Raw genomic sequence first — 288,358 nt, 5'->3', positions numbered from 1 at the left:
ATTAGGGTGTTGACTGCCTAAAGGAAATTCTGACTGTAAGTATAGTCATTTCAGGAGAGGAAATAGTGCATTTTTCTCATTCATGAGGATTAAGAGTTAAGGTAGGTAAGGGGATAGAAGTGCTATGGCAATGAAGCTCCAGAAGGTGTGGTCTATTGTCAATTATTCTTCTCAGCAGTGAAAGTGAGTGGAGGTCTTTGTGAATAGTGTACATCAAAGTCAGAAAGAGTTTTCTTCTCCAAACATACCAGTATCTAAGATCAAAACCCCAATTCTTCCTCAGATATCATGATTTCTTTCTTTTTTTTTAAATTTATACTAGCAATAACACTAATTATCTTACTATGGTAAAAATGAAATTGTTTAATGAATATAATTAGATTGGAAATATAAAAGGGAAAAAAGGGGGTTGATTTCACCTTTTTCCATCTTATTTTGAAGTCACAAGCTTAAGTCATTGCTTTGATCATTTCTAATTGGCATCGGTACATAATTGTTGATGCTTGTGACCTCTAATTATGTTGAAAAACTAATTAACACTTAGTAGTGTTTTCAATTAAGTTAGTGAATTTGCAACATGAAGTTTGTATTAGTGTAAATGCATATCCCATTATTGCTGATACATAGTTTTATCTGAAAGGAACTCTATAAGTTACGAGAATGAAATGTACTTGTTTCTGTTTGGCCTCATATTATGTTTATACAGGTTTATATTTACACATAATGCAAAGTTTAGTTCTCAAAATGAGATGAGGGAATTTTATGCAAATATTTTAAATAAAATAACTTTGAAACTCATGTGCAAAAATATACAAACGTGTACACTATTTTTTGAGCAACTTCAGAAATGACAACAATAATATGTATATGTCATTTGTTGGTATGGCTTTTACAATCTCTTTATGAACATTTTCAAATAATATTTCTTCCTTCTCGTTATTTTTTTCCCCTTTCTTTCTCCATCCCCCTCCCCCCCCTTTTTTTTAACCCAGACTAAATGTAAAGGATTGGATACTTATGGGCCAGTCCTGCTCTGCTCAGATTCTTTGACTATCTCCATTTCCATTCTGGGTCAGTTTGCTCCTTTTTAGGTAATCTGATAGACTCATTATATTGATGTCAAATCTAGTACAGATAATTAATTAATTGGATTAGTCCACTATAGCTCAGAAGTCCTAAGCTTTCCAGGTAGCTAGGATTATAGACATGCATCACCTTTCCTAGCAATATTTTCTTTTCTATTCTTACTCAGTTAGAAATAAAATGGCATATTGGATAAAGAGAAATTTTCTAACCTTAGAAGACCTGAGATCACCTTGTTTCTTCAGCACATACTGTCTGGGTGATTAATGTATGAGGCTGGGCAAGTCACTTAACCTTTTAATGACTTTGATAACTCTCTAAGATTAAAAATTGCAGAAAATGCAGGGTTTCTGCTTTTTAGAAGATGGTTTTTTTTTTTTTTTTTTTTTACCTGAGAGCTACTTATATTAATAAAATGATAGGTCTAGTCTCTATTTTTCTTCACATTTTGGTAACAATGTCATTTAAAAAATGATGACTTTTCATCTCCTATTATATTATGAATTATAAAACCTGGAGCATTGCAAACCTTTACTATTATCCGTGGATTAAAAAAAAGGGGGGGGAATGGGAAAATATATATTTTTAAAAAAGAAGTAGTCAAAACTCAATTATATCCAGAATTGGAGAAATCAGACTATTTATAATAATTAAAATGCCAGTCTTCTAAATTGGGACATGATCAGATTCATTTTCCTCTTTGAGCCTAGTGAGTACAACAGTGGAGTGTACTAGGCTGGAGAGATTTGTAGAAAAATCTTTTCCCAACAACTCTCTGAATATTCATGTTTGGTTTAGTAGCTATTGTTGTTTGATAGTGACTGGAGAAGGATCTAACTATTATGTTAGCTTATAAAGTCAGCTGCTGTGTATGTATTTAAGTTGAAGAAAACACATAGTTGCTTTCTTTGTGACTAGTCCCCTGGGTTATAAATGAACACTTTCTTCTGTATTATTTCTTTGCATTAATCACACAAGAGAATCTACTTAGCTTTTAGTGTGGTACAGGTCAAAATAGATGGCTACTAAAGTCCAGTAAGATCAAAATCAATGGTCTATTTTTATTTCATCCAGAAAAATTCCCCTTAATTTATGGGGGAATATTATATATATATATATATATTTATAAAGCAATATTTATATTTGGAAACTGATAGCCAGAGACACACATAACTTGGCCAAAATCACCCAAATTATGATTATGTGTGGAAATGAAATGCTCTGACTACATAACCAGTATCTTGCTACATAATCTATTGTAAATTTCATTTGAATTTATAAAGCTTAAAGAACTAATATGGGGGGGGGGGCGGGGAGGAGCAAAACCAAGATGGCAGAAAAGGCACACGTGACTTTCTAAGCTCCTCTCATACCCTCACAACCAATTATTAAATTCAGCCTTAAAAATAGCGCTTGACTGATAAAATTCACAAAGATTAGAAGTACAACAACTTACCAATCAAATCTAATCTGGAAGACCACCAGAAAAGGTTTGTCCTGAGGGATGGGAACAGACCGGTGCAAAAAGGAATAGAGAATTAGAGGCTAGCATATTGAGTAGACTGGGCGGGGGTGGTGTCCGTGGTTAGAAAATTTATTGAGACAACTCTGCCATAGGCTGACTGCTCTACTTTGCTTGCAAAGCAGTAGACCAGCAAAGAAATTAAAGCCAAAGATAGAGGGTACTCTAAAAAATACCAGAACCTAACAAAATCTGGCTATCCCCACCCAAAACTGGAAGTGACTCAGCACAGACCACAGCACAGCTGCATTCTGCGGCACAGGCCAGGGCAGTCACAAATCTGTACAGCAGTGGGGCGCAGCCTGGGGCAGCCTCTAATCTGCACAGTGTGAGGCTCGAACTGGGGCAATAGAACTTTCACAGTGATGCTGTGCTTACCTGGGTAGAGACACTTCTGGTCTGTGTGGCTATTCACTGGATAACTGCTAATACCCACAGCTCCACAGCAGGCTTTGGCTTGGGATGTGACACTTTCACTGCTCAGACTCTAGCCCCAGGGCAGTCTCCAATCTCCACAGTGGGGTTCTTCACTGGGCACTCCCGCAGCTTGATCCCATGCTACCTAGGTCTGAGGCACTTCTAATGGGGAACACTTTCCTAGAGCACTCCCACACCTCACTGCTCTTTGCAGCCTGTTGGCAGGACAGCTACTGTCCATACACCTATCCCAGTTCTGCAGAGGAAGGTGGTAACCTCCTTGCCCTGAAGGCAGACCCTACAGGCTTTTTAAAAAAATGAGTAAAAAAAATCAAAAGGATAATTGATAGCTTCTATACAGAAAGAGAGGAGGTTTTCAACCCTGAGGAGATTAATAGCAGACAGTATCCAGACAAAATTGCAAAGGGAGATGAAACCTGCTTCCCATTACACAAATCTGTCCTAGAAGAGACTATAAAAAATCTTAAAAGAGAGCTAGAAGAAATATGGGAAAAGGAAAGAGAAACTATGCAAGAAAGTAACAACTTACTGAAATGCGAATTGGAAAAGGTAAAGAACTTCCAGGAAGTGCAGGGAAACAGAATTTGTGAATTGGAAAAGGTGAAAAACTCCCAAGAAAGTAGGATTTGTGAACTGGAAAAAGAAAATAACTCACTAAAAAAAAAAAAAAAATTAGTGAAATGGAAAAAAAAATCCATTAAGCAAAACAACTCATTTAAAAACTCAATTGGACATATACAAAAAGAAGTAAAAAAAAAAAACTAATGAAGAAAATAACTCATTAAAAATCAGAACTGAACAAATAGAAATGAATGATTCATTGAGGCATCAAGAATCATTCAAGAAAAAACAAAAAAATGAAAAATTAGAAAAAATGTTAAATATCTACTTGGAAAAACAACGGACCTGGAAAATAGATCTAGGAGAGATAATCTGAGGATTATTGGACTTCCAGAAAATTATGATAAAAAAAAGAGCCTAGATATTATTTTACAGGAAATTATCAAAGATAACTGCCTAGATATAATTAAATCAGAAGGCAAAAAGGAATTGAAAGAATTTATTGAACACTTTCTGAAAAAGACCCTAAAATAAAAACTCCAAGGAATATTGTGGCCAAATTTCAGAACTATCAGACTAAAGAAAATGTAGCCAGGAAAAAACAATTCAAATACCGAGGTGCCACAATAAGGCTCACTCAAGATCTGGCTGCCTCCACATTAAAGGATTGAAGAACCTGGACTTTGATATTTGAAAAGGCAAAATAACTTGGAATGCAGCCAGGAATAAACTTTTCAGCTAAGCTGAGCATTTTCTTCCATGGAAGAAGATGGACATTTAATGAAACAGATGAATTTCATTTTTTTCTAAGGAAAAAAAAAAACAGATCTAAACAAAAAAATTGATCTCCAACCATAGGATTCAAGAGAAGCAGAAAAAGGTAAAAGGAACTCTTGAGAACTGTATTTCTGTTGTGGATATATGTAAAGACCACATGTATAATTTGATTTTATTGATATAATATAAAAAAAAAGAAGTAGAAATAGAAAAGAGATAGCATAAGAAAAAGGGAAACGGGGGGATAAAAAGATGGAACCTACATCTTTTTGAAGATGTAGAGGCAAAAGAAATCTATCATATCTGAGGGAACTTAGGAGGGGGAGGAATATTGTGTGAATCTTACTCTCCTCAAAATTGACTCAAAGAGAAAATAACTGACATATTTATTTTACAGAGAATCTTCTCTCACCTCATTAAAAAGTGGGAGAGGAAAAGGGAAAAGGAAAAGAGTAATAAGGAAAGGGTACAAGAAAGGGGAAGGGATTCAAAGGGAGGAGGGAGAGATCCTAAAGAGGGAGAGCTGTGTGATGCAAGTGGGGCCCATAAATTTAATACTGGGAAAAGGAATAAGCGGGGAGGGGTCAAGAAAAAGAAAAGCGTAATCTGGGGATAATAAGATGGCAGGAAATATAGAATTAGTAATTTTAACTGTAAATGTGAATGGGATGAACTCTTCCATAAAACAGAGATGGATAGCAGATTGGATCAAAAGTCAGAACCCTACAATATGTTGTTTAGAGGAAACACATTTAAAACAGGGAGATAAATACAGAGTAAAGGTAAAAGACTGGAGCAGAAAGTATTGTGCTTCAGGTGAAGTCAAAAAAGCAGGGATAGCCATCCTTATGTCAGATCAAGCAAAAGCAAAAATTGATCTAATTAAAAGAGATAAGGAAGGAAACTATATCTTGCTAAAGAGTAGCATAGACAATGAAGCAATATCAACACTAAACATATATGTACCAAGTGGTATAGCATCTAATTTCCTAAAGGAGAAGTTAAGAGAGTTGCAAGAAGAAATAGACATCAAAGCTATAATAGTGGGAGATCTCAACCTTGCACTTTCAGAAATAAATAAATCAAACCACAAAACAAATAAGAAGGAAATTAAAGAAGTAAATAGAATATTAGAAAAAATTAAGTATGATAGATCTTTGGAGAAATCTGAGTGGTGACAGAAAGGAATATACTTTCTTCTCAGCAGTTCATGATACCTATACAAAAACTGACCATATTTTAGGACATAAAGACCTCAAGATGAAATGCAGGAAGGCAGAAATAGTAAATGCTTTCTTTTCAGATCATGGTGCAATAAAAATTACATTCAACAAAACATTAGGGGTAAATAGAACAAAAAATAATTGGAAACTAAATAATCTCATCTTAAAGAATGATTGGGTGAAACAGCAAATTATAGACACAATTAATAATTTCACTCAAGATAATGACAAGAATGAGACATTATACCAAAATTTGTGGGATGTAGCCAAAGTGGTAATAAGGGGAAATTTTATATCTTTAGAGGCTTACTTGAATAAAACAGAGAAAGAGAAGATCAATGAATTGGGATTGCAACTTAAAAAGCTAGAAAAGGACCAAATTAAAAACCCCCAATCAAATGCTAAACTTGAAATTCTAAAATTAGAAGGAGAAATTAATAATATCAAAAGTAAAAAAAAAAACCTATTGATTTAATAAATAAAACTAAGAGTTGATTTTATGAAAAAAATAACATAGATAAACCTTTGGTAAATCTGATTAGAAAAAGGAAAGAGGAAAATCAAATTGTTAGATTTAAAAATGAAAAGGGAGAACTCTCCACCAATGATGAGGAAATTAGAATAAAAATTAGGAGTTACTTTGCCCAACTTTATGCCAGTAAATTTGAAAACTGAAATGAAATGGATGAATACCTTCAAAAATATAGGTTGCCCAGATTAACACAGGAAGAAGTAAATTGGTTAAATAGTCCATTTTAGAAAAAGAAATAGAATGACCTTTTAATCAACTTCCTAAGAAAAAATCCCCAGGACCAGATGGATTTACATGTGAATTCTAGCAAATATTTGAAGAACAATTAACTCCAATGCTATATAAACTATTTGAAAAAAAATAGGGATTGAAGGACTACTTCCAAATTCCTTTTATGACACAGACATGGTACTGATACCTAAACCAGGTAGATTGAAAACAGAGAAAGAAGATTATAGACCAATCTCCCTAATGAATATTGATGCTAAAATCTTAAATAAGATATTAGCAAAAAGACTACAGAAAATCATCCCCAGGATACTACACCATGATCAAGTAGGATTCATACCAGGAATGCAGGGCTGGTTCAATATTAGGAAAACTATTAGTATTATTGATCATATTAATAACCAGATTAACAAAAATTATATGATCATCTCAATAGATGCAGAAAAAGCATTTGATAAAATCCAACAGCCATTCCTATTAAAAACACTTGAGAGTATAGGAATAAATGGAATTTTCCTTAAAATAATCAGTAGCATCTATTTAAAACCATCAGTAAGCATCATATGTAATGGGGATAAACTGCAACCATTCCCAATAAAATCAGGAGTAGGTTACCCACTATCACTGCCACTAATCAATATTGTATTTGAAATGCTAGCTTTTCCATTCTCCAACTGATAGTCAAAGGATATGAACAGACAATTCTCAGATGAAGAAATTGAAACTATTCCTAGCCATATGAAAAGATGCTCCAAACTCATTATTAATCAGAGAAATGCAAATTAAGTTATATGGGAATGGATTCCACATTGAATATAGCAGTCATGAAATGGCCACTACTATCAGGATCAAGGATACAGTCATTTTGATCTGGTCCTGAGTCATCTACCGCACTCCTCTTCAAGAAATCTTTTTATTATGTAACACTTTAATTCACATGATTTATTTAATAGTTTTTATCTTTTAGGTTTTTTTTTTGTTTGCTTTTTAGTACAATTGTAAAATGATATTTGGAATTCAGATCTAATTCTTTCTTTTTCCCTCATTTTGGAGTATAGGAATTGAGCTGAATATAAACAATGTCCTAAACTGAGAGAATATTTACTTTTTTTTTTATCATCAGTTAGTGCTGAACTGAGTGATGCTTTCAATTTCCTGATAATTGTTTGCTTTAACAACAGAATGTTGTTGAGTCAATGCATTGCCAGATTTGACCCTGTGCCAGCTTTCCATTCCTCCTTGACTTAAGCTTTTCTATGTACAATGAACCTATATGCCTTGGCTGTTAAAGCAGAAAATTCATTTTCTCTGAAATATTGTTTTCATCAGCTTTTTATCACAGCCCATGTCTACTTAACCAACATAATAAGAAGAATTAAACTCTTAGAGAGTGCCTTGTTTAGTGTAAATGTGGAATAAATATTTGTAGAATTGAATTGATTGCTTACCTCTTTTACCAGTTGCCAAGAGGTATGATTTAAAAGACTTGATTTCTCATTTTAAAACTACAATCAAATCTTACTAATTCCAATAGTTCAGAGTTTGTGATAATCCAGGTAGTTTGAAACATTGGTTATAAAAATCATTTTGTGGTGCAACTTGAAAAATTATGATAGAAACAAATTTCAAAGGGACATATTCTACTGTTTAAGATAAGAATGCCATGATAATCTTATTTCTACCCAGTCCTTATCCATCTTTGGCCAACTCTCATAGCTTGAAATTTCTGACCATATGATCCAATAACTCTTGATAGAGCCATAATCCTTTCATTTTCCAGCTTCCAGTACAGTTTCTGACGTTCCTTGGTTAACTTTTCCAATTTCTTTCTCTCTCTCTGTATAGACCTTTGATGTCATTCTTGGTGTCTTCAATATTCACATGTATGAATATTTTGACACTTTAGCCATTTACCATATTAACTTCCTCCTTGTCCATAATCTCATTGGATTATTATAGGAGTAGAACTGTAGGCATTTTTTAATCAAGAAAGTGCAGAATATATAAAAGGTAGGATACAATATTATATTAAGTATATATATTCATGTGAGCAAACCAAGGAATAATAGTTCAGAAACATTTTGGAGTTCATTTGGGTGAAGATTAGATAAGATAAAGAAAAGTATGTTGGCAGAAAAATATCCCACAGACTATACATAAATCCATCAATATGAGAGGCATTACACATAATTTACATAAGCACATAGCAATATAACACAGGCTAGTAGTAATGTAACAAATAACATGAATCAACCTGAAAATTTATCTGTGTCCATAAGTCCTAGAAATAGTCCATAAGGAATCCATTGTCCATTAGTTCATGTGCCAGGAATCTAATAATTCCAGTAAGCTCTGAAGTACTGCAAAAAGTCTCATCAACAATCTAATGATTCTTGCTGGTTTTTCAAGAAGTAAAACAGCTTCATCTTGTGTTAGGAAATCCAATGATTTCTGAAGATTTGGAATTTGGGGAATAGATCATTAAATTATCATGAAACCATAGTATAGTTGAGATAATCGATGTAATAGCAATGCTCCTTAAATAATCTCAGCTTGTATAAATTATTCTTTAATTATTCAAATGATAAGAGACAAGTACAACTGCTATTTATATTAGATTTACCAAGGGGGATTTGATTGTTAAAGAAGAAGCAATTTGAATTTTGGGAGACATTGACCACTCTATCTTATAGTTAGAAAAGGAAAACCAAGCCAAGATCAATATAGGTTTTGGTAGAGTAGGTCTCAAAGGCCTCAGTGGAAGAACTGAAATGATGTCATGACCAAGGTTTCACAGGGAAACTCAATCCGACAATAGAATAGGGAATATGAAGTCAAGAATATACTTAATAAGATATTAAGAGAAATATTTCAAATGAGGAAAAAAAGAAACTATATGGATATATAGATAACTCAATGACACATTTAAATATTTTAAAGATTCATTTGTTATTGTGGTTCATTCCTGTACAACTCTGTAATCCTGTGAACATATGTCTAGGGGTTTTCTTGACAAAGATACTGGGGTGGTTTGCCACTTTCTTCTCAAATGGATTGAGGTAAACAAAAGTTAAATTACATTCTCATGGTTACATAATTAGTAAGTATTTGAGAACAGATTTGAAATTAGGTGTTCCAGACTCCAGGCCCAGTATCTACTGAGACATCTAGCTCCTTAAACATACATAGATATAAGATAGAAACAAAGGTCATTTATAGAAATATGGCAGTAGTGCTAAAGTTTATGATGAATTAGCAGTGATATTATAGATAATAAATGATGAAGCAGTTAATCTAGTTGTACTAGGAAAAAGAAAACTCAAGGAAGGAACTCAAGGTAGAGAGAAAAATGATAATGGACAACAGAAAGAAAGCAGCATCACTAAACTCATCTGGCTTCTGTATTATCTGACATAAACAGTAATCTTTGCAAAGGGAAACACCAAACAAAATTCATTAATGATGAATTGAAATCCAAGGTAAGCAGTGAGACATAGCTGCTATCAATGAGTTCAAGTTAAAAGTTCCAGTGGGACAACATCTTAGAGATTTGAAAGAGTTGATGAAGCAATTGCTGAGTCACTGTCAGCAATCCTTGAAATATAATAAAGATTTGCTATGGAAACCAGAGAAGAGCAAATATCCTAATATTCAAGGAGAAGGAATGGTGTATTGTAAGCTTGACTTTAAAAAACACTATATATTATTAAGGGTTGGCTAATAGCAGAAACAGAGAGAATGATTGCTGAGTCAACATGCAAAATCAATAATAGCTTATGAGAAATAAACCTTAATTTAGCTTTTTAAAAATAGGATTAATAGACTAGTACATCAAAGTAGTACCATATATAAATGTTACCAAAACTTCAATAGATCATTTTGCAAAGTCTTTCATGTGATTCTTTTGGACAAAGTTGTGAACTTGAAATTGGCTAAATGGTCAAAGCCAAAGTGGATTGATTAATAGCTTGACATAGGATCTCTTAGTGGAATACCCTAGGGATATGCCTTTGTCTTTGTGTGTTATTCAACATTTTAATCAATGACATGATGCCTGCATAAAAGAAATGCTTATCAAATCTGCAAATTCTGTAAAACAGAAAGAAAATGTTGAATTACACAGCCACAATATAAAAAGATCTCCATAGGCTAGAATAATAAACCTAAAATAATTGGATTAAATTTAATACATGTAAATTCATATCTCTACACCCGCATTTTAAAACTGTCTCAGAAACATAAAATGGATAATGTGTTATACAATATTTGTCCGAAAAAAAGCTGAGTGTTTTTAGTAAACTATAAACTCAATACAACTCTTTGATATGACAAAAATAGCTCATGCAATAAGCCAATTAGTAAACACTAGGGGGGGGGGGGAGGGGGGAAGCCAAGATGGTGGATTGGACACACACATGTTTCTGAACTCTCCTCAACCCTTAAACTATTTTTATGAAACTCAGCCTCTGAATTAGTGCTTGACTGTCAGAACCCACAAATATTGGGAGCACAACATCAACAACAGCAGGAAAAGTTATTTTAAAAATTCAGACCTGACTCTACAATATATCCTGTTTTCAGAGTGCCTAGAACTCAGTTTTAAAAGTCCAGAGTGATCTTTAATATTCTCACTCTCTTACCACTCTCCCCAACCAATCATTTTCCTACTTCATCTAGTTTCCATTTTCCCTTCTCTAGTCACATTAATTAGAACTCTGATCTGGTCCATCTTTTTTTTTTTTCTTCTTAATTATCTAGTCTTTTATAATAGCCTCTTCTAATTCTGGCCTTACCCTCATTCAATACATCCTTGATATATACTCTAAATTAAATTAAGTAGATTTGAACATATCTTTGTCTTGTACTGTTAGTGGTCTAGCAGCTAGAACTCTCTGTTGGCCAGTATATTGACACATTGTTTTAGTACTATAGACTGAATGTTTTAATCAAATATTCATCCCCAACTGTTATGAAAATTGTCCAACAACAGGAGACACTCTGGGATAACTGCCAAACTTTTATTGGCTCTAAAAGACTGTCATTATTGAGTACTATTTCTTTGTATATGGTATCACTCCCCTTTTATTGGTTTAGGGATTTTATTTGTGGCTTACATAGTCAGAAATTAGATTTTTTTATGTTCCTGTACTTCTCTAAGAGATTCTCCTTTATCTTTCCAGATGTTTTTATTAATTGGCCAACTTTTATGCATATATAATATCATTATCTAATTAAAATAATACAAACAATTTCAAACAGAAGTATGTTAAAAACCCGAACCTAGAATCAGGAAGTCCCGAGTTTAAATCTTGTCTTGGACACCTTGGGTGACTTTGACAAGCCACTTAATTTCTGGCTGCCATCAGGTCCAACACTCTTATTTTACAAAGGAGGAAACTGAGGCACAGAGCAGTTAAGTGACTTTTCCAGTATGCTATAACTGTCAGTGATTATCATTATGATAATGAAAGAAAGGATGAAAAATAATTCAGGTCAAGTTTAGAAAATTTCTGTGAATTGCTATTGATAAAAATAAGCAGAATCAGAACAATGTACACTGTACATAATCATGTGAAAAACAATATTGGGATACTTTAACTCTTTCCTTAGTATAGTGACTAGCATTAAAGGATTGGGGACAGATCATTTCTTGATAAAGAAGTGGTCCTCTACATGTGCAATATATGGCATTAACTTTTGCACATAGTAAATGTGTTCATTTATTTTGCTTGATAACCTTGTGTATGTGTTTGTTTTACAGGAACACAGGAAACAAATATTTATTTAATCCCACTATTTGGCAGATATTGTGTGAAGCAATTTATAAATATCTCATTTGATTCTTGTGAAACTGGGCCCTATAGACAAGTACTATAATCCTCTCAATTTTATAGTTGAGGAAACTGAAGCATTCAAAGGTTAGATGACTTGATCAATTTACCCAGCAAGTAAGAACATAATTAAAATCTTTAAGAAGAAAATTAAAAAAAAAACTATTGGAGAGAAGTACATTGCCAGTAGTCTCTCCATTGCTCATGTGCTAAAATCAAGGACAAAGAGCTTGTGACTTGGCGAAGAAGACAAAAAATTAGATAAAGCTAACACTAAAACTCCTTAACATTTACTCAGCACAAGAGAAAAATATTTAATCCCTGATATATGAATATATGAGATATAAATATATATACATATCTTTGCATATATGTATACAAGACACACATATATAAATGTATTTGCTTGTTTAAAAATTATTTACCAAATATAGTATAACATATTAAAATGTAAAAATATTAATATTTAATAACATACATAAAAATAACCCAATATGACAAAGGAAGATGTTATGGACTGTGGATAGTTTTATTCTTTTGATGGTGGGTCTAAATAGTCAGACTTATTTTAAATTGTGTTCTAAATAGTCTTCAAAATTGCAAATGCAATTGTCTGCAGTACATCTAAAACTGGTGTTGTAATTCTCCCTATGCCATAGATTTCTTTGTAGTTACCTTGGGACATAATGATCTATTAAGTGGCCTTTCCACAAAATAATGATACTGTTAGTCTAGAGAGAAGTATATTTTAGCTTTTGGTATTCTGCTTGCTCATAAAAATAAATAAAACCTATTTGAAAGACTTATGAACATTTCAACACACACAATAAAATCTGTCAGTACTTTGAATTTTGTTTATCGTTGTTTTGTTTCTTAGATTCTAGAAAACAAAGATCAGAGGAAAGATATTTTTGCTTTTATGTCTTTTCTCTGTCTTCTTGCTAGCAAGGAATGCCTCACATAGGAAAAAAAAATCTTCAAACTATTGCTACCCTGTTTATACAACACAAAGGATAGCTAGGATATTAACTAATGCAATCCCAGAATGAAGGGTTGGAAGGGACTTCCAGATCTTCCAATTTCTACATGAGGAAACAGAGAAATTAAGTTGCTCAAGAGCACATAAAAAGAGTTCTAGGAGTTGAATTTAGGTTCTATTTAGCATCCAACCACAATGTCTGTCAATATTATCTAATGTCCCTTAAAGATGAATATTTCATTAATTTTAGAGTAATTTTCCTAAAATTGAGAAATAATTTCTTGATTTATAATATATAATTGTAGCTATTTAGGCCTAACTTAAAAGCAGTATACATAGATATGGGTCACACTTGTCTGAAATCTTAGGCTTTGTTCATGTGTTATCTTTAGGATTTATTATAGAAAATGGTATAGAAATTAGAGGCATTTGGGGGGTTCATTTGATAGATTGCTGAACTTTGACTGAGGTAAATCTGAGTTTAAATCTGGTCACAATTATTTAATTGCTTTGTGAAGTTCAGCAAATCAATCAAGCTTTGTAAACTTCAGTTTCCTCAATTGTAAAATGGGGATTATTGCTTCTATCTCACAATGTTGTTGTGAAGTCAAAATGAGATATTTATAAAGTGCTTTACAAACCCTCAAGCATTATATAAATGCAATCTAATAGGATGGCCTGTGATTATCAGTCTGAAAAACTTTCTCAAAACAAATGGCTAACCATTTGTGACAATATTTGCTCTACAGAGTTGTCTAAAGCATACTGAGCTTAAATTACTTGCCCAGGTTCACGAAGCTAGAGACTGAATTTAAAAGTCTTACTGACTCCAAGCCTAACACTCTTAAAAAAAAAAAAAAAAAACCTTTAATTTATTGTCATACTATTATTTAGATTTTTTTTACACAAAGATAGTTAGATACCAGAATTGTTATATTAAAGCAAGAATATACTTTGCAATAAAGAAGGAAAAAAAAAACCTTGACATTTTCATTTTCAGTTCATTTATTCCAGATGACTACAGAGAACATGCCCTAGCTGCCAAGTGTTCATCCAGGGATTTTTTTTTTTTTGATTAAAACAAACAAACAGATAAATCTATTATATTTCTTCTTCTAGAAATGGAGAATCTCTAGAGATATTTTTGCCCTTCTTCCTAAGCCATTGCATTTGGTGCTCTTTGCTTTAGTAATGAAAAAGGTAGAGTGAGTCAGATTGTTTGAGGTAGCAAAATCCTAAAGAATTTTCTCTTAGTGTTCTTAATCTTTCTTGTCCTACATGTTTTGTAGGCTAACTTTACTGGTGAATAAAATAACTCCATTGCAATGGAATATGTTCTTTGTTTAGGCTGTAATATAGAAAAAAAATTTGGAGGTTATAAAGTGACCTCTCAGATTGATCAGGAAGTACTAGAGGTAATGATGGATCATTAGAACATAGTTTACTCATTTATTTTTTGGCCCTTCCACTCTCTCTACTATAAAATACTTATGTTAAAGCTCCCAAGTGGCTTTTCAGGATTTCCCATAAGGAAATGGTTTTATTTCCTCTAGGAGAATTATATACTCAATACTCTCTACCTTAAGTTCTGGTGGTTTCTATATGCTTATACATACCTCCCTTGAACAAGCATCCAGTTTCTTATGCTTCCCAACATTGCTATTGACTTTAAAATTCTCAATCCTACAAAGTGGTATGCTGCTGGTAGCTTCAATCCAGGATGGCTCTTCACTAGCAGAAATTATGATTTGTCTGACTCTACTTGTGATGGATAGAATCTTATGGGGAAGAAATGGGGCTAATCTTTTCATGATCAGATAGGCATCGGGATGGTGAAAATCAAACCCTATGCTTTCTCTAGGCTTGCTAATTTTGTATTTCATTGTTATTTTATATCATATATTCTATTTTGTTGAGCTTGTCATTTTGGCAAAATCTCATTTGATTTTTACAGTAATAGTGAAAATGATGATTAAGACAGTTATTGGAATAGGCAGGTAGATGGTACAGTGAATTAAATTCTGGACCTGTAATCAGAAAGATCTGAGTTCAGATCCTGTCTTACTACATGTATGACCCTGGATAAGTCACCTAAGCTCTACCTGCCTCAGTTTCCTAAGTAAAATACCTAAGCAATGATAATAGCACCTCTCTGGATTTTTGTGAGATAAAAAAAATTAAAAAATTAAAATGCTTTGCAAATCCTTAGATTCTATATAAATTATAATTATTAGATATATTATGATCAGATGGAATGCTTCTTTTTGCTGATTTGCTTTCTTAGGAATTTCAAAAATTGTTTGTATTTAATTCACAAGGTATGCTATGCAAATGAATCATATCTAAACAATTCTGTCCATTTAAGCAAGGCAAATTCATAAATGATGGATTTAATATTTTATGGAAAAAATCAGAAGTTCTGACAATTGCAAAAAAAGTGATATACAACTAGTAAGTTCTGACTGTTACAAAAAAAGTCTTTGAGCTTTACATAGAAAATTTTCAAAGGAATTGCCCATCATTCTTTTAGGTGTTTTAATTCTACCCTTTCTTATCTTATTAAGTGACAAGTAAGGGACAAGAGAGCTTCATGACCTTATCTCTCTATATCTGAGTTTCGAGTGAATCAGATTTATACTCAGATACCCCTATGCTTTGGAAATCCAATAAATGGAATTGGAAAAGTGCCTCTGAGAGGCTACCACTTTATATTTTTTGATATGTTTTAATTAATAGTGAGGATTTAAATATAACTTGGATTAATTTGGTCTAATGGAAGCCTACTACCAGATTCTACATTAAATTTTACATTAAAAAAATCCCATTCATAGGCAGCTAGGTGGTGCAGTGGATAGAGCACCAGTCTTGAATTTAGGAGGATCTGAATTTAAATCTGTTCTCAGACACTTAACAATTCCTAGCTATATGACCCTGGGCAAATTACTTAACCCCAATTACCTCAGGAAAAAAAAATCCATTAAGATTATAGGTATTTCCTTTTCCAACATCTTCCTCTAATGAATATATTTCAATCAGTTTTACTACCAAAATATAGAACAAATGAATTGCTATTTATTACAACTCTCTGATATCACTCAGGTTTTCCAGGACAATTGATATTGTACCCTCACAGTCTCACAGATTCTCTGTGGAGAATCACAATCTCTCCAAGAATAAAAATGATCCAAAAGTCAAGGTTAAATGTTTGTTAAACCCAAAGATTCAAGGTATATGGGGCTAAGAACTCACTATTTGCCCAAAACTCTCAGAAAAAAAAAAGTAATCTGACAGAAAGTAGGCATAGACCAACATCTCACATAATGTACTTTGATAAACTCAAAATGGGTACATGATTTAGACACAAAAAGATCATTAAAAAACAAAACAGTAAAGGGAACATAGGAAAAAATACTTGTTAAATTTATGGATAAGTTTATGACCAAACAACAAATAGAAAGGATCATTGGAAGTGAATAATTCTGGTTACATTAAATTAAAAAAGTTTCTGCATAAACAAAATCAATACAGTCAACATTAGAAAATGTTTCAGTCATCATTCAAAGTTAATCAGTTCTGTCTTCAGAGATGAAAAGTATTTTTCAATGTGATTTCTTCAGAATTATCTAAGATTTTTGTATTGATCAGTATAACTAATTTACAGTTTATTATTATAGTATTATTTTTACTTTGTACAATGTTCTTCTAATTCTACTCACTTCACTTCACATCAACTCATGCAAGCCTTCCCAGAGTCTTTTTTTCTTAAACATCCACTTAATTATTTGTTACAGCACAAGGGTATCAAGGCATTCACTAGTTAGTTGTCTTCCCTCTCAGTTTTCAGTTCTTTATTACCATAGTTTTAGAACTGAGTAACTGGTATCTTTATGGCAGTATTCTAAAACATCTCATTCAAATGACAGTGAGATTTAGTGTTTAATAAAAAAGTAGGACTTATTGTTTTATATTTTTGCTTCTATTATCTGATTTTTTAAATTAATAACAAGTACTTTATGGCAAAAATCAGAAAATTATCTTACATATTAAATTAAGATCTTTAAGTGGATGAAAATTTCAAATATTAGAATATGATATTAATTAAAAAGAAAGTATTAAACATGATATTGATTATTCAACATTTAACATTTTGACAGACAATTATTCAGAACAAGTATTCATAGAATCATAGAACATTATGCATAAGCATTATAGAACTTGCTAGTTGTGTTTTTTTTTGCAATTGTTACAATGCACTTTTTTTTCATAAAATATTAAACCTAATTACTGTCCCTGTTTGTCCTCTTTGTAACATGCTTACTAATATTTCCCCTGAAATTTAATGCCCCAAAATGATCATGATAATCCAACTGTATTCAGATCCAGAAAGATTACTTCCCTTTTTCTGGACAATATAATGGCATTAATACTGTTTATGTTTGTATTATCTTCGTTGGATATCAGGTCACTATTTATCTTAAGCTTACAGTTCACTGAGCTCCGATCTTTTTAATTTAAATACTATCAAACAATATTACACCCAAGTTATATTGACAAAATTATTTTTTTAAACCCAAACATAAAATTTTACATTTATTCTCATTAAATTTCATTTGGTTATGGTCATAAAACAAACCTTGTTTCTTTTAATCTATCCATTTACTCTGTTATGAATTTTGTAAATAACAATTCTAGTATTTGGCATAATCCAGCTTTCTGTCATCCACAAATTAGAGAAGTATATAAATTGATATGTCATTAATTTGTTGGAAAATACAAGGCTAAGAATTACCAAACTCTTTTGGATATGACCAGAGAGCTTTCTTTAAAGTAACCATAAATTAATTATATAATACTCTTTGGCTCGAGTCCAGTCAGATACAAATTCACCTAAATAATGATACACATCTATCTGAGCACTTTATTTCCTTGGATTTTGTGATAATCAAATACTTTGTTTAAATCAACTCTATGGCTCACTGAAGAAGTGAAATAGATGCACACTTATGGATATATATATATATATATCTATATATATATATGCACATATATATTCTTATTACAATTCATGCATGTATGTATATATGTATACAAATGTAAATATATTTATATATACATATAAATAAGTATTCTGTGTATAAAGCATTTTTGCACAAGAGAAATAGGTATATTTTATATTAATATTTATAGATGTTCCTATGTCACTTTAGTTATGATTCATTTTTTAAAAATCTTATTCATATAACTGAAAAGCCTTTTCACTTTTCTCATCAATTTTAACCCATCTAAGGTTCTCAGATATCAGAGCACAAGAAAAAAAATAATTTTTTACCCTTTGATCAAGGAGAAAGTACCTCTTCTGTATCATTCATTATGCTAAATATTTTGAGAAATTATCTTGTTTGATTCTTATGACAGGCCTATGAGGTAGTTACTATCATCACCACAATTTTGCAGAGAAGGAAATTGAGACAGATAGAGATTAAATGAATTGCTCAGAGTCACACATCTTGTAAGTATCTGAAAGCACTAGATACTTCAGTTTTCTATGGTCTCCTTCCTTGATTTTCTGCTGGAAAATAAGGTTGTAAACCATATCCTGTGCAAACCAAGCTGAGTTTGATCTGTTCTATCCATGTCATATTGACATATACCATTATACAAATACTAAGAAAGATCCAGAAAGCTGCTGACATATTTTGGAATCAATGGTCATTTCTTGGACCTCATTACCTTGCTTCTAAGGTGTCCCTGTTCTCAATTTTCATGTTCTTATGGATTCTGAAGATGGGAAGCCATAATTTTCCTTACTTATGTCTCACTATTCAGTTAGGATTCATGAAGATTTAAAAGCAACCCATTACCGCCTTTCCTGTAGCCAACCTCCTAGCAAGAATGAAAGACACAGAATATTGGTGAAAAGAGTGGTTGCCAATCTTACTTCACACTACCAAGGGCATCCTAGCAGTCACCTACCTATAGGATTTACAGTTAACGTGTGAATAAGAGTTTTATTTGGCAATACTTCTTTCTCACTACAACTTTCAGCCTTTTCTACCCACCCTATCTTTAAGGGCCCTCTTTTGGGAGTATCTAATCCTTACTTAATCCTTAGGATTCTGTGGATCTGAGAAGTCAACATAACCCATCCTGATTTCATTTTGATGAATTTTAGACTCTTTTTCTTTCAAAATCTTCAGAGACGAAATTTCTCAGCCTGTACATTTAAGAAATGAGGTTTATACGGCTACCTATGAAACACAAATCTTCTGATTTTTTTTTTTTTTTATTATGAGTACAGATGAGACAGAGTCAGGTCTGTAGACTGAAATAAATTTTTTTACCTACTTACCAAAGTGCGGGTAATTAGAGACATCATTATAGATTCATTATTCATTTTAGAGTTGCTGGTTACTTTAAAATTATTTTTAACTTGTCTTGCCCTTATTTCTTGGCTGGTAAGACATTTTACATCTCCATAGATTAGAAATATAGAACTACATTCAGGTAAAATGCTATAAACCTAAGAAGTCATTTCCTCATAAAGTAAGGAGCTTCTTAGTAGTCCAAGAATTAAAGTTCCAAAAGGAAAAAAAAAAAAGAGATATTTTTCAGTTAAAAAAGGGGTTGTCCTAGAACCACCTGATACAGGTTTATAAAAAGCAATATAACCTGGAAATCAGTAAACATTACAAATCAAAACTTGATTTGTGTGTTGTTCATATTTTAAACTTAAGAAAATATTTGGATTTATGTTGTTAAATTAAAAAGTGTTAAGCATGCATTCCCCACTTCCCTCAAAAGAGATAATTATTAAACATGGATCAGTATATCTCTGATTGAAATGGGCCTTGGGGCAAAATGGAATCATATAGGTAGTACAGAACAGCTTTTCAAAGAAAGAGAAATTCAACTCCTAGAGAATTCAGATTCACTTTGTTCAACCTAATTTTAAGTAGAAAACAATAGGACACAGACTTTAAATGAATTACTGAAGGCTATTCAGCTACTTGGGGGCAGAGGGCATGCTTGGAATTTAGGTTTCCTGATTCCCAGTTTACTTTTTTACACCATCTTTTGTGTTAAGTATTTGACAAACCAAAATTTGGAAGTTGAGCTTACTGATTTTTTTTTTGCATTTGTCTAAATTTTATTTTTGACAAAGTATTATATAGTTTATTGTATTATTAATACAATAGCCATATTGGAAAATATGGATACTTATATTCAGCAGACATAAATTTGATATTTGAAAGCTATGTGACCACAGTCAAATCACTGGGCTCCTTTCAGCCTTAGTTTCTTAACCCACACAATGGAGATAATTATTATTATTTTTAATAGCTTTTTATTTACAAGTTATATGTATGGGTAATTTTACAGCATTGACAGTTGCCAAACCTTTTGTTCCAATTTTTTCCCTCCTTCCCCCCACCTTCTCCCCTAGTGGTAGGATGACCAGTAGATGTTAAATATATTAAAGTACAAATTAGATACACAATAAGTATACATGACCAAACCATTATTTTGCTGTACAAAAAGAATTAGACTCTGAAATATTGTACAATTAGCCTGTGAAGGAAATCCAAAATGCAGGCAGGCAAAAATATAGGGATTGGGAATTCAATGTAATGGTTCTTAGTCATCTCCCAGAGTTCTTTCACTGGGCGTAGCTGGTTCAGTTCATTACTGCTCCATTGAAACTGATTTGGTTCATCTCATTGCTGAGGATGGCCAGGTCCATCAGAATTGGTCATCATATAGTATTGTTATTGAAGTATATAATGATCTCCTGGCCCTGCTCGTTTCACTCAGCATCAGTTCGTGTAAGTCTCTCCAGGCCTTTCTGTATTCATCCTGCTGGTCATTTCTTACCGAACAATAATATTCCATAATATTCATATACCACAATTTATTCAGCCATTCTCCAATTGATGGGCATCTACTCAGTTTCCAGTTTCTGGCCACTACAAAGAGGGCTGCCATAAACATTTGTGCACATACAGATACCTTTCCCTTCTTTATGATCTCTTTGATATATAAGCTCAGTAGTAACACTGCTGGATCAAAGGGTATGCACAGTTTGATAACTTTTTGAGCATAGTTCCAAATTGCTCTAATGGAGATAATTATTATATTATTTGCTTCATGAAGTTGTATTCCTAAGGAAATATCTTTATAAAACCTCAAGGTGCTGAAGAAATTTAAGTTAATCAATTCATTTTTCTCATGATGAAATAGTCTGTATAACACCCCTAATAAATCTAGGCCAATGGTCTGCAAATCATGTCACGTGGAATACTGCTGCCCTATACAATATTTCAAAGGATTCCAAGAGATAATTTTAGTGCTGTTATTTTTTTCTATAAAATTTGAAATGTTAGAATATTTAATTATATAATTAATTGTATGACATTTAATATATTTTTAAAAGCTAACTATAAATGATCCATAGACTAAAAATAACTGTTCCATATGCATTTTTCTGGTTGAAAATTTCCTTAATTTCCTCAAGTTTGCTCTCAAACTTCCCTTTATCTTTTGAGTATTTCAGACATGAGAACAATATTTATATATCCTCTCATTATTTTCTAGCTCTCAAATTTCACATAACCATTTAATCAGTTTGAAAAAAGACAATTTAGCCAGATGTGATGATGCATGCCTGTGGGGATTCCTGTTGAGGGGGCTAAGGCTAGTGAATTGCTTGGATTCTGGAGTTCTAAACTGTAGTAGAGCTAAAGTTTTGGGGTAGTCACATGGTCTGGCTGCTGCAGTGATTCCCTAGAGAGCCAATGCTGCCTAAGAGAGGTAAACTGACTTAGATTGGAAGAATGTCATGGTAAATGTCTTTGCTCATCAGGATCAGTATTGGGACTGTGCAATTCTAGCATAGGAGAAGTAAGAAGATCCAGTTTTAAAGCAAATAAATAAAACAAAAGAACCCCCTTCCCCCCAAAAAAAAATCCTAGCTACTATTTGTCTCACATAGTAAAATGAATCCCTGCTATTTTATGTTATATCTGAATGCTTTTTAAAAATTCAGATTCAATTGCATTCATATCAGTAAGAATTTATGAAACACATATTCTAGGCTCTTTTGCTGGCCATTGGAAATACAAACACAAGCAAAAAGAAGGATATTCTCAGTTCTTGAGAAGCCATTTTTTTTCTTTGATGGGAAAAGACAGCAGATAAGTGAGATTTGAAACAGGGATAGGAAGCTCTTGGAAAAGTCTGCATGCAAAGATAAAAGAGTAGAGAAGTGAGCATAGAGCTGGCCTGGACTTTCTTTTTCTTTTATCTGGCACAGCCATAATTGTGTGCCCAGAAGCAATAGATTAAAACAAACTACCACCATCTGCTACAGCCATTCTAGTTGGTCTGCATGATGCTATGTGATCAGGATTCTGGTATATTTTGCTAGGCATGAGATCTATGTTCTGTATAAATGTGGACTGCATCCAGAGAATGAAAATAATTTGCAGGCTTTCAAATGAAGAGAAAATGTTGATTGACTATCATTATTTTTTAAAAATGAGTCTCTCTTCTTTCTGGGAGGTGGAAAAGCACAACAAAGGCAACCAGCATTCTTTATTTCTTGCCTAGCCAAAGTCAAAGCCAGGTTATAACCCTTCTCTTTATCTCCATCACATAGCATTAAAATGATTAGTAAAGTGGCTATTTGCACAGTCAGACCTATTAACATGTTAAAAGAAACAGAATAGAAATAATAATAATAATAAATAACAATAGAAACAGAATCTGAAGTAAACAAGCAGAGAAAAATATCACATAGTGGATTATCTTCCTTTCTCTTTCTCCCACAAGCACAAGCAGAAAATTAAAAATAAGAACAAATGTCATGTCTCTGTGTTTTTACTTATGTAATTCCCTATGCCTGGAATGCCCTTTCTTATTTCTTCCAGCTAATTACCTAAACAGTTCACATGCTACTTCCTTTATGATGTTATCTATTTCTTGCTCCCTTCTTTCCCCTTAAAGCTCTACATTTTAAACTCAACTCTATTAAATCAAGACTCAATCAGGATGTGTTAAGTAAAATCTCAGGGCTCTGAATTAATGTATTAGAGAAGACTCTTGAAAGTGATTTCCTTGGACATAGATAACTAAAAATCATTTAACCCTTCTATGAAGTCTCACAGCATTTACTTTGGGCTTGTTTTATGCATTTATTCTTTTATATTACATTTGTTTTTATACTTTCCTGGACAGTACAGGCCTTTTATACTTGTGTCATTCATGACTTTCTTTTGCTTGTGCCCTGGAAAATAGATAAATAAAATAGGTATACAAATCAAACATTTACTGGTAATCATAAAGAAATTTATTTTAAAACAATTCTTTGGCATGCATATAATTTTATTATTTGTTAAAGACAAAGGCAAATAGGCATACTAATGAGATGTATGTACTTGTTTCTTTATATATAAAGAATTAAATCTAAACAGAACATTTCGTATCTTTCACTTTTGTCAAAATTTCTGTGACTCCCACATTCGGTTACAATACCAGATATGGGGTTGCAACCCACAGTTTAAGAAGATTTGGTGTAATAGATAGAGAACAAAGCTCAAACCCAGAAAACTTGGGTTCAAGTCTCACCTTATACCAATTGGCTGTATAACTCTGACCAAGTGACTTCAGCTCTTCTAGCTCTGTTATATATACTCTGGCCATCTCATATTTTTCTCCATACCCCCGTCACCACAATGTACTCCACAAATGAATTTTGGACTCCAATGGGCTACACTCTAAAGATGAACTTTTACGTTATTTTGCCAATTCTCCATGCCCCTTTCCCACCATCTATTCATTACACTGCCGTGAATGACCCATCCTCCTTTTTCCAGTTTCCTTTTATGTATTTTCTTCCCTCATGAATTTCTTGAGAACAGGGACTGTCCTGCTTGCTTTTGCATTCCCATTGCTTATCACAGTACCTTGAACATAAGAATTTAATAATACTCTTTCTCAGTCTCTGCCACTATTTTGGTCTCTTGGCTTTTCTGCTTCTGTTTCAGTTTCTGTCTCTATCTCTGTCTCTGTCTCTCTCTCTGTGTCTCTGTTTCTCCCTTTGTCACACACATGTCCATATGCACACACATAGACACATATACATCATTATATTGCTTTAGGCAATTTTCTAAGATTATAAATTGCATAAAAGATGCTGACTGGCATTAATTACCCAAACCAGTAGGATTACAGTATCTCTATATCTTTTGTTAGATCATAATATCTAATAATTGGTGATGAATTTATTTTCTTTTTATATTTGTTTTTTCTCTAATATTTAGCTTATTGCATCCTACATAATAAATCGTTAAAATGAACAAGTAAATTGAATAATGTTAAATTGAACATTAAAGCAAATGTGCAAGAGAGATGTCTGACCAAAAAAAAAAAACACTTTTTAAGTGAGATAACAGAAAGACCATGTGTAAAGCTTCTTTCAATAATATCAAAGTCAGGCATAATATGTCTTAAAAGTTGTAAGATTAGTCTAGGAGCTGACATTATCCCCTCATTCTTTCCTTCTTTATTATAGTCTTTGAAATGAAAATGATTTTCTCTTCACCAAGGCCAACTTGTTTATATTTAAATTAGATCAAGTCCCTTCATGTCTCCTTTAAAGAACATTGTCTTCTCAATAATCCCTTCTCTATAATCATTAATCTTTGGCATTCTATTGACTCTTTCCTGCTGCTTGTAAAGATACTTAAGTCCCTTCCATCCTTTAAAACATACAGAGACCACTAGAGCCTAAAATTAATTCAAGCTTTTGTACTATATTTTCCCGCATTTCTCAGGCAAACTCAAAGAAAAAAAGTTGTGTACAATCAGTGCCTCCATTTCATCTCTTGCTAACTTCTCCATCTTTTGCTTCTAGTTTTGGACCTCATCACTAAACTGAAACTTCACTTTAAAATTATAAGTATTCTCCTAAGTTTTTATGATGACCTTTTATCTTACATGGCCTAGATATCCCTCTAAATTTCTTTCCCATACCCTCTCAGAAAGCTATGTCTTATGAGAAATTTTTAATAAAAAAGGAAGAAGAGAGAAATTATCAAAACATAAAAAAATTACATTTTATACAATGTTACTTTCCTATGGACCATTACCTCCAAATCTCCAAAGGTATTTTTCCAAACTTAATCTGTTTAATTCTATAATATTAAATTAAATTTCATAAAATCAATTAATGGTTGTTATTTCCATTTATATTAGTGTCATTTTGTACATTATTTTCTTGATTCTACTTACTTCACTGTGTATCATTTCATTTAATTTTTTCATTTTCTTTCATGATATTCATATTTTTTAGTACAGTAATGTTTTGCCACATTTATATACTATATATTTTAACTTTTCTCTGGTCAATGGGTATCTGCTTTGTTTTAGTCATTCAGTCAAAAAATGTTTGTTAAAGTTACTGAGCTAAATACTGGGGGTATAATTATAAAAGATCATCCCTACCCTTAAGGAATTTACAATCCAATATAGGCAACAAAATCAAAACAATTATGTACAAAGAAACTAGATACAAGAAAAACAGGAAATAACAAGAAGGAAGGCATTAATTAGAATTAATAATAGGAAGGCATTAGAATTAAGAAGAGCTGTGAAAGGCTTTCTGTAGGAGGTGGAATTTTAGTTGAGACTTTAAGGAAGCCAAGAGTGAAAGATGAGAGAGATTGTTCCAGTATTGGAAATAGCTGCTGAAAATACACTTAGTCAAGAGAAATGAAATGTCTTGTTTGAGGAACAGAAAGGGGGCCAGTGTCACTGGATTGCAAAGTAAGTAAGGATGTAAGGAATAAGATTAGAAAAATGTGTGTGGGAGAGGTTGGATGGGAGTTGAAGTTTATAATTTTTTTTTTAACAATAGATTTTTATTTTCAAAATACATGCAGATAGTTTTCATCATTCACCCTTGCAAAACCTTGTATTCCAAATTCTTCTACCTCCCTTCCTCTTTTCACCTCCTCTGGATAGCAATTAACCCAATATACTTTAAATATATGCAATTCTACAATATTTATTTATGAATGGTTTTGAATGACAAATGGGAGATAATAGTTGATCTTGGAGGTGACAAGGAGTTACATGAGTTTATTGAAGGCGTGGATGTGATATAGTCAGAAATACATTTTAGGAAGATTTCTTTAACAGTTGAATGGACTGGAATGAATAGAAGCTTATGTTATAGAGATGAAGTAGCAGGCCATTGTAATCATTCATGTATGTGACAATGGTCAGCACCAGAGCAGTGGAAGTTGCCATAGGAAAGAAAGAGGTACATATAAGAGATGTTACAAAGGAAAAATTGACAGGCATTGAAAACAAATTAGATATGGGGTGGTGGTATGAAAGAGATGAGGAATAGAGGATAATATCCAGATTGAGAGCCTAAGGGACCGGCAGATAATGATATTTTTGAAAATAATAGGGAAATTCAGAAGAGGGGAGGGTTTGGAGGGAATTATTAAGTTCAGTTTTGGATATATTATGTTTAAAATGTCTATTTAGTTGAATATGTCCAATTGACAGTTGTAAATGTAACAATGAAAGTAAGCAGAGATATTAGAGGTAGATAAAGAGATTTGAGAATCATGGGCATAGAGATCTTTATCAAATAAAATGGTGTAGAAGGAGAAAAGAAAGTAGGATAGAGCCCTGTGAAATACCCATGGTTAGAGGATGTGACTAGGAGAATGAGAGAGCAAATGTTATGTAAGTGTGGTAAGACTGGCAGGAAGAGAATCAGAAGAATGGTTTGTTTCATAAATTCCTAGAGAGAATGAAGTATGAAGGAGAAGAGTGGGATGAACAGTTTTAAATGATGTAGAGAAGTGAAAAAGAATGGGGATTGAGAATATGTCATTAGATTTGGCAATTAAGAGAACATTGTTGACTTCAAATAGAACTATTTTCAATACTTAGCACAGTGTCTGAGACATAGTAGGTGCTCAATAAATTTTTAATGCTTGATTGCCTAACAATTTTGATTGAACAAGGAGATGAAAAATCAAACTATAGAGAGTTAAGAAAATGAAAAGAAAGGAAGTGGAAGTACCATTTGTAGGCTATAATTATTTGAGGTGTATGTAGAGTCTTCTTCTAGTCAGTGATTACCTTGGAATACATATCTAGCAGTCAAATATCAGAGTTCAAAATTATGGATATTTCAGTTGCTTTATGTGCATCATTGCTAATTATTTTCAATAATGATTATGCTAATATATAATTTCAGCATTAGTGTTTCTTTATTTCCACTTTGATTTTTCTTGTCTTTTATCATCTTTGTCAATTTGTGCTTGTGAGGTGAAACTCCAAGATTATTTTCATTTGTATGTCTTTTATTATTAATGATATGGAGCATTCTTTAATATATATTTTACTTAGTAGTTTATAATTTTCTGTTGAGTCCTGGTTTTTCACAACCTTTGACATTTTATCTATTAGAGAATAGATTCTGGTCCTACATATGTCTTGGATAACTAATTCTCATCCTAGATATTTTACATAAACTTCTTTGACCATCAATGAACTGTTTTCTTTCTTATCCAAGAGATCACTGGTATCTCTATTGTTACATCTGATACACTTTCCTCAATTCTTTTCTTGACCTCTCAATAGCATTTCTCACTGCTGAACTCATTCTCTTCCTATATTCTCTTTTTAAAATCACCTTTTAACTTCTTATAAGAATATAGACTCTTTCTCTCTTGGTGGCTTCATGAGTTCACCTGGATTTAATTATCACCCCTATGTGATATCTACACAATATCTATATAGATAGCTCTAGTCTTTTTTCTGGTCTCTTCTCTTGCATTATTAACCATTTATTTGACATATCTAACTTGATTTCCAGTGAGTATTTCAAACTTAATATTCTCAAAACAGAATACTATACTTTAAGCTTCCGTTACTTCTTTACTGGATCAAAGCAAATCCTCTTGATAGGTCTCCTTGTTTCAAAACTCTCAATTCAATCCATCTTTCATGTAGGTGGCAAAATGATTTTTCCTAAAAATAGATCTAACCATGTCATTCCACTACTCAATAAACTGCAATGGTTCTTTATTACTTTTAAGATAAACTATAAAGATCTCCCTTTGTCATTAAAAGCACTTTATGACCTTGCTTCACCCTACTTTTTTAAGCTTTATGACTCATTAGTTCCCTTCACATTCACTAAAGTTCAGTCAAATTGTCCTTCTTAATGTTTTTCATATATAACATTTGATTTCTTGGTTTAGTGCCTTTATGTTGATCGTCTCTCATAACTCCCACCTTCCTCTTGTTTTTGATTCTTAAAATTTCATATTTCCTTCAAGGCTCAACTTAATTGCTATCTTCTACAAAAGATCTGTCAGTACCCTTAAATGGTAGTGCTTTCATTCCAAAACTACATAATTTCTCTTAATCCTATTTATGTACCCTATGCACATGTTAGATGGTTTCATTCTGGTCTTTGTAATCGCAAAAATCTAACATAATTTCTGATGTGTGATAAATGCCTCAATGCTGTTGATTGATTGAACTTTTTCTAAGCCCAGTGATTCTATAATCTTAGAACAATGGGCTAGATAGGAGTTAGGGGATCTGTGATTAATTTGGTTTATAACTATGGGAAAGTCATTTTACCTCCTTGCATCTCAATTTATTAGTCTGTAAAATAAGAATAACAATGTTTCTATTATCTACCACATAGTTAAACCACTATATAAATGTTACTATCCAATCTTTTGGTTAAAATTTTCTTTCAGGCTTTTAGTGAAGATAGAATTGGAAGTCACTATTGGCTTCATTTGTAGATAACTAGTCTGGAAAGAATTATGTGTAGAAGGCTGTGAAAGCACACCTGCCTGGGGCATTCCTTAGGTGTCAACTTGCTCTTATCATTCAGTCAGTTAGAGGCAATTTTCCTAGTATTTGAACTATGTTGCATTTTTAAAAATTCTAAGTGACTTTCAGTTTCTGCTTGTTACTAAAGCAAACATCTCGGGGGAAGGAAAAATATCATTATTGGCTGTTCCTACTAGTTAGAATTTATGTATTCAATCTGTTTTTTTTTTTTTGGGGGGGGCATAGAACATGCATCTTTTGTCCCTACAAAAAGAGATTTAAAGCAATTTCATGGAAATAACTGACATCTGAAGTAAAACCTAGCCTAACATGGCTCCTGAGAATTAGGGCCCACTCGATATCTTACTGTAGAAGAGGCTGAGCTAAGTTGGTAGCAGATAGGCAGAAAATTAATATTTCCAAATTCCATGTGATTGTGGTAGAATTCTATTGTACTACAAGAAATGACAAGAGAGTGTGTTTAGGCAAGATTTATATGAACTGAAGCAAAGTGAAGTGAGTAGAACTTGGAAAACTGTGTACACATTGACAATAACACTATATGATGATCAACTGTGAATGACTTAGCTGTTCTAAGTAATAAGATGATTCCAAAGGACTTATAATGAAACATGTTCTCCATTTCCAGAGAGAAAACTGAGGGAGCCTGAAGACACATCAAAACATACTTTCACCACCAACAAAATCCAAGAACAAGAGATACAAAGAGAAATTCCATTCAAAATAACTGTTGATAGCATAAAATATTTGGGAATCTACCTACCAAAGGAAAGTCAGGAATTATTTGAGCAAAATTACAAAAAAGTTTCCACACAAATAAAGTCAGACTTAAATAATTGGAAAAATATTAAGTGCTCTTGGATAGGCCGAGCGAATATAATAAAGATGACAATACTCCCTAAACTAATCTATTTATTTAGTGCTATACCAATCAAACTTCCAAGAAAATATTTTAATGATCTAGAAAAAAATAACAACAAAATTCATATGGAACAAAAAAAAGTTGAGAATCTCAAGGGAATTAATGAAAAAAAAATCAAATGAAGGTGGTCTAGCTGTACCTGATCTAAAATTATATTATAAAGCAGCAGTCACCAAAACCATTTGGTATTGGTTAAGAAATAGATTAGTTGATCAGTGGAAAAGGTTAGGTTCACAAGACAGAATAGTCAACTATAGCAATCTAGTGTTTGACAAACCCAAAGATTCTAACTTTTGGCATAAGAATTCATTATTTGATAAAAAACTGCTGGGATAACTGGAAGTTAGTATGGCAGAAATTAGGCAAGGACCCACACTTAACACCATATACCAAGATAAGATCAAAATGGGTCCATGACCAAGACATAAAGAATGAGATTATAAATAAATTAGAGGAACATAGGATAGTTTATCTCTCAGACTTGTGGAGGAGAAAGAAATTTGTGACCAAAGATGAACTAAAGACCATTACTGATCACAAAATAGAAAATTTTGATTATATCAAATTAAAAAGCCTTTGTACAAACAGAACGAATGCAAACAAGATTAGTAGGGAAGCAACAAACTGGGAAAACATCTTTGCAGTTAAAGGTTCTGATAAAGGTCTCATTTCCAAAATATATAGAGAACTGACCCTAATTTATAAAAAACCAAGCCATTCTCCAATTGATAAATGGTCAAAGGATATGAACAGACAATTTTCAGATGATGAAATTGAAACTATTACCACTCATATGAAAGAGTGTTCCAAATCACTATTGATCAGAGAAATGCAAATTAAGACAACTCTGAGATATCACTACATACCTGTCAGATTGGCTAAGATGACAGGAAAAAATAATGATGAATGTTGGAGGGGATATGGGAAAATTGGGACACTGATGCATTGTTGGTGGAGTTGTGAACGAACCCAACCATTCTGGAGAGCAATCTGGAATTATGCCCAAAAAGTTATCAAAGTGTTCATACCCTTTGATCCAGCAGTGTTTCTATTGGGCTTATACCCCAAAGAGATACTAAAAAAGGGAAAGGGACTTGTATGTGCCAAAATGTTTGTAGCAGCCCTGTTTGTAGTGGCTAAAAACTGGAAAATGAATGGATACCCATCAATTGGAGAATGGCTGGGTAAATTGTGGTATATGAATGTTATGGAATATTATTGCTCTGTAAGGAATGACCAGCAGGATGAATACAGAGAGGCTTGGAGAGACCTACATGGACTGATGCTAAGTGAGATGAGCAGAACCAGGAGATCATTATACACTTCGACAACGATATTGTATGAGGATGTATTCTGATGGAAGTTGATTTCTATGACAAAGAGACCTAACTGAGTTTCAATGGATAAATGATGGACAGAAACAGCTACACCCAAAGAAGGAACACTGGGAAACAAATGTGAACTATTTGCATTTTTGATTTTCTTCCCGAGTTATTTTTACCTTCTGAATCCAATTCTCCATGTGCAACAGGAGAACTGTTCAGTTCTGCAAATATGTATTGTATCTAGGATATACTGCAACATATTTAACATATATAGGACTGCTTGCCATCAAGGGGGGGGGTGGAAGAAGGGAGGGGAAAAATCGAAACATAAGCAAGTGCAAGGGATAATGTTGTAAAAAATTACCCTGGCATGGATTCTGTCAATACAAAGTTATTATTAAATAAAATAAAATTAAAATAAAAAAAAACATACTTTCAAAACATCATTTACTTTTAATCTATTGTTGAGACATATTTAATACAGAAATGTGTTTTCCATGCCTAAACATTACTACCTACTTCTGGATACTCTTTCTCTCTCTCTCTCTCTCTCTCTCTCTCTCTCGTGTGTGTGTGTGTGTGTGTGTGTGTGTGTGTGTGTGTGTGTGTGACAGAGAGAGAGAGAGAGAGAGAGAGAGAGAGAGAGGATGTTCTCTCTCTTGTTTTTCTTCCTACTTGTCTATTCAAATCTCATTTTCTCTTATCCATAGTAGTAACCCGACCTTATTCCCTTTTCAACCTCCCCTAAGTAGGAAAAACAGCAACAATAACAACAAAATACAACAAAAAACCTCGAGAAATACTCAAGGCTCTTATATGGGCTACCTTCTCTTTTTATATTTTTTCTCTTGTAGTTTCATTAGATTACATAAGTGTAAGGATCATCTTTATGTCAATCACTCATAGATCTGTGTATGGAGACCTAGTCTTTCTACTGAGCTCTAGTTCCACATCAACAACATAGAACATTGTCCTTGTGCTGAATGCTGTTTGTAAGGAGCATTTTCTCATTGGATATTTTAACTTACATAACTAAAATAGAATTTGTCTCTTTCTTCCATTCCAGATCTTTTCCTAGACCTATTTCTTTTCTGAACTTCCATATTACTGTCAAGAATACTACCATCCTTTTTTATTTCCTTCCCTCCTTCCTTCTTTCTTTCCTTCCTTCCTTTCTCCTTTTTCTTTCTTTCTTTCTTTCTTTCTTTCTTTCTTTCTTTCTTTCTTTCTTTCTTTCTTTCTTTCTTTCTTTCTTTCTTTCTTTCTTCCTTCCTTCCATCCTTTCTCCTCTTTCTTTCTTTCTTTCTTCTTTCTTTCTTTCTTTCTTCTTTCCTTCTTCCTTCCTTCCATCCTTTCTCCTTTTTCTTTCTTTCTTTCTTTTCTTTCTTTCTTTCTTTCTTTCTTCTTTCTTTCTTTCTTCTTTCTTTCTTTTCTTCTTTCTTTCTTTCTTTCTTTCTTTCTTCTTTCCTTCCTTCCTTCCTTCCTTCTTTCTTTCTTTCTTCTTTCTTTCTTTCTTTCTTTCTTTCTTTCTTCTTTCTTTCTTTCTTTCTTTCTTCTTTCTTTCTTCTTTCTTTCTTTCTTTCTTCCTTCCTTCCTTCCTTCTTCTTTCTTTCTTTCTTTCTTTCTTTCTTCTTTCTTCTTTCTTTCTTTCTTTCTTTCTTTCTTTCTTTTTTTCTTTCTTTCTTTCCCCCTATAGATTGTGACTTTTGTATACAATCAAACAAGGAAAAGAATGAAACAGAAGATCTAAGATTATTATTTATTGAAGATGAACAAAAGCAGAATATGTTGGATGGTGGCATTTAGGCTCATTAAGTGTGGCATAGTTCTTTATCAGATTTCTAGAATTCTGTAGCAGATGAAAGCCTGACTTTCTCCTTTCTCAACTCTAGTACATAGTGTGTCTAAGAACTCCTTTACAGTAATGGATTTTTCTGTCCAAACAGGATTGAGAATCCTGATGAAGCTCAGAGCTCAGCTTTGGGAGAAAACTATGCTTGGAGGAAATGAAACACAAGAATGAATGTCTTAGGTAGCCAAAGACCCAAGACCCCTCTACCCTCATATGTTAAGTACAGTGATTCATAATATATAAAATTAGTTTTCTGGAAGAATCTCTCACAAAGAATACCATAGCATTATTAAATAGCAGGGGCTTGTGGATGGAACTTTCATCCTTTGTGACGGCCAGAGTGACCAAAAGGTATTTGTATTCACACTGTGCCATCACTACAAAATTAAAAAAAAAAATCCGGATATTATCTTGTGAGGACAAGAGACAAATATTCTTCAGCATTGATGGAAATATCAGATTCACCAAACTGATTCAACTTGTTGAGCTCAATTAGCTAAACAAAGCATTTTTGCCTTGCAAATTCAAACATCAAAGTGGCCTTATGACCTTAAGTTTGGCTCTTGATTGAAGACTGGATTTGCTAAATAAAAAAACAAACAAAAAAAAAAAAACGAAGACAAAATCAACACTGGAATGAATGAACAGGCCTATAAACTAGTTTAAAATTTATCTTCTGCACTTCTAGACACTCAAAGGGATGAAATCAGTGGGTGCCAACACACCAAAATGCTCCTGTTCGTCTAACACCTAAGAATGATCTGCTGCTGATATCCTAGCACACCTTCCTCCTCTTGCCAAATAAAGGAAGGCATATAGAATTGTGAGCAAATTTCAGACTAACCTAGAATGATCATTTTTATGGGGCTACTTAATAGGAACATATTTTGAAGAGAATTCATTGGTAAAAGAACTCTTGTCCTGAAATTATCTTGACAAAACTGGTAATTTTACTTTTTTATTGATTACTTTTTGCATGTCTACTTAATTTGGAAATTATAAACAACTTATATTAGGATATGATGTGGTATCTCAATTCACGCAGGACCTAAAAAGTTCTTTCCTGTTAGAATTAAAAGACCTAAAATTTTACGTCTCAGCATTTCTCCATGGGCAGTTTCTGCTGAACTGGTTGACACAGTGTTAATTCTATTCTAAAACTCTACCTTTACCACCCAGTAGACTTTAAAAATCATTTATAAGATATAAATATGAACTCAGTCGTGTAAACCCATTCTAGTTATTTACATTCTATGCTCAAATGTTTGCACCCTTTGTTTAATGTGTTATATTTTCTCTCAATAAAATAGTTTTTGCTTTTTGGGAAATTCATTGTTAACACAATCACAACCAAATGACCATAGTCCTGATTCAAAAGAGGCTGGTTTCTATGAAAAATCATCATTGCTGATAATATGCTTATTAGGACAAATGATCAGCTTTTTTTTTTTTTTTTCTTTAGCTTTATTTCTTCTGTGGTCTTCAGTTTCTTTTAGAAACACTATTGTATTACCACCATCAGCTTGTTGAAAGGCTAAGTAACATTACAGAATGTAACCCAAACACCTGCAATGGATATAGTTCCAAGAGTTTAAGAGAAAAATGGCTCCCATTTTGTTTACTACAGTGAGTGTCCTGAGCATCTCCATGGTGAAACACATTTATAAGCAGCAAAATGGACATAGAATCAGCTTGGCATTTATTAAGAGGTTTTGATTTTGTGACCTCCTTCCTGCTCTATTCTGTGCTACACACACACACACACACACACACACACACATACACACACAATACACACACAAATACACACATCACACACACACTCACAATTGGCTTATGATCACAATTGCTTCACTGTAAATGTTTAAATTGAATATTTAGTCATAATGGAATGGTTTTTCTTTTCTCTGATGAACTAGGAAGACTATGGCTATGGTCTTTCTATGATCTTCCATCCCATATCTTTCAGGCCTTGCCCCTTATCCTGAACATAGAAATCAGGCATAAAAATAACCTTCCTTTTTCTATTGCAATAGGAAAGTGCCTCTTTGAAAGGATGTTCAAACTACTGTGGTGAAAAAAAAAAAAAGGTTTCTTTTAAAATGGCAGTTAGAAGGCAGACTGATTCCTTGATTGATGTTAGCTAACATCATGCTTTAAAAATCCTCTCTGCTGAAGGAAAAAAAACAAAAGAAAATAAACTCAACAGATTTCATACTGCTCTTTGTTCATCATATATAGCTTTGACAGTTATTTAAGACAAAAATGTAATAAGCTTAAATAATACATATGAGCTATACCTCTTTGTTTAGAAACATTATGTTTTAGTTTACAGTACTTTCCATGAAATGTCTACTTAGAAGATGCAATTTTTTTTACAAAATATATTTTTCAAATGCATTATGAAACTTAATTTTCCTGATTTTAATCTTTTTTAACTCCTGTTTTGCAACAATCTGAAATTTGACTAATTATTTATTGTTCATAATTTCAACTTCTCTTTGTATACCTGATTCAGCTATACTTTGGGAGAAGGCACAACTATTATAAAGTTTTCTATTTGGTGGATTGAAGGAAATTTTTTTCAGGTTTTTTTTTTTTTAATGCTACCATATACATCCAGTAATCTATGTTAACAACTTTGTAGTCATCCATAACTTCCTCATTCTTCCTAAGCCGCATAGTTGTCAACAAGTGTTATTTCTGCCTCAATAACATCTTTTGAATTTGGCCTCTTCTCTCTGTTTACAAAGTCACCATTATAAGACTTGATTCAATATCTCTCTAATAAACTTTTGCTATATCTTTCTAACTAGTCTTCCCATTAATATCTCTCCCATTCCAAGGGTCTCCCTGCAACTGCCAAAGCCCTTTCCTTCAAGCATGGCTCTGATTTTGTCATCACTAACTTTGTAAGATGTTCAAAAATGTGAATAGAGAAGTGGATCCAGAATCAAGACATGAGTTCAGATGTGGCCTCAGACAGTTATTAGATGTGTTATTTTGGATGTTATTTAATTTCTTTCTAACTTAGTTACTACAACTGTAAAATGAGGACAACAATAATTCTTACTTCTCAAAAACTTTTGAGTATTAAATAAAACTTACAACATGCACATATGCAACATTGTGCCAATCTTAAAGTGATATATAAATTTTAGCCATTATTAATTGCTATTAATGTATTTACTATTTTTATTAATTACTATTACTACTACTGCTTAATAAATTCTAGTAAATATCAGCTAATAATAGAATCAAGTAGTAATTCCTTTATATGGCATTTAACACAATAATCTGACCTCAACTTATATTTCCAATCTTATTAAATATATATATATATATATACATATATATATATATTTCCTTTCTTCATGCAAAATTAACACACATAATTGGCTACTCTAGTCAAATTGACATGTTTATTTTTCTGTACATATGTTTCTACCTTACATCCATATATCCTTATATCCATAGTACATATATTTATATAAAACATATAAACACATACATATATTATTAAAACATATTTATCTCCCCTGGCTAGTTTGTCATGTTTTTGATGAGAGAGAGACTGTGTTTTCTCTGTCTTCTTAGTGACTAATACACTGTCTTGTACATAGTAGGCATATAGAAAACACATATTGATTGGCTGAAAATTGCTTGTTGAGATAAGTTAGTTGCTTCTCATGTGTCTACACAAATAGTATGTGCCAGTGATAGGAATTAATTTTGAACTCAGAATGGATCCCTATCCATTATTCCATGCTGTCTATCAATAATTTATGTTTTAAAATTCAGATGAGTGGTTTAAAAATTACATCTTTGATCACTTAACTTGGCAAATATTAAAAAATATGAGCATTTCCATATACAAAGCAAAAATAAATTATATTTGAAAACTCATATCTCCATTCCATTTCATTCAACTTGTATTTCCTTTCAATATTATATAATAAATTCCCTATTGTTTTCAAAGCTTTCATTTGTGACCTAGTGAGGAAAAACGCCCTCATCAATTCAGATTGAACTTATTTTTCAGGTTAGAGTCATTGAAAACTGCCATTTGTTTGTTATAAATAATAAGAGACCAAGGAAATTGCATTGTGATTAAAATGGTAGAGGCAAAATATTTATAAAGGGAATCACCTCAGTAGAATTCATCAATGAGTCTGTATTCTCATTATTTACAGTACAAACTTACAATAATACAGAGTACATCCCATTCATTTCCTTTTCTTCTATATGACATTTATCCATGCTGAACATCTTCAGGCCTTTAAATACTGAAAAGGCACTGCCTTAGGCAACCTGAGGCAACCTGGGACATGGGAAAGATTAAAAAGCCAAGGTCTCACACTGCATTTGAGATGATTGCCTTGACCTATGATGACTGAAGGAGAAAGTGAGGCCGATGACTCTACACAACTCTGCCTTGCTTTAATACAATTCACTTCATGTGAAGACATTACTTTGGCTGATGTCAACGATATTCCTTGAAAAAAAAAAGAGTGCATAACAATAACAAATCCTCTAAATAAATGCAAACCCCCCAAATCATCCATTATGTTAGGGATTTCTTTTATAATATCTAGCAGTAAATAACTCTCCTAGGAATGGATATATCTCTGTATAGAGCAGCTGAATTCAATTGCTAGAAGTTCATTTCCATAATTCTGGCTATCAAATGATTATTTTGCATGAAGATGGGCATGGAAAATCAGGGAAAAGAAATATACTTAGGCATAGAGAGATTGAGATTTGCTTTAATGGAGATTCTACCCATATTGAGGAATCATGAATCTTATGAAATTTTAAAATGTAAATAAGTAATAAAATATATCAAGGTTATAAATTCATCATTAAATTCAGTGTAAAAAATTAATATTTTAGTCTCTAGTATCTCTAGTGTCTCTAGTATCTATCTTAGTTTTCATTTTGGAGAGCTTACAACAAATTCTCAAAGGAAAAAAAAGAGTCCAAGACCAGGAATTAAGAGATTTTAATTATGATTTTGTCACTCTTTCATTCTATTATCAAAGCTTAGTCAGTGGTGGGAAAAGCTCATGAATAACTCCTGTACTTTCAGATGAAGATAAAGAAATTGAGTATTTTTTTTTAATTTTAATTTTTTAAAGAAAGATTAAAAAAAAGGCTTTGGCTACAAAGTGATGGCTAGCTATGCAAAGTGAAGCTTAGCGTAGGTGGCAGTGGAATTTTACAAGTTAGAACCTGGAAGATTTGTAGTGAAAACAGGGAGAAAAGGATGCTGGGCAAAAACGGAGATATAAATTTCTTTCTAATGTTTGTCAAGTGAAATACACTCATAATGAGTAGGAAGTAAACATATAATATTTGTGCTTGTTCTTTTGAGATAGGAACATCATTAGAATTAAGTCTAGTTTACTAAAGGATTGTAAGTAGGAAGTGATTTAGGGAAAGTTTGATTCAATATAAGGGGAGAATTGAGATAGATGCTATATTGCAGCAATCAGTTGTGCTTAGAGAAGCAAGTGGCACAGAACTAAGAGTTCTGGACTTGGAATCAGGAATTTAAATCTGGCCTCAGACACATATTAGTCTTGTGACCTTAGTCACTTAACCTTAACTGTCTCAGTTTGTTGATTTGTAGAATGAGCTGGAGAAGAAAATGGAAAATCATTCCACTTATCTTTGCCAAGAAAACACCAAATAGACTCATGAAGATTTTGAAATAATTTAAAATTTATACTTTTAACTTTTCTGACATTATTTCTGAAAATAAAATCATAAGCTTTATCACATTAAATTAGTCATTGTCTTTCCCCTAAACTTATTGCTTGTTATTTATTTGCTTTTTGTTTTGTCTTAACCATCTTTTTTTCTTTTGGTTTTAACCTGATTTTTTTTTTACCCAATACTGGCTGGTGTTTCACATAGTAGATTGGACACAAATCTGCTAATCTGTTTCTATGGCTCCCTTCCTTCAATGTCTTTCTATGCCTCATCAAGTCATATACACAAGAGGTTCATATCCAGTACCAAACATCTAATTAAAGTTAAAAGAACTAGTGTCATTAAGATTCAGAATAGCCAAAAGAAATTTCTAGTCAGATAAAATGCAAATCCTTTTATTATAAGGGGTTCTTAACCTGATAATTTCTAGGAGAATAGATATCAGTGAATCTATTAAGTTGGATGAGAAAAAAAATATAATTGGTGTTATTTGGAATCCTATGTATTTTTAATGCATTTAAAAACATTGTTCTGAAAGGAAATTGATTCAGGCTTTACTAGACTGACAGAAGAGCCCATGACAGAAAAAAATAAAGGAGTAATATTCTAGGGTGTATCTATAGTCTGCACAAACACATTTGATATAAAACAAAGTTATACTGTAAGCATGAATTTCTTCCTTCAAGATACATGTTGGCCCAAACTTCATCTCTCCCTCTAACCATGGCAAGGCTCAAAGAAGCTAAACAAGAATTGTATACATTCACTCATCTCTAGGCATATACTGTTCCTTGCTAGAATGCAATTCCACTGTTTTCCCCTGAGCTCCTGAACTAGTTCATTTTCCATCTGCTGTTTGCTTAATAGTAGTACTAATATATCCCTGAAGATTTTCCTCCTGACAGTCACAGGGGAAGTATGTAAACAAACCTTCCAGTGTTTATCAGTTTCCTTGTTGGTGGGCACAAAACAGACTCTGGACAGTATGATCTGGAATTAACTGGACATAGGAGGCTAGATTATATGAAAGAATATATTATATTTCTTCCTATAAAGAAAAGAGAGGACAAAGAAGGAAATTTATTATTAACATCTGTAAGATGCTTATTACATCATAAATTTGTTAGTTTTTAGCCATTTATACCTGGGTTTCTATCTTTGATTTTCAGTATTAAATGCCACCAGAGTTATAGGATGTCCTTGTTTATGCTGCAAATAATTGTCCAATTGCAATATGACCTTCTTTGTGTTCCTGTGATTTCCTTGCACATCTTTTTGTGATGTAATGCTGTCTGATATTTCCAATAATGAAAAAAAGGAAAAACTCCTTCCCTAGAATACCTTCAAAACAACATGTTACATAATCATGTTTCATCTGGAAAAATGACAAGTAAATAAAATGACTTGAATTTTGAAAAAAAATTGTCTGATAGACACATTTATTTTCTAATATTATGGTAATAAATGTAAGAATTCATTTGCCCCGATTTCCTGGAAGATTATACTGGAGATCAGTCAGTCATGATAAACGTGTTAGTTAGTATCATAGATTAAGTAATGGATCTCTGGATCTACCCTAAAGTAATTTTATGAAAAATTTTGGATGAACAGTGGAAAAAAATGCTATAATTGGATTCAAAAGTCCTGTTTCATCTTTTGGCACTATTAATTACTTTCTGCCTTTGTGTAACTAAAAAAAAAACAAACAACCAAACAAAAACAAAAACTAATTCACTTCTGTGGACTTTGATTCCTTAACTGTTCAATCAGATGGCAGCTAGGTCGCTTGCAATTCTAATTATATCACACATTTGATTTATACACAGTCAAGCATCTGAGTTCAAATCTCAGATCTGCCACTTACAATTCATGAGACTGCATAATTCATATAACTTCTCTGGGTCTCAGTTTCCTCAGCTTAAAACAAGACAGTTTTGCTAGATGACTTCAGGAGTCTTTTTAAGCTTAAATCAGTGATGCAATGAAATGATATAGTCAGGTTTTAAATAAATTATTTTTGGGAAAAGCTAAAAGCATAAAATTTACTTCTTTAAAAATAGGTTCATATAAATATATAAATACCCAAATTAAACCAGAAAGGACATATGAAGAAAGACTCCATCTACATCCAGAGAAAGAAATGATAAATAAAAATACGTATAGAATAATTTTACATATACACACAGACACACTTACCAATATATTTAAATCGATATGTATTCATCATTCTATCTATATTTGTATCTAATGATAGTCATCTCTAAGGTGGGACAGAAAAGAAAAGAAAAATAAAAGAAATTGGCATGCTAACATTGTTGAATATTTAAAATGAATAGTATGTCATGTACAAGTGATTTTCAGTTTTATGTGTAATCATCTTTTTATTATACTGTTATGGAAATGCTTGTTTTATTATATAAATTAAAAAAAATAAAAATAGGTTCTTATATGATTAATTTTTTTATTTCTTTCCTTAAAAATGACTTTCTTTGCTCCTTACCCTGCCTTTATTTTGTAGTTCTACACTTAAGGAGTTTGAATGTGTAAGGAAATGGAAAATAATAAGTATTAAGTGCTTCTTATATGCTAGGTACAGTACTAAGTGATGGGGATACACATTCAAGCAAAAAAGGATAATAATTTGCTAGCAAGTTGCTTACATTCTAATGGGGGAAGATGACAGATTAAAATGTAGTTGAAAAATTCATTGGGTCATGGTAGTGAAATCCAGATAATTAGAAGTATAGTCAGAAGGGAAATAAAGCATGGCTAGCCTGGGCCTATTTTCAAAATAGAAGCATCCCTCTGCCAGGTTGGTCTCTTCCCACTAATAAGTAGGGTAAGGTTTAGATATTGTGGGAAGTTCCAGAGAAAATTGCAGTTTTTATGGTAAAATTTGATGAGTCAGAAGCCTCTGATAGAGAAGAGAAAACATTGCCAGAATCATAGTCAGAAATGGGAGGGATATTAGAGGTCTTGCAGTCCAGCTCATGATTTTGCAGACTTATAGACTACATTGTGATGTACAATTAAGTGACTTGACAAAGATCAAAGAGTAAATGACAGAGTCAGGTCTTAGAAAAAGATCTTGAAACCAAGCCTCCAGTCTTTTCTGTTCAGTATGATATCAACTTTAGCTATATTTACTAACTCAATTTAAAGAATGGATAGTAGATGATGCTAAAATATTAATTAGGAAAATGTAAAAAAGATACTTGATGAAAATAAAAGAAGTAGGAATAGATTAGAAGAATGAATAAATGGAGGAGTTAGAGAAACATTGCAGAGAAGTAAAATTAATAAGGGGAAAATGTTTCACAAGAGCATGATGAAAGTTCACATCAAACTAACTCAGTACACACTTTGAAGAAGGTAATATGAAGTTTGAAGAAAGGAAGGCTTTAGATGTAATTGAATGTGCAAGTGAATTGTTGATCAATTATTCAGTTCTGTCTGACTCTGTGTTCTGAAGGATCATAGTATACCAATATTGTCCATAAGGTTTTATTGGAAAATATTTTGAAGTGATGGGTCATTTCCTTCTTTAGATTAAGGCAAACAGAAGTTAAATGACTTACCTAATATCACACAGTTATATCTGATATTGACTTTGAACTCAGGTTTTCCTTACTCTGGGACTAGCATTCTATCCACTGAACCACTTAGTTGCCTCTGTAAATGGATAAATAAAAAAAGACAGGGTAAGGGGAAGTTTATGCTGCCCCCCCCTCCCCCTGCAATTGGGGTTAAGTGACTTATCCAGGGTCACACAGCTAGGACGCATTAAGTGTTAATTAGGCCAAATTTAAATTAAAGTCCTCCTGATTTCAAAGCTGGCACTCTATCCATTGCACCATCTAGCTGTTACTGATGAAGTTTATCTTTAAAAAAAATATCCTTCTATCTCCTGCCATACTTTACATAAGGGCTGTATAGTTATGTTCAACAAATAGTTATGGATGATGAAATGAATAAATGAGGGTAGTTTTGAGTATTTTTTGATGATATATCTTGGGCTAATTTAATCTATTCTTTATCATCCATTTTTTTTGAAAAAAATGAAAGTTTTCAAATCATTTTTATGACATTAAGGAAAATTATCTGATTTTTCTTCTCTTAGGTCATCATCTACAATGTTGTTTTTTTTTTTTTTTTACCTAATGGCTGGTCAACTCCCCAGTTCCAAATTCATCCAAAAATTTTGAAAGGTGAAAGAAATCTCTTGAAACAACCATGCTATTATAAAGCAAGTAAGCACAAAATTACATTATTAAGGGCAGAACAGTCTGCCTTTATTATATTATATTCATAAGTTCATTGCTTGCAAAGATTTGTTTGCTTTCTCTTGAAAAACAGGCAAAAAGCACTCATGCCTTCTGGTTTCTGATCTCCTATTATCTCAGGCCATTTTCCTAAAATGTCAGAATATACCTCCTACTTAAAAAATTAGTTTTATAATATGCATAAATAGGTCAAGCATATGATTTCTACCAAAATCAATTCCATTTGATTTCAGACGCCTGTGCACACAAATTGTTAACAAGTCATACTGTATGAAATTAAATTAAATTTTTGTCATTTATGTTTTTCAAGAAGCTCTCTAGGTACATTTTGAATGGCATGTTGATTGATACTGTTCCAGGAGAAATTAGTGATCTTCTGAATTTGTTCATCTTAACAATTATCTGTCTGATGAAATCTTGTGAGGAAGTTAGTTGTTCAATAGAATATTAAAGTAAGCAATGAGCTGGTAGAGAAAGTGGTTAAAATATAAAGTAAATAAATGTAGAAAAGTAGTCTTTCTGAAATTAAATTAATTTAAAGTACCTCCTCCCATCCAGATATTATTAATCTACCCAATGAATGCCTATTGTTTGGCTACTATAATACAAAATATTGCATTAAATTCTGTGAATAATACTAAGAAGAATAAAATATGGTTCCTTATTTAGGGATAAGACTAATAGGAGGGACTTATGGAATCACAGCATTTTAAAATTTAAAGTGATTTCAGCAACCATTTCATTCAATTGAAGTCTGAGAAGGAATCTCCTGAATATCTGATTGGTCAAATAGTCATCTAGCTTCTACTTGAAGATCAACGAATAGAGACACTCTCCTTTCCAAGCAACCTGTTCTACTTGAGGCAGTCCTCATTATAGGTGGCCCTTTCACCTAAGCCATTTTTTCCTTTACAAGTTCTACCCATTTTTCCTGTTCCTGGCCTCTGATATGAAAGATAACAAAAACCTAGCCCTTTTATCACATGGTATCTCTTCACATATTTGAAGACATTTATTATGTTTCTTTGAGTCTTCCCTTCTCCAAGATAAGAATGCTTACTTCCTATAACTCTCTTATTTGGAATCAGTTTAAAGCCCTTCACTACCTTGGTTGTCCATCTCTAAACATTTGTCTAACTTACCATTGTCTTTCCTAAACTAAGGTGATCATGGTTTTTCCACAAATGTGGGATGAGCAGGGCACAGTTAGAAGGGACTATCCTCCCTTTTTGTGGAACCTCTGCTTCCCATTATGCAGTCCAAGGTGACATCAACTCTTGTTTGGCTGCCATATGATATTGCTGACTAATCTTGATCTAACAGTCTACTAAGATTACAAAGATCCTTTTCAATAAATTTCTTTCCAAACCCAATCCCCAACTTGAAGGAATGAACATGTTTTTTATATCAAAGGACAAAGTTTTTTCATTATCCCTAGATAGACCTGTCCAGAAAGTAAATAACCTATTCAATGTATTATATATCATACTAGCAGCCAGCAGGGGCTAGTAGGAAAGATTTCTAAATTAGGAGTCAGAGGATCTAGGTTAAGATTTTGACACTTCTACTTAATTACTTGTGCAACCTTGGGCAAGTTGCTTGGGCAAAGTTTGATGTGAATTTATTTCCAGTTGGGGAGGAAAGAGGAAAATTTTTAGGAAAAAGTGGTACTTAAGTTGGGCCTTAAAAGATGAATATGTTTAGATTGGTGGTGGGGTAAAATAGGCAAAGGCTTTATCCATCCAATATTCAAACACACAATTTCTTCATTGCTTTAGTTTTAACTTTAATTTTATTTAAAATAATTATTCTTTTTACATTTTACTCCATTTTTATAACTTCTAATCAGTATATTATGATAAATAGAGAGCTGACCTCAGAATCAAGAAAATTTGAGTTGAAATACAGTTTCTCAGTGACAGTGGACAAGTCATTTAACCTTTCAATACCCTTCCTCAAACTGATCTGGAGTGGTAGAAGAAATTTAATAATGTAATGAAATCACATAATCAGATTCTACTCTGCATTTTTGTAATCTCCTCCCAAAAAGAAACAGGAACCTTCTGAATAGAAGACCCTTCTGGTAAAATAAATGAGTCAGAATTAAGTTTTAGTTAAAATTCAGAAGATGTTAGCACAAATGCATATTTAAACCAAACTTTGGGATGAAAAAAATTCACACATCATTAATTTCAGTGACTTGACTTGTCAAAATTCTCAAGAAAATAGAGAAGCTAAGTTATAGTTTCTGTAAAAAATAATTCTTGTAGAAGGCTGATTGAATTTATTTGTGTGCCCTGTATGAGGAAAACAACATACTGGTAAAACAAATGGCTAGAATATAGGCAAAAGTTTATAAAATGTATATTCAAAAAAGAAGCCATGAACTGGTGATTTCCAGTCTTTGAGAACACACTTTTAAAAAATCAACACATTTTATGGACCCTTACTTTAGAGCAGTTTATACTATTTTTATCTTATTGACAAAATATAATATCTGTTCAAGCAATATAAGGCTGATTCCTTGCAATAATTCCATTTGTGCCTCCTCAGAGTTTTTTTGTTCAAACTCAGGAGAGATATCAGCAATGTTCCAATGGAAAAAAAAATTAGAACAATGAATGGCACTCCATTATGGCACTGTCACAGAAATTTTTGCATGGCAAGGTTGTATTTGCATTAAATCACACCTGATAGCTATTGCAGACTTCTCTTTAACTGTTATGTTTTCAATAATTGGTAAAAATAAAAGGAAAACAAATCTTAACTGTTTGGTCTACATGTCATGGTTCCAAGCACACAACTACAAAAGTATGGTAATTTTTCACTATGTCCATCCTCTAATTTAAGGGTCCCTTTAGCAGAATCAGACTAGTTAAATATAATTAATATCAATATGCAAAACTTGACAACTCTCATAACTCCTCTAGGTTGGCTTATTGTAACACTTTGTCCCCGAAATACTTCAGGTTACAGGTGTATGTTTTTTTTTTACTTTAGGTTCCATTTACCAAGGTGTCTAAGTGCTCATATTTGTCCCATTTTGCCAGCAAAAGATGGTCAAGACTCGGGGCAGGAGAGAGTGGTGTCTGGTAGGAGTTGAGAAACAAAACTCCAAACAACATTATTTCTCCCTGATATCAAATGGGCTTATTCTATTGCTTAGTATAAAGAGAGTAACTTGTCCTCAACACTCTTCCTCAATTTTCCTTCATAGAGAAGCTTACCCCTGTGGTGTTCTCTTCTTTTGTATAATATATAATGGTTCTCTGTGAGAGGTTTCTTAGGGAGGTTTTCTGGAAGCAGCCTTAGTTTCAGTTCCAAGTAATAATCACTTCAAATACAGCCAGCTGATAAAATCCAAAAGTTTATTTTTTTATCTCTTTCCTTGGGCCCGGTTAGCTTTCTTAGAGGCCTATCTCTCTACTTGGTTCCAAGAGCTCTTGCAGCTTGTCCTTTGCCTCTGCTTTCTTCAGCCTCCAGCCAGCACAAAGGTGGAAGATGGAATGACTCTGACTTCACCTCCAAGAATGGGCTTGTTGGCTTCTGTATCTCCCAGAGTGCTCTTTGGCCCTGAAAGCTTCTTACTTATATGCTGTTCACTGAGTACACACCAATCATTATATCATTGGGAAACTATTATTTGTTTTATGATTAAATCAATGCTGAATTAGATTTAAATATTGTCTCCTCAATTTCACTTAGTACCTTATTTCAAGTTCTGGCCCATAACATCTCCTCGTAGGATCAGATCAATCATACTGGACTATGCTAAATTAGATAATTATTGTCGCTATCAACTCTGATGAGTTAACACTTTGTAAGGATTCCAATATACCCCTGCATGAAATAGTATTCTTTTTGAGAAAACATATGTTCTCAATGGCATAAGTTTGGGTTTTATTTTTACTAATTTTTTCACTAATTTATTAATTTTGTTGCTATGTTCCATCCTACCCTGTCCCTTCCCTCTCCCTAACAAATCACTGTGGTGGTTTTTATAAGGAACAATTTCATACATATTTTTATTTATGTTCTTTATTCTGTCCCACCTCTCCCCACCCTCTATTTCTAATGACATGGGCACAATTAAACACCAAAATTTTAAGTGATGCTTCCCAGTTCACAAATCCTTCATATACATGATTTCATCTGTTTCTCACAACTCCACTATAAAGAAGAGTTTATTGTGTCCATTTTACAGATATGGAAATGGAGATCCAAATTCAGAAATAAATTATGGTTTGCTTAGATTTTCTCTCTATTGATTTGGTGGGGATGGGAATCATAAAAATATGAATACAACCTCAGTTCTCCCTTCTAGTTCAGTATCTTTTTGACTATACTGGATTACCTTAGAAAAGAGCACTAGGAAAATTGTTCTGGCTATTTTGCATAAAACCATGAAGCTTTATGTTGATCTTTCTTAAGGATGGCTTACTCTGTCATTGGCACAACTCCAAGACCCTTATCTTGACATCAATCTCATTACTTAACATCAACATCATAACGAATGCAAAGCCATGTACAGAATATAGTACCCTTATTGTTGTTTAGTGATGGAATTTAAAGAGCTTTAAACTTGCATTTTTTATATAGCTTTCTGTTTTGTAAATTACATAGGAAAAAATTTCTTAAAAAAAATAAAACCTACTGGATGCAATAGAACTCATTCATTCCTGTTTTGGTATATTGGAATTAGGAAAGTCACAGAAAGAGAGGATTTTGTGAATTTATCTGACCATTAACTAATTTAATGGACAGTGGCATATTTCATGATAATTCATGAGAGATCACCAATTTTAAATCTTAACTACTCCTATAAAAATCCAAGGTAAAGAAGTATTGCATAATACTTTAGCTTCACACATAGGATACTGATTTCATTTTTAAAAGATGGTGATTTGCAGAATGGGAAGCAGATAACATTTCAGAGCAGATTTAGCACTCTAAAGACTCTAGAAGTAGAGATAAGGCCATCTATTTTGTTGTTTTTTGTTACTGTTGCTAATGATATCATCTGCCTAATGTAGCAACTACATCATTTCCTAAAGCTGACTTTAAAACTTTTTCCATAAAGAAGTCTACCCCTAGGCAAAATAGTGCAATAAGTATTTGCCATCTCAGACTTGAGTAAAGATATCTCTTTAAGGTAAGTGATTCAGTATGGCATCTCTCCGAGATGTACTTTCATTAAAAAATATTTAAAATAAAGTAATGCAAGGAATGCCTCTATTGTCATTTAGGTTTTAGGGTCTTTTATGTGGCAACTATAGGGATAAATGTCTTAAGATTTCTCCATATCTTACTCTGCAAATAAGAAAAAGTGATCCAGCTTCATAGGTCCAAGTATTAAAATACAAAGGGCATTAATAAATGTTTTCAATTCATATTAAGAATTAAAAATAACAGATATCATATCTTTTCTCTCTCCATTAGTATAAAATATAATCCCTTTAGCCTCATATTTAAAACCTTTATATCCGAATTCCACTTACATTCTGAGTCATATTACTCTTACCCAAGAACATTTATTCTAGATTAATTGGTTTGCTAACTATTCATCTAATATAAAATTATAGTTCCCACTTTCATGTTTTTACACATGTTTTCTAAGTTCTGCAATGCACTATTTCCTCTTCACTTAATCATATAATCTTCATAATTCTTCCAAGTACAATTTAAGTGACGTCTTCTTTCTCCTTTAGTTCCCCATTTTTTACCTTCTCTCACTCTTGAAATTGCTTTGTATTGTGATGCATCTATTTTGTAACTTCTCAGTATGATATGAGCTCCTTTTAAAGATGGAAGGATTCTATTAGTTTTGCTTTTGTATTACCAGATCCCACAGTATTCTATCTAACATCTCTAATAAATTTTTTGTGCCTGGAATTTCATTTAATTCTTTCTGACAGTAGATTTTATTTTATTTTTTATTTATTCATGTTTCAGACTTTACTTGTTCATTATATGAAGAAGGAACACGACTGAAATAGTAAGCATTGAATTGGGACAGAAATGAAAAAAGCAGCATAAATAATGCCAATATACTTTCTCTCAGAAATATAGTTCCATCCCAGTTTTCCAAAAAAAGCAATTTAAAACAAGCATCTCTGAGTTAATAATTACTGTTGCGATTCAAGGGTTATGGTCTCTATCTTTATTTGTTTTTAGAACTCTCATTTTCCTTTTCTCTATCTATATGATTGTATCTATCTGTTGGTCTGTCTCCCTTTCTCTATCTTCATCCAGAATATACACTTGGATAGTTCTGGGCCTAAAAACTTTAATGAAGTGCTGAATCTGTGGCTAGGGTTAACTCCCCCAACTTGCCTATTTTGTAGGCTTCCCATGCCACTGATTATTTCAAATACTCCTAATCCTTATGTGACAGTTTTCTTCTATTTATTTTTGTTTTTTTCTTAAGTAAATATAGATTTAGTTTATCTCAGGCACTATGTTAAGGCCAACCATGTCCAAAATGTCTTTTTTGTTTCCTGTGCTCTAAAAAATTCTGGAACTGCCTGAAATCTTATTCCTTTTTTTCTAGTAGGGAAAAAAATTCACAAAACTTCTATAATTCTCCCTTTAAAAACTAAACTTCCCTGAGACATGGGATAGCCCTGATAAGTCTCTGACAGTAGATTTTAATAAGAAATAATGACAGGATACACAACCTTTGGCTACTTTATTGGACAATTGGAGGATGGGGTAGGGCAGAAGATATAAAGAGTCTAAGGCACAGAGGACAAAATTTACTTTATGCTTTTGCCTACTTTTAACAGCATAAGTGATTTGAGTAGAACAAAGTAGAGCCAGATTATATAAAGGCACGATTTTCAAAATGAATTGTTTGAAATTGATTCAGTAGATATTCTGAAACATTACATATACCTGACTGTGTGAGTTACATAACAGAAAGTGATCTAAGAATCATTTTTGGCACAGCATTATAGATGGTTTGGGATGCAAAGTGACATTAGTGGTAGGGAGATAATTTAAAAAATATTTCAATAAGAGAGAAGAGTAGCCTGGATAAATGTAGTGAAAGTGGAAAGAAAAAGTAAAAGAAGGCCATCTGTGGGGCCCAACTTTTCCATTGTTCTTTTTATGCCAATTGAAAAATTACTAAATGCCCAATTTATTTTATTCTGAGAACTAAAACATGGACAACCATAGCAGCAGAAGTCAAAAATAGAGGTTTAACAGTATTAGCAAAAACATAAAAATATAAGGTAAAACCAATGGTATCTGACCAAATCTATCTTTTCACATTCAAGAAATAGATTGATAAACTACTGTGTTATCAATTTTACTCAAGGAATTGTATAAAATCAGTGAAGTTTATATGATAATGAAAATAGGATAGTGTCTATTTGGAATGTCATGAACAAATCAGTACCTGGGAATTAAAAACCAGTTAGCTCAAGTTCCATGATTCTGAAACTATTCATTACTTTTTAAAGTTCAATTTGGGAAAACCTGGATTATAAAAACATGTTAAATAGCACATAAAACAGATTTGTCAGAAACAAGCAATGCCAAGAAAATCTAATTTTTGTCTCCAAATAAGTAATTTACCTTGTAAATTGGAAAGATTGGCAAGTAAATAGTACTTTAATTTTAATAAGTGTTCAAATGCTCTCAAGTGATAATCAGCACAGAAAAATAGATCAAGATGGACTGAATAACACTGAGGTAAATAATTATTTGAGAATAAAATTCAAGTGAAAATGGCAAAGAAAATTTATATTTGTATTCCCAAGAATGTGTTTTAGTTTAAAGTTTTATATTTTACAAATATTTTTAAGTAAGCAGAAAAATAATTTTCTAGAAAATAGAGAATTAATAGTTTTGTTGCCAATATTTCAGAGAGTAAAATTATCAGCCCCAAATGGAATCTAATTATAGTTAAACGGCACTAATGGATAAACAATACTATTCACAATGGGAAATGGATGGCCATATATAAACTATAAATAAGCCAATAACGAAGCTATAAAAAATATAAAAAGGAAAAAAAAATAAGAATTTTGGGAAGTCTCTGAAATGGTCCATGGAAGGAGATACATAATGGAATTCTCTATACATGTTATTTCATGTATATTAAGAAGAATATTAGAATTAATTAAGAAGATAATTTTCTGGACAGATATTTATCTGAAGCTAAGTAAAACCATGATTTATCTCCCATTACTTGGTTGTTTCAGTTAAAAGATCATTTTGTGACTTGAATAGGCCAGATAATTGTTTCAATTATCAATATGTCTTATACATATAGACAACTTTCATAATTTCATTTTGGTATCTCACTTGGATGTGTGGATACTATACTCTCATTTCATCTCATCCATCATTTTATAAAAATATTCAAAGATGAGCTAGGCAATGTACAATAAACTTTCTAGTTTAAAAAATTTTCATTCATACTATTTTACACAATCTGTTTATTCATATGGTGTTCCTCATTCTTATTACATGGTCAGCTTGCCTCCCTTCCTAGTCACTCATTTCCTTTGTGAAATCATTTTAACAACTTTTTTTCATGCAAATTATCCTAAGAAGTATCCTGTAATTTATCTCAAAACTTATGTTTTCAATTGCATTTTGGGTGACATATGCATAGTTCATTTTGATGAATGTTTTACAATAATAACAGACAGATATTTCTTTATTTTTTCTCTTTTTGATGAGCAGTAAAATAACATTAAATATAAAATTTTATAAGCATCAAACCTTTAGATAAATGTGTTGTTATTGTAATTACCACTTTTGTTGGCATTTTTCTACTCTTTTTGAATATTTCCTATTTTAAGATATCTTAAAAATTAGTCCAAAATGCTTTTACAATCACATCACTGTAGCACGTGTTTTGTTTTTGTATACAACTTTTATATATTTAGTCTGCATAAGTTACTCTTCCAGAATTCATCTTCTTAATAGCAATTTCCAGTTTTTTTTTTTTTTAAATGATGAGGACCACGAAGAGGAGATGTGGATTACAAATGCAGTAGTCAAATCTTTTCCACTTCCATCTATTTGTTGTCCTTCACAGTCTATTTTCAAATATTCATGTTATGATCTGTCTGGATCTCAAAGAAATCAGACCTTCAGCTCTACTAAGTTTCCCCCTCAATCTAAACTGCTTTTACAGTTTTATGACAAGATACACAATTTTCCATCCTCCTTCTTCATAATATTTTGCAATTTAATTCATATTAGTATACAAATGGGCCTTTGCCATTATGAATCTTTGAAAAAGAGATTTAGCACTGGATGGTAGAAGTGGTTTTTATCCTCATTTTGGCAACTCTTGATATCAATAAAATTTATCTGAAACATTGATGATTATTCTTTTTTCTTATTTCTTTTTGTTGAGATTGTTCCTTATTTAAATAAGTAATTTTAAAGATCCTATTCATTGGGTATAACGTACTCTTTGTATTCTATCTAGAAATGAGATTTGTTTTTCACTAACCAACTGGTTCCATCATTGCTCATAGACAATTGATTCTGAAATGACTCTAAATGTTTTGAAACACATCAATATTTGATTTTATTAATATTATATGATATGTTCCACATTCTATTATTTTAACTCTATTTTTGAGGAAAGCATTAATAATACACAGGTATAGGTCTTTATGTTTATAACCACTTTCTTTTTCTGATACTGGATTATATTTTTTCTACATTTTTTTTCTCTTCCTGCCCTGTATGTATAGCTTTGCCCTGAAGTTCATCAAATGTTGAGAGATATGTTCATGGTAAAATATGCTTGTAGTTTGTGGGATTGTCAAAATCTTTATAGAAATTCTTTATTTTATCCTTTGTGACTTATGTTGGGGTGATAGTTGACATTCTTAAAATGATTTTTCTTAGGACTTTAAAAGTGATATGATCAAATGTTCTGTGAAATAATTCTATGGGTTGCCTTTTGGAACACAATGAAATAAACTCCATTTGTTTGCTCTTGGAGGACAATTGATGAGCTATCTATTTCATTTAGTTACAACTTCTTTAAATCATCCAGTTACATTTTCCAGGAAATTATCAAAGAGAACTGCCCAGAAGTCATAGAAACAGAGGGTAAAATAGACATTGAAAGAATTCATCGATCCCCTACTGAAAGGGATCCTAAAATCAAAACACCAAGAAATATAGTGGCCAAATGCCAGAACCCTCAGACGAAGGAAAAAATACTGCAAGCAGCTAGAAAAACCCAATTCAAATATCAAGGAGCCACAATAAGGATCACCCAGGATCTGGCAGCATCCACATCAAAGGATTGAAGGGCCTGGAATATGATATTCTGAAAGGCTAAGGAACTTGGTATGCAACCAAAAATAACTTACCCAGCAAGAATGAGCATCTTTTTCCAGGGAAGAAGATGGACATTCAACGAAGTAAGTGAATTTCACCTATTTTTGATGAAAAAGCCAGAACTTAACAAAAAATTTGATCTACAAGTACAGAACTCAAGAGAAATCTAAAAAGGTAAAGATTAATCTTGGGAACTTTATTTCGGCTATAAAGATGTATAAAGAATACATGTATACCTTGTTCTAGAAACTAGATATGGAAAGGATATTGTACTAGAAAAAGGGGAAAGTGGGGGTACTACATTTCATGAAGAGGCAAAGAAAACCTATTATATCTGAGAGAAAGAATGAAGAGGGATGAATATAGTGAGTATTTTACTGCTTTCAGAATTGGCATTAAGAGAAAAATTTTAGACATATTCAATCTATGGTGAAACTTCTCCCACCTCATTGAAAAGTGAGAAGGGAAAAGTGAAAAGGGAAGGAATAAGCTAAGTGGAAGGGAATATGGTAACTGGGAGGGAAAGGGCTAAGTTAGGGGGAGGAACTCTAAGGGGCGGGAGGGATACTAAAAGAGGGAGGGCTGTGAGAAGCAAGTGGTGCTCACAAGCTTAATACTAGGAAGGGGGGTAAGGGAGTAAGAAGGGAGAAAAGCATAAACCGGGGTTAACAAGATGGCAAGTAATACAGAATTGGTCATTTTAACCATAAATGTGAACGGGGTAAACTCCTCTATAAAGAGGAAGAGGTTAGCAGAATGGATTAAAAGCCAGAATCCTACAATATGTTGTTTACAGGAAACACACCTGAAGCGGGGTGATACATGCAGGTTAAAGGTAAAAGGTTGGAGCAAAATCTACTATGCTTCAGGTGAAGTCAAAAAAGCAGGGGTAGCCATCCTGATCTCAGATCAAGCTAAAGCAAAAATTGATCTAATCAAAAGAGATAAGGAAGGGCACTATATCTTGCTAAAGGGTAGAATGAATACTGAAGCAGCAGTATCTATATTAAACATATATGCACCAAGTAGTGTAGCATCTAAATTCTTAAAAGAGAAATTAAGAGAGCTGCAAGAAGAAATAGACAGTAAAACTATAATAGTGGGAGATTTCAACCTTGCACTCTCAGAATTAGATAAATCAAACCACAAAATAAATAAGAAAGAAGTCAAAGAGATAAATAGAATACTAGAAAAATTAGATATGATAGATCTCTGGAGAAAATGTAATGGGGACAGAAAGGAGTACACCTTCTTTTCAGCAGTTCATGGAACTTATACAAAAATTGACCATATATTAGGACATAAAAACCTCAAACTCAAATGCAGTAAGGCAGAAATAGTGAATGCATCCTTTTCAGACCACGATGCATTGAAAATTACATTCAATAAAAAGCCACGGGAAAGTAGACCAAAAAATAATTGGAAACTAAATAATCTCATACTAAAGAATGATTGGGTGAAACAGCAAATTATAGGCATAATTAATAACTTCATCCAAGAAAACGATAATGAGACATCACACCAAAATGTATGGGATGCAGCCAAAGCGGTAATAAGGGGAAATCTCATATCTCTAGAGGCCTATTTGTATAAAATAGAGAAAGAGTTCAATAAATTGGGCTTGCAACTAAAAATGCTAGAAAAGGAACAAATTAAAAACCCCCAGTCAAACACTAAACTTGAAATTCAAAAAATAAAAGGAGAGATCAATAAAATTGAAAGGAAAAAAAGCTATTGAATTAATTAATAAAACTAAGAGTTGGTTCTATGAAAAAACCAACAAAATAGACAAACCCTTAGTAAATCTGATTAAAAAAAGGAAAGAGGAAAATCAAATTGTTAGTCTTAAAAATGAAAAGGGAGAACTCACCACTAACGAAGAGGAAATTAGAGCAATAATTAGGAGTTACTTTGCCCAACTTTACGCCAATAAATTTGACAACTTAAATGAAATAGAAGAATACCTCCAAAAATATAGCTTGCCTAAACTAACAGAGGAAGAAGTAAATATCCTAAACACTCCTATCTCAGAAAAAGAAATAGAACAAACTATCAATCAACTCTCTAAGAAAAAATCCCCAGGACCAGATGGATTTACATCTGAATTCTATCAAACATTTAAAGATCAATTAACCCCAATGCTAAATAAACTATTTCAAAAAGTAGGGATTGAAGGAGTCCTACCAAACTCCTTTTATGACACAGACATGGTACTGATACCTAACCCAGGTAGGCTGAAAACAGAGAAAGAAAATTATAGACCAATCTCCCTAATGAATATTGATGCTAAAATCTTAAATAAAATATTAGCAAAAAGATTACAGAAAATCATCCCCAGGATAATACACTATGACCAAGTAGGATTTATACCAGGAATGCAGGGCTGGTTCAATATTAGGAAAACTATTAACATAATTGACTATATCAACAACCAACCAAACAAAAACCATATGATCATCTCAATAGATGCAGAAAAAGCATTTGATAAAATCCAACAGCCATTCCTAATAAAAACACTTGAGAGCATAGGAATAAAAGGACTTTTCCTTAAAATAGGTAGGAGCATATATTTAAAACCTTCAGTAAGCATCATATGCAATGGGGAAAAACTGGAACCTTTCCCAGTAAGATCTGGAGTGAAGCAAGGTTGCCCACTATCACCATTATTATTCAATATTGTATTAGAAACACTAGCCTCTGCAATAAGAGTTGAGAAAGAGATTAAAGGAATTAGAGTAGGCAATGAGGAAACCAAACTATCACTCTTTGCAGATGATATGATGGTATACCTAGAAAATCCCAGAGATTCTACTAAAAAGCTTTTAGAAATAATTCATAATTTTAGCAAAGTAGCAGGATACAAAATAAATCCCCATAAATCCTCAGCATTCTTATACACCACCAACAAAATCCAAGAGCGAGAGATACAAAGAGAAATTCCATTCAAAACAACTGTTGATAGCATAAAATATTTGGGAATCTACCTACCAAAGGAAAGTCAGGAATTATTTGAGCAAAATTACAAAAAAGTTTCCACACAAATAAAGTCAGACTTAAATAATTGGAAAAAATATTAAGTGCTCTTGGATAGGCCGAGCGAATATAATAAAGATGACAATACTCCCTAAACTAATCTATTTATTTAGTGCTATACCAATCAGACTTCCAAGAAAATATTTTAATGATTTAGAAAAAATAACAACAAAATTCATATGGAACAATAAAAAGTCGAGAATCTCAAGGGAATTAATGAAAAAAAAATCAAATGAAGGTGGTCTAGCTGTACCTGATCTAAAATTATATTATAAAGCAGCAATCACCAAAACCATTTGGTATTGGCTAAGAAATAGATTAGTGGATCAGTGGAAAAGGTTAGGTTCACAAGACAGAATAGTCAACTATAGCAATCTAGTGTTTGACAAACCCAAAGACCCTAACTTCTGGGATAAGATTTCATTATTTGATAAAAACTGCTGGGATAACTGGAAATTAGTATGGCAGAAATTAGGCAAGGACCCACACTTAACACCATATACCAAGATAAGATCAAAATGGGTCCATGACCTAGGCATAAAGAATGAGATTATAAATAAATTAGAGGAACATAGGATAGTTTATCTCTCAGACTTGTGGAGGAGAAAGAAATTTGTGACCAAAGATGAACTAGAGACCATTACCGATCATAAAATAGAAAATTTTGATTATATCAAATTAAAAAGCCTTTGTACAAACAGAACGAATGCAAACAAGATTAGTAGGGAAGCAACAAACTGGGAAAACATCTTTACAATTAAAGGTTCTGATAAAGGCATCATTTCCAAAATATATAGAGAACTGACTCAAATTTATAAGAAATCAAGCCATTCTCCAATTGATAAATGGTCAAAGGATATGAACAGACAATTTTCAGAGGATGAAATTGAAACTATTACCACTCATATGAAAGAGTGTTCCAAATCATTATTGATCAGAGAAATGCAAATTAAGACAACTCTGAGATATCACTACACACCTGTCAGATTGGCTAAGATGACAGGAAAAAATAATGATGAATGTTGGAGGGGATGCGGGAAAATGGGGACACCGATGCATTGTTGGTGGAGTTGTGAACGAATCCAGCTATTCTGGAGAGCAATCTGGAATTATGCCCAAAAAGTTATCAAACTGTGCATACCCTTTGATCCAGCAGTGTTTCTATTGGGCTTATACCCCAAAGAGATACTAAAAAAGGGAAAGGGACCTGTATGTGCCAAAATGTTTGTAGCAGCCCTGTTTGTAGTGGCTAGAAACTGGAAAATGAATGGATGCCCATCAATTGGAGAATGGCTGGGTAAATTGTGGTATATGGATGTTATGGAATATTATTGCTCTGTAAGGAATGACCAGCAGGATGAATACAGAGAGGCTTGGAGAGACCTACATGGACTGATGCTAAGTGAGATGAGCAGAACCAGGAGATCATTATACACTTCGACAACGATATTGTATGAGGATGTATTCTGATGGAAGTTGATTTCTATGACAAAGAGACCTAACTGAGTTTCAATGGATAAATGATGGACAGAAACAGCTACACCCAAAGAAGGAACACTGGGAAATGAATGTGAACTATTTGCATTTTTGATTTTCTTCCCGAGTTATTTTTACCTTCTGAATCCAATTCTCCCTGTGCAGCGGGAGAACTGTTCGGTTCTGCAAATATGTATTGTATCTAGGATATACTGCAACATATTTAACATACATAGGACTGCTTGCTATCTTGGGGTGGGGGGTTGGAGGGAGGGAGGGGAAAAAACGAAACATAAGCGAATGCAAGGGATAATGTTGTAAAAAAATTATCCTGGCATTGATTCTGTCAATACAAAGTTATTATTAAATAAAATAAAATTTAAAATTAAAAAAAAGCCAATTGTTAACTTTTCCATGTGAATATATATGTATCACAATTGGCAAATTATATAAATCAGGGTTTGAGTTATCCTTTTCTTGGTTGTTTAGTGTTAAGAAAAAGATGGAAATAAATGTTAATAACAAGGAAAAAAAATAAAATAGTGTTAAAAATTAGGGAAATTTTTGTCTCTAAACATAACTGTTCTCTAAAGGCATATGGTCTTGCTATAATGACTTCTAGAATCTTTTCTTGGATTGTTATTAACCTAGAACTCATAAAATCACAATTGGGATAGCTGGAATTATTCTCACTAAAATGTGTTAGCTTCCCTTTGCTCACATTAATGCTAATTTTCCACCCACTAAACAGCTATGTGAGGTCTTTCTAAAGCTTAACACATGTTGACATTTTATTGCTTGGAAGAACTTAAAAAATTTCACCATGCATTTCCTGATCAAGCTAATTGCTTTAATTTTTGAAAGGAAACTATGATTTATTTGGTATGGGCAATCCATTTAGGCAGAATAAAACTAAAAAAAAAAGGTAAACAAGATCAGCTCAATCCTAATTCCAATTCTAGTATTCTCTTTTTAAAAAAATACAGAATTATTATTCTTTTTATAGCTGACTTCTTCTGATGAGCCCATGCTGGGATTCACTAACATTATATTTCACTAACATATATTGCCATCCCTTTTTCAGCTTCAAAAATAAATACTGAGTTTGCTATTGTATAATTGCTATTTTCTCTGTGTGTTTTTTTTTCCTGTTATGACATTTGGATGTAAATCAGATTTTAACATATATAGACAGCTTTTCCCTTGATAGCCATGCTGTCATTATATTATAATTGTTATTAATCCAGAAGGAGAAAAGACTCAGTGAGGAACATGATAAATATCATATATCACCTTTTATTGTTGGAGTTGTTTGATCATGTTAAATTCATATCTGATTCTACATGATCCCATTTGCGGTTTTCTTGGTAAAGTTTCTGGAGTGGCTTGCCATTTCCTTCTCCAGCTCATTTTACAGATGAAAAACTGAGACAAATAAGGGTAAGTTATTTGCCCAAGGTCACTCAGTCAGTAAGTGTCCAAGGCTAGATTTGAACTCAGGAAGATGAGTCTTCCTGTCTTTAGGCTTTTTGATCTATCCACTGTACTACCTAAGTTCACATAATCTTGAAATCTATTGAACTGAATTTGAAGAGTTGTCATGCAGAAGTAGGATTACCTATGTTTTCTGACAGAGGGGCACAACCAATACCAATAGATCAAAGTTTCATGGAAACAAATTTTTTATTCAATAGAAATAATTATATATATAAAATGTATTATATAAATTTTTGGTTTTGATATATTTTTTAGTATAGGCCTAGCAATAACAAAAAATACATCAAATGTCATAGTCATTAATAACTTTTTTATGTACAATTTTAAATTTTTTTTATATATCTTGGAAATGAGATCATTCTCAGCAATGGCTCCAAAATTTTTCTAATTAATTATTCATTTTTAATCTTAGCTGTGCTACATTTGTTTATATGAAAAACTTTAAAATTCTTGTTTATTTTTTCTGTGATCTTTTCTAGTCCTCATTTGGTCATGAACTTTTATTACCTGTGATCAAAAGTTATTTATTTTTGTTTCTCTAATTTTTAATGACATAACATTTGTGGGAGATGAATGAAAAAAATTGGTATATGTAATAGAATGCTATTTTACAGGAAAAATGAGGAAAAAGATAATTTTAAAAAGACAGAAAACCTTTTATGAACTGAGACAGAGTAAAATGAATAAAAGCAGAACACTTTTTACTATAATATCCATATTATAAAGTACAATTGTGAAAGACATAAGAATCACATTGAAGAATCCTGATTACAGAATGACACTATCTTTTCCATTTCCTATTTCAGAGAGATGATTCATGAATATCTGGAATAAGAAATGCATTGTTGGATATGAGAAGTGTAGAAATATGTTTTACTTGACTATGCTTTTGTAATACAATAGTTTTATTCTTTCTCTCTCTCTCTCTCTTTTTTAGTGAGTGGGGTAAAGTGAGGACTACTAATGCTTGATAATTTGGAAAAAAACAAAATAGAAAATAAAAAAATAATTTAGCTTATTTGTAATTTTGATCACATTTTCATGTGGCAGACAGTCAAGTCTGCAACTCTCATAAAAGTATTTATTATATCTTCAACAATATATCCATGAGTGAAATTTTTATTCATAATTTATTTTGTGTTAATTTCATATTCATCTTGTATTTCAAACTTTTATCTACATTTGTGATAGAAAGATTTCCCACCATTTAAAGTTTCTTTTCTTTCATTTTATTCAAACACCTATTATCTAAAAGTGTTCTAGTTTTTATTCTTTCTATCATTATGATAGAATCTTCTTAAATTCTGTAAAATCAGTGCTAATTTAAAATGTTTCTCTTTAACCTATTATAAAATTTCCACATTTCTAAATTGTTTACATTTTTACTATTTTGCATTACATAGTTTTTTTTTTTTCTTTTCTGTTAACCTTTCTATGCTTCTCTTAAGTTTTGCATTTGAAAACCAAAATTTCTATTTAGTTCTGGTCTTTTTTTCAAAAATGATTGAAAATCCCCTACTTCAATCAGTATTTATCTAAAACTTACATCAAGCAATATTTGCCATGGAGAGGGGCTGGATGGATTCCCAATAAGATCAGAAGTGAAACAAGCATGCCCAGTATCACCACCGTTATTCAACATTGTGCTATTAATGTTGGCTTTAGCAATAAGAAAAGAAAAAAAAAAGAAATTAGAACAGGCCATAAGGAAATAAAACTATCACTCTTTGCAGATTATATGATGATATACTTAGAGAGTCCTAGAAAATCATTCAAAAACCTACCATAAACACTTCATAACTTTAGCAAAGTTGCACAATATAAAATAAATCCACACAAATCATCAGCATTTCTAAATATTACTGAAAAAACCTAGCAACCAGATATAGAAAGAGAAATTCTATTTAAAACTACTGTAGACAAAATAAAATACTTAGCAGTGTACCAAAGAAGAACTAGAGAACAATTTGAAAGATAAAATAGACGACTTTGATTATATTAAAATAAAAATATTTTGTACAAACAGAACCAAAAGATACAAGATTAAAAGGAAAGTGCAAAGCTGGAAAAATATTTCTAGCCAGTATTTTTGATAAAGGTCTAATTTCTAAAATATATAAAGATGTTATGAGTTCAAATGTTGGAGTTCTTGTTCTTCTCAAAACACAGCCGGTTTAGAGGCTTAGAACCCTCCGAATATCTCCAAATCCAAAGGTTCTGTCCTTCAGCCTCTGCCTCTGCTTTCTTCAGCCTCCAACCAACACAGAGATGGAATGTCTCTCTTGTCTCCTTCTGGGGAGCCCAGCCACCAACTACAGTGGTCTGAGATGAAGATGAATCTGGTTGTCCACTGAACTCTCACTCGTAGCTTTATCCTCTGAAAGCTCTTCTCTGCCACCAGCCAGCCAAGTGGAAAAAATGTATTTTGTCTTAGATCCCTCATCGCTGGCCTTTTATCTGACTCTTCTGAGAGAATGGGATTATGGGTTTTCTCCCATAGTGCTCTCTGGCCCAAAGAGCTTTAAGGGAGGTGTGGACTCCCTTGAAGTTAGAAAGTTTACTTTGTGAAGCTGGCATACTTGTAACTCCAATGAGTAAAGGTGTGAACACAAGCCTTGTATTAATTAGTTCTACTTAGTACCTTGTTTCAGGTTCTGGCCAAAATCTTCTTGTAAGATTAGATCAACTCTAATTAGTTAGCAGTTAGTAAGGATTCCAACATAAAGAACTATGCCAAATGTATAAGAATACAAGTCATTTCCCAATTGATAAATGCACCAAACATATGAACAGACAATTTTCAGATTGTAACGGACTGAAGCTCAAGATGATGCACTGAGGTCCCAAGCAACATGAGGCTAAATAGTAATTGGACCATACTCTATTAATATATATGCTTGGAAAAAGAATGGCCCCTGCCCATTCTTTGTGCAAGCCCTGATGTGTTGTATAGGAAATGACGATTTTGGTGGGTGGAGGCAGAGGGGCGGAGAGAGAAGTGGAAAGAGATTGTTGGCTAGCTTCTTGTAGCAACTGCTCACATTGCTATTATGATCCCCTTTCACCTCTGCTGGCTGGATCCTGTCTCAGCTGCCCATATTGCTATTGCAATCCCCTTTCACCTCAAAAAGAATAAAGATTGAAGATTTTCCCTTAACCTGAATTCCTGACTCTGGCTGATTTTAAAATATGTGGTCATCACATCAGATGACAAAATTAAAGCCATCTATATTTATATGAAAAAATGCTCTAAATCAATAATGATCAAAGAAATGCAAATTAAAACAACTCTGAGACCAACTCATACTTCTCAGATTATCTATCTGACAGGAAAAGATAATGATAAGTATTGGAAGAGATGTGAAAAAACTAGAAAGAACAGGGTTTTTTCACTGACTACACTGGGGTTAGTGGGGTTGAAGGTTCTGCCTTTGCCTTGGGTTGTCCTGGCCAAGTACTATCTGATATTTAGGGGCTCACAGTTTACATTCTGTATACTCCTGGAAGTCTTATAGCTAGCCTCCCGATCCACTGGCCTTCTGAACCAGGATAGAATAGCCAATACTGCTATGCTTTGGATAATAGCCTCTCACTTTAGATTTTCCATATTGCATCACACCTGAGTTGGGTCACATTACCTCCTGCCCAATTGATCCAGATCTTTCCTAAAGTCCTTTCACAATCTTAAGCTGGAAAATTATTACACTCCAAAAGTTTGTGGGTCCTGTCACTCCAAAATCTGTTCAGAGGCTTGATCTAGCATTGATTTTAAGGGAAGCAGAGGAGAGCTCAGGCAATGTCCTATCTACTCTCTGCCCTTTCGGCTCCACCCTGTTTACCATTCCATTATTATTATTTTTTTAACTCACAAAAGGGTTACAAAAAGTCAAACATGACAATGACTGAACTATGTTAATATATGTGACAAGTGATTGGACAAACTATGCTTAAAAACCTCCAATTTTGGGAATCTAATATGTGTTGAGGTAAAATTTTCCACTTTTAGACAACTTTTTTAAGGAAGATTTTTTTGTTTTGTATTTTGTTTTGTTTCTTTTACATGCAGTCAATATATCTGTCTTTGCAATTTTCATCCATTAATATTGATCTTATCCTTTGGAATCAACCACACACAAATATAGTTTCAAATATTGATGCCTGACTAATTATTCTTATTTATTTGTTTTAGGATAAAAAACTTGTAAGTAAATATAAAATAAAATAAAAAAGATGATTGTCTGAAGTATAGCTGACATTGGGTTTTCTTGTATTAAACCAAATCTTTTCTTCTCTAGACTAAACATGACCAGGTGATTCAATTAATTCTCACATAACATGGACTCAATGTCTTTCTTTACCATTCTTGTTGCCCTCTTTAGGGCATTCCAGATGATCAGTTTTCTTCCTAATCTCTGGTGCTAAAAAATGACTGGATAAAATCTAATAGAGTCCGAGGGCAGGGAAACTAGCAACTCAGTATTTTTGGAAGTTCTGCTTCTTTTTATTTTATACAATTGCATTGTTGTCATTTTAGGTATTGTTTTTGTTTGCTGTCATGTAACATTGTTGATTCAAACAAACATTTCAGCCTATTAAAGTCCCCATATCTTTCCTTCTATATATGTTGTCTCCCTGTATTAGAATATAAATTAATTTAGGGAGTAAATAATTCCCTTTTTTATTTGTATCTCTAGAGACAAATATAAAGAAAACACTTAAAAATATTGATCTTAAGACCAGAAAAAAAATCAGGTTTTAGTTAGACACAAGATATATACTAGATATATTATTGCAACAGTAAGGGTTAGAAGTATTAACAATCTGAATTAGGATTGTGGGTTAAAAACAGAAAAGAAATATGTACAAGAAATTTTGTAAAAATTCCTTATCTCGCTAGACTTATTAAATTGTACTACATAACATGTTTTCTCCAATATCACAAAAATACTGGTAGTGATAGTAATGGGGTGGAGAGGTTAGTATAGAAATTAATTATTGAGGTTTCCTATTCATTAACTGCTCATTAGTTTATATTGCTACAAATATAAGCTATAGCATAGCATAGCTTAGGGGCAAATCTAGCAATTTCCATTGTATAATATCAGACCAAAATACCAAGTAGACATAATTTTGTTAGAGAATTAAGTATTGGAAGGATTAGAAGCTCAAATATGATACTACATACAAACATATGCAATATTTCAAATTAAGATTTTAAAAAGAGTTAACTCAAAAATGTTTTGCATAATCAAGGAGATCTTAAATCAAATTGCATATTAAAAATACATGTACTGGGGAGAGTTCAAATGTGAATAATAGCAAATGAATATAAATTTTGGTGAGGTGCTATAACTTTAGTGTCCAGAGTTTTGAGGAAGGTGTAGAAAACTACAAACAAGGAAAATATATTTTCAAATTTATACTAGGAAAAGAAAAGGGTTCAAGAAAAAAAATAGGACTGCTATTTTCAGTGGATTAGATGATAATACATGATGACAAAAAGAAAGCATAGCTGTCCAACTTTTATTTTGTCTTTTTTCTGCCAAAGAAAATTACATTTAGACTAGAAAAGAGAGAACAAAAATAGCTAATGGAGAGTTCATATCTGAAATAAGCAGAGAGAAGATAAAGCGCACTTAATGGCCTTAATAAGTTCAAATTACTTGGCCCAGATATCTCCAAGTAGAGATATTGGAAAAAAGGGCAGAGTGATTGCTGAGCTATTTTCTGTCATCTTTACAAGAACATTAAGAAGGGGAGAATTACCATGGTATTATGGAAAGATAGATAAAGAAATGGGAGATGGTAAATGGTAGATGGTAAAGAAAAATAGAAATGGTAAATGGTAGATTCACAACTGATTGAATGTCTGGGCTCAAGGAGAAGACATGAATAGTCAACTTCAGAGGAATTCTTCAAAATCTCTGTAATGTTTCATATTTTAATTAAGACTTTGTTTCAATAAAGGTTTAGGTGATATGTTTATCAAATTTCATATGATAAAAAGCTGGATAATATATCTAACACATCAAGTGAGAGAATCAGATTCAAAAAGAAATGGACAAGTAAAAATGTAATACCCATTTGAAAACAATTAAATCTAGGATGGGAATATTGGGCTGAATGTATATATCTTATTTGAAAAAAATAAGTTAAGGAAAAGAGACATGGTAGCATTTTTGTTAAAATCCTATTCTCATTTGAAGAAATTCAGGATCAAGAGATAGATGTATGATGGCAAATATTTGAATAGCTATTAAAAGGACAAACAGAAATATTTTTTCATAGAAGTTTATTATAGCCCCCAGAAGTAGAAAGAGGAAATGGATGAGATGTTGGGAAATAGATCACAGTCATAATATTATGTTCAGGTTGGGATGGTAGTAATAGCAAATATGGGAATTGTCTGGATGGTTGGTGTTGCAGAATTTCAGTGATTTGGGAAGTCTGGCTTCCAATTTATAAAATTTATTAAAAATCTTCAAATATTATCTCCCTTATTTCAATGTCTCTGAATCCTCCTCCTTCCTTCAATGTCCCATTTCAAATCTAGCCACCTCATCTACTATTATACAAAATGCCTAATCATAATCCATAACATTCTTTTCATCTTAAACCTTTTCCTTTCTCTCTCCTTCCCACTTTTGGAAGTGAAACTCTCATTTTTTATGAAATAGAATTCCTAGAATACCTTTGCAGTATTATTTGAACTTTAATTTATAAATCTTAAATGATGAGAAATACCTTCTTCCACCTTGTCATGTGTGGACTCTCCTTTTACCAATCTCATTCATCAACTTATCTTTTTTTTTTGAGGTTCATGTTACCTAAAAATATCACCATTTCAAATACTTTTATCTATTATATATTGACCTACAAATAATTCTTCTTTATCTACATTAATGTCATTGTCTGGCTAACATTCTTTCTATTCTAACTTTTGGTCTCATAAAAAGGCACTGCAATAAACAATACATGTTTCAATTTCATGTTCATTAACCCTGAAATTCTTTATCTGATTATAATCTTTTATCATTCTCTCTTTTCCTCTGCCTTATGATCACCAATGTTGTCCTTGACCCTCACAATGATCCATCTCTCAGCTACTTCTCAGTCCATCATCCTTGCACTGGTAAAATTCTCCTCCCTTCCCATATTGACTTCCATTCAAGGGACCAATTGGTGGCTAACCAGTTCAACTTACTATATCCCTGTACTTGCCACCTTAACTTATTGATAGTCATTCCCTCTTAAATTTGGATTGTTATTTCTCTGAAAGAAATAAGGCTATTCACTAAGAACTCTCTTTTAACTCTTCTTTCTCATCGCATATATCTCAGGTGCCTTTTGTCACTATTTCCTCCATTCTTCATATCTTACATGAAGAAGTAATCCTTCTTACCAATGATAAATCTTTTACATGTACCTAAAGGTTGATTTAATAAAGGTTTGTTACTAAACTGTGAGGCTCCAGAGGTCCTTGTGGGTTAATGTTTATCAACCAGCTCTAAGAAAATTATATAACTTTTAACTGTAAACTATCTACATTGTTAACATTTTCTAAGTAATTTTAAAAATCTTGACAATAAAAATATATTTATATAATATTAATATATTATAAATTATTGCTATGTATATATAGTATACTATATATTTGTATGCATGTGTATCATGTATATATAACATGGAAGTATATATGTATAGCTTAACACATTCATAAAATACCTCTAAGGAATAGGATAACAAGATCTATTAATGCAGCCTTTTCTACTTCTATATAGACGTTATCAGAGTATTGGGTAGAGTGAGTTCATACAGATGTGCCAAAACTGATTACTAAATTTTCATTGTGAGCATTTAAACTTCAAAAAAAATAGTAAATGTTATAAATCAGAGCATTTTTTCAATTATCTAGGCATAATTTCTTTTTTTTAAATTTAATTTATTTTTTAAAATTTTATAATAACTTTTTATTGACAAAACCCATGCCAGAGTAATTTTTTTTTTACAACATTATCCCTTGCACTTGCTTCTGTTCTGATTTTTCCCCTCCCTTTCTCCACCCCTTCCCCTAGATGGCAAGCAGTTCTATATATGTTAGATATGTTGCGGTATATCCTAGATACAATATATGTTTGCAGAAACGAACAGTTCTCTTGTTGCACAGGGAGAATTGGATTCAGAAGGTAAAAATAACCCAGGAGGAAAAACAAAAATGCAAATAGTTTACATTCATTTCCCAGTGTTCTTTCTTTGGGTGTAGCTGCTTCTGTCCATCATTTATCAATTGAAACGGAGTTAGGTCTCTTTGTCAAAGAAATCCACTTCCATCAAAATACATCCTCATACAGTATCATTGTTGAAGTATATAATGATCTCTTGGTTCTGCTCATTTCACTTATCATCAGTTCATGTACGTCTCTCCAAGCCTCTCTGTATTCATCCTGCTGGTCATTTCTTACAGAACAATAATATTCCATAACATTCACATATCACAATTTACCCAGCCATTCTCCAATTGATGGGCATCCATTCAATTTCCAGTTTCTAACCACTACAAACAGGACTGCCACAAATATTTGGGCACATACAGGTCCCTTTCCCTTCTTTAGTATTTCTTTGGGATGTAAGCCCAATAGAAACACTGCTGCATCAAAGGGTATGCACAGTTTGATAACTTTTTGGGCATAATTCCAGATTGCTCTCCAGAATGGTTGGATTCGTTCACAACTCCACCAACAATGCATCAGTGTCCCAATTTTCCAGCATCCCTCCAACATTCATCATTATTTTTTTCCTGTCATCTTAGCCAATCTGACAGGTGTGTAGTGGTATCTCAGAGTTGTCTTAATTTACAGTTCTCTGATCAATAGTGATTTGGAACACTCTTTCATACTAGTGGTAATAGTTTCAATTTCATCATCTGAAAATTGTCTGTTCATATCCTTTGATCATTTATCAATTGGAGAATGGCTTGATTTCTTATAAATTTGAGTCAATTCTCAATATTTTTGGAAATGAGGCCTTTATCAGAACCTTTAACTGTGAAGATGTTTTCCCAGTTTGTTGCTTCCCTTCTAATCTTGTTTGCATTAGTTTTGCTTGTACAAAGGCTTTTTAATTTGATATAATCAAAATTTTTTATTTTGTGATCAGTAATGGTCTCTAGTTCACCTTTGGTCACAAATTTCTTTCTCCTCCACAAATCTGAGAGGTAAACTATCCTATGTTCCTCTAATTTATCTATAGTCTCGTTCTTTATGCCTAGATCATGGACCCATTTTGATCTTATCTTGGTATGTGGTGTTAAGTGTGGGTCCATGCCTAATTTCTGCTATACTAATTTCCTGTTATCCCAGCAGTTTTTATCAAATAATGAATTCTTATCCCAAAAGTTAGGATCTTTGGGTTTGTCAAACACCAAATAGCTATAATTGATTATTCTGTCTTGTGAACCTAACCTATTCCACTGATCAACTAATCTATTTCTTAGCCAATACCAAATAGTTTTGGTGACTGCCGCTTTATAATATAATTTTAGATCAGGTACAGCTAGGCCACCTTCATTTGATTTTTTTTTTTTCATTAATTCCCTTGAGATTCTCCACTTTTTATTGTTCCATATGAATTTTGTTGTTATTTTTTCTAGATCATTAAAATATTTTCTTGGAAGTCTGATTGGTATAGCACTAAATAAATAGATTAGTTTAGGGAGTATTGTCATCTTTATTATATTCGCTCGGCCTATCCAAGAGCACTTAATATTTTTCCAATTATTTAAGTCTGACTTTATTTGTGTGGAAAGTTTTTTTTGTAATTTTCCTCATATAATTCCTGACTTTCCTTTGGTAGATAGATTCTCAAATATTTTATGCTGTCAACAGTTATTTTGAACAGAATTTCTCTTTGTATCTCTTGCTGTTGGATTTTGTTGGTGATGTATAAAAATGCTGAGGATTTATGGGGATTTATTTTGTATCCTGCTATTTTGCTAAAGTTATGAATTATTTCTAATAGCTTTTTAGTAGAATCTTTGGGGTTCTCTAGGTATATTATCATATCATCTGCAAAGAGTAATAGTTTGGTTTCCTCATTGCCTACTCTAATTCCTTTAATCTCTTTCTCGACTCTTATTGCAGAGGCTAGTGTTTCTAATACAATATTGAATAATAATGGTGATAGTGAGCAACCTTGCTACACTCCAGTTCTTACTGGGAAAGGTTCCAGTTTTTCCCTATTGCATATGATGCTTACTGACGGTTTTAAATATATGCTCCTGACTATTTTAAGGAAAAGTCCATTTATTCCTATGCTCTCAAGTGTTTTTATTAGGCTGTTGGATTTTATCAAATGCTTTTTCTGCATCTATTGAGATGATCATATGGTTTTTGTTTGGTTGGTTATTGATATAGTCGATTATGCTAATAGTTTTCCTAATATTGAACCAGCCCTGCATTCCTGGTATAAATCCTACTTGGTCATAGTGTATTATCCTGGGGATGATTTTCTGTAATCTTTTTGCTAATATTTTATTTAAGATTTTAGCATCAATATTCATTAGGGAGATTGGTCTACAATTTTCTTTCTCTGTTTTCAACCTACCTGGTTTAAGTATCAGTACCATGTCTGTATCATAAAAGGAGTTTGGTAGGACTCCTTCAATCCCTATTTTTTCAAATAGTTTATTAGCATTGGAGTTAATTGTTCTTTAAATGTTTGGTAGAATTCACATGTAAATCCATCTGGTCCTAAGGAATTTTTCTTAGGGAGTTGGTTAATAGCTTGTTCTATTTATTTTTCTGAGATGGGACTGTTTAGGATATTAACTTCTTCCTCTGTTAGTTTGGGCAAGTTATATTTTTGGAGGTATTCTTCTATTTCATTTAAGTTGTCAAATTTATTGGCATAAAGTTGGGCAAAGTAACTCCTAATTATTGCTCTAATTTTCTCTTCATTGGTGGCAAGTTCTCCCTTTTCATTTTTAAGACTAACAATTTGATTTTCCTCTTTCCTTTTTTTAATCAGATTTACTAAGGGTTTGTCTATTTTGTTGGTTTTTTCATAGAACCAACTCTTAGTTTTATTAATTAATTCAATAGTTTTTTTACTTTCAATTTTATTGATCTCTTTTATTTTTAGAATTTCAATTTTAGTGTTTGACTGGAGGTTTTTAATTTGTTCCTTTTCTAGATTTTTAGTTGCAAGCCCAATTCATTGACCTTCTCTTTCTCTATTTTATACAAATAGGCCTCTAGAGATATGAAATTTCCCCTTATTACCGCTTTGGCTGCATCTCATACATATTGGTATGATGTCTCATTGTTATCGTTTTCTTGGGTGAAGTTATTAATTATGCCTATAATTTGCTGTTTCACCCAATCATTCTTTAGTATGAGATTATTTAGTTTCCAATTATTTTTTGGTCTACTTTCCCCTGGCTTTTTGTTGAATGTAACTTTCATTGCATCGTGGTCTGAAAAGGATGCATTTACTATTTCTACCTTACTGCATTTGAGATTGAGATTTTTATGTCCTAATATATGGTCAATTTTTGTATAGGTTCCATGAACTGCTGAAAAGAAAGTGTACGCCTTTCTGTCTCCATTGCATTTTCTTCAGAGATTTATCATATCTAATTTTTCTAGTATTCTATTTACCTCTTTGACTTCTTTCTTATTTTGTGGTTTGATTTATCTAATTCTAAAAGCGTAAGGTTGAGATCTCCCACTATTATAGTTTTGCTATTTCTTCTTGCAGCTCTCTTAATTTCTCTTTTAAGAATTTAGATGCTACACCACTTGGTGCATATATGTTTAATATTGACATTGCTTCATTATGTATGCTACCTTTTAGCAAGATATAGTGCCCTTCCTTTCTTTTTTAATTAGATCAATTTTTGCTTTATCTTGATCTGAGATCAGGATGGCTACCCCTACTTTTTTGACTTCACCTGAAGCATAGTAGATTTTGCTCCAACCTTTTACCTTTAACCTGCATATATCTCCCTGCTTCAGGTGTGTTTCCTGTAAACAACATATTGTAGGATTCTGGCTTTTAATCCATTCTGCTAACCACTTTCTCTTTATGGGGGAGTTTACCCCGTTCACATTTATGCTTAAAATTACCAATTCTATATTACTTGCCATCTTGTTCACCCCTGTTTATGCTTTTATCCCTTCTTTCCTCCTTCCCCTCTTCCCAGTATTAAGCTTGTGAGCACCACTTGCTTCTCACAGCCCTCCCTTTTTAGTATCCCTCCCCCTGCCTTAGATTTCCTCCCCCTATCTTACCCCTTTCCCTCACAGTTTCCGTATTTCCTTCCGCTTAGCTTATTCCTTCTCTCTTCACTTTTCCCTTCTCATTTTTCAATGAGATGGGAGAAGTTTCACCATAAATTGAATATGTCTAAAATTTTTCTCTTAAAGCCAATTCTGAAGGCAGTAAGATACCCACTATATTCATCCCTCTCCATTCTTTCTCTCAGATATAATAGGTTTCCTTTGCCTCTTCATGAGATGTAATGCCCCCATTTTACCCTTTTCTTGGTACAATGTCCTTTCCACATCTGGTTTCTAGAACAAGGTATACATGTATTCTTTATACATCTTTATATCAGAAATATAGTTCCCAAGTTTTATTTTTACCTTTTTAGGTTTCTCTTGAGTTCTATATTTGTAGATAAAACTTTTTGTTAAGTTCTAGTTTTTTTTTTTAATCAAAAATAGGTAAAATTCACTGATTTCATTGAATGTCCATCTTCTTCCCTGGAAAAAGATGCTCATTCTGGCTGGATAAGTTATTTTTGGTTGCATACCAAGTTCCTTAGCTTTTTGGAATATCATATTCCGGAATATCATATCAGGCCCTTCGATCCTTTAATGTGGATGCTGCTAGATCCTGGGTGATCCTTATTGTGGCTCCTTGGTACTTGAATTGGGTTTTTCTAGCTGCTTGCAGTATTTTTTCCTTCATCTGAGGGTTCTGGTATTTGGCCACTATATTTCTTGGTGTTTTGATTTTAGGATTCCTTTCACTAGGTGATCAATGAATTCTTTCAATGTCTATTTTGCCCTCTGTTTCTATGACTTCTGGGCAGTTCTCTTTGATAATTTCCTGGAAAATAGTGTCCAGGCTCTTTTTTTCATCACACTTTTCTGGGAGTCCAATAATTCTCAGATTTTCTCTCCTGGATCTATTTTCCAGGTCTGTTGTTTTCCCAAGAAGATATTTCACATTCTTTTCCATTGTTTGATTTTTTTGGTTTTGTTTGACTGATTCTTCTTGTCTCTTCGAGTCATTCAATTCCATTTGCTTGATTCTGATTTTCAATGAAGTATTTTCTTCACTCACTTTTTAAATATTTTTTTTCTAATTGTCCAATTGAGTTCTTTTGCTCTATGGAATTTTTTTTGCTTTTCACCAATTTTATTTTTTAGAGAGCTGTTTTCTGTTTCCAGTTCACTAATCCTATTTTTCAAGGATTTGATTTCCTTATCCACTCTGTCTTTAAATGAGTGGGATGACTTCTCCAGAGTCTCTTGCCAAGCCTCCCTCTCCTTTTCCCATTTTTCTTCTAGCTCTCTTGTGAGAGCCTTTTTAATTTCTTCTATGAGATTCATCTGTGCTGAGGAACAGACGATCTCCTCTTTTGGGGATTCACCTGGAGACAGTCTGTTTTTAGTCTCCTCAGGGTTTAGAGTCTGCTCTCTATCTATATAGAAGCTGTCAAGGGTTAAGGTCCTTTTCAATGTTTTACTCATTTTGTCAGAGAAGAATCAAAGACAAAATAGCAAAGAAAAAAAAGAAGAAAAAACCCTAAATGGAGTCTGCTTTTTTGAGGGGAGAGGCTGGGTAGTGTTACCGAGCTTCCTCTACAGACTGAGAGGGCAGCAGCAAGGCACTAGCAGGACTGTGCTGCACCTGTGCTCTGAGACTCCCAGAGCGTGCTGAGGCACTGTGGGGGAGGAATGGCCAGGTCCCGAGAGACTCCAGCTGTTTGAGGTTGTATTCTTCACCCTCCTGGTGTTTTTGGCTTCTCTGCTGGGCTACTGACTTGCTGCCAGAGCAAAGTATCCAATCCTGTAGCAAATCTCCCCCCCCCCTCCAGTGATTGCAGAGATCACACCCCACCCCGCTCCGGTCTGCTCAGCTGCCTGCTGGGCTCTTGCTGCTGCTACCTGCCCCTCCACCTGTGCCAGATCTAAAACCGTCCCTGCCCTCGAGCAAAAACAGACCTTTCCTGGTGAATTTCAAGGATGTCTTCTCTTGGTAACTTTTTGTGGGTTGTTTTTTTTTTTTTCAGTCAAGCATTAATTCAGAGACTTATAATGAAATGATTCTGAGAGAAAATGTGGAGCTTACACAGCTGTGTGCCTCCTCTCCGCCATCTTGGCCAGAAGTCCTAGGCATAATTTTTTTTGAGAAAATGTTAACAATGTGGTCCATAACATTGTGGACCTTCATAGTTAGTGAGTAAGATATGGATGAAGATCCAGTAAAGGATACTTATAAAGAGCAGTTAGAATTGTAGGAGTACAATTCTAAGAGATATAAGTCATCAAATCTAATAAGAATTGAATATCAGGAACAGGAGGGTCATTGACATAAAAGCTGTAAAATGAAGGAAAAAGAGGATTCAGAAAAGATTATTATATTTGTCAACTAAGAGATCATTGGTAATTTTGGAGAGAGAAGTTTTAGATGTAATATGACTAGAAAAAAGAATGCAGAGACTTAAGGGAGTAAAAGACAAAAAATTGGAGGCAATGATTGTAAATAGGCTTCTCAGGAAATTTAGTCTTAAGAAATTCAGGATAAGAGTATTTGAGTAACTATTAAAAGGATAAGCAGAAATATTTTTTCATAGAAGTATACTATAGACCACATAAGCAGAAAGAGGAAATATTTCTATTTCCAAACAGATCACAGCTATAATATTATGTTCATGTTGGGATGGTAGTAGTAGCGAATTTGCGAATTATCTGGATGGCTGGGGGGAGATGAGAGAAAATGTGATAGATAGAAGATATAGATGAGTCAAGTTAGGGATTTCATTTTGAAGATGGAGAGACATGAACATTTTAATAGGTAGTTGTAAAGAAATCAGTGAACAAGTGAGAGAATGAAGATAATAGTAATAGTAATCTACTAAAGAAGATGCTATGAAATCAGATCAGTTGTCCATATAGATTGATTTGCTTTGGCAAGAAGAAGGGGAAACACTTCAGATAACATAGGAGTAAAGGAAATAGTTGTAGAATGCATATACATAGTATGAAATGAGAGAGGGAGAAGGGGGAGCTCTTAGTAAATGGTTTCAATTTTATGAGCCAAGTTTCTCTTCTGAAGAGAGGCAAGTATGGGAGGTTTGAGAAGGGATAAAATGGTTTTTAAAAAGCTGCTGTTGTGTGTAATGAATCAATGAAAACATTGTAAAAGATGTAGCTTATCATGGTGAAGGCATACTTGAGATTATTAAGAAATTTTTATGATTTTTCTCTGGCTTTATTCAGCATGTGAGAAAGAACAAAGGTAGCTGATGATGTAAGTGATCAGAAAATGAAGCTTGGCAAGGACAAGAATTTCCATGAAATAAAGGGACAAGGGGTTCTTTGGAAGAATTCTATGTAAAATTGAACTGGTTTGCCAAAAGGTCAAGAAAAAAGGAAGAGAGTATAACCCCTGTAGAGGTGATGGTCTGGGAAAAGAACTTAGGGATGACGGATTGGAGATTATGAGAACAAAGAATAGAGTTTGGAATTTAAAAGCAGAGGAAAGGTGAAATGACAGATTGTCTAGATAAGAGAAATTCAAAGTTCTTAAATATGGAAGTAAAACAATTTTGGGTGATGGCAAAATAAAGCTGTGACTATTTGTGTGTAAGTAAGGTCACATAAAATTATAGATCATGGAAAATGAGAAAATTGAAGAATTAGGATGCTAATGTAGTTAAGAAAATTATCTATCAAACTATCTATCTATCATCTATCTGTCTATACACAACTCTGTGTGTGTGTGTGTGTGTGTGTGTGTGTGTGTGTGTGTGTAACCCAATCAAGATTCTGGTGATTGCTGTCTCCTAACGTCCAGGATATCAGGATCTTGATTAATTGATAAATATACATCAGATGAATATATAATAAGGAGAGATTACTGAATAAAGGTGATTGAGGGAAAGCCTAAAATATTATACCTCCATTTCCACTTGACCAGTGAGTTATAGGATATGAGTTGTAGTGTAACAAGGGCTAGAGAGGCTGACCAAGAAAACTTTGTTATGAAGAGGAAATAGATTTCATTGAGCAGAAGAAGATAGAGAAAATGAAAAAGGAAAAATTTTAACATGAAATCTAGTCTATTATCCATTATATATATATATATATATATATATATATATATATATACATATATATGTACATATATATGTATATATATACATACATATTAGTCAAGGACAAGTGATAACACATAAGGAAAGAAGTTACATAAGAAATCATGAAATTGATGTTGCCAGAAAAAATGTGACCAGAAAAAATGTGAACCAGTCATGTATTAGAAGTGAAAAAAAAATAGTTTATAAATATCCCACATGCTCCACTGATTTTAAATAACTTCAAGAATATATAAAGTCATTTCCCAGAATATTGATGGAAACTAATTTCTGGGGTGACTTTATGGGAGGACATGAATAAGAGATGCATAAGATAGGCAGTCATAGATAAATAGTGATTTACATCATTAGAGGGAATACCCATGTCAGCAACATGATCCATTTGTATAGGTTTAAAGATGGAAAATATTAATGAAATGAAAAGCCTTTCCAATATGAACCCCTTTTGAACTCCTGCAAAATGATTGATTTTGCATTTACCAGAAATTTTTTCAAAGGATAACACCCTCTAGATTACTTGGAACTTTGATTTGTGTAGTCCCTGATTTAGTGAGAACAACAGGTTTGACAAAAAGGCCAAATGATGAAAAAAGAATATGAAACAAGCTATCTGTGAGTCACTACATCCCCAAGTTAATTTTTATGATCCTTTTATTCTGGGTTAAGTTACTAAAGGATAATGGGTATAAATTACTCACAAATGAAAATGACAACAAAGAAGGGTAATGAATAAAGTTTATCAACAACTCAGTTTGGAGGCTTCCCAGAAAAGCTCTCAAGTGTGATAGCAGTACATGAACACCAATTACTAGATTCAAGGATGAGTGATTAGCATCACTTACTTTCAGAGTCAATCAGTGTGTAAAGAGATTGTTATAATCCCAATCTTTATTGCACTATGGAAAAAATGTCAAGATTTATGCTCGCTGCTAGTGTGTGTGTGTGTGTGTGTGTGTGTGTGTGTGTGTGTGTGTGCTTATGTAAGCAAATCATTAGGTGATTGACTGAAATTTTAGAGAATGAATTTGAGGATGTTTATTGGGATATTAGAAATTATTGAACTGCTTTATATGGTTCATTATTCACACTAATGTGAAATAGTTATAATTATGTGTATGTAGATTCCAAATCTTGTTTGTAAAATCAAATGAGCTTTTATCAAGAACTGATGATGCACTAGGCACTTAGTTAAATGCTGCAAATAAATATGCAAATAAAGCTTACATTCTAATGAAAGAAGAAAACACATAAAAGGAAGGTTAAAAGGAGGAGAGAGTAACATGGTTACCCATGTTAGAGCATAGCAAAGAAATTCCTGACAATCAGAAGTGCATTTTGGAGAAACATGTTTGTATCTTGATATGATCTCTAAATGGGTGTGTTTGTAGGTATGAACAGCGAAGTGGTGGGTTTGTTAGAGAAAATATATCAGTATAATCTATGAGTTAGAGAATACAGGTGGTGTGATCCCTACTGTAATTAAGGACATGATTAGCCATTGGTTACCTGGATAGTGAGAAAATTTCTATCTGTGAACAATTCACTTGTTCACTGAACTAGGACTAGTGTTTAATAAAATCCATTAATCTAGAAACCCCCAGAGTTGGTCAAATAATCTTGCCCTCTGGAAGTATTGGAGGAAGAGAAGACTTTTGTATAAAGTTTTCACAATGATTGAGAGTCCATAGGAGAGCTAATCCTTATGAGGACAGCACTACTATGATAAAATAATTGAGTAATATATATCTGTTAATGGAAGACAATATTACAAATTTTAGTGATGTTACAGATTTCAGCAGAATCATCATTCAGGCTGAACATCTACTATTAACAATATTCCCCCCACACCCTCCTTCCCCCACCTCTGGATTTTTTTTTATTATTATAGACTTTCATTGACAAAACATAAGCATGGGTAATTTTTCAACATTGACCCTTGCAGAAACTTATGTTCCAACTTTTCCCCTCCTTCCCTCTACCCCCTCCCCTAGATGGCAGGTAGTCCCATACATGTTAAATATGCTAAGGTGTATATTAAATTTTATATATATATATATATATATATAATATATATATATATATATATATATATACACACACACACACACACATACACACATTTTTAAGTTATCTTGCTGCACAAAAAATCGGATTTGGAAAGAAGGTAGAATAACCTGGGAAGAAAAAACAAAGATGCAAGCAAACAATAACAGAAAGAGTATAAATGCCATATTGTGCTCCATACACATTTCCCAATGTTCTCTTGCCGGGTGTAGCTGGTTCTGTTCATTACTGATCAAATGGAACTAATTTAGATCCTCTTATTGTTACAGATAGCCACTTCCATCAGAATTGATCCTTATATATATAATATTGTTGTTGAAGTGTATAATGATATCCTGGTTCTGCTCATTTCACTTAGCACCAGTTCATGTAAGTCTCTCCAAGCCTTTCTGCATTCATCCTGCAAGTCATCTCTTACAGAATGTTAATATTCCATAACATTCATATACCACAATTTATCCAACCATTCTCCAATTGATGTGCATCCATCCAATTTCCAGTTTCTAGCCACTATGAAAAGTGCTGTGACAATCATTTTTGCACATACAGGTTCCTTTCCCTTCTTTAATATCTCTTTGGGATATAAGCCCAGTAGCACTGGATCAAAGGGTATGCACAGTTTCATAACTTTTTGAGAATAGTTCCAAATTGCTCTCCAGAATAGTTGGCTCCATTCACAACTCCACCAACAATGCATCAGTGTCCCAGTTTAGCTACATCCACTCCAACATTCATCATTATATTTTCCCATCACCTCAGCCAATCTGACAGGTGTGTTGTAATAGTTATCTCATAGTTGTCTTAATTTGCATTTCTCTGATCAATAATGATTTAGAACACCTTTTCATGTGAGTAGAAATTTAATTTCATCATCTAAAAATTGTCTGTTTATATCTTTTGACCAATTATCAATTGGAGAATGGCTTGATTTCTTATAAATTAGAGCCAATTCTCTATATATTATGGAATTGAGGCCTTTATCAGAACCTTTAACTGTAAAATGTTTTCCCAATTTACTGTTTCCTTTGTAATCTTATCTGCATTAGTTTTGTTTGTACAAAAGCTTGTTAACTTGTTATGATCAAAATTTTCTATTTTGTGATCAATAATGATCTCTAGTTCTTCTTTGGTCACAAATTCCTTCTTCTTCCACAAGTCTGAGAAGCAAACTATCCTATGTTTTCTAATTTATTTATAATCTCATTCTTTATGCCTAGATCATGAACCCATTTTGACCTTATCTTGGTGTACAGTGTTAATTGTGGATATATTGGCTAAGAAATAGACTAATTGATCAGTGAATAGGTTAGGCTCAAAGGACAAAATAGTCAATAACTATAGCAATCTAGTATTTGACAAACTCAAAGATCCCAACTTTTGAGATAAGAATTCACTATTTGACAAAAACTGCTGGGAAAACTGGAAATTAGTATGGCAGAAACTAGGCATTGATCTACACACTTAACACAGTTAAAGGTTCTTATAAAGGCCTCATTTCCAAAATATATTTCGTAGTGGCTAAAAACTGGAAATTGGATGGATGCCCATCCATTGGAGAATGGCTGAGTAAATTGTGGTATATGAATGTTATGGAATATTATTGTTCTCTAAGAAATGACCAGCAGGATGAATACAGAGAAGCTTGGAGAGACTTACATGAACTGATGCAAAGTGAAATGAGCAGAACCAGGATATCATTATACACTTCAACAACAATATTATATATAAGGATCAATTCTGATGGAAGTGGCTATCTTTAACAATAAGAGGATCTAAATTCGTTCCATTTGATCAGTAATGAACAGAACCAGCTACACCCGGCAAGAGAACATTGGGAAATGTGTATGGAGCACAATATGGCATTTATACTCTTTCTGTTATTGTTTGCTTGCATCTTTGTTTTTTCTTCCCAGGTTATTTTTACCCTTCTAAATCCTATTTTTCTTGTGCTACAAGAGAGCTATATAAATATGTACACATATATTGTATTTTACATATACTTTAACATGTTTAACATGTATGGGACTGCCTGCCATATAGGGGAAGGCATGCATCAAAGGAGGGGAAGAGTTGGAATACAAGAAGTGTTGGCAAGGGTTAATGTTAAAAAATAACCCACACATATGTTCTGTCAATAAAAAGCTATACTAATAATTAAAAAAATAAGATAGTGGAATTGCTCACACTGGACATTGCTCTTCCAGCGGGTTATAAAACCTGTCTGCCAGAGCCAGTGCACCTTTATCAAAAAAAAAAAAATTAATAGTGTGAAGAGCTCAACTGAAAAGTTCCTTAGGGTTATCTGTGGCTCTCCCCTCTTTTTTTGTTTTTGGAGGAGAGTCTTGATGCTTCTGTTTCTCCTCTCTACCATAGCTTATTCTTGAGTATTAAGATATGCCAGTGGTGTTTAAAATCTGATACTATGCACAAAAGTGTGCAAAATGTTTAGAAGTATATGCAGATCCATTATCTGTTTTTATTGTTTGTGGCAAACCCATAATTGCAAAAGTTTGTATAAGGAATTCAGTGACCACTTGGGCTGTCTCTTTTGCTGATGTTATTGCAAAAGTAAATCCTGAAAAGGTGTACACTACAACATGGGTAAAAGACAGATGATCAAAAGACTGATAATGTATCAGATCCATTTGCCAAATTTTATTGAGTCTCAAACTGCAAGGGTTTTTCCCTGGAGGGAGAGTAGGAACATGGAAAAAAAGGCAAGCTGTACAGCCTTTTACTATGCTCCTAGCTTCCTCTTTTGTTATCCCAAATTGAAAACGTAAAGCTTCAGCAGCCTGATAATATTTAGAATGAGATTTTTCTCTGCCTGAAAGAAATGAGTATTGGTTAACATGGTTAGAAGGCAATTTGACTTTGAATTTTCATAAAAATAGGACTCAGAAGTCCACTATGAGAATGGACATAGAAGATATAACTCTTACCTGGATACTTTCTCACTTGCCCTTGAAGTTCCTTAAAGAGATAATACACACACACACACACACACACACACACACACACACACACGTGTATGTATGTATTAGAAGCTACAAATTTTGTTTGGGCTGTAGCAAGTCTTTGTACCACACCTACTGAATAGGCTGAATCAGATGTTATATTTACATCTCCTGGATAACGAGTAAGAGCTAGCATGATTGCATAGAATTCATTCTGCTGAGGGTACTGAAAAGTACTATTCTCTTTATAGTTAAATCATGAGAGTATACAGAACAAATGTTATGTTTGGATGTAAAGATAGGTGGTCCTTTAAGAGAAATCTTAGAAACTTTTCTTCAAGAATCCATTGGCAATTATGTAATAGCCGAATTATCTCTGATGGAGATATATGTATAAAATTTGGAGCTATGGCCAATAAAATTTGCCACTCTAGGATTATTTCTCAGCATAATTAATTTGTGTATTAGTATAAAAGGTATATATCTTGTCAGGTCTTGTCCCAGATAATTGTATTGCTTGCTTAATGGCCTTTAATAAAATTCTAGCCACAAGCACTGGGTAAGAAGTAAGGCTTTATTCTAGTTATCCTGGGAGGTTCACCCACTCTATTACAGTGTCCTTGATGAAGAACTGCTGTGGGTGCCTCTTTTGTAGCAAAAAGTGATATTTCCAAGGGTTTTTGAGTAACACTTTCAATCACATTGGATAAATACAGTTAAACCTCTCTCAAAGCTTCTTGAGCTTCTTTGGTAAGCTGGTGTGGTGAGTTTAAAGCAGTGTCCCATCTTGAAATGTCATATAAGGGTTGTAATTGATAGGTAGTGAAGCCTCACACTGGATACATCTATTGGATATCTCCTATCAGTTTCTGAAAGTCATTTAAGGTGTTCAACTTCTCTGTTCTTAAAGTTTTTGTACTACAAACACCTTAGGATATCCTTCATAATCTAAATATTGAAAAGAAAAGTGTCTTTGAATTTTTTCTGGAGCTATTTGCAATTTGTATTTCTTTAGTGTTACTATAGTCTTTTGTAGATATGCCTGTAACATTTGCTCCTCAGATGATATGTAAGATATCATCCATGTAATATAATAACATAACTTTGGAAATACTTTTCTTATTGGAGTAAGAGCAGCAGCCACATACATTTGATACACAGCAGGGCAATTTTTCACTCCCTATGGCAAAACTGTCCATTCATATCTTTTATAAGGCTCAGCTAAATTAACTCTGGGCACTGAAAAGGCAAATCTTTTCATATCCTCCTTATTTAGAGGGCTAGAATAGAAACAACCCTTAATATCTATAGCCCAAAGAGACCATTCTCTAGGCAATTGAGTAGGAGATGAAAGTCCAGGCTGAAGAGTTCCCATACTTTCTATCTGTTCACTTACTTTTCTTAAATCAGTCAACATTCTCTGTTTTCCAGATTTCTTTCTTACAACAAATACAGGGGACTTTCAAAAACTTAGAGAAGGTTGTAAATCTCCTTGTTCAAGTTGTTCCTGTACTTTATCTAATAAAGCCTAAATTTTATCACTTGCTAAGGGCCACGGTTCTACCAACACTACTGTGTCAGTTTTCCATTGAATGGGAACAGGTGAGAGTGAAGGCAGACCTTCAAGAGTAGCCCTGCCTAAAAAGCTGAAGTACTCATTTGTAATCCTAACTTTTGTAAGATGTGTCTTCCCCATAGATTGATGGGGATTTTTTCAACTGTAGAAGGAATAAAAAATCCTGATTCATCTTCAAATATCTATCTCAAAGGGGGTAGTACTAATTTAAGTTGCTATTGATCCTCCAATGCCAGGCATATAGATGTCTGCCATATTCTTTGGCCAATGATTGGGCCACTTGGCACTTCTAATGACTGCACCCGTGTCTACCACCTCTTTCAATGGTATTCCATTTACATATGTTGTGAGCATAAGTTTGCCAGTTGTAACAGCTGCAGTCTAGAATATTCCTGGATTCTGTTGTTGGGAGTCAAAATCTGGACAAATATCACCAGATTGCCTATTAGGAGAATCTATCAGTAAACCTGATGTTACCACTTCTCCTGAGTGATAAATCACACATTATCTACCTATATTAGTGGCTGGGATATTAGCTGCATATCCCTCAGTTTCCCAAATCAGTATATGGATAGACACTGTTTTTGTAAGCACTCTCAGGTGGTGAAATGGTCAAGATTACTGTGCCTGGAGGCAAAGGATCTATAGGCCAGTACAGAGTCAGATTTCCCCTCTCCAGGGGATACCTCAGTAGTCCCAGCTGCATACAACTCTATTCTCCCCATTTGTAATTCCTTTCTCCCATCAGGTTGCTTCTTGGATGATTGATCATGTTGGAGTACTGAACCTCTAGAGACTTTCTGGGTGTAACATTGGCTGCCATCATGCCCCAAGTGATTTTTGCTTAGGGACCTAGGCCTGAGCCCTGCTTCCTATTTCCCTGAGTCAATCTACATTCTGGTGCCCATGGAAGCCTTTGTTGCATTTTGGACATAGGGTTTTGGGTCTTGTTCTCCCACCTTGTTTTTTCTCTCGATCTTTATGCCAACATTGATCTTTCAAATGTCCTACTCTACCTCATTGACAGCATTGACAAGTCTGTCTGGAAGTCCCTTGCCAAAAGAAACCCTGTCTTTCCATGTTTAGATATTGAGAAGTCTGTATCATAGATTGGGTATAAAGAGCATTTGTACCCACTGTAGCACAGCATCTTATGATCTCATCTAAAGGAGCATCCTTGTATAGTCCTAGTATAATTCTTGTACAAACCTCATTAGCATTTTCTTTTTTTTTAATTTTTCTTTTATTTTATTTAAAAATAACTTTATATTGATAGAATCCATGCCAGGGTAATTTTTTTTACAACATTATCCCTTGCACTCGCTTTTGTTCCGATTTTTCCCCTCCCTCCCTCCACCCTCTCCCCTAGATGGCAAGCAATCCTATATATGTTAGCTATGTTGCAGTTGCAGTATATCCTAGATACAATATATGTTTGCAGAACCGAACAATTCTCTTGTTGCACAGGGAGAATTGGATTCAGAAGGTAAAAATAACCCGGGAAGAAAAACAAAAATGCAAATAGTTCACATTTGTTTCCCAGTGTTCTTTCTTTGGGTGTAGCTGCTTCTGTCCATCATTTATCAATTGAAACTCAGTTAGGTCTCTTTGTCAAAGAAATACACTTCCATCAGAATACATAGCATTTTCTTTAGCAAGTTGTCTTATCATAATTTCTATTGCTACATTTTCACCAATAGTTTGTATGACAGCTGTCTGCAGATGTCCCATGAAATCCTCAAAGGGTTCATTTGTGCTATTTTTGTGAAGGCTTCTTTACTATCTTGTCTTACTGGGAGGGTGCTTCATGCTTTGATAACAGTGGAAGCAATTTGCTCATATGCTGTAAAAGGATAATTAATCTTAACTTAAGTGTCTGAATAGGGACCTACATCTGCTAGTTGGTCAAAGGTGACTGGCATATTATCTCCAGATTGCCTATTTCATTGGCCTTTTATTTTAAAGAGTTCACTATTCTCAGAAAGTCACAACAAGTTTTGTCCAGGTTCTAAACATGTCCTTGCTATAGATTTCCAATCATTAGGGGTTAAAATTTCAAAAGCCAAATTCTCTAACATCATCTTAACACAAGACAATATAGATTCATAAAGAGTGCAAGCCTTTTTCAGATCTTTGATAATTTCCAGAATAAAAAGAGTGTATCTTCTTTTTTTACTGATCTGAAGTCTCAAAGTCTTCAATCACAGGATACATTTCTATTCTCGAATCAGATGTATCCTGACCTTTCTCTTTAGCTTTTGTGTCATAGGGAGTGGACAAAGCTGCTTAATAGGTCATGCTGATGGTTTCACTGCCCTTTGCACTCCTTCTCCTCCCTCCACTGATGAAGGTGAAATTGAGGGAAGAAGGTCAAAAGATGGGGAATATCCTAAGAATGCCTGCTCAGATGTAACTGAGCTGTCAACATGAGAAGCACCACATTCTTTAAGCTTATCTGCACTGTACTTAAGATTCAACTCTCCATGCTTTTCAGCTGTTTTGTCAGTACTATCCACCTTCTCTTCTTTCTCCTCACACTTTCTTCTCTTGCTGTTCTCTTTAGAACTTTTCCTTTTTTTTTTTTTTTTTTTTTTAAGAACTTGTGAGATTCTTTAAAGCCAATTGTATTATATTGTACATAAGGAATGTTTCTTCAGGAATTGAATCAGGACCCATAGCTTTATAATATTCAATTAGTTCCTTTCACACAAGTTCCCCCATATCTGGCTCTATTTTTTTTTCCTTAGAGAGCCAAGGAGATGTGCATTCTAATATATTTAAGAGTACAGTGATCTGCTTCCAAGTTACCAACAAAGCTTGCTTCCTTATTAACCTAACTATGCATTCTGCATATTTCCCTTGATGTGGAGGAGGCTCTCTTCTTGTATTTACCCCATTTCAGATAAAAAGCAAAAGTGACTAGTTTAGCCCTTACCAACATTTCCTGCTTCTCTATTATACTCACCCTATTTCGGGTTCACAGGGTACTCCTCCACTGAGCTTACGATTGCATCAGTCAAACTGCTTTGTGCCCTGCTTTGCAAGGCCCTGAGTTTCTGGGGCCCCATGTTTGGCCTCCAAAATGTAATATTTGGACTAGCTCTTTGAAAGACCTCAGGATTAGCCCAAGTCCTTGGTTTTAGTGCAGAGTGAAGGAGGATTAAAGTATAATGTCCAGGAAAGCTCTCTGGAGGGCCTTAGGGACAGCCCTGGGCCTATACAGTACTTCCCTTTAAATCTTGTATCTTTTGGTTCTGTTTGTACAATACCTTTTTAATTTAATGTAACCAAAATTGTCCATTTAGCCTTTCATAATGTTCTCTAGTTATTCTTTGGTCATAAATTCTTTCTTTTTCCTAAGATCTGATAGGTGAATTATGTCTTGTTCTTTTAATTTGTTTATGATATCATCAATTATGGCCAAATCATGTATCCATTTCGACTTTATTCTGGTATGGGGTGTGAGATATAGGTCTTTGCTGATTTTCTGCCATATTATTTCTCAACAAATTTTGTCAAATAATGAGTTTGTATTTCAGAAGATGGAGTTTGGTGTTTTATCAAATACTAGATTTCTCTAGGCTTTGATTATTGTTTCATGTGCATCCAATCTATTCCACTGATCCACCACTCTATATTTTAGTCAGTACCAAATGGTTCTGAGGAGTGCTGATTTATATTATAGTTTTAGGTTTGGTACTGCTAAGCCACTACTTTGTATTTTTTTTTTCATTAAATTTCTAAAGAGTGGTTGAATCAGTATATTCTTTCACTAACAGTGCATTAGTATTTCAATTTCCCCACATCCTCTCCATCATTTGTCACTTTTATTTTCTGTCATATTAACCAATTTGATAGGTGTAGGGTGGTAGTTCAGAATTGTTTTAGTTTTCATTTTCCTAATCAGTCACGATATAGAACATTTTTATATGAGTGCAGGTAGGTTTGCTAACTTCATCTGAAAACTGCATGTTTTTATCCTTTAAACATTTATCAATAGGAGAACCACTGTTATTATTTTTTTTTAATTGACTCAGACAGTGAAAGGCAGAGCCAAGATGGCAGAGAAGGCAGATGCAACTTTCTAAGCTTTTCTCATATCCTCACAACCAATTATTAAATTCAGCCTCAAAAATAGCACTTGACTGATAAAATTCATGAAGATTAAAAGTACAATAACTTACCAGCCAAAGATAATCTGGAAGATTGCCAGAAAAGGTTTGTCCTGAGGAGTGGGAATAGACCAGCACAAACAGGAATAGAGAATTAGAGGCTAGCACATTGAGCAGACTAGGCGGGGCTGGTGTACGTGGTTAGAAAATTTACAGAGATGACTCTGCCATAGGCTGACTGCTCTTCTCTGCTTGCAAAGCAGTAGACCAGCAGAGAAATTAAAGCCAAAGGTAGAGGGTACTCTAAAAAACGCCAGAACCTAACAAGGTCTGGCTATACCCACTAAAAACTGGAAGTAACTCAGCACAGACCACAGCACAGCTGTGCAGCTGCAGTTTTCAGCATGGGCCAGGATAGTCACAAATCTGCACAGTAAGGGGGCACAACCTGGGGCAGCCTCTAATCTGCACAGTGAGGGGTTCAACCTGGGGAAATAGAACTTTTGCAGTGATGCTGTGCTTCCCTAGGTAGAATCACTTCTGGTCCATGTGGCTATTCACTAGACAACTGCTAATCCCCACAGTCCCATAGCAGGCTTTGGCTTGGGGTAGTGACACTTTCACTGCTCAGACTCTAGGCCCAGGGAAGTCTCCAATCCCCACAGTGGGGTTCTTCACTGGGCACTCCCACAGCTTGGTCCTGTACTACCTAGGTCTGAGTCACTTCTGGTGGGGAACACTTTCCCAGAGCACTCCCATACCTCACTACTCTTTGCAGCCTGTTGGCAGGACAGCTACTATCTATACACCTATCCCAGTTCTGCAGAGGAAGGTGGTAACTTCCTTGCCCTGAAGGCAGACCGTACAGGCTTTAAAAAAATGAGTAAAAAAATCAAAAGGACAATCAATAGCTTCTATACGGAAAGAGAGAAGGTTTTCAACCCCGAGGAGACTAATAGAAGACAGTCTCCAGACAAAACCGCAAAGGGAGATGAAACCTGGTTCCTATTATACAAATCTCTCCTAGAAGAGACTATTAAAAATCTTAAAAGAGAGCTAGAAGAAATATGAGAAAAGGAAAGAGAAGCTATGCAAGAAAGTAACAAACTTACTGAAATGTGAATTGGAAAATGTAAAGAGCTTCCAGGAAATGTAGGGAAACAGAATTTGTGAATTGGAAAGGGTAAAGAACTCCCAAGAAAGTAGGATTTGTGAATTGGGAAAGATAAAGAACTCCCAAGAAAATAGGATTTGTGAATTGGAAAACCAAAATAACTCACTAAAAAAAAATAGTGAAATAGAAAAGAAAAAAAAAATCCATTGAGCAAAACAACTCATTTAACAACTCAATTGGACATATACAAAAAGTAAAAAAAAAAAAAAAAAGCTGCTGAAGAGAATAACAAATTAAAAATCAGAACTGAACAAATAGAAATAAATGATTTATTGAGACATCAAGAATCACTCTAGCAACCCCCCCCCCAAAAAAAAAAGAAAAAATAGAAAAAAGATGTTAAAAAATCTACTTAGAAAAACAACAGACCTGGAAAATAGATCTAAGAGAAACAATCTGAGGATTATTGGACTCCCACTATTATAGTTTTGCTATTTCTTCTTGCAGCTCTACACCACTTGGTGCATATATGTTTAATATTGACATTGCTTCATTATGTATGCTACCTTTTAGCAAGATATAGTGCCCTTCCTTTATCTTTTAATTAGATCAATTTTTTGCTTTATCTTGATCTGAGATCAGGATGGCTACCCCTGCTTTTTTGACTTCACCTGAAGCATAGTAGATTTTGCTCCAACCTTTTACCTTTAACCTGCATGTATCTCCCTGCTTCAGGTATGTTTCCTGTAAACAACATATTGTAGGATTCTGGCTTTTAATCCATTCTGCTAAGCGCTTCCTCTTTATGGGGGAGTTTACCCCATTCACATTTATGGTTAAAATGACCAATTCTGTATTACTTGCCATCTTGTTAACCCCTGTTTATGCTTTTCTCCCTTCTTTCCTGCTTACCCCCCTTCCCAGTATTAAGCTTGTGAGCACCACTTGCTTCTCACACCCCTCCCTTTTTAGTATCCCCCCCTCCCTATCTTACTCCTTTCCCTCCTCATTTCCGTATTCCCTTCCACTTAGCTTATTCCTTCCCTTTTCACTTTTCCCTTCTCACTTTTCAATGAGGTGGGAGAAGTTTCACAATAAATTAAATATGTCTAAAATTTTTCTCTTAAAGCCAATTCTGAAGGCAGTAAGATACTCACTATATTCATCCCCCTCCATTCTTTCTCTCAGATATAATAGGTTTCCTTTGCTTCTTCATGAGATGTACTACCCCCACTTTACCCTTTTTCTGGTACAATGTCCTTTCCACATCAATTTCTAGAACAAGGTATACATGTATTCTTTATACATCTATATAGGTCAAAATATAGTTCCCAAGATTAATCTTTACCTTTTTAGATTTCTCTTGAGTTCTATATTTGTAGATCAAACTTTTTGTTAAGTTCTGGTTTTTTCATCAGAAATAGATGAAATTCGCTTACTTCGTTGAATGTCCATCTTCTTCCCTAGAAAAAGATGCTCATTCTAGCTGGGTAAGTTATTTTTGGTTGCATACCAAGTTCCTTAGCCTTTTGGAATATCATATTCCAGGCCCTTCGATCCTTTAATGTGGATGCTACCAGATCCTGGGTGATCCTTATTGTGGCTCCTCGATACTTGAATTGGGTTTTTCTAGCTGCTTGTAACATTTTTTCCTTCATCTGAGGGTTCTGGCATTTGGCCACTATATTCCTTGGTATTTTGATTTTAGGATCCCTTTCAGTGGGTGATCGATGAATTCTTTCAATGTCTATTTTATCCTCTGTTCCTATGACTTCTGGGCAGTTCTCTTTGATAATTTCCTGGAAAATAGTGTCCAGGCTCTTTTTTTCATCATGCTTTTCTGGGAGTCCAATAATTCTCAGATTGTCTCTCCTGGATCTGTTTTCCAGGTCTGTTGTCTTCCCCAGAAGGTATTTCACATTCTTTTCCATTGTTTGATTTTTTTGGATTTGCTTGACTGATTCTTCTTGTCTCCTCAAGTCATTCAATTCCAATTGTTCGATTCTGATTTTTAATGAAGTGTTTTCTTCACTCACTCTTTTAAAATCTTTTTCTAATTGTCCCATTGAGTTCTTTTGTTCTGTGGAATTTTTTTCCATTTCGCCAATTTTGTTTTTTAGAGAGTTGTTTTCTGTTTCTAGTTCACTAATCCTATTTTTCAAGGATTTGATTTCTTTATCCACTCTGTCTTTAAATGAGTGGGATGACTTCTCTAGAGTCTCTTGCCAAGCCTCCCTCTCCTTTTCCCATTTTTCTTTTAGCTCCCTTGTGAGAGCCTTTTTAATTACTTCTATGAGGTTCATCTGTGCTGAGGAACAGATGATCTCCTCCTTTGGGGATTCACCTGGATACTGTCTGTTTTTAGTCTCCTCAGGATTTGGAGTCTGCTCTCTTTCTGTATAGAAGCTGTCAAGGGTTAAAGTCCTCTTCAGTTTTTTGCTCATTATGTCAAAGAATCAAAGACAAACTAGCAAAAAGAGGAAAAGAAATCACCCCTAATTTGGAGTCTGCTTTTTGTGGGGAGGGGCTGGGTGGTGTTACCGAGCTTCCTCTACAGTCTGTGGGGGCAGCAGTGAGGCACTAGCCCTATTGTGCTGCACCTGCGCTCTGAGATCCCAGAGCGTGCTGAGTCACTGTGGGGAGGTGTGGGGGGGATGGTCAGGTCCTGAGAGACTCCAACTGTTTGGAGTTGTATTCTTTGCCCCAATGCTTTTAGCTTCTCTGCTGGGCTGCTGGTTTGCTGCTGGAGCAAAGTATCCAAACCTGTAGCAAGACTCTCCACAGAGACAGCTGCGATCACACCCCACCCCCTCTCCAGTCTGCTCGGCTGTAAGCCACCTTTGGTGCTCTCAGCTGCCTGCCCGCACCCTGCCCCCCATCCAAAACCATCCCAGCCCTCATGCAAAAACAGACCTTTCTTGGTGAATCTCAAGGATGGCTTATCTTGGTAACTATTTGTGGGTTTTTTTCAGTCAAGCATCAATTCAGAGGCTTGCAATGAAATGGATAGTGAGAGAAAAACGTGAAGCTACACAGCTGTGTGCCTCCTCTCTGCCATCTTGACCGGAAGTCAAAGAAAGGAATTTGTGACCAAAGTACATTATGGAATACAAATGGATAATTTTGATTATATTAAGTTAAAAACTTTTTGTACAAACAAAACCAATGCAGACAAGATTTGAAGAGAAGCAGTAAACTGAGAAAATAATTATATACAAGCATTCTGATAAAGGCCTCATTTCTAAAATAGAGAATTGACTCAAATTTTTAAAAATACAATCCATGCTCCAATTGATAAATGGTCAAAGAATATTAATAATTTATGATATTAAAACTATTTTTAATCATATGAAAAAATGCTTTAAATCATCATTGATCAGACAAAGGTACATTAAGACAATTCTGAAACACCACAATGAACTTCTTAGATTGGCTAAGATGACAGAAAATGATAATGATGAATGGTGGAGTGGGATGTTTGAAAATTATGACAGTAACACATTACTGGTGGAGTTGTGAACTGCTCCAACCATTCTAGAGAGCAATATGGAACTTGACTCAAATGGTTACCAACTTTGCATACCCTTTGACCCAGCAATGTCTCTATTGGGCCTATATCCCAAAGGGATCATAAAAAAAGATGAAAAGACCCACATATGCAAAAATGTTTGCAGCAGTCCTTTTTTATTGTAGCAAGGAACTGGAAACATAGTGGATGCCCATCACTTGGAGAATCATTGAATAAGTTATGATATATGAATGTTATGGAATATTATTGTTCTATAAGAAATGATCAGCAAAGAGGCCTGGATAAACTTACATGAAGTGAGGCTGAGTGAAGTGACTAGAACCAAGAGAATGTTGTACAGAGCAATAGCAAGATTTTATGATGATTGATTCTGATGAACATGATTCTTTTCAATAGTGAGATGATTCAGGCTTGTTCCAAAGGTCTTTTGGGGAAGATAGTCATCTGCACCCAAAGCGAGAATTGTGGGGACTGAATGTGGTTCAAAATATAGTATTTTCACCTTTTTTTTTTTTTGCTTGCATTTTGTTTTTTCTTTTTTTTTCCCCATTTTGATCTGATTTTTTCTTGTGCAGCATGATAGTTGTGGACATATGTATAAAAGAATTGCACATGTTTAACATAATATTGGATTACTTTCCATCAAGGGGAGGGGGACAAAAGAGAAAAAAATTTGAAACACAAAGTTTTTCAAGGGTGAATGTTGAAAATGATGTTAACAGTACTCCTTTACCTATTTTTCCAAGTAGTTTACATAGTATTGGGATTATTTGTTTTTCAAATATTTCATAGAATTCACTTGTGAATCCAGTTGGCCCTGGAGATTTTTTCTTAGGGAACTCATTAATGACTTGTTCAATTTCTTTTTTCTAAAATATGATTATTCAAGTAATTTATCTCCTTTTCTGTTAACCAGGGCAACTTATAGTGTTGTAAATATTCAACAATTTCCATTAAATTTTGCCATATAATGGGCAAAATAACTCTTAATTATTGCTTTAATTTCTTTTTCATTGGTGATACACCTTTTCATTTTTGATGCTGGTGATTTTGGTTTTCTTTCCTTTTTTTGATCAAATAAACCAAAGGTTAACATATTTTGTTGGCTTTTTCATAAAACAAACTCTTTCTCTTATTTATTAATTCAATGTTTTAATTTCAAATGTATTAATCTCTCCTTTGAGTTTCAGAATTTCTAATTTGTTATTTAATTGAAGGTTTTGAATATGTTTTTTCCTAGCTTTTTAAGTTGCCTGACCAATTCATTGATCTCCTCTGTCTCTGTTTTATTCATGTACCATAAGAATTGGTTTTGTTGCATCCCATAAATTTCTCTTGGATGAAATGATGAATTGTTTCTGTGATTTGTTTACCATTCACTTTTTAGAATTAGATTATTTAATTGTCCATTGATTTTCAGTCTATCTTTTCCTGCCCCTTTATTAAATACAATTTTATTGCATTGTGATCTGAAAAGGAAGCATTTACTATTTTGCTTTCCTGAATTTGATTGTAAGGTTTTTATACCCTGATACATTGTCAGTTTTCAGGTAAATGCCATGTATTGCTGAGAAAAATGTGTATTCCTTTCTGTCCCTGTTTAATTTTCTCCAGATTTTTAATTAAGTTTTCTAGGATTCTATAACATCCCTAGTTTCTTTCTTGCTTACTTTGTGGTTAGATTTGTCTGATTCTGAGAAGGGAAGGTTGAGGTCATCCATTCTTATAGTTTTGCCATCTATTTCTTATTGTAAATGGCTTAAAATCTTCTCTAGAAATTTGGCTGTTTTATCATTTGGTGCATACACATTTAGTATTATTTCTACTTCATAGTTTTTGATACCTTTCACCAAGATGTACTTTCCTTTATTATCTCTTTTAATAGTAATTTATATTATTTTAAAATTTAATTTAATATTAATTTAATAATTACCTTGCTTTGATAATTCAATAATTAATCAAGTAATGATTTGATAATGATTTCATTTAATTATAATTACTATTAATTTAATTTAATCATAAAAATTGCTTTATCTGAGATCAGAATTGCTATCCCTCCTTTTTTTTTTTTTTACTTCAGATGAAGCATAATACATCCTGTTTCAGTCTTTTACCTTTATTCTATATGTGTCACTCTGTGTCAAATGTGTTTTTTGTAAACATCATATCTGTAGGACTCTGTTTTTTAATCTACTATCCTATTTATCTCTCTTTTATGGGAAAGTTTATCCCATTCCCATTCACAGTTATGATCACCAATTCTTTCTATCCAATTTTGTCCCCTGTATATACTTTTGTTCTCTCTTTCTCCCTTGTCCTTAATCATATTTAACCATCCAACTCACTACCTTATGTCCTCTCACCCTAGCTTCTTAGTAGTGTTTTTAACCACTCTATCCAGTACCTTATCTCCTATCACCCCTTCCTCTTTCTCTTAGTGGGTTTTTTTAAACCCACTCTACTCACTACTTTATCTTTTATCAGTCTTCCTTCTCTTACTTTCTAGAACATTATGAAAATAATTAAATTTTAAAAAATTATTTTAGAATAACTTTTTATTGACAGAATCCATGCCAGGATAATTTTTTACAACATTATCCCTTGCACTCACTTCTGTTCCAATTTTTCCCCTCTCCCTCCACCCCTCTCCTAGATGGCAAGTAGTCCTATATATGTTAAATATGTTGCAGTATATCCTAGATACAATATATGTATGCGGAACTGAACAGTTATCTTGTTGCACAAGAAGAATTGGATTCAGAAGGTAAAAATAACCTGGGAAGAAAAACAAAAATGCAAATAATTTACATTCATTTCCCAGTGTTTTTTCTTTGGATGTAGCTGCTTCTGTCCATCATTGATCAATTGAAACTGAGTTAGGTCTCTTTGTCAAAGAAATCCACTTCCATCAGAATACATCTTCATACAGTATCATTGTTGAAGTATATTATGATCTCCTGGTTCTGCTCATTTCACTTAGCATCAGTTCATGTAATTCTCTCCAAGCCTCTCTATATTCATCCTGCTGGTCATTTCTTACGGAACAATAATATTCCATAACATTCATATACCACAATTTATCCAACCATTCTCCAATTAAGGGGCATCCAGTCAATTTCCAGTTTCTAAGCACTACAAACAGGGCTGCCACAAACATTTTGCCACATACAGGTCCCTTTCCCTTCTTTAGTATTTCTTTGGGATATAAGCCCAGAAGTAGCACTGTTGGATCAAAGGGTATGCACAGTTTGATAACTTTTTGGACATAATTCCAGATTGCTCTCCAGAATGGTTGGATTCGTTCACAACTCCACCAACAATGCATCAGTGTCCCTTTTTTCCCAGCATCGAAAATAATTAAAATTAAAATTTTTAAAAATTTGAAAAAGAACATAATGAAATGAAAAATGGACAACTTTGATTGCATTAAATTAAAAAGTTTTGCACAAGCAAAACCAACAGATGCAAGGTTAAAAGGGAAGTATAAAGCTGAGAAAAAAAAATCTTTACAACTATTTCCAATAAAGGTCTAATTTCTAAAATATATCAAGAATTGTGTCAAATTTTTAAGAATACAAATCATTTTACAATTGATAGTGACCAAAGGACAAAATTAAGGCCATCTCTAGTTATATGAAAAAAATGTTCTAAATCACTATTGATTAGAGAAATTCAAATTAAGATAATTAAGGTAAAGTACCTTCTTTATACTTCTTTACTATGAAAGGAAAAGATAATGATAAATGTAGAGAGAGTTGTGGGAAAACCAGGACATTACTGCATTATTGGTGAAGTTGTGAAATGATCCAACCATTCTGGAGAGCAATTTGGAACTGTGCCCAAAAGGCTCTCAAACTGTGCATATTCTTTGACCCAGCAGTGCTATTACTCATTCTGAAAAGGACCCACAATGTGCAAAAGTGTTTGTAACAGCTCTTTTTGTGGTAACAAAAAAATTGGAAAATTATTGGATGTCCATCAATTGAATAATGACTGAACAAGTTGTTGTTTATGAAGGTAATGGAATATTATTGTTCAATAAAAAATTTTAGAAAGGCCTGGAAATATTTACATGAATTGATGCTAAGTGAAACAAGTAGAATCAGGAATACATTGTACATACAATAACAGTAAAAATGAGTAATGGTCAACTATGAGACTTAGTTCTTCTCAATGGTTCAATGATTCAAAACAATAGCTAAAGACACTTTGGATAGAAAATGTTATCTGCATCCAGAAAATGAACTAAGGAGACTGAATATAAATCAACATATGCTATGTTCACTTCTTTTTTTCCAGTTTTTTTTTTATCTCTCTTCTAGTTTTTCCCCCTTTGTTCTGATTTTTCTCTCCCAACATGATTCATAAAATAATGTACATTAAAATGAATAAATTTACTAGAAAATTATCTATTCATATGTTTTGAAAATAAAAAGCTTTAATTAAAAAACTACATATCACAATCTGAGAGAAATAAGGGGGTAGTCAGAATTGTTTTAATTTGCATTGCTCTAATGAATAGTGATTTTAGAGCATTTTTTCACATAACTAGAGATGACTTGATTTGGAAATGAAACTCTCTTAAACTAAATAATCTGTCAATCTATCATGAAACATTCTCATCATTTCCAGAAAAGTTTCTGGTTGTATGTTTTTCTAATGAGAAAAAAATACCACCATTACATAAACTGAATATATAATCAGACATCAATCAAATTCAGCTTTAGCCACAATTTATAAATCCTCATTGTTATTTTATATCTCCTGTTCACAATGTATATTAGGCAGATAACTTCTGACCTTAATGCTATAATTTTTTCTTATTTGTCTTTAATTATTATTTTCATAATTTTCATACTAATGACTCTTGGCAAATTTAACTGGGGAGGGAATGCCAAGATATACCAGATTCTTTAATGAGTAATGTAATTTCACTGGGGTTGAGATAGCCTAGGTCCCAGCAAGTCCAAGACGAGCCCCCATCCTAAGTTTTAAAAGAGATGGGCTTTCAATGTTATATAAACTATTTGAAAAAATAGGGAATGAAAGAGTCCTACCAAATTCCTTTTATGACACAGACATGGTACTGCTATCTAAACCAGGTAGGTTGAAAACAGAGAAAGAAAATTATAGACCAATCTCCCTAATGAATATTGATGCTAAAATCTTAAATAAGATATTAGCAAAAACACTACAGAAAATCATGCCAAGGATAATACACTATGATCAAGTAGGATTTATACCAGGAATGCAGGCTGGTTCAATATTAGGAAAACTATCAGCATAATTGGCCATATTAATAACCAAATTTTATAAATGCATCATCTCAATAGATGCAGAAAAAGCATTTGGTAAAATCCAACATCCATTCCTATTAAAAACACTTGAGAGTATAGGAATAAATGGACTTTTCCTTAAAAGAATCAATAGCATGTATTTAAAACCATTAGTAAGCATCATCTGTAATGGGGATAAACTGCAACCATTCCCAATAAGATCAGGAGTGAAACAAGGTTGCCACTATCACCATTACTATTTAATATTGTATTAGAAATGCTAGCTTTAGCAATAAGAATTGAGAAAGAGATTAAATGAATTAGAATAGAAAATGAGGAAACATTATCACTCTTTGCTGATGATATGATGGTATATTTAGACAACCCCAGAGATTCCACTAAAAAGCTATTAGAAATAATCCATACCTTTACCAAAGTGGCAGTATACAAAATAAATCCACATAAGTCATTGGCATTCTTATATATCACTCACAAAATCCAACAGTTAGAGTTACAAAGAGAAATTCCATTTAAAGTAATTACTGATAGTTTAAAATATTTAGGAATCAATATGCCAAGGGAAAATCAGAAACTTTATGCACAAAACTATAAAACACTTTCCATACAAATTAAGTCTGATTTAACCAACTGCAAAAATATTAAATGCTCTTGGATAGGATGAGCAAGTATAATAAAGATGACAATACTACCTAAATTAATCCATTTAATTTAGCGTTATACCAGTCAGACTCCCAAAAAATTATTTTAATTACCTAGAAAAATAACAAGAAGTCCATATGGAAAAACAAAAGGTCAAGAATATCAAAGGAATTAATGAAAAAAAAAATCAAATGATGATGGCCTAGTTGTACCAGATCTAAAATTATATTATAAGCAGCAGTTACCAAAACCATTTGGTATTGGCTAAGAAATAGACTAGTTGATCAATGGAATAGGTTAGGCCGATAACTTTAATAATCTAGTGTTTGACAAATCCAAAGACCCCAGTTTTTGGGATAAGAACTCACTATTTGACAAAAATTGCTGGGAAAATTGGAAGTTAGTAAGGCAGAAAGTAGGCATTGACTCACACTTAACACTGTACACCAAGATAAGGTCAAAATGGATTCATGATCTAGGCATAAAGAATGAAATTATAAATAAATTGGAAGAGCATAGGACAGTTTACCTCTCAGACCTGTGGAAGAGGAAGGAATTTATGATCAAAGAAGAACTAGAGATCACTATTGACTACAAAATAGCAAATTTTAATTATATCAAATTGAAAAGTTTTTGTACAAACAAAACTAATGCAAACAAGATTAGAAGGGAAGCAATAAGCTGGGAAAACATTTTTACAGTTAAAGGTTCTGATAAAGGCCTCATTTCCAAAATATATAGAGAATTGATTCTAATTTATAAGAAATCAAGCCATTCTCCAGTTGATAAATGGTCAAAGGATATGAACAGACAATTCTCAGACAAAGAAATTGAAACTATTTCTAGACATATGAAAAGATGCTCCAAGTCACTATTACAGACAAATGCAAATTAAGACAACTCTGAGATACCACTACACAGCTGTCAGATTGGCTAGAATGACAGGGAAAGATAATGCGGAATGTTGGAGGGGATGTGGGAAAACAGGGATACTGATACATTGGTGGTGGAATGGTGAACACATCCAACCATTATGGAGAGCAATTTGGAACTATGCTCAAAAAGTTATCAAACTGTGCATACCCTTTGATCCAGCAGTATTTCTACTGGGCTTATATCAATATATAAGAAATCTTAAAGAAGGAAAAAGGACCTGTATGTACACAAATGTTTGTGGCATCCCTCTTTGTAGTGGCCAGAAATTGGAAACTGAGTGTATGCCCATCAATTGGAGAATGATTGAATAAATTGTTATATATTAATATTATGGAATATTATTTTTTGGTAAGAAATGACCAGCAGGATGATTTCAGAAAGGCTTGGAGAGACTTACATGAACTGATGCTGAGTGAAATGAGCAGGACCAGGAGATCAGTATATACTTCAATAACAATAGCATATGATCAATTTTGATGGCCATCTCCAGCAACGAGATGAATCAAATCAGTTCTAATAGAGCAGAAATGAATTGAACCAGCTACACCCAGCAAAAAAATTCTGGGAGATGATACCATTACATAGAATTCCCAATCCCTATATTTTTGTTTACCAGCATTTTTGATTTCCTTCACAGGCTAATTGTACACTATTTCAAAGTCCAATTCTTTTTGTACAGCAAAATACCTCTTAGGACATGTATACTTATATTGTATTTAATTTATTATTTATCATATTTAACATGTATTGGTCAACCTGCCATTGAGGTTAGGGGGTGTGGGGAAGGAGGGGGAAAATTGGAACAAAAGTTTTGGCAATTGTCAATGCTATAAAATTATCCATGCATATAAATTGTAAATAAAAAGCTATAATAATTTTAAAAAAAGAATTAAAAAATAAAAAGGAGATGGGCTTGGGGAAAACTTTCCTCCAGACACTCTTGTCATGAGAGCTGGCTCCATATGTTGTAACTGTGTGTCAAACATGGATCTTGAAAACTGTAAATGGGTGTAATTACTTCTTGCTATAAACTCCCTTCTGCCAGGAATTTCTGGACATTTTAATATTAATACACACAATGAATTTATGATATTAATAATTTCTTTCAAATCACTGAATCAAACAATTACATCATATTGCATGTAATTTTCATGTCTAGCTTAGCTATTTTTATTAGAAACCAGAGGCTTTTTTCACTTATGTCTGTCCATTCTAGATTGTTAGGGTTGCAGTTGAATAATCAAGAGATTAAGGCATTTAGTTTCTGAGATGCAAGAATTTGAATTTGAAAATTGAGAAAAATGACTTAAGTAAATATACCAGAGAGCAATTCAAATGAACTATCATCTGGAAATGAAAGTGCCCAAACTTTTTAATATGTTTCATTAGCATAATATTTTCAGAAATCATTTAACATACACCGATGTAAGGATTTTGACCATCATAAAAATACCAATTGCAGCAAATTGAAAATCAATAGACTTTGATCTCTGCAGAAGAAAAAAACATCGAGAAATAAACTAAAACTATAGACTAACACACTGTTCCTCTTAACCTGTACATAGATGAGAAATTACTCAAACTCAATCCAGAAATATTTTGTTTAAAATTCTTAGTCAGAAGATGGTTTTCTTAATATGTGTAAGAATTTCATTTTTTTATACACTTATGGTACATTTAGAGATATAAAAATAGTCAAAAGATGGATAGGTGATATTTTTATTGACTTAAGATGATACATATTTTTATGAAGTGTCTTTTAAAAGATAATTTAATAATGAAAAAGTATCCTGTCCAAGAACATAGGTACAAAATCAGATAAATGGATAAATATATCTGTATGCTTCTAGAAATGGATATAGAAGGTCTAAATATTGATTTCATTGACACAGACAACAAGCAACATCTACATAACATAGTATAACAGAAATAGGTGATTGCATATGAAAAGGCAAATATTTTAAGTAAAACTTATTCCTTTTAAATATATAATAAAGTTATCATGTATCTTCCCTCACTTTTTTCTTTCTTCCTCTCCCACATTAAAGATGCCTACCATTAGACATAAATATGCATATATTTTGCAAAATCATTCTGAACATATTTTTATTTATCAATTCTTTTTCTGGATTCAGAGATTATCTTCTTTCATAGTTCCTTTGAATTTCACTTGGATATTTATAATAGTCAAAATGACAGTCACTCAATGAAAAAACTGAGACTTAGAAACAATAAGTTATTTATTTAAATTGCTACAGTAGACTATGTTGGCTCTCTCTAAAGCCAATATAGTGCAGAGAAGAGGAAAACTAAGGGTAGGATTAAGGAGTGAGGGCGTGGAGAGATATAAGGTTGAAGATCCTAATAGTTGCAACATCTTATAGTACTCACAAACATGCATAGTTTTAATTATTTTTTAGAAAAGCAATGAATATGGAACTCATGAAAGAGAGTGAATAACTAACTATTTCAGAAAATCTTATGATATTGGATAGTCTGCTGGACTTGATATCAGGAAGACCTAGATCCAAATCTTTCTTCATTCACTTACTGCTTTTATGACCTTGCACAAACCAAGATGCCTCTATGTACCTTCTCTGTATTTTGAAGGGGTTAGACTCAGTGATGTTTTAAGTCCCTTTCAACTCTAATTGTATATGTCAGGAATTGTGAAAGTTCCAGATGAAAATACTAAATTAAGTTCTCATTTATATGATACTTTATGGCTTATAAAATGCTTTTCTCACAAAAATCCTGTCCACTAGTTAGCATTAATATGAATATATTCATTTTAGAGATAAGCATCCTGGGAATCAGAAGCATTAAGTGAATTGTCCATGATTACAAAATGAATTAAAGTCACAGCAAGGACTCTGAGATCTTTTGTCTGTAAGTACTACACATCTTTCACTATCCCTAGAGGAAAGGACATTTCTTTTTCCAATGTTGTCATCAAGTGTTCTTTTCTTAGAGATATTTCTAAAGTATAAGGAAAAAAGCTACTTTCACAAAAATAAGGTTTTGATAAGTGCCTCCTGTATTATTTAATCTGCTTAGAGGCACCACTATCCCAGTTGTTTCCTGAAGAAATCATTAGAAATAAATTATTTAGCAACTTTATCACTTTTCCTTATCAAAAACTAAGCTAGTATGAAATGCATTTCCCTGGTGATAACAGCTGTCAGATTCTTATTTCATATAAGCGTCAACATTAGGCTTTCTTTTTCTGTCCTACCAACCAACATTCCCTTCCCCTCCACTAACAGTCTCTTCTAGCTTTTAACTGAAATCCTGGCCATTTGCTTGAAGACACTCATCAATTTCACACTTTTGATACTATGGATTTGCTATATTGTATTAAATGACTCTGTTCTTCTAAGTCCAAGTCTAGGTTTATGGGCACAACCTGCTGGTTCTCCCTGCTTTCCTCCTGTTTGGGGTTCTCTCTTTTAACCTTCATTTGCTAGAGATGTCAAAAATTTTTCCATCTCTCTTTTGGTTTGCTCTGTGAGAATAGTAAAATACTCCCTTTTAAAGGTTATTTTTACCCTTAAAATATTAAAGGAAGAAACAAAGAGGATATAATTACATGAGAAAACATTTGCTAGACTGACATTTTTTGATACTCAGCTTCTTACATCCAAGTCTTGTACAAGTAAAGATATCACCCTGTCTTTGAAAACAAAGGATAAGCAACTATTACTAGTGCAACTCATAACAAGCTTCTCTTTCTGTGTTTTCTCCTGGTTCTCAAATCAGTGAAGTAACGAAAAATTGACAGGGTCATTAATCTTCAGTGCACGATGCCATCTTTGATGACCTTAGCTTTTCCAGGTTTCTAAAATCTAGGTTCCCAATAGCTTTGTTTTGCATACATAATAATTGGTGACAGACAATTTTACCCATAAATAAAGACAGGGTCATGATTTTATTATGTTTTAGAGAAGATCAAACATAAAACAAGAGTAAACAAAGGGGGAGGAATGGCATATTCCTCAATAATATAAGCCAAAACAATAATATTTCTTGGGAAAACTGTGACACAACTAATCTGTAAAATACATAAAAAGAAGCTCATTTCTTAAGATATGAAATTTTAAGGAAAACAAAAAATCTATCATAACAAATAAGTAGTCAAGCAAAAAGAACCATATTGTGGTTGTGTCCAAAAAATGTAAGTTTCTTTTTGTAGATTGTTTCCAATCCTTTATCAGGAGGGTGATAAAGTGTCTCATCATAGGTTTTTAGGAAACTTGAATAATTCATGACAATTCTTAAATCTTTTAAAATTGTATTTCTTCAGGGTGAAACTTTCCTTGCATAAATTATTCTCCTAGTTGTATTCACATAATTCTGAATCAATTTATATTAAAAATAATTCTCTTGAATCATTTTTGGGTCATTTCCTATAATGCAATAACATTTTTACACCAATATACAATGTGTTCAGAGCTATCCCTCAATCACTATTTTAGTCTCTAGTTCCTTCACTTTCTTCTTAAAAAAAAAGACAAAACTAAAATATTGCTTTAAGACATTTGCTGTACTGATTACTATGTTCCAGTTCTTAAGCTGGGTCCAAAACTGGGTATGACGAAGACTTGAAGCAGGGCTCATCTTCCATACAACTACCAAAGGAACGTGTCTAAAATCCATGGCAGCTGTTATTTCTTTGGCTCACAAAGCTAGAGAATAGTTTTGTTACATTGAGTATAAATACTTTCTCTTCAATTTCACATTTAAAGACTCTAGAGATCAGATTCCATTCTGTTTTTCCTATTACTCTTCTTTGTACACTCTACATCGCAATCCTATGATGTTCTAAGGAATTTTCTTTTTAAGTTATCTTTCAGAAGATGATGAATAGATTTCCCCCCACTTTATGTTGTCATTTGCTTCTAAGAGATTCATTTATGATTCCATGAAATAAGATGACTAGGATCTTTTTTTTTATCATGGCTTTTAGATAGTTCATTGATTATTATTATTTTTTCTTCTTCATCTTTTTTCTAGATAACTGTTTTTTATAATGACAGACTTTAAATTTTCTTCTGTTTTTTCAGTCTTTTTGCTTTCTTTCATTATTTCTTTTTGTTTCATGAATTATTGCCTTATGAGTCCATTCTAACTTTTTATAGCTTACTTGAAAAATAATTTATATCTTTTGAGCCAATCTGTTCATTCCCCTTCAATTTTTTCTATATCTTATTTCTTTTCCATTTTACCCTTTAGCATATTTATTTATTGATTAAAAACCATATTAACAAATTTTATTATGTTTTTGGTCTGAATATTTTTCTTCAGGCTTCAGACTATGTTAGAAGGTAGAAGAATCTTTGCTTTGTTCTTAGAATTTTAGTTACATTGCTGCTTCTTGCTTCTGGACTTACCCCTCATCCTAGACTGCCAACTGTAGGTGCAAGTTCTTGCCTCAATCAGCCTTGGATCTGTGACCTGGACTCACAAGACTTTTTCTTTTATTTCCTTATCATGATTTAATATGATACATTGGTCTAGATGTACTAGATATATTTGCATGAATTTTATTTCTTCCCCTTTTTTGAAGGGGACTTTGTATTGCTGTATTGTACTGTGCTGTACTGCTACTCCAGCATTTTGGCTCTTCATTTTTATGTTTCTTTATCATAAAGATAAAGATGCATTTTTATATGAATGCATGTTATTTTACTTAATCAATTACAAATTTCAGGCATCTAGGTGATATAGTGGATAGGCTACAGAATCTGGATTTAGGAAGAGATGAGCTCTACTTTTACCTCTGACATTTACCAACTGTATTAGTTATTTAATTTCTGTCTGTCTCAGTTTATTTAACTGTAACAGTAGAATAATAAAAATAATGCATAACTCTTAGTGTTGTTTTGAGATGCAAGGGTAAAAATGAAATAATATTTGTAAAGCACCTAGCTCAGTGACATATAGCAAATATTTAATGAAGACTTTTTTCTTCCCCTCTTTTCATTCAGACATTATTGTGTCTTTGTATTCATTATGATTGCCATATAATAAGTGCATAATAAATGCTGATTGCTTTATTTATGGTTTTAATTGAACCTCCCTCTCCTACAGGAATGATGAGGGAAAAGTATTATGGAATTTTGAACATACATGAAAAATAGGGGTAAGGGACAATAGATAGCAAAACCTAGAATTGCATGATATAGTTAATTCATTGAAAAGGGAAAGGAGGCCATACCATAGATAAAAACAATGAAACCAGAAAATAATTATAAAATCTTGAGACTGGTGAGCGTTAGAGGTGTGATTTGGGTCTAAGGTGAAAGGACTATGGTGTTAGTGATGATGATGATGATGATGATAATGAAACTTTAAAATATCGAACAATCAGTTTCCTTTATTGTTTATTTGTTTTTATTAATAATTTCCATGATTTTATTAAGAAAAATCATGCTAATATAGATACTTCCAGGTTCATTATAGTGGTTTTAGAATGACAACTATTCAGATGCATTATATGAGTTGTGATATGTTTTTTATATTGCTTGACATTCTAGCAACACAGATCCAATTATAAAAGCAAACCCAGGAGAACATTGTACACAGGAATAACAAGATTATATGATCAACTATGATGTTATTAGTATTTTGCAGTAATACAGTGATCAAAGGCAATTCTGTTAGACGTAGGATAGAAAATGCCATCAACAGAAAAAAAAAAGAGCAACAGTGAGAATGAGACAGACAGAGAGAGAGAGAGAGAGAGAGAGAGAGAGAGAGAGAGAGAGAGAAAGAAGACAAAGAGAGGGGAGAGAAAGAGAGAAAGAGTAAGAAAGAAAGACAGAAAGAGAAAGAAAAATAGAGAGAACGAGAACCATGAAGACTGAATATGGATCAAAGCATATTATTTTCATTTTTTATTTGCCTGTTTCTTTATCCTAGTTTTCTCCTTTTGTTCTGATTTTTCTTTCACAATATGATTAATGTAGAAATCTATTTTATATTATATATTATATTATACAGATAAAACCTGTATCAGATTGCTTGTTGTGATGGGGAAGGAGGAGTTAAGAAAGTAAGGGAAAAATTAGGATGCAAAATTTTATAAGAATTAAAATCAAAAATTATCTTTAGATTACTGGAATCCTACTCTGAAATATTTAATCTCTAGGACAGCATGGGGAGATATTAACATCTAGTCTTCTGTACTGGGAGGGGGGAAGTGTTTTATCATTTGTTTTGTGAAATAAAGTTGATTGCTAAAATTATCATAGAATTGCAACTAAAATTGTTATAAATATATTAATTGTATGACTCCAAGGAGTTTCTTATTTTAAATTGTTCAATTAAAAAAAGAAAATTGTTATAAATATATATATATGAATATATTATAAAAATATATATATGAATAATGGAAGTCATGGAAAAAAGGCTAAGAAAATAAAACCCAGCATTTCTCCCAATAAAGCCCGCTATTGTAGAATTCAATGAGGAAAAAAAATATCTGGGAGATAGATGATAAATTAAGTACTAAACTAAATAAGGAAATTTTAGTGGAAGCTGATATATTTTAAGATGGCTTATAAAAGGCCTTGTTTTAGGACTAACTGGAAAATACAATTTTTTAAAGTTGTACCCAAATGGAAACACAAATGTTAACTATAACAGTGCTTCTATTATCTCTCTTGATCCCTAATCATCCCTTCCTTCTGTCAATCCCCACTTCTGACTTTTTTTAATCAACTCCTCTCCTACTTCTGTGTTGTGTAAGATACCATTGACAAACAATAATGATGTTCATCACCTTCCCTCCCATCTTTCTCTCTAGTGTAATAGATCTTTCATACCTCTTCAAGTAAAATAATTCTAACTCTTCTTTCCTTTTGTACCCACTATACTCTTCTTTCTCATCTCTTAATTTTTAAAATGTCATTACTTCAATGTCACTTTTTATCCATCCTCTATGTATATTCCTTTTAATTGTACTCATAATGATATATTTTTTAAAGAATTATAACTATTATCTTACTATGTAAGGATATAAAAATATAGCTCTATTGAATCTCATATTTTCTTTCCCCTTTTTAATGTGTTTATATTTCCGTTGGGTCTAGATATCAGAGGTCAAATTTTTGATTTAGTTCTGATCTTATGGAAAGGTTGCAGTCCTAATGGTTGTTTCCCACTTAATATGTTAGCTTAATTTTGCTAAGTAATTCTTGATTTTATTTTTAGCTCCTTTGCTTTCTGGAACATCATGTTCCATGACATCTGATATTTTAATGTTGTAACTGTTAAGTCTTCTATAATCCTGATTGTGATTCCCTGATATTTGAATTGTTTCTGGCCACTTGCGATATTTTTTCCTGGACCTAATCATTATGAAATCTAACTATAATTTTATTTGGTTCCAGGGAACCAGAGCAGTTTTCCTTGGTAGTTTATTGAAATATTCTGTCCAAGTCCTCCTTTTGTTTAAGGATTTCAGGTACTCAGTGATTCTGAAGTTGACTCTCCTGGATCTATTTTCTAAGTCAGTTGTTTTTCCCATGAGATAGTTTACATTTTCTTCCATTTTTCCTTCTTTTGAATATTTTGCTTGATTTTTAATGTTTTATGGTCAGATTTTGTTGTTTTTTGATTATTTTGTTTGGCTTTTTTTTCTTTTCTTTAAATTTGAGCTCTACTCCGATGGAGGAAGGAGTACTGTATCAGGCACATTGGGCCAGTGGCTACCGGCCTTCACTGTTTACCTGATACTACACTGATTCTGCCAGGATGTCCACAGAGGATCCTCTTATTTGTTGCTTCACTAAGGGGTGGCTGGTGCTGCTATAATGGTCTGGCAGCTTACCCAGTGTTGAGCTGAATTCCTTTTGGTGATGTCTGTCATGTGCTGAGGCTTGTGGGATATTTCTGTATTTCCTAAGGATTACACTGAAGAAGGTGATAGTTTTGTAGCTAGACTATCTTCCTGGAGCTTTGCCAATGTATGTGCAAGTCTGGTCATCTGAGAATTCTGCTTGCCCCAAGGCTACACTGAAACAAATGGTTGCTCCCAAAGTTGAGTCACTAGTTCCCTGAGCTATGCCAAGTTATGTGGATAGTTCGTGTTCAACACACTGGGTCTCAGGATCTTCTGCTGATGTATTGAGGGGGACTTGGAACCAGCTCACTGAGAAGCTTCCTTTCCTAGACTGTATCTCCTCTTACCCAAGTGAGACCTTCTGCTGACCCTCCAAGTTCCTGAGCTAATAGATTGTTTCACTCCTCCTCCTTCATAGTAACAATACTTTAGGACTCGTCTTATGTTGCCATTTTTATTTCTCCAGATGTGAACATGGAAAAGTTATAGCATTATTTTTACCATCGTGGTTCCTAGAGACATAACCTTGCTATATTAAAAAAAGGTTCATCTTGTCAAAGTTATGATTTTTTCAGTAATAATGTGTGACTGTGAGAATTGTATACAAATAGAATCTGATAGCTTCAAGAGCTGATATTTTCAAATTGTGATACTGAAGATTTTTGAGAGTTGTTTCAAGAGTAAAGAGCTAAAATCAATCAATACTTAAAGAAATCTCTTCATATTACAAGGTCAAATTTTGAAGCTGAAGCTTAAATACATGAATCACACAATGAAAAGAGAGGACTTAAAGAAAAAGACTTTAAGGTTGAAAGTGATTGAAGGGAAAATGAAAAGGGGAACCTAGAGAATTAAGTGGATAGATAGGATTATGGAAGCAAAGAACATGAGCTTGGATAGACTTCTGGAGATAATGGAGGATAAAAAAAGTCAAAAAAGTCTGGATAATTGAGTAACACAAATACAGATTATTTTTATTAGGATTTTACATTCTATTATAGCATTTTGTTTTTTATTCTTATATAGAAATTGTTGATTTTTAAATTAAAGCTTTTTATTCAAAAAGCATATGCATGGGTAATTTTTCCAACATTGACCCCTGCATAACCCCCTACCATAAAATTTTGCCTTCTTCCCCCCATCCCCTTCCCCACCCAGCAGGCAGTCCAATACATGCCAAATATGCCAAAATACAAGCCAGATCCAATATGAGAATACATATTAACATAGTCATCTGGTTGTTCAAGAAAAATTAGATCAAGAAGGAAGAAAAAGGAAAACTGAGAAAAAAGAAACAAAATGCAAGCAAATAATAACAGAGAGTGAGAATGCTATGCTGTGATCCACCCTCTGTTCAAATGAATCTCTCTCTGGGTGTAGATGGTTCTCTTCATCTTTGCACAACTGGAACTGGTCTGAGTGCTCTGAATGTTGAAGAGAGCCATGTCTGTCAGAATTGATCATCATATAGTCCTGTTGTTGTTGAGTATAATGATCTTCTGGTTCTGCTCATTTCACTTTGCATCAGTTCATGTAGGTCTCTCCAAGCTTCTCTGAAATCATCCTGCTGATTGTTTCTCACAGACCAATAGCATTCCATAGCAATCATATGCCATAATTTATTCAGTCATTTCCATTTTATAGGCATCCACTTAGTTTCCAGTTTCTTGTCACTATGAAAAGGGCTGCCACAAGCATTTTTGCACATATGGGTCCCTCTCCCTCTTTTAAGATCTCTTTGGGATATAATCCCAAAACAAACACTGATGGATCAAAGAGTTTGCAGTTTGATAACTTTCTGAGCATAGTTCCAAATTACTTTCCAGAATAGTTGGATCTATTCACAATTCCACTAACAATGTATCAGTGTCCCAGTTTCTCCCCATCCCCTCCAATATTTGTCATTATCTTTTTCCTGTCATCTTAGTCAATTTGACATGTGTGTAATGATATCTTAGAGTTGTCCTGATTTTCATTTCTCTGATCAATAGTAATTTGGAGCACCTTTTAATTGGCTACAAATAGTTTCAATTTCTTCATCTGAAAATTGTTTCTTCATATCCTTTGACCATTTATCAATTGGAGACTGGCTTGAACTATTATAAATTTGAGTCAATTCTCTATATGTTTTAGAAATAAGGCCTTTATCAGATCTTTTGATTGGAAAAACTATTTTCCCAGTTTATTGCTTACCTTCTAATCTTGTCTGCATTAGTCTTATTTGTACAAAAACGTTTTAACTTAATATAATCAAAATGATTTTTTTTAATGATCAATAATGATCTCTAGTTATTCTTTGGTCACAAACTCCTTCCTCCTCCACAAATCTGAGAAGTAAACTATCCTATGTTCTTCTAATTTGTTTATAGTATCATCTACATCATGAACCCATTTTGATCTTATCTTGGTATATGGTATTAGGTGTAGGTTTATGCCTACTTTCCGCCATACTAGTTTCCAATTTTCCCAGCAGTTTTTATCAAATAGTGAATTCTTATCCCAAAAGATGGGGCTTTTTGGTTTGTCAAATACTAGATAGTCATTGGTTATTTTGTTCTGTGAGCCTAACCTATTCCACTGATCAACTATTCTATTTCTTAGCCAATAACAAATGGTTTTGATGACCACTGCTTTATAATATAGTTTTAGATCTGGTATAGCTAGGCCACCTTCATTTGCTTTTTTCTTCATTAATTCCTTTGAAATTCTTGACCTTTTGTTCTTCCAGATGAATTTTCTTATTTTTTCTAGTTCAATAAAATAGTTTTTGGGAGTTTGATTGGTGTAGCACTAAATAAATAGATTCATTTAGGAGATGTTGTCATCTTTATTATATTCACTTGACCTATCCAAGAACACTTGATATTTTTCCAATTGCTTAGATCTGACTTTATTTGTGTGGAAAGTGTTTTGCAGTTTTGCTTATATTGTTCCTCACTTTCCCTTGGCAGATACATTCCCAAATATTTTATATTATCAACAGTTATTTTAAATGGAATTTCTCTTTGTATCTCTTTGCTGTTGGATTTTGTTAGTGGTGTATAAGAATGCTGATGATTTATGTGGATTTATTTTGTATCCTGCAACTTTGCTAAAGCTGTGTATTGTTTCTAATAGCTTTTTAGTTGATTCTCTGGGGTTCTCTAAGTATACCATTATATCATCTGCAAAGAATGATAATTTGGTTTTCTCATTATCAACTCTAATTCCTTTAATCTTTTTTTTCTTTTCTTATTGCCAAGGCTAGCATTTCTAATACAATATTGAATAGCAATGGTGATAGATTGCAACTTTGTTTCATGCCTGATCTTATTGGGAATGGTAATATCCCATTACATATGATGCTTACTGATGGTTTAGAATAGATGCTACTGACTATTTAAAGGAAAAGTCCATTTATTACTATACTCTCTAGTGTTTTTATTAGTAATGTTTTATGGGCCAGAACTCTGAACTTCAAACAAGGGATTCTTACAAGGTACTAAGTCAGTGGAATTGATAGAGACAAGTTATCTAATTTAGTATGGTTCAGTATGATTGATTTAATCCTACAAGGAGATGCTATGGGCCAGAACTTGAAACAAAATGCTAAGTGGAATTGAATAGATAATGGTTAAATCTAGTTTAGCATTGATTTAATCCTACAACAAATAATGGTTTCCTAGTGATTGATTTGTTGTACTCAGTGTGGAGCTTATAAACAAGAAGTCTCAGCCAGGGAGATTCAGAGACAAGCAGACAGAAGGCTGGAGGCTGAAGGCTGGAGCACAAGCACAAGCCCTCGGACCCAGACAAATTCATCCCATCTCACACCACTTTGGTGGCAGGCTCTCCTTCTTCACTTCTCCACTGAAACCAAGACTCCAGAAGGCCCCCAGAAAACTAGCCAAGCCCCAAGTGAAGGAGAGAAGACTTTGAAGGAGACAATGAAGGATTTGGATTTTAATACCTGGCTGTACTTGTGGTGATTACTGAATTGAAATGAAGGCTGCTCTCAGAAACCTCGAGGAAAACCTCAACAAAGAACATTATATTTTGGTGGTCTCACCAAAATACAGTAATGGGTGTTCGATTTTATCAAATGCTTTTTCTGCATCTAATGAGATAATCATATAGTTTTGTGTTAATTTGGTCATTAATATAGCCAATTATGCTAATAGTTTTCCTAATATTAAACCGGCCCTGCATTCCTGGTATAAATCCTACTTGGTCTTGGTCTATTATCCTGAGGATGATTATCTGTAATCTCTTTGCTAATATTTTTGTGTAAGAGTTTTGTATCAATATTTATTAGGGAGATTGGTCTATAATTTTCTTTCTTTGCTTTTGTCCTATCTGGTTTAGGTATCAGTACCATGTCTGTATCATAAAAGGAGTTTGGTAGGAGTCCTTCATTCCCTGTTTATTCAAATAGTTTATATAGCATTGGAATTAATTGTTCTTTAAATGTTTTGTAGAATTCGCATGTAAATCCATCTTTTCCTAAAGATTTTTTCTTAGGGAGTTGAGTAATAGTTTGTTCTGTTTCTTTTTCTAAAATGGGACTTTTAAGTAATTTATTTCTTCTGTTAATCTGGGCAATCTATATTTTTTGTAGTTATTCCTCCATTTTACTTAGGTTGTCAAATTTATTGGCATAAAGTTGGGCAAAGTAACTCTTAATTATTGCTCTAGTTTCCTCTTCATTGGTGGATAGTTCTTGCTTTCATTTTTGAGATTAACAATTTGATTTTCCTCTTTACTTTTTCTTATCAAATTAACTAAAGGTTTATCTATTTTGTTGGTTTTTTCATAAAATCATCTCTTAGTTTAATTTATTAATTTGATAGTTTTTTAGTTTCAATTTTATTGATCTTTCCTTTTATTTTTAGGATTTCAAGTTTCTTATTTGATTGGGGGTTTTTAATTTGTTCTTTTTCTAGCTTTTTTAGTTGCAAGCCCAACTTATTGACCTTTTCTTTTTCTATTTTATGGAAGTAAGTCTCTAGATAGATAAAATTTCCCCTTATTACTGCTTTGGCTGCATCACACAACTTTTAGTATGTTGTCTCATTATTGTCATTCTCTTGGATGAAATTACTGATTCTGTCTATGATTTGCTGTTTCACCCCTTCATTCTTTAGGATGAGATTTTTTAGTTTCTGATTTCTTTTTGGTCTATTTTATCCTGACCCTTTATTGAATATAATTTTTATTGCATTGTGATCTGAAAAAAAAGCATTTACTATTTTGACCTTTCTGCATTTGATTTTGAGGTTCTTATGTTCTAACATGTGGTCAATTTTTGTATAGGTTCCATGAACTTCTGAGAAGAAAGTGTACTCCTTTTTGTCTTTATTCAATATTCTCCAAAGATCTATAATATCTAGTTTTTTTTTGTTTTTTTTTAATATTCTATTTACTTCTTTAATTTGTTTCTTATTTATTTTATGGTTTGATTCATCTAGTTCTGAGAGAGCAAGATTGAGATCTCCCACTATTATAGTTTTTCTTTCTATTTCTTTTTGCAACTCTCTTAACTTTTTCTTTAGGAACTTAGATGCTACACTATTTGGTGTATATATACATATTTAATTTTGATATCGCTTTATTATCTATGGTACCCTTTAGCAAGATATAGTTTCCTTCCTTGTCTCTTAATTAGGCTAATTTTTGTTTTTGATCAATCTGAGATTAGGATGGCTATCTGTGCTTTTTTTTTTTTTTTAATTTCACCTGAAGCATAATAGATTCTACTCTAGCCTTTTACCTTTACTCTGTGTGTAACTCTGCTTTCAATATGTTTCTTGTAAACAACATATTGTAGGATTCTGGCTTTTAATCCAGTCTGCTATCCTTTTATATTTTATGGGAGAGTTCATCCCATTCCCATTTACAGTTAAAACTACTAATTCTATATTGCCTGTTACCTTATTAACCCCAAATTATCCTTTTCTTTTTCCTTTCCCCTTTACCTCCTCCCCAGTATTTTACTTATGAGTACTAGTTGTCTCAAGCAGTCCTCCCCCTTTAGAGACCTTTTCTTATCTTTCCCCTATGATTTCTTTTTTCCCTTCTATTTAGCCTATCTTTTCCCTTTTCCCCTTTCCTCTACTACTTTTTTTATAAGATAAGAGATGTTTCTCAGTGAAACTAAATATATCTAATATTCTTTATTTGGTCCAAATCTGATGAGAGTAAGATTCACACAATATTCATCACTCTCCCTTCTTTCCTTCAATTATAATATGTTTTCTTTGCCTCTTCCTGAGATGTAATTTCCCTCATTTTACCTCCACTTTGCCCTTTTTTCTGTTACAATCCCCTTTCTGTTTCTAGTTTCTTTTTTATATTATAACAGTAAAATCAGATTATAAATATACTCTCAATGCATACCTATAACAGAAATACAGTTCTTAAGAGTTTTTTTTTTTTGGTTTGTTTGTTTGTTTGTTTGTTTTTTTACCTTTTTGTGCTTCTCTTGAGTTCTGTATTTGAAAGTCAATTTTTTTTTTGTTTAGTTTTGATTTTTTCATTAAAAATGCATGGAATTCACCAGTTTCTTTGAATGTCCATCTTCTTCCCTGAAAGAAAATGGTTAGTTTAGCAGAGTAATTTATTCTTGACTGCATTCCAAGATCCTTTACCTTTCTGAATATCAAATTCCAGGAACTTTGATCATTTACAATGGAAGCTGCTAGGTCTTGAGTAATCCTTATTGTGGCTCCTCGGAATTTGAATTGTTTCTTTCTGGCTGCTTTATTTTTTCACTCATTTTTTTAAAGTTAAATTAAGATTTACCTTTAGGGAAGAAGAGGTTTTCCAAGAAACTGCAGCTGTTAGGTCAGTGTTGATTCACTCCTAGTGCTGGACCTGCCAGGTGGAGTCAACAATGTCCCAGGGCTCAGTGAATTGGAGACCTTCTTTTGTCTGCTTCCTCCTGCAAACTCTCTGCCCCACAGAAGTTTGTCTCTGGCATTTCTGGTCAGCTGTTTGTGCTTTGCTGTCTTTCTCCCATTTCTGATTGAAACAGATCTTTTCTGATCTGTTTCCTCCCGTACTCTGCCCTGGGACTCTGTGCTGTCTGCACTGGTATTTGTATTGCTTGCCCTGGCTGCCTTCCACCCATTTCCAATTGAAACACTTTTTTTTTTTTTTGGCGACCTTTGAAATTATCTTCTGCTAATAATATATTGCAGTCCAATATTTGTGGGTTCTGCCCATCCAGAGCTAATTCAGAGGTTGGATTTCATCATTATTGTAATTATCTTGGCTCCAACCCCGGAAGTCCAATACTGTTGATTTTTGAGATATTAATTTTAGCCTATAACTCTTCTGAAGTTTTTAATTCTCTCAGTTATTATCTTTGAAGATTCCCTAGACTTTTCCAGGTATATCTTCATATTATCTGAAAAAATTGGGGTAGTTCTATCTCCTTTTTACATATAATTTTTCAAATTTTTTTCCTCTACTCTTATTGCTATTGCTAACACTTCCAGACTAATATCCAATAATAATATGGATAGTGTGCATCCTCACTTCTTTCTTGTCTTTATTGGAAAAGATCCTACTATTTTCACATTTTTCTTTCTCTGTGTGTATGTATAGGATTTCTTTCTGTGTATGTATGTATATGATTTAATTTTGCTCATTTGCTATTTTAATCATTTGATTTTCTGCTCTTATTACTCATATTAATTAAAAGTTTCAATTTGATGATTCTTTTCAAAGAATCAACTATTATGTTTGCTCATTTCTGTGTTCATTTCCAATTTTTCTATTTTTCTAATTTTAATATCTCATCTTTTGTGCTTATTTTACATTTATTTGTTCACTTTAATTTAAATCCATATTCAGCTCATTTATCATCTCTTTTTATTTTTTTACTATATTTTAGATGGTCTTGAATGTCATAGTAATAATTTAGATGACATTCTGTAACTAATGGAGAATTTCTGAAGATTTTGAACAAGTTAATGACATGATGAAAATTGTATTTTTAAGAAGGTTAACATAGTAGCAGTATGATGGGCAGATATATTGGGGAAAGCCAGATCCTGGAAATACCCACATATTATTTTGATTGTCAGCATAATACAAGAGAATATTAGATTTGGAATCAGATTACCTGGATTCCTATCTTGGCTCTATCACTTATTATGATCGTGGTTTAGGCCCTGGCTCAGTATCAAGTAAACTATCAGGTCTCTATGACTGTCAGCAGGGCCAACCACCCTCTAATCCATTCCCTTAGTGTACCACCAAACATAAAGTCTCCTATAATTCTCAGGTCAACATCAGTGTAGCATCAGGTAAAGAGGCAATGACTGTAGTCCCTGATACAAGAAGCCTGAGATATTGCCCTTTCTACCAATTTAAAAGAAAGGAAGAAGGCCAAAAATGATTATCAAAAGACAACAACAACAACAACACAACAACAACAACAACAAAAGAATCTGACCATAGAAAGGTATTAAGATGATAGGGAAGATCAAGAATATACTCAGAAGAGGACAGCAATGATAAAACTGCTATGGGTAAAACCCCAAAGAAAAATGGGAAGTGGTGTCCAATCCAGAAATAACTCATTTGAGAACTTAAAAGTGAGTTTTAAAATCCTATAAGAGTGATAGAAAAACTGGAGAAAAATGAAAGTGATGCAAGAGAATTATGAAAAAAAAAGTCAGCAACTTGGAAAACTGCTATAAAAGTAGAATTAGTTATAAGGAAAGGAGATATAAAAACCATTGAAGAAATATCTTCCTGTTAAAATGGAGAAGAATATGGAAGAATGGATAATGAGCACTGCTTGACCCTTACTCCCATCAGTATTTGGCTCAAAGAGGGAGTAATACACACACACACACACACACACACACAAATTTGACTATGGAAATCAGTTTCACCCAACATGGAAGTTAAGGGAAGTTGATCAAGTAGAGTAGGAATGAGGAATAACAGAAGGGAGGGCAGATCAGGGGACATGATAGAGAGAAGCAAAACACTAGTGAGGAGAGAAAGGGTGGAGAGGAGGAGGAGGAGGAGGAGGGGAGAGAGAGAGAGAGAGAGAGAGAGAGAGAGAGAGAGAAAGAGAGAGAGAAGAGAAGAGACAGAGACAGACAGAGACAGAGACAGAGAGGCAGAAAAATAGAGACACACAGAAAGGACATGAAATGAGTAGAAATAGGAAAAGATTGTACACAGTATCAGCGATATTATGTGAGAATGAAGTTTGATTGACTCAGCTCTTCTCAGCAACACAATGATCCAATGCAAATACAAGGGACTCATCAAAGAAAATGTTATCTTCATCCAGATAAAGAACTAATGAACTCTGAATATAGATTGTATGTTATTTTTTCTTGTGTTTTTTTCTTTTACAACTGAATTTAATATGTTTTACATAATAGCACATGTATAAACTATATAAACTGCCTATAGAGGAAATGAGGTGAGGAAGGAAGAAAAATTTGAAACTCAAAAGTTTGTAAAAATGAATGCTAAAATTTTTCTTGACATATAATTGGGGGAAAATACTCTTTCAAAAAGGACTAGAAGAAGTAGCTAGAGAGCAATATGAAGTCCTTGAGAAGGTCTCCAATACGACAATTTAGAATAATTCCTTCAGGGAAAGGAAAAAGAGAAATTAAGTAAATTATACCTATTGCAGGCAAATAAAAATATGTGACAGTTTTTATATGAGTCACAGAACTTTAATGATAGAAGGGACATTAAAGATACCTGAAGACATATAATTAATACTTAGGAAGCATAAACTCCATTATATATATATATATATATATATATATATAACAAAAAGTCATGAAGATTTTGCTTAGTCAGTCAAATACACTTTTGAATACCTCTTAATGATTAGCAAGTTTTTCCTTCTGATATCAAATTCATGTTTGTCTTTTTCCAGTTTCAATCAATCAATTAGAAAGCATTTATCAAATACACAAAAAATGAAATAGTCTCTATTCTGAAATAGCCTTTGCTTTGGGAGGGATCAAAAAAAGCTTTTTGGTAAAGGTTGATATCTGAACTACATTTTGAAGGAAGAAAATTATTATATGAGATAGAAGTGAAGATAGAAGACAGCTTCAGAATGAAGTATGACCAACTAAAAAGGCATCAAAATGTAAAGATACCATATATAAAGCACAGGGAGAAAGTCAATTAATGTAAGATCAGGGCAAGTTTTAAAGAATTTTAAGCTCCCAAAAATTAATTGACATTTTAATTTAGAAATAATAAGAAATCTATGGACTTCATTGAGTAGTGTAACATCATGCTCTAATCTGTACTCAAGGAAAATATTGAGAACTGTGTGGAGAATAAACTGGAGTAAGGAAAAAAATTAAGTCAGGGAGACTAGGCAATTGTAGTAACTATCTGGATGAGATGTGATGAGGGCATGAACTTAACTGTGTTAATAAAAGAGTTAGATTAGATAAATATATAGATTAAAAAAAAGCACAGAAAGATTTGTCAATTGATAATATATATAGTGTCAGGAAGAAGTAAGTTTTAAGCATAACTTCAAGATTATAAACCTAAGATACTGTGAAAATGGTGGTGCCTTCAATAGATATTTTGAAATTTAGAAGAGGAGTAAAATTGGAAAGAAAAATAATTATTTCTGTTTGAGGAATGTTGATTCTGAGATGGCCATGAGACATACTGTTTGAAATGTCCAATAGGTGGTTAGTTCAAGATAGGTACTGTGACTGGATATATTGTTCTATGAGTGAACTGCATGAAAATAAAACTCATGGGAGCTAAGGGGGTCATCATAAAAATATTAAAGAGAGAAGACTAATGGCACAGGCTTGGTGAATATCCATAGTTAGTGGGTGATATAGATAACAAGACTAAGAGGCTTAAGTTTATTCAAATTGATAGAAGTGGCAGGAAGGAGTAATGTTAAAAACTCAGAGAGGAAATAATATTCTGGAGGAAGGGGGAGAAAAGGAGTTGAATGCAACAAAGAGACAAGATGGATGGATGTTTAGAAAAGAACATAAAATTTGGAAATTAAGAGATCTCTTAGTGATTTCTCCTAATTTTATCTTCTGTTGCCAAGGAGAACACAATCTTTTCATTTTATGACTCCTTAAATAAAGGCCTTTCTCAGGCTTCTCAGAACTCAAGACTTCAAGAAGGTCAGAACTATTTGACACAGGCATGCAATGACCAGTTGACTATGAAATAAAAGAAGTGCCTATAGATATTCTCTTAATTCATTCTTAATATTTCTGGTATGAAATCAAATTCAAGAAAGTCCAACAATCTCTAATTAATCATTGCCACAGGAATGCTTCTAAAAAGTATGCAGTGTGATTTTAAGGGTCAGTCAGCTACTTTAGAGCTCCTTCTAGAGGTTGCTATTGGAATTTGAGTTTCTTCCTTAAGGTTCAATTTAGTTCAGCACATATTTATGAAGTAGTTATCATTTTCATCCAATAACTCCATCAGAAAGTTCTTTCAGATGGTTTATTTCTGAAAAAGCTTCACTTTTACTGACTGATCTCATTAAATAGCTAAGAAGCAATGAGACATTAATTGTTTTAAGATATGTACCCAACTAACAGCAAAGTAGGCAGGTTGTTGATAGGGTTACTTGAAAAATACGGTTTGGGAAGGACCACTTTCTATTTTTTTACATCTTTTATTAGCAAATTACAATACTGTAATTTATAGCTGTTTTAACTAAAAAGAGAAGACATTCAATTTAGAGATATTAGACTAAGTAAACCATTAAATTAGAGCTTAAAATAGTTGGAAAACAAAAGCTCTCATTCCTAACTATAGGTGAAAGCCACTATGAAAAAGCCACTATAATTTTTAAAATAATATGATTGTCATTACAATAAATTCAATCATTCTTATAAGAAGCCTGGTAGGCAAGTAACAAACTTATATAGATTTTGTTACTGTTTTCTGGAAATTAGGCAAGGTAGTAAGAAGGCAGCTAATGTTGCCTGTAAGAACTTATGGGCAAGTTCTCCTTAGGAGACCTTTCTGTTTTATATAAAAGAAGTGAGTTTTAACTCTCTCAGATAAGGTTACTTATATGCTGGTCCAAAAAAATTTTGGTTGTTTGTCATATGAGGCCAGAAAATGAGAAAATCAGATAAATACTCTTCATGGTAGAACACTGTAACTGTTGATGTTTGCAACACTGTGTGTGTTCCTTAGGAGGAAAATCTATGCTTTAAGCTCAGATTTTTTGAAAACTTAAAAGTACATGTTAAAGCAGGTGAAGTGCTATAGTATAATACTGGCTCTAGGGTTCTGGACAGGTCACTTAATCACTTCCTCATGCAGGGAACTCTTTTTCAATTGTATATTACAGAATATTAGTTGAGATACATTGATAGAAAGTCTCTTCCTACACAAAAACAGCACACTAAGACAATTAAATTAAATTATTTGCTCAGAATCACATAGCTACTGAATGTCTGAGGCCATATTTGAACTCAGTTCTTCCTGATTCTCAGGTTAGTACATTATACACTGTACTATCTATCTTCTTAGCCTATATGTTATATTTATAGGCCATAGTGTAATATACTTAGTAATAAATAATAGTGCAATGAATAAAAAGGCATAGATAGTCATGGAAACTTGAAAAAAAAAACTCTTGTAAAATGATAGGGTACAAGAAGACATTATTAAAATTATAGCAATTATATCAAATGTAAGATAATTCACTATCAACATCTATGCAATAATCTCTCTAAATGTCTATTTAAACAAGAAAAAGAATTAAAGTTAATACTTTTCAGTTTTCTGCAGAATTTAACCTTAAGTGTCCCCTAATATTCTTTAGAGCTAAAGATCAATAATTTTATAATCTTGAGATCCTTAAGGCCATAAAATATTAGAGAATATAGAGGCTGGCCAGTTTTCAACTCCTTATCCTGAATAATATCCAGGGATCAGTGGACCCAGATAATGCTGTTTTAAATCCTCTCTCCTTCAGAGCCGACATTTGTTCTCCTCTTGGCTTTGGCTCTGGGAAGCAAATGAGTCTTGCATTATTCCTGAATTTTTTAACCTCCCATAATCCCATTCTATCCCTTTCCTTCTTGTCTAATGGAATACAATTGATGTCTGCCACTGTTCACTGGGCTGGCAAGATTTGGGCAGAGACACTGGAATGGGATAGAGAAATTTCTATAGTCAGATGCTGTCACAATCTTGCAAGTAGATTATGTTCACTAGGGCAGATTTATGAAATCATGTGAAGAAAGGAATTCACAATTAAAGAAATATACATTAAAGTCCTAGAAGGTTAATCCATTCACTTTTGATTTGTGCAGGAACTTTTTCTTATTATACTTGATATAATGCAAAACCACTGGATTAAGAAGTAGATTAAAAGACCACTTTTAACCTTTACTTCTTTTTTAACACTGGACAATTTTATTCATCTTGATGACCCTCAATTTCTTTAATTGTAAAATGAGGGAATTGGATTAGATGATTCTATGATTCACTCATTCGGTCATATCTGCAGTTTAGGAATAATAATTTGGCAAATGTGTGAAGGATAAATTGTCTTTCTGATTGAATTATGGGGCCATCAACTGCAAATTTTGATCGAAGAAGAGAATCCAGCTCACATATCTCATTTATCATCTGGCTGCAATGTTTTTTTGAAACCTTTGATTGTCGGAAGGCAGAGCCAAGATGGCAGAGAAGGCATATGTGACTTTCTAAGCTCCTCTCTTATCCTCACTATCAATATTAAATCCAGTCTCAATAATAGCGCTTGACTGCTACAACTCATAAAGATTAGAAGTACAACAACTCACCAGCCAAAGATTATCTGAACTCTCACAGAAAAGGTTTGTTTGGAGGGGCTTGGGAGAAGATCATCACAGGCAGTGGAGAACTAGAGGCTCCCAGTGAAACCCCAAACCGGAAGTGAGAGCATAGATCACAGCACAAGCTGGCAGCCCCAACTCACAGTACTGGGTTTTTCCTTGGGGCAGTTGCTAACCTGTACGATGGGGGGGGAGGGGAGAGGTGCAGCCTGGGGCAGCCTCTAATCTGCACAGTGGGAGGCTCAGTTTGGGGAAATAGAACTTTCCTCAGGGCAATTTGCTTCAGGGCAGAGACTTCAAGTCTGAGCAGGGCTGCTGGTCAGCTGCTAATATCCACAACCCCACAAGGGGCTCTGGCCTGGGGCAGGGACACTTTCACCACTTAGTCCCTAGCCTTAGGGCAGTTGCTAAACCACACAGTAGTTCTCCAGTGGGCTAAATCACCCATGCTAAATCACCTCTGGTTGGGGGAGGGGGAAACTTTCACTCAGAACACTTCTGAAGACAGTTTATATCATTCCCTGCGCTGCAGAGGAAGCTGATAACCGCCTTGTCCTGAAGGCATACCCTAAAGGCTTTAAAAAAATGAATAAAAAAAATGAAAAGGACAATCAATAGCTTCTATACAGAAAAAGAGCAGGTCTACAACCTGGAAGAGACTAATAGCAAACAGTCGCCAGATAATACCCCAAAGGGGAATGGTACCTGTGCCCTTTTAAATACATTCTCATAGAAGAGACCATTAAAAATCTCAAAAGAGAGTTAAAAAAAAATGGGGAAAGGAAAGAGAAGCTTGGAAATATGAATTGGAAAAGGTAAAAAAAAATCTTTGGAAAGTAAGATTTGTGAACAAAAAAGTAAGATTTGTGGATTGGAAAAGACAAAGAATGTGCAAGAAAGTAGGATCTGTGAATTGGAAAAAGAAAATAATTCACTAAAAAAAAAAAATTATCGAAATGGAAAAAAATTCCATAGAGCAAAACAATTCATTTAAAAACTCAATTGGACATATACAGAAAGAAGTAAAGAAAAAGCTAATGAAGAAAATAATTCATTAAAAATCAGAACTGAACAAATAGAAACTAATGATTCATTGAGACAGCAAGAATTAGTAGAGCAAAACTAAAAAAATGATAAATTGGAAAAAAACCATGAAATATCTACTTGGAAAAATGACAGACATGGAAAATAGATCTAGGAAAGATAATCTGAGGATTATTGGACTTTCTGAAAATTATGATTTAAAAAAGAGCCTAGATACTATTTTACAAGAAATCATCAAAGAGAACTGTCCAGAGGTAATAGAATCAGAAGGTAAAATAGGCATTGAAAGAATTCATCAAACACCTTCTGAAAAAGACCCTAAAATAAAAACTCCAAGGAATATTGTGGCCAAATGTCAGAACTATCAGATTAAGGAAACAATTTTATAAGCAGCCAGAAAAAAAACAATTTAAATACCGAGGTGCCACAATAAGGATCACCCAAGATCTGGCTGCCTCCACACTAAGGGATTGAAGGGCCTGGAATTTGATATTCCAAAAGGCGAAAGAACTTGGAATGCAGCCAAGAATAAACTACCCAGCTAAACTGACATTTTCTTCCAGGGAAGAAGATGGACATTTAATGAAACAGATGAATTCCATTTGTTTCTAAGCAAAAACCAGAACTAAACAAAAAATTTGATCTCCAACCATAGGACTCAAGAGATGCAGAAAAGGTAAAAAGAACTCTTAGAATTGTATTTCTGTTGTGGATATACACAAAGACTACATGTATAATTTGATTTTACTGATATAACATAAAAAAAAGGGAAGTAGAAGTGGGATAATGTCAGAAAAGGGAGAAAGGAGGAATAAAAAGAGGGAAACTACATCCCACAAAAAGGCAAAAGAAACATATCATATCTGAGGGAACTCAGAGAGGGGGAGGAACATTGTGTGAATCTTATTCTCATCAGAGTTGGCTCAAAGAGAAAATAATTGACATACTTGTTTTACAGAAAATCCTCTTGCCTCATTAAAAAGGGGGAGAGGAAAAGGAAAAAGAAAAAGAGTAATAAGGGAAGGGTAAAAGAAAGGGAAGAGATTCAAAGGGGGGGAGAGAGGGATCCTAAAGAGGGTGAGTGGCATGATACAAGTGGGGCACATAAGTTTAAAACTGGGAAAGAGCATTAGGAGGGGCAAGTAAAAGTTTTTTTTTTTTTTTATAATAAATTTTATTTTATTTAATAATAACTTCGCATTGACAGAATCCATGCCAGGATAATTTCTACATGACATTATCCCTTGCAATCACTTATGTTTCGTTTTTTCCCCTCCCTCCCTCCTCCCCCCCCCCCAGGATGGCAAGCAGTCCTATATATGCTAAACATGTTGCAGTATATCCTAGATACAATACATATTTGCAGAACCAAACAGTTCTCTTGTTGCACAGGGAGAATTGGATTCAGAAGGTAAAAATAACTCGGGAAGAAAATCAAAAATGCAAATAGTTCACATTCATTTCCCAGTATTCCTTCTTTGGGTGTAGCTGTTTCTGTCCATCATTTCTCCAATGAAACTCAGTTAAGTCTCTTTGTCAGAGAAATCCACTTCCATCAGAATACATCCTCATACAATATCGTTGTCAAAGTGTATAATGATCTCCTGGTTCTGCTCATCTCACTTAGCATCAGTCCTTGTAGGTCTCTCCAAGCCTCTCTGTATTCATCCTGCTGGTCATTCCTTACAGAGCAATAATATTCCATAACATTCATATACCACAATTTACCCAGCCATTCTCCAATTGATGGGCATCCATTCATTTTCCAGTTTCTAGCCACTACAAACAGGGCTGCTACAAACATTTTGGCACATACAGGTAGGGGCAAGTAAAAGTAAAACATAATCTGGGGATAACAAGATGGCAGGAAATACAGAATTAGTCATTTTAACCATAAATGTGAATGGGATGAACTCTCCCATAAAGCGGAGGTGGATAGCAGACTGGATCAAAAGTCAGAACCCTACAATAAGTTGTTTACAGGAAACACATTTAAAGCAGGGAGATACATACAGAGGAAAGGTAAAAGGCTGGAGCAGAATCTATTATGCTTCAGGTGAAGTCAAAAAAGCAGGAGTAGCCATCCTTATCTCAGATCAAGCAAATGCAAAAATTGATCTAATCAAAAGAGATAAGGAAGGAAACTATATCTTGCTAAAGGGTAGCATAGACAATGAAGCAATATCAATACTAAACATATATGCACGAAGTGGTATAGCTTCTAACTTCCTAACAGAGAAGTTAAGAGAGTTGCAAGAAATAGACAGCAAAACTGTAATAGTGGGAGATCTCAACCTAGCACTCTCAAATAAGAAAGAAATTAAAGAAGTAAATATAATATTAGAAAAATTAGGTATGATAGATCTTTGGAGAAAACTGAATGGAGAGAGAAAGAAATATACTTTCTTCTCAGCAGTCCATGGAACCTCTTCAAAAATTGACTATATATTTGCACATAAAGTCCTCAAAATTAAATGCAGGAAGGCAGAAATAGTAAATGCTTTCTTTTCTGATCACAATGCAATAAAAACTACATTCAACAAAAAGTTAGGGGTAAATAGACCAAAAAGTAATTGGAAACTAAGTAATCTCATCTTAAAGAATGACTGGGTGAAACAGCAAATTATAGACACAATAATTTCACTCAAGATAATGACAATGATGAGACATCATACCAAAATTTGTGGGATGCAGCCAAAGTGGTAATAAGAGGAAATTTTATATCCATGGAGGCTTACTTGAATAAAATAGAGAAAGATAAGATCAATGAATTGGGCTTATAACTAAAAAAGCTAAAAAAAGACCAAATCAAAAACCCCCAATCAAATACTAAATTTGAAATTCTAAAATTAAAAAGAGAAATTAATAATATTGAAAGTAAAAAAAAAAACTATGGAACTAATAAATAAAACTAAGAGTTGGTTCTATGAAAAAACCAATAAAATAGATAAGCTTTTGGTAAATCTGATTAGAAAAAGGAGGGAGGAAAATCAAATTAGTAGTCTTAAAAATGAAAAGGGAGAACTTTTCACCAGTGAAGAGGAAATTAGAGAAATAATAAGGAGTTACTTTGCCCAACTTTATGCCAATAAATTTGATAACCTAAGTGAAATGGATGACTATCTCCAAAAATATAGGCTTCCCAGATTAACAGAGGAGTAAGTAAATTGCTTAAATAGTCCCATTTCAGAAAAAGAAATAGAACAAGCTATTAATCAACTCCCTAAAAAAAATCCCCAGGACCAGATGGATTTACATGTGAATTCTACCAAACATTCAAAGAAAAATTAGCCCCAATGCTTTATAAACTATTTGAAAAAAATAGGAAATGAAGGAGTCCTACCAAATTCCTTTTATGACACAGACATGGTACTGATACTTAAACCAGGTAGGTTGAAAACAGAGAAAGAAAATTATAGACCAATCTCCCTAATGAATATTGATGCTAAAATCTTAAATAAGATATTAGCAAAAAGACTACAGAAAATCATCCCCCATATAACACACTATGATCAAGTAGGATTTATACCAGGAATTCAGGGCTGGTTCAATATTAGAAAAACTATCAGTATAATTGGCCATATTAATAACCAAATTAACAAAAAACACATGATCATCTCAATAGATGCAGAAAAAGCATTTGATAAAATCCAACATCCATTCTTATTAAAAACACTTGAGAGTATAGGAATAAATGGACTTTTCCTTAAAATAATCAGTAGCATCTATTTAAAAACAGCAGTAAGCAGTATATGTAACGGGGATAAACTGGAACCATTCCCAATAAATCAGGAGTGAAACAAAGTTGCCCACTATCACCATTGCTATTCAATATTGTATTAGAAATGCTAGCTTTGGCAATAAGAGTTGAGAAAGAGATTAAAGGAATTAGAGTAGGTAAAGAGGAAACCAAATTATCACTCTTTGCTGATGACATGATGGTATACTTAGAGAACCCCAGAGATTCTACTAAAAAGTTATTAGAAACAATCCACACCTTTAGCAAAGTTGCAGGATACAAAATAAACCCACACAAGTCATCAGCATTCTTATATATCACTAACAAAACCCAACAGTTAGAATTACAAAGAGAAATTCCATTTAAAGTAACTACTGATTGTATAAAATATTTAGGAATCTATCTGCCAAGGGAAAATCAGAAACTTTATGAGCAAAACTACAAAACACTTTCCACAGAAATTAAGTCTGATCTAACCAACTGGAAAAATATTAAATGCTCTTGGATTGGGCGAGCAAATATAATAAAGATGACAATACTACCTAAACCTAATCTATTTATTTAGCACTATACCAATCAGACTTCCAAAAAACTATTTTGATGACCTAGAAAAAATAACAACAAAGTTCATATGGAAAAACAAAAGGTCAAGAATTTCAAGGGAATTATTGAAAAAAAAACCAAAACCCAAATGAAGGTGGCCTAGCTATACCAGATCTAAAATTATATTATAAAGTAGCAGTTACTAAAACCATTTGGTATTGGCTAAGAAATAGACTAGTTGATCAATGGAATAGGTTAGGTTCAAAGGACAAAACAGCCAGTAACTTTAAGAATCTAGTGTTTGACAAACCCAAAGATCCCAGTTTTGGGGATAAGATCACATTATTTGACAAAAATTGCTTGGAAAATTAGAAATTAGTATGGCAGAAACTAGGCATTGACCTACACTTAACACTTTACATCAAGATAAGGTCAAAATGGGTTCATGATTTAGGCATAAAGAATGAGATCATAAATAAATTAGAAGAGCATAGGATATTTTGCCTCTCAGACCTGTGGAAGAGGAAGGAATTTATGACCAAAGAAGAACTAGAGATCACTATTGACCACAAAATAGAAAATTTTGATTATGTCAAATTGAAAAATTTTTGTACAAACAAAACTACTGCAGACAAGACTGGAAGGGAAACAATAAACTGGGAAAACATTTTTACAGTCAAAGGTTCTGATAAAGGCCTCATTTCCAAAATATTTAGAGAATCGTCTCTAATTTATAAGAAATCAAGCCATTCTCCAATTGATAAGTGGTCAAAGAATATGAACAGACAATTCTTAGAGGAAGAAATTGAAACTATTTCTAACCATATGAAAATATGCTCCAAGTCATTATTAATCAGAGAAATGCAAATTAAGACAACTCTGAGATACCACTACACATCTGTCAGATTGGCTTAGAATGACAGGAAAAGATAATGCGGAATGTTGGAGGGGATGTGGGAAAACAGAGACACTGATACATTGTTGGTGGAATTGTGAATACATCCAACCATTCTGGAGAGCAATTTGGAACTATGCTCAAAAAGTTATCAAACTGTGCATACTCTTTGATCTAGCAGTGTTTCTACTGGGCTTATACCCCAAAGAGATACTAAAGAAGGGAAAGGGACCCCTATGTGCCAAAATCTTTGTGGCATCCCTGTTTGTAGTGGCTAGAAGCTGGAAAACAAATGGATGCCCATCAGTTGGAGAATGGTTGAGTAAATTGTGGTATATGAATGTTATGGAATATTATTGTTCTGTAAGAAATGACCAGCAGGATGAATACAGAGAGGATTGGCAAGACTTACATGAACTGATGCTAAGTGAAATGAGCAGAACCAGGAGATCATTATATTCTTCGACAATAATACTGTATGTGTATGTATTCTGATGGAAGTAGATTTCTTCTACAAAAAGATCTAACTCAGTTTCAATTGATCAAGGATGGACAGAAGCAGCTGCACCCAAAGAAAGAACACTGGGAAATGAATGTAAACTGCTTGCATTTTTTGTCTTTCTTCCCAGGTTATTTTTGCCTTCTGAATCCAATTCTACTTGTGCAACAAGAGAACTGTTCGGTTCTACACACATATATTGTATCTAGGATACACTGTGACATATTTAACTTGTATAGAACTGCTTGCCATCTGGGGGAGGGGGTAAAGGGAGGGAGGGGAAAAGTTGGAACATAAGTGAGTGCAAGGGATAATGTTGTAAAAAAATTACCCAGGCATGGGCTCTGTCAATAAAAAGTTATAATAATAAAAAAAGAATAATTACCCATGCACATGTTTTTCAAATAAAAAAAAAACTTTAATTAAAAAAGAAAAAAATGAATCCACTAATCACTTCCTGAAAGAGATTCCAAAATGAAAACTCACAATAATATTATATCCAAATTACCAAACTCCCAAGTCAAGGAGAAAATATTACAAGCTTCTAGAAAGAAACAATTCAAGTATAGTAGATTCACAGTCAGGATACTACAAGATTTAGAAGTATCTACCTTAAGGATCAGAAATCTTGGAATATGACATACTGGAGAATCTGGAGCTAGGATTACAACCAAGAATCATCTAACCAACAAAACTGAGTATAATTCTTCATAGGAAAAGGTGGTCATTCAATGAAAAAGAGGATTTTCAAGCATTCGTGATGAAAAGATGAATGGAAAATTTGATTTTCAAACATTTGGCTTCTGGAAAAACATAAGGAGGTAATTAGGAAAGTGATATCATAAGGGACTTAGTAAGATTTATCTGTTTACATTCCTATATGGGAACATTATATTTGTAACTCAGAACTTTCACATTATTGTGGTATTATACACATACACATACACACACACATATGTAGAAGGAGTATATATAGACACAGGGCATAGGTGTGAGTTGAATATGAAGGGATACTATATTTTTAAAAAATGATTAAATTAAGGAGGAGAGAAGAATATACTTGGAGAAAGGGAAAGAGAAATGGAGTGGTACAAATTATCTACCATAAAAAAGAGGCAAGAAAAAGCCTTTACAGTAGAGGGGAATAGGGGGAGGAGAAAGTGAATGAGTGAACTTACTCTCATCAGAATTGGCTCAAAAGGGAAATAACATACAAACTCTATGTGGTTATAGAAATCTATCTTACCCTGTAGAAAAATAGATGGGGATTGGGATTGGGAAGGAGGGGAGAGTGATAAAAGAGAGGTAATATTGGCAGAGTGAGTGGTCAGTAACAAAACACTTTTGAGGAGCAACATAGTGAAAGAAGAGAGAGAATAAAGAAGGAGGGAAATACAGTTAGCAAGAGTAATTGTAAAAAGAATTTGGAAGCAAATTTCTCTGACAAGTTCTCACTTCCAAACAGAGGAAACTCAATCAAATTTTTAAAAAAGCCATCCCAAAATTGATAAATGCTCAAAAGATATGATCTGTATCCAGAGATCTATAAATTCATGCATATTCTTTGATCTAACAACATTACTACTAGGCATGAATATGAAAAGAGGTTTTTTTTTTAATAAGTACAAAAATATTCATTGCAGCTCTCCTCTCAGGGCAAAAAAGTTGGAAATTGTGAAGTGACCCAATAAACTGTGTTATATTTTGGCAAATGATTATTATTTCATGGGAAATAATAAGCAGCATGCTCTCCAAAAAAAAAAAAAAAACCAACAACTTTGGAAAGTTCTCCATGAACCCAAGGAAAGTTGCTATAACTTTTTATATTGTACATGTAGCAATGATCTGGGATGACAAGTTGTGAATGACTTTCCTATTCTCAGTAGTACAATCAAACACATCTTTTCTGAAGGACTTGTGAAAAGTCTTATCCATATTCAGAGAAGGAACTGATGATGTCTGAATGCAGATTGAAGAATTCTCTTTTTCTATTTCTGTCTTTTTTAATTTATTTTTTCTTGAGGATCTTTATTTTCATTAGGATGAAAGATCCAAGTTTTCTTTCACAACTTGACATATATGGAAATGTTTTGTGTACTTTCATCTGTGGTTTCTTAATTGTGGGTGGGGATAAGGACAGAACCTAGAACTTAAAAATAAAAAAAAAGAACACATGCAAAAATTTGTTTTGAATGTAACTGGGGAGAAATATTAAATGAATAAATGAAAAGAAAAAAAAAGAAAGATGATGAGTACCAAGACTTCATGGCTATTCTGTTAGTAGAGATTGTAGAGATGTTAAAGAGGTAGAATTAATGAGATATAGTAAATGTTTGAGTTTGAGGAATAAGAAGAAATGAAGAGTCAGGTAACATGCAGGAAGAGAACCCTGAGAAAATAGAGGTACAAAAACCAAAATGGAGGAAAATACTTGACAAGGGCTGCTGAACATCAGCAAATTTTCTAAAGGGGAAGAATGAGAAAAAATCATGACAATAACCAATTAAGAAATCATTTGGAATCTTGGAAAGAGAAGTTTTTATAAAGTCTTGGTGATGGAAAATATATTTTAAGGAATTGAGAAATGAAGATTATGTAACTAAGTGAAAGCAACACGGATAGAAAACTTGTAAGACAGAGCTAAAATGATAAAAAGTAGTGTCAGGTGAAGGCATAAGAATTGAGGGAGAGAGAAAAAAAAAAGGCAGGAGGGAAAAAAGTAAATGGCTAGGGAAATGTTGTTAATTAGGAGAAAATCTAAATGATTGAAGGCAATTTCCAGAAGTGGATAGGAGGAAAAGAAATCAATGATACAATTAGTATGATTACTTTTGACAAGAACATTCAAATTATCCAAGACTAGTAAATAAAAGAGACTATATAGAATAATAAAAAATCAGTAAGTTTCTCTAATAATTGAATTGGAATAGCACTACATAAACTTTAAAAAATCATACAAAAAAGAAGCTGTGTCTTTCTATTTTTAGCAGAAACAGATCTAGGCATAGGTTTACCATCAGTGAAATCAATTTGCCAATAAGAAATTTGAGTAAAGCATAGTATATAAAGTTCTGCTCAGAAAGCATTTAAGCTAGATGATTTACAGCTTCCATTGGCAATCTCTGCATTTTATTCGGATGATTATAATAGCTTATAAGTCTCTTTAGAAGCAATTGGACTCTGGGTAATTTATTCTTTGGATGGATGTATATCAGATATTATGTTTTAAATGTTAAGATGAGAACTTTTGGGCTATTGATCATAGTATTTGAGGAAAACCATCGGTGGAAATGAATTTGGATTGAAATATTAGTATGTATCACAGAGGGTACATTGTAGATTTATGGCTTCTAAACTCTGCAAGGCAGTATCAGTAAAATTATGGAATCAATATAGCAAGTATGTGTTTTTCAATTTCCTTTTTACAGCCACCCTATTTACCCATTGAAATATCAAGATAAGAGGCTCATTTTTCATATCCCTAAAACTTTATATCATTTCCTAGGGAAATTAATGACTCAATTATTACTTACTTTCTAATAATTTATATGCTAATTATATCTATCTATCTATATCTATCTATAGGGGTGTGTGTGTGTGTGTGTGTGTGTGTGTGTGTGTGTGTGTGAACTGGAACGTCAAATCAGTTATTTGTCATTGTGTGAATTGGAAAGTTTGGATTTGGATTTAGGGACCTGCATTCTAATCTCTCCCTCTGTGACTTTAAACAAAGCATTTACCCACACTTGGACTTACTTTTTTCACATATAAAATGAAGGAGGTAAATTACATGGCATGTAACATCTTTTCTAACTTTAAATTTGTGGTTCTGTAATCTAGAAATTTCAGGCATATATGTGAATTTTGTGTACTTTATTGTTAATATCTGAATTTTGGTATTTTGCTGGAATATTTTTGGTGCATTGATTTGTATGTAAAAATGCACATCATTTTCTAATTCTAGGGTGAAAAGATGTATAGATGTTTCACAGAAATATAAACACATAGTGCTTGGAATTCCAGTATTCAAGCTATTATATTTAGTAAATAGTACCCTATTTTCAAATTAGATTCACAAGTTATGACATGCACTTTCTACTCTTCTGACAGTTCATTTTTAGTCATAGACTCAATATTCTTACATCAGAATCCAAGGAAATCTTGGAAGTACTGCATAAAACAAAATCTTACCCTATTTGGTTTTACCTAGGATCTTCGGCAAGGCACAATAAGACAAGAAAATTTCATTCTCTTTCATCTTGCTTTCTCTTAGAAGATAAAAAGAAGCAAAATGATCAAACAATATTTGAACAAGGAATGTTTTTTCCATTTTAATTAAAAGTAAAAAATTCCATCAGAGACTCAGCACTTTGTACTTTCATCTGTACTCAGAATGTAGGTTCTGTGTTTTTCTTGTGAACTTAACTATATCTAAAGTAGGACTTTTTTTTCTTCTTTATCTTTTTAAATCAAGTTGCCTTTTCTGATTTATGACAAATCTAGATGAACATGTAATGATCCTAAATTTAAACCATAATTTAACAGGAGTTAATTTTTAGCCCTATTCATTAATTAGCATTGGGTGATGCAGACTACTTTGAGGGATAAGATGGTACAGATGATAGAAAATGTCAAGTCCAAGAACATTTTTGTGCCAATTATCACAGTTAAATTATAGGTTTAACATTTTTACAGTCAAAGGTTCTGATAAGGTCTCATTTCCAAAATATATAGAGAATTGATTCAAATTTATAAGAAATCAATACATTATCTAGTTGATAAATGGTCAAAGGATGTGAACAGACAATTCTCAGACAAAGAAATTGAAACTATTTCTAGCCATATGAAAAGATGGTCCAAGTCACTATTAATCAGAGAAATGCAAATTAAGACAACTCTGAGATACTACTACACACCTATCAGATTGGCTAACATGTCAGGAAAAGATAATGATGAATGTTGGATGGGATGTGGGAAAACTGGGACACTGATGCTTTGTTGATGAAGTTGTGAATGGATCCAACCATTCTGGAGAGCAATTTGGAACTATTTTCACAGAGTTATCAAACTGTGCATGCCCTTTGATCTAGCAATGTATTACTGAGCTTATATCCCAAAGGTATCTTAAAGAAGGGAAAGGTTCCCATATGTGCAAAAATGTTTGCGGCAGCCCTTTTTGTAGTGGCTAAAAACTGGAAATTGAATGGATGCCCATCAACTGGAGAATGGCTGAATAAATTGTGGTATATGAATGTTATGGAATTTTATTGTGCTGTAAGAAATGACCAGCAGGATGATTTCAGAAAGACTTGGAGAGACTTACATGAACTGATGCTGAGTGAAATGAGCAGGAGCAGGAGATCATTATATACTTCAGCAACAATACTATATGATGATCAATTCTGATGGACATGGCCTTCTTCAACAATGAGATGAACCGACTTCCGGTTAAGATGGCGGAGAGGAGGCTCACAGTTGCATAAGCTCCGCGCTTTCTCTCACTATCCACTTCATTACAAGCCTCTGAATCAATGCTTGACTGAAAAAAACCCACAAATAGTTACCAAGAGAAGCCATCCTTGAGATCCGCCAAGAAAGGTCTGTCTTTACTGGAGGGCTGGGGCGGTTTTAGATCGGGCGCAGGCGGCGGGCAGCAGCAGTGAGAGCACGGGAGCAGACTGGAGAGGGGGTGGAGAGTGATCGTAGCCGTTTCTGCGGGGAGAGCTTCGCTACAGGTTTGGATACTTTCCTCCGGCAGCAAGTCAACAGCCCAGCAGAGAAGCTAAAAACACCGGGGCTGAAGAACACAACCCCAAACAGCTGGAGTCTCTCAGGACCTAGCCGCCCCCCCCTTTCCCCCCTCAGTGACTCAGCACGCTCTGGGATCTCAGAGCGCAGGCGCAGCACAGTCCTGCTAGTGCCTCACTGCTGCCCCCTGCAGTCTGTAGAGGAAGCTCGATAACACACCCAGCCCCCACCCAAAGAAAGACTCCAGTTTTTTCTGTTTTTCTTTGGTAGTTTGTCTCTGATTAATAGACAGAATGAGCAAGAAGCTGAAGAGGATTTTAACCCTTGACAGCTTCTACACAGATAGAGAGCAGACTCTAAATCCTGAGGAGACTAAAAACAGGCAGTCCCCAGGTGATTCCCCAAAGGAGGAGATTGTCTGTTCCTCAGCACAGATGAACCTCATAGAAGTGATTAAAAAGGCTCTCACAAGGGAGCTAGAAGAAAAATGGGGAAAGCAGAGTGAGGCTTGGGAAAAGGAGAGGGAGGCTTGGCAAAAGAGCCTGGAGAAGTCAGTTAAAGAGAGAGTGGATAAAGAAGTAAAATCCTTGAAAAATAGGATTAGTGAACTGGAAACAGAAAACAGCTCTCTAAAAAACAAAATTGGCGAAATGGAAAAAAATTCCACAGAACAAAAGAACTCAATGGGACAATTAGAGAAAGATTTTAAAAAAGTGAGTGAAGAGAATACTTCACTGAAAATCAGAATTGAACAAGTGGAATTGAATGACTCGAGGAGACAAGAAGAATCAGTCAAGCAAATCCAAAAAAATCAAACAATGGAGAAAAATGTGAAATACCTTCTGGGGAAGACAACAGACCTGGAAAACAGATCCAGGAGAGACAATCTGAGAATCATTGGACTCCCAGAAAAACATGATGAAAAAAAGAGCCTGGACACTGTCTTCCAGGAAATTATCAAAGAGAACTGCCCAGAAGTCATAGGAACAGAGGAAAAAATAAGCATTGAAAGAATTCATCGATCACCCACTGAAAGGGATCCTAAAATCAAAACACCAAGGAATATAGTGGCCAAATGCCAGAACCCTCAGATGAAAGAAAAAATATTGCAAGCAGCTAGAAAAACCCAATTCAAGTATCAAGGAGCCACAATAAGGATCACCCAGGATCTGGCAGCATCCACATTAAAAGATCGAAGGGCCTGGAATATGATATTCCGAAAGGCTAAGGAACTTGGTATGCAACCAAAAATAACTTACCCAGCGAGAATGAGCATCTTTTTCCAGGGAAGAAGATGGACATTCAACGAAGTAAGCGAATTTCATCTATTTCTGATGAAAAAACCAGAACTTAACAAAAAGTTTGATCTACAAATATAGAACTCAAGAGAAATCTAAAAAGGTAAAGATTAATCTTGGGAACTATATTTTGACTATATAGATGTATAAAGAATACATGTATACCTTGTTCTAGAAATTGATGTAGAAAGGACATTGTACCAGAAAAAGGGTAAAGTGGGGGTAGTACATCTCATGAAGAGGCATAGGAAACGTATTATATCTGAGAGAAAGAATGGAGGGGGATGAATATAGTGGGTATCTTACTGCCTTCAGAATTGGCTTTAAGTGAAAAATCTTAAGACATATTCAATCTATGGTGAAACTTCTCCCATCTCATTGAAAAGTGAGAAGGGAAAAGTGGAAAGGGAAGGAATAAGCTAAGCGGAAGGGAATACGGGAACTGGGAGGGAAAGGGGTAAGATAGGGGGAGGAACTCTAAGGTGGGGGGAGGGACACTAAAAAGGGAGGGCTGTGAGAAGCAAGGGGTGCTCACAAGCTTAATACTTGGAAGGGGGGGAAAGGGGAAAGAAGGGAGGAAAGCATAAACCGGGGTTAACAAGATGGCAAGTAATACAGAATTGGTCATTCTAACCATAAACATGAATGGGGTAAACTCCCCCATAAAGAGGAAGCGGTTAGCAGAATGGATTAAAAGCCAGAATCCTACAATATGTTGTTTACAGGAAACACACCTGAAGCGGGGAGATACATGCAGGTTAAAGGTAAAAGGTTGGAGCAAAATCTACTATGCTTCAGGTGAAGTCAAAAAAGCAGGGGTAGCCATCCTGATCTCAGATCAAGCTAAAGCAAAAATTGACCTAATTAAAAGAGATAAGGAAGGACACTATATCTTGCTAAAGGGTAGCATGGATAATGAAGCACTATCTATATTAAACATATATGCACCAAGTGGGGTAGCATCTAAATTCTTAAAAGAGAAACTAAGAGAGCTGCAAGAAGAAATAGACAGTAAAACTATAATAGTGGGAGATCTTAACCTTGCACTCTCAGAATTAGATAAATCAAACCACAAAATAAATAAGAAAGAAGTCAAAGAGGTAAATAGAATACTAGAAAAGTTAGATATGATAGATCTCTGGAGAAAATGTAATGGAGACAGAAAGGAATACACTTTCTTTTCAGCAGTTCATGGAACCTATACAAAAATTGACCATATATTAGGACATAAAAACCTCAAACTCAAATGTAGTAAGGCAGAAATAGTAAATGCATCCTTTTCAGACCATGATGCAATGAAAATTACATTCAACAAAAAAGCAGGGGGAAGTAGACCAAAAAATAATTGGAAACTAAATAATCTCATACTAAAGAATGATTGGGTGAAACAGCAAATCATAGACATAATTAATAACTTCACCCAAGAAAACGATAATAATGAGACATCATACCAAAATGTATGGGATGCAGCCAAAGCGGTAATAAGGGGAAATTTCATATCTCTAGAGGCCTATTTGTATAAAATAGAGAAAGAGAAGGTCAATGAATTGGGTTTGCAATTAAAAATGCTAGAAAAGGAACAAATTAAAAACCCCCAGTCAAACACTAAACTTGAAATTCTAAAAGTAAAAGGTGAGATCAATAAAATTGAAAGTAAAAAAACTATTGAATTGATTAATAAAACTAAGAGTTGGTTCTATGAAAAAACCAACAAAATAGACAAACCCTTAGTAAATCTGATTAAAAAAAGGAGAGAGGAAAATCAAATTGTTAGTCTTAAAAATGAAAAGGGAGAACTCACCACTAACGAAGAGGAAATTAGAGCAATAATTAGGAGTTACTTTGCCCAACTTTATGCCAATAAATTCGACAACTTAAATGAAATAGAAAAATACCTCCAAAAATACAGCTTGCCCAAACTAACAGAGGAAGAAGTAAATATCCTAAACAGTCCCATCTCAGAAAAAGAAATAGAACAAACTATCAATCAACTCCCTAAGAAAAAATCCCCAGGACCAGATGGATTTACATGTGAATTCTACCAAACATTTAAAGAACAATTAACTCCAATGTTATATAAACTATTTGAAAAAATAGGGATTGAAGGAGTCCTACCAAACTCCTTTTATGACACAGATATGGTACTGATACCTAAACCAGGTAGGCTGAAAACAGAGAAAGAAAATTATAGACCAATCTCCCTAATGAATATTGATGCTAAAATCTTAAATAAAATATTAGCAAAAAGATTACAGAAAATTGTCACCAGGATAATACACTATGACCAAGTAGGATTTATACCAGGAATGCAGGGCTGGTTCAATATTAGGAAAACTATTAGCATAATTGACTATATCAATAACCAAACAAACAAAAACCACATGATCATCTCAATAGATGCAGAAAAAGCATTTGATAAAATCCAACATCCATTCCTAATAAAAACACTTGAGAGCATAGGAATAAATGGACTTTTCCTTAAAATAGTCAGGAGCATATATTTAAAACCATCAGTAAGCATCATATGCAATGGGGAAAAACTGGAACCTTTCCCAGTAAGATCTGGAGTGAAGCAAGGCTGCCCACTATCACCATTATTATTTAACATCGTGTTAGAAACACTAGCCTCGGCAATAAGAGTCGAGAAAGATATAAAAGGAATTAGAGTAGGCAATGAGGAAACCAAACTATCACTCTTTGCAGATGATATGATGGTATACCTAGAGAACCCCAGAGATTCTACCAAAAAGCTATTGGAAATAATTCATAATTTTAGCAAAGTAGCTGGCTACAAAATAAATCCCCATAAATCCTCAGCATTTTTATACATCACCAACAAAACCCAACAGCAAGAGATACAAAGAGAAATTCCATTCAGAATAACTGTTGATACCATAAAATATTTGGGAATCTATCTACCAAAGGAAAGTCAGGAATTATATGAGCAAAATTATAAAAAAGTCTCCACACAAATAAAGTCAGACTTAAATAATTGGAAAAATATTAAGTGCTCCTGGATCGGCCGAGCGAACATAATAAAGATGACAATACTCCCTAAACTAATCTATTTATTTAGTGCTATACCAATCAGACTTCCAAGAAAATATTTTATTGATCTAGAAAAAATAACAACAAAATTCATATGGAACAATAAAAAGTCGAGAATCTCAAGGGAATTAATGAAAAAAAAATCAAATGAAGGTGGCCTAGCTGTACCTGATCTAAAATTATATTATAAAGCAGCAGTCACCAAAACCATTTGGTATTGGCTAAGAAATAGATTAGTGGATCAGTGGAAAAGGCTAGGCTCACAAGACAAAATAGTCAATTATAGCAATCTAGTGTTTGACAAACCCAAAGCCCCTAACTTCTGGGAAAAGAATTCATTATTTGATAAAAACTGCTGGGATAATTGGAAATTAGTATGGCAGAAATTAGGCATGGACCCACACTTAACACCATATACCAAGATAAGATCAAAATGGGTCTATGACCTAGGCATAAAGAACGAGACTATAAATAAATTAGAGGAACATAGAATAGTTTATCTCTCAGACTTGTGGAGGAGAAAGAAATTTGTGACCAAAGATGAACTAGAGACCATTACTGATCACAGAATAGAAAATTTCGATTACATCAAATTAAAAAGCTTTTGTACAAATAAAACTAATGCAAACAAGATTAGAAGGGAAGCAACAAACTGGGAAAACATTTTCACAGTTAAAGGTTCTGATAAAGGCCTCATTTCCAAAATATATAGAGAACTGACTCAAATTTATAAGAAATCAAGCCATTCTCCAATTGATAAATGGTCAAAGGATATGAACAGACAATTTTCAGAGGATGAGATTGAAACTATTACCACTCATATGAAAGAGTGTTCCAAATCATTATTGATCAGAGAAATGCAAATTAAGACAACTCTGAGATACCACTACACACCTGTCAGATTGGCTAAGATGACAGGAAAAAATAATGATGAATGTTGGATGGGATGTGGGAAAACTGGGACACTAATGCATTGTTGGTGGAGTTGTGAACGAATCCAACCATTCTGGAGAGCAATCTGGAATTATGCCCAAAAAATTATCAAATTGTGCATACCCTTTGATCCAGCAGTGTTTCTATTGGGCTTATATCCCAAAGAAATACTAAAGAAGGGAAAGGGACCTGTATGTGCCAAAATGTTTGTAGCAGCCCTGTTTGTAGTGGCTAGAAACTGGAAAATGAATGGATGCCCATCAATTGGAGAATGGCTGAGTAAATTGTGGTATATGAATGTTATGGAATATTATTGTTCTGTAAGAAATGACCAGCAGGATGAATACAGAGAGGAGTGGCGAGACTTACATGAACTGATGCTAAGTGAGATGAGCAGAACCAGGAGATCATTATACACTTCGACAACGATATTGTATGAGGACATATTTTGATGGAAGTGGATTTCTTTGACAAAGAGACCTGAGTTTCAATTGATAAATGACGGACAAAAGCAGCTACACCCAAAGAAAGAACACTGGGAAACGAATGTAAACTATCTGCATTTTTGTTTTTCTTCCCGGATTATTTATACCTTCTGAATCCAATTCTCCCTACGCAACAAGAGAACTGTTCGGTTCTGCAAACATATATTGTATCTAGGATATACTGCAACATATCCAACATATAAAGGACTGCTTGCCATCTAGGGGAGGGGGTGGAGGGAGGGAGGGGGAAAAAATCGGAACAGAAACGAGTGTCAATATAATGTAATTATTAAATAAAAAATTTAAAAAAAAATAAAAAAAAAAAGAAAATTAGTATAGTTGTTTTCAATATAATGAGTTGTCATATGGAAAAGAGAAAAAAAAAAAAAAACAATGAGATGAACCAAATCAGTTCCAATAGAGCAGTAATGAACTGAACCAGCTACACCCAGCAAAAGAACTCTGAGAGATGAGTGTGAACCACTGTATAGCATTTTTACTCTCTCCTTTATTGTTTGCTTGCATTTTTGTTTTCCTTCTTTTTTTCTCCTTTCCTTTTTTTTTACCTTCTTTCTAGATTTGATCTTTCTTGAGCAGTAAGATAACTATATAAATATGTATACATATGTTGTATTTAATATATATTTTAACATATTTAATATATATTGAACTACTTGTCATCTAGGGGAGAGGGTGGGGGAAAGGAAGGGAAAAGTTGGAACAGAAAGTTTTGCAAGGGTCAATGTTGAAAAACTACACATGCATATATTTTGTAAATAAAAAGCTACTATATATATACACATATATAGGTTTAAGCCCTGTATATCTTATATGTTTTATCCAATAGTACTAGGCTTTCAAGATGCTATCTCTCCTATTATAGAAGACTTTATGTGCCATGCTAGGACCATGTTAAGACTTGGTTCTAAAACTAGACCTATCAGTAACTCATTCTCAGAATGACCTTAGAAAGCTCATCTCACATCTCTGAATCTCACTTTCCTTTTCTGTTAAATAGAGAAGTTAGCATACAATATTTCTAATGTTCCTTACATTTTTAAATTTAATAATTTTTTTTTTCAAATTTTATGCTAACTGTGTAGTGAGGAATTTATCTGAAAATAGCAAAAGAGGTGACAAAATGGTAAAATTTCCCCTCAGACAAAAATCAATCCATTGGTATAACTAAGGCATTATATATATATACATTCTGAGTTTCATGATTTCATGATGAAAGTATATATACATACATACACACAGATACATGAATATATATGTATGTATATACATGCACAATATCTGCATATTTATATGTACATGCATGAAATATTACCTAGAATGGTGAAATACTATGGTGAATATAAATGCTTCATCTCCATTAGAACATGTGGCACTAATTGGAGGAGTTGTACTTCAGTGGAAGTGTTCAGGGCCCAGATTCTAAATTTACTTAATTATGTGTGTGTGTGTGTGTGTGTGTGTGTGTAAAATACTATTTCAAGCCATGAAAATCTTCATGTGTGATATTTCAGGTGTTACCATTCTCTATACTAATTTGTGTTTTCAATGGACTAGTAACTTGGTCTTTGGAAACTTCCAAGTAGATGATTTAAATGACTTCCTTAAAGTCACATAGCTAGTATAGATCAGTGAAACAACTTGAACTCAGATTTTCTGATTTTAAGAATAGCATTCTGTACATTATGACACTAATTTAATCTTCAAATTGTAAACCAGGCAAATGATAGTGTTTTGTTAGTTTTTGTTTTTGTTCCATTTGTTCCATGAGAAATAGAACTGAAACCCATCAATTGAGTAACCAAAGTTACAGTTACCGAAAAATCAATTAGTTAGAAGGAATCAGCACATATTCTGTATATTAAGTGTTTGGTGACTTACTAATTAGTACTAACCACCATCTATTCCATCTATATCAGAAGACACATTGCTTTACATCATATCCACTAAATAATTGTTTAATCTTTAATCTTTACTTGAATACCTTTGATAAACTGAGCTCTCTAGTTGATAGGAAGTTATTTGGTTGTTCTGTGGTAATGATTTGTCTCTCTTTCAACTACTGCCTGGTGCTTCTGGTATTGTCTTCTAGAAGATTAAGTAGAAGAGAATAGTGTCACATCTCTTTTGAATCTTTTTTTTATTGCAAATATCTTCTTTTTTCTAATTACAACATTCTTGTTTTTATTTTTTATTAAAGCTTTTTTATTTTAAAAACATATGCATAGATGATTTTTAACATTCACCCTTACAACACTTTGTGTTGCAATTTTTTTTCCCTTTTCTTCCCTCTTCCATCTCTCCTAGATGGCAAGTAATCCAATATATATTAAACATGTAAAATTCTTCTATACATACTTCCATATTTATCATGCTGCACAAGAAAAATTAGATCAAAAAAAGAAAAAAAATATGATAGAAAACAAAATCAAGCAAACAACAACAATAAGAATAAAAATACTATCTTGTGATCCACACTCAGTTCCCACAGTCCTGTTTCTGGGTGCAGATGGCTCTCCATCAGAAGACCATTGAAACTGGCCTGAATCATGTCATTTCATCATTCATTTTTGAAGATTTGGAGTTTCAAAATTTTTTCCTTCCCTTCCCCCTCCCCAAGACAGCTAGCAACATGATATAGGCTCTTCATCATACTTTAAAAGGTCCTCAAAACTATGATATCTATAAATCACACCCAGTAGTTCTTTCCTAGCTTAAGGGTTTAGTATATCTGGTCCTAATGTCTTGAATTCTTTAAGGGGAACTAGATACTTTCCTACTATCTTCTTACTAATATTGGATAACAACTTTATATTATTGATTTTTTCCTATCATTTCCAGAACAAAATTCAGTGTATAGCAAAAACAAGTAAATTCAGAATTTCACAACTCTTCTTTGTGTTAGTTATCAGGTACCACAATCCCAGCCAATACAACTAGTGGTACTAAAATATTTTCCCTTCTTTGATAATTTTTTCTTACAATATAGCTAAAAGAATCTTTCTTTTTCTTGTCTTTAGATTCACCAACCTGAGATAATTCTGAATTTTAAGACATCAACATGTCCCTGAAACTTTCCACATTTTTTAACTTCCCTCTTATTGTCAGGGACACCCATTTTCCTCCCTGTGACTCAGATCAACCTAAGTGTCATTTTCAACTCCTCACTCTCTCATCCCTTCTCATATCCCTATATTCAGTCTGCTGCTAAGTCATGTCAATTCTATCATCATAATATCTCTTACATATGCTTCTTTTGTTCCATACTGTTAATACATTGATGTAGATCTTTAGCACCTCAAGTCTGGGTTTTATAAAGCTCTATTTTCAATCCATACATATCCCTCCAAAAAGAGAAGACCATAACTCAGGTTTTTATGCCAAGAAGAGCTACCAAATTTCTAGCTAGATCTAGCTATCTCATAGTCCTCTCACAATACAAAATATAATGGGCTTTGACCTTCTATCAACTGAGAGTGTAAATTATTCTTTCTTTGAATGAATTCCAATGAGAGTAAGATTCAAACATTGCCTACTATCCCCTCATCTTCCCCTCTAATGTAAAAAAAATTCCTTTTGTATTCCCAGTGACTACCTCTTTCTCATCTGTTAAATTTATTAGTTTCGTTTCTTCATTGCCCATTTTTTATTCCTTCAATTTATTTTTCTTGTCTCATTGTTGTGGCTAGCAATTTTAGTTCAATATAGAATGATAGTAGTGATAGTAGACATCCTCAATCACTCCTGATCTTATTGGTAAGGTTTCACATATATCCCAGTTACAAATAATTCTTGCTCTAAGTTTTATATAGATATTACTTATTGTTTTAAGAAAAGATTCTCAAGGATATTCTAAGTATTACCAGATATATTGAACCCTCAAGTTTGGAAAGAATTGGTGGGTGTGATTTGTAGTTATCATAGTTTAAAAAGGTCCTGGAATCCATGCCATATAAAGCTGAATGGAGGGAACAAGGGCTCTTTACTAGGAGAAAATATTTAGTGGAAATATATTTAATATGAGTTTGGTGCTCAGAACATGTTCAGTATAGCACACTAGCTCATTTAATCACAAGTTATCTATTTATTACATTACTGATGCAGACCATGTTGCTCAAATCTAAAAGAGTCAAATGTGGAGGAAACAAAAACTTCATGGAAATGAATAATTATAATAATGTGTGTTGAAGATTTCCCAAATGTGATTGCAAAAGTAATCAATGAGAAGGTAAAATCTTTAGAGAGTTACTTTGGTTTTAGTTGGCAAAAATGAAATAGTCAGAGGCTTGCCACTAAATCTTGGAAGATAGATTGAACAAAAATTATTGTTATTATGCTTTTGTTAGGAAAAAACACATTTGATGACCTAGAAAGATAATATATCCTTTAAAACACAAGATAGAGATAGGGACTGGATATGTGATTTCATGAATGCAGATAACTCTCTGAAACAATTCATACAGACACCTCTGCAATTTAGAATCCCAGAAAATTATGTGGGACATGGAGAGTTCATTTATTTGTTCAATACCACTGTTTAAGTTAAGTTTACTTTGGAAATGTGTCTTGAATTTAGGTCTGCCTGGACTTTAAGCTGTGATTCTACTGTACCAAATTACAAAGAAAATTTATCATAAAATAAAGGAGATGCTATTGTTTTGCACATCACACAGAACTAAATGATATTTACAAAATTTTCATACTAACCCAGCTCATAGGTCACTAATTATATTTTCCCCAATTCTTTATTCCTCCTTGACCTTTGTATGTAGAAAGATTTACAAGTCCATTAAAATATCTACTTTATGGATTTCTTCGATAAAGAGAGCTAATTCAATTTCAATTGATCAAGGATGGACAGAAGCAGCTACACCCAAAGAAAGAACACTGGGAAATGAATATAAACTGTTTGCATTTTTGTTTTTCTTCCCGGGTTATTTATACCTTCTGAATTCAATTCTCCCTGTGCATCAAGAGAACTGTTCGGTTCTGCACACATATATTGTATCTAGGATATACTATAACCTATTTAACATGTATAGGAATGCCATCTGAGGGAAGGGGTGGAGGGAAAGAGGGGAAAAATCGGAACGGAAGTGAGTGCAAGGGATAATGTTGTAAAAAATTACCCTGGCATGGGATCTGTCAATAAAAAGTTATTTTAAAAAATACCTATTTTAGGTGACCATAGAAGTTGTGATAAGATAAAATATATGTCTTATGGATACTTAAATATAAATATATACATATATCCATATATATATTACATAAATTTGATTCCAGATATAGTAGCAATGCTGAATGAAGAATAAGAAGAGCTGAAATGTCCCCAAAGGAGACAAAATCCAACCAGCCAGTAGTAAAATCCATATTTTCAAATCTCCAAACCCCAAAGTTTATGCAACAAGAAAAAGAGAAATTAGGATATCCTATAAAAGTAAGTAAACAGGAGTTCATCTGTGATGGGAACTGATTTGATACAAAACTTTATTTTCAAAGAGAACCAATGACTTTTGCATGAATTATATTTAAATGAGGCAGAGCTTTCCAAAGTCATCAGCCTTAATCTCTCTTCCTGGGTCATCAAAATCTAATAGCAAAACAAAAGTCAGGAAGACTGCTGATGGCCCAGGATGCAATGGATGTTTTTGGCATCTTGAATGTCTGCTCAAGCTTTAAGCACACTGGATTTGAGACCTCTCAATTATGCTAAACCTGGTTTAGTCTTTTGTGTCTGCTGCACATCTCTAGCTTCTTGAAACCATAGGTGAAAGGTGAGTACCAGATAGGGATTAAAGGTACAGTAGTGATTGAAAAAAGGCTTTATAAGCCTTATACCAGAATTTAGGAATAGATAATAATTAAGAATTATATTTCTCTCAAGTTCAACCAATAAGTCAAGCCAACAGAGCAGAAGAAAAGGCAGCAAAGTAGGGACTGATGAAATTAATGCTTCAACCAAATATTATACTGCTATTGTTACTGCTGCTATTACAATTAATTTGATACAGAAGCTAACCAAATTTCTGGTATAATGAGATTCTCTACAATGAGATCCATGCTCTACTTTAGCCTAGTCATATGTACAAAACTATTCTCCTATACTTTCATTTCTGTTATCAAAATTAACTTATAATGGCTTGAAAATCCATTCCAGATAAAAAGCATCATAACACACAAAAGTTTGAAATGCAAAATTTCAAAAAATGCTGTGAAGGTCAAATTCAAAAATTGCCCTTGGAAGTAAACTCAAAGTAAGCATGTAATGACCTGTCATGCTCTAAAAAGAGAAAAATGATTTCATTTTTAACAAGAAAATTTGACACACCATTATTCAATGGTAATGTGGGCCACATTGCTTAGTTTAGCTGGAAAAAGCACAGACTGATAGAATTATAAATGAAGGATATGCCATGCAAGTTATTCAGAAGCTTCAACCTGTCCATTCAGAGAAATGTTGAACCTGATCCATGATAATAACTCACATAAGCCTCAGGATAGTTTTTCTTAAGAAACTTTGGTAATTGGAATATACAGTTCCTAATATAATCTTTGACCTTTGGTATTAAAACAAATGATTAAATTTAAAACATGTTTTCAAGAGTAGCAGCATGGTAGAATAGGAAGAACCAAACATAGGAAGCAAAAAGCATGTATTTCAATCTTTCATTCATTAGTCCAATGAATTAGGCATCTATACTTCTCCAAGCTAGGGGCTAGGAGGGATATAACGTATTTATGAGATACAATCCCTATCTTAATGGAATTAAGAGTACATCAAAGGATGGAGACATAGATACAATTTATATTTAATAGCACATAATTAGGGTGCTAGAGAGATACGAAAAACTTGTTCCTATCCAAGTTCTGTCATTTCAATTTTTGTGATCTCTTTCATATGCTATCCTTTCTTTTCTCTGATAGTACCACTGTTTTATTCCAGATCCTCATGGCTTCAACAGGTCAAGTCAAATCAACAAGCATATATAAATCACTTACTATGAGCCAGGCAGTATGCTAACTGCTGGTGATAAAAAGATAAGCACAAAAAAAGACAGTTCCTGCCCTCAATGTGCTTACATTCTGATTGGGGATGAGGAGAAAATATATTAAAAGAACCAGGGGAGATTAGTGGCATTAGAGCAAAGTCTTGAGAATGAAGGAATGTTGATCTGAGTTTTTATTCAAAATGAAAGTTCTTGGTGCAACTCCGTAATGCAAGAGGAGATATACAGGGGAAGAAAAGGAAGAGTCCTGTAGCACAATGATAATATTTAGAAAGGAAAACTTGACTAAAGTTTAAGGATGGTTAAATTTCACCAGCACCCAGCTTTTATCATTTCATAGTCCTGTGCTATATTGCAAATATGGCATCATCTTCTCCAACTTAATCTTTACTCAAAGCAATCTTTTCATTTGCTCCACCTAATACCATGATAATCTAATAAATCAATACCAACAGAAAGGGGCCAGCACTCTGACCTTGAAGTAGGATATGAAAACTAATAGTTTTAAACAATCTAGATGTACTTGCAGCTGCACAATTATTCCTTTTCTCTTTCCTCCTCTTCTTCCAATACTCTAATTATAACCTCTATATATTTCTGATCTTCTTGTCAGCGTAACTATTCACTGCTTGTTTTTTTCTGATACATTACTGATGATTAAACTAGTAAAGAAGAGTAATGGGCATGCAGTCTAACAGTGGAGTCAGTGTAAACAGATACATAGAATTTTCAGAAAATATAAATTGATACTTATTGGTTGGAGAATTGAGTGGATTGATATGCAATATTAGGTTGCAAATGTGGTATGGAAATAAATTATAGAGGGCCTTCAATAAAATTGATGATAATAATTTAAGGTTTAAAAAGTATTCTATACATGTTACCTCAAATAACCTTCACAACAATCCTGCAAAATTGCTATAAATATTGCTACATTAATTTGGCAAATAAGAAACTTGAGAATGAGAAAGTTTAAGTAACTTATGAAAGCTAAGATTTGAAACTAGATCTTCCCATGCCAAATTGAATACCCTATCCATTTTACCATGTTGCCTCTTAAATGCTAAGCAAAGTATTCTTAATCTAACATTTATGATCTGTGTTAACAACAGGAAGTCAAATCTCACTGGAAATGAGATTCATCTGCAAAATGAGAATATTTATACTACCTATCTTGGTTTCACAGGTATGCTGAAAGAAAGGGGCTTTTAAAACCAAAAAAAAAAAAAGTCAAATATTACTATTTAATGTAGAAATGCTAGCTTGAATGAATTAATTTGAGGATATATATTAATTAATATGAGGTTTTGATGTTTGGTTTTAATATTTCCCTATTTCAACATTAGAATCCTAATGTAGTACCTTACTGAATCATCAGAATGAATGTTTGCATATAAATACTATATCCATAGAGTAAAAGCTTTGATAAGTCCTTCAACATGAGAGAGGATTTTTTTTTATACTAATAGCTTTTTATTTTTCAAAATGCATGAAAACAGATGATTTGTTTTCTTGGTGAAAGTAATTCACAAAATGATTAACTAAGGCACTGAAGAGTTCAATCTGTATTGATGAAGAGAATTACCACTAGTTGAATTTACGAATAAATAAAGATTAGAGAGATTCCCAGAAGATAAGATGTACAGTTTTGCTTGTACAAAATTTAAAAGTTTTTGCACAAATGAAACTAATTCAGTGAAAATATAAGGGAAATAAATAAGAGGAAAAAACCTCTTTGCACCAAGTTTCTTAGATAAAGGTCTCATTTCAAGAGAGACAAAATTAATGTTCAAACTAGCTTTCTGAAGGGTCTCAGGACTGGCCTTGATTTTTAAGTGGAGAAGTAATGAAGGTAAGAGAGCCACCACAAGACTGGTCAAACATAGAGTCTCATACTCTATTTACTGAGCTAGCCAGGAATTACATTTTGGTGCCCAATGTGGGCCCTAGAAACACAGTGCCTTACAAAGCAGGGCACAAATCAGCTTGACTGATGTGCTTGGCTGAATTCAGGGAGAAATCTCTGTGACTTGGAATAGGGTAAGTATAAAAATAGGCAAACAGGAAGATTTGGTAAGGGCTAAACTAATCTCTTTTGTTTTTCAGCTGAAATGGGGCAAATACTAAGAAAAGAGCTTCCACCACTGCAAGGAAAGTATGTAGCATGCATAGTTAAGGTTAATAGAGAAGCAAGGTTTATTGGTAACTCAGAAGCAGATCACTGGACTTTTAAATATATTAGAATACATGTCTCCTTGGCTATCTAAGGAAGAAAAATGGGAGTCAGATATATGAGAAATAGTGGGAGAGCATTGAATTTTACAAAGCTATAGGTTCTGATTCAATTCGTGAGGAAGCATTCCTTATGTACAACATAATAGGATTGACTTTAAATAATCCCACAAGTTTGAAAAAAAGGAAAAAAAAATTAAGGTGGACAGCCAGACAAGGAAGTGTGAGGAGAAAGAGCAGGAGGGGGATGGTACTGACAAAACAGCTAAAAAGCATGGTGAATTGGTCAAGAAAGGAGTTAAGTATAGCGCTGAACTAAAAGAGTGTGATGCTTCTTACTTTCATAGTTCAGTTACACCCAAGAAGGCACACTTAGGGCATTCCCCATCTTCTGACCATCCTCCCTCAATTTCACCTTCATGGGTGGAGGGAGGAGGAGCAGTGGGAGGGGCAGCGACACCATCATCATCATCCAGGCAGCAGTTTTGTCCACTTCCTATGACACAATTACAAAAGATACTAGTTAAAGCTAAAGAGGAAGGACAGGATATATCTTATCTGAGAATAGAAGCTTACCCTGTGATTGAAGAGTTTAACTCTTCAGGTCAAGAAAGAAAAAGATACACTCCTTTTAATCTGCAAATTATCAAAGATCTGAAAAAGGGTTGCACTCTTTATAGGTCTACATTGTCTCATGTTAAGATGTTATAGAGAATTTGGCTTTTTGAAATTTTAACCCCTAATGATTGGAAATCTATAGCAAGAACATGTTTTGAACCTAGACAAAACTATGGCTTTCTGAGTATAGTGAACTCTGTAGAATAAAAGTCCAATGAAATAGGGAACCTGGAGTTATTATTCCAGTCACCTGTGACCAACTAGCAGGTGTAGGTTCTAATGCAGACATTTTAGTGGAGATTAACTGCCCTTTGACAACATATGAGAAAATTGCTTCTGCTGCTATCAAAGCATGGGGCACCTTCCCAGGAAGACAAGATAGAGGGGAAGCATTCACAAATAGCCCAATGTCCAAATGAACCCTTAGTTGATTTCGCTGGATATCTGCAGATAGCTGTCACACGAACTATTGGTGAAAATGTAGCAACAGAAATTATAAGACAATTTGCTAAGGAAAATGCTAAAGAATTATACTAGAACTGCAAAAGGATGCTCCTATAGATGAAATCATAAGACGCTGTGCCATAGTAGACACAACTACCTTTTATACCCAGTTTATGATGCAGACTTCTCAATATTTAAACATGGGAAGACAAGCACTTCCAGCACTCGCCAATGCTTCCAATGTGGTAAAGTAGGGCATTTGAAAGCTCAATGTTAGCATAAAGATAAAGTGAAAAAAAAAAACAGATTGGGAGAACAAGGCCCAAAACCCCATGTCCAAAATGCAACAGAGTTGCATCAGAATGTAGATTGACTCAGGAAAACAAGAAACAGGGCTCTGATCCAGGGTTCCAGGCAAAAAACACTTGGGGCATGATGGCAGCAGATGTTACACCCAAAGAGTCTTTAGAATTTCAGTACTCCTACATGATCAATCAGCCAAGAAGCAATCTGATGAGAGAAAGGGATTACAATTGGGGAGAAGAGAGTAGTATGTAGCTGGGACTACTGAGATATCCCTTGGAGAGGTGAAATCTATCCCTATCCAGTCTATATATTTTTTGCCTTCAGACACAATAAACTTGACTATTTCTCTCCTGAGAATGCTTACAAAACAGTGTCTATCCATACACTAATTTGGGAAACTGGGGAATGTGTAGCTAATATCCCAATCACTCCTGAAAGGCAATCTAGTGATATTTACCCAGATTTTGACTTCCAACAACAGAATTCAGGAATATTCTGGACTGCAGCCATTAAAGCTAACTGTTCTATGATGACTATGTAAATGGAAATGACATTGGAAGGGTTGGTCGACAATCATTAGAGATACCAATTGGCCCAGTCATTGGCCAAAGATGAAGACAGATGCCTCCACATCTGGCATAGGAAGATCAATAGCAGCTGAAGTTAATGCTACCCCTTTGAGATGGACATTTGAAGGTGAAACAGGAGTTTTTACTCCTATTGTAGTTGAACAACAGATAGAATCATAATTGAGTACTTTGGTTTTTTAGGCAGGGCTGCTGTTGAAGGTCTGTCTGCACTCTCACTGTTTCCATTCAAAGAAAAACTGATACACCAGTGTAGGTAGAACAGTAGCCTTTATCAAGCAAAAAAAAAAAAAAAAGGTATTATTAGATATAGTACAGGAGCAACTTGATCAAGCACATTTACAACCTTCTGTAAGTCCTTGGAATTCCCCTGTATTTGTTATAAAAAATAAATCTGGAAAATGGAGAATGTTGACTGATTTGAGAAAAGTAAGTGAACAGATGGAAACTATGGGAACTCTTCAGCCTGGATTTCTATCTCCTACTTAATTGCTTAGAGAATGGCCTCTTTTGGTTATAGACATTAAGCATTATTTCTATTCTACCCTTCTAGATAAGTTGGATATGAAAAAAATTTGCCTTTTCAGTACCCAGCATTAATTTCTGAACCTTATAAAATATATGAATGGACAGATTTGTCACAGGGAATGAAAAATATTCCTATTATGTGTCAAATGTAAGTGGCTGCTACTCTTACTCAAATAAAAAAAGAATTTCCAAAAGTTATGTCATTACATTACATGGATGATATCATGGAGTGTGCACCTGAGGACCAAATGTTAGGAGCATGTATAAAAGACCATAGAAACATTAAGGAACTACAAATTGAATATAGTTCCAGAAAAAATTCAAAGGCACTCTCCTTTTCAATATTTAGAATAGTACAAAAGCTTATTTTAAGAACAGAGAAGTTGAACATCTTAAATGACTTTCAGACATTGATAGGAGATATCCAATGGATGTGTCCAGTGTTAGGCTTAACTATCTATCAATTACAATTATTATATGACATTAAGGGGAAATACTGCTTTAAACTCACCATACCAACTTACAAAAGAAGCTCAAGAGGTTTTGAGAGAGGTTGAACTGGCTTTATCCAATGTGGTTGAAAAAGTTACTCAAAAATCCTTGGAAATATCAGTTTTTGCTACAAAAGAGGCACCCACAGCAGTCCTTCATCAAGAACATAATATCCTTACCCAGTGCTTCTTGCTAGGATTTTATTAAAGGCTATTAAGCAAGCAGTACAATTATCTAGGATAAAACCTGACAAGATCTATACCTTTTAAACCAATGCACACATTAATGTATGCTGTAAAACCATCCCAGAGGGGCAAATTTTGTTGGCCAACATTACAAATTTTACACACAAGTCTCCATTAAAGATAACATGGCTATTACTGTACAGCTTGCCTTCCTTTCCATGCTCCTACACTCTCTCCAAGGAAGAACCCTCTTGATTTGAACTCAATGAAATTTGTCTCTTTCCAAGTCTTGTCTCCTTCCTTGGGCCTGGTTAGCTTTCTTAGAGGCCTATCTCTCCTTGGTTCTGAGAGCTAGTGCCACTAATCCTTTGCCTCTGCCAGCTTCAGCCTCCAGTCAGCACAAAGGAAGAAGATGGAATGAATCTGTCTCTTCCTCTGAGAGTGTCTGTAATGGGCTGAGGCTTGAGTTGATGCACTGAGGTCCCAAGCACATGAGGCTAAATAGTAATTGGACCATACCCTATTAATATATAAGCTTGGAGAAAGAATGGCCCCCGCCCACTTTTTGTGTAAGTCCTAATGTGTTGTATAGGAAATGACGATTTTGGTGGGTGGAGGCAGGAGAGTGGAAAAGGAAGGGGAAGGAGAGACTTTTGGCATTGCTATAGCGATGGTTTGCTCAGCGCAGACCACTCTCTGTTAGCTGGCTTCCTGTCGCAGATGCCCATATTGCTATAGCAATAAGTGTCTAGTGGGCTTCTGTGTCTGGCCTTGAGAGCTTCTTGCTTATATGCTGTACCCTGAGGTATACACCAATCATTATATCACTAGGAAACCATTATTTGTTGTAGGATTTAAAAAGTGCTAAACTAGATTTAACCACTGTCTCCTCAATTCCACTTACTTAGTACCTTGTAAGAATTCTAACAGCTGGATGTGTTTGCAATTCCACCAACAATGTATCAGTGTCCCAGTTTTCGTACATCCTCTCCAACATTCTGCATTATCTTTCCCTGTCATTCTAGCCAATCTGATAGGTGTGTAGTGGTATCTCAGTTGTCTTAATTTGGATTTCTCTGATTAATAATGATTTGGAGCATCTTTTCATATGACTAGAAATAGTTTCCATTTCTTTGTCTGAGATTGTCTGTTCATATCCTTTGACCATTTATCAATTGGATAATGGCTTGATTTCCTATAAATTAGAGTCAATTCTGTATATATTGTGAAAATGAGGGCTTTGTCATAACTTTTGACTGTAAAAATGTTATCCCAGTTTATTGCTTCCTTTCTAATCTTGTCTGCATTACTTTTGTTTGTATAAAGGCCTTTTAATTTGATATAATCAAAATTTTCTATTTTGTGATCAATAATGATCTCTAGTTCTTCTTTGGTCCTAAATTTCTTCCTCTTCTACAGGTCTGAGAAGTAAACTATCCTATGCTCTTCCAATTTATTTATAATCTCATTCTTTATGCCTAAATCATGAACCCATTTTGATCTTATCTTGGTATTAAGTTATGGGTCAATGCCTAGTTTCTGCCATACTAATTTCCAATTTTCCAAGCAATTTTTGTCAAATAGTGAGTTCTTATCCCCAAAACTGGGGTCTTTGGGTTTGTCAAATACTAGAATATTAAAGTTATTGGATATTTTGTCCTTTGAACCTAACCAATTCCATTGGTCAACTAGTCTATTTCTTAGCCAATACCAAATGGTTTTGGTAACCGCTGATTTATAATATAATTTTAGACCTGGTACAGCTAGGCCACTTTTGTTTGATTTTTTTTTTCATTAATTCCCTTGAAATTCTTGACCTTTTGTTTTTCCATATGAACTTTGTTGTTATTTTTTCTAGATCATCAAAATAGTTTTTTGGAAGTCTGATTGGTATAGTGCTAAATAAATAGATTAGTTTAGGTAATATTGTCATCTTTATTATATTTGCTCATCCAATCCAAGAGCATTTAATATTTTTCCAGTTGGTTAGATCAGACTTAATTTGTGTGGAAAGTGTTTTGTAGTTTTGCTCATAAAGTTTCTGATTTTCCCTTGGCAGATAGATTCCTAAATATTTTAAACTATCAGTTGTTAGTTTAAATGGAATTTCTCTTTGTAACTCTCACTGTTGGATTTTGTTAGTGATATATAAGAATGCTGATGACTTGTGTGGGTTTATTTTGTATCCTGCAACTTTGCTAAAGGTGTGGATTGTTTCTAATAACTTTTTGGTAGAATCTCTGGGGTTCTCTAAGTATACCATCATGTCATCAGCAAAGAGCGATAATTTGTTTTCCTCATTACCTACTCTAATTCCTTTAATCTCTTTCTCAACTCTTATTGCCAAAGCTAGCATTTCTAATACAATATTGAATAGCAATGGTGATAGTGGGCAACTTTGTTTCACTCCTGATCTTATTGGGAATGGTTCCAGTTTATCCCCATTACATATGATGCTTACTGCTGTTTTTAAATAGATGCTACTGATTATTTTAAGGAAAAGTCCATTTATTCCTATACTCTCAAGTGTTTTTAATAAGAATGGATGTTGGACTTTATCAAATGCTTTTTCTGCATCTATTGAGATGATCATATGGTTTTTGTTAATTTGGTTATTAATATGGCCAATTATACTGATAGTTTTCCTAATATTGAACCAGCCCTGCAATTCCTGGTATAAATTTTACTTGATCATGATGTATTATCCAGGGGATGATTTTCTGTAGTCATTTTGCTAATATCTTATTTAAGACTTTAACATCAATATTCATTAGGGAGATTGGTCTATAATTTTCTTTCTCTGTTTTCAACCTGCCTGGTTTAGGTATCAGTACCAAGTCTGTGTCATAAAAGGAATTTTGTAAGACTCCTTCATTCCCTATTTTTTCAACTAGTTCTATAGCATTGAGGCTAATTGTTCTTTAAATGTTTGGTAGAATTCACATGTAAATCTATCTGGTCCTGAGGATTTTTTCTTAGGGAGTTGCTTGTTGTATTTCTTTTTCTGAAATGGGACTATTTCAGCAATTTACTCCCTCTTCTGTTAATCTGGGAAGCCTCTATTTTTGGAGGTAGTTATCCATTTCACTTAGGTTATCAAATTTATTGGCATAAAGTTGGGCAAAGTAGCTTTTTATTATTGCTCTAATTTCCTCTTCATTGGTGGAGAGTTCTCCCTTTTCATTTTTAAGACTAACAAATTGATTTTCCTCTTTCCTTTTTCTAATCAGATTTACCAAAGGTTTATCTATTTTATTGTTGTTGTTGTTGTTGTTGTTGTTGTTGTTGTTTTATAAAACCAACTCTTAGTTTTATTTATTAGTTCAGTAGTTTTTTTTAATTTTCGATATCATTAATTTCTCCTTTTAATTTTTGTATTTCAAGTTTAGTATTTGATTGGGGGGGTTTTAATTTGGTCTTTTCCTAACTTTTTAAGTTGCAAGCCCAATTCATTGATATTTTCTTTCTCTATTTGATTCAAGTAAGCCTCTAAAGATATAAAATTTCTTTTTATTATTGCTTTGGCTGTATCCCACAAATTTTGATATGATGTCTCATCATTGTCATTATTTTGAGTGAAATTATTGTGCCTATAATTTGCTGTTTCACCCAATCATTCTTTAAGATGAAATTATTTAATTTCCAATTACTTTTTCATCTATTTACCCCTAACTTTTCGTTGAATGTAGTTTTATTGCATTGTGATCTGAAAAGAAAGCATTTACTATTTATGCCTTCCTATATTTCATTTTGGGGTCTTGATGTCCTAATATATGGTCAATTTATGTATAGGTTCCATGAACTGCTGAGAAGAAAGTACATTCCTTTCTGTCTCCATTCAATTTTCTCCAAAGATCTATCATGCCTAATTTTCTAATATTCTATTTACCTTTTTAATTTCTTTCTTATTTGCTTTGTGGTTTGATTTATTCATTTCTGAGAGTGCAAGACTGAGATCTCCCACTATTACAGTTTTGCTGTCTTTTTCTTCTTGAAACTCTCTTCATTTCTCCTTTAGGAAGTTGGATGCTATACCACTTGGTGCATATATGTTTAGTATTGATATTGCTTCATTGTTTATGCTACCCTTTAGCAAGATATAGTTCCCTTTCTTATCTCTTTTAATTTGATCAATTTTTGCTTTTGTTTGATCTGAGATAAGGATGTCTACCCCTGCTTTTTTGACTTCACCTGAAGCATAATAGATTCTGCTCCAGCCTTTTATCTTTACTCTCTTTGTATCTCCCTGCTTTAAATATGTTTCCTGTAAACAACATATTTTAGGGTTTTGACTTTTAATCCAGTCTGCTATCCACCTCTGCTTTATGGGAGAGTTCATTCCATTCACACTTATGGTTAGAATGACTAATTCTGTATTTCCTGCCATCTTATTATCCCCAGATTATGTTTTATTTTTATTACCCCCCTTCTCCCCTTTCCCAGTATTAAACTTATGGGCACCACTTACCTCATGCAGCTCTCCTTCTTTAGAATCCCTCCCACCTCCTTTGGATCCCTTCTCCTTTCTTGTACCCTTCCTTTATTAGTCTTTTCCTTTTCCCTTTTCCTCTCCCACTTTTTAATGAGGTGAGAGAGAGAAGTATCTCTGTAAATAAAATATGTCAATTATTTTCTTTTTGAGCCAAATGTGATGAGAGTAAGATTCACAAATTCTCTCTAAATTCCCTCAAATATGATAGGTTTCCTTTGCCTCTTCATGGGATGTAGTTACTCTCTTTTTATCTCCTCTTTTCCGTTTTCCTAATACTATCCCCTTTCCGTTTCTATTTCCCTTTTTTATGTTATATCAATAAAATCAAATTATACATGTAATCTTTATGTATATCCATAATAGCAATAAGTTCGCAAGAGTTCTTTTACCTTTTTCTGCTTCTCTTGAGTCCTATATTGGAGATCAAATTTTTTGTTTAGTTCTAGTTCTTTCCTTAGAAACCAATGAAATTCATCTTTTCATTAAATTTCCATCTTCTTCCCTGGAAGAAAATGCTCAGCTTAGCTGGGTAGTTTATTCTTGGCTGCATTCCAAGTTCTTCTGCCTTTCTGAATGTCAGATTCCAGGCTCTTCAATATTTTAATGTGGAAGCAACTAGATCTTGGATGATCCTTATTGTGGCTTCTCAGTATCTGAATTATTTTTTTCTGGCTGCTTCTAATATTTTTCCTTAATCTGATAATTCTGAAATTTACCCACAATATTCCTTGAAGTTTTTATTTTAGGGTCTTTTTTTTTTATGTGACAATCTTTTTTTTTTTTATTCTTAAATTTAATTTTATTTAATAATAACTTTGTATTGACAGAATCCATGCCAGAATAATTTTTACACATTATCCCTTGCAATCACTTATGTTTTGTTTTTTCCCCCTTCCTCCCTCCTCCCCCCCCCCAAGATGGCAAGCAGTCCTATATATGTTAAATATGTTGCAGTATATCCTAGATATAATACATATTTGCAGAACCGGACAGTTCTCCCGCTGCACAGGGAGAATTGGATTCAGAAGGTAAAAATAACTCAGGAAGAAAATAAAAAATCAAATAGTTCACATTCATTTCCCAGTATTCCTTCTTTGGGTGTAGCTGTTTCTGTCCATCATTTATCCAATGAAACTCAGTTAAGTCTCTTTGTCAGAGAAATCCACTTCCATCAGAATACATCTTCATACAATATCGTTGTCGAAGTGTATAATGATCTCCTGGTTCTGCTCATCTCACTTAGCATCAGTCCATGTAGGTCTCTCCAAGCTTCTCTGTATTCATCCTGCTGGTCATTCCTTACAGAGCAATAATATTCCATAACATTCATATACCACAATTTACCCAGCCATTCTCCAATTGATGGGCATCCATTCATTTTCCAGTTTCTAGCCACTACAAACAGGGCTGCTACAAACATTTTGGCACATACAGGTCCCTTTCCCTTTTTTAGTATCTCTTTGGGGTATAAGCCAATAGAAACACTGCTGGATCAAAGGGTATGCACAGTTTGATAACTTTTTGGGTATAATTCCAGATTGCTCTCCAGAATGGCTGGATTCGTTCACAACTCCACCAACAATACATCAGTGTACCCGTTTTCCCACATCCCCTCCAACATTCATCATTATTTTTTCCTGTCATCTTAGCCAATCTGACAGGTGTGTAATGATATCTCAGAGTTGTCTTAATTTGCATTTCTCTGATCAATAGTGATTTGGAACACTCTTTCATGTGGGTGGTAATAGTTTCAATTTCTTCATCTGAAAATTGTCTGTTCATATCCTTTGACCATTTTTCAATTGGAGAATGGCTTGATTTTTTTATAAATTTGAGTCAGTTCTCTATATATTTTGGAAATGAGGCCTTTATCAGAACCTTTAATTGTAAAGATGTTTTCCCAGTTTGTTGCTTCCCTCCTAATCTTGTTTGCATTCGTTCTGTTTGTACAAAGGCTTTTTAATTTGATATAATCAAAATTTTCTATTTTGTGATCGGTAATGGTCTCTAGTTCATCTTTGGTCACAAATTTCTTTTTCCTCCACAAGTCTGAGAGATAAACTATCCTATGTTCCTCTAATTTATTTATAATCTTGTTCTTTATGCCTAGGTCATGGACCCATTTTGATCTTATCTTGGTATGTGGTGTTAAGTGTGGGTCCTTGCCTAATTTCTGCCATACTAATTTCCAGTTATCCCAGCAGTTTTTATCAAATAATAAAATCTTATCCCAAAATTTAGAATCTTTGGGTTTGTCAAACACTAGATTGCTATAGTTGACTATTCTGTCTTGTGAACTTAACCTTTTCCACTGATCAACTAATCTATTTCTAAGCCAATACCAAATGGTTTTGGTGATTGCTGCTTTATAATATAATTTTAGATCAGGTACAGCTAGACCACCTTCATTTGATTTTTTAAAATTAATTTCCTTGAGATTCTTGACTTTTTATTGTACCATATGAATTTTGTTGTTATTTTTTCTAAATCATTAAAATATTTTCTTGGAAGTCTGATTGGTATAGCACTAAATAAATAGATTAGTTTAGGGAGTATTGTCATGTTTATTATATTCGCTCGGCCTATCCAAGAGCACTTAATATTTTTCCAATTATTTAAGTCTGACTTTATTTGTGTGAAAACTTTTTTGTAATTTTGCTCATATAATTCCTGACTTTCCTTTGGTAGGTAGATTCCCAAATATTTTATGCTATCAACAGTTGTTTTGAATGGAATTTCTCTTTGTATCTCTTGCTCTTGGATTTTGTTGGTGGTGTATAAGAATGCTGAGGATTTATGGGGATTTATTTTGTATCCTGCTACTTTGCTAAAATTATGAATTATTTCTAATAGCTTTTTAGTAGAATTTCTGGAGTTTTCTAGGTATACCATCATATCATCTGCAAAGAGTGATAGTTTGGTTTCCTCATTGCCTACTCTAATTCCTTTAATCTCTTTCTCGACTCTTATTGCAGAGGCTAGTGTTTCTAATACAATATTGAATAATAATGGTGATAGTGGGCAACCTTGCTTCACTCCAGATCTTACTGGGAAAGGTTCCAGTTTTTCCCCATTGCATATGATGCTTACTGAAAGTTTAAAATATATGCTCCTAACTATTTTAAGGAAAAGTCCTTTTATTCCTATGCTCTCAAGTGTTTTTATTAGGAATGGCTGTTGGATTTTATCAAATGCTTTTTCTGCATCTATTGAGATGATCATATGGTTTTTGTTTGGTTGGTTGTTGATACAGTCAATTATGTTAATAGTTTTCCTAATATTGAACCAGCCCTGCATTCCTGGTATAAATCCTACTTGGTCATAGTGTATTATCCTGGGGATGATTTTCTGTAATCTTTTTGCTAATATTTTATTTAAGATTTTAGCATCAATATTCATTAGGGAGATTGGTCTATAATTTTCTTTCTCTGTTTTCAGCCTACCTGGTTTAGGTATCAGTACCATATCTGTGTCATAAAAGGAGTTTGGTAGGACTCCTTCAATCCCTACTTCTTCAAATAGTTTATTTAGCATTGGAGTTAATTGATCTTTAAATGTTTGATAGAATTCAGATGTAAATCCATCTGGTCCTGGGGTTTTTTTCTTAGGGAGTTGATTGATAGTTTGTTCTATTTCTTTTTCTGAGATAGGAGTGTTTAGGATATTTACTTCTTCCTCTGTTAGTTTAGCCAAGTTATATTTTTGGAGGTATTCTATTTCATTTAAGTTGTCGAATTTATTGGCGTAAAGTTGGGCAAAGTAACTCCTAATTATTGCTCTAATTTCCTCTTCGTTAGTGGTGAGTTCTCCCTTTTCATTTTTAAGACTAACAATTTGATTTTCCTCTTTCCTTTTTTTAATCAGATTTACTAAGGGTTTGTCTGTTTTGTTGGTTTTTTCATAGAACCAACTCTTAGTTTTATTAATTAATTCAATAGTTTTTTTACTTTCAATTTTATTGATCTCTCCTTTTATTTTTTGAATTTCAAGTTTAGTGTTTGATTGGGGGTTTTTAATTTGTTCCTTTTCTAGCATTTTTAGTTGCAAGCCCAATTCATTGACCTTTTCTTTCTCTATTTTATACAAATAGGCCTCTACAGATATGAGATTTCCCCTTATTACCACTTTGGCTGCATCCCATACATTTTGGTATGATGTCTCATTATTATCGTTTTCTTGGATGAAGTTATTAATTATGTCTATAATTTGCTGTTTCACCCAATCATTCTTTATTATGAGATTATTTAGTTTCCAATTATTTTTTGGTCTACTTTCCTGTGGCTTTTTATTGAATGTAATTTTCAATGCATCGTGGTCTGAAAAGGATGCATTCACTATTTCTGCCTTACTGCATTTGAGTTTGAGGTTTTTATGTCCTAATATATGGTCAATTTTTGTATAAGTTCCATGAACTGCTGAAAAGAAGGTGTACTCCTTTCTGTCTCCATTACATTTTCTCCAGAGATCTATCATATCTAATTTTTCTAGTATTCTATTTATCTCTTTGACTTCTTTTTTATTTATTTTGTGGTTTGATTTATCTAATTCTGAGAGTGCAAGGTTGAGATCTCCCACTATTATAGTTTTACTGTCTATTTCTTCTTGCAGCTCTCTTAATTTCTCTTTTAAGAATTTAAATGCTACAGTACTTGGTGTATATATGTTTAATATAGATACTGCTTCATTATTCATTCTACCCTTTAGTAAGATATAGTGCCCTTCCTTATCTCTTTTGATTAGATCAATTTTTGCTTTAGCTTGATCTGAGATCAGGATGGCTACCCCTGCTTTTTTGGCTTCACCTGAAGCATAGTAGGTTTTGCTCCAACCTTTTACCTTTAACCTGCATGTATCACCCCGCTTCAGGTGTGTTTCCTGTAAACAACATATTGTAGGATTCTGGCTTTTAATCCATTCTGCTAATCGCTTCCTCTTTATAGAGGAGTTTACCCCGTTCACATTTATGGTTAAAATGACCAATTCTGTATTACTTGCCATCTTGTTAACCCCGGTTTATGCTTTTCTCCCTTCTTACTCCCTTCCCCCCTTCCCAGTATTAAGCTTGTGAGCACCACTTGCTTCTCACAGCCCTCCCTTTTTTAGTATCCCTCCCCTCCCCTTAGAGTTCCCCCCCCCCTAACTTAGCCCTTTCCCTCCCAGTTACCATATTCCCTTCCACTTAGCTTATTCCTTCCCTTTTCACTTTTCCCTTCTCACTTTTCAATGAGGTGGGAGAAGTTTCACCATAGATTGAATATGTCTAAAATTCTTCTCTTAATGCCAATTCTGAAAGCAGTAAAATACTCACTATATTCATCCCTCTCCATTCTTTCTCTCAGATATACTAGGTTTTCTTTGCCTCTTCATGAAATGTAGTACCCCCACTTTCCCTTTTTCTGGTACAATGTCCTTTCCACATCTAGTTTCTAGAACAAGGTATACATGTATTCTTTATACATCTTTATAGCCGAAATATAGTTCCCAAGATTAATCTTTACCTTTTTAGATTTCTCTTGAGTTCTGTGCTTGTAGATCAAATTTTTTGTTAAGTTCTGGCTTTTTCATCAGAAATAGATGAAATTCGCTTGCTTCGTTGAATGTCCATCTTCTTCCCTGGAAAAAGATGCTCAGTCTCGCTGGGTAAGTTATTTTTGGTTGCATACCAAGTTCCTTAGCCTTTTGGAATATCATATTCCAGGCCCTTTGATCCTTTAATGTGGATGCTGCCAGATCCTGGGTGATCCTTATTGTGGCTCCTTGATACTTGAATTGGGTTTTTCTAGCTGCTTGCAGTATTTTTTCCTTCGCCTGAGGGTTCTGGCATTTGGCCACTATATTCCTTGGTATTTTGATTTTAGGATCCCTTTCAGTAAGGGATCGATGAATTCTTTCAATGTCTATTTTACCTTCTGTTTCTATGACTTCTGGGCAGTTCTCTTTGAAAATTTCCTGGAAAATAGTGTCCAGGCTCTTTTTTTCATCATACTTTTCTGGAAGTCCAATGATTCTCAGGTTGTCTCTCCTGAATCTGTTTTCCAGGTCTGTTGTCTTCCCCAGAAGGTATTTCACATTCTTTTCCATTGTTTGATTTTTTTGGATTTGCTTGACTGATTCTTCTTGTCTCCTCGAGTCATTCAATTCCAATTGTTCGACCCTGATTTTCAGTGAGGTATTTTCTTCACTCACTTTTTAAAGATCTTTTTCTAATTGTCCAATTGAGTTCTTTTGTTCTGTGGAATTTTTTTTCCATTTCGCCAATTTTGTTTTCCAGTTCACCAATCCTATTTTTCAAGGATTTGGTTTCTTTATCCACTCTCTCTTTAACTGACTTCTCCAGGCTCTTTTGCCTAGCCTCCCTCTCCTTTTGCAGAGCCTCACTCTGCTTTTGCCAAGTCTCCCTCTCCTTTTGCAAAGCCTCCCTCTGCTTTTGCCAAGCCTCCTTATCCTTTTGCAAAGCCTCCCTCTCCTTTTCCCATTTTTCTTCTAGCTCCCTTGTGAGAGCCTTTTTAATTTCCTCCATGAGATTCATCTGTGTTGAGGAACATATGATCTCCTCCTTTGGGGATTCACCTGGGGACTGTTTGTTTTTAGTCTCCTCAGGATTTGGAGTCTGCTCTTTATCTGTATAGAAGCTGTCAAGGGTTAAATTCTTTTTCAGTTTCTTGCTCATTCTGTCTATTAATCAAAGACAAACTATCAAAGAAACAGAAGAAAAAAAACCCTTGAATGGAGGCTGCTTTCTTTGGGGGAGGGGCAGGGTAGTCATGAGGCACGGGTCCTACTGTGCTATGGCACCTGTGCTCTGAGATCCGAGAGCGCTGAGACACTGTGGGGGAGGGGTGGCCAGGTCCCGAGAGACTCCAGCTGTTTGGGGTTGTATTCTTTACCCTTGGTGTTTTTAGCTTCTCTGCTGGGCTGCTGACTTGCTGCCGGAGCAAAGTATCTAATCCTGTAGCAAGGCTCTCCCCTCAGAGACGGCTGCGATCACGCCCCACCCCCTCTCCACACTACTCGGCTCTGAGCTGCTATCTGTGCTCTCGCTGCAGCTGCTGCCCGCAGACTGCTTCCGATTTAAATACCGTCCCCGCCCTCACGCAAAAACAGACCTTTCTTGATGAGTCTCAAGGATGGTTTCTCTTGGTAAGTAATTGTATGTTTTTTTTCAGTCGAGCATTAATTCAGAGGCATGAAATGAAATGGATAGTGAGAGAAAAACATGGAGGTTACACAGCAGTGTGTTTCCTCTCCGCCATCTTGGCCGGAAGTCTATTTTAGGGTCTTTTTCAGAAGATATTCAATGAATTATTTCAATGCCTATTATACTTTCTGATACTATAACATCTGGGCAATTCTCTTTGATGATTTCCTGTGAAATAGTATCTTTCTTTCATCCTAATTTTCAGGAAGTCCAATAATCCTCAGAGTATCTTCCCTAGATCTATTTTCCAGGTCTGTTGTTTTTCCAAGTAGACATTTAACTTTTTTTTTTTTTTTTTTTTGGTTTTGCTTGACTGATTCTTGATGTCTTAATGAATCATTCATTTCTAAATTTTCAGTTCTGATTTTTAATGACATTTTCTTCATTAGCTTTTTTTACATCTTTATTTATATGTCCAAATGAGTTTTTAAATGAGTTGTTTTGTTCTATGGAATTTTTTACTGTTTCACCAATTTTTTTTTTAACGAGTTATTTTATTTTTCTAATTCACAAGTCCTACTTTTCTGGGAATACTTTATCTTTTCCAATTCACAAATTCTACTTTCTTGGGAGTTTTTTTATTTTTTTATTTTTTTACTTTTTCCTATTTACATTTCAGGAAGTTGTTTTCTTTTTCCACTTCATCATTTTTTTTTTCTGTAAGTGAGTTATAAGGCTTTTCTGTACTCTCTTGCATAACTTCTCTTTCTTTTCCCTATTTTTCCTCTAGCTCTCTTTTAAGATTTTTTTATTATTTCTTCTAGGAGAGCCTTGTGTGATGGTGACCAGGCTATTACATCTCCCTTTGGGGTTTTGTCTGGAGACTGTCTGCTATTAGTCTCCTTGGGGTTGAAAAAACTTTCTTTCTTTCTGCATAGAAGCTATCGATAATCAGTTAGGCTTTTTTTAATTCATTTTTAAAAATCCCTTATTGTTGGCCTTCGGGGCAAGGACATTATCAGCTTCCTGTTCAGGGCAGGGACAGATATGTGGAAAGTAGCTATCTTGCAAATGGGCTTCAAAGAGTGGCTGACCAGCAGAAGTGCTCTGGGATAAGCTTTGCACCAGAAGTTTCTCTATGCTGGTAACAAGGGCTGAACCATGGAGGTGCCTTGCTAAGAGCCCCACAGTGTGGATTCGCGACTGCCCTGGGATTAGAGGCTGAGCAGTGGAAATCACTGCTCCAAGCAGAACCTTGCCATTGGAAATTAGCTGTTGTCCTGAAAGATCCCCACACCAACCGGAAGTGTCTCAGTTCTATTGCTGTAGGCTGAGCCTCTTGCTATGCAGATAGAGGTTGCCCTGGGCTGAGGCCCCTTGCCATGCAGATTTGTGACTGCCCTGGACAAAAGCCCTGTGCTACAGAATGCAGCTGCACAGCTGTGCTGTTGTCTGTGCTTAGTCACTCACTTCCAGTGCTGTGTGGGTGTAGCCAGATCCTGTTAGATTCTGGCATTTTTTGGAGTACACTTTACCTTTGGCTGTAATTTCTCTGCTGGTCTACTGTTTTGCAATCAAAGCAGAGCATCCAACCTGTGGTAGAGTCTTCCTTGTAAATTTTGCAACCATAGAGACCACTCCTATCCTGTCCGCTCTGTGTGCTAGCCTCTCCTTCTATCTCCCTGCTTGTGCTGGTCTGCTCCTATTATTTAGGACAAACCTTTTCTGATGATATTTCAGAATAATCTTCAGCTGGTAAGTTGTTGTACTTCAAGTCTTTGAGAATTTTACTAGTCAAGCACTAATTTTGAGGCTGAATTTGATAATTAGTAGTAAAAGTATGAGAGGAGTTTAGAATGTTGCGTGTGTTTTCTCCACCATCTTGGCTCTACCCCAATTGCATTTATTTCTGATGACAAAACCAGAGGTAAATAAAAAGTTTGACCTCCAAATATAGGACTCAAGAGAAGCATAAAAAGGTAAAAAGAAGTCTTGAGAACTGTATTTCTGTTATGAATATACATAAAGAGTACATGTATAATTTGGTTTTACTGCTATAATATAAAAAAAGGATCTAGAGTTGGAAAGGAAATTGTACCAGAAAAATGGGAAAGTGGAGGTTACATCTCATGAAGAGGCAAAGGAAACCTATTATCTCTGAGAGACAGAAGGGAGGGGGATGAACATAGTGCTCTCATCAGAACTAGCTCAAAGAGAAAATATTAGACATAATCATTTTACAGAGAAACTTCTTCCACCTCATTGAAAAGTGGCATGGGGAAAAGCAAAAAGGAAAATAGAAGGAAATACAAAAATTATAAGGGAAAGGTTTAAGAAAAGGGAAGGTACTCTAAGGATAGGAGGGATCCTAAAGTGGGAGAGCTGCATGAGGCAAGTGGTGCTTGTAAGATTAATACTGGGGAGGGGATAAGGGGGAAAGGGAAGAGAAAAGCCCAATCTGGGGTTAACAAGATGGAAGGAAATACAGAATTAATAATTTCAATCATAAATGTGAATGGGGTAAACTAACCTATACAAAAATTGACCATATATTAGGACATAAAGACCTCAAAATAAAATGCAGAAAGGCAGAAATAATAAATGCATTTTTTTTCAGATTATGATGCAATAAAAAAAATACATTCAATAAAGGGCCAGGGGAAAACAGATCAAAAAGAAATTGGAAACTAAAAAATCTCATCGTAAAGAATGAATGGGTGAAACAGCAAATCATAGACATCATCAATAATTTCATACAAGAGAATGACAGTAATGAGAAAACAACTCAAAATTTATGGGATAAAGCCAAAGCAGTAATAAGGGGACATTTTATATCTCTATATACTTACTTGTATAAAATAGAGAAAGAGAAGGTCAATAAATTGGGCTTGCAACTAAAAAAAGCTAGAAAAAGAACACATTAAAACCCTCCAATCAAACAACAAACTTGAAATTCTAAAAATAAAAGCAAAGATCAATAAAATTGAAACTAAAAAAGCTACTGAATTACTAAATAAAACTGAATTGATTTTATGAAAAAAACAAAACAAAACAAATAAACCTTTAGTTAATTTGATTAGAAAAAGCAAAGAGGAAAATCAAATTTTTAGTCTCAAAAATGAAAGTGAGAACTACCCACCAATGAAGAGGAAACTAGAGCTTTGGCAATAAGATAATAATTCATTTCTTCTTTCTTTCCTTCCTTCCTTCCTTTCTTCCCTTCTTCCTTCCCTCCTTCCTTCTCTCCTTCCATCCTTCTTTCCTTTTTTCCTTCCTTCTTTCCTTCCTTCCCTCCTTCCTTCCCTTCTTCTTTCCTTTCTTCCTTCCTTCTTTCACTCTAAAAGAATTAGAGTAGGTAATGAGGAAACCAAATTCTGACTCTTTGCAGGTGATATGATGCTATACTTGTATAACCCCAGAGAATTAATTTAAAAGCTATTAGAAATAATCCACAACTTTATCAAAGTTGCAGGATACAAAATAAATTAGCATAAATATTTAACATTCATATAACACAAAGGTTTAAAAATTATTTTACAAATATTATTACATCTTACCCACCCAATAATCCTGTGCTATCAATGTTATACTATTATGTCCATTTTAAATATGAGGAAACAGTGTAGGAGATTTGCCCATGGTTACACAGCTAGTAGCAACCTAAGATTGGATTTTAACTTAGGACTTCCTGATTTCAAATAATTTATCACTTAGTGCTCAAGCTTCTAGAGATAAACTTCTCCAAAATATGTAGGCTGGTTTTATAACAAAGACATGAGTTATTACTGAGACTACAAGTCTTTTTTATGTGAAAGAATGTGCTACTAGGTTGTGCTTTGCTAGTTTAGAATCTACAGATGTGGAACTGACAGCATATAGAGAAGCTCACAATTAAAAATTTTGTGGAGGAAAAATCCTTAAATCCTTTCAAAATTTAAATGACATTGAAAGTTTTTTTTTTTAATAAATTTTCCTTTCCAAGAAATGTTAATGTTTCCATGTCTTAATATATTAGAATACTCTATTCTTACTTCCTAAATATTTGTGTATTCACTGATGAGTCAAATTATCACTTTTTAAATAGAACTTTAAAATTACATCTGGTTGGTTATTACATAGATGGTTATTACATGTATCTATATGTATAAATGCACATACATGCATATGTATGTACATATGTGCATATGTACGTGTGAATATTATATGTATATATGTATACCCATTTTTTAATGGGAATTCGCTAGTGTTTGTATTCATTTTTCTTTTGTTCTTGTGAACTTCTACTTTAGCTTGATTTAAAGTTAATTTTTCCCATAGTCATTGTCTCTGATATTGTTTATTTATCATCATCTAATAATATGATTAAAATTCATCATGCAAGAAATGAATTTTTATTATTTTTACTTCTCAACTAAGGTAGTACACTTAGAAAAAGTATCTGAGAAACAGAATTAAAATAAATAGCTTAATTATGTAACAAGACACAAATATTACTAGACATTTCAATAAGATATATTACTTTATATATATAATTTTTATTTATTATTGTCTTCATATATATATATCTTTATATTGACATAATTTCCTTCCTTCCTTCCCTCCCTCCTTCCTTCTTTTTTTCCTTCTTTCCCCTTCCTTCCTTCCTTCCTTCCTTCCTTCCTTCCTTCCTTCCTTCCTTCCTTCCTTTCTTCCTTCCTTCCTTCCTTTCTTCCTTCCTTCCTTCTTTTCTTCCTTCTTTCCTTCCTTCTCAGTCTTCTAACTTACTATCCTTGATACAAGTCAGGAACTTGATTTTGACCTTGTTGAGGGTGTTGCTACCAATTCTTCCTGGCAAGCAAATGGTTCATAAGACTTAAAGAACAAATGAGATTATTTACAAGTCATTGGAGATTAATATGCCATGACTGGAGATTAATCTACCTTGATTCTTCACAATGACACAGTTCTTTCATTTAGGAAAGTGTTTATTATGATCTTATCAATACATGATCTACTTTATAAAGATCAGACTAACTACAAATTTCTCTTAACCATTAATCTGGCTACTTGGGTCACAACAATGCAAAAAACAATAACTATCCCAAAATGAGCCTTCCCCAATCCAGTCCTTTGTGGTATATATATATATATATATATATATATATTATATATATATATATATATATATATATATATATATATATATATTTTTTTTTTTTTCTTTCTTTTTTTTTTTTTTTATTAAATTTTTTATTTAATAATTACATTATATTTACACTCATTTCTGTTCCGATTTTTTTTCCCCTCCCTCCCTCCACCCCCTCCCCTAGATGGCAAGCAGTCCTTTATATGTTGGATATGTTGCAGTATATCCTAGATACAATATATGTTTGCAGAACCGAACAGTTCTCTTGTTGCGTAGGGAGAATTGGATTCAGAAGGTATAAATAATCCGGGAAGAGAAACAAAAATGCAGATAGTTCACATTCGTTTCCCAGTGTTCTTTCTTTGGGTGTAGCTGCTTTTGTCCGTCATTTATCAATTGAAACTCAGGTCTCTTTGTCAAAGAAATCCACTTCCATCAAAATATGTCCTCATACAATATCGTTGTCGAAGTGTATAATGATCTCCTGGTTCTGCTCATTTCACTTAGCATCAGTTCATGTAGGTCTCTCCAAGCCTCTCTGTATTCATCCTGCTGGTCATTTCTTACAGAACAATAATATTCCATAACATTCATATACCACAATTTACCCAGCCATTCTCCAATTGATGGGCATCCATTCATTTTCCAGTTTCTAGCCACTACAAACAGGGCTGCTACAAACATTTTGGCACATACAGGTCCCTTTCCCTTCTTTAGTATTTCTTTGGGATATAAGCCCAATAGAAACACTGCTGGATCAAAGGATATGCACATTTTGATAATTTTTTGGGCATAATTCCAGATTGCTCTCCAGAATGGTTGGATTCGTTCACAACTCCACCAACAATGCATTAGTGTCCCAGTTTTCCCGCATCCCCTCCAACATTCATCATTATTTTTTCCTGTCATCTTAGCCAATCTGACAGGTGTGTAGTGGTATCTCAGAGTTGTCTTAATTTGCATTTCTCTGATCAATAATGATTTGGAACACTCTTTCATATGAGTGGTAATAGTTTCAATCTCATCCTCTGAAAATTGTCTGTTCATATCCTTTGACCATTTATCAATTGGAGAATGGCTTGATTTCTTATAAATTTGAGTCAGTTCTCTATATATTTTGGAAATGAGGCCTTTATCAGAACCTTTAACTGTGAAAATGTTTTCCCAGTTTGTTGCTTCCCTTCTAATCTTGTTTGCATTAGTTTTATTTGTACAAAGGCTTTTTAATTTGATGTAATCGAAATTTTCTATTCTGTGATCAGTAATGGTCTCTAGTTCATCTTTGGTCACAAATTTCTTTCTCCTCCACAAGTCTGAGAGATAAACTATTCTATGTTCCTCTAATTTATTTATAGTCTCGTTCTTTATGCCTAGGTCATAGACCCATTTTGATCTTATCTTGGTATATGGTGTTAAGTGTGGGTCCATGCCTAATTTCTGCCATACTAATTTCCAATTATCCCAGCAGTTTTTATCAAATATTGAATTCTTTTCCCAGAAGTTAGGGGCTTTGGGTTTGTCAAACACTAGATTGCTATAGTTGACTATTCTGTCTTGTGAGCCTAGCCTTTTCCACTGATCCACTAATCTATTTCTTAGCCAATACCAAATGGTTTTGGTGACTGCTGCTTTATAATATAATTTTAGATCAGGTACAGCTAGGCCACCTTCATTTGATTTTTTTTTCATTAATTCCCTTGAGATTCTCGACTTTTTATTGTTCCATATGAATTTTGTTGTTATTTTTTCTAGATCAATAAAATATTTTCTTGGAAGTCTGATTGGTATAGCACTAAATAAATAGATTAGTTTAGGGAGTATTGTCATCTTTATTATGTTCGCTCGGCCGATCCAAGAGCACTTAATATTTTTCCAATTATTTAAGTCTGACTTTATTTGTGTGGAGACTTTTTTATAATTTTGCTCATATAATTCCTGACTTTCCTTTGGTAGATAGATTCCCAAATATTTTATGGTATCAACAGTTATTCTGAATGGAATTTCTCTTTGTATCTCTTGCTGTTGGGTTTTGTTGGTGATGTATAAAAATGCTGAGGATTTATGGGGATTTATTTTGTAGCCAGCTACTTTGCTAAAATTATGAATTATTTCCAATAGCTTTTTGGTAGAATCTCTGGGGTTCTCTAGGTATACCATCATATCATCTGCAAAGAGTGATAGTTTGGTTTCCTCATTGCCTACTCTAATTCCTTTTATATCTTTCTCGACTCTTATTGCCGAGGCTAGTGTTTCTAATACGATATTAAATAATAATGGTGATAGTGGGCAACCTTGCTTCACTCCAGATCTTACTGGGAAAGGTTCCAGTTTTTCCCCATTGCATATGATGCTTACTGATGGTTTTAAATATATGCTCCTGACTATTTTAAGGAAAAGTCCATTTATTCCTATGCTCTCAAGTGTTTTTATTAGGAATGGATGTTGGATTTTATCAAATGCTTTTTCTGCATCTATTGAGATGATCATGTGGTTTTTGTTTGTTTGGTTATTGATATAGTCAATTATGCTAATAGTTTTCCTAATATTGAACCAGCCCTGCATTCCTGGTATAAATCCTACTTGGTCATAGTGTATTATCCTGGTGACAATTTTCTGTAATCTTTTTGCTAATATTTTATTTAAGATTTTAGCATCAATATTCATTAGGGAGATTGGTCTATAATTTTCTTTCTCTGTTTTCAGCCTACCTGGTTTAGGTATCAGTACCATATCTGTGTCATAAAAGGAGTTTGGTAGGACTCCTTCAATCCCTATTTTTTCAAATAGTTTATATAACATTGGAGTTAATTGTTCTTTAAATGTTTGGTAGAATTCACATGTAAATCCATCTGGTCCTGGGGATTTTTTCTTAGGGAGTTGATTGATAGTTTGTTCTATTTCTTTTTCTGAGATGGGACTGTTTAGGATATTTACTTCTTCCTCTGTTAGTTTGGGCAAGCTGTATTTTTGGAGGTATTTTTCTATTTCATTTAAGTTGTCGAATTTATTGGCATAAAGTTGGGCAAAGTAACTCCTAATTATTGCTCTAATTTCCTCTTCGTTAGTGGTGAGTTCTCCCTTTTCATTTTTAAGACTAACAATTTGATTTTCCTCTTTCCTTTTTTTAATCAGATTTACTAAGGGTTTGTCTATTTTGTTGGTTTTTTCATAGAACCAACTCTTAGTTTTATTAATCAATTCAATAGTTTTTTTACTTTCAATTTTATTGATCTCACCTTTTACTTTTAGAATTTCAAGTTTAGTGTTTGACTGGGGGTTTTTAATTTGTTCCTTTTCTAGCATTTTTAATTGCAAACCCAATTCATTGACCTTCTCTTTCTCTATTTTATACAAATAGGCCTCTAGAGATATGAAATTTCCCCTTATTACCGCTTTGGCTGCATCCCATACATTTTGGTATGATGTCTCATTATTATCGTTTTCTTGGGTGAAGTTATTAATTATGTCTATGATTTGCTGTTTTACCCAATCATTCTTTAGTATGAGATTATTTAGTTTCCAATTATTTTTTGGTCTACTTCCCCCTGCTTTTTTGTTGAATGTAATTTTCATTGCATCGTGGTCTGAAAAGGATGCATTTACTATTTCTGCCTTACTACATTTGAGTTTGAGGTTTTTATGTCCTAATATATGGTCAATTTTTGTATAGGTTCCATGAACTGCTGAAAAGAAAGTGTATTCCTTTCTGTCTCCATTACATTTTCTCCAGAGATCTATCATATCTAGCTTTTCTAGTATTCTGTTTACCTCTTTGACTTCTTTCTTATTTATTTTCTGGTTTGATTTATCTAATTCTGAGAGTGCAAGGTTAAGATCTCCCACTATTATAGTTTTACTGTCTATTTCTTCTTGCAGCTCTCTTAGTTTCTCTTTTAAGAATTTAGATGCTACCCCACTTGGTGCATATATGTTTAATATAGATAGTGCTTCATTATCCATGCTACCCTTTAGCAAGATATAGTGTCCTTCCTTATCTCTTTTAATTAGGTCAATTTTTGCTTTAGCTTGATCTGAGATCAGGATGGCTACCCCTGCTTTTTTGACTTCACCTGAAGCATAGTAGATTTTGCTCCAACCTTTTACCTTTAACCTGCATGTATCTCCCCGCTTCAGGTGTGTTTCCTGTAAACAACATATTGTAGGATTCTGGCTTTTAATCCATTCTGCTAACCGCTTCCTCTTTATGGGGGAGTTTACCCCGTTCACGTTTATGGTTAGAATGACCAATTCTGTATTACTTGCCATCTTGTTAACCCCGGTTTATGCTTTCCTCCCTTCTTTCCCCTTTCCCCCCCTTCCAAGTATTAAGCTTGTGAGCACCCCTTGCTTCTCACAGCCCTCCCTTTTTAGTGTCCCTCCCCCCGCCTTAGAGTTCCTCCCCCTATCTTACCCCTTTCCCTCCCAGTTCCCGTATTCCCTTCCGCTTAGCTTATTCCTTCCCTTTCCACTTTTCCCTTCTCACTTTTCAATGAGATGGGAGAAGTTTCACCATAGATTGAATATGTCTTAAGATTTTTCACTTAAAGCCAATTCTGAAGGCAGTAAGATACCCACTATATTCATCCCCCTCCATTCTTTCTCTCAGATATAATAGGTTTCCTATGCCTCTTCATGAGATGTACTACCCCCACTTTACCCTTTTTCTGGTACAATGTCCTTTCCACATCAATTTCTAGAACAAGGTATACATGTATTCTTTATACATCTATATAGTCAAAATATAGTTCCCAAGATTAATCTTTACCTTTTTAGATTTCTCTTGAGTTCTATATTTGTAGATCAAACTTTTTGTTAAGTTCTGGTTTTTTCATCAGAAATAGATGAAATTCGCTTACTTCGTTGAATGTCCATCTTCTTCCCTGGAAAAAGATGCTCATTCTCGCTGGGTAAGTTATTTTTGGTTGCATACCAAGTTCCTTAGCCTTTCGGAATATCATATTCCAGGCCCTTCGATCTTTTAATGTGGATGCTGCCAGATCCTGGGTGATCCTTATTGTGGCTCCTTGATACTTGAATTGGGTTTTTCTAGCCGCTTGCAATATTTTTTCTTTCACCTGAGGGTTCTGGCATTTGGCCACTATATTCCTTGGTGTTTTGATTTTAGGATCCCTTTCAGTGGGTGATCGATGAATCCTTTCAATGTTTATTTTTTCCTCTGTTCCTATGACTTCTGGGCAGTTCTCTTTGATAATTTCCTGGAAGACAGTGTCCAGGCTTTTTTTTTCATCATGTTTTTCTGGGAGTCCAATGATTCTCAGATTGTCTCTCCTGGATCTGTTTTCCAGGTCTGTTGTCTTCCCCAGAAGGTATTTCACATTTTTCTCCATTGTTTGATTTTTTTGGATTTGCTTGACTGATTCTTCTTGTCTCCTCGAGTCATTCAATTCCACTTGTTCAATTCTGATTTTCAGTGAAGTATTCTCTTCACTCACTTTTTTAAAATCTTTCTCTAATTGTCCAATTGAGTTCTTTTGTTCTGTGGAATTTTTTTCCATTTCGCCAATTTTGTTTTTTAGAGAGCTGTTTTCTGTTTCCAGTTCACTAATCCTATTTTTCAAGGATTTTACTTCTTTATCCACTCTCTCTTTAACTTTCTCCAGACTCTTTTCCCATTTTTCTTCTAGCTCCCTTGTGAGAGCCTTTTTAATCACTTCTATGAGGTTCATCTGTGCTGAGGAACAGATGATTTCCTCCTTTGGGGAATCACCTGGGGACTGCCTGTTTTTAGTCTCCTCAGGATTTAGAGTCTGCTCTCTATCTGTATAGAAGCTGTCAAGGGTTAAAGTCCTCTTCAGCTTCTTGCTCATTAAAAGGACTTGGATTCATGGAATCTGAGGATCAGTTATATATATATATATAGAGAGAGAGAGAACATGGATAAGCTGGAGACCAACAAAAAGATAGTAACCAGAATATTAAAAGGACTTGGATTCATGGAATCTGAGGATCAGTTATATATATATATAGAGAGAGAGAGAACATGGATAAGCTGGAGACCAACAAAAAGATAGTAACCAGAATATTAAAAGGACTTGGATTCATGGAATCTGAGGATCAGTTATATATATATATATATATATATATATATAGAGAGAGAGAGAACATGGATAAGCTGGAGACCAACAAAAAGATAGTAACCAGAATATTAAAAGGACTTGGATTCATGGAATCTGAGGATCAGTTATATATATATATATATATATATATATATATATATATATATATATATATAGAGAGAGAGAGAACATGGATAAGCTGGAGACCAACAAAAAGATAGTAACCAGAATATTAAAAGGACTTGGATTCATGGAATCTGAGGATCAGTTATATATATATATAGAGAGAGAGAGAACATGGATAAGCTGGAGACCAACAAAAAGATAGTAACCAGAATATTAAAAGGACTTGGATTCATGGAATCTGAGGATCAGTTATATATATATATAGAGAGAGAGAGAACATGGATAAGCTGGAGACCAACAAAAAGATAGTAACCAGAATATTAAAAGGACTTGGATTCATGGAATCTGAGGATCAGTTATATATATATATAGAGAGAGAGAGAACATGGATAAGCTGGAGACCAACAAAAAGATAGTAACCAGAATATTAAAAGGACTTGGATTCATGGAATCTGAGGATCAGTTATATATATATATATATATATATATATATATATATATATATATATATATATATATATATATAGAGAGAGAGAGAGAACATGGATAAGCTGGAGACCAACAAAAAGATAGTAACCAGAATATTAAAAGGACTTGGATTCATGGAATCTGAGGATCAGTTATATATATATATATATATATATATATATATATATATATATATATATATATATATATATATATATATATATATATATATATATATATATATATATATATATATATATATATATAGAGAGAGAGAGAACATGGATAAGCTGGAGACCAACAAAAAGATAGTAACCAGAATATTAAAAGGACTTGGATTCATGGAATCTGAGGATCAGTTATATATATATATATATATATATATATATATATATATATATATATATATATATAGAGAGAGAGAGAACATGGATAAGCTGGAGACCAACAAAAAGATAGTAACCAGAATATTAAAAGGACTTGGATTCATGGAATCTGAGGATCAGTTATATATATATATATATAGAGAGAGAGAGAACATGGATAAGCTGGAGACCAACAAAAAGATAGTAACCAGAATATTAAAAGGACTTGGATTCATGGAATCTGAGGATCAGTTATATATATATATAGAGAGAGAGAGAACATGGATAAGCTGGAGACCAACAAAAAGATAGTAACCAGAATATTAAAAGGACTTGGATTCATGGAATCTGAGGATCAGTTATATATATATATATAGAGAGAGAGAGAACATGGATAAGCTGGAGACCAACAAAAAGATAGTAACCAGAATATTAAAAGGACTTGGATTCATGGAATCTGAGGATCAGTTATATATATATATATATATATAGAGAGAGAGAGAACATGGATAAGCTGGAGACCAACAAAAAGATAGTAACCAGAATATTAAAAGGACTTGGATTCATGGAATCTGAGGATCAGTTATATATATATATAGAGAGAGAGAGAGAGAGAGAGAGAGAGAGAGAGAGAGAGAACATGGATAAGCTGGAGACCAACAAAAAGATAGTAACCAGAATATTAAAAGGACTTGGATTCATGGAATCTGAGGATCAGTTATATATATATATATAGAGAGAGAGAGAACATGGATAAGCTGGAGACCAACAAAAAGATAGTAACCAGAATATTAAAAGGACTTGGATTCATGGAATCTGAGGATCAGTTATATATATATATAGAGAGAGAGAGAACATGGATAAGCTGGAGACCAACAAAAAGATAGTAACCAGAATATTAAAAGGACTTGGATTCATGGAATCTGAGGATCAGTTATATATATATATAGAGAGAGAGAGAGAACATGGATAAGCTGGAGACCAACAAAAAGATAGTAACCAGAATATTAAAAGGACTTGGATTCATGGAATCTGAGGATCAGTTATATATATATATAGAGAGAGAGAGAACATGGATAAGCTGGAGACCAACAAAAAGATAGTAACCAGAATATTAAAAGGACTTGGATTCATGGAATCTGAGGATCAGTTATATATATATATAGAGAGAGAGAGAGAGAGAGAGAGAGAGAGAGAACATGGATAAGCTGGAGACCAACAAAAAGATAGTAACCAGAATATTAAAAGGACTTGGATTCATGGAATCTGAGGATCAGTTATATATATATATATATCTTTATATTGACATAATTTCCTTCCTTCCTTCCTTCCTTCCTTCCTTCTTTCCTTCCTTCCTTCTTTCCTTCCTTCCTTCCTTCCTTCCTTCCTTCCTTCCTTCCTTCCTTCCTTCCTTCCTTCCTTCTTTCCTTCCTTCCTTCCTTCCTTCCTTCCTTCCTTCCTTCCTTCTTTCCTTCCTTCTCAGTCTTCTAACTTACTATCCTTGATACAAGTCAGGAACTTGATTTTGACCTTGTTGAGGGTGTTGCTACCAATTCTTCCTGGCAAGCAAATGGTTCATAAGACTTAAAGAACAAATGAGATTATTTACAAGTCATTGGAGATTAATATGCCATGACTGGAGATTAATCTACCTTGATTCTTCACAATGACACAGTTCTTTCATTTAGGAAAGTGTTTATTATGATCTTATCAATACATGATCTACTTTATAAAGATCAGACTAACTACAAATTTCTCTTAACCATTAATCTGGCTACTTGGGTCACAACAATGCAAAAAACAATAACTATCCCAAAATGAGCCTTCCCCAATCCCAGTCCTTTGTGGTATATATATATATATATTTTTGTAATGAAAATGACAGTGATGAAAAAAAGAAAAGAGAGAGAATGCTGAGGTGATGGCATTTTGATAGTTTACAAATACTAATCTAGCTGATACTCCTTTAAAAGTAACATTCCTGTCTAGTAACCTATAAGTAGGCATAGTATGAGAGAAAATTAATATATTCTGTTTGGAAGTTGTACTTAATCAATCAATTAATAAGCATTTTAAATATATACTATACACTAGGTATAGAGAAAACCAAGGGAAAAAAAAAAACACAGTCCTTGCCCTTGCCCTTGAGGAGCTTTTTTTTTTTTTAAGATAATATCATGCAGATAGATATATAGATACATTCTCTCTGTGTGTGTCTTTTTCTGCTTCTCACACAGACATACACACACACATTATATATATGTATATATGTGTATATATATGTATATATGTGTATATATATGTATATGTGTATATATATGTATATGTGTATATATATGTATATATGTGTATATATATGTATATGTGTATATATATGTATATGTGTATATATATGTATATGTGTATATATATGTATATGTGTATATATATGTATATGTGTATATATATGTATATGTGTATATATATGTATATGTGTATATATATGTATATGTGTATATATATGTATATATGTGTATATATATGTATATGTGTATATATATGTATATGTGTATATATATGTATATGTGTATATATATGTATATGTGTATATATATGTATATGTGTATATATATGTATATATGTGTATATATATGTATATATGTGTATATATATGTATATATGTGTATATGTATACATGAAAAATCTCTTCTTTTTTATGACAGTTTTTTACAATTATTGAAAAGACCTATAATGTTCCCCCTTGAATCTTTTTCTCCAGATAAATAAGTCCAATTCTTCTAACTGTTCCTCAGGTACCATGAATCCAAGTCCTTTTAATATTCTGGTTACTGTCTTTTTGTTGGTCTCCAGCTTATCCATGCCTCCCTCAATTGAGAATTCCAGAACTAAGTAAATTATAGAAACGATCTGATAAATGGAATGAGTCAGTTTTTTTCTTTATTCCTGGAAGCTAGGATTCTCAGTATAGTTCAAAGTTGCATTTACTTGTTTTGGCTGTCATATCACACTGTCAATGCATATTGAGTTTACTGTATACTAAAGCACCCAAAGATAATTGCTTAAGCACTTTATTAAATCCTTGCAATATTTCAGGTACTACACTCACTGGGGACACATATAAAAGGAAAAAAAAAAAAAAAAAAAAAAAAAAAAAAAAAAACACAGTCCTTGCCCTTGCCCTTGAGGAGCTTTTTTTTTTTTTTGTAATGAAAATGACAGTGATGAAGATACTCCTTTAAAAGTAACATTCCTGTCTAGTAACCTATAAGTAGGCATAGTATGAGAGAAAATTAATATATTCTGTTTGGAAGTTGTACTTAATCAATCAATTAATAAGCATTTTAAATATATACTATACACTAGGTATAGAGAAAACCAAGAAAAAAAAAAAAAAACACAGTCCTTGCCCTTGCCCTTGAGGAGCTTTTTTTTTTTTTAAGATAATATCATGCAGATAGATATATCGATACATTCTCTGTGTGTGTGTCTTTTTCTGCTTCTCACACAGACATACACACACACATTATATATATATATATATATATATATATAGAGAGAGAGAGAGAGAGAGAGAGAGAGAGAGAGAGAGAGAGAGAGAGAGAACATGGATAAGCTGGAGACCAACAAAAAGATAGTAACCAGAATATTAAAAGGACTTGGATTCATGGAATCTGAGGATCAGTTATATATATATATATATATATATATATATATATGTATATATGTATATATGTGTATATATATGTATATATGTGTATATATATGTATATGTGTATATGTATACATGAAAAATCTCTTCTTTTTTATGACAGTTTTTTACAATTATTGAAAAGACCTATAATGTTCCCCCTTGAATCTTTTTCTCCAGATAAATAAGTCCAATTCTTCTAACTGTTCCTCAGGTACCATGAATCCAAGTCCTTTTAATATTCTGGTTACTGTCTTTTTGTTGGTCTCCAGCTTATCCATGCCTCCCTCAATTGAGAATTCCAGAACTAAGTAAATTATAGAAACGATCTGATAAATGGAATGAGTCAGTTTTTTTCTTTATTCCTGGAAGCTAGGATTCTCAGTATAGTTCAAAGTTGCATTTACTTGTTTTGGCTGTCATATCACACTGTCAATGCATATTGAGTTTACTGTATACTAAAGCACCCAAAGATAATTGCTTAAGCACTTTATTAAATCCTTGCAATATTTCAGGTACTACACTCACTGGGGACACATATAAAAGGAAAAAAAAAAAGAAAAACAGATTCCAACCTTCATGAGGCATTCAATAATCATTTATTAAGCACCTACTATGTATCAGATACTGCAGTGTTTATATTATGATAGGGGAATACAATATATAAAAGGATGCTGAAAAGAAGGAGTTAAGTGGTAGGAGAGAGAAGAGTTCTGGAAGAGTACCACTAATAAAAGGACGAGGTCACAGAAGTAGAAAAATCTTTCTGTCTGAAATGATTGCAAGAAAAGGGAGATCTTCCATAGATTTTGGATTATAGTCCTAAAGGAAACTTCTGGAGTAAAGAAGGATAATGGCAAATGGATGAAAAAAGTCTGGCAAGTAAGAAAAGGTACCATAAGTGAGGGGAGACAACTATTGCCTAATACTTTACCCCCATTTTATTATTGTGAATTTGATTTTAAAATCCAAATATATATTATTTTGAAATGAATTTCATCTTAGACGCCTCCTGTTGTTCTAACCTATTAAAGTCCTTTTAGATTTAGTCTTTGTTATCAGAAAGATACAGCATAAAGTTGAAACATTTCAAATCTGACCTATTCAAATCACTCCTGGATTTTCAGAAGATATTACTGTTCATTGTATTCTTTTGTGGCTTCTTATTTTAATCTCTATTGTCCATTGTACAGCATGGTAGCTCTCTGGAAAGCCCAGAAGATGACCCTTGACCTCAAAGAAGCATCCCCAGGATTCATATATAGGTTTTTCTTTTTACATATTCAACTAGGTTTTTGCCATCCTTTGGGTAAAAGTAAAATTCACAGTTTGGCATTTTCTTTCCTCCTTCACTCAAGGGGCATATATCCTTCACATATCAAAAGTAGTCAAGGTTAGATTTTAATTTGAGTCCCAAGTTTCATTGCACCCCTCTCTACCATTTTATATTTAGTGTTTAAATACCCCTGGGACTAGCCAGTCAGGGTTATTAAAATCAACTGTGCTTGCTTGATTCAATCTCAAAGTTTAGGGATTGGACTAGAAGAGGATTTTTACATTGCTACATGGGGAAAACCATTATGGTTCAGCTACAAAAAGCATGCACATTTGTCTTTTAAAAAATTCCATTACTACTTATTTTTTTCAAGTTAAAGCTATATTTTGTTCACCCCGTACTACATAGTGGGTGTATCAGCAATCAGTCTTCCTCAGTTTGTATCTCTTCTCTTAGAATATCTCAAAACTGTCCTCACTGGTTCTAGGCTTCTGGATATAAGCTTTAGTTCTGGCTTTGGAGTTTGTATGGTTCATAGTTAAAGAGGAAGACAGAAATCCCACAATTAAAAGTATCAACAAGTCAATAAAGGGATAAAAGTGAGGACTTATTCCTTCACTTGTCTCTTGGCTATGATTCCAAGTGGCAACACATGGTTACAAGTGAAAGCTTTCACTATCCCATACCCTGATGACCCAGTTGCCTTGATTGTTGAATGTGGACTCAATGAATCAGGCTTATGCCAAGGGTCCTATTACCTTTTCTTGTTTTATGTTTTTCTTTCCTGCATTAACTCACATGAGTGGTCCTTGATAGATATCCTGACAACCTTGTTAAATCCTAAGGTCTGGAAGTCCTAATCTATTGACAACCAGAACCAAATGATAGGAGAATAAGAGACTTCAGGTGCTAGAACAGCATTTTTGGAGAACATAACAACCAGCAAAAGGACTTACCCAATTTGACTATTTTATTAGTAAACAAGAACTGAAAATACTTTTTATTTTTGTTTCTTTTTCATTTATTAACTTTAGCTCTTATAGCATGGAAAAATGAAGGTTTAAAACGGACCCTTCATATAATAACAAAATTAAAGCTCTTTATATCTTTTATTGCTATCTTCTTGGCTTGCATCTCTATATAAATTTCATCCTAATTTTCTGATTATTCTATGTATTCATTTAGGTATGTGCACCTCCTCTTGCTTTCCTCTTCAAATTTTCCTGAATGTGCTGATTTGTCTTCATTTCTTCTGACTGTTTTATTTACATGATAATTTTAGCTTGTACTCTAAACTTGAAAGAATCCTTCACTGCAAAGTTTTCTTTATCTCCTTGAAATAATATCATTGAAATAAATAAGAAATATATTTTCCACTGACTATTGTAATCCCAGAACTGTATGTTACATTGAAGAGATTTGATTTCAGGTGGAATAGGAAGGAGTAAATATAAAAAAGAAAACATGGATGCCAAGTAATTTTACATGCAAGTTTTTCTCATCTGGCTTGGTGTTTTGCATGTCTGGCTCATTTTATTGAAATGAGAAACATTTCTTAAGCCCAAGGGAAAAATGCTGGCATCATGCTGACACATATTAAAATCAAACCTCCCTTATTCAGAATTAGAAAACCTTATATAAGACTTATTTGCATTTCTAATTCTGATTAAGCTTCTTCTGCACTCCTGAATCTGATAGCTCCTTTACTATTTGGTTCATGAGTTTGATCTATATTAATTTATTCTAATTTTCTAGGTTAAATCTTAAGTTTATTTTCCTCTTCCTCACTGCCCCTCCTCCCCCAATGTATATATTCCATTTTTGTTAACTACATTTGAAATGTCCTATAAGTAGTAACATGGTGCATCTAGTGACATAATGGATAGACTGGAGGCCCTGGAACCAGGAATATGTGAGTTCAAATTTGGCTTCAGATACTTATTTCCTGTGTGACTCAGGGCAAGTTACTTAACCCTGTTTGCCTCACTTTCCTCATCTATAAATGAGCTGGAAAAGAAAATGTTAAATGATTCTAGTATCTTTGCCAAGATAACCTCAGATGGGGTCAGGAATAGTCAAACATAGCTAATAATGACTAAACAATAAAACAAAAAGATAGTGATAGGATCATCTACTTTAGTTCTTCTTTCCCCTCCCCCCAATAAATGTTTTCCCTTACAGCCTTTATAGCCTTCAATTATGGGAATAAGAGAGAAGATCAGGTTTAAATTCTGGTGCTATCATTTATTAAATGTGTTATTCTCAGAAGTCTTTCTCTAAGCCTCAATTCACTTATTGATTAAGTGAGAAAACTCTTAGAATTTCCTTTTCTATCTCAGAGGGTTTTTATGAGGATCAAAAAAGATCAAACAACAAAGCATTTTATAAATATAAGTTGTTAATAGAGCTCTGCACACATTATATAGTAGGCTGAGCACCCCACTGACATCTAGGCTGACAGGTTAATAGACTGATTGATCATGATTGATTGGTTAAATCATGTCTTTAATAATATTTTTAAAAGTGAGGATTCTGGAAAAGTTGGTAAATTTCAAGCTCTCCTGATTTCCCCCCATAAATAGAACAAATTTATGCCTCAGTGTGAGCATCGACTCAAGAAAAACCAAAAAAGACTTGGCGCAGAACAGGGGATACAACCCAAGAAGATTTGAAGAATGACCTTGAACTGGGGATTCGCCTGTCTAAAGTGCAAACTTCTACAGGCTAGCTTAGCTGAAACACCAAGTGTAGACCTGACTAGGTGAGGCTGGAGCATCAGTAGAAATCACAGACATGTTAATCAATTTGTGGAGTTGAGATCTGAGTCTGGGAAGACTCAAATGACTGGAAATGCTAGGTCTAGGTGTGCTGCTGAGACCCAGTCCTGAGCAAGATGAAGTGAAGCTTTGAGAGACCAAGAAATAGCAAAACAGATCATAAAGAATGAGAAGATAGAACAGAATGTGAAACATCTTATAAGAAAAATGACAGATATGGAGAACAGATTAAGAAAAAAAAACCATAAGAATAATTGGATTGCCAGAAGGTTCTGACCAAAAAGAAAACCTTGACTCAATAATGCAGGAAATAATCCAAGAAAATTGTCCTGAATAGAATATGAGGGGAAAGTGGAAAGAGAAAAAATCCACCAAACACCACCTCAAAGAGATCCTTTGTGGAAAACACATAGGAATATTATTGCCAAATGGCTTCAGAGATGGAGCCAAAGTGTCAGAGTTAAATCAAGTCAAGCAATCTCTGAAGAGCATAGCTGATAGAGTAGATTGCCCTAATACTAGAAGTACATGGTCTACCTCAATCTTGGGCAGGATTCACCTAAGAGACTTTACTTCTATTTGAAGTATATCCAGAATCTACTTTAGGTAATTTTTGCCCTAAGAGGATAAGTCTATGCCTTTGCAACCCTTTATTGAAAATCACTTTGTTTTGTAGCTGGAGACATTTTTCAGTATGAAAGAAACATCGATGTACTTACAATATCTTTTCTTTCCTTACGAATTAATTCTCTAAAATTTAAAAAGTAACCTTAAACCCCAAGATAATTAAAAGAAAAACATTTGAGTCACTTGTATTTTATAAGCCTCTACATATCACTATCAAATTGTTTGTGAATACTGAGGAAAAAGTGAACTCACTTCCAGAGTGAGACACTATATCTTTCTGTCAGAGTTCTGGAATGCCTCCTCTTCAGTACTATTAGCTCAAATCATATAAGTTATGTTCTTCCTTCTGTTAGTCATAAGTAACTAATACTTCAGTTCCATTTAACTAGTTAATAAATTAGCTTTTATAAATGGATATTTATTTCAAAGATATAGCAAAAATTAAAGTATATACAAAAATTGAAGTAGTACATTCTACCCTCTATAGCCACTGTCTCTTAAGAAAGTAGATTCAGAAATAATGCAATTTCTACACACTATTATTCTTGCAAAATTCAAGTTAAAATACACAAATTCTGTTAGATAAATTTCCTCAGTTATTTCTTGTTGGGTTCTGAAGATAGAGCTTCAAATAATTAAAGCTAATCTAGCTATGAAACCTACCATGGAGTTATTTATTTGACATGGCTTACTCTCTTAAACTTTTGAAAACCACAAGGTTCTAGCCTCCAATTTCTTTCACCTAAAATTAAGGAAGAAATATCTCAAGATAAGCAAAGCATCAAGTTACAGATTCACAGCACTACTTGTCAGTCTCAAATGAGAAAATCCAAGATTTATTGTGTTGCTTCTCTTTGTATACAGTCAACTAAAGAAAAGTGACCAAACCTAGTGAAGAAGACTAGAGTTAATAAAAGCTTTTAAAGACACTTTCAATTCTTGTTTTAATACTGGAGAGAATCAAAGAAGCTGTTATCATAAAGGAAAAAATATAAAATAAAGAAATGGGAATAATATGTAATAAATAAATAAAAATGTAATAATAAAAACACATGTTTAGCAGATCTGAAACAGTTATAGAGTGCCTTTGCAAGATCCAGAGTTTCTCTAAGCCATGTCCATTGCATGTCAACATTACTCTACTAGAAATAGGCTTTTCAGCTTCTTCTATTGGGACAATTACATCAATAGCATTCTACATATACTCCTTGAGACTGGGCTCATTAGCCAGTTCTTTTATAAAATTATTTATGACCTAAAGTTAGCCCTTTGAATCCTTACTTTATTATGAGCCATATACAAGACAAATTTTCTAACAATATGTATTAACATATTTATTCAAATTATTAAAATATAAATATATTAAAATCAAAGTTTCATATAGACCTACCATAAGCTCCTACAACCTTTGGCATGAGAAATTAGGGAAGGACCTTTGTTGCTAAAGTTCTAGCTAAAATTGGCTAACCTTATGATGCCATCTCAGCATAGCAGCCATTTGGATCTTTTGGCTTTTATATATGCCTTAGAGGCATCCTTAAAGTGTAATATAAATGCATATAAATTTAAAGCAGCATGATATAGCAACTAGCTATCTGCCTTACTTGGTTTAGTATTGAAAAACTTACTACTTTGAGGAAAATATGGAAGTATTAAATATTGGGGAAAGTACCAATATCCTCACAATTTCTACATTTTAACAATAAAATAGTAAGCTATTTTAGAGATATGTTCTTCTCTTCTTCCCTTACCCTGAGGGATCCTGGTAGCTTTAGTGTGTGGTACAATACTAAAAGAAAAAAGATTAATGAAAACTAACATTTATATTGTGATTTAATATTTCCTAAGTACTTTATATTTATTAACTAATTTGTTAGTTAATAGAAATAATTGAAAGTGAAGTCAGCTTAAAACTACTATCCAAGTGCTTACAGAAGCTGGGAAACAATTGGTATGCTTTATCAGTTACTGGTCAAGTAAGAAACACTTGATAAAAAAAGGACCAGAGAATGATAGAATCAGATTTTAGGATCATTTGAATCTGAACCTGGAATGTGATTCAAATAAAATTCATGACACATCTCCATAATTGGCAAGACCCTTAAATACTTGAAGATAATTACTCCAAAAAAGAATAATAAATATTTTATTTCTGAGGTTAAATATTCACTTCCTTCAAATTTATAAATGGATTCTATTGTTTTTTGACTTCATAACTCCTAATAATAAAAAAAAAATTAGTCAACATCTAGTTGCAAAATGATAAATCAAAAATTTTTTCATTCCTATGCTACACACTGATTCCTACAAAACATATGTAATTTTGGAAAAGCAGTAACAACAACAATAAATATTTGTTCAAAGTAAAGCCTATTTACATATGGTAGTCACAATATTATCAAGATTATTTTAAGTGTCAAAGCCATTTTCAATGTTGTTGCATGACAAATATTTTGTGCCCATTGTAAAAAGCTTTTTTAAAAAACATTTATTACCTCCCTCATATTACTGGGCAAAATGAATTTAAACTAAAATGCATAGTTTTTTACAATGGCAAGAGAAAGACAGAGTGGAACATCCTCCATCAACAAATGATTTCTACTAATATTCAATTAACCAACAGAGTAACTACAATTTGCTTCTAATTGTGAGGTAGTGATGCTCATTACATATAACTTTTGTAAGGTATACAAAAAAGACAAGGTTTCCAGAATTGTAAAAGTTCCATAGTGTTTGCTGGAAACAGATACAGTATGCCATTATTAAATTCATTTCAACTACCTATTTAAATGGTTTCCAATAAACTCTGCACTTCCTTTATTATTTATCTGTTATATTTCCTCATTCTATAGAAGAGTTTTCCAGAAATGAATTCATTTTTATGTATTAGCAATCCATTGGTCCAACCATGCATTTCTATTGTTATGGTTGAAATTAAGGTAAACCGAAGCACAATGTTCTGTGCATGCTTAATTTATTGGAAAGGTAAACAATTATCAATAAAAGACTTCTTTAGCTCCTCAAATAGCAAAATGGACCCTAAATGAAAGCAGACAAATCATTTTTACAGAAAAAAAAAACCAGAATAGAAACCCAACATCATAGAGAAAACAATATAACTAGTTACAAAGCATGTTGCATGAGAAGCTGGCAATATGACTAACTAGAAATTAAGAATGAGGGCTACTAACAAAACATTCTTCTATCTTGTTGCTAGGTAAAGATCATTGACAGTAATCATCTGCTTGGCTAATTAATGTCATAGTGATAAAAGACTAGCGTTTTCGAGGAACTGTCAATGTTGCAAGAATAACCGCCCAAACTCCCTGGAATAAATCTTGGTCCTTCAAGGATAACAGATTTCCTTGAGACAAGATTAGGACCATGATTTGCAGGAAAGCTGAACTTCTCAACTTAATTAACTTATTAAGGAAAACTGAACTTCCAAAGCTAACTCTGAGAAAGTCATAACTTAGGTAAGTATAACAAATTCTGGTAGGAATATAGAATACAATCAGTTTCAAGAAAGAATTAATTTCATTTTCTCATTTGTATCTTTGATTATCAATTAATAATATGTTATTATAGGTGTGGCAGAGGAAGACAATTCAGATAGGCTATATATACATTACACATACATATTATTTATTCTTCAAGTCCCTCCTTTATGAGTTTTTTTTTTCCTTTTAAGCTGGCATTATTAAGCAAACAAGAACAAAGTATACTTGGTATCTCTGACCTTCTTAGCATGTGATACAACCATCTGACCAAATTAGTCAGAGCAATTCATGCCTCAATGTGCAAAATGACTCATAAATTTCTGTCTGAATTTACAATATGTGTTTAGCATATACATATACTGGAAAAGTATATTTCTGTTGTATAATTTCTTCATTGTGGAAATAAGAATCCAGAAAGTTTTCCCCTAATTTTATAATGTGGCTTATTTGCAAATCCATTTCTGGTCCTAAGATTTCATTCTGTGTTTTCTCCTAGAAGTAATATTCTCAAATCTCACTTGAATGGATATCCTTTTAAATATTGTTCACTAGGTGAGAAAATCATCGAGAGTTAAAGGTTTTAATAATAATAAGCCCAATAAAAGAAAAATTCTTTTAGGAAATATCACAGATTGAAAACACACTAAAGAACCAATCAGCAGTTTCCCCTAGATTTTTTTCATGTAGTTGACTATTTCTCATATAAAGATCTTATATTATTATATACCTAATTAAGCCTTCAAATATATTTAGTATTGATTCTTCAAACAACCTATTATTTCCCTTTCTAAGGTGTGTTCTAGATTTAAAAGAGAAATCTCCAATCAGATATGAAAATAGAGTAACACAAATGTTGGAATCAGGTTAAACAGGCATAGTATGTCCCAAGTATAGCTTTAATTGGTGCATCGTCCTCAGTTATGCCCAGGAAACTTTGAAAGGAATATCATGAAGTCTAAAGGCAATAAAATAAATATTGTAAAAGGAATTATATTCAATATAGAACTCTACAAAATGCAATATGTTCAGGAAGAATTTTAATTCACATTATTACAGTGAAAGAAAATTGTGTCAACAAGTAATTTGTTATATCACTAATTGCTGATGATTTCTGTTTTCAGTTACAATGAATTCATTATTTTTAAAAGCATGATGAAAATTCGACATGTACACAATTTTATGGTAATGTCAAAAGACAGTATGAGTTATGTCAAAATAAATAGAATCTGGAGGCAGCAAATATGGGAAAACAGGATTCTATGGCTAACAAATACTGACTCTGTGATTCTGGGCACATAGCTCAAATTCTCAGTGCTTTAGATGATTCTGTTGTAAAATGCAGAAGTGTTGGCTTGATTTGATAAAAGGAAATTTCTTCACCAGGAATTTTCTTCTATCAATGAAATTATAGATCTCATCTCAATCTCTATTCTGAGACTCTCTCCTATTGTTACCCTCTGTGCCCCTGCAGTTTAACTATTTTATAAATCAACAACTTTATAAATAAACCAACCAGAGGTAGTCTACACATGTTTGTGATAGACATCTTCCTACTTCTCTGTTAGTTGTGAACCTGTGGGTTACCTTCAGCCAGGTTTTGCCTAGATGCTGAGATGATTTATTGGGGTATATTCTTTGTATTACAGCATTTTAGAGCCACAGGTGAGAATTGGATGAAAGGTGGATACCAGAGGTCCATGAATATCCCTGAAAAAGGCTCAGCAAGCTTTCACACCAAGGTAACTAGTTCTGAACATCCATAAATCCCCTGAACATATTGAAATAATAAAAAGGAAACTGAGTATATGATTCATATCCACTTATTTACATCAAATAAAAAAGATACTCTTCATATTCAATTTTCCAAAATGTCTACTTTCTTTTTTTATTTTTTAATTATTATTTTTTATTATAGCTTTTTATTTACAAGATATATGCATGGGAAATTTTTCAGCATTGACAATTGCAAAATCTTTTGTTCCAATTTTTTTCTTCCTTCCCTTCCCTCCTCCCCCAGATGGCAGGTTGATCAATACATGTTAAATATGTTAAAGTATAAGTTAAATACAATATATGTTTACATGTCCATACAGTTATTTTGCTGCACAAAAAGAATAGGACTTTGAAATAGTGTACAATTAACCTGTGAAGGAGATCAAAAATGCAGGTGGACAAAAATAGAGGGATTGGGAATTCTATGTAGTGGTTCATAGTCATCACCCAGAGTTGTTTTGCTGGATGTAGCTGGTTCAATTCATTACTGCTCTATTGGAACTGATTTGGTTCATCTCATTGTTGAAGAGGGTCCATCCCTCAGAATTGATCAACATAGAGTATTGATGTTGAAGTGTATAATGATCTCCTGGTCCTGCTCATTTCACTCAGCATCAGTTCATGTAAGTCTTTCCAGGCCTTTCTGAAATCATCCTGTTGGTCACTTCTTACCGAACAATAATATTCCATAATATTCATATGCCACAATTTATTCAGCCATTCTCCAATTGATGAACATCCAGTCAGTTTCCAGTTTCTGGCTACTACAAAGAGGGTTGCTACAAACATTCTTGCACATACAGGTCCCTTTCCCTTCTTTAAGATCTCTTTCGGATACAAGCCTAGTAGTAACACTGATGGATCAAAGGGTATGTACAGTTTGATAACTTTTTGAGCATAATTCAAAATCGCTCTCCAGAATGGCTGGATGTATTCACAATTCCACCAACAATGTATCAGTGTTCCAGTTTTCCCACATGCCCTCCAGCATTCTGCATTATCTTTCCCTGTCATTCTAGCCAATCTGACAGGTGTGTAGTGGTATTTCAGAGTTGTCTTAATTTGCATTGCTCTGATTAATAAAGCTGAGAATTGTTTGTTCATATCCTTTGACCATTTATCAATTGGAGGATGGATTGATTTCTTATAAATTAGAGTCAATCCTCTATATATTTTGGAAATGAGGCCTTTATCAAAACCTTTGACTGTAAAAATGTTTTCCTAATTTATTACTTCCCTTCTAATCTTGTCTGCATTAGTTTTCTTTGTACAAAAACTTTTCAATTTGATATAATCAAAATTTTCTATTTTGTGATCAATAATGATCTCTAGTTCTTCTTTGGTCATAAATTCCTTCCTCTTCCACAGGTCTGAGAGGTAAACTATTCTATGTTATTCTAATTTATTTATAATATCATTCTTTATGCCTAGGTCATGAACCCATTTTGACTTTATCTTGGTTTACAGTATTAAGTGTGGATCAATGCCTAGTTTCTGCCATACTAATTTCCAATTTTCCCAGCAGTTTTTGTCAAAGCTGGAGTCTTTGGGTTTGTCAAACACTAGATCATTAACCTTATTGACTATTTTGTCCTTTGAACCTAACCTATTCCACTGATCAACTAGTCTATTTCTTAGCCAATACCAAATGGTTTTGGTAATTGCTCCTTTATAATATACTTTTAGATCGGGTACAGCTAGGCCACCTTCCTTTGATTTTTTTTTTTTATTTAGTTCCCTTGAAAAAATGCCTACTTTCTTAAAGTCAATATTCTAGGTGTTCAAGATTTTTTTTTTACTAGACCTGTGATTTCATGGCTATACTAGAATCATAAGTTTAGAGTTGCAAAGTACATAAAATCCAATTCCCTAATTTTACAAATGAGGAAATAGGTACAAATAACAAATTATTATAGGAGTTTCTAATGTATTCTAAGATGAAGTTCAACATTTTGCTTTGCAACTTATAATTTTAGGGTTGTTTAGGGCATGCTATCAAATTCAAACAAAAACAGGGACCACTGCACCATACAGGGGAATCTCTGGAGGCTGAGTTACATTTTGACTTAGAAAAACTCATGTTAGTATTATATATAATGTACTCATTTTATTTATTTTATAAACTATTTTAATCTATTTTTGGCCTAATGGGAAGTGTTGCAGGAAGATAGTCACAGGCCTAGGATACTGAGAAGCTATGTGAATCAGTGGTCCCAGAAACAAAGCCAGGGCTAGAATCCAAATCTTCTCAGTTCAATTCTAGATCCCTATTATGTTATGCTGGTTCTATCATATGTTAGAATTGCACATATTTAAAAATACAGTCCAGGGGGGCAATTATATGGCACAGTGGATAGAGCACCAGCTCTGAAGTCAGGGGGATCTGAGTTCAATTCTGACCTCAGATACTTAATACTTCCAAGCTGTGTGTCCCTGAGCAAGTCAATTTAACCCCAATTGCCTCAGAAAAAAAAAAGACAGTCCTGGCTCTTAAGTCCTAATCTTGTTCTAAAGAAGACATGATAGGTACAGAAACAAAAACAATAGCATGTAAACGATAAAGAAAATGCAAAGGAAAATGAGGTGCATACAAAGAAGCACTCCAAACATATTTCTCTGGAAAATTTGAGAAATATTGGAACTTTTTAGCTGGGTAAAAATGGAAGGATGGGTCATGGACATCTTGAGAAAATTAATGGAACTTTTCCTTAACTTTGAAGTAAGAGACGGATGTTAAGAGGAAGAGAAAAAAGAGTTTATGCAGATTAGGGCAGTCACATAGCATAGTGGATTAAGACTTTATCTTTCTGAGTTCAAAACCAGCCTCAGGCAGCTGAAAGCTATGCAACTGTGAGCATTTTACTTTACGCTGTTTGCCTAGAAAAGAAAATAGCAAAGTACTTCATTATCTTTGCCAAGAAAACCCATAATGGAGTCATGGAGAATTGGACATGATTGAAATAACTCAATAACAATAATAATCATACATAAATAAAGATATATATATATATACAGGCCAAGATGGCGGAGAGGAAATACACTTCTGTGTAACCTCCGTGTTTTTCTCTCACTATTCATTTCATTTCATGCCTCTGAATTAATGCTCGACTGAAAAAAACCATACAATTACTTACCAAGAGAAACCATCCTTGAGACTAGTCAAGAAAGGTCTGTTTTTGCGCGAGGGCGGGGACGGTATTTGGAAGCAGTCTGCGGGCAGCAGCTGCAACCAGAGCACAGATAGCAGCTCAGAACCGGGTAGAGCGGAGAGGGGGTGGGGCGCGATCGCAGCCGTCTCTGCGGGGAGAGCTTTGCTACAGGAGCAAGTCAGCAGCCCAGCAGAGAAGCTAAAAACACCGGGGGTGAAGAATACAACCCCAAACAGCTGGAGTCTCTAGGGTCCTGGCCACCCCTCCCCCACAGTGTCTTAGCCCGCTCGGATCTCAGAGCGCTCGGATCTCAGCGCGCAGGCGCCATAGCATAGTAGGACCCGTGCCTCACGAATACCCTGCCCCTCCCCCAAAGAAAGCAGCCTCCATTCAAGGGGTTTATTTCCTTCTGTTTCTTTGATAGTTTGTCTTTGATAAATAGACAGAATGAGCAAGAAACTGAAAAAGAATTTAACCCTGGACAGCTTTTATACAGATAAAGAGCAGACTCCAAACCCTGAGGAGACTAAAAACAAACAGTCCCCAGGTGAATCCCCGAAGGAGGAGACCTTATGTCCCTCAGCACAGATGAATCTCATGGAGGAAATTAAAAAGGCTCTCACAAGGGAGCTAGAAGAAAAATGGGAAAAGGAGAGGGAGGCTCTGCAAAAGGGGAAGGAGGCTTGGCAAAAGGAGAAGGAGGCTTTGCAAAAGGAGAGGGAGGCTCTGCAAAAGGAGAGGGAGGCTTGGCAAAAGAGCCTGGAGAAGTCAGTTAAAGAGAGAGTGGATAAAGAAACCAAATCCTTGAAAAATAGGATTGGTGAACTGGAAAACAAAATTGGCGAAATGGAAAAAAATTCCACAGAACAAAAGAACTCAATTGGACAATTAGAAAAAGATCTTAAAAAAGTGAGTGAAGAAAATACCTCACTGAAAATCAGGGTCGAACAATTGGAATTGAATGACTCGAGGAGACAAGAAGAATCAGTCAAGCAAATCCAAAAAAATCAAACAATGGAAAAGGATGTGAAATACCTTCTGGGGAAGACAACAGACCTGGAAAACAGATCCAGGAGAGACAACCTGAGAATCATCGGACTTCCAGAAAAGTATGATGAAAAAAAGAGCCTGGACACTATCTTCCAGGAAATTATCAAAGAGAACTGCCCAGAAGTCATAGAAACAGAAGGTAAAATAGACATTGAAAAAATTCATCGATCCCCTACTGAAAGGGATCCTAAAATCAAAACACCAAGGAATATAGTGGCCAAATGCCAGAACCCTCAGGCAAAGGAAAAAATACTGCAAGCGGCTAGAAAAACCCAATTCAAGTATCAAGGAGCCACAATAAGGATCACCCAGGATCTGGCAGCATCCACATTAAAGGATCGAAGGGCCTGGAATATGATATTCCGAAAGGCTAAGGAACTTGGTATGCAACCAAAAATAACTTACCCAGCGAGATTGAGCATCTTTTTCCAGGGAAGAAGATGGACATTCAACGAAATAAGCGAATTTCATCTATTTCTGATGAAAAAGCCAGAACTTAACAAAAAATTTGATCTACAAGCACAGAACTCAAGAGAAATCTAAAAAGGTAAAGATTAATCTTGGGAACTATATTTCGGCTGTAAAGATGTATAAAGAATACATGTATACCTTGTTCTAGAAACTAGATGTGGAAAGGACATTGTACTAGAAAAAAGGGAAAGTGGGGGTACTACATTTCATGAAGAGGCAAAGAAAACCTAGTATATCTGAGAGAAAGAATGGAGAGGGATGAAAATAGTGAGTATTTTACTGCTTTCAGAATTGGCATTAAGAGAAGAATTTTAGACATATTCAATCTATGGTGAAACTTCTCCCACCTCATTGAAAAGTGAGAAGGGAAAAGTGAAAAAGGAAGGAATAAGCTAAGTGGAAGGGAATACGGTAACTGGGAGGGAAAGGGGCAAGTTGGGGGGGGGAACTCTAAGGGGGGGGAGGGATACTGAAAAAGGGAGGGCTGTGAGAAGCAAGGGGAGCTCACAAGCTTAATACTGGGAAGGGGGGTAAGGGAGTAAGAAGGGAGAAAAGCATAAACCGGGGTTAACAAGATGGCAAGTAATACAGAATTGGTCATTTTAACCATAAATGTGAACGGGGTAAACTCCTCTATAAAGAGGAAGCGGTTAGCAGAATGGATTAAAAGCCAGAATCCTACAATATGTTGTATACAGGAAACACACCTGAAACGGGGTGATACATGCAGGTTAAAGGTAAAAGGTTGGAGCAAAATCTACTATGCTTCAGGTGAAGCCAAAAAAGCAGGGGTAGCCATCCTGATCTCAGATCAAGCTAAAGCAAAAATTGATCTAATCAAAAGAGATAAGGAAGGGCACTATATCTTGCTAAAGGGTAGAATGAATAATGAAGAAGTATCTATATTAAATATATATGCACCAAGTAGTGTAGCATCTAAATTCTTAAAAGAGAAATTAAGAGAGCTGCAAGAAGAAATAGACAGTAAAACTATAATAGTGGGAGATCTCAACCTTGCACTCTCAGAATTAGATAAATCAAACCACAAAATAAATAGGAAAGAAGTCAAAGAGATAAATAGAATACTAGAAAAATTAGATATGATAGATCTCTGGAGAAAATGTAATGGGGACAGAAAGGAGTACACCTTCTTTTCAGCAGTTCATGGAACTTATACAAAAATTGATCATATATTAGGACATAAAAACCTCAAACTCAAATGCAGTAAGGCAGAAATATTGAATGCATCCTTTTCAGACCATGATGCATTGAAAATTACATTCAATAAAAAGCCACAGGAAAGTAGACCAAAAAATAATTGGAAACTAAATAATCTCATAATAAAGAATGATTGGGTGAAACAGCAAATTATAGACATAATTAATAACTTCATCCAAGAAAACGATAATAATGAGACATCATACCAAAATGTATGGGATGCAGCCAAAGCAGTAATAAGGGGAAATCTCATATCTCTAGAGGCCTACTTGAATAAAATAGAGAAAGAGAAGGTCAATGAATTGGGCTTGCGACTAAAAATGCTAGAAAAGGAACAAATTAAAAACCCCCAATCAAACACTAAACTTGAAATTCAAAAAATAAAAGGAGAGATCAATAAAATTGAAAGTAAAAAAAACTATTGAATTGATTAATAAAACTAAGAGTTGGTTCTATGAAAAAACCAACAAAATAGACAAACCCTTAGTAAATCTGATTAAAAAAAGGAAAGAGGAAAATCAAATTTTTAGTCTTAAAAATGAAAAGGGAGAACTCACCACTAACGAAGAGGAAATTAGAGCAATAATTAGGAGTTACTTTGCCCAACTTTACGCCAATAAATTCGACAACTTAAATGAAATAGAAGAATACCTCCAAAAATATAGCTTACCTAAACTAACAGAGGAAGAAGTAAATATCCTAAACACTCCTATCTCAGAAAAAGAAATAGAACAAACTATCAATCAACTCCCTAAGAAAAAAACCCCAGGACCAGATGGATTTACATCTGAATTCTATCAAACATTTAAAGATCAATTAACTCCAATGCTAAATAAACTATTTGAAGAAGTAGGGATTGAAGGAGTCCTACCAAACTCCTTTTATGACACAGATATGGTACTGATACCTAAACCAGGTAGGCTGAAAACAGAGAAAGAAAATTATAGACCAATCTCCCTAATGAATATTGATGCTAAAATCTTAAATAAAATATTAGCAAAAAGATTACAGAAAATCATCCCCAGGATAATACACTATGACCAAGTAGGATTTATACCAGGAATGCAGGGCTGGTTCAATATTAGGAAAACTATTAACATAATTGACTATATCAACAACCAACCAAACAAAAACCATATGATCATCTCAATAGATGCAGAAAAAGCATTTGATAAAATCCAACAGCCATTCCTAATAAAAACACTTGAGAGCATAGGAATAAAAGGACTTTTCCTTAAAATAGTTAGGAGCATATATTTTAAACCTTCAGTAAGCATCATATGCAATGGGGAAAAACTGGAACCTTTCCCGGTAAGATCTGGAGTGAAGCAAGGTTGCCCACTATCACCATTATTATTCAATATTGTATTAGAAACACTGGCCTCTGCAATAAGAGTCGAGAAAGAGATTAAAGGAATTAGAGTAGGCAAGGAGGAAACCAAACTATCACTCTTTGCAGATGATATGATGGTATACCTAGAAAACCCCAAAGATTCTACTAAAAAGCTATTAGAAATAATTCATAATTTTAGCAAAGTAGCAAGATACAAAATAAATCCCCATAAATCCTCAGCATTCTTATACACCACCAACAAAATCCAAGAGCAAGAGATACAAAGAGAAATTCCATTCAAAATAACTGTTGATAACATAAAATATTTGGGAATCTACCTACCAAAGGAAAGTCAGGAATTATATGAGCAAAATTACAAAAAAGTTTTCACACAAATAAAGTCAGACTTAAATAATTGGAAAAATATTAAGTGCTCTTGGATAGGCCGAGCAAATATAATAAAGATGACAATACTCCCTAAACTAATCTATTTATTTAGTGCTATACCAATCAGACTTCCAAGAAAATATTTTAATGATTTAGAAAAAATAACAACAAAATTCATATGGAACAATAAAAAGTCGAGAATCTCAAGGGAATTAATGAAAAAAAAATCAAATGAAGGTGGTCTAGCTGTACCTGATCTAAAATTATATTATAAAGCAGCAGTCACCAAAACCATCTGGTATTGGTTAAGAAATAGATTAGTTGATCAGTGGAAAAGGTTAGGTTCACAAGACAGAATAGTCAACTATAGCAATCTAGTGTTTGACAAACCCAAAGATTCTAAATTTTGGGATAAGATTTCATTATTTGATAAAAACTGCTGGGATAACTGGAAATTAGTATGGCAGAAATTAGGCAAGGACCCACACTTAACACCACATACCAAGATAAGATCAAAATGGGTCCATGACCTAGGCATAAAGAACGAGATTATAAATAAATTAGAGGAACATAGGATAGTTTATCTCTCAGACTTGTGGAGGAGAAAGAAATTTGTGACCAAAGATGAACTAGAGACCATTACCAATCACAAAATAGAAAATTTTGATTATATCAAATTAAAAAGCCTTTGTACAAACAGAACGAATGCAAACAAGATTAGTAGGGAAGTAACAAACTGGGAAAACATCTTTACAATTAAAGGTTCTGATAAAGGCCTCATTTCCAAAATATATAGAGAACTGACTCAAATTTATAAAAAATCAAGCCATTCTCCAATTGATAAATGGTCAAAGGATATGAACAGACAATTTTCAGATGAAGAAATTGAAACTATTACCACTCACATGAAAGAGTGTTCCAAATCACTATTGATCAGAGAAATGCAAATTAAGACAACTCTGAGATATCACTACACACCTGTCAGATTGGCTAAGATGACAGGAAAAAATAATGATGAATGTTGGAGGGGATGCGGGAAAACGGGGACACTGATGCATTGTTGGTGGAGTTGTGAACGAATCCAGCCATTCTGGAGAGCGATCTGGAATTATGCCCAAAAAGTTATCAAACTGTGCATACCCTTTGATCCAGCAGTGTTTCTATTGGGCTTATACCCCAAAGAGATACTAAAAAAGGGAAGGGGACCTGTATGTGCCAAAATGTTTGTAGCAGCCCTGTTTGTAGTGGCTAGAAACTGGAAAATGAATGGATGCACATCAATTGGAGAATGGCTGGGTAAATTGTGGTATATGAATGTTATGGAATATTATTGCTCTGTAAGGAATGACCAGCAGGATGAATACAGAGAGGCTTGGAGAGACCTACATGGACTGATGCTAAGTGAGATGAGCAGAACCAGGAGATCATTATACACTTTGACAACGATATTGTATGAGGATGTATTCTGATGGAAGTGGATTTCTCTGACAAAGAGACTTAACTGAGTTTCATTGGAGAAATGATGGACAGAAACAGCTACACCCAAAGAAGGAATACTGGGAAATGAATGTGAACTATTTGCATTTTTGATTTTCTTCCCGAGTTATTTTTACCTTCTGAATCCAATTCTCCCTGTGCAACAAGAGAACTGTTCGGTTCTGCAAATATGTATTGTATCTAGGATATACTGCAACATGTTTAGCATATATAGGACTGCTTGCCATCCTGGGGGGGGGGAGGAGGGAGGGAGGGGAAAAAACGAAACATAAGTGATTGCAAGGGATAATGTCGTGTAGAAATTATCCTGGCATGGATTCTGTCAATGCGAAGTTATTATTAAATAAAATAAAATTTATATAAAAAAAAAGATATATATATATACATTTATGCATACTAATATACATACACACACATAAATACATTTGTACATGATAAAGGTTGGATTTCCAGTAGGAATTTGAAAAGTCAAGCTAAAATAACTGCAAACTTTTAAGCAATAATAAAAATCTAAAGTAATTTTGAATTTGTTAAAAACTATCAAATCTATCCCACTATGATACATACCAAATGCACAACAATAAGTGGAAGTCCTCTTGCTGAAGCCTTTGAGATATTCCCCTTATGTATAGTGTAGGTTCTACCAAATTTTTTTGTATAGCTTCTAATGTGTTTTCAGTCTGTAAACTGCCTAGGCAAAAACTGCCATCAGTTAATATGAAGATACCAAGGAGGAAGATAAGAAGATTCCGTACTTCCAAAATTCATAGAAACCTCCTCAATTTATGGGGAATGACAAGACTGATTCTAATACTAGGACACTAGGACTCTACTTCTCCTGATAATTAAATACTTCCCAGGAAGCTGCTATGATATATTGTTATGTTGTTTCACTATTTACTTAAATCTCTTATGCTTCTGAATTACCTATTTAGTCATAGAAAAGGCTTACAAGGTATTACCAAATTTCCCCAATCAATCTTGATATCCTTTCTGTGAAATATCACTCCAATTCTTGAAGACTTTTAAATATTTGGTCCAATATCCATGATGGATTGATTGAGACATATTCTCTCTTGATTAAGCTGCAAGGGCATAACATTTTACCATTCAAAAAAGGTAGTTAATTTGATAAAATAAGACTTGTAATTTAGTAGAATATGGGAAATATTTTTATTAACAAATCTTATTTCATTTTATATATCCATACTTGAGGGTTAATTAATGTGGGATTGCATGAATTTTCTATGATATTTATAACTTTCAGAAAGATTGTATCTTCTGCATTTAGAACAGTTCCTGATACATAGTAGGAACTTACTTAATAGCTGATTACTGAATCATTGACCAAATGATGATAACAATGAAAAAGGCTGCAATGTCAAATTAGTCTGATCCTAGAAATAACTTATACTAAAGACCAAGATTTCCAATAATAATAATGTCCTGTGCAATACAATAAATCCTGTAAGCACTAAAAACTCATTCTTTTCATTATAGTAACTTTAGTGGCTGTTACTTAATTTTTCTATTTAAACAGTTCAATGTTCAGTGATATACTAAATGTCTCAAAAAGCCAGTGTAATACAGTACTGACCATGAGCTTTACTCCTAATAGTTCTACTAATTCTTTTTATGTCTTTGTAGTTCAGTTTTCTCATAGGCAAAATGAAGGGATTGGACTAAATAACCATTAGGGCTTGTAAAAGAAATATTAAATATGTAGTTTTGAGGCTCCTTTTCACTATGAGATACAGTAGCAGCTTTCACACTACTATATTATACCAGAAAGTTATATTTTGGGTCAGCATTTATTCAAACCCCAAATCCTATAGAATGTTTCCCTTAGACCAGGTAATTTGGCTCAAGAATTCAACACAAAGAGAATTCTATTTAGAAGAATGAGAATGTAACAACAAAGAATCAAACCAAGAAGCAAATACATATGTATCTCAGTATGGAAGTCAAAATGTGATCCTCAATCAGCTGACTACTCTATTCCCCTTCCATATCTAGTGAATTAGGAGAAAAGACATAAGTAGTTTAAAGTCATGAGGCACTCTGAAAGATACCCTGAATAATTGGTTCCCCTTTACTCTTTTGTGTATTAGACATTTTGCATACTAATACAATTAGCCATGCCCTCAACAAACATCACATTGTGTGTTAGAGTAATTGTAATGTGTTAGAGTTAGACTTCATAATGCTTATTAACATTACTCTTGCTCTATGGACCTTGGTCTTATCTCCACGTTGTTAAAGTTCTTCAAGATCTCAAATTTCATTTTATGAACTCACTAGTGTCAGCAAGGGCTAAACAAAACTCTTATTCCCTCTAATCTTTCTGTCCTTGTTAAACTAAAAGGATGACATTTAACACATATTGGATTACTTCTCATCTAGGGGAGGAAGTAGGGGATGAGGAGAATTGGAACACAAGGTTTTGCAAGGATTAATGTTGAAAAATTATCTATGCATATGTTTTGAAAATAAAAAGTTGTAATTAAAAAAAAGTAAAAGGATAGAGGCAAAATATCATATCTTGCTAGCTTCCTCTAATAAAACTTTGCAGACTTTTTTTTTTTTTTTTTGAAATCTAGCATGCTACATAGTTTACATACAAGCTTCTTGGACAGGCAAGGAAAAGCCTTCCGAGACATGTAAACTAGAAACTCTTCTACCACAAATCTAAAGTTTTATGAGTATGGGGCATTTCTCCAAGGTTACTTCAGTAAACTAAAAAAAGTTCACTATATTGGTATCTCATCCCTTATTAACCTGAAAATCTAAAGAGTTGTGACTCTTACAGGTGGCTAGCAGAGATCTACCATTTGACATGTTGAATCATTTAAGCAGTTCTACTTACAAGCCACATCATACATTGAATGACAAATGAGATTGATAAAAAATTATCCTAATCTAATCATAGTGAAACGTGTGATGTTCTCTGCTATTTTTGTAGATAAAGAAATTACCTGAGTATATATTGTGAAAGAAACTATTGGCATTGATAGGTACTGAAAAGAAAGGTAGTACATAGGGAAAAAGGGTCCATATCTCAGATAATATCTTAAGATAGTAAGTTATAAGATCAGTTGCAATTCTGCTTTGGCAGGAAAAAAAAGTTTTTATAACTCTAGTCTTTAAGCCCATTGGTATGAGATTCTCTATTATTAGTGCAGATTAGTGTCCTATTCTGGTGAGGGTTGGGGTGGAGTGAGTGAGAACAAGACTGCTTACATCTCTTCAATCTTTTTTGGAGCTCTTCAAGCTTGAAGTCACTTCATGAGTTTCTGTCTTCCAGGTTTGAGAGAGAGAATGGAAGAGGCCAATCCCACTTCAGTCTCTGTCTTTTTTCTTCTTTAAAATATTATAAAAGTTCTCTCTGGGTCCCTTCCCTGGAATCAGGATTTTGTTGGTCCCTGTTCGGGCGCCAAAATGTGGTGAGTTCAAATGTTGGAGTTCTTGTTTTTCTCAAAACACAGCCGGTTTAGCTTAGAGCCCTCTGAATATCTCCAAATCCAAAGGTTCTGTCCTTTAGCCTCTGCCTCTGCTTTCTTCAGCCTCCAACCAGCACAGAGATGGAATGAATCTCTTGTCTCCTTCACTTGGGGCTTGGCTAGCTTTCTGGTGAGTCTTTCAGATCAGCTTGGTCTCAGTGGGGGAAGTGCAGGAGCCCAGCCACCAACTCCTCTCCAATATAGCTGAACTCTCTTCTGCGACCAGCCAGCCAAGTGGAAAATATATTCTCTCTTGCCTTGCCTCGGAGAGAGGGCTTCTGGAGTAATTCCGCTGAAATCTCGACTTGTAGCTTCTTCACTCAGAAAAACTTCTTTGACTGGCCCATTGAAGCTCTATTTATGCTTCTTCACGAGAGGGATTGTGGGTTTTCTCCCATAGTGCTCTCTGGCCCAAAGAGCTTCAAGGGAGGTGTGAACTCATAAAGTTACAAAGTTTACTTTGTGAAACTCCCATACTTGTGAACTCCAATGAGTAAAGGTGTGAACACAAGCCTTGTATTAATTAGTTCTACTTAGTACTTTGTTTCAGGTTCTGGCCCAAAACATCTTCTTGTAAGATTAGATCAACTCTAATTAGTTAGCAGTTTGTAAAGATTCCAACATCTCCCCCTTTCTTTCGTTTTAGAACATACGGTGGTCATGATCTCCCTGATTTCTCAAGGAGGTGAGAACCCCACCTAAAAGGTGATCACACCTTCCCTGACACCTCAGGAAGGGAGATGAAAACACCAAAGGAAATAGGAAATCAAATCAGATTAGTGGGTTTCTGAAGGGGTATACATAAATCCATCAATATGGGAGCCATTATACATAATTTACATAAGCACATAGCAATATAACACAGGCTAGTAGTAATGTAACAAATAACATGAATCATCCTGAAAATTTACACATATCCATAAGTCCTAGAAACAGTCCAATAGGATTCCATTGTCCATTAGTTCATGTGCCAGGAATCCAATAGTTCCTGTAAGCTTTGAAGTACTGAAAAAGGTCTCATCAACAATTTTTCATCTCAAGGAATCCAATGATTCTTGCTAGTTTTTCAAGAACTAAAACAGTCTCATCTTGTCTTAGGAAATCCAATGATTCCTGAAGATTTTAAAAGTCCTTTTAACAGTCTCATTGTCAGCCATCTGACTCTCCATCTGTGGAAATATAAGCAGATCCTCTTCCCCAAGAGCTCAACCTAATTCCCTTCTATTTACCAAATTTGGGATTTTTCCTCATCATCTGGTAATTACATTGGAGTTGTTTGCATTGGATATTGTCTTGTTGTCTTAAAAGGCCTATATTCTTCCCAACTGTAATCCTGATTGCTTCTCTGTTGATTGATGACATCAGAGTCCTGAATTTCTAAAGTCTCTCTGGGTGTAACCTCAGCTGCTATCATGCCCCACCTGTCCTTTGAGTGATACTTTGGAGCTGGGTCCTGCCTCTCCTTCCTCTGCAATCTACATTCAGAAGCCCAGTGAAATCCTCGGTTACATTTTGGATATGGGGTTTTGGGTTTTATTCTCTCACCCTGTCTTCTCATTGTATCTCTGTATCTACATTGGGCTCTTAGATGTCCAATTTTTCCACACTGAAAACATTGATGAATTTCTCTAGAAGTCCCTTGCCAAGAGGGACCCTGTCTTCCCATATTCATCATAGTTTGGGTATAATAAGCATTTGTGCCCATTGTGGCACAGCGTCTTATGATCTCCTCCAAAGGAGCATCTTTGTCTAGCCCCCATATAATTCTTTTGCAAACCTCATTGGCATTTTCCTTAGCCAAATGTCTAGTCATTATTTCTGTTGCTGCATTATCTCCAATGGTTCTTATTACAGCTGCTTGTAAACGTCCCACAAAATCTGCAAAAGGTTCATTGGGACCTTGCTCTATTTTTGTGAAAGCATTATTTCCATCTTTCTGTCCAGGGAGAGAATTCCAAGCTTTTATTGCAGCCTTAGAAATTTGCTCATACACTGTTATGGGATAATAAATCTGTTCTGAACTCTCTGCATACTGACCTTGACCAGCTAGTTGATCAAAAGTGATTTGTCCAATAGTTCCTGTTTGCCTATTGTGTTGGGCTTGAATCCTACATAATTCATGAAACTCTGAAAGCCACAATAAATTTTGTCCAGGTTCTAGACATGTCTTAGCAATGAATTTCCAGTCATTTGGGGTTAAGATTTCATAAGACAAATTATCTAATAACAAGTTCACATAAGATGATGTAGCCCCATAAAGAGTGCAACCCTTTTTCAAATCTTTAATTTTTTCCAAATTAAAAGGAGTGTATCTTCTCCCTTTTTGACCTGAGGAGTTGAGCTCTTCAATCACAGGATATGCATTTATAAAATCAGATATATCTTCTCCTTCATTTTTTGCTTTAATTAATGCTTTTTCTAATCTTGTTAAATTCTGCTTTACAGGAGAAGCTGACTGTGTTTCTGTCTCTCTCCCTCCCCCTTGTTCCACCCATGAAGGGTTAATTGAGGGGGGAGGGTCATAAGATGTGGAATCACCTAATTCCTCCTGCTGTGAAGTATCACACTCAGAATTGTAATTAACTGCATTCTCATCTGATTCGTCCTCCTTTTCACCTAGTAAAGTTGGCACTTCTTCCTCCTGTACTTTCCTTTTCTTCATTCTATCACTTAAATAACTTCTTATAGCCAATTGTATTACATTATATGTATTAATTATGTCTTTGGAAATTGAGTCAGGTCCATTTCTATTATAAAAAAAGATCCTCTCTTTCTAATGTCCACTGCATTGAGTTTGAATTAGATCTGTAGTATTCACCCAGTTTTTCTCCGATTAATTTCCATTCGTCTAAATCTAATTCCTTTTCTGTAGAGAACCAAGGACATATGTATTTAACAATTTCTAAAAGTTCAGTGATCTGCTCCAAAATTATAATTAAACCTTGGCTTTCCATAATTTTGACAATGCTCTCTAAACATTTTCCTTGAACAGAAGCAGGCTGTTTTCTAAATATCTGTCCCATCTTAGATGAAATTCTACTTTAACTCTTTTAACAAAATTTCTTTGTTGCACTCACCCTAATTTCTGGGTTGAAGAGTCTTTTCCACTGGATCAGGATCAGAGGCTTTTCCACTGGATCAGAATCAGAGCTTTTCCACTGAAATCCACTGAGGGGTCTGTCAGTCCCACGTTCAGGGCGCCAAAATGTTGGAGTTTAAATGTCGGAGTTCTTGTTTTTCTCAAAACACAACCGGTTTAGCTTTGAACCCTCAGAATGTCGCCAAATCCAAAGGTTCTGTCCTTTAGCCTCTGCCTCTGCTTTCTTCAGCCTCCAACCAGCACAGAGATGGAATGAATCTCTTGTCTCCTTCACTTGGGGCTTGGCTAGCTTTCTGGTGAGTCTTTCAGACCAGCTTGGTCTCAATGGGGGAAGTGCAGGAGCCCAGCCACCAACTACAGTGGTGTGAGATGAAGATGAATCTGGTTGTCCACTGAACTCTCCACTCGTAGCTTCTTCCTCTGAAAACTCTTCTTCTGCCACCAGCCAGCCAAGTGGAAAATATTCTGCCTTGCCTCGGAGAGAGGGCCTCCGGCGCAACTCCGTTGAAATCTCTCAAAGTGCTCTCCCTCTGCACCAGAGTGCTCCTCTCCAGTCCAGCTGAACTCTCTTCCGCAAGTGGAAAACACATCCTGGAATAGCTCTCTCCTCACTGGCCTTATATGTGAATCTTCTGAGAGAATGGGATTATGGGTTTTCTCCCATAGTGCTCTCTGGCCCAAAGAGCTTCAAGGGAGGTGTGAACTCACAAAGTTACAAAGTTTACTTTGTGAAGCTGGCATACTTATGAACTCCAATGAGTAAAGGTGCAAACACAAGCATTGTACTAATTAGTTCTACTTAGTACCTTGTTTCAGGTTCTGCCCAAAACATCTTCTTGTAAGATTAGATCAACTCTAATTAGTTAGCAGTTTGTAAAGATTCCAACACTATACTACTATATTACATTTTATTTCTTTGAAATAAAATTTATTATTACATAACAAAATTATATGTTCTTAATATAAATCTCACTAGGTAAATGCATATTCAATGGAAGAATCCCATTTATTTTATCCTATACATAGACTAATTTTTTATTTAGACTTTTTCTTATCCTTGTTTTTAAAAGGTTTCTGTCCTTTAGCAAATGTCACATTTTTTTCTTTTCTTCAGGTGCACAACAAAAGTAGTCTGCATTTCTTTTCTTAGACATAACTAACCATCAATACTTTTAATAGTTAGCTAGCTAGGTATATCTATATAACATCTTCATTCAGATTTATTCATGGATGAGATAGAGGAACCTTGAATGCCTCATCTCTGAGATGGACATGAAGATACCACCAACCTTTGCTGTCTCTCAGAGTTGTTGTTAGCTCTAAACGAGACAATATGAAATAATCTGGAATTGTAAAGAACTATTTCAATAAATTATTATTTCCCCTTTGGTTCAGTATTTGATGGTTGGTGAAATGTGCAAAAGCATTACATTATCCCTATTACTGACATCAAACACTCTGCTACATAATTACTATCTTGTTTATTCACTAAATATTAAATATCTTTTAGACTGGACAAAAGTTCACTTGAGAAATTTTTCATTATATAATACTCTTCCATCCATTTTGATTTTTTTTTCTTTTGTATTTCTTCACATTGCTCAGTCTTGCTTCCAGGTCTGTAATTATTTAGGGAAGTGGAAGTTGAGTAGAATCTACACATTGCATGCCCTGATCTTGAAGATAGTGAAATTTATGCATTCTCTTTTTTTGCTAATAAAGCATGGTTGATTTACTGTTCCTTGTTAACAATTTTTTTTTCTCTGTCACTTCACTTTGCAATTCTGAAAAACCTATTAATAATTAATAACATAAAGTCATAAATAGTCTTCAGTATAAAAGCTTATATTTCAAAAGTTCATTTCTAAGTGATTATATGAAATTTGAACATATTTCCTTACAGAAGCTGTGTTATGAGTGATAATTAAATGCCACAGTGTGGCAATAGAAAGCTATTTAGTTCAAAAGAGTTGACTTATGGCACTGATATTTCAATATTCTTTCCTGATGAGAACTCAAACAAACTATAGTAGAGTCAAAACACCAGTGTTGGAATTTAAGTGTTAGTTCTATGCAGATTTATGCTCTTATCTGCATTAGCAAATATTAATTTCTATTAAGTTCCTGCCAATCTACCCTTTTATCTTAGGTCACAAGATAGGCCTTTCAAAAATTGCACTAATGATACTAAAGTAAGACGGGGGCCAGAATTCACCATATGTAGTCTAACCTAGACCCAGTTATTTAGTTAAAATGCACAGGTAGATAAACTGGAAAAAATATCCCTTGGCAATCCAGTAGGGCAGTTAGATTACAGAATGAATAGAGTTAGGCCTAGTGTCAGAAAGACTCATCTCTCTAAATTTAAATCTGATCTCAGAAAGATTAACTGTGTGAGCAAGTCACTTAACCATGTTTGACTCAGTTTCCTCATCTGTAAAGTGAGCTGGAGAAGTAAATGGAGAGTAAACCTCTCCACCATATTTTCTGACAAAATCCAAATGAGATAATCAAGAGTCAGATATGACTAAAAATCTAACCTAATACTGACATTTGAACATTTAGGAAAAATGCTAATTCTCCTCCACTGTTCCTAATTTCTCCACTTTTCACCTCTGATCCAGACTCATCACATTGCTACTTCCCTCTCCTTTTACCCCTGTTCCCATTTCTATACAATGCCATTATCCTAACCCCTATTTTTCATCTTGGACTCTATGAATAGAAAATAAAATTATCACTACCATTTCTGAAGTGATCACAGTAATTCATTGCCTAAAGACTACATTCACACAGAGAGGACTGGCGAGACTTACATGAACTGATGCTAAGTAAAATGAGCAGAACCAGGAGATCATTATATACCTCAACAACGATACTATTTGAGGATGTATTCTGATGGAAGTGGATCTCTTCAGTGAAGAGTGCTAATTCAGTTTCAATTGATCAAGGATGGACAGAAGCAGCTACACCCAAAAAAAGAACACTGGGAAATGAATATAAACTGCTTTCATTTTTGTTTTTCTTCCCAAGTTATTTATACCTTCCCAATCCAATTCTCCCTGTGTAACAAGAGAACTGTTCGGTTCTGCACACATATATTGTATCTAGGATATACTGTAACCTATTTAACATGTAAAGGACTACTTGCCATCTGGGGGAGGGGCTGAAGGGAGGGAGGGGAAAATCGGAACAGAAGTGAGTGCAAGGGATAATGCTGTAAAAAATTACCCTGGCATGGATTCTGTCAATAAAAAGTTATTTAATAAAATAAAATAAGACTGCATTCACCATCCTCTGTCCAAAATATCCTTTCTGGAGTCATTAATTGTTGATTTGACATTTTTCTATTTGAATGTAAGCTCTTTCAGAGCAGAGAAAGACTTTTTTTTTTTTTTTGTATTTATAGTGATTAGCATAAGAGCACCTCACAGGTGTGTTTAATAAATTTTTTTCTCCACTCATTCATTCATTCTTTGATAAGGATAGGGGAATCTTGAAGTACTGAAAAGGGAATATGGAAGATGACAAAATAGAAGAATGTTTTCAGTTTTCTTTCTTGGGTGAAAAGCTTTTTTTTTTTAAATTTTAAAGTAAGTTCAATTTGTCTCTGATATCCTCTCACCTTCCTGTTTATGTCCCCTCCTATCTTCAACATACCAGTGTCCTTTTCTCCAGCTCTCAAGGTCCCCTTTCTCTCTTTTGTTTTTCTCCACACTAGCAGAAAGTTCAGATGTGCCTTATATTTAAATGACTGTGTTCTGTATGCCTAAATTCACTTATTTTTAGGTGATAAGGACCCAGGTTACCACTAGTAAGTGTTAAGTGTCTGAGGCTGAATTTGAACTCAGGTCCTCCTGACTTCATGACTGGTATTCTATTTACTATGCCATTTAGCTGCCCCCACTTCATCCTCTATGAATAGAAACTCCAAGACTCGTAGGAAGAGATTTGTTAATGGGATTGAATTAGCTATTTCTAGAAATATCTTCAGTTTTAAAAGAGAAAAAAAAATTAGCCTGATGAATCTCTAATTCCAGGAATTTAAGGGAAGTATGACCATGGGAAATAATTGGAATTTGGGTTTGGAACTGATAAAGAGAGATTCATTAAAAAGGGGGACTACTAGTAAACCGACTGAGTATTCATTCCTCCAACCATCATTGTTATCTCTTACAGTGATCCCCAATTTTCCATTGGTTCTTCCCTCTTATACTTCTATAATGGAGTGTTAGTCACAGATTAGATAACTTAAGGTACTATAAACTTAAGATCATTCCCTCTTTTAGTTTCTATTCTCACTATAACTACCAATCAATACTCAGTCTATAGAATCCACTAATGGTTACTGGAATGTTAGGAAAATTTGTCAATGGCTAACAGGTGAAAATCTAAGTAGATAAGTATTTTTTTTGAAGGCCCAGAAGCCATTTGGGAAATTTCCATACAAGTGCTTTAATGCAGAGAAAAAGAAAAAAAAAACTTCTGGTTTAATATTGCTAAATGTAGTATATTTTCCTTTTTAGTGCAGTGCTGATTGTTTTGTAAGGATAAACAGAAAGTGACATAGGTAAAATGACATTGTGGCTTTGTAATTCTGCAATTGCTTGGTGATTTTCAGCATGTCTCTGTGTTCTGTATGTTTTACAGGTCTTTGCACATTGAGCAGGTCTGCAAATTGTCTGAAATCTTGTGCACAGAGAACGTAGAAGTGTTCAAAGAGAGCTTCATCCTTAAAAAACCTTCTGAGTTATTCCCTATTTTTAGGCATGCCTATGGTAGATGTTAAAACCATGGCATTCATAGATTGCTAATTCCTGACAAATTGGTGAGAACAAAGGAAAGATCAAAAACAAAGGAAATATAATGTTGGGCAAGATATCAAGGAAGGAGTTTAGGCACCATGAACAATGTCATTATGCAAAGTACTTTGGAAATCTTAAATATATATATTATCATTATTGTGATTATGGTGATAGTTTTGTTAATGATAATGATGAATGAAACAAAGACCCATTTCTGCTCCACATATATGAATTGGTTGCAAAGAGCAACACGAAACCTTAGTTATTAGCGCCAAACAGAAAATCAGTGAAAAATTGTCACCTTCCACCCTCAAATAAGGGCTATTTTTCCTATTCCTGCTTGCATAACTTAATTGGGTCTCCAGAAATTAGCTGACTATCTCTCCCTTCTGAGTTCTAGAAGTTATGGTGTTTAGCACTTTAGCTCCTGAGCCACCATTCAGTGTGCTCCCCATTGATTGTCAACTAAAAAAAAAATTCTTTATTTTAGAAGTAATATTTACTAATGTAGTATAGAAAGAAGAGTTAGTATAAAACATCTTCCTCAAACCTGAGGAATAATTTTTCCTGATATATCCAAGGTTCTCCTGGGGGAAATAAACTCAAATTTATAACATGTAGCCAGGGAATAAAGCTCCAGTTACTGGAAATGACCTTTGGGGAATGCTCATGACTTTCTTGTGAGACATAACTCTGCATTGGGATCAAAGGGATGATATCTTGAAAAATTCTGAAACTGTCTCTCCTTGGTTTGGCTATTTTGTCTTTTTAAATATATTTCAGTTCTTGATTTGAAATGTTATCCAGACTTTTTAATGACATTATTAGAGGGAATGGAATGGGGCAGAGAGAAATGGTATATGGAATCCTTCTGGGCTCACTGGGCCCTTCCTCTTGCTTTCCTCAGATATAAGTGATATGGCCTGTTTCCCCAAGGTATATCGGATTTTGTAAACAAATTTGATAACTTTGTAGATGAATCTTTCATTCTAAACTTCCTTGTTTTACAAAGCTATCTGATTCTTTTTATCTCATCATTTCAAATCTATTACATAGATAGATATAGATGATATATAGATATAGATACACACATATTAATTTAATCAAGAAGAATGAGCCATGGGCCTTCTATGTCTATATTAACTGGAGTGAGGTTTTCTACTTCCAACCTAATCATAGTGCAATACCTGAAATAACTGTGGTGGAATACTGAGGCCCAAGCTCCTTGTCTTTCCCCAAATGCTCCTCATATTTGGAATGTGGTTAAACCTGAAGCAGGATTTAAGTGATCTTATCTTTAGTTATTTTGGATTTCAGGATTAAAAGAAGTAACTTTTGCTTTCATAACTTTCATAGCTGGGAATTGGCTAGCTCCTGTGCCAATTTTAATTAGTTGTGTGACTTTGAGCCAGTCTTTCAACTTTTGTATCTCAATTTGCTCCTCAATTAAATTATGAAAGTGTTTTAAATCGATGGTATCTAAGGTCCCTGTTATCTCTAAAATACTATTATTTTTAAGGATGTAATTTTTCTGACCCTTAATCAGCTAAACCATGAAACTTTTTGCACCATCAAATACATTTAGCAGAAATATAATTCAGTAGTGCATCGTAGGAAATAATTTTAAGAACTGCTACCTCTTGGGTATGAATATTTATGTTAGCACAGGAACAAGAGGATGTTTGATGGTCACAACTCCACAAATAAGCATATTCATACCCATTAGTCACAATAACATAGATCAAAAGCCTCATGCTAAAATACTTTCCCTTTTGAAAATGGGTGGGCAGAGCCAAGACGGCAGAGAGGACACACCATCTTCTTAAACTCTCCTCAGAAATTCAGCCTCAGAATTAGTGCCTGACTGTCAGAACCCATGAATATTGGGAGTACAACACATTACCAACCGAAGACAATCTCAAAATTCACCAGAAAAGGTCTGTTTGCTCAGGCACAGGGAAGGAATGGGGGTAGGCCAGGCACAGACTCAGGCAGGTAGTGAGAGCACAGTAAATAGCTCATGCTGAGCAGACAGAGGGGACCAGGGTGTGGTCTCTGCTGGTGGATAATCTGCAGGGAGAACTTTACCAGTTTTGGATACTCTACCCTGGCAACAAGCTAGTAGATCAGCAGAGAAGCTATAAACAAAAAGGGTAAAGTTTATAACCCCAAAACTTTAGAGTATCTTGGGACCCAACCACACCCATCCAACACCCAGAGTGATTCAGTGGGATCCAAGCGCAGCCATAGTCCCTGTTCCCAGCACAGCTGGAGTTGCTGCCTTTCCACTACTGCTGATTTTAACACAACTGCTAAAACTAATGCAGCTGGTGGGTGCTGTCCCACTCCCCATTCACTTTTACTTCCTGTTATCTGTAGAGGCAGCTCGGAAATACTCCACTGCATCCCATAAGTAGACCTTAGCTTTTTTTTTTTTTTTAATGACCAAAAAAGCAAAGCTGGCTCTAACTATAGATAGCCTCTGAAAGACAGCAGATTTCAAATCCTGAGGAGACGAAAAACAGTTTGTCTCCAGATCCATAGGTTGATATGATCTGGTCCCCAAGACATAAGGCTCTCATAGAAGGAATTTTAAAAAGATCACAAAAGAGAGCTAGAAAAAAAATGGGAAAAGGAAAGCAAAGTTTTGTACAAGGATCAGGATAAGGCATATAAATCATTAAAAGAGAAAATAGAAAAAGAAAACAACTTTCTGAAAAACAGAATTTGTGAATTGGAAAAGGCAAAAAATTCCAAGGAAAACAGAATTTGTGAATTGGAAAAAGAAAATAATTATTTTTTAAAAATGGTGAAATAAAAAAAAATTCCATAGAACAAAACATTTAAAAACTCAATTGGACAAATAAAAAAAGAAATAAAAAAGTAAATGAAGAAAATAATTCATTAAAAATCAGACTTGAACAAATGGAAATGAATGACTTGAGGAGTCACCAAGAATCCATCAAGCAAAACCAAAAAATGAAAAAAAATAGAAAAAAATATTAAATACTTACTTGGGAAAACAACAGACCTGGGAAATAGATCTAGGAGAGGTAATCTAAGAATTACTGGACTCCCTGAAAATCATTCTGAAAAAAAGAGCCTAGACACTATTTTTCAGGAAATCATCAAAGAGAACTGCCCAGAAACAGAAGGTAAAATAGACATTGAAAGAGTTCATCTGAAAGAGATCCCAAAATCAAAACTCCAAGAAATATTGTGGCTAAATTCCGGAGCTGTCATACCAAGGGGGAAAAAATATTACAAGCAGACAGAAAAAAAAATCAAATACAGAGGAGCCACAATAAGGATCACTCAGGATCTAGCAGCATCCACATTAAAGGATTGAAGGGCCTAGAATCTGATATTCCAAAAGGCAAGGGGAATTCGTATGCATCCAAGAATAATTTAGCCAGTCAAGCTGAGCATTTTCTTCCAGCGAAGAAGACATTCAATGAAATATATGAATTCCATTTATTTCTGATGAAAAAACCAGAGCTAAACAAAAAAAGTTTGATCTCCAAATATAGGACTCAAAAGAAGCATAAAAAGATAAAAAGAACTCTTGAGAACTGTATTTCTATTATGGATATACATAAAGAGTACGTGTATAATTTGGTTTTACTGTTATAATATAAAAAGGGACTAGAAATGGAAACGACATTGTACCAGAAAAAGGAAAAGTGGAGATAAAAAGAGGGAAAATACATCTCACAAAGAGGCAAAGGAAATCTATTATATCTGAGAGACAGAAGGGAAGGGGATGAACGTAGTGTGAATCTTACTCTCATCAGAATTGACTCAAAGAGAAAATATAAGATATATTTGGTTTACAGAGAAACTTCTCCCACCTCATTGAAAAGTGGGAGGGGAAAAACTAAAAGGGAAAGGGTAGGTTAAATAGGAGAGAATATAGAAATAGTAAGGGGAGGGACTTTAAGGAGGAGGGAGGAATTCTAAAGAAGGAGGGCTGAGTAAGGCAAGTGGTGCTCATAAGTTTAATACTGAGGAAGGAGGTAAGGGAGAAAGAAAAGAGAAAATTATAATTTGGGGATAATAATATAGCAGGAAATACAGAATTATTAGTTTTAACCATAAATGTGAATGAGGTAAACTCTCCCATATAGCAGAGGCAGATAACAGACTGGATTAAAAGCCAAAATCCTACTATGTTGTTTACAAGAAACACACTTGAAGCAGGGTGATACATACAGAGTAAAGGTAAAAGGGTGGAGCAGAATCTACTGTGGTTCAGGTGAAATCAAAAAAGCAGGAGTAGCCATCCTGATCTCAGATCAAGCAGAAGCAAAAATTGATTTAATTAAAACAGATAAGGAAAGCACCATATCTTGCTAAAGGGTAGCATAGATAATGAAGCAATATCAATATTAAACATATATGCACCAAGTGGTGTAGCATCTAAATTCCTAAAGGAGAAGTTAAGAAAGCTTCAAGAAGAAATAAGCAGCAAAACTATAATAGTGGGAGATCTCAAACTTGCATTCTCAGAACTATATAAATCAAACCACAAAATAAAAAAGAAAGAAGTTAAAGAGGTAAATAGAACACTAGAAAAGTTAGCTATGACAGATTTTTGGAGAGAACTGAATGGAGACAGAAAGGAGTATACTTTCTTCTCAGCAGTTCATGGAACCTATACAAAAAGTGCCCATATTGTATTAGGAAACAAAGACCTCAAATTCAAATGCAGAAAGGCAGAAATAGTAAATGCATCCTTTTCAGATCATGATGCAATAAAAAAAAATTACATTCAATAAATAGCTGGGGGAAAATAGACTAAAAAGTAATTGGAAATTAAATAACCTCATTGTAAAGAATGATTGGGTGAAACAGCAAATCATAGACATAATTAATAATTTCACTCAAGAGAATGACAATAATGTGATATCATACTAAAATGTGTGGGATGCATCCAAGGTGGTAATAAGGGGAAATTTTATATGTAGAGGGTTACTTGCAAAAATAAAAAGAAAATCACCAAATTAGACTTGCAGCTAAAAAAGTTAGAAAAAAAGCAAATTAAAAACCTCCTATCAAACATTAAACTTGAAATTCTTAAAATAAAAGGAGACTTTAATAAAATTGAAAGTTAAAAAAAAACTATTGAATTAATAAATAAAACTAAGAGTTGCTTTTGTAAAAAAAACCAAAAAAACAAAAAACAAACAAACAAACAAACAATAAATTAGATAAACCCTTGGTAAATTTGATTACAAAAAGGAAAGAGGAAAATCAAATTGTTAGTCTTAAAAACGAAAAGGAAGAACTTTCCACCAGTGAAGAGGAAATTAGAACAATAATAAAGAGTTATTTTGCCCAACTTTTTGCCAATAAATTTGATAACCTAAGTGAAATGGATGACTACCTTCAAAAATATAGGCTGCCCAGATTAACAGAGGAGGAAGTAAATTGCTTAAATAGTCCCATTTCAGAAAAAGGAATAGAACAAGCTATTAGCCAACTCCCTAAGAAAAAACCCCAGGACCAGATGGATTTACATGTGAATTCTACCAAACATTTAAAGAACAATTAACTCCAATGCTATATAAATTATATGAAAAAAATTAGGTATGAAGGACTCCTACCAAATTCCTTAATGACACAGACTTGGCACTGATAACTAAACCAGGTAGATTGAAAACAGAGAATGAAAAGTGCAGACCAATCTCCTTAATGAATATTGATGCTAATATCTTAAATAAAATATTAGCAAAAAGACTACAAAAAATCATACCTAGGATAATACACCATGATCAAGTAAAATTTATACCAGGAATGCAGGGCTGGTTCATTATTAGGAAAACTATTTGCATAATTGACTATATCAATAACCAAATTAACAAAAACCATATGATCATCTCAATGGATGCAGAAAAAGCATTTGATAAATCTAACACCCATTCCTATTAAAAAATTTGAGAGTATAAGAATAAGTAGACTTTTCATTAAAATAGTCAGGAGCATCTATTTAAAACCATCAGTAAGCTTCATATGTGATGGTGACAAACTGGAACCATTCCCAATAAAATCAAGAATGAAACAAGGTTGCCCACTATCACCATTACTACTCAATATTGTATGAGAAATGCTAGATTCAGCAATAAGAGATGAGAAAGACATTAAAGGAATTAGAGTAGGTAATGAGGAAACCAAATTATCATTCTTTGCAGAAGATATGATGGTATACTTGGAGAACTCCAGAGAGCCTACCAAAAAGCTATTGGAAATAATCCACAACTTTAGCAAAGTTGCAGGATACAAAGTAAATCTACATAAATCCTTAGCATTTTTATACATCACTAACAAAATCCAACAGCAAGAGATACAAAGAGAAATTCCATTTAAAATAACTGTTGATAGTATAAAATATTTGGGAATCTATCCACCAAGGGAAAATTAGGAACTATATGAGCAAAACTATAAAACGCTTTGCACAGTCAGATCTAAACAACTGGAAAAATATTAAGTGCTCCTAGATAGGTCGAGCAAATATATATATATAAAAATGACAATACTACCTAAACTAATCTACTTATTCAGTGCTATACCAATCAGACTCCCAAGAAACTATTTTAATGATCTAGAAAAAATAATAACAATGTTCATCTGAATGAACAAAAGTCAAGAATTTCAAGGGAACTAATGAAAAAAACAAAAAAACAAACAAACAAACAAACAAAAATGAACATGGCCTAGCTGTACCTGATCTAAAACTATATTACAAAGCAGTGCTCACCAAAACCATTTGGTATTGGCTAAGAAATAGACTAGTTGATCAGTGGAATAGGTTAGGTTCACAGGACAAAATAATCAATAACTATAGCAATCTAATATTTGACAAACCAAAAGATCCTGGCTTTTGGGATAAGCTGAGATATATTTGACAAAAACTGCTGGGAAAATTGGAAATTAGTATGGCAGAAACTAGGCATTGACCCACACTTAATACCATACACCAAGATAAGGTCAAAATGGGTTCATGACCTAGGCATAAAGAATGAGTTCATAAATAAATTATAAGAGCATAGGATAGTTTACCTCTTAGACCTGTAGAAGAGGAAGGAATTTATGACTAAAGAACTAGAGATCACTATTGACTACAAAATAGAAAATTTTGATTATATCAAATTGAAAAGTTTTTGTACAAACCTACATTTAACATTGTACACCAAGATAAGATCAAAATGGGTTCATTATCTAGGCATAAAGGATGAGATAATAAATAAATTAGAAGAACATAGAATAGTTTACCTCTCAGACTTGTGGAGGAGGAAAGAATTTGTGACCAAAAAGAAATAGAGGTCTTTATTGAGAAAAATTTAAATTATATTAAGTTAAAAAGCTTTCGTACAAACAAAACTAAGGTGGGCAGGATTAGAAGGAAAGCAATAAACTAGGAAAACATTTTTACAGCTAAAGGTTCTGATAAAGGCCTCATCTCGAAAACAGATAAAGAACTGACTCTAATTTATAAGAAATCAAGCCATTCTCCAACTGACAATTTTTGGATGAAGAAATTGAAACTATTTCTAGTCATATGAAAAAGATGTTCCAAATCATTATTGATCAGAGAAATATGAATTAAGACAACTCAGAGATACCATTACTGTCCTATCAGAGTGGCTAAGATGACAGGAAAAGGTAATGATGAATGTTGCAGGGGATGTGAAAAAACTGGGACAGTGATGCATTGTTGATGGAGTTGTGAATGGATCCAAATATTCTGGAGAGCAATTTGTAATTACACTCAAAAAGTTATCAAACTGTGCATACCCTTAGATCCAGCACTACTATTACTTCCCAGCAGTTTGGGTTTATGTCCCAAAAAGATATTGAAGAAGGGAAAGGGATCCATATGTGCAAAAATGTTTGTGGCAGCCCTTTTCATAGTGGCTAGAAACTGGAAATTGAATGCATGCCCTCCAATTGGAAAATGGCTGAATAAATTATTGTATATGCTTGGAGAGACTTACATGAACTGATGCTAAGTGAAATGAGCAGAACCAGGTGATCATTACACACTTCAACAACAATACTATATGAGGATCAATTCCGATGGACGTGGCTCTCTTCAGCAATGAGAGAATCCAAATCAGTTCCAATTAATCTGTAATGAACATAACCAACTACATCCAGAGAAATAACACTGGGAAATGGGTGTGGATGACAACTTAGCATTTACAATCTTCCTGTTATTTTTTGCTTGCATTTTTGTTTTTTCTTCTCAGGTTATTTTTACCTTCTTTCTAAATTCAATCATTTTTGTGCCACAAGATAACCATATACCTGTGTGTGTGTGTGTGTGTGTGTGTGTGTGTGTGTGTGTATTGTATTTAACATATACTTTAACATATTTAACATATATGGGGACTACCTGCCATCTAGAGGAGAGGGCAGAGCAAAGGAGGGGAAAAGTTAAAACAGAAGTTTTTGCAAGGGTCAATGTTGAAAAATTACCCATGCATATATTTTGTATATAAAAAGCTATAATAAAAAAATGTAAAAAAAAAAGAAAGAAAGAAAATATAGCCTTTATTCAAGAAGCCCAGCAAATGTTTAAAGAACTAGGCAAAGATACTTCTTTAAAAGTTATCTGAACCTGTAGAGTTCGACCTCAGGTCAATCTGGTAGTAATACTTAGCAGGAAGAACTTTGTAGTCATCATTGAACTTGAACTTCTTAATAAACTTGTGGATTTAATATGATCTAAATGGCCATTATTTTGACCCAATTATGATTTCATTTCAGGAATTCCAGTGAGAAAACTACTACAAATACAGATCAAGAAGTAGTCTACCATTTATAGTTTTTTTTTTCCTGAGGAAATGAGATCTTAAGTGACTTACATAGCATTCCAGAGCTAAAAAATATCAAAAATGTGGCATGAATCTAACTTTCTGATCCTGAGGGTGGGTTTTTACCTACTACATCATATTCCCTCTTGAACTAAATGGTATTTCTATCCCTATTTTAATATTCCTATCCCAACTGGATAAGTACCTTGATTGGATTCCCAAAGAGCAATAACTAACTAATTCTCTAATTTGGCTTTTAAGAATATATCTGAATATTTTATTTGTTTTTTCTGTCACTATTAGTCCTTACCTAGATGGTCCCCATTGACTATTATCCACCTTGGCTTAATTAGCTTCAAAAGGAGTTATACCCTCTCAGTTCCAGAATCAATTCTGAAAGACTACAAATTATAGCATAAGTGCTGTGTAATGGTAGGGGAGCTTTTCTCTCTGTATCCTATCTGAAAAAGAAAAACAAAATAAGACTTCCACCTATCACCATCTAAAGAGGATTGGTAGGGATCACCTGCTTTATAACCACAAGGATAGGGAGACAGTTACATAGGAGAAATTTTGTTTTATGGGATATTTTTCCTCCTCTGACATGCATATCTTCACTAGAATTGTATCCCAAGAGATAAAAAAAGAAGAGAACCTATTTGTACAAAAAATATTCATAGCAGCTCTGCTTGTGGTCACTAAGAACTGGAAATTGAAATGATGCCCTCCCCTTCTTTTTCCCTGTCCTTCTCTTGCTTTTCCCCTTTTACCTCCCTTCCCTTTCCCCTCTCTCCTCTCTTCTCAGAACTTAAAAAAAAAGAATGTTAAAATTGTTTTATATATAATTGGGAGAAAATAAAAAAGAAAGGATCTTGGAGATAAGCTATTCTGCAGCATGAAGTCCACTGATATGTTAAAAGTGAAAATATTAAACACACACACATACAGAGAAACAATAATATGATTCTAAGGCATAGTCTACTTAATGCAAAATAGAGACAAATTTTTTATGCAAAGAACCAAATCATCACTGCTTTTACAATCTCATTTAACTTCTAGAACAGTATATTTCAATATGACTTTGATTATAAACATTTAATTTGGAAAAAATAGTGATTCATTAATTGAACACTGAGCCCATAAATACATTCATTATTTGCTGTGATTAGTGAAGACTGTTGTTTGATATGTCAGTGTCAAAACAGCCCACATTGCAACCAAATAACTATGAGATTTAACTAAATTTCCTTTTAATGACCTTGAATAAAATAGATAATTTCCATTGCCCTTTAAGAGAACTAAAGGATCTTGAACATTTAATATTTATAGAAGATTTGGTATTAATCATCAGTGAAGTAAATTTTCATTTTTGTAAGACTGTAGCTGTTTAAATCTAATTACATTGTTTTAACTATTTAGCTTTAGCATAATTCATTCTTTTAATTCTATAAAATTAAATCTTTATTGCTCAGTACTGACAGATGCAAAAGCCAATTTATAAAAAGACCCTGATTGGGAAGCTACATTATTAAGTACAGATTTTGCTCCTGAGAATTTCAGAAGTCACAGACAAACTTTGTATAAAAACATGGGGTTTGTTAAGTCTTAAGTAAACCAGCCTTCACCATTTGTATTGGCATCTCAATTGCCCTACACAGTGAAAAAATTTATCAAGTTGAAATTAATTTAATGAAGTGAAGTGACATGACTTTGGAGCCAAAAGGTATTCCTTCTATACTCAGCTTTGTTATTTTGAGTTGTGTGGCTATGGGCATAGCACTTGTTCTTTCTGAGTTATATTTATAATATGAGAATAATTGCATTTGTAGTTCCTATCTCACATGATTATTGTGAGGTAAGAAGAGATAGTACATATGAATTCTTTGTGAATCACAAAACTCTACATAAAATATAAGCTCTTTTTGTTTTTATGGATATTAAAATCCTAATCTTAAAACTTATTTAGCTCAATCAACAAACATTTATTAAGTAAACATTGTGCCAGACACTGTGCTAAGACTGGCAATATAAAGAAATAGAGAAAATAAAACAATATCTGCCCTCAGGAAGCTCACTGTTTAATGAGAGAGACATCACAAAAATCATAATCATTCACCCACTTAGACTTTGACCAATAATTGATGGAGGGAAATTTCTGCCCTGATGTTTCATCATGAAAACTGGAATCTACTACAGAAGACCATGGTCCAGTTGAGTATGACTGAAGTTTCTTGAATTTTTAAAACCATGTTGTAGCTGATGACTTTCTACTTCCTCCATTGAATATAGCCAATGCTGAGTATTCTGAAAAATGGGTATTCCCAAATTACTTCAAGCATTAAAATATTTCACATTTAAAATTTTGGCATCAGCTGACCAGAAGAAGAAGGCTTCTTTGAGAATATAATTCTTGGAGAAGTGAATCACTACCAAAAGGATTATCCAACTAAAGGGCCAAAGTTGAGCAATGACATTGCTAAACCTCAAAAATAATAAAAATAATCAACAATTCCTTACACAATGCTGATCTAAGGTGAATGTAAAATTGCTATTCAGCAGTCCTATAATGACTATTTGTCTTTGAAGAGAAAGCATGATTTATATAATGGATTAACTGCTTAATATTTCTTATAGCTCTTCAATTAATTTTTAAGTGGCTTTCATATTTTTATGGTAGAAGGGAGAAAGAAAAAACACATCTGCTCCATCCCTAATACCCATATTACAAACATACACCGGAAAGAAGAAACTGTATTTGGGAAAACTAAGCATAAGTCATACTTTTTTTTTTTTAAATAAAGAGATATTTCTAGAGGCAACCAGGTAGGGACAGTAAGAGGATAAGGAAAAAAAAATCAACTTTCCAATGAAGATTGGCTCCTGAAGGAAAAAAAAAAATTATTCTTGGCTTTTCTGACAACTTATTTATGGGTATCAAGAGTTTTTCATTTTCTTTTCTTGTTTTATATATCATATTTCAATGTTCTCCCCCTCATTTTAGATACATTTTTTGGTAATCATCACTGATCTTTGGATTGCAGTCTATTTCTTCCTGATTACTAACAATGCATTTTTTTTTTTTTTTGATTTGCAATCTTTGTAGTCTGATAACCACATTTCTGTGCTTGTGAAATTTGGAGGTTATTTCTCGTGATGATCTATGGATTCTATGTGATTTTCTTTTGTACTTTAGTTACAATATGTCTGGACAATTTTCTGATTTCTCAAAATATAGAATATAAATTTTTTGATATATAATGGCTTTTTTGGAAACCTGATGATTGTTAATGCCATGTTTCACATTTTTTTTTTTTTTGGTCAATATCCCATGTACACTTCCATTTTTTTGGACTATGTTCTAATATTCTTGCTACATCTTTGTATATTTTAGATATTTCTTCTTCTTTATTTTTCTCTCATTTTCTCAAAGCTTTTCAGCGTCTGTCCTAACCTATTTATTCTTTGAAATTTTAAAATGCTTTAGTTGTCACTTTAAGTCAGATTAAAATAATTTTTTTTTAAAAAAACCTCTTTCCTTTCTCTCCTGGAACTTTTCTACTACTTTCAGGACCTTGTAGCTAATTCATTCACTTTTCTTGGATTCTATTTAGAACTACTTTGTAATTATCTTTTCAAATTTCATCCTGAAATTCTTATAATACATAATATTTTTATTGTATGTTTCACTATGTCTATTCATTTGTTCAGTACTCTCTCCCTTCTTTCCTACCTTCACACCATCAGTATTAACTTCTGAATCAATCAATCAATCAACAAGCATTTATTAAGTCCTTACTATGTAATAGTCATTGTGCTACATGTGAGATATATTAAGACAAAAATGTTCCTTTCTTCAAGGAACTTACCCTCTATTGAGGGGAACAATAAGATCTGCTGAAGAAAGTGGTACTTATGGAGGTATATGCCAGAATTAGGATCATAGCCTGTATATAATTGGAAAAAGAAATGATTTGTAAAGGCTAGGAAGGAGTAATATATGAATAGTTTGGAGCCATATAGCAAAGAATTGTAAATTCCAAAAGATCTTAGTGTTTCTCTTTCCTTCCCTCCATCCCCCTCCCCCTTTTCTTTACAATAAAATCCCTACTTTTTTTTTCTTTTTCTAAAAAGTAGGAGCCCTAACATCATTACTTGTTCCCATGGTTTGCATATACCTCTTTCTAATCCTTTTTCAAATGAGCATCTAAGGAAATTGTTCACTGTTTTGATAGAGAATTGTTTTTATAGTAGCTAATGACTAAACAAAGCCTACGTAATTGATAGATTATTGCTAAATATTCTATCCATGAAAAGGAACTGGGAAACTAAAAGGACTAGGTACCTTTTGACTATATTTTTTATGTAGATTTAATTTCTGGATTCTATTATTTACAAGTCACCTGCTAGATTTTGTGATCTATTGTATTTTCAATGAATTATTATATTACAAACTAGATAAAGTATAGCCTGATAAATAAGTTTTCTTCTCAAAAGATCTCTAACCCCTATCTACACTTTTCTCTCAGAATTATCACCAAGTCAGTGATTTGGAAAGATGACAATATATGAAAAAAATGCTAAATGATGCTTGGTGAATTAATGTAAGTACAAAGTGAACATTCCCCAAGAAAAATTGAGGTCAGTTTAAAGTAGAGATTTAAACTTTTTTGACACTAAAAGCTGGGATGATATATGTGCATGTGTAGTGTTGATAATTTTGTTTTAAATAAAGCCAGAGACATTAAAATGATGGCTCTAAACCTGCATAACCAAAGAAAGATAGTGCCAGACTATGGAACCCATTTACAAAATCTTAAATGATTGTTTTTCAGTACTGCAGACCTGAAATCCTAACTCTTCTTTTCCAGTTGTTAGAATTGCATTTCTAACCACTGGGGGAAATCTCTGATGTGCATTGACTTTAATTTGCTTCCAACTAGCAAATATCTGCAAAACTCTCTCTGCATTCAAAGCTGAAGATCTTGCACCACACTGAGGTATTGAGAATACCTTAGAAGAAATCTCAGAAAAGATGGTTGCTAAAGGTATCATTAAGAGTCTGAGTTTTAATCATTCATAAGAAACTTTGTGCAATGCTGTACTTGAGCTGCATACATATTTTGCAGTTATTGGTCTTCAGAGTGCTGGTCAAAATCTTTTTCCCATCACAGAAGATGAAGACCGGCTTTCTCTGCAGGAGCACCTTTTGGAATAGATCTAAAATCCCCAGTGAGTTGTTTTTGAAATAAATTCATGGAAAAGTGGCTGCATAATTTAAGTTTTGTAAAACTCCAAATTCATTACTTAACATGAAGATAAGTTGGTATATCTGACATAGTCTGTCTCCAGCTTAAATTCTAAGTTTTTCTAGCTTAATAGGACCTGTCAGAATATGTAGTACATTTTTCTTTGAAAAAGATCTTGAGAGGGAGGGGGAAGTTAGTAGTCTCTAAGCTTAAAATTGGTTAACAGAGTTAGTAAGACCTTAGTTTAAATACTACTTTATATACTTAAGAGATATGTCAATTATCCTCTCTAAGCCTCAATTTCTTTATCTGGGAAATGGGGATAATAATAACACTTTACAGATTTAGGTTAAGCTCAAAGTATATTATATAATATATGCATATAAGTTGCATATACATATACCAGATACATTCAGGTAATATATTCATAAATATGTATATAGCTTATGTATTTATACTTAACCAAATATGCAAGTAGTTATAATATAGGTATGCAATGCATATGTATATGGTATGTATGTAAACTTTCATGTACATGCAATGTATTTTCATACATAACATATAAAGGGATTTCAATTTGTTTTAAAAAATGTGCTGATTCATGGAATGTCATAAGTATGCATGCATATATGTCTTTATATTTGCATATAAGCATGAATATGTTTCTATGTATGCATTCATATGTATCTTACCTAGAGGCATAAATACCCTAGATATAATTCTATTTTAATCCCTGCTAATATTCTTGTGATTGTGCTTATATTTATGTATAGCAGGTTATATATGTACTAACTGTGTACGTATGCATATGTGTATGTGAACACTGAATACGTACACATAGTGGACATGTATATGTGTGGACATATGCATGTATGAGTGCATGAATACATCTGTGAATGTCCCTTTGCAAATTTTAAAACATTATAACAATCTGAACTATTATGACTACTGCTATACATCCCAAGTATAAAACTTAACTTGTTTTACCTTAAGACTCTGAAAATGAAATCTTATAAGGGAAATAAGTTCTGAGTATGCCTAATTGCTTGACTCCCAGAAATTACACCCCGTGCCTCTCACCTCCACCTTATTCCTCAACCATGTTCACTAGTTCTGTTCTTTGCCTGGTAAAATCTCCAATCCATCCAGAGGATGGTTGTGGTTTTACTTTTCAGCATAGAAGGTAAGAGGCTACTGATTACAGAATCTTTCTTATTTAAGTGGAGTTAGAGATCTTTGTAGCCTGTTAAGATCTTTTAGGCGATGCAGAAATTGTCCAACTGATAAATCCTGAAATGCTTAGAGATAGGAAGTTGGAAACTTCATGGTAATATACTGCCTAAATTGAAGTCTTCTAGGTCTTTCATATTTTGATTATTTTCTCCCTCAATTAGTTTGTGGACACTCAGAATCCTAATTTCTTTCTATTATTTCTGCCTTTAACTCACTGGCTCAATATTAACTGGCTGTTCTTGTCTAATATAATCTTGTGATATTACTTTACCTTACTGTTCAAGTATCCCAGATGTTCTCACTAGCCCAAAGCAGTGACTACCCCATAGCTGATGAAATAGTTCAAATGTTTTAATGAGAATTTTTTTTTAAATCTGCAATTGCTAAAGACTACCTAAGGCATAAATTGGCAATACTTTGGATTGGATTCACAAAACAACATTTGTAGCTTTCAAGATCAATTTTCCTATTTAACTTCAAAAGCTCATAGGTAAACAACAAATTTCATTTACAAGTAGATTAGTGCAAGAACTGAGAGGATCTTGATTTGGGAACTAAAAATATTTTGAAAATCACTTCTTTGAATCTCATTATAAAGTGTTTGTTAAAGAAATAAAGAACAATTTTAATGACAAAAGGAATATTCAGTGGATATGATATATAATGTACTCTACACATTTTACTCTACCTCCATTCCTGTGAACAACCCATAGAGTTTTATTTCCATATAGGGACAAAGATTTAGAGGAAGGTCAAGTCAACTGACTAAGTTAGTTACACAAAATAAGACATTTAGCTGCTGCACTGATGAACTGATAAAAATCACCCCAAAACAAGAAGTGGGTTAAATATAACTATAAGAATTGGGTATTAAAACAAAGTTGTCTGGTAACTTATCTAAAGAGATCATGTTTGTATCTCCTAATTAGATGAAATACATTTAATGTACCTTATTGCTTTCTGAATTGTATATTGGGCAACGTATAAAGCATATATGAGTTGTACTTTAGCATTTTGTCAGTCCTGCTGGACATGTGGTATAAATTATGTGAAATTTAGTCCAAAGTTATTTATATATTACCTATATTCTGAATCTTAAGGTTTGTCTTACTTTCTCCCTTTAATAAAGAAATATACTTTATTTTTTTGTAAAATGTATATAGTTTTGCAAAATTTTATAGGAAAAAAAAACACATGGTTTAAAAGCAAAAAAGTTGGTTGAGAAAGCAACAGATAAGATTGAAGATTTTGAAGGAAAAGTTTCTTTCTCTCTCTAAGACCTACTACCTCCACTCATTGCTGCAAGGATGATGAATGGGATAGAGAAAGAAAGAAAATATATTCAGCATAGTGAAGATGTTAAAAGCAAGTAGAAGAAAGAAAAAAAGTATTTGAATAAGAAAGAAAAATAGAATGGAAAAAGTTTGAATGAAGGATTTGAGAAGTTTAAGAACTTTAAGGAAATGGAAACACAGTTCGCTACTACTTTAAAAACTCTGGCAGGAAACAGTCTATTTTTCATTATCAGGTACTTAACCATTTCCTGGTTCACAAAAGGAAGTAGAAGAGTTAGAAGATTAAAAAAAACAAAAAACCCTGAAAGATATTGGCAATTAACTGATGGGAGAAGAATGTTAAATAAAGCCATGACTAGGGAAATTTTAATGGTATTGTATTAAAGAAGTCATAGTGTTTTAAGGAAGTCAAGCAATGTGTGATGCCTTTAAAAAAAATTTTGGAAAGACCTAGTCAAGGTAGTGGATAGCAGAGTAAAGGCAGGAACTCACCCAACCTCTCCCCTAAACTGCTCCAAGTTCCTTTAAATAATGACTCTAAACAAAATTTAGAGCATCACCCCCAAAGACTAAGTAGAACATTTTCTAACTGAAGGCATTTTAGAAGGTCTATAGAAAAGGTCTGTGATACTACAATGGGAGTTCAGCATGCAGCCCTGGTAAAAGTCATGCCAGTGCAGCTCTGGTCTCAGTCCAATGTCATGCCAAATGAAGAAAATTTGGCATAAGTAAATATGCATAATTGCAATACAAATATCTGAAAGATGTGTAATTTGTCTAAAGATAAATAAGAAGGTATTGAGGAGGTGTGTCTCCGGAGGGGTAGAGCTTAGCTCCCAAATATTAAAATTAGATTTTACTGACATGATTCCAGTGGAAAAATTGAAATATTTCCTGGTTGTAGTGGACTATTTGATAGGATAAATGGAAGCTTTCCTCTGAGCTCTGCTGCATTAGAAGGGGTTAGGGAAATAACATTGGAACAAATTATACCTAAATATAGATTGGTGAGAGGATTGATTCTGATAATGGGATGTACTTTACTTCTAAGATTTTATAAGAAACAATGGGGAGGGATTGCATATTGACAGGCAATTCCATACACCTGGGCATCTACCCTCCTCAATGAAAGTGGAAATAAGGAATCAGATTTTTAAAAACTGAGTTACTAAATTGATGTAAGATACTAAATGTCTTTGAACCAAATGTTTGCCTATTGCTTTGTTAAAGAATTAGAATTGTCTCCAGAAGTGATCTGGAACTTTCCCCAAATGAGGTTTGGTTTACTTTATTTGGAAGGTGAAACAAATGATTTTTAAGGAATTATGTACTGACAGTGTCTTCATCCCTTTCAGCCCTTAGGCAGCTAGGATTTCTGGCCCAGACAACACCTTTAGAGTTTGCAGTTCCAGGAGACTGGGTGGGAGACTGAGTGGGAAGGACTTTATCATATATTACTGATGATAGAGACTGCAGCCAGGAGGCTGAGAATGGATGGACTTATTATACCAGGATTAAAGGACCTATAGAGGAACCTCAAAAATGAACTATTTAGAACCATTTATAGCCTCTAAAATTGACTTTGCATCAGGGCAATTAGGAATGTTTTGGTGGGAGGAGAGATTAATTGTGCTTGTAGAAATTTAACAATATTGATATTGTACCTGTTATTTATATTCCCAGAAAAGGTTTATAGAGAGTCCTCAATTGGAAAAAGTCAAATTAACATTTTTTAGGATGAAGAAGTTATTAATGATGATTCTGATAGGATTCTTTAATGCAAAATTAGGACAGACCCACCCACTGAGAAATGGTACTAGATTTGGATTGAGTTTGAAACACATAGTTGGCCCCTTATTAAATAAACACAAAGTATATAAAAGAGCACATCCTACAGAAAAACTCTAAGGATAACTGGGTGAACAGTCAGAAATATCAAGCTTAGCTCCTTCTCTGGGATTCCTGTTGATTCCCTTTAATTTGAAAGTTTGCTATGTTTTTTGAAACCACCTCATCAACCCTGGGAAAAGAACTTGTTTGGGTTTTATAGTTTCCAACAAGGAATGGATTTCTTTAGAATCTACAAGTTTTTTATATAGAAATGATTTTTAATATTTACCTCTTATATCAGGATGAATTTAAATTCAAGGGGAAAAGGAAAAGAAAAGAAAAGAAAGGGGGGGAGATGTCAAAGATGTTAAATGAAATCTCTTAGGTATATGAGTTTTAATTTGTTGTATCAAGTCATCTTAAAGCTGTTAACATTATTTAAAGGGATTCTGAGAACAGTAGTCTATGTCTTTGTCCTTTTGAACAATTTGGCAGTGTTGTTCCCTTGGATAAGAACCCACTTGATTATTCCTTAGTCTGACTATAGGGTGGAATTGTTATTTCATGCTTGGTTGAAAATTGTGACAATTACCTAAAGTCAAACTGAGTTAAGGATACTTTAATCATCTTATGTATGTACTCTTATGATGAGGCCTGAAGGATCAGTTTTGCACTATTATAATCATATCCCTGATTTTTCCTTTTGTAGCAAATTTCTATTATCAGAGCAAGTGACTAGTAGAAGCTACAAGCACAATTCAAATAGGTAAGATCTTGCAGTTTTCAATCTGAAAATATGTGGTCATTATATCCTAAATAAGTAGCTATTTGACCTAGTCATCTATATGTTGCCAGAGACATGTGTCTGTCTGGCTTTTTTTTTTTTAATTTAATTTTTTTTTAGCATTTCTGTTTTTGCTGACTTTTATGATAGGTATCTTTATTTGTGAAGAGTTATTTACTCCAATTACTGAAGACATAAATGGTTGGGGTAATAGATGGCCCACAGATGGGAGTTCTGCATTTATATAGAATAGGCTTATTAGACTCCAAGTCATGGTCAAACTAATTAAGGCACTGGATTTGTTAGCATACCAAGCCTATAGGAATTGGAGACTGAGGACTTGATGATTGAGGACATGTATCAAGAAGGGTGTGAGAAGACTTCAAAGGGTAATAAGCAAGAGGAAGAAGGACTGAAAGACATAAACTGAGTGAAGATCTCTTATAAGAATGTGACCTAGACCTATACCCTTATTACAATTTGAAACTTTGCAATAACAAGTTATGCTATAGCCAAAAGTTACTGGTCTTTTACTTATCTTAAATAAATAGCATTAAGTTCCTGATATGGTAAAGAATATGTCATTGGCTAGTATTGTTTGTCTCTGGGTAAATTTCCACATTTTAAAATGTAAGCCTGGACTTCCAGACAATGAGAGAAACGGTCAAAAGGGAGTGGGGTTTTCTTATTAGGGTCTATATAATCCTGTGTTTTGTAGCTTGTGCTTTGCATCCCAATATCCACACTGTTGTCTTTGGGAGCTGCTCTTCTTGTGAGGTTATAATAAAGCCTTTTTGCTTTTTACCTTGAGAATTTCTGACTTTAATTTGGGTAAGGTAGGTAGTTGCTTTATTATGTAATATGATTTGGACTTTTTTACCTTACTTCCTAAATTATAGATCTATGTGTTATATAATTGTTTATACATGCATACACAAAATTAGTAACATTAAAATGTCACTATCAAGACATTTGTTATTGGTTAAAATGCAAAATTAGTTAAATAGATTAGTTAAATAGACTGGGAAAAATTAAAAGAAAATATAACTCAGCTTCATTTCAGCAAAGTAATCATCATAAGAATAGCCAGGTGTTATAGTCCAAATTCTTTGTTGTCTCCTTGCCTGAAGCCTGGGGTTGGTTGATCTCAGTAGAGGAAACGCCATAGGACAGGCCAGCCACCATGGTGGTGTGAGATGGAGTGAATCTCTCTCCTTGGCTCTGAGGGCTTGAGCTCCTGCCTCCAGTCCTCTATCTTCTCCAAGTCTGACCCTAGCTGAGTTTGTCCCAGCTTATATGCTCTATTATAATTAGGTTATTTATAGTATACTGAGTATAAACCAATCATTATATCATTAGAGAAGCATTACTTGTGGTAAAATTAAATCAATCATACTGAACTAGAGAACTATTAATCACCATGCTAAACGAGATAACTATTGTCTTATCAATTACACTTAGTACCTTTTAAGAATCCTTATTTCAAGCACAGAGCCATAATACATAACAAATATCTGTGATAAATATTTGGTATCCAAGGTATATAAACAACTAATAGAAATGTGTAAGACTAAAACCGTTACCCAAACTGAGAAGTTGTTAAAGAGTATATATAAACAGTTCTCAAAACAAGAATTGCAAAGTCTTACCAATAAAGTAAAAGAACGTTCCTAGTTACTAAAAATGAAATAAATACAAATCACCACAACCCTATTTTTTTTTACCTCACCCCCATTAAATTGACAAAGATGACAAAAGACTCAAAGTCATTATTGGAAAAAATGTGAAAAGCATATTAATGGATTGTTGGTAGAGTTGTAAATTGAGATTTTCTAATTTGGAATAGTTAGAATTAGACAAAAGAAAAAAAAGTTACTAAAATGCCCATGTTTCTTGATCCATAGGTTCCATTGCTAAACATCTACTTCAGGTACATCATTTACAAAAAGAAAAAAAATCTGCATGTACCAAATTATTTATGGCAGTATTTTTGGTAGTACAAAGAATTGCAAAGAGAGATGTCCCAAGAATAGGAATAAGCTAATCGTGATACATTAATGTAGAAGAATACCCAAGTAAATGACAAATAAAATGAAGACAGATAAAATAGAGAGAATAACATTAATTAGTGAATAGTATAGTAAGTAGAAACAGGCAAACAATGCCTAAAATGCCTACAAAATTCAAAATTGAAAGAATAACCTCTTAACAATCAAAACTGAATGTTGAGAAAGTATAAAAAAATAAGCTTAACCCTGAAAAAGTTATGGGAAAATACATTTGCCCCTACTTCTTTGTGGAGGAGAAGAACACAGTCAAGGGTTTGGAATAGCTCATATCAATGCAGAATTTTTCAATGTATTGATTGGTTTTTCTGATTTTTTTTTTCCTATTGCTACACTTTTCACAATGATCTTTGTGAAAGAAGTAATTCTTCGGGAGAAAGTGGTAGAAAAAAACTGGTAGGAAATTTAAGCAACATAAAAACAAAAGATATCAATAAAAACTATTTTTAATCAAAGAGAGATAGTGTTGTAGGTAGTATAAATAGTGTTATAGACACCATTATAGGACTTGTACATTTTCAGAAAGATCTGTGTTTGTCTTGCCTCTGATACAAACTGAAAATATGATTTTATTAAATCATTTAAAATTTCCTTACCTCAAGCAACTCCCTAAGATTATAAATTGAAAATCTATCATCAGTATGCATTGGCAGGGGTGATTTTATCATTTTGAATTTCCCATACAAGTGAAATTACAGGTTTTGAAAAGATAATAAAATAGAGGAAAGCACTTCAAGTCTAGCCATAAATAGTAATATTAATACTGGCTAGCTCAAAGTGTTACATTTTACTCACAGAAAAAGCTCCTGATTAAATGTCTTCTTTTATTAGAATTGTCCGTGAAAAAAAGATGTGATTGATTAGTCTTCTTTTTCATATTTCTGAACATCATCTCCTTCGACTCTATAATTATTTGTACAAAAGTCTCTCTCTGCAGATTTCTTTTTTCGTGTGTGTGTGTGTGTGTGTGTGTGTGTGTGTATTAAAATTTTGATAAGAGGAGGATTCTGGGAAGATGGCAGAGTAGGTCCAACAATTCTGTGAATTCCCTATGCAGTCATATTATAATCTTTAGATGTTTTAAACTTTTACCCTTAATTTGCATCTGTTAAATCCATATTTATTCTACTTCATCAGATAACTGGGGAAAAGCACATAGCAAACTGCAAAAGGTTTTACAAATGTATTGTGTAAATATTTTGTATTTGTTAAGATAGCATAGATAGGCCTTTAAAAGTTTTCAGTGATAAAAAGTTCCTTATTTAAAAAAAAACACTTCTTTTTATAATGTATAATATTACCTGCAGGCCCTTTTTAATGTGACAGTATTACTGAATTTGAAGAGGAAAATTGCCTTTATTGGGCAGTTTGGGAAAAAATATATATATATTCTTAGCTATGAAATTGAATTGCAGTGAATTAACAGTATTTCAAGGAAATATATATTTCCACCTTTTAGAAAATAAGATGCGTTGTTTTAGAAAACATGTGATATTACAGAGAAAATAAAAACCTTAATAAACTATCTGTCCTTAATTGCTTTCATTTTTCTAAATCAATATGTTCATGGAGTTCACTTATTTTTATTGTGGTTTAGTCATTTCAGTCATGTCTGACCCCTTATGACTGTATTTGGGCTTTTTTGGGGGGGCAAAGATACTGGAGCAGTTTGCCATTTCTTTTTCCAGTACAAATTACAGATGAAAAATCTTTTTTCTTTTTTTTTTAAATAACTTTTTATTGACAGAAGCCATGCCAGGGTAATTTTTTTACAACATTATCCCTTGCACTCACTTCTGTTCTGATTTTTCTCCTCTCTCCCTCCACCCCCTCCCCCAGATGGCAAGATGGTTCTATACATCTTAAATAGGTTACAGTATATACTATATACAATATATGTGTGCAGAACCGAACAGTTTTCTTGTTGCACAGGGAGAATTGGATTCAGAAGGTATAAATAACCTGGGAAGAAAAACAAAAATGCAAGCAGTTTATATTCATTTCCCAGTGATCTTTCTTTGGATGTAGCTGCTTCTGTCCATCCTTGAATTGTAACTGAATTAGATCTCTTCATCGAAGAGATCCACTTCTATCAGAATACATTCTCATACAGTATTGTTGTTGAGGTATATAATGATCTCCTGGTTCTGCTCATTTCACTTAGCATCAGTTCATGTAAGTCTTGCCAGTCCTCTCTGTATTCCAGATGAAAAATCTTAAGAAAATAAGTTTAAATCACTTGGCCAGAGTCACACAAATAGTAAGTAAACTTGAGGCTAAAAGACAGATTTTCCTGACACTAGTACCAGTGTTCTATCCACTTCACCATCCAGCTGACCTAGAAAATCTTAGTTCAGTCTAAGTAGAGCAAAATCTTGAGTGGTATCCTCCCAGACAAGTTTCTGATCTTGCCTTGAGTCTGCACAACACCATTGTAGACTTTCTCCTGGTTGTAGTTATAATAGATTGCTGCTAGACTTAGATATTGTCAGTCAAATAGAAAGTTCAGCATGTTCAGTGTGATAGATCTTCAGGTTCCCCTCTGGTCTGATTTTCTTGCTCCTGTGATTCAGCTTTGGGTTTTAGAGTGGCTTGGGGGCTGACACTGAAACCAATGCTTCACTGCTGGGCTTAGAGACAGATAGATGTTATTTTAATTGGCCAGGAATAGGTATTAGGTCAAGTCTCATTTGGTTATTGGATCCTGATTGACTAAGATTGATTGTAAATAGCAATCATTTCTGTTTTAGCCAGAAACCTTAAGGGCTTCTCTTCCCATTCACTCATTTATTTATTTATTTAGATTTTTTTTTTTTGACTAAGTTAAAAAAAGATTTTTGCTCAATCATTACCTCACTTTAATCACTGAATGGTTGTGGCCTGCTGGAGACCTTAGCTTAAAAAAGTCAAATTCTCCCATTTCAATCAGGGCCATCTCCAATCATCTTGATCTATATCTTGCCACTGGACCCAGATGACTCTGGAGGGGAAAGTGAGGCAGGTGACCTTGTACAGCCCTCCCTCACTTAAATCCAATTCACTTGCATGTCATGGCATCACCTCCCTGATGTCATGGTACTCTTCCAGAATGAAGGACAAACAATTTCTGTGCTGTATAGAGGTATATAGTTTAGGACTCATGACTGTTTCTTGCCTAGGACCAAGACCCAGCCCCTACCTTTGGCACAGATCCCCTCCTCAATCTACCCTGGATCTATGATTCAGAACTCACCTTCTAAAGGCGACACAAATATATACAGAGTAGACGAAGATGGAAGAATATCAAGAAGTACAACTGAGTTATCCTCTACAACTCCTGCCCGAAGACCCAGAAAATGTACTACAACCAATCCTCACTGGGAAATCCAAGAAATTTACCAGAAAATCTGCTAAAGTTCTATTTAAAAAAAAACAGATCAAATTCTGTTAGCAACACTTTAATTATAAGTACTCATAGAAAGTCAAAATTGCCATGGAAATTAATTAGTTCAAAATGAACGTTGGTGGCACTTCACAAATTAGCAGCTCTTCAACTTATCAGTCAGCATTGAGAGACTTCCTCTGATATGTGTCATCCTGTGAATTTCTTAGCTAGATCTTCTCCTTTGTATTTTTTTCTTCTGAGGAAAGAAAACATTTTTGGTGTTTTGTATAATGGCTGTTCTTCTGATTAAGGCTACATTTATTATTTAAAATACTTCAGAAATCTATGACATTTTTGTTGTTAATATTTCTTCTATCTCCATAACTATGTCTTCCATATCACATGAAAGGTTTCTAACATGAGTTAGATATAATATGGACATTATGACATGCTAGCCAAAAGGACACATGGAATATTTATCTGATTGTGACCCAATAAATATTTAGCAGTGTATGATATTAAATTGTTATTATATCCAAAAAGAAATATTTTTGCAAAATGAATCTGTTATTTCTTTTGTGCATATCTCTATCTCTATCTATCTATCTATACACCTGACAAACTCTAGAATTATTTTTCTTTTATATTGAAAGGATGATATACTGAAAGCCAAAGAATGTGGAGACTAAAAATATTTAGCAGCTCCTGCCTTAGCATAGCAACTATATAGATTGATTTGGCTGAAAAATGCATCATCTTGAAGCTAATTTGGTGAAGTTTCTTCTAACTTCCACTGTTACTCAGGAAAATCACATCTTCTGTAGTGGATAGAGTACCATACTCAAAATCAAGACTTAAGTTCAAATATTGCCTCAGATAAGTCACTTGCCAGCAGGATAAGTCACTTAACACCTCTCTCTCTCTCTTTCTCTCTCTCTCTCTCTCTCTCTCTCTCTCTTTCTCTCTCTCTCTCTCTCTCTCTTATATCTATCTCTATCTCTGTATCTATGTCTATATAAATGGTGATCATAATAGCACATGGCTGAAGGGGGGTCCTAATAATCAACTGAAATAACATAATTAAAGATCTTTGAAATCAAAGTTTCATATAGTCATATGAAGAAAATACTGTGTATCAGTACTGGTTAGAAAAATGCAAATTAAAACAACTCTGTGGTACCACCTAATAACTATCAAATTGGCTAATATAACAAAAAAGAAGAAAATGTTAGCTACTGGAGGGGCTGTGGGAAAAGTAGAACACTAATGCATTGTTAGTGGAGTTTTGAATGTAGCCAACCATTTTTAAAAACAATTTGGAACTATGCTCAAAAGAGTTGGCAAACTCTGCATACCCTTTGATTTAGCAATACCTTTATATCAAAGACAAAGGAAAATGGACATATTTGTACAAAAATATTTATAGTAGCTCTCTTTGAGGTGGCTAAAAATTGGAAATCAATTGAGGAATGGCTAAACATGCTGTGGTATATGATTAGAATGGAACGTTATTTTGCTATAAGAAATGATAATCAGGTTAATTTCAGAAAAACCTGGAAAGACTGACATATACTGATACATAGTGAAGAGAATAAAAACATTTTGCACAGTAATGGGAATATTGTTTGATGAAGAACTGCAGACTGACAGCTATTCTCAGCAATATTATTATCAAGACAACCCCAAAGAATTATTGATGAAGCATACTATTTACCATCAGAGAAAAAACTGATATTGATTGAACACAGAATGAAGTATGCTATTTTCAACTTTCTTTAATTTTTTTCTTTTATTTCAGTCTTCTTATACAAAATGACCAATATGGAAAAAATTTTACATAATTGCACATGTGTAACTTGTATCTGATTGGTTACTACCCCAGGGAGAGGGGAAAAGAAGGAGGGAAGAGAGGGATAAATATGAAACTCAAAGCTTTAAATAAAAATGCTAAAAAATTTGAAAAAAAAATTGCAAACCCCAAAGTGCTACATATATATTAACTTTAATTATAATCATTCTTTTAATCTCATACATGAAGCCTTCTAGCTTTATCAGACTTACTGATTACATATCAGTAAGAGACACCAGAGGAAGATAGTAACTAAGAAATAATTAAAATGCTAACAAATCCTGGTATTGTAGGAGTTTGGATTTTGCCATCAACAGAATCCAGTTTCAATTTTTCATAAATGGAGGTCTTTTTCATTTTAACAGAAAAGTATAGAATAAGATAGTATTTTTAGACACAGTGAATTTCTAGGTTTGTTTTTTTTTTTTCCCTCTGCTTGTCTGTCCAGGGAAGAGCTTTTCAGGGGGGCGGAGAGTGTCACAGAGCAGAGGAAGTGGGTAATGAGGGTGTTGATGAACAATATTCTTTTAAAAAGGAAAGTGTAGCAATGACACATTTTTAAAATGCATGGAAGAGAGCAGAAGGCCAAAAAAAAAAAAAAAACTCAAACTAGGACACATCTGAAACTACTGAATTAAATTGTATGTGTGTATATATGTATGTGTAAAAGGATAAATACACATATATACATATATGTGTATATGTATATATACACATATATATTAAAAGAAGTTGCATGGAATTTAGTTTTGCATATCATATGTATTTCTTTTTCTATTTTGTATATGGAAATGATCATGTTTGATACTGATAAAGTTCATAATAATAGAAATATTGAAGAATAATAAATGGAAACAACATGCATAAGAACTACCAGGTAATATATTTAGAAGAAAGTTCTGAGAAAGAACTCATTTTCAAAAAAAAAATTAATGTTTGAATGTCTCATTTTGTTATGTCAAATAAATAGGTTAATAATAGAAGCTCCATCTAAGTTTTAATGACTCATAAAATGTGTTTATTTGCTTATAGATATTCACCTATCTAACTGATGGCAAAAAATATATTATTTTTTATGGTAAAATTAGATCTATTCCAGAAAAGAATTTTTTTAGAAGTCTATGTGTTTGAGCATAACTTGAAGTTTTAGTACTTTGGGAAGGCAACAGAACAGATCTACTTTAAATATGAAAGAGGGATTTTAATGGCTGTACAATATTTCATTTGAAACTTTCTCCTTTGTCTTGACTTAGTTAATTTACTCAGCTGATAACACTTCATTTCACCATATTTTTGTCGTTCTGTCCTAAATTATTAATGGGTTGAGGAAGGTTCTTTAAAATCTTAATTTTCATCATCATTTTCCAAAATAGTTTTAGAGATGGAACCATAATCTCATGAATGAAGTCTACCTGAAAGAGGATGGAGAGGTGATGATGGAGACAAAGGATAAAAGTCATTCAGGAGATGAATTTTTTATCTATTATAACAAGGATAAATGTAAAAGGCCAAATACTACAATCACCTGATCTATGGAGTTGAATAAATCAATTAACAAGCATTTATTGATAAAAATATTTGAGTGAAAATTCAAGGGCCTTACAGTAATTATTTTTTATTTATTTTTTTGCTGAGGCAATTGAGTTAAGTGACTTGCCCAGGATCACACATCTAAGAAGTATTAAGTTTCTGAGACCAGAACTGAACTCAGATCTTCCTAACTTCAGCGTTGGTGCTCTATCCACTACACCTGCCTTACAGTAATCATTAAAAAAGTTAGAAATAATATCTTTTAAGATCACTCAACCTAGAGCTTCAACAGCAATAATTATATTTAGAGAGCATATACTTTCTTGTTTTTCAAAAGTTGAAAAAATCTAGTAATTAATAGTGTGGAGATTTGATGCAACAATTCAGAAGATTTGGGAAAAGGTGATGAATGAAAAAATAGAATAACTTCAGAAGCATGTCAGCATTCTGGGACAGTGGCCCATTCACTCCTTCCTTTCTGTTAGGGTTCAGTTATATGGGGTTAAATCTTTGGCTTGAGAATTTAGGGAAATTTTTTTTAATTTTTATTTAACAATTATTTTATATTGACACTCGTTTCTGTTCCAATTTTTTTTTCCCTTCCTCCCTCCACCCCCTCCCCTAGATGGCAAGCAGTCCTTTATATGTTGGATATGTTGCAGTATATCCTAGATACAATATATGTTTGCAGAACCGAACAGTTCTCTTGTTGCATAGGGAGAATTGGATTCAGAAGGTATAAATAACCCGGGAAGAAAAACAAGAATGCAGATAGTTCACATTCGTTTCCCAGTGTTCTTTCTTTGGGTGTAGCTGCTTTTGTCCGTCATTTATCAATTGAAACTCAGGTTTCTTTGTCAAAGAAATCCCCTTCCATCAAAATATGTCCTCATACAATATCGTTGTCGAAGTGTATAATGATTTCCTGGTTCTGCTCATCTCACTTAGCATCAGTTCATGTAAGTCTCGCCAGTCCTCTCTGTATTCATCCTGCTGGTCATTTCTTACAGAACAATAATATTCCATAACATTCATATACCATAATTTACCCAGCCATTCTCCAATTGATGGGCATCCATTCATTTTCCAGTGGGAAATTTTTTATAGTGCTACAAAACATCTCTCAAGAGAAGGATTGGCATGAATTTGCTAAGATCTGGGTCACTATATTTCCTCATAGAATTTGGGAGTTGATAGATATCTAATTAATTGTAAAAACTAACCCATATACCATAGGAGTATCCAATATAATGAATGTAACCAAATTGAAGAACTCCAAGGAGGGGAAATCCATCATCTCATCTGGTAGTCCATTATACTTTTGGGCATTTCTAATAGTTGAGGAAGTTCTTTCATGACAAGACTAAACTAACTTCTATGAATTGCTTCTAATTCTGCCTTCTGAAACCAAGCAGGACAAGTCTATTATTTCTTTTACATGGATGTCTTTCAAATACTACTAAATAACTATGATGTTTCATTAAATCTTCTGCCAGCTAATAATACTAATTTTTTTTCACCTTTCTTGTAACTTCTAATATAGCATTGACTCAAAATCCTTTACCACACTAATTGTCATCCTTTGGGTGCCATTTAGTTTATCAGTGTCATCTACACATTTTAGCATTACTGAAGCTGTAAAGATCTTGATAGGGCAACTTAATGGCACTGCATAGATGCTAGACCTGAGTCAGGAAGAGTTATCTTCATGAATTCAAGTCTGACTTCACATAGCTGTGTGATCTTGAGTAAGTTATTTAAATCTGTCTTAGTTTATCATCTATAGAATAAACTGGAGAATGAAATGGAAAATCAGTATTTTTGCCAAGACAACCCCAAATGAGTTCACAAAAATGTCAGCTGCAACTGAAACAAGATAACAACAACACAAAACAATTTAATGTAATTTTCTAAGATTTTCAAGAATATAGCCTTTGATGCCATAATATCTTGCATTTTTTCAAGCTTTTGAATTTCTGATTAATACTTGTCAATTAATATATGTAAATATAATCCAGGAAGTTTTAGGAAGGCTCTGTATCAGTGACATGTCTTTGCTTATGCTAGATCTTCTGGTGATTTATCTAGTGCTATAAGAGATGGCACTAGTGCTGATCTGTAGGGATCTATTTTTGTGAAAAATAGGTTGGTCATAACAGCATGAGAGTAATGAAAAGAACACTGTATTTGTAGTTAGCAAATTAGAATTAAAATACTGGCCACTTGAATTCCCCAAGGACAATTTCCTTCATCTTTCTTAACTATAGAATGAGACTGATAGATATGCTGATTCAGGGATTTTGAAATGATAATTATTGATAGAGGTTAACAGAATATGAAAATGTGAGTTATTACTACTCCATCAGATGTAAAAAATAAAAGGATTTTTTGATTAATTCAATCTATTGCAGGTCATTCCTCATAGGAAATAAAAAAAATGTTTTCCCTTAAAAGAGAACAAATGCACCCCCAAAGCACAATATAGCTAGAAATAAAATATTTAAGTGCAAGTTCTGATTGATAGTGGTTACTTATTTTTTCTCATAGAGAGGATGTTTCTCTCTTAAGAACAGTTAGTAAATTAGTTAAGCTTTTCTTTCCAGTTTCCCTCCTCCCAAAAAATAAACCTCAATTTTTGCAAATTTTATTTTAATTCAGTTCAACTTATTTCAGCATTACCAGATCTTTACTTTATACATGTCATATATTAGGGGTTTAGGATTTCAAAACTAGAAATGGAAAAAGTCATTCAAGGAGATACATATATATATATATGTATATATATATATATACACATCTATATGTATATATATATTATACACACACATATATATGTATATATATTACACACACACATATACACACACACACATATATAATATATATATATATATATTTCACATATAAGCAAACACTATGAGTTTGTGGAAGAGAAGAATATTAACAAGGTTTGCTTGAGGTGAAGGGTGGTATTGATAATTAGATAGGATATCTGGAAAGGCAATTCAGCTAAGTCTGGCAGGGAAAGCATTGGATCAGAAATCTTGAGTTAAAAAAAAAAAGACCTCAAAGATTGGCTAACTTAAATCCCACATTTTCCTGGTAAATAAACTGTGACTACAAGAATAAATGACTTGATCAAAGTGACAGTCATTAAATAACAAAAGTGGAATTTGAACTGATTCCAGATTCAGTAAGCAGTCTCTCTATCGAAACATATTGTCTCCAAGTCAAAGAAAAGATTTTGAACATCAGAGACATAGAGTGAATATATTATGTAAGTACAAAGAATGACTTGTTTAAACAGTCTACTTGCATACTAATACATTGTGCTTTAAAAAAAAATTGCTGAGGCAATTGGGGTTAAGTGACTTACAGAGGTCACATAGCTAGAAAGTATCAAGTGTCTGAGGCCAGATTTGAACTCAGGTGCTCCTGATTTCAGGCCTGGTACTCTATCTTTTGTGCCATCTAGCTGCCCCTACCTTGTGCTTTTAAAGGCTTTTCTCCTTCCTTATGTGCCTTAGGGTAAAACTAGAATAAGTTGAAATGGACAGGACTGTTATCCCAATTTTTCTTTTTGCCTTCTATACTTTGGAGTAGGTTGGCTAACCTAAATATGAACTCCTCATTTTATAATTTTATATATATTATATGTGTGTGTGTGTGTGTGTGTGTGTGTGTGTGTGTGTGTAATTGAGAAAACATGCAAATAGAAATTAAGTGAATTTCCCATCTCATTCAGCTAGTAAGAGTCAGGTTAAATTTGAATTCAAGTCCTGGCACTCCATCCCCTGTCCTACCTAGCTGCTTTCCAAGTAAGCATAATACAGCTAAATATAAGAGAAGGAGAGGTAGAGGTAAAGAAGAGATCAGTGATGATAAAGGCTAGAATACTCCTAAGTGGAACTATTAAGAGAAGGAAGCAAAATTACTTAGTTTTAAAGGGAGATAAGAATTTTGGAAGATAGAAATGAGGAAGACATGAATTCAGACAGGGTGACTTGTCTTGTATGCAGGCACAAAGATGGCGGGGTGAAACATCAGATCCAGGGAACAAGATCTGTACATTGAGTCAATGTTTTATCATTGTCAGTGAAGTGCAGAAGTCTGGGTGATAAGTTATTCCTTTCCCATCTCTAATAGTTGCACTAAAGCCAGTCAAATTTTATCCTCAGTCAGCCATGGAGTAAGTAAGCTTTTGTAGACTGTTATTCTTATCCTGATAAACATGTGCCTCTTCTCAGAGAGAAAAAAAAAAAAAAAGATGTGACAGAATGGAATGGGATCCTGACAAACATCTCTCCTCTTTTGATCTCGGAAAGGCTTTCAGGGCCCATAGCATTTTCTCACACTTCCAATAGGAAGGGGTTGATATAATTAGAGTAGTATACTGGGTTAGGGGGGAGAGAAAGAGGATGGGGGAAGAGTTCATTGTTTGTGACTCTTGCTCAGTGTTCCATTATGACAGAGACACTACAGGCTGTCATACAGCTGCCAAGATCCAAAAAGTTCACCTTCTAAAATGGCACTTTAACCTTATGCTTTATAATTGCAGGGTTTTTCTCTGCCATCAGGCAATAGAAGCTTTTTATCTTTCATCATCTTTATCCTCTCTAAAAGGCATATTGAATAATAAGCAATCTCTCTTGGATTCCAAACAGTGAAATGATTCTGATACATTGGTATTTTGGTTAGCAACTAGACATGGAAATTAGGATTACCATAAAAATGCAGAAGCATCTTTTTAAATATTCGAGAAAATTAAACCTATTATGAATCACCCCCACATTCCTACTAAAAGAAATGTGTGCTCCTTTTTCTTCTTAAAATTTAGAATATTTCCTCTGTCCTCAATTTGTAAATGGAGTATCTAATAAAGAAATTCCCTCTCTTAATAAAATTTTTCACATGCAATATAACTTAAATATTTTAATGAGTAGTTCTTAAAAGCAGTTTAGTACAATAGAAAGTATTCAGAGACCAAAGATATGTGTTCAAATTTTAACTCTGTCACAGCCTCTGTAACCTTATTGTGCTTATTTACTTGTTTAAAATGAGTGTGTTATATCAAATGACATTTGAGTCTTTTCTAACACAAAATATATGAAATGATGGTCCTGTGGACATTAAATGTTTGAGTGATTTGATTAGGCTAAAATGGTCAGTAGGGAGACACAGGTAAAGAGACAGATATTGATGAAATGTCATCGTGATTACTATGTTTTTCCAGTTATTGCTTGTTATGATCAAATCTCATCTTACTAAAGTCTCTAAAATAGAAATATTTTTTGAAAAATGTTTTAAATCACTGTTGAGTAGAGAAATATAAATTTAAGACAACTCTGAGCTACCATTTCACATCGCTCAGATTTTCTAAGATGACAGGGAAAGATAATGCAAAACAGTGGAGGGGATGTGAAAAAACTGGGACACTAATGCATTGTTGATGGAATTGTGAAATGATGACTGGAGAGCAATTTGGAACTGTGTGTTAAGGGTTATAAGATTGAACACATCCTTTGATCCATCAGTATCACAGAAGCACCTTAATAGTGATCATAAAAAGAGATCATAAAAGGACCCATATGTGCAAAAATGTTTGTAGCAGCTCTTTTTGTAGTGACAAGGAACTGGAAATTGAATAAATGTCCATCAATTGGGGGATTGCTGAATAAGGTAGTACATATAAATGTAATGAAATATCATTGTTTTATAAAAAATAATAATAAGCAGTTGGTTTGGAGAAAAGCTGGGAAAGATGTATATGAATGGATACTAAATGAAGTGAGAGAGTACATTGTGCACAGTAGCCGCAAGATTATGTGATGACCAACTGTGATGATTCGACTTAACTCTTCTCAGCAATGCAATGATTCAAGACAATTTCAAAGGGCCTCAGATAGAAAAATGCCATCCCCAGCCACCGAGAAAACTATGAAGATTGAATATATATCAAAAGATAGTCTTTTCACCTTTTTTGTTTATTTGTTTGCTTTTCCTTTCCTGTCCTTTTCCTCCTTTTTATCTAATTTTTCTTGTACAATTTGATAATTATGGAAATATGTTTTAAAAGATTGCACATGTTTCATCTATATCAGATTACTTTCTATCTTGAGTGGGAAGGCATGGGAGGGAGAGGAACACAAAGTCTTACAGAAAGTATTGAAAACTATCTTTACATCTATTTGGAAAAATAAAATGCTATTGAAAGCAAAAAGAAAGAAAGAAATGTTTTTTCCTTTTATTTTCTCCCTTGTGTTTTCAGAGTTGACTATTTTCTTCCCAATATTCACTCCCAATCTCCCATTTTTAAAAGCCTTTTTATTTTATTAAAATATTCAGTGGAGGTTTGCCTTCATTAGCCATGACTAACTAAAGAGCTAGTGAAGTGTTATGCAGACAATTGTCAAAGAAATGAAAACTTTTTTTCCTCTTGAAGGTAATAAAAAAATTGGAATGGTATAATGTTTGTAGCTCCCCAACCTGTCATTTTCAAATTTGTTGTTTGACATATAGAGTCCTAGAAATGAGATCTATTTCAGGAGGTCATTTATTATCTTTTTCTGACTCTAGGTTAGTTTTATCTCTTCTATCACAGAAAGATTATTGTTTCATCTAGACTATTATTTATTTCTATTGCTTCAAGGGCCTATGATTTCATTGAGGTAGGCATTCTCTTTAAAACTATACACCTAACAGCAGCTTGACTTATCAGGTGGTTATCGAGAGTTATTGTGGATAGGGAGAAAAAAAAAAGATCCATTACCTGGTGACCAACCTATAGATGAGCCTTTTAAGCTTGCATAGGATATATCATTATTGACAGATATGTAATCTACCCCTTTTGAAATGTGGCTAAGTTCTACTCTAGACTGTTCTTTGTTAATATAATATGTTATATGTGTGTGTGTGTATTTTGTGTGTATTGCAACTTTTAACAAGAATTTGATTTATCAATGGGTATCGAAGAAGGAAGAAATTATATAATGCTTACTGTGTGCCCAGGCACTGTGCAAGGTGCTTTCAATATCTCATCTGATTACCATAACAACTTTGGGAGGGAAATATTTAAATCCACTTTACAATTGAGGTAACAAGCAAATAGATTTTAAATGATTTCTTCAGACTTATCAAAGAAATAATATGCATATGAGACTAGGATGAATTCAGGTCTTTAATGGGGACAGTAGGAAAGGAGAGAGAATAACTGCTTGTTAATTGAAAAAAAATTAAATGAAATATGTGATGTGAAAAACAAACCTTGAAACATTTATTTTAAAACATATTTTTACATTTAATTTGTATTTTTTTTTCAATTACAAGTAAACAAATAATATACCAATTTATGTCTAATGTTAGCCATTTCTGAAGTGGGAGGGAAGGGAAAAAGAAAATATACATAATGATTTTGTAGTACAATTAAAAGGGACAGCAAATTGTACATAACGAACCTGAGGTCTCATGTGCAGTCATCTTTTTTATTGTACCATGTTAAAGAAATGCTTGTTTCATTACATTAAAAAAGCTAAAAATATTATATATAGTAAAATTTGTTTTTTAGCTTTTGAGTTTCAAATTTTCTCTTTGTTTCTGTCTCTGTCTCTTTTTGTCTCTTTCTCTGTTTCTTTCTCTCTCTCGGGGGGTGGGGGGAAACAATCTGATGGATAATAAATCTTTTTAAATGTTTTTAAAAGAAACACCCAAGGTCACCTTATGCCATCATTATTATTCATAACTTAGGTTCTTGTAGATCACAAATTCAGAGTTGAAAAGGATCTTAAAGGCCATCTACTCCAATGCCTTCATTTTACAGATGAGGGGACTGAAATGCACAGAAATTGAGTGATTCTCTGATAGTAAATAGTATCAGAGGAAGAATTAGAATTTGTTATCTTGTCAGTAAGCCTAATTTTCTATTCATTTAGGCATGATCCTATTTAGATCAGAATGGAAACTCAGAGATTTATCATGACTTCTTTTTACTGATGAGCAAATGACTATTTAGAGAGAGTTGCTGGATTTGCCAGATAGCTTTCCCTGCTAAGCAATGATGGTATAGACATAGCTTTCCTGCTTCCCAATATTCTTTCTACTACTCCATTCAAATCAGAAAGAAAACTTTTAGAAAGAAAAAAAATCACTTAATGTACAAAAAGTGATCAATCCTTCCCAAACACATTTTGACAAGTTTCATTTTGTATATTTTTCTCAGAGACTATTAATCTCCTAATATTAAAATTCTTCAGTCTAAGTTGAGATAAATGAGGCAGAAAATCTGATAAATTGCTCTGCAGTAGAATGATGGCAGGACCAGTTAGGAAACAAATGATAATCTTATATGCTGAAAATACTTGACTAAACATTAATGTCATTTGGTTTCCATAAGGATAAATGGATTAAAAACAGAAAAAGGAGAGTTGGTTGAGAAAATATGGTATGTCAGTAAGAGACTGAATTTGGAAAGAGAAAGACCTAGGTATAAATCCTGCCCAACATATTATTAGCCCAACATGTGATCTTTGGTCAGGTTACTTAAACATTTTGAGTCTCATCGGTAAAAACGAGATAACAATAGCCCATAGGTGCTATTGTGAGGGTAAGAGAAGATGATGTATATAAAACTTTCCCCAAACTTTGAAGTTCTATGTAAATGTCACTTGTTAATATTATTAGCAATCTGGGGAGGCATTAATTAAAAATGATTGATCCAAACTTAGCAATTTGTAATTAATGAGAAAATTGCTAAGAAAAAGCTTAACCATGCCAAAGGATGACGCTAATAGCACCTCTTTTTTGAAGTGAGCTTATTGTATTAAGAAGGGTTAAGAATGATTTCATTTTTTTTTGTGCCCCCAGGACTTAGCACAGTGACGAACTCATAATAAGCACTTAATAGATAAATGTTAACTTGTTAAGAAGAAAAAAGAAATGAAACTCAATTATAAGATAGAAAAGAAATTGGTAAAAATATCAAATTAAGGGGGAAACATATGAAAACACTTACATATACATATATAAAGTCATAAAGTTTGTTCCATGACTGAACAGACACATAGAAATATATGTATGTTAAATTGTTATGTGTGTATTGTTAAATGTATGTGAAGAACAAATAAAGTAGTAAATAAGGAGAAATAAGTTTAAATTTCAAGACTCTGGAGAAATGTGTAGTCTTCAAGAATTAGGCCGTTTTTGAAACAAATATAAACATAACTTTGTTGAAACTCTATAAACAATATTGTACTTTTCTAATGCTAATATCAAGGAAAGGAATAGGCATGACTAGGGAAATATATTATTATGAAAGGTTTGAATTACTCCCCCCCCCATCCCTTTGTCAATTCTGTGACCACGGGCAAGTCATTTGATGAGCAAAAATTATTTTATTTTATCTTTGTATCCCAAATGCTTAGCATAAAAATGAACAAAAAACAAAAATATAATAATGAATAAACATTTACTATGTACCAGACACAACATCAAGCACTGGGAAAGCAGAAAGACAGCTTTTGTCCTCAGTGATCTTACATTCTATTGGAAAAAAAGATGACATATAAAAAGGAACTATAAAGCAAAAGTATGAAGAAATGACGGTCCCAGGCAATGGGACATAGTAGAAAAAGGTCTATGATGAGTCATCACTGTGGCCTAGAAAATCAACAAAGCATTAAAGGACTGAGATATTTCCTTAAAATGGAGGTTCTGTTCAAACCCAAAGGGCAAAATTTGATCCAGGAATAAATCTACTAGGTCTAAATGGCAAAGAGATCATAAAAAAGGGAAAAGAATCCACAAGTACACAAATATTTATAGCAGCTCTTCTTGTGGTATCAAAGAAATGACAGTAAAGGAAATGTTTATTAAGTTATAGTAAATGAATGTAATAGAATATTATTGAGCCATAAGAAATGATGAGCAAGCAGATTTCAAAGAAACTTGAAAAGGCTTACAAGAACTAATGCTGAGTTAAGTGAGCAGAACCAGGAGAACATCGTATATACAATAAAGAGTAACATTTTATGATGATTAATTATGATAGGTTTGGCTCTTCTCAATACTACAATGATCCAAGATAATTCCAAAAGATTCATGATAGAAAATGTTATTCACATCTAGAGAAAGAACTATGGAATCTGAATGGAGACTGAAGCACATTATTTTCACTTTTTTTTGTGCCATAGTTTTTTCCCCTTTTGTTCTGCCCCCCCCCTTTTTTTACAACGTGATTAATGTGGAAATATATTTAACATGATTGCACATGCACAACCAATATTAGATTGCTTGCTATCCTGGGGATATTTTGGGGATGGGGAAGGGAAGGAGGTAGAAAGAAAAATTTGGAACTCAAAAATCTTATAAAAATGAATGTTGAGGGGGCAGAGCCAAGATGGCAGAGAAGACACATGCTTCATTTGAAGCTCTTTTTCTACCCTTACTATTAATTACCAAATTCATCTTCAAAAATAATGCTTTACTGGTAAAATCTATGAATACAGGGAGTACAACAAATTACCAGCCAAAGATAATCTGGAAGATTGCCAGAAAAGGTTTGTCCTGATTGACAGGAGCAGGCCAATGCAGACAGGGAGGTAAAATGCAGAGACTAGCACACTGAGCGGATTGGGGCAGGGCTGGTCTCTCCTCAGGTGGAGATTTTGCAGTGAGAACTCTACCACAGGTTGGCTGCTCTGCTTTGGTTGCAAAGCTGTTACAAAAAGACCAAAGGTAGAGTGTATTCCAAAAAACTCCAGAATTTAACATACCTGGCTATACCCACCCAACACTGAAAGTGACTCAGCATGGACCACAGCACAGCTGTGCAGCCACATTCTGCAACACGGGGCTTTTGCCTAGGGCAGCCACAAATCTGCCCAGCAGGAGGGCAATAGAACTTCCACAGCTTCACTATGCTTCCCAGGGCAGAGACACTTCCAGTGAGGAGCTCTTCCCAGGGCAGTAATACTTCTGCTAGGTAGGGTTTTTCCCAGGGCACTTCCTCAGCTTTGCTGCCCTTAGCAGCCTATTAGCAGTACAGCTACTGTTCATGTATCTATCCTTGCTCTACAAAGGAAGCTGGTAACCCAATTTCCCTGAAGACAGACCCTAAGGGCTTTGAAAAAAAAATGAGTAAAAAAGCCAAGCATACTCTTCTATACAGAAAGACAGCAGGTTTTCAACCCCAAGGAGAGTAATAGCAGACAGTCTCCAGACAAAACCCCAAAGGGGGATGTAACTGTTCCCCATCACACAAGGCTCTCCTGAAGAAATTATTAAAAAAAAAAAAAAAAAAAAAAACCTTAAAAGAGAGCTAGAAGAAAAATGGGGAAAGGAAAGAGAAGCTATGCACGAGAGTATGGAGAAGGCATATAACTCACATAAAGAAACATTTGATAAAGTAAAAAAAGAAAACAACTTCCTGAAATGTGAATGGGAAAGATAAATAAAAGCCAGGCAACCAGATTTTGTGAATTGGAAAAGATAAAGAACTCCCAGGAAAGTAGGATTTGTGAATTGAAAAAAAAATCAGTAAAAAAAAAATGTGAAATGGAAAAAAATCCCATAAAGCAAAACAACTCATTTAAAAACTCAATTGGACATATAAATAAAGAAGTAAAAAAAAGCTAATGAAAATAATTCATTAAAAATCAGAACTGAATAGAAATGAATGGTTCATTGAGACATCAAGAATCAGTAAAGCAAAACCAAGAAAATGAAAAATTAGAAAAAAATGTCAAATACTGACTTGGAAAAACAACAGACCTAGAAAGTAGATTTAGGAGGGATAATCTGAGGATTATTGGACTTCCTGAAAATTATGGTGAAAAAAAAGCCTAGACAATATTTTATAGGAAATCATCAAAGAAAACTGCCCAGATGTAATAAAATCAAGAGATAAAATAGGCATTGAAAGAATTCATTGAACATCTTCTGAAAAAGACCCTAAAATAAAAACTCCAAGGAATATTGTGGCTAAATTTCAGAACTATCAGACTAAGGAAAAATATTATAGGCAGCCAGAAAAAAAATCAATTCAAATACCAAGGAGCCACAATAAATATCATTCAGGATTTAGCTGTTTCCACATTAAAGGATCAAAGGGCCTGGGATATGATATTGCAAAAGGCAAAAAGAACTTGGAATGCAGCCAAGAATATACCCAGCTAAACTGAGCATTTTCTTCCAGGGAAGAAGATAGACATTTAATGAAAAAGATGAATTCTATTTGTTTCTAAGGAAAAAAAAACAGAACTAAACAAAAAACTTGACCTCCAACTATAGGACTCAAAAGAAGCAGAAAAAGGTAAAAAGAACTCTTGAGAACTGTATTTCTGTTATGGACATACATAAAGAGTGCATGTATAATTTAATTTTACTGATAAAATATAAAGAAGGGAAGGAGAAATGGAAAGATGATAATATCCGAAAAAGGGAAAAGGGGAGATAAAAGGAGGGAAACTACATCCCTTGAAAAGACAAAGGAAACCTATGATGTCTGAGGGAATTTAGAGAGGGGAAGGAACAATTTGTGAATCTTACTCTCATCAGATTTGGCTCAAAGAGAAAATAATTAACATAGTTGGTTTACAGAGAAACTGTCCTCACTTCATTAAAAAGTGGGAGAAGAAAAGGGAAAGGGAAAAGAGTAATAAGGGAAAGGTATAAGAAAGCAGAAGGAATTCAAAGGGAGTGGGAGGGATTCTAAAGAGGGAGAGCTGCATGAGGCAAGTGAAGCTCATAAGTCTAATACTAGGGATAACCTAAGGGAGGGTAAGAAAAAGAAAAGCATAATCTGGAGATAATAAGATAGCAGGAAACACAGAATTAATAATTTTAAACATAAATGTGAATAGGATGAAGTCTCCCATGAAGTAGAGGCAGATAGTAGACCGGATCAAAAGCCAGAACCCTACAATATGTTGTTTACAGGAAGCACATCTGAAGCAGGGAGATAAATACAGAGTAAAGGTAAAAAGCTGGAGCAGAATATATTATGCTTCAGGTGAAGTAAAAAAGCATGGGTAGCCATCCTTATCTCAGATCAAGAAAAAGCAAAAATTGATAATTAAAAGAGATAAGGAAGAAAACTATATCTTATTAAAGGGTAGCATAGACAATGAAGCAATATTAATATTAAACATATATTCACCAAGTGGTATAACATCTAGAGAAGTTGAGAGAGATGTAAGAAGAAATAGAAAGCAAAACTATAATAGTGGGAGATCTCAATCTTGCACTCTCAGAATTAGATAAATCAAACCACAAAAAATAAGAAAGAAGTTAAAGTAAATAGAATATTAGAAAAAGTTAGGTATGATACATTTTTAAAGAAAACTGAATGGAGACAGAAAGAAGTACACTTTCTTCTCAGAAATTTATAGAATCTATACAAAAATTGACCATATATTGGGACATAAAGACATCAAAATTAAGTGCAGAAAGGCAGAAATAGTAAATACTTTCTTTTCAGATCATGATGAAATAAAAACTACATTCAACAAAAGTTAGGGGTAAATAGACCAAAAAGTAATTGGAAACTAAATAATCTCATCCTAAAGAATGATTAGGTGAAACAGCAAATTATAGACACAATTCATAATTTCACCCAAGAAAATGATAATAATGAGACTTCATACCAAATTGGGGAAATCTTATAGCTCTAGAGACCAACTTGCATAAAATAGAGAAAAAGAAGGTCAATAAATTGGGCTTGCAACTAAATAAGCTGGAAAAGGAGCAAATTAAAAACCCCCAGTCAAACACTAAACATGAAATTCTAAAAATAAAGGGAAAGAGTAATAAAATTGAAAGTAAAAAAAAAAAAAAACTATTGAATTAATAAATAAAACTAAGAGTTGGTTCTATGAAAAAAAAAAACAATAAAATAGATAAACCTTTGGTAAATCTGATTAGAAAAAGGAAAGAGGAACATCAAATTGTTAGTCTTAAAAATGAAAAGGGAAAACTTTCCACCAATGAAGAGGAAATTAGAGCAATAATAAAGAGTTATTTTGCCCAACTTTTTGCCAATAAATTTGATAACCTAAGTGAAATGGATGACTACCTTCAAAAATATAGGCTGCCCAGATTAACAGAGGAGGAAGCAAATTGCTTAAATAGTTCCATTTCAGAAAAAGAAATATAACAAACTATTAATCAACTCCCTAAGAAAAAATCCCCAGGACCAGATGGATTTACATGTGAATTATATCAAACATTTAAAGAACAATTAGCCCCAGTAGTATATAAACTATTTGAAAAAAAAATAGGGAATGAAGGAGTCCTACCAAATTCCATTTATGACACAGCCATGGTACTGATAACTAAACCAGGTAGGTTGAACAGAGAAAGAAAAGTGCAGACCAATCTCCCTAATGAATATTGATGCTACTATCGTTAATAAAATATTAGCAAAAAGACTACAGAAAATCATGCCCAGGATAATACACCATGATCAAGTAAAATTTATACCAGGAATGCAAGGCTGGTTCAATATTAGGAAAACTATTAGCATAATTGACTATATCAATAATCAATTTAACAAAAATCCTATGATCACCTCAATGGATGCAGAAGAAGCATTTGATAAAATTCAACATCCATTCCTATTAAAAACACTCGAGACTATAGGAATAAATTGACTTTTCCCTAAAATAATCAGTAGCATCTATTTAAAACCATCAGTAAGCATAATATATAATGGGCATACATTGGAACCCATTCCCAATAAGATGATGAGTGAAACAAGGTTGCCCACTGTCACGATTACTATTGAATATTGTATTAGAAATGTGAGCTTTAGATATGAGTTGAGAAAGAGATTAAAGGAATTAGAGTAGGTAATGAGAAAACCAAATTATCACTCTTTGCTGATGATATGATAGTATACTTAGAATACCCCAGAGATTCTACTAAAAAGCTATTAGAAATAATCTACACCTTTAGCAAAGTTGCAGGATGCAAAATAAATCCATATAAGTCATCAGCATTCGTATATATCACTAACAAAATCCAACAGTTAAAGTTACAAAGAGAAATTCCATTTAAAGTAACTATCGATAGTATAAAATATTTGGGAATCTATCTGCCAAGGGAAAGTAAGGAACTATATGAGCAAAACTACAAAAGACTTTCCACACAAATAAAGTCAGACCTAAACAATTGGAAAAAATATTAAGCATTTTTGGATAGGGCAAGCAAATATAACGAAGATGACAATACTACCTAAACTAGTCTATTTATTTAGTGCTCTACCAATCAGACTTCCAAAAAACTATTTTAATGACCTAGAAAAAATAACAACAAAATTTATCTGGAAAAACAAAAGGTCAAGACTTTCAAGGGAACTAATGAAAAAAAAAAATCCATTGAAGGTGGTCTAGCTGTACCAGATCTAAAATTATATTATAAAGCAGTGGTTACCAAAAACATTTAGTATTGGGTAAGAAATAGACTAGTTGGTCAGTGGAATAGGTTAGGTTCAAAGGACATAATAGTCAATAACTAATAATCTAGTGTCTGACAAACCCAAAGACCCCAACTTTTGGGATAAGAATTCACTGTTTGAGAAAACAGAGAAAATTTTTCTGGAAAAATTAAAAATTAGTGTGGCAGAAACTAAGTATTGTCCACACTTAATACCATACACAAAGATAAGGTCAAAATAGGTTCATGATCTAGGCATAAAGAATGAGATTATACGTAACTTAGAAGAACATAGGATAGTTTACCTCTCAGATCTCTGGAGGAGGAAGGAATTTGTAACCAAAGAAGGACTAGAGATCATTACTGATCACAAAATAGAAAATTGTGATTATATCAAATTGAAAAGCTTTTGTACAAACAAAATGAATGGAGAAAAAATTAAAAGGGACGCAATTAACTGTGAAAACATTTTTACAGTCAAAGGTTCTGATAAAGGCCTTATTTCCACAATATATAGAGAATTTACTTGAATTTATAGGAAATCAAGCCATTCTTCAATTGATAAATGGTCAAAACATATGAACAGACATTTTTCAGATGAAGAAATTGAATTATTTCTAGCCATATGAAAAGATGCTCCAAGTCATTGTTAATCAGAGTACTGCAAATTAAGACAACTCTGAGATATCACTACACACCTGTCAGATTGCCTAGGATTCCAGGAAAAGATAATGTGGAATGCTGGAAGGGATGTGGGAAAACTGGAACATTGATACATTGTTGGTGGAATTGTGAATACATTCAGCCATTGTGGAGAGCAATTTGGAACTATGCTCAAAAAGTTATCAAACTGTGCATACCCTTTGATCCTGCAGTTACTACTGGGCTTATATCCCAAACAGATCTTAAAGAAAGGAAAGGGACTTGTATGTGCAAGAATGTTTGTGGCAGCCCTCTTTGTAGTGGCCAGAAACTGGAAACTGAGTGGATGCCCATCAATTGGAGAATGGCTGAATAAATTGTGGTATATGAATGTTATGGAATATTATTGTTCTGTAAGAAATGACCAGCAGGATGATTTCAGAAAGGCCTGGAGAGACTTACATGAACTGATGTTGAGTGAAATGGGCAGGACCAGGAGATCATTATATATTTCACCAACAATACTATATGATGATCAATTCTGATGGATGTGGCTCTCTTCAACAATGAGATGATCCAAATCAGTTCCATTTGTTAAATAATGAATAAAACCAGCTACATCCAATGAAAGAACTCAGGGAAATGAGTGTAAACCACTACATAGCATTCCCAATCCCTCTATTTTTGTCTGCCTGCATTTTTTATTTTCTTCACAGGTTAATTGTACATTATTTCAAAGTCTGATTCTTCTTGTGCAGCAAAATATCTGTATGGATATGTATACATATATTGTATTTAACATATTCTTTAACATGTATTGTTCTATCTGCCATCTCGGGGAGAAGGTAGGAGGAAGGAGGAGAAAAATTCAAACAAAAGATTTTGCAATTATCAATGCTGAAAAATTACCTATGCATATATCTTGCAAATAAAAAGCTATAATAAAAAAAGAATGTTGAAAATTACCTTTACATAGAATTAGAAAAAACAAAATTGCATTTACAAATAACATAGAGGTTTGAGGAGGAATTAGCCAATCAGAGAGAAAGGCAGAAGGGGTAAATGAACTTACAACATGAAAAGTAGTCCAGGGATTGAGTGAACTTCCAGGGTTCAGAGGTTTCAATGTCATGAAAAAGATCTCTCAAGATGAATTAACAGTACAACTAGAAAAGAATGCTTTGCATACAAATCATAAGTTTATCACATCAAAAACCTAAAGAAGAATTTTTGAAATGAGGAAACATCACTTTATCAAGTAAAAGTAATGATAGATAATAGCTACATACTATTGATTGAATTTGTTTAATATAATAAGAAATGTTTTATTTCCAGATGAAGCTTCTATAGTAACAAATGTATCAGGAAAGATTAGAGGATAACAACTGATCATGGAACCTTTTTTCATTCTGAAATATATTGAATTTAAAGATGAGAAGAAAGGATAATAATGATAATCCAACTGAATTGTAACAATAGTATGTCAGCAAAAAAAAATGAATAAATAAGTCAGGTGGATTTGTTTATAGAATATATGATGGCAATTCAGTACCAGCTTGTTGTACTAGTATTTTAGAGGGTTTATTTTTAAGGAGCTAGTGATTGGTCAAGAACATGCAAGGAAACAATAGAAATTATGTAATATATTTTTTCATGTCAGGATGTACAAATTTAGTATCTACAAAATATGTAGAAAGAAATCATCTTGTAACTAACTTTTCTAATTTTCCAGCTTTCTAGCAGCTTTCTAGCAACTTTCTAGCTTGGATAGACTGGTAGATGACATGCAAACTTCAGCATATCTTGAAAAACAATAACCAAACTACACTAGAACTGAAGTATAATTACAAACTAAATAATTACCCAGGTATGACAGTAATACATCCCCAAATCCCTGAAGCACAGGGTTTTCTTTTAATTATTTTAATAGATGTCACCATACAAAATGCTTATAATCTTCAAGTGACATGTCAAGAAAAATTTTCAAAACACTGAAACAGAATGAAGTACATATTGTATTTGTCATCCTATTTAATGCTGGAGTTTCATCAAGACTTATTTTATTGAACCAACAGAACATTTAGCATGGAATAACTCAGTGTCCTCAATCACCTAGACATAATATTGATTTTTGAAAATTTAAAAATGACATAGTTAATAGATGTCATCATGAGGAATGCTTATAACTTTAAAACTATGTGAAATTAAAAGCTTTCAAAATATAGAGGCACAGCAGAAGAAATTCAAACTATACGAGGATAATATGAGGCATGTATCATCATTGACATGTTATTTGTTTCTGGAATTATCCTACAGAAATTTTCATTGAGTTTAAAGGAGATATACTTTCATCATAATGCTTTTATTCAAATATAAATATAAATTATTTTGTCTACCTCCATCGGAATTCACCAAACATTAAACAAAAAAGATTAGAGGATAATAACTCATGTTGAGACCTTTTTTTTTTCTGAAATGTTTTGAATTTAAAGATGAGAAGAAAGAAAGGATAACAATAATGATGATGATGGCTTATAGAAAATTCAATATGTTTGATTATCAGTAACTGGAGCCATTAGAGTAATTGGACCTTTTAAAAATGGAATGGATGCATTTGTTCATATGAGACTTTATATTCCTGTATACATTCAGTGCACTCATGTTATTGACAACTACTGTATGTGTTAACATGTGATTTATTGAAGCCAGTTTTTACCCCCAACATATAGTATGTTTCAAGTCTATGGATTAATATTGCACGAGTTGAAGGCAGCAATGTCCAATCACTTCCTCAAATGCTGATGTCAATCTTAAACATGTGGTGTACATTTTCATGTAAAAATAACATAAATACCGTGTCCATGTTAAGTTCTTTGAAATCAACCTATGATATTGGCTCTTATAAGTTAAATTTTCTATCGAGTTCAGGTTTGGTTGAAAATAAGTTCTGAAAATATGCAAGTTTGTTGAATGTCCATTTTTTTCATTTAATATTATGGACAATTTTGCTGGATATGATATTTTTAGTTTCAGTCCTAGTTTTTATTGACTCCTGATGTATATAATTCCTGTACCTGCAGTCTTTTATTGTGGCTCCTTATAAGTTCTGTACAATTTTAAATGTAGTTTCAGAGTAGTCAAATTGTATTTTTCTTTTTCTTTTTCTTCTTCTTCTTCTTTTTTTTTTTTTTGCAAAATTTTCTCTTTGATCTTTGGATTTTGAAATTTGGCAATTGAGTTTTCCACAAAGGATTTTTTTGAGTTGGTGATCCTTGACTTTTTTATTTCTACTTTTGCTTCATATTCTATCACTCTGGGACGATTTTATTGGATTATTTCTTTCATCATTGTGTCAAAGTTCTTTTTTGGGGGGAGTCCCAGCTTTCAAGTAGTTCACTCATTCTTCTATTTTCTCTTTTTGATCTTTTCTTCAGATCTGTTGTTTTTCTTATAATTTATTTCACATTCTGTTCTATGTTTTCAGTCTTTTTATTCTGTTCTGTTATTTCTTGGTCTCTTATAACTTACTGGCTTTCTCTTGCCCAACTCTAATTTTCAAAAAAAGCTATTTTCATCTTTGGGACTCTATTTCTTTTCTATCTGGTTACTCTACTCTTTTCTAATGGGTTATTATTTTTTTTTATAATTTTGTTTTTCTTGGATAATTTTTAATTTTTTAAAGTTTTTCCTCAATGTCTCTTATTGGATTTTTAAATTTTTTAAAAGTTCTTCTATAAATTTTCTCTGGGTAGGGAGCCATTTAATATTATCCTTTAGGATAGAAGAAGTTTTTTTTTATTTCAGTGTCTTCCTCTGAAGATAAACCCTAGTCTTCCCTCTTCCCATAGTAAGGTTTTATGTTTGGGTTCTTTCATCTTTGTGTATTCATTTTTAAAATAAGTATTAGTGTAAGCACCTTTAATTGTTGGGTAGAAGAGTGGTGCCTCTAGCTTCACTTCAGCTCTCCTCTCTGACTTGGAACCTCAAACCAAAAGTTCCCCCTCCTGCAAGTGCCCACAGTGTCCCTCTCCTACTGCCTCTTCACTTATCAGATGTGCTGGTTCCTTCTTACCCAGGGCCACATCTCAGTAGCACAGCTTGGCCTGGCATTCTCATCAGTCAAGGTTCTCTCTCTTTTTCTGAACTCAGACCTGTACTCCCCAAGCTGTCCAAGAGGTGGAAGTTTCTGTGGTTCCTGTTCAGGCTTCAGCCAAGCCCAGCTAGCACTAGTTAGTTTTCTAAACACCTAGCCCAGAAGGGTTTGCACTTCACAATGGTTAATACCCAGCTTGGGAGCCTTCTTTTGATTTTCTTGGATTATCACAAATAATTTGTTCTTCCCCAAGTATTCTTCATTTTTCACCAGTATATATTAGTCCATGTTGGTTTGTGGGGGAAATCTGGAGAACTTGAAATTTACTAACCTATTTCACCATCTTCCCCAAATCCTCCCAACTCATCTCTTTTTTTTCCAGGCAAAAACCATGTTGATTATGTGATGATAATGATGGTGGTGATAATGTGATCATGTTTGGTATTTATATTGTTCCTCAAAGTTTGCCCCATACTTTAACATAAATGTGTCATATAAGGTACAACAATTGATTAATAATAAAAAAGAAATATATATTTATATTTCTTTGGGCTTTAAAGTTTACAAAGAGTTCTTTCTATTAACATTATCTCATTTAATTCTCATATCAACCCTGAGAGATAGAGCTGTTATCCTGAAAACTGAGAAAGGAGTTATCAGACAATGTCTGATGACTTGTAAAACATTAAGATGTTAAAGAATCATATGACTGAAAGAAAAGGAAAATATAAGTAAAAGGAAGTTTCAAATGATGAGGAAAAACTGAATAATTAAACTGAAAGATAAAAAACAATCTAATTCAATTTCACATGAAAATGAATAGGGACAAATCTTCTAGAATAAAAAATGAAAGAATAATTAATGTTCACTGGAAAATATTTAATTGTAGATAATTAGATGAATAAAAAAGAGCTAAGTAATTTTAAATTTTAATTGTATAATAATGTTTTTAAAGCAGTTTTAGAACAGAAATGATCTTCCAAGTGACTCTACAACAGAGATTAGCAAACTTCAGAGAAGAAATGGGAATTTGCTTCTCATCACAAAATATGTGAAAAAGAAAAAAAAATGAATGGAATAAAAACAAAAGGCAGATATCATAATTTTTTATTATCTATTTTTGATACCTTGTCCCAATTTTCAGACCTTGGAAAAGTAACTGAAAAAAAAAACCAAAAAGGGGTGTAAAAGTGGTTATGAAAATGCTTGCTTGAGGAATTTAGCGTTTCTACAAATAGTAAACCTTAATGAGAAAGCAAAATATGTTTAGCTCTTTGAAACTGCAGCTAGCATCTAAACATCAAAAACAATTAGTTTTGTAAATACTAATTGAAAAGAATTTCTAGAATGTTGTATAGGATTTTTAATTGTGGAAGGAAAGAAATGTCTGTCAGGGATACTAAAAAGATATAGTGGATTAACGACTATAACAGGGTTACCTAGAATCCACATCTAGCCTTTTCCTCTATCATGTTTAGAACATGGAGACTCATTGGAACATGCTCTTTTTTATAGAGTCATTAGAACTATCATTATTTATCAGTGGAAACTTTATTCACTTTGATTGTAAGAATAATTTGTATCCCAGTCATTCAATTCTCCCCTCTCCCAGAAATCAATCACTTATTAATTAATTATTTAAATATTTTGCCACAGTTCTATCTTCTACATTTCATCATTGGGTTAGATGTTATTTGACTCCAGAAATCCTGAGATCTTGATAAATTCAATTTGAAAAACAACAACACGATAAAATTATAACTTTAAATGATTTTTAGCAATGAGTCTTTCAATACCACAATGGCAAACATGTACACACACACACACACACACACACACACACACACACACACAAAACTAAGCTACAAAAACTTTCATTGAAAAATCCATTGAACAGGGTTATGTTTCTCTATCATTTCTTTCAAATGCCAATGTGCCCTCAAGGACAGCAAAATCTTTTAAAATTTAACCTATTCTAAAAGGCTTCTTCTTCTAGGCTGGGCATTCTTGTGCCTTGATTTTATAAAGCATACAAGAAAAAGTAAAACTGGGAAAATTGTAGTTCACCCCAATCTGACAAATTTGAAGATGAATCATATTTTTCAGTTACCCTTACAAATTCTGAAAACTAGACCAAAGTATCTATAAGGAAAATACTTTATGAAGTTAATAGATTCTAGAAGTTAGAGATAATATTATAAAGAGGTAGATAAAAACCAGACTGGGAAAAGTCTTTATGCCCCATTAATTAAAAATTGTGGAAAGGAATTTAATTAATCCATCAGTCAAATATTGATTAGGCTCCTAAGTGTCAAGAGCTATGTTAGGAAGAAAGAAAACAAAAGCAAAAATGTAATAGTCCCTAACCTCTAGGAACTTAAATTCTATCAAAGGAGAAAACATAAATATATACACTTACATACAAAATATAAGTTTTTTGGAGATTGAATTACTAATTGGAGAGGGAAATCAGGAAACAATGCATAAACTAAACTTTGAAGAAAACTGGGGTTTGGGGAGAAAAAACTTAAGGAGCTAGGCAATTAAGATCAGACTATCTGATCTTAATTGCCTAGCTCCTTAAATTTAAAGCCTCATCTATTTGTCTAATATTAGCCTACCAAATATAAGAAGAATACTATTCTATTGTCTTTAGGTTTTCTTTTCTTTGGCTACTTAAAACTCACCAGTTCCTTCAACCAATCCTTTTATTGTAGAATCTGTGTTTTCACAGTCTTGATCACTCTTCTCTATAGAGGACCAAAAATAGTGGGGAACCCTAGGTAAGATACAAGATCCTTTAGTCCAGTAAGGTACTCTGCTGACATATCTAGTTTGGCTCCCCATCAATCCTAGGAATACATTTAGGGTTTCTGATTAATCAGGGGGTATGACAAACTATATTGTACTTGAAGCAGAGTTAAGCTAATGTGACAAGGAAATATCTGCACACAATAGCAAGTTGTTTATGTGGTCCTGCATGCACAATGTGCTATAGTTATGTAAGTTTGTTATATAAGCATAGGGTATGTAAAGCTGAGGATTTTTTGAATAAATTGACTCCTGTTTAACCATCCTCATGAGTTCTGCCTCATAACTACTTCCCCAAGATCAGGACTCAGATCCCAAAGTCCTCCCATGAGCAGATTCAGACATTTCTCTACATTCTAAAGATTGTTAATATTTTTCATAAATGTGATGCCTAGAGCTTAAAACATCAGTGTTTCAAATTTTAACAATGTTAACATTTGCCTCATTATAAAAAGCCTGTGTTCTTTAACATATCTTATAATCTCATTCATCTCTTTGACTGAATGTCATATTACTGACTTTTGCACATGAACCATCATCTTCTCTGCCTCATATATGATTATACTTCATCTTAGTATAATCAACATTTTCCCCAGCCTACCAAAATATTTTTAGATCCTGACTTGATCTTCCAGTTTATTAATCCAGTTTTGTATTATCTGCAGGGGGAACTCTTAAATGAATGATTTATATGGGCACTTAATAAATCTTTTGAAAACTTGAATCATTTCATTCTATTCAAGTAGCATTTATTATTGAAAAATAAGTTGGCACAACAGACTTGTAATATTTTTTTAATTCACCCCACAATCCTATAATGAGCCATATTTAGAGATTGCTACAAAATTTAGTGTTGTATCAATCAAATGCCTAAGGGGATATTTAAACAAAACTAAACAAAAATTTTTTAAAATTTGTTAATAAGGACAAAAGTTGGGATTCCAAAGAGAAATACTGAAGAAAGTCAGAGTGATAGTAGAAAAAAACATTTTTAGATATTTAATTAAAAAATTGATTATCAAAACTATTTGGTTTTGAATTATGTTATAATGTTGTTACATCATATTAATTATATATACTTTATAATCATACTTTTTAATGTTACATGTGCCACTTCAAACTTTACTAGTTAAAAGAAAAAAGAAATTAGAAAAAATAGGAAAAACATAAGTCAATAATCACATGTTCAACAAATCTAAAATGTAAATTTATTGGGAAAGAACTTCTATTTGAAAATAAATTATGGGAATATTAGAAAGCAGACTGGCAAAATTAAGTTTGCTAAAAAAATGAACTGAACACTTTTGAAATTATAACAATGAAAATTGAAGTGAAAATCTATTTTCCACTTTTCTTTGCAAATAGTAGTGAGATATGAATGTTGAAAATCCATGGACTCAATACATTAGTTAATTAAATTAGTTTTGCTAAAGTGTTTCTGTGTCTGTCTTTCTGTTTCTGTCTGTCTATGTATTTCGCTTGATTTTCTTCTTTCCCATTTGCTCTTACCTTATCTTCTTCCCACCACCTGTAAATCTTTAGTTAGAATTTGTATAAGTTGTGTAGTTAGGGGAATATTTTAGAAAAAAAAAATCCTTCTATTCTCTATACTACCATGTTTCCCCGATAATAAGACACTGCCTTATTAATTTTTTTTGGACAGAAAAACACCGGAGGGCTTATTTTCAGGGGAGGGCTTATTTTAATGAACATTGACAGCAATTTTAACAAACAGGTAAATGTGAACAAAAAAAAGTACCTTTATTCAATAATGATCATGTCATCTTCTTCAACAACATCGTCATAAGTGTCCATACCCTGAATTCCATCCTGGATGTCTTGCGCCTCTATTTCCGTCAGAAGAAATGGACCCAATCTGTCATGTCCAGCAATATAGCTCTCTTTAAATGAACATGTCTTGTCCAGGTAACCTGCTCATAGTGCCTTGGCAACACAGCTGTCAATAATTTTATCCCATGACTTCTTCACCCAAGTCACGACTTCTTGCAGACAAGGCTTCACAAAGTTTCCACACTGATTTCTTTCCATTCTATTTTCAATGTAGTAATTGACTTCCATGCGCAAATGGTCCTTGAATGACTTGTTTATTGCAATATCAAGGGTCTGAAGATAGGCAGTCATTCCTGCAGGAATCATTACTTGATCTATTCTTCTCTCTGCAAGGAAGTTCTTCATTTCTTTAGTGTGGTGAGTGCTGGCTGAGTTCTTCTTTCATCCCCCATCATGCCCCCTGAGTTCTTCTTTTATGCTTCATCATGCCCCTTTTATCCTCCATCATGCCCCCTCACTCCCGCTTACATATCGGGTTTTTATGTTGTCCTGCCTCAGCTCTCCTCCGCGGCACTACTCTCAATGGCGCCTGCAAGCAAATCACTGGGGAAGAACAGGATGACACACTCACTGCTGCAGCTCTGATTGGATGCAGCTCAGAGTGCGGTGTGCGTTTCACAGGGGGGAGGGGGAGAGGGAGGACGGTGCATATAGAGGGTACTGTAATGTAGCGTGTAGCACAGGGGATCATCTTCACTACAGTAGCAATCTCAATAGGGCTTATTTTCGGGGGAGGGCTTATTTTAGAGGAATCTTACACAGTAAGGGGAGGGCTTATTTTCGGGATAGGTCTTATTATCGGGGAAACATGGTATTATCTTCATGTTATAATCTTCACGTTATAATAATATATCAACACATAAATACATTAAAATACTGCAATTTTGTGATTTTATTAGTATACACTAAATCTTTTACTTAGATTTTCCTCTGGTCATAGACCTCTGTCTGTTGGACTAAAATCCAGACTTTTAATATAGCCCTTTATCCACTATCTGGACACTGCTTCTCAATGTGATACCAAAAACAATGACAACAATGATACTTTCATGTGGAGAGTTTTACAATTTACAAAAGTGGTTTTTTACAACAATATAAGAAGGCAGCCAGGTGGCATAACAAATAGAGCTTTGACTTGGAATTGGAAGTATTGAATTTAAATCCTGCCTTAGACATATAATTATGTGATCCTGGGGAAATATCTGGACCTTTTCCCTTCTTATTCTATTAAAATATGTATAACAATATCAACATCATTAATCTCATATGTTTTCTATGAGAAAGAAAAGAGATAATATATGGAAAACACTTAACAAACTTAATGCACTATATAAATTATAGCTATTATTATCTCATTTAATCATCTCAGGAAACTTGTCATAAAGGTTAATATTTTAAAATGAGGAAGACAAAGTTTTTAAAGTTAAAATGATTGGCCCAAGTCATATAACTAATAATAAATACAAAATAGCAAGGTCGGTAGATGATTTAGGTTATAGATAAAAAATATTAAATATAGTATTTTATACATAGTTATTAATATATATGTATATTTGTATATATATGTATATGTGTATATATATATATATATATATATATATATATATATAATCTTTCTTATCAAAAATTTCTTGGATGATGTTACCAATGAATATATGATACTATAGGCCATGGGGGTGACACAGTATGCAATAATATAGTAATACAGAACTTGGTATCCAAAGATAGATTGATCCTCAATTCTACCCTGTACTAGCTATCTGAACTTGAGCAAATCATTTAGTCTCTTTCTTTCTCTGATAACTAATAAATATATTCTTCATCTACCCAATAATTTCTAATCTCTCCTCTCCTCACTGTTCGCAGGCCATTAACCCCACTTTAAACTACACTTTCCTTTAAAAATCTTCTGGTGAATATATTCAATTTTAATATATCCTTTATATCTCTTGCACCTTTGTCATATCATGACTTTCATATTGCCAAATCCCAAACCTTGAATATTTAACCATTTTCCCCCTCCAATGTTGCTCACATGGAACTAGAGGAAATTATAAATCTTGCCAACTGGGTTCAGTGCAAGTTTATATTATTTAATCTCAATTGGAAACTCAGAGGACAGTTCTTCCACCTTGATTTACCCAGAGAAGGGCAATACTTCTCTGTTTACTAACAAAATTTGTGGTTCCAAATCTTTTCTTTTCTCACATCTCTCACATCTCAAAAATTCTCCTCCCTTTGAACTACAGAACTTCCTTCATAATTTTAAAAATTCAAGGTACTTGGTTTTAGCTTAATGTTATTGAAATAAAATATATATTTAAGTTCTACCTCTGAAGTTGGGAATTTTCCAGGGTTAGTACTTAGAATATAACTGTGATACTAAATTCAAGCCTTCAGTGAAGAGACAATTTAGGACAGTGGCTACACAATGAAGTAGATTAATCTCAATCACCCAACCAATTGACTAATTTCAGAAGCCCCTCCCAAAAAGGTTCAAGACCTTTAATCAGAAATTAGTCAATATTATAAATGATACCTCTTGGCAACAGAGTTCATCACAGGGAATATAGTACAGCAGAGAGACTCAGACATAGAATTAAAGAAGAAGTGACTTCAATCTATTTGAACTCAACTGTGTACTTCTTGTGAATTGATTTTTTTCTTATGTCAATTTAGAAATTTTCTCTTTATAACATCTATCTAATTGTGTCTCTGGCACCAAGCAACAGAAATCTAACTTTTTTTTTTTTTGTATGAGATCTTCAAGGACTCAAAAACAGTGATCTTAACCCTTCTAAAAAAAATCCTAAAAGGCAAAAAACAGATTAAACAAAAAAAAAATCCTTCTATTCTCTATACTACCATGTTTCCCCGATAATATATCAAACCTTTGTATCAGGCACTTTATTAAGTGCTGAATGTAAAAAGAAAGGAAAATTGTGTTTTTGTTCTCAAGATATATACATTCCAAGGAGGGAAATAGCACATAAATAAAAATATTACCAAAGAAGAATCTTCACATTTTTCATGGAGAGAACAATGTGCACACAATAGGCAATTAGGTGGTATAGTAGATATTGAATTTGTCCAAGAGTTGGGAACTCCTGGGTTCAAATTCAGCCTTAGATACTTACTGTGTAACCCTGTAAATTCCTCAATTGTAGTATGGAGATAAGAACAGCACTTCAATTGAAAGAATTATTGTTAATCTCAAATGAGATAGCATTTGTTAAAGTACTTGGCAAAGTGCCTAGAATATAGTAGGTGTTTAATAAATGCTTATTCCCTTCCGTTTTTTCTCTGTACAGTGAACCAAACAATAGAACATTCCTGACAAGTTTAAGTAGTATCCTGCTCTGAAGGATATGCCATTTTACTACTCAGATCATATTTAAAAAATCAGGATCAGAAGTTATAAGGACAAAGTAGAATGTCAGGTTTCTGCAAATCTTAAGAATTGAATCTTGGCAGACTTTTGTAGATTGAGGTTTTAATTCCTCAATGCCCCCAAATTATATTTTCATCAAGAACATAGCATGGTATAGTGGGTAGAAAGCAGGAACTAGACCTAGGATTGAATTCTTACTTTGATATATATATATATGTCTTTGGGCAAATTACTTAATATGACTATATTAAACCAGCAACTGTGACTTTAAGAAGAAGTATGAACTTTTATGGAGGAAGCTCTTGTGGCATTTAAAAAGTTTGAGAAATAATTTCTGGATAATTAGTCATTTTATTAACAACATTTGCATTGTTAATAAAAGATCAATGCCATTGATAAAGACAATCATGGTTGGTGGGCTTATGGCTTACATGCTCTTGGAAGTGGAAGTTTCTGGGAGTGACAATCAACTCTAATAGATGAACAATTAGTGAAAGAATAAATATTACAATAAGGAGTTGAAAGTGACATTATGTCACTCTTGGCCAGAAAGATTATTCTTAACCCAGATCAGCCCCAGACTGGGACAATCTAAAGGAAGAATTTATTTCCACTCAAACTTGATGGAATATAATTCAATTTAGATTAGAGATTCCTTATAAAATAGGGTGAGATGTGTTCAGCCAAGAGGAGAGTTAATTCAAAGTCCTTCAAGAGACTACACTTTGAGAAAAAGATGAACTCTGGATCTTCTAAATCCATTGGCTAATAATAATCATTTCTCTCATTTCTGACCAAGAGCTCATTATACAAAAGAAATAATAGATCATACACACACACACACACACACACACACACACACAAAATTATTTCCATCAATCTTGACATTTAAAATGAATTGCACATTTTCTTAAGTTTTTAAATCAAAATACCTCTTTCATTCCAAACATAGACCTACTTGTGAAAGAATAACTAAGAACACATTTTTAAAAAAGTATCTCTGATTACTTTCCTACCACCTTCTGAGAAACTATTTCTCTTTTAAAGACAATTCTTCAATCATCAGAGAGAGGATAAAAATTGTATGTAATTTTGCATTGATTTTTATAAATAATAGAGGAACACACACATACAATGCCTATAGAGGACTCTAAGGTTTTCAAAGTACTATGCAGATACTCTCTCACTTGATCCTTATAACAAATCTTGTGAGACATTTGATAAAGATCTTATTTTTATAAATAAAGAAACTGAAGTGAAGATTAAGGTAATTAGCTAATAATTATTTGAAGCAGAATTTGAAATAATATCTTTCTGACAAAAAACAAATTTCTCCTATCCATTATGCCATCTAATATTCATATATTTACATGTATATATTATATATTGATGTTTAAATTTATATTTTTGATATATGTGTATAAATGTGTTTTAATAAATTTAGAAAATAAAAGGTGCTACAGCATACTTTCATCTGAACCGTACAACAGAAGATAATATATAATACACACACAACCACACACACACACACACACACACACACACACACACACACACACACACACACACACACACACAGAGAACCTGACTTGAAAGGCATTAAAATAAGTGCAGAAAAAAGAGGGAATATGGAGAAAGTAGAAGAAATAGGGTGGAGGGGCAGAGCAGAAAAAAAAAAATCTTTGCAGCAAGTTTCTCTTATAAAGGCCTCATTTTCAAGATATATAAGGAACTGATTTAAATTTATAAAAACAAGAGCCATTCTCCAGCTGATAAATGACTAAAGGCAATCTTCAAAGGAAGAAATTCTATTATCATAGACCATATTAAAATGGCATAATCAGTTAAAAGAGATGAATTAAAGGCCTATCATGTTCCGGGTACTGTGCCAAGCAGCTCTGAGGATATAAAGAAAGTCAAAGATATCAACACTTACTAGCTATTTGATATTAGGCAATCAAGTCCCTTGTTTGCCTCAGTTTTTTTAAATCTGTAAAATGAGCTGGAGAAGGAAATGGCGAACTATTCTACTTTCTTTGCCAAGAAAACCCCAAATAGGATCACGAAGAGTAAAACATGATTGAAATGAGTGAACAACAATACCCTCCAGGATCACCAAATCACCAAGAATTAGGGAATAGCAATTTTGAGATACCACTTTGTATCCAACAGATTAGCAAAGATGACACTAAAAAGGCAATTATTGGAGTGCCAGTAGGGTAATGGAAATACCAATGTATTGTTTATTAAGTAGTGACTTGGTCCAAGTATTCTGGAAAGCAATTTGAAATTATGCCCCAAAGATCATTAAATTTCATACCCTTTGATTCAGAAATATCACTAGTAGTATTATATTAAAAAAAAAAAGAAGAGAAGGGAAAACTCCATATATACCAAAATATAACAATGTATTTTGTATTGGAAAAATACTGAAAATTGAGGTACCTATCTAATAAGGAAAGCTAAACAAATTATATTTATGTAAATTCAATGGAATATCATTAAGCTATTAGAAATGATGAAATGGTTGATTTTATAGAAATTTGGCAAGACTCTTGAATTTATTCAATGTATGGTGGACAGAACTCAGCTACTCATGTAAACAATAAGTAGAGCGGCTACATTATAAACTAAAACAATGTTAAAAGACTTGAGAAAACTTATCATTTCAGTGACTAACAAACTTCCAAACAACTGATAATCACATTTTGACAGAGCTGTGATGAACTCAAACTACAGTTATTTATGAATTTTTGCTTATAGTTAGAGTGGGAATATATTATGTTGTACTAAGCATATTTGTTGCAAGTATTTTCTTAAAAAACAAAACAAAACAAATTTTTCCTCAATAGGAAAGAAGTATAGCAATAAGAAGTTGTTAGTGATAAGGTATTAAAAAAGAAAAAGAAAAAGAAGTCACTGATTTTTTTTTAATGGAAAGAAAAAAACAGAAGGAAGGTTATAAACAAGCTTCGATAAGGACAGCTTTGAAAGCCATCACATTTATCTAATTATAAACTCAAAAAGAAAATATAGTTGTAAATAATGGAGACTACAGGTTAATATTCAAGTTTAATGCAATAGAGTTTAATCTCCCCTTTAGATTCAGGAAGCCATTTCCAAATGATAGGAATGTATTGTATTTCCATAAATGTAACTTTTACAAGAGAAGCTATCATGGGCAACAAAAGATTTTGATTTAATTAAAAATTCTTCCAATAATCAGGTCATTTTAAAAATTGAAACTAAAAGTCACATGCATACTCAATAGGAGTACAGAAATCTATCTTACCCTGCAGGAAAATAGGAGGGGAATGGGATATGGGAATGGGGAAAGGACATATTGGGGAGGGAGTAGTAAATAGCAAAACACTTGAGGAAGGATAGAGTGAAAGAAGAGAGAATAAATGGGGAGGGCAGGAAATACAATTAACGATAGTAATTTTAAAAAATCAAAGCAAGTTTCTCTGGTGGACTATTCTGTTCTCTGGAAAATGATGAGCAGGATGCTTTCAAGAAAAAAAAATCTAGAAAGTCTTCCATGAAAAAAGTGAAATATACTGTATACAAAATAATAGCAATATTCTGGGATGACCAGCTATAAATAACTTTGATATTCTCAATAATACAGTCGTCCACAACTATTCTGAAGAGTTTATGATGAAAATCCTATTCACACCCAGAAAAGGAACTGATCAAATCTGAATATGAGATCAAAGCATTCCCTATTTTTCTATCTGTCTTTTTATTTTTAACTTAATTTTTGTTGAGGGTTTTTATTTTCATTATGGTAAGAGATCTATGTTTTCTTTCACAACTTGACTTTTATGGAAATAGTTTGTATAATTTTACATGTGGTTTCTTTTTTTTTTCTTTTTTTCTTATTATAACTTTTTATTGACAGAGCCAATGCCTGGGTAATTTTTTTTTAACAACCTTATCCCTTGCACTCACTTCTGTTCCGACTTTTCTCTCCCTCCCTTCACCTCCTCCCCAAGATGGCAAGCAGTCCTATACAAGTTGAATATGTCACAGTGTATCCTAGATACAATATTTGTGTGCAGAACCGAACAGTTCTTTTGTTGCATAGGAAGAATTGGATTCAGAAGGTAAAAATAATCTGGGAAGAAAGACAAAAATGCAAGCAGTTTGAATTCATTTCCCAGTGTTATTTCTTTGGGTGCAGCTGCTTTTGTCCATCCTTGATCAATTGAAACTGAGTTAGATCTCTTTTTCGAAGAAATCCACTTCCATCAGAATACATCCTCATATAGTATCGTTGTTGAGGTATATAATGATCTCCTGGTTCTGCTCATTTCACTTAGCATCAGTTCATGTAAGTCTTGCCAATCCTCTTTGTATTCATCCTGCTGGTCATTTCTTACAGAACAATAATATTCCATAACATTCATATATCACAATTTACTCAACCATTCTCCAATTGATGGGCATCCATTCATTTTGCAATTTCTAGCCACTACAAACAGAGCTGCCACAAACATTTTGGCACATACAGGTCCCTTTCCCTTCTTTAGTATCTCTTTGAGGTATAAGCTCAGTAGAAACACTGCTGGATCAAAGGATATGCACAGTTTGATAACTTTTTGAGTATAGTTCCAAATTGCTCTCCAGAATGGCTGGATGTGTTCACAATTCCACCAACAATGTATTAGTGTCCCTGTTTTCTCACATCCCCTCCAACATTCTGCATTATCTTTCCCTGTCATTCTAGCCAAACTGAGAGGTGTGTAGTGGTATCTCAGAGTTGTCTTAATTTGAATTTCTCTGATTAATAATGACTTGGAGCATATTTTCATATGGCTAGAAATAGTTTCAATTTCTTCATCTGAGAATTGTCTGTTCATATCCTTTGACTATTTATCAATTGGAGAATTGATTGATTTCTTATAAATTAGAGTCAATTCTCTATATATTTTGGAAATGAGGCCTTTATCAGAACCTTTGACTGTAAAAAATGTTTTCCCAGTTTATTGTTTCCCTTCTAATCTTGTCTGTATCAGTTTTGTTTGTACAAAAACTTTTCAATTTGATATAATCAAAAATTTCTATTTTGTAGTCAATAGTGATCTCTAGTTCTTCTTTGGTCATAAATTCCTTCCCCTTCCACAGGTCTGAGAGGTAAACTATCCTATGCTCTTCCATTTTATTTATAATCCCATTTTTTATGCCTAGGTCATGAACCCATTTTGACCTTATCTTGGTGTATGGTGTTAAGTGTGGGTCAATGCCTAGTTTCTGCCATACTAATTTCCAATTTTCCCAGCAATTTTTGTCAAATAATGCATTCTTATCCCCAAAACTGGGGTCTTTAAGTTTGTCAAAAACTAGATTATTAAAGTTATTGGCTGTTTTGTCCTTTGAACTTTATCTATTCCATGGATCAACTAGTCTATTTCTTAGCCAATACCAGATAGTTTTGGTAACCTCTGCTTTATAATATAATTTTAGATCTGGTACAGCTAGGCCACCTTCATTTGATTTTTTTTCCATTAGTTCCCTTGAAATTCTTGACCTTTTCTTTTTCCATGTGAACATTGTTGTTATTTTTTCTAGGTCATTAAAATAGTTTTTTGGAAGTCTGATTGGTATAGCACTAAATAGATTAGTTTAGGTAGTATTGTCATCTTTATTATATTTGCTCGCCCAATGCAAGAGCATTTAATATTTTTCCAGTTGGTAAGATCAGACTTAATTTGTGTGGAAAGTGTTTTGTAGTTTTGCTCATAAAGTTTCTGATCTTCCCTTTGCAGATAGATTCCTAAATATTTTATACAATCAGTAGATACTTTAAATGGAATTTCTCTTTGTAACTCTAACTATTGGGCTTTGTTAGTGATATATAAGAATGTTGATGACTTTTGTGGGTTTATTTTGTATCCTGCAACTTTGCTAAAGGTGTGGATTGTTTCTAATAACTTTTTAGTAGAATCTCTGGGGTTTTCTAACTATACCATCATATCATCAGCAAAGAGTGATAATTTGGTTTCTTCATTGCCTATTCTTATTCCTTTCATCTCTTTCTCAACTCTTATTGCCAAAGCTAACATTTCTAATACAATATTAAATAGTAACTGTGATAGTGGGCAACCTTGTTTTACTCCTGATCTTATTGGGAATGGTTAAAGTTTATGCCCATTACATATGATGCTTACTGATGGTTTTAAGTAGATGCTACTGGTTCTTTTAAGAAAAAGTCCATTTATTCCTATACTCTCAAGTGTTTTTAATAGGAATGGATGTTGGATTTTATCAAATGCTTTTTCTGCATCTATTGAGATGATCATTTGGTTTTTGTTAATTTGGTTATTAATATGGACAATTATACTGATAGTTTTCCTAATATTGAACCAGCCCTGCATTCCCGGTATAAATCTACTTGATTGTGGCATATTATCCTGGGGATGATTTTCAGTAGTCTTTTTGCTAATGTCTTATTTAAGATTTTAGCATCAGTATTCATTAAGGAGATTGTTCTATAATTTTCTTTCTCTGTTTTCAACCTACCTGGTTTAAGTATCAGTACCATGTCTGTGTCATAAAAGAAATTTGGTAGGACACCTTCATTCCCTATTTTTTCAAATAGTTTATAAAGCATTGGGCTAATTGTTCTTTGAATGCTTGGTAGCATTCACATGTAAATCCATCTGGTCCTGGGGATTTTTTTTTTTGGGGGGTGTTGATTAATAGCTTGTTCTATTTCTTTTTCTAAAATAGGACTATTTAAGCAATTTGCTTGCTCCTCTGTTAATCTGGGCAGCCTATATTTTTGGAGGTAGTCATCCATTTTGCTTAGGTTATTAAATTTATTGGCAAAAGTTGGGCAAAGTAACCCCTTATTATTTCTTTAATTTCCTCTTCATTGGTGAAAAGGTCTCCTTTTTCATTTTTAAGACTACTCATTTGATTTTCCTCTCTCCTTTTTCAAATCAGATTTACCAAAGGTTTATCAATTTTTCCTATTTTTTTTTGGTTTCTTTCTTAAAAAAAAATAAATTCCTTTCTATTGTCCTTACTTTCAAGAAGTTTATATCGCATCATGTATCTATAATGCCACAAATAAAAAATATATTAGGTAGTGTTTTACCTATAAAAGTTGGTAGAAAATTGTTTCTTTCCTTCACTAATCATCAGAACTAAATTTATGCATGAATTTATAGAGAAAATGAGCTATGAAGAGATCAGGATAGAAAGAATGCCTCAGGTTTTTTATAGGAAAAACTTCTGGAAAATTCATGTGCTAGAAGACCTACTAAATTGAGCAAAGACCCTGCTCCTTCCAATATAGTTTTTATGGAGACCAGACAGTGGTAATAGTTTTGGTGTGATAGGGATCAGAATAGGTTAAATGTATTGTGTGATAGGATGGATGGTAACAATGAAGAACATGAGTATAGGCAAAGTAAATGATAGGAGTGACATTGCTGTCATATGTTAAAAATTGAGGACCAAATGTTTCCTTTACTAAATTAAATAGCTAGGTTAATGGGTATTACTACTGGTACAAAATCAAAGTCCATGCATTCCAGAGACCACACATAGCATGTACTAGAGTTGGAAGAGTAAGAAATGATGAAAATGGATTTCAGACTCTGTCAAGAGTGGTTCATTTTAATTTGTACATGTTAAGATTAACCACACTGAATTTCTGTTATTAGATAAGGGTTATCACATAATGGAAACTGGAATCCTGAGCTTATATAAGGTTGGGCCTTTTCTCCCTATTGTCACTTTGGTTTATTTGGACACAGAGGTACACCTTGGGAATGGACCCGATGTGGCTATTCCAATAACATCCTAAATGGTCTTCCTGTCTTTAATATATTCTTGTTGACAGATTGGTTGAATTCAGCTCCTACCTCTAAAACAGTGTCTGTGTGACCTTGACCATTTAAAGCTTAAAACAAATCTCTATGATTATAAGCTATAGGGGAAAAAAATGATGTTCTATATTGGTAGAAAGAGTTTTCTGATCTGGAAATTGCATAGAGAATTTAATTGATGTAGATCAATGAAGTTGCTTGTCCAATCCTCATTCTATCCATTATTGAGATAGGTAATGAATAAATGAATCCTAGATAATCCATATGACTTATTTAGGCAATGCTTACAATATCTCTTATGTACTTTCATAGGAACACTACTATTTTTTTCAGGAATTCAAGATAAAATTGAAATATTATCTTTCCTTCCAAGCTCAGGTAAAGATTGCATTCCAATTTAGATTGATCCAACAATTTTGGGGGAATGGAGAGCAAGGGGCAAAAGCGTGGGTTTTTTCAAAGCTAAAAATCCTTAAATTTTTGATCTTCTCAAATCTTGGTTTCACTCTGAAAGTATCACAGTTTACCAACGTCTTACCAAAAATATAGTCCTGAGAACTAAATACAGCACTTTAGATATAGTTTGAATAAATCATTGAATAGCAAGATTATCATCTCTTTTAGTCTGAATAATTTTCTTAAATAAGTTAAACTTCAGAATTAGCAGATGATGGCCTGTAGCAGTTGAAGGAGTTTCTTCATCTAAGAGTTACCCATATGAGCTGAATCCTATATCCAGTTCTTATCGTAAGACAACTTAGTTTGTTTTTGCTTTTTCTTTGTTTTTGGCTTCCACATTGGCTATTAGCTTATTTGGACTTTCCAAGCCACTCAAATACTTTGATATTTTTTACTGTAGTTTATATATATATATATATATATATATATATATATATATATATATATATATATATATATATATATATATATATATATATATATATATATATATATATATATATATATATATATATATATATATATATATATATATATATATATATATATATATATATATATATATATATATATATATATATATATATATATATATATATATATATATATATATATATATATATATATATATATATATATATATATATATATATATATATATATATATATATATATATATATATATATATATATATATATATATATATATATATATATATATATATATATATATATATATATATATATATATATATATATATATATATATATATATATATATATATATATATATATATATATATATATATATATATATATATATATATATATATATATATATATATATATATATATATATATATATATATATATATATATATATATATATATATATATATATATATATATATATATATATATATATATATATATATATATATATATATATATATATATATATATATATATATATATATATATATATATATATATATATATATATATATATATATATATATATATATATATATATATATATATATATATATATATATATATATATATATATATATATATATATATATATATATATATATATATATATATATATATATATATATATATATATATATATATATATATATATATATATATATATATATATATATATATATATATATATATATATATATATATATATATATATATATATATATATATATATATATATATATATATATATATATATATATATATATATATATATATATATATATATATATATATATATATATATATATATATATATATATATATATATATATATATATATATATATATATATATATATATATATATATATATATATATATATATATATATATATATATATATATATATATATATATATATATATATATATATATATATATATATATATATATATATATATATATATATATATATATATATATATATATATATATATATATATATATATATATATATATATATATATATATATATATATATATATATATATATATATATATATATATATATATATATATATATATATATATATATATATATATATATATATATATATATATATATATATATATATATATATATATATATATATATATATATATATATATATATATATATATATATATATATATATATATATATATATATATATATATATATATATATATATATATATATATATATATATATATATATATATATATATATATATATATATATATATATATATATATATATATATATATATATATATATATATATAATTTTAAAAGGACACACACACACACACACACACACACACACACATATATATATATTCAATATAGGCATACATATTTATATAATTATCTTGCTGCACAAGAAGAATCAGATCAAAAAAGGAAAAAAAATGAGAAAAAATAAAATTCAAGCAGACAACAAAAGAAGTGAAAATGCTATGTCGTGATTCACACTCAGTTCCCACAGTCCTCTCTCTGGGTATAGATGACTCTCATTATCATAAGAATATAGGAACTAGCCTGAATTATATCATTATATCATACTAGATGTATGTGAACTAGAGGACCATTATCTCATCAATTCCACTGAGTTAACATATTGTTGTAAGTATTCTTGTTTCAAGTATATTTCTCCAGAGTTACAGTCCTCTACATCAGGGCAGGCAAAGTGAAGAGAAAAACTTTACTTGGTCATTTTGTAGTGTATTTGAAAAGAATAGCAAGTTATGTATTACAGATTTACATTTTCACGTGCAATTACCATTTTTATTGTATTATGATATGGAAATGCTTGTTTATAAATTAAAAATAAAATGACATATTGTGTTACTTTAAACTCATCTTTTTTCTAAGTTAGATGATATTTTTATTCCCATTTGAGTGTTGAGGAAACTGAGGCAAACAGAGTGTAATTGCCTTGCCCAGAGGTACACAGTCAGTAACTCTTCAAGATTTCCTTCAAATTCAGGGTACATACCCAGGACTCTCCACTGTACTACCTACTCCCTTTAACTTCTGAATAGTGGAAACTATGGAATGAGTCTATCTTTCTGTAAAAAAGGTGTGCCAAGGTCTCTAATGATCAGGTCCGAGGCTGCCCCAGGCCAATAACCATTTTTACTCAGATTTGGGATCAGAAGTTTCTGCCAGAAAGGAGCCTCACAAGACTAGAGGTAGGAGGAAGGACCTTTGGCTCTCTCTCAGAAGTTGTACAAATAGTGGGGCACATTCTATTTTAGGTTACTTGCTTTATAATCACTAGTGTGTGCATATAGACATATATGTCTGAACATAAGGGGCTGGATTTCAACATGGAGCAACTCTGAATCCTCACACTTTCCCTAAAGAGAACTAAAATACAAATCTCTCTCCATCTTCATCTCTAATTGATTTCCATGCTTAGGACTTCCAGTTCCCAGAGAAGAGATGATCTCTTATTTTGAGCAACGGGAAGCATCTTGGATGCTGGACCAAGAAGGCCTCAGGACCTACTCTCCGGGTGAGTGATTTGAAAGCAGATATTTGAGAGCTATGATTATAAGCTATAGGGGAAAAAAATGATGTTCTATATTGGTAGAAAGAGTTTTCTGATCTGGAAATTGCATAGAGAATTTAATTGATGTAGATCAATGAAGTTGCTTGTCCAATCCTCATTCTATCCATTATTGAGATAGGTAATGAATAAATGAATCCTAGATAATCCATATGACTTATTTAGGCAATGCTTACAATATCTCTATGTACTTTCATAGGAACACTACTATTTTTTTCAGGAATTCAAGATAAAATTGAAATATTATCTTTCCTTCCAAGCTCAGGTAAAGATTGCATTCCAATTTAGATTGATCCAACAATTTTGGGGGAATGGAGAGCAAGGGGCAAAAGCGTGGGTTTTTTCAAAGCTAAAAATCCTTAAATTTTTGATCTTCTCAAATCTTGGTTTCACTCTGAAAGTATCACAGTTTACCAACGTCTTACCAAAAATATAGTCCTGAGAACTAAATACAGCACTTTAGATATAGTTTGAATAAATCATTGAATAGCAAGATTATCATCTCTTTTAGTCTGAATAATTTTCTTAAATAAGTTAAACTTCAGAATTAGCAGATGATGGCCTGTAGCAATTGAAGGAGTTTCTTCATCTAAGAGTTACCCATATGAGCTGAATCCTATATCCAGTTCTTATCGTAAGACAACTTAGTTTGTTTTTGCTTTTTCTTTGTTTTTGGCTTCCACATTGGCTATTAGCTTATTTGGACTTTCCAAGCCACTCAAATACTTTGATATTTTTTACTGTAGTTTATATATATGCCTATTCTAATCTCTCTGGCATTTAAAATTTGTCTTTGACCCATACTATTTTTATAAAGTTAGATATTTTTGTTGGCAAAGATATATATTTTTTCTTTTTGTTGAAGCTTTTATTTTCAAAATATATGCAAGGATAACATTTCACTGTTCACCCTTGCAGAACCTGGTATTCCAATTTCTCCTTCTTCCCCCCACTCCCTCTCCTAGATGGCAAGTAATCCAATATATATTAAACATGGTAAACATATATATATATATATATATATATATATATATATATATATATAATTTTAAAAGGACACACACACACATATATATATATTCAATATAGGCATACATATTTATATAATTATCTTGCTGCACAAGAAGAATCAGATCAAAAAAGGAAAAAAAAATCACCTAACCAGTTCTATAACCTGTTACTTAAAATAATTTTGGGTTCTTATGATCACCCTGTTAGGATAAGCCTTGTTAGCAAACTGGCTAACAATTCTGTGAATAAAATTGAGGTATTTTCTTAAATTATTTTTTTTTCTATTTGGCTTCTTATAGTAATACATTCTCACTGTGAAAAACATTTCAGAGTTTTATTAAAATAACTCTGAGTCATTGTAATTTGGTATGTCTCTTTGTGGGTCTCTAATGAATTTTATTTGTTGACAGATCATAATTCTTTTGAGAAAATAATTTAAGAGAGTCTTTTGAAAGATAAAGTGCCTCATTGTGAAATTTCAGAGAAATACAATGACTGCTTAGCATTTTATCATTTAAAAATCTTTTCATTGGATAATTATTTTTGAATATTTTTTCAATTGGGTTATCTGCTCTTTTTTGCAGAATATTCTGCTATTTCTAACAATTTGCTTTGTCTTCTGTTAATTGTATTTGGAGTAAATCTTATTCTTTATATTTTTACCATTTTGACATGATATTGACTACTAATATAATTTTTTCTTGTGCTCTTTTCACTGAAGATAGAACTTTAATTCAGAAATTATCTGTTTTCCAATGGCAGATCTTCTTTCATTTTCTTTATTTATTATGTAGTTTAATATGTATTATTATAGGCTTTTTTACTGAGCTATTCTTACAATTAATTTTTATGTTTTTGGGGAGTAGTAAATTCTCTTCACAGAGATATATACTTTTCAAAGGTTTTTGCCACTATTATGAATAATGTCTAGTGTGATTGGAATCCAAATAAATAGAAGAGAAATTTTCTGAGGATGATAATAAGGTCTTTCAAATATTCATATTTGTGGATAGAAATTATATTGTTGCAATAAACCCTGGAACATTGTAAGACTCCCTACATGAAGGTCATAATTATACAAAAGTTGGGCCTAATTATTTAACTGGGGAAAAACTTAGTAGTTGAAGGCTGTGTATTATTCAGACTACAATACATACATAGTTTGTAAATTGAGAGATAGAAAGACCAAAAGGTCACTAGATCCATTTTTCCTTCTAAATTTTACAAATTAAAGACAAAGCTAAAAATGACTTGGCCAGAATTATACAAATAATGAAGCTGAACTTCTCTCAGTCCATATCAATTCCTTTGCCTCTTCCACTGTACCATGCTGCTTTCTGTTATACAGACAACTCAGAGCTAGTCTCTATTTGTATTTAGAAATGCAGAATTATAGAACCTACATGTGTCAAAGATGGGATTTAAAACTTGGTCTTTCTGAGAGTCAGACCAGCTCTTTACCCATTATGCCATGATTTCTCCTCCCCCTTTCTCTCCTTTTCTCAGCTTTTTCTCCCTCTCTTCTCTCCTCCTTTCTCCCTCTCCTTTTTCTCTTCATATCCTGCCCCCTCTCCATCTCCTTCTCTCCCTCCTCCAACCTTTTTCCACTTTTCTCTCCATCCTCTTCCCTCTCTTTTCCCTCTTCTTCCTTTTCCCCTCCCTCCCTCTCTCCTTCCTCTACCTCTATCTTTTTTTCTCTTTTCCTCTTGTAACTCTCCCCTCTCTTCCTTTCTCCTTCCTTCTCTTTCTTTTCCTCCCCTTTCATCTCTTCCTTCTCTCTTTTCTGTATTTAAAAAAAAAAAAAAAAAAAAAAAAAAAAAAAAAAAAAAAAAAAAAAAAAAAAAAAAAAAAAAAAAAAAAAAAAAAAAAAAAAAAAAAAAAAAAAAAAAAAAAAAAAAAAAAAAAAAAAAAAAAAAAAAAAAAAAAAAAAAAAAAAAAAAAAAAAAAAAAAAAAAAAAAAAAAAAAAAAAAAAAAAAAAAAAAAAAAAAAAAAAAAAAAAAAAAAAAAAAAAAAAAAAAAAAAAAAAAAAAAAAAAAAAAAAAAAAAAAAAAAAAAAAAAAAAAAAAAAAAAAAAAAAAAAAAAAAAAAAAAAAAAAAAAAAAAAAAAAAAAAAAAAAACAAAACAAAAAAAACAAACAAAAAAAAAAACAACTTCCTTTTTCATTGAAGACCACTACTTCTCTGCAATATCTTAGGAATTGTCTTAGGACAGTAAAATCAAGTTAATATAGAAATGAGGGCCACTGATAAGGATCTTTGAGTGCCATATATTAACTTAAGAAAGCAACATATTAGCATTATCTACATTCTGTTGTATTTTTATTTATTTTGTTAAATATTTTTTTTTTTTTTTTTTTTTTTTTTTTTTTTTTTTTTTTTTTTTTTTTTTTTTTTTTTTTTTTTTTTTTTTTTTTTTTTTTTTTTTTTTTTTTTTTTTTTTTTTTTTTTTTTTTTTTTTTTTTTTTTTTTTTTTTTTTTTTTTTTTTTTTTTTTTTTTTTTTTTTTTTTTTTTTTTTTTTTTTTTTTTTTTTTTTTTTTTTTTTTTTTTTTTTTTTTTTTTTTTTTTTTTTTTTTTTTTTTTTTTTTTTTTTTTTTTTTTTTTTTTTTTTTTTTTTTTTTTTTTTTTTTTTTTTTTTTTTTTTTTTTTTTTTTTTTTTTTTTTTTTTTTTTTTTTTTTTTTTTTTTTTTTTTTTTTTTTTTTTTTTTTTTTTTTTTTTTTTTTTTTTTTTTTTTTTTTTTTTTTTTTTTTTTTTTTTTTTTTTTTTTTTTTTTTTTTTTTTTTTTTTTTTTTTTTTTTTTTTTTTTTTTTTTTTTTTTTTTTTTTTTTTTTTTTTTTTTTTTTTTTTTTTTTTTTTTTTTTTTTTTTTTTTTTTTTTTTTTTTTTTTTTTTTTTTTTTTTTTTTTTTTTTTTTTTTTTTTTTTTTTTTTTTTTTTTTTTTTTTTTTTTTTTTTTTTTTTTTTTTTTTTTTTTTTTTTTTTTTTTTTTTTTTTTTTTTTTTTTTTTTTTTTTTTTTTTTTTTTTTTTTTTTTTTTTTTTTTTTTTTTTTTTTTTTTTTTTTTTTTTTTTTTTTTTTTTTTTTTTTTTTTTTTTTTTTTTTTTTTTTTTTTTTTTTTTTTTTTTTTTTTTTTTTTTTTTTTTTTTTTTTTTTTTTTTTTTTTTTTTTTTTTTTTTTTTTTTTTTTTTTTTTTTTTTTTTTTTTTTTTTTTTTTTTTTTTTTTTTTTTTTTTTTTTTTTTTTTTTTTTTTTTTTTTTTTTTTTTTTTTTTTTTTTTTTTTTTTTTTTTTTTTTTTTTTTTTTTTTTTTTTTTTTTTTTTTTTTTTTTTTTTTTTTTTTTTTTTTTTTTTTTTTTTTTTTTTTTTTTTTTTTTTTTTTTTTTTTTTTTTTTTTTTTTTTTTTTTTTTTTTTTTTTTTTTTTTTTTTTTTTTTTTTTTTTTTTTTTTTTTTTTTTTTTTTTTTTTTTTTTTTTTTTTTTTTTTTTTTTTTGAAAATGTCCTTGAGAAAGGAAGCTACATACAACCTGCACAAAACAGGCAATTGATTTCCTCTTGATGCATTCTCTTTATAAAAAACTTTGGATTTTTTTCAGTACATATACTACTTCTGAATAGTAAATCATTTCTCAGAGAAGCTTCCATAATAAAAATAACATGTCATTTATTTTATGTGAGTTGAGACCAGAATAATGCCCTAGTTCAATGATGCATGGTTTTTCTCCCTTCTAAATACAAAGAAGAAATTCAAAAATAAAATGTTTTGAAATAAGTTTTTCTCCCTTTCCCATTGCATAAATGACTATGTATATTTCTCTCATCACATTTCAGATAAACTTCATTCTAAAATTATTTTTACCTGGCTAGATAGACTACCACCAAAAAGAACAATTGGAGAATGATGTATACCATCAATATCAGCATCCCATTCACTGCCTATCTGATTTCTCTGAGGATATCAAACTCCCTGGAAAAATGGAAACTGCAAGTATTTTTGCCACTATTATGAATACTGTCTAGTGTGATTGGAATCCAAATAAATAGAAGAGAAGTTACATTAAATTAACTTATTTGTTAAGTAAACTGACTGGTTTTGTTGCTGTGTTGATATAGATTGAAATAATCTTTTCTATAACTTTACTAAGAATGAAGAGTAGAAAATTGATATTTAAAAATCAGTTAATTAAAAAGTCTCAACAACTCAATTTTGTCTCAATTATTTGTGTATCTTGGGGGTATTTTGGAATTTCTATTAATAGTGTTTGACTCAATTCTTCATTTCACTATGTTTGTATAGGTAAACAATGTCAGACACACAAAAAAAAAAAAAAAAAAAAAAAAAAAAAAAAAAAAAAAAAAAAAAAAAAAAAAAAAAAAAAAAAAAAAAAAAAAAAAAAAAAAAAAAAAAAAAAAAAAAAAAAAAAAAAAAAAAAAAAAAAAAAAAAAAAAAAAAAAAAAAAAAAAAAAAAAAAAAAAAAAAAAAAAAAAAAAAAAAAAAAAAAAAAAAAAAAAAAAAAAAAAAAAAAAAAAAAAAAAAAAAAAAAAAAAAAAAAAAAAAAAAAAAAAAAAAAAAAAAAAAAAAAAAAAAAAAAAAAAAAAAAAAAAAAAAAAAAAAAAAAAAAAAAAAAAAAAAAAAAAAAAAAAAAAAAAAAAAAAAAAAAAAAAAAAAAAAAAAAAAAAAAAAAAAAAAAAAAAAAAAAAAAAAAAAAAAAAAAAAAAAAAAAAAAAAAAAAAAAAAAAAAAAAAAAAAAAAAAAAAAAAAAAAAAAAAAAAAAAAAAAAAAAAAAAAAAAAAAAAAAAAAAAAAAAAAAAAAAAAAAAAAAAAAAAAAAAAAAAAAAAAAAAAAAAAAAAAAAAAAAAAAAAAAAAAAAAAAAAAAAAAAAAAAAAAAAAAAAAAAAAAAAAAAAAAAAAAAAAAAAAAAAAAAAAAAAAAAAAAAAAAAAAAAAAAAAAAAAAAAAAAAAAAAAAAAAAAAAAAAAAAAAAAAAAAAAAAAAAAAAAAAAAAAAAAAAAAAAAAAAAAAAAAAAAAAAAAAAAAAAAAAAAAAAAAAAAAAAAAAAAAAAAAAAAAAAAAAAAAAAAAAAAAAAAAAAAAAAAAAAAAAAAAAAAAAAAAAAAAAAAAAAAAAAAAAAAAAAAAAAAAAAAAAAAAAAAAAAAAAAAAAAAAAAAAAAAAAAAAAAAAAAAAAAAAAAAAAAAAAAAAAAAAAAAAAAAAAAAAAAAAAAAAAAAAAAAAAAAAAAAAAAAAAAAAAAAAAAAAAAAAAAAAAAAAAAAAAAAAAAAAAAAAAAAAAAAAAAAAAAAAAAAAAAAAAAAAAAAAAAAAAAAAAAAAAAAAAAAAAAAAAAAAAAAAAAAAAAAAAAAAAAAAAAAAAAAAAAAAAAAAAAAAAAAAAAAAAAAAAAAAAAAAAAAAAAAAAAAAAAAAAAAAAAAAAAAAAAAAAAAAAAAAAAAAAAAAAAAAAAAAAAAAAAAAAAAAAAAAAAAAAAAAAAAAAAAAAAAAAAAAAAAAAAAAAAAAAAAAAAAAAAAAAAAAAAAAAAAAAAAAAAAAAAAAAAAAAAAAAAAAAAAAAAAAAAAAAAAAAAAAAAAAAAAAAAAAAAAAAAAAAAAAAAAAAAAAAAAAAAAAAAAAAAAAAAAAAAAAAAAAAAAAAAAAAAAAAAAAAAAAAAAAAAAAAAAAAAAAAAAAAAAAAAAAAAAAAAAAAAAAAAAAAAAAAAAAAAAAAAAAAAAAAAAAAAAAAAAAAAAAAAAAAAAAAAAAAAAAAAAAAAAAAAAAAAAAAAAAAAAAAAAAAAAAAAAAAAAAAAAAAAAAAAAAAAAAAAAAAAAAAAAAAAAAAAAAAAAAAAAAAAAAAAAAAAAAAAAGTTATCATTATTCTATGTTACAGACATTCACATTTAAGGCTACTATTGTTCTGTCTTTCCTCCTTCTGCCTCCAAAGCTTCTTTTCTCTAAATTTTCTCCAAACTTTTCAACCAATCCTTTATTGTTATAATCTCAAATACTTTACCACTTGTGTGGCCTCAGAAAAATCATTAATCTACCTGAACCTCCAGCTTTGTTCCTGACCTGTGGTCTTATATTTACTCATCTTCCTGAACACCCTGACTAAATACATAGAGCTTGTTAAACTCCCTTTAACTTTCAGCACCAGGATTGACTATACCTCCTAAGTGGACCAGGACAGAACAGGGCAAGGCTCTGTAGAATGAGAATATTGACAAAGGAGGAATGCTAGTAATTGAATGGTAACCACTGATTTAGTAATAGTGAAATTACTAAATAACAAAATTGTTTATTAGTCTGGGTTTTCCTGTATTGATATTGGAGTGGCTTACCATTTTTCTCTCTAGATCTTTTAACAGATGAGGGAATTGAGTCAAATGGGTTTAAGTGACTTGCCTGAGGTCCCACTGATAATGGGTCCCTCAGGCAATATTTGAACTTAAGTCTTCTTGAGTTTTGGCAGCTGTGTGGCACAGTGGATAGTGCATCAGACCTAGTCAGGGAGACCTGAATTCAAATCCATCTTCATATACTCACTAGCTTTGTGATCCTGGGTAAGTTATTTGATCCTGTCTGACTCAGTTTCCTCATCTGTAAAATGAGTTGAAGAGGGAATTGGCAGATTGCTCAAGTAACTATGCCAAGAAAACCTCAAATGAGGTCAAAAAGATCCAGGGATAACTTAAATGACTGAACATCAAGAACAACTCTAAACTTGGGACTCTACTGTGTCACTTTGCTGACTTAAATTTCTATGTTACAAATATAGAACTGCAGCGAGAACCAGTGAATTCTGTATTGTAATATGATCTTACCATCCCATAATGTATTACCTTGGAAATGGCCTTGAGGATCAACTGATCCAAGTTTCTCTTTTATACAGAGAAAAACTAAAACTCGAAGGAATAAAGTAATTCGTTGAAGGCCATATTCCAAGTGACAAAAAAGTAAACTGTATAAAAACTTCATGAGCTACAAAGTTCCTGGGGCCATAACATTTGTCTTCTGACAGTTTTGTGTTCCTTCTGCTGAAGCAAAAATGGCATCATACAAGAAAACACAGAGTTCACACTCCAAATTTTAAACTTGAAAGATTGATGTGACTTTGGATCTCATTATAATCCTGAATAGCAAAATGACCCTTCTCTTACTGTGGGTGGAAATTGCCTGTTATCACTATATGTCTAAGGTGTTTATGATATTGTAATATGGTAAAATGTGGAAAATTACTACTGTAGGAGGAAGGGAAGGAAAGGCACCTGAGTAATGAGTTATCAAAGTTTAGCAGTAAAGTATGTGGCATTGATAAACCAGACCAAGAAAAGTTAAATGTTTATTGAGATTAAGGTGGCTTCATTATCTTTGTCCTACTAATGAGCTGCCAATTCAAAACACTTCTTAGAAGAAAACCCACAATTTAGTGAGAATTTCAAAGGAGGAAAAAGTCTTAAAATGGGAAAACAAAGTCAGCTGTGGTTTGAATCTGACAGAATCAAAGGAAAATGAAGATGACTAATATTGGTTATAAAAACAGACCTGAGTTAGAAGCTAATTGGGACATACGAAAGTCAGGCATAATTTCACCTGAAAGTAGAATCAAGTTTCAGGAAGACTTGACTGTGGGTCTAGTTAAGTCTAGTCACTTAACTATTAGTTGGCCCCAGGTAATATGTTGAGATTATAAATTATAGTCAAATTTCTCATTTTAGCTGGAAGACATTTTTATGTAAATCCCTCTCTTCCAAATGTGAGGTAAAAGAAATGTAGAAATTGTGTTTCTATGATTCAGAATATACCTAGGAATGCACTCTTCTTTTCCCCTAATCTCCATTTGGTTTATTTCCTTATTAATTCCCTAAGTTAAAATTCTTCTAAAAGGGTATGATCTTTGAAACTGATCAATTTTTGTGCATACCCTTTGATCCAGCAGTGTTTCTATTGGGCTTATATCCCAAAGAAATACTAAAGAAGGGAAAGGGACCTGTATGTGCCAAAATGTTTGTAGCAGCCCTGTTTGTAGTGGCTAGAAACTGGAAAATGAATGGATGCCCATCAATTGGAGAATGGCTGGGTAAATTGTGGTATATGAATGTTATGGAATATTATTGTTCTGTAAGAAATGACCAGCAGGATGAATATGGAAAGGACTGGCGAGACTTACATGAACTGATGCTAAGTGAAATGAGCAGAACCAGGAGATCATTATACACTTCGACAACGATATTTTATGAGGATGTATTCTGATGGAAGTGGATTTCTTTGACAAAGAGACCTAACTGAGTTTCAATTGATAAATGGTCAAAGGATATGAACAGACAATTTTCAGAGGATGAAATTGAAACTATTACCACTCATATGAAAGAGTGTTCCAAATCATTATTGATCAGAGAAATGCAAATTAAGACAACTCTGAGATACCACTACACACCTGTCAGATTGGCTAAGATGACAGGTAAAGATAATGACCACTCCTGGAAGGGATGTGGGAAAACTGGGACACTAATGCATTGTTGGTGGAGTTGTGAACGAATCCAACCATTCTGGAGAGCAATCTGGAATTATGCCTCCAAAATTATCAAATTGTGCATACCCTTTGATCCAGCAGTGTTTCTATTGGGCTTATATCCCAAAGAAATACTAAAGAAGGGAAAGGGACCTGTATGTGCCAAAATGTTTGTAGCAGCCCTGTTTGTAGTGGCTAGAAACTGGAAAATGAATGGATGCCCATCAATTGGAGAATGGCTGGGTAAATTGTGGTATATGAATGTTATGGAATATTATTGTTCTGTAAGAAATGACCAGCAGGATGAATATGGAAAGGACTGGCGAGACTTACATGAACTGATGCTAAGTGAAATGAGCAGAACCAGGAGATCATTATACACTTCGACAACGATATTTTATGAGGATGTATTCTGATGGAAGTGGATTTCTTTGACAAAGAGACCTAACTGAGTTTCAATTGATAAATGATGGACAGAAGCAGCTATACCCAAAGAAAGAACACTGGGAAACGAATGTGAACTATCTGCATTTTTGTTTTTCTGTCCAAAAAAAAAAAAAAAAAAAAAAAAAAAAAAAAAAAAAAAAAAAAAAAAAAAAAAAAAAAAAAAAAAAAAAAAAAAAAAAAAAAAAAAAAAAAAAAAAAAAAAAAAAAAAAAAAAAAAAAAAAAAAAAAAAAAAAAAAAAAAAAAAAAAAAAAAAAAAAAAAAAAAAAAAAAAAAAAAAAAAAAAAAAAAAAAAAAAAAAAAAAAAAAAAAAAAAAAAAAAAAAAAAAAAAAAAAAAAAAAAAAAAAAAAAGAAAGAAAGAAACTGATCAATTTTCCTCAAATTTGGTAAAAAATTACCAAATTTTCAGAAATTTTTTTTCTACTCAGGTTAGTTCCCACACAGAGTAAACTGGGGAAATCTCTCTTGCTTCATTGGCTAGCTTTCTTTCTCTTAATCTTGAAACACCAACTTATATTAGTGCCTAGTAGTTTACTTACCGTGTTTCCCTGATAATAAGACCTATCCCAAAAATAAGCCCTCCCCTTACTGTGTAAGATTCCTCTAAAATAAGCCCTCCCCCGAAAATAAGCTCTATTGAGATTGCTACTGTAGTGAAGGTGATCCCCTGTGCTACACTCTACATTACAGTACCCTCTGTATGCACTGTTCCCCGCCCTTCTCTCTCCCCTCCCCACCCCCGGGTGAAATGCATGCTGTTCTCCAAGCTGCATCCAATCAGAGCTGTAGCAGTGAGCGTGTCATGCTGTTCTTCCCCAGTGATTTGCTTGCTGGCGCCATTGAGAGCAGTGCCGCGGAGGAGAGCTGAGGCAGGACAACATAAAAACCCAGTATGTAAGCGGGAGTGAGGGGGCATGATGGAGGATAAAAGGGGCATGATGGAGCATAAAAGAAGAACTCAGGGGGCAGGATGAATATGGAAAGGACTGGCGAGACTTACATGAACTGATGCTAAGTGAAATGAGCAGAACCAGGAGATCATTATACACTTCGACAACGATATTGTATGAGGATGTATTCTGATGGAAGTGGATTTCTTTGACAAAGAGACCTAACTGAGTTTCAATTGATAAATGGTCAAAGGATATGAACAGACAATTTTCAGAGGATGAAATTGAAACTATTACCACTCATATGAAAGAGTGTTCCAAATCATTATTGATCAGAGAAATGCAAATTAAGACAACTCTGAGATACCACTACACACCTGTCAGATTGGCTAAGATGACAGGAAAAAATAATGATGAATGTTGGAGGGGATGCGGGAAAACTGGGACACTAATGCATTGTTGGTGGAGTTGTGAACGAATCCAACCATTCTGGAGAGCAATCTGGAATTATGCCTCCAAAATTAT

Source organism: Antechinus flavipes, chromosome 4 (assembly GCF_016432865.1).
Source record: "Antechinus flavipes isolate AdamAnt ecotype Samford, QLD, Australia chromosome 4, AdamAnt_v2, whole genome shotgun sequence".
In the NCBI taxonomy this organism is placed as follows: Eukaryota; Metazoa; Chordata; class Mammalia; order Dasyuromorphia; family Dasyuridae; genus Antechinus; species Antechinus flavipes.
The sequence above is the reverse complement of the archived record's forward strand: the minus strand, read 5'-3'. Positions refer to the sequence as shown.